Raw genomic sequence first — 262,262 nt, forward strand, 5'->3', positions numbered from 1 at the left:
CAGGAAATGGGGAAAATAAATGGCATCAGGTGACGGATAGCAGGGGGAAAAGGAAACAAGGATTAAGGCTGATAAATGCTGTGGAAGAGTAAAAGGGAAAGAGAAATGATGATAATGGAAAGTGTTTCTACTCCAAGAACACCTATTAACCTGTCCCCTCCTATCCAACCCTGAGCTTTCAGCATTGTACAGGCAAGAAAAGGAAACGATGGACTGAAAAAAGGGGAGAAAAGAAAAAGAAAACCCTTCATTTAGTCTCCTGTCCTGATCTCATGAGGAGGAGAAATTGGAAACAGAGACATGGCTCATGAGACCTTGAGGAAATTAAATACTGAATTCAATGGGCGGGCTGACTCAATCACACCACGCTTTTGGAAAATGACTTAGGAATTGAAACCATTACCACTTTGCTGGGGATCCGATGCTCTTGTAGCTATTTCTGGTTAAATAGGCTCGGGCATAAGCCAGGTCAAACACACATATGTGCATATCTGTTCAGATAAAGAAGCATAAATTAGCAAGACATACAACAGGACTGCAATACCAACACAGTACAGTTTCTTTGACACTTACAGTATTATTATTGTAGCCAAGACCTCACACACACATACACATGCACACACATAGAGCCTCATTTATAAGCCAGTCAAGATTTCTCTTTTATATACAAATATTAAATGAGTATCTGTTTAATCCAGTAAAAGATCAGTAGAGACAGAAAAAAAAAAAGTTTTTTTAAGATCTTATGGGAGAGTAAGCTCAGGAGCTGAATTTAAGAATTATGAGGAAATGTTCAAAAGCTGTAAAGTTAAATTTAATTTGGATAGCTCTAGAAAAAATAAGTTGTAGTTCTCATTAGAAATGGTCCTTTCCTTACTTTACTTTAGCCTTAAACTAAAACATAATAATAAAGTCTGTACTCTGACATTTAATGATTTGCAATAGTGCTGTGCTACAAACAAGTAATTTTAACACAAACACACACACACACACACATGCTGACATATATTTTTTGTTTTCGTTTTGCCTGGACTGAACCCTGAAACAGAATAAATGTGCTTAGATGTTCACATCAGAAGAAACAAAGCAGAATCCTCAAATAGCTCTGAGCCTAAGTCCTTGTAAGAACTACAAAGAAAAATGAAAAAACATAATGTAAAACATACAGATCATTTTTATTATTTGCTTTTAATGATATCTTCTGTATTGAGGGGTTATTATAGTTTCTCTGCTGAGCCTCTCAAGACTGACCCGTGAGTCTGACAGCCTGAGGGTAAAATATACTACAAATCCAATTTTGTGGATGAAATACTGTTTTTTTACTGCTTCTATCTACTCCTATGTAGACAGCAATAGCACAAAATGCATCACTCTACTTCTTAAGCATCATTTGCATCAAACTATTATCCTGATTTACTTTATGATACTTATCTGTAAAGATTTCTAATGGGATATGTAACACAAGACATCAAACTCATCGAGCTGAAACTAATTCTCAGATAACTCTTGCAAATTCTAAATAACTATTAAAAAACGTACATTTATATATTGCTTACCTTTGTCTTTGTCCAGAGACGTTCTGCAACAGGATGAGCACATTTTTAACTGAAAATATTAAGTCAATGAATTCTGATTTGAATTTTGTTGAGGTAATTGCAGCATCTTGATATATGCACAAAAACACGCGACAGGTAAGCTGGAATTAACAAAATATAAAGGAAGAATAAGCGGACGAGTGCACACACATTGCTTTGGAGTAAATCAAGTCTATGAGAAGTTATGGAGATTAAAATGCAGTGATGAATTGAACACAAATAAAACATCCAGTTTTATTTATTGCATTTCTTATTATCATTTAAATATTTTTTCAGCTTACAAATGCAGCAATATTGATATAAACAGTTTAACATTCACAATCGGTCTTGTAAATAATTGACCGTGCATTGAATTTATCATGTTCTTATTATTGTTGTCACATTTACTTATTTATCTAATTACGATTATGCTAATGCTGACGCTATAAGTTCTTGCAGTTGTCCAAAATGATGGCTGTTCAGGCTTTGTTGGAGGATCTTGCCAATATATTTATGCTGTGACCATTTTATATTTTTTGCTTTCCTCAGTGCAGACCTTGCAGAGTTGATCATGTCGATTGTGTTCCATTTTTTCCATTCAGTAGTTTCTATTTGTTTCGCGATTCCATGAATTTGACATTCAGTGAAATTATCCTACTTCTTTGCTGTTTTTTGCATTGCCAGTTCTAATAACATGCGGTTTTTAAAAAAAATGACTGTCTACATCAGTTTATAGAGACGGGAGTGGAAGCCAGGCTTGGACATAATGACTGATATTTATGAAAGAGAGCCCTACGTGTTTATTTAATAAGTCTGACAAGAATGCATAAGCACTTCTCTGCCTTTGTGTGTAAATACAGTTCTAGTTTTTATGCTTCTGGTTCTAGGTAGTGTGTGTGCTCAGTTATTATTATGACTTAATGGAGCTGGCCCATCATTGCTGAAATTTGTTTCAGTTGTGTGTTTCCTGCATTGATGAGTCATTATGTTTTTTTGTGAAAATAGGTTTACAGTCAGACAATTCAAACTAAGGCAAGAGAGTGAAAAAGATGTGGACAGATCAAGCAGCTACCACAAAAAAGTGAAAGGTTAAAACACATATTAGTTAAGACTTTGAAACTTTGGAGTTCTTAAATGAGATGACAATCATAAATGTACATTTAAAGTAACTGAGACTACAGATTTGGTTGAGGTGAAAAAAAAAGAAAACAGGCTCATTTTTGGTCCCAAGAATTTAGTCTATGTCATACATAATACATAGTGCAAAGTAAAATTACACTAATACCAGACTTGTATATATTTAGATACATTATAGCTGATGTTTTTCTGGGTGGTTCACTTCCATCTTAAAACACTATTAGGGCATAAGCTAGTTTGACAGTCCAGTTTCTTTAGCTAGTGTGATAACTGAGTACTGAACTTGGACACATTTAAGCATGCCCTTCCTCAGCGTGCTTGAACAGGTTGGATATGAAGTACAAGAACACTCAAGAAGCAAAAGTGTATTGCTTTCTGTACAGCTTCCTCCACAAAAATCACTGCATTAGGTCATTAACAGGAGAGGAAGTTGAGGTGCTGATACCGAAACTGAAACATACTCAGCCTAGGTCACAGTAACACCCAATACAAGGTATTAAACAAAAGAAATCAAATGCTTTCCAATTATAAAAAGTCATTTATTCAGTTATGTGATGCCAATGATAAGACATTGTGCTACACACAGGGAAATACAGCTTTTTGAACAGTGACATGTTCATAGCTTTAACTGTGTATACAACCACAACAGATTTAAAATAAAACAATCAGTATGCAGTTGAATTCTTGAAATGCGTGTCAACAGCATGTCTTTTATCCGGTCTTCTTTCTCTCACCCCAGCCGGTCACGGCAGATGGCCCCGCCCCTCCCTGAGCCTGGTTCTGGTTCTGTTAAAAGGGAGTTTTTCCTTCCCACTGTTGCCAAAGTGCTTGCTCATAGGGGGTCATATGATTGTTGGTTTTTCCTCTGTATGTATTATTGTAGGGACTACCTTACAATATAAAGCATCTTGAGGTGACTGTTGTGATTTGGCGCTGTATAAATAAAATTGAATTGAATTGAAAACAAAGTGCCTGCTTTAATTTTACATATTTAACAAAAATACTACATTCGCTGTCAAGGAATTATAGTCACTTTTAAACACAGTCCTCTAGTTTCAGACTCTCATACACAACTGACTAAAAAGCTATTTCATGGACAGGTGTGTGCAGTTCCTCATAAATTAGACTAGTGAAAGGTCTGGAGTTGATTCTAAGTGTAGGATTTGCATTTGGAAGCTGTTGCTGTGAACCAAAAACATTTAAATGCAAATGAAGGTAATCCTTAAACTGCAAAAACAAAACACATGTATCAGGGAGATAATGGGAATATTAGGACTGGCTAAGTCAACAGTTTTGTACATATGAAGGAACAACATAAAAAGACACATATTCTCATGAGGTAAAATAGTGCTGGATGTTTTCAGTGTCTTTTTCCTGGTAAAGTAAAAGGGAAAAAAGACTCTTTGCAATATCCAGCCAAGTGAAGAACATTTTTAGAGATGTGAAAATCATTATACAAAGGTTCAACAAAACATGCAAATCTGTTATCCATCTGAGTCAAATAGAAAATTCAGATCACTTTGGAAAAAGATTTTTTTGACAGATGAAGATTAGAGAAACAGCTCATAATCCAAAGTATGTTAGATCACCTGCAGTCACAGTGAAAGACGTGGGATGGCATGGAAAATAAAATCTATGAAAGTTGTGCCACTAACCAGATATTTCCACTTGTATGTATGAAAAAAAGACAATTACCAAAAGAAGGTAGAGGTGTATTGTATGATAACAGAAAGGCCTATAAAAACATCAGCATTACATCACACCAAAAATTAGAGACAGCTTTAGACATTTACAAATAGTTTTTGTGCTCCTGATACTCTGGCTTCCTCCCACAGTCCAAAGACATGCAGTTAGTGGGGTTAGGTTTATTGGTGATTCTAAATTGGTCATAGGTATGAATGTTTGTCTGTCTCTCTGTGTTGGCCTTGTGACAAGCTGGCGACCTTTTCAGGGTATGCCTGCCTCTTCCCCCCTTTTTTTAATATATATTATTTTTCTTTCTGTCAACACCAGATAAATGTCTTCACAGGAAATACAAACACAGTTTTCACTGAGGAAAAGAAACTTCAACTCTTGTTTAGTCCTTTTCTTTTTCCAAACTGTTGATAACAGCAACAGCATATCTGTAGACAAACTCAAACCCAACGTGGCAGCAAGGGGAATTTGTGTTACAGATCGAGTTTCCTGTTGGCTTTAGGATCGTGTGTGTGTTTGTGTGTGTGTGTGTGTGTGTGTGTGTGTGTGTGTGTGTGTGTGTGTGTGTGTGTGTGTGTGTGTGTGTGTGTGTGTGTGCGTGAACATGTGTACTTGCTCTCACCTGAACCAGTACATCCTCTTTCCAGAATAAGCTGCCCCGCCTGTCAGGGGAATGTGATCAACGTGGCCACCATATGGCGAGGCTAATGATTAATGTTTACCTGGGCCAGAGCGCACACACAGGTTTCCAGACACACGTCCACAAATAACCCTAGTAGATACTGAAACTTGTGCATTGGAATATACACATTCCCTTAGATTCAATAATGCACAAATTTCCTAGATCTAGTAAACACTTTTGGGTTAATCAGAAATGAGATTTCCTTCCGTTTGTGTTGGTGCATGACATCCATGAGCTAAGTCTTCCTGTGCTTTACTGTAGGCTGGAGGATGTTGTAGAAAGAAAATTCTCAGGTTAGTCAACACATTTTAAAGTATCTTTGTGCATACCAGCAGCTACTTATGGAATTTGTTTATCCTTCAGATTCTGTATCAGTAACACATTATAACCTGTAAAGCCAGCATACTCAGTTTGATTTGTGTTAAAAGTTTCATTTCTGTTTCTGCATTCACCTTTGTTTCTTCCTACCAGCTGATTCAAAGTGAGGTAAACAAGACACTCTAATTAGTCTATACTTGTGAATGCAATTGCCATAATTATGTGATGACTGGCAAACAGTCAGTACTCCCCTCCAGTGAGTATATCTTGGAAAGGCTCCACAACTCTTTGGCAGCTTGAAAAGAAATGGATGAATATTGATAATTAATAAATGAATGGCCCAGAAAAGAAAATCAGTGACTTAGTATTTGATTCTCAACAAAATACCTTATTCTAGTGATTCAAGCCTAAACTTAAGAAGTTTTCCAGCATAGCATAAATATAATCATTAGTCTTGATGCATGCTCAATCATCCAGGTAGGTAAATGTTTGTGTCGGGGGACCCGATCCATGGGGTGGACCGGGGGGTTTTTTGCGCAGCGTGTTTTGGGGTTTAAAAGCCATGGAGACGCTGTGTTTAGAAAAAATGCATCTCAACTGTCCCAACACTTCTGACAAATAAGGGATCACTAAAGAGAGGAGCACAACTGCTGCCTAAACCAAAACCCTTATTAGTCATTTATTTGCACTTTTCAATTGAATTCTGTTAAAAAATTAATAAATAAATATCTGCTGATTGTTTTTCTTTTTCAAGAGGTGTCATTTTATTACAGGCAAAAACAAAAGGGAGGGCTCAAATGTGGCCATGATTGAGACAGTTTTATAAAATTCAGAGTCTTTATTTTTTAAGAATTTGCAGATGCCGGGAAGCAGGAACTGAGAGCTGGATCCACAGTTAGGAAGAGGAACACTGAGGAAGAGGAGAGGGGAGTTAATCCAGTTTCAGGAGAGAGAGATCTGCAGAGATGATTGTTGACAGGGAAAACATTGAGAAACTGTTGCTTACTTGAGAGTTCCGGGAGGGCCAGCAGAGAGGAGCAGGAATCCGAATGTAGGTGAGTGTTTTAAGGTAAAGAAGACCAGTCTTGTGGAGTCAGGTAAGCTGTACAGGTAAGTGATATGTTCCCGATTCAGGCAAGGTTAAGCACTGAATAGCAGCAGACTATCTGGCAAAGACTGGAGGCTCAAACTGATCCTTAAGTACTGGTGGTTGATTGCAGCTTGATGAGAAATGGGTGTGCCTTCCTGGTGAATGAGAACTCAGACTCTGCCCTGCTGGGAGCTGGAGGGCCTGCCCAACCCACAACCTGGACTCAGAGGAGGAACAGACTCCAGTACACAATAACTAGCACAGACTATGTTATATTTTCATATTCACATCGTAGTCTGTGTCTGACTAGATGATCCCAGTTTTGTATTTTTCAGTGATAATGTGTTTTGTAATAGGTTTTGTACACATTATTATTGGGTTATGTGTCGACTCAGTGACTTTATGACATAGATGGCACTAAGTCATGGTTACTTAAGAAATTTGTGGATTTAATTGCTACCCCCACTCCAACAAAACCCATATGTTTTTTCTCTATATGCCATGCTCGGATGACCTTCTTAGCCTCATGCACATCTTCACCTACGTTCATCATTTTTGCCTGCCAGACATTACCTGCACCGTTACAAAACACCCTTATCCATGCGCTCGCATATTGTCACAGTGAGGCCATAGAGGGGTTGCCTTGCATTTGCATGTGTTTTATAGTAAGCTGAAAATTACATTTGTTGATGTTCTGGGATTAGCTTATTTAGGATTTACTGGAAAGCAGTGGGTTGTCTAAACAAGCCAGAGAGGATTTGGGCTGTGGAGGGACTGTGCATGTGTGACAGTGTGTGTATGTGAGTGTGTGTGTGGGTGCATATTAAACTGCATGTGCAATGATGTGCCTATGTTTACCTTGCTAAGTCTGCACTCTTTGAGTTTGCCTTTATGTATGAGTGTGTGTATCTCTGTTGATGCGAGATTGCATTTGCGTACATATCTCTATGTGCATGTGTATATGTGGGAGAGAGATAATTAAAATGTGTATTCTGTGTAAGAGTGTGTGTGTGTGTGTGTGTGTGTGTGTGTGTGTGTGTGTGTGTGTGTGTGTGTGTGTGTGTGTGTGTGTGTGTGTGTCAGTGTATCATTCTGGCACAAACAGAAGCAGTGGAAAATTTGGATAGGTCATGTGCATTTTTCCCAAACACGCCTCAAACTTTTGTAATCCTCTTCCAACATTTCCTCACACGGTCTGTGCTGTGAAGGCGTTGGTGAAAGCTGACATAGTCACAGCCATAGACTGTATAGAAAAGAAGGACAAAGCTAGAACTGCATTACCCCATTGATTTGTGAGCCCCTGATTTGACACATTTCTTAGAAACATGCTCATAACCATAATTCATGACGTAACCTTAGTGAGAAAACTGCACCCATGCACTATATCTTCATGTTGCACAGACAGATTTCTGCTAAATAGTGCTAAAATATAAAATATGAAATGAGATATTTTTTTTCTTTTAATGTATCCTTTATAAATGTACTTTTGGCTGATTTTTTGTTCGTTTGTTTGCAGTTATTGCATTTGAGTTCACAGATCCCAATGTTTAACTCTATCTATATGTCCAACTGGCTACCAAGAGATAGAAAGTTACACAACACTTCATCCATGATCATGTACTATCATAGTAACCAAATATATGCTAAACTGTTTATTTAGAGGTCTGTGGAAGCTGGTGTGTTAAAACATCTCCTGGCTAAACATTTAAAAAGCAGATTTATTGAGTTTTCCTACTTTGTACTTTGTTTTCACACAAAACAGTTAAAACTAAAAAGAAATTTCTAACATTACTTCTATGTTATTTTGTATCACTTTTGCATTACATGACCTGGGGTGCATTGTCTCATAATTACAAGTTAACAATATAAACCTTTGACAACTGACAAACACCATATATTTTTTGAGTAGGTACAGGTAGCGGTGGAGGCCACAGTACTATAAACCTGGCAGCTCATTGCTGCTTTTGATACCTGTTGAAAATCCAGCTTTTGCTGATTGGTCGGGGTCAGCATACACTCAGCTTGAGCACCACTCTGGGTTCGGGGGTTTTATGCTTGAAAAGAGAGGGTGCCAGGTTAGCAGCAGTAAATAGTTATATCTGTTTGAGGTGCAGTGTGCTATGTATCATCATATTGCCTTTTTGTGGATAATAGACACGTTCATATCTATATTATGAAGCTGAAGTTTTTTATTTATTTTTTTGCTATCCTCTCATTGTGCAGAGAACTTATGTAATGCAAGTACTGTTATAATTGTTTGATAAGTTACTGTAATGTGATCATTTTATTTAAATGATGCATTAAATTAGGATTAAATGAGGAAAATGCAAGATGATTATGGTAATGTAAAGTTAGCAATATATTAACAATATTAAGTGTAGTGTCATTCAGCAGCTAGCTAATTTAACACAACTACCCACATGTACACACATACATGCATATGCATCATTTGTGAAAACAGGCAAGTTTTATAAACTACCAAAGTTTTAAAGAAGCAGCAGCAAAGGGATGACAGCAGCTTGGCTGCACTAAGATTAATTGTTGCAATTTAATCCCTCTTATGCTAAAAGGAAAAACAGATTGATTCATTTCAACAAAGGAAAGTCACAATTCCTCTTACGTCCATATGTTTTTGGAAAGTGACACTTTTTTGTAATTTTGCCTCTGTACACCAGCACTATGGATTTTAAATCAAATGAATCGCAATGTGATTGAAGTGCAGATTTTATTGCATTAACTGGGAATTATATCCACATTTGTACATAAAGAGCTGTGAAAAAGTATTTGCCCATTCCTCATTTATCACACTTACAGAGTCTTAGAAAGCTTTTTTCCAGTGGGGACAAAGGACCTCCTGAACTGATCAGATCTGCAGCACAGTGACAGGAGCCATCTACCTCTGCTCCTCTGCCCTGCCAGGAGGCTGCGGAGAGGGTGTTTTCTGTTGTTCATTATAACTTTCAGTTTATTCATTGTGCTCTTCGCCACCACAGTCTTAAGTGAGTCCAGTTTCCTGCCAAGCACCAAGCTGTGTTTTTTCATCAGCTTGTCTAGCCACTTGCTATTTTTGTCCATCAGGCTGCACCCTGAACAGCATAAAAGAGACTACTGGCCACCACAGTCTAATAAAGTATGTGCAGCATCTTATCACATACACCAAAGGATGTCAGCCTCTGCAGGAAGTACAGGCAGCTCTGCCCCTTCATGTAGAGAGCAGGGACTGGTCCAGCTTGTTATTCAATAGGACCCCCAGACATTTATAACAGTGCACCATCTCAGTGTCCTGCCCACGGAAACTGGTGGATGGAATGGCCTAGCTCTTCTGAGATCCACCACCATCTCCTTAGTTATAGTGGTTTCGAGGGGGAAACTCTAAAACAGTACCAATCCCTAAAGGCCTCCACAAGGTCCCTGTCTGAACCCATATCTGGTACTATGGACGAGATATGTAGTCAGTGCAAGGTCAGAAGATCATCTCATGTATTGACTGCTTTCCCCAAAGTTGTGCACATCCCAATTCTTGAAAAACACACTCAAAAGCTGCATGCTAGCTATTTGGTTTTGCTGCCAGGCAGTACGGTGCATTATTCAAATCTATTTTGTGATAATATTTCACTGTTTGGAATAATTTTAAATGAGTCTTTCACATTGCTGTGGAGGAATTGTGGCCCACTCTTTGTCATTCGACTCAGAACTTTGACTGTGCTACTCCAAAACCTTATTTTTTTGTGAGCCATTCAGAGGTGGACTTGCCTGTCAGGATCCTGGGTCTCTCGACCGAGTGTTTTGAGTTTTCTTGTGTCTTTGTGATTTTGCATTATGGTTTATTTTCAAAGTTCACTTTGTTAGTCCTAATTTATCCTATAGTGTCTAGTGTTCTAGTTTAGGTTTCCTGTATTCTCTGTTTAGTTCCCTGAGTATTTAATAGGTTTCCCTCGTGTAGTTGCCCTCTGTGTCTCCCTCTGTGTGTCTGTGTTTATATTGTGATGTTAGTTCTGGTGCCGTGTACCCACTCCTGGTGTTCCTCATCTCGTCATGTGCTCCTCCATGTCCTCTTTCTCCCTCCAGGCTGTCTCTGTGTACTTCCTGTTTTACTTTGAAGGTCTGTGTCTCACGTTAGTGCATTCTGCTTTGCTTCCTTGTCTCGTCAGCTCTGAGTTCTCCCAGCTGTGTTCCCCTGCTGTTTCCCATTCCCTGATTGCTCCTGTGAGTATATAAGCCCCGTGCTTTCTCCTGCTTGTTGCTGGTTTGTCTGTGTTGTCTCCCTGTGTTTCCTCCCTGATGTTTCTCTCTCCGTGTCTCCCTCCGGATTCAAGTTTCCTTAGTTTCTGCATATGCCATCTCCGCTCCTGTTGTATTGTATTGTTCCCACGTGCTTCAAGGCCACCACCATCGTCCCTGTGCCCAAGAAGTCTTCTGTGTCCTGTGTCAACGACTACCGTCCTGTTGCACTTACACCCACCATCATGAAGTGCTTCGAGCGGCTCGTCATGAGACACATCAAGACCCTGCTGCCCCCCTCACTGGACCCACTGCAATTTGCGTACCGCCATAACCGCTCAACGGACGACGCCATCTCCACTGCACTCCATCTTGCCCTCACGCACTTGGACAAGAAGGACACACACGTTCGAATGCTGTACATAGATTTCAGCTCAGCATTCAACACGATCATCCCTCAACAGCTGATCGGAAAGCTGAGCCTGTTGGGCCTGAACACCTCCCTCTGCAATTGGATCCTGGACTTTCTGACCGGAAGGCCTCAGACAGTACGGATCGGGAACTGCTCCTCCAGCACCACCACACTGAGCACTGGGGCCCCACAAGGCTGTGTGCTCAGTCCTCTGCTGTTCACACTGCTGACTCATGACTGTGTAGCAACACACAGTTCAAATCACATCATTAAGTTCGCTGATGACACGACCGTGGTGGGTCTCATTAGCAAGAACGACGAGTCAGCGTACAGAGAGGAAGTGCAGAGGCTAACGGACTGGTGTAAAAACAACAACCTGTCTCTGAATGTTGACAAGACAAAAGAGATGGTTGTCGACTTTAGGAGGACACGAGGCGACCATTCACCGCTGAGCATCAACGGCTCCTCTGTGGAGATCGTTGACAGCACCAAATTCCTGGGAGTCCACCTGGAGAAGGACCTCGGCTGGTCCCTCAACACCAGCTTCCTGCACAAGAAAGCCCAACAGCGTCTGTTCTTTCTGAGAAGACTGAGAAAGGCCCAGCTTCCACCACCGATCCTGACCACCTTCTATAGAGGAACTATCGAGAGCATCCTGAGCAGCTGTATCACTGTCTGGTTTGGGAACTGTGCCATATCGGACCGCAAGACCCTACAGCGGATAGTGGGAACAGCAGAGAAGATCATCGGGGTCTCTCTCCCCTCTATTAAGGACATCTACAACACACGCTGCATTCGCAAAGCCACCAGCATTGTGGCTGATTGGACACACCCCTCTCACACACTCTTCACACTCCTGCCATCTGGAAAAGGGTACCGAAGCATTCGGGCACACACATCCAGACTGTGCAACAGCTTTTTTCCACAAGCCATCCGTCTCCTCAACAAAAAGGGACTGGACTGATAAACACACACACACACACACACACACACACACACACACACACACACACACTCTATCACTCAGCTCAACTCAACTGGACTTCACTTCCGGCGCCCCCCGTGTGTGGCAGCCTGTTACAGCAGCTCTGCTCATTCTGAGTTTCTTTCTTTCTTATCTTTTTTCTTCTCGTAATTTTTATAACTAACGTATTAGTAATTAGACTCTGCAACCATGTTCTACCGTTTTGTGCTAGTTCTGGTTGTTTTTCTTAGTTTTTTTCTACTTTTTTCACCCGTGTCTGGGGACCCAGAGCAGGGATCCTTTGTTTACAGTAGGGATCAGCTGTTAGCGCTGCGTCCAGCAGCGGTACTGCCGGCGGACAGACTCGACATTCCCAGTGAACTGGGGAAGAAAAGACGGGGGTGTCGTGCTGGGAAGGAGCGCCGTCGCCCGAGAAGGAGACGTTATCGACCATCTCTTCCTTCTGTAATTATTGGAAACGTACAATCTCTGCTCAATAAGATGGATGAGCTAACGTCGCTAACCTGGTCACAGAGGGAGTACCGGCAATGTAGCATCATGATGCTAACGGAGTCGTGGCTAACACCGCTAACTCCGGACACGAGCGTGACACTACCGCATAGGTGTCAAACTCTGGCCCGCGGGCCAAATTTGGCCCGCAGCCTAATTACATTTGGCCCGCGAAGCCATGCCAAATTACTATTAGAGCTGGCCTACTGGTATTATACAGCTAATATATATATCGTTTAGTATTAAGCTTTGCTTGTTCCATATTCAGTTTTTCAGCAAAACTTGTTTGAGTCCATAAGAAAAGATTCATTCTTATATCTGGAGGAAGATTTTTTTTTCAATAAATATTAATGTTAGCCCACGACTTTGTTCCAGTTTTGAATTTTGGCCCACTGTGTATTTGAGTTTGACACCCCTGCACTACCGGGATTCCAGATGCTGCGAGCGGACAGGACGAGAGAGAGCGGTAAGAGGAAAGGAGGGGGACTGACAGTGTTTGTGAATGACAGATGGTGTAACCCCGGGCACATCACTGTGAAAGAACAACTCTGCAGCAGAGACATTGAGCTGTTAGCCGTTAGCATGCGTCCATACTACCTGCCCCGGGAATTCTCGCATGTTATCGCGATAACAGCATATGTCCCCCCCTCAGCCAACGCGGATGCAGCCTGTGACACTCTCCACTCTGTGGTCAGCAGACTGCAAACACAATCTCCGAGAGCCCTCTTCATAATATCAGGGGACTTCAATCATGCCTCACTGGACTCCACACTGCCCACCTTCACCCAGTATGTGACCTGCCCAACCAGAGACAATAAAACACTGGACTTACTGTATGCCAATGCTGAAGAGGCATACAGTTCATCACCTCTCCCTCCCTGGGCAGATCTGATCACAACCTGGTGCACCTTGTCCCTGTGTATGAGCCCTTAGTGCGCAGGGAGCCACCAGCCACCCGCACAGTGCAGAGATGGTCGGAGGAGAGCGAGGAGGCTCTTAAGGATTGTTTTGAGTCCACTGTGTGGGAGGTGATCTGTGACGACCACGGAGAGGACATCGACAGCCTTACTACATGCATTACTGACTATATTAATTTCTGTGTGGATAACACCGCACCTACCAGGAGTGTGCGGTGTTTCTCCAACAACAAACCTTGGATTACCCCAGAAATTAAAGCCGTCCTCAAGCAGAAGAGGAGGGCCTTCAAATCCAGAGACAAAGAGGAGTTGAAAAGGGTGCAGAGAGAGCTGAGGGACTGATAAGAAATGGGAAGGACAGCTACAGGCAGAAGATGGAGAACCAGCTTCAGCAAAATAACGTTGGTGAAGTCTGGAGAGGCCTCAGAACCATCTCAGGCCACAAACATCAGAACTCTCTGCCTGGGAGGGATGTGAGGTGGGCAAATGAACTGAATCATTTCTTCAACAGATTTGATTCAGCCATGAGGCAGTCTCCAACATCGGCTGCAGACTCACCCACCCCCACTGCTGCTGTTCCACCTCTGACACCTCAGACACTTCACACCTCCTCTATTCACCCTGCTCACTCCTCCCACCCCCAACAACAGCATCCAATACACACTCAACACAAGGCTCCAGCCTGTCTCTCTCAACCACCCAGGTTCGGAGGGAACTGAGGAGGATTAAAGCCAAGAAGGCAGCGGGTCCAGATGGCATCAGCTTGAGGGTCGTCAGGTCCTGCGCGGACCAACTGTGTGGTGTGATGGAGCACCTCTTCAACCTGAGCCTGAGGCTGGGAAGAGTCCCACAGCTCTGGAAAACTTCCTGTGTTGTTCCAGTGCCAAAGACTTCACGCCCAAGAACCTCAACAGCTACAGGCCGGTGGCTCTGACATCCCACCTGATGAAGACCCTGGGCGGCTGGTCCTGGCTCAGCTTGGCGCCTTGTGAGCTCATCACTGGACCCACTTCAGTTTGCCTACCAGCCTGGCATTGGGCGGATGATGCCGTCATTCATCTCCTACATCGTTCCCTCGCTCACCTGGAAACCGCTGGGAGCACTGTGAGAATCATGTTCTTTGATTTCTCCAGTGCCTTCAACACTATTCTTCCCTCGGTTCTGAAGGACAAGCTGGAGAACTCTGGAGTGGACCATCACCTCACTACCTGGATTTTGGACTACCTCACCGACCGACCACAGTATGTGAGAACTCAGGGCTGTGTGTCAGACAGGGTCGTCTGCAGCACAGGGGGCCCCACAGGGAACGGTTCTGGCTCCGTTCCTCTTCACCATCTACACTGCAGACTTCTCCCACAACTCCACCCAGTGCTTCCTGCAGAAGTTCTCTGATGACTCTGCAATAGTCGGCCTCATCACTGATGGGGACGACAAGGAGCACAGAGGACTGACTCAGGACTTTGTGGACTGGTGCCAGCTGAACTACCTCCAGATCAATGCCAGTAAAACCAAGGAGCTGGTGGTAGACTTCCGCAGGCACAAGCATCCTCCACTGCAACCACTGAACATCCAAGGTATGGACATCAAGGCTGTGGACAGCTACAGGTACCTTGGTGTTCATCTGAACAACAAACTGGACTGGACTCATAACTCAGACGCCCTCTACAGGAAAGGGCAGAGCAGGCTGTACCTGCTGCGGAGACTCAGGTCGTTTGGAGTGGAGGCCCACTCCTGAAGACCTTCTATGACTCTGTGGTGGCCTCAGCCATCTTTTATGGTGTGGTCTGCTGGGAGGCAGCATCTCTGCCGGGGACAGGAAGAGACTGAACAGGCTGATCCGAAGGGCCAGCTCTGTTCTAGGATGCCCTCTGGACCCAGTGGAGGTGGTGAGTGACAGGAGAATGGTGGCTAAGCTGTCATCCCTGATGGACAACATCTCCCACCCCATGCATGAGACTGTGAAGGCACTGAGCAGCTCCTTCAGTGGGAGACTGCGGCACCCACGGTGTGGGGACGGAGAGATTTCGCAGGTCTTTCCTCCCACTGCTGTCAGACTCTACAATAAAGACTTTTGCAGCTGATCAAACACACAAACCCACACATGTGCAATAAGACTGCTATATGTGGAATTCTTCTTCTGACGAAGTTGTGTTTTTGTATTTTCCTACTCAGTTGTATATAGTATTTGTATTTCTATTTTATTCTATTGTATATATTATTCTATTCTATTTTATTCTATTGTACATAGTATTTTATTTTATTTTATTTTATTTTATTTTATTTTATTGCATTCCAGTGTTTTCTAATTTCTGCTACATAACTTTGCACTTTTGCTGTAACAAAACAAATTTCCCACCTGTGGGACTAATAAAGGCCATCTTATCTTAACTACCTCAAAGCATCAACCTGTAAATGCTCTTTTTGCACAATATTATTATGTTTACTGTCCAACACTACCTACATACCAAGTATGTTTACTGTTACCTTTGCACTACCTACCTAGTTAGATAGTTAGTTATAGTTAGTTTTTGTTTTTGTTTTTTGTTAATTTATGTTGTAATTTATGTTAGGTCAGTCTGTCCTGTCTCTAGTTAGCTAGTTTAGTGTTTTTTCTGTTAATTTATGTTGTAAATTTATGTTGCATGTAGCACCTTGGTCCTGGAGGAACGCTGTTTCGCTTCACTGTGTACAAACTGTATATGGTTGAAGTGACAATAAAGCCAACTTGACTTGACTTGACTTGACTTGACTTGTATTCTGCATTCCCTGTGAATAAAGCTCGCTCTCATCACAACCTCTGCCTGCATTTGGGTCCTTACCTCACCTCCACACGGCTTGCCTCGCCAGCTGTGACATTGCTAGCATGTTTTGGATGATTGTCCTCCTGCATAACCCAAGAGTGCTCGAGGTTCATGCTACGAACTGATGGCTGGACATTCTCCTTCAGGATTTTCTGGTAGAATTGATGGTTCCATCATGGAAAGATGTTCAAGTCCTGAAGCAGCAAACCAGCCTCAGATTATCACACAATCCCACCAATTTTGACTGTTGGTGGTCTTGATGATCACTAAATCTTCCTATAAATTCAACTTAAGCAGTGGTTTTTAGCTTGGAGGTCTCACATGGATGCCATTGCTATCCAGTCCTCTTTTATAATTTTGAATAATAAACACTGACCTTAAGTGACCTCAGTGTTCTGGGTACTTTTGTGGCCTCCTGGAACAGTCGTTGATGCAATACTAGAATAATTTTGATACATCAGCCACTCCTGGGAAAGTTCACCACTGTTCCAAGTTTATTCCATTTGTGACTAGTAACTTTCACCATGATTCATTGCAAACCAATACTTTTTAAAAACATTATGTATGCTGCATGTAAGTGCAATATCCATAATGCTGGAGGAGGAATTTATTGGATGTTAAATATGTAACTCTTCCTGCAACAGGAGGCAATTTGTCAAAGCTGCTGTCACAGAGAGAGATGTACTGGATCCCAGCACTGAACACAATGTCACCTGCTAGACTGAATGATGATTTCAGTTGGAAATGTTTCCTCTGAACAAGTCTACATAAAATATAGAAATACATGTTTACTACAAAACCAGATGACCTTGTTCAAACATACTACTTTGTTTTTGTTATTGTTATTACTGAATACATTCAAAATTGGGAAGTGAATTATTATGTGACCGTTCAAACTAATCATCTGTCAAACTGCTGTATATAAATGACATGATGTCCTTTTTGTTTCATGTTTTCATAAGGCCAGGATAACCTGGTGAAATTGAGGTTTGTGCTCCCTTTTTACCCTTTGGTACTTGACATTGGAGTTGTATGAGTTTGGTTTAGAACCACAGATTAATATACTTCTAAAGCACACCAGAGAGAAAAGCAGGAACATATTACAACTTCGAGTAAAGGTCAGGTTTCTCAGTGCTGGTGTATACACACACACACACACACACACACACACACACACACACACACACACACACACACTGACAAATACAGATAAATATCTACAAATATGGTCAATAAACAACAAACGATGTTGATAGTATTATAAACTTGCAATTCTAAACTTGCTTTCCCTCTGTGTATTTTCCTGTTAATGTTGCTGCTTTTGTCCTCACATCTTAACTGTCTGCATTTAGCATTTAGTCTAGTGCAAACTTAGATTAAGATGGTGTTCCATTTCAAATGCAAGCTTAAAAATAAGGCTAAGATGAAAACATACAAAACAAAAGTAGCTGGAGGAATACAAATCCCCAATTCAAATTCTCTGTCTCTTTTTTGTCTTGGAAGCATTATAGAGTGGATTATTGTAGATTATAATCACGTATCAAGTACCACAGGCAGTAAAAATTGCGGAAACATGACTTTTTGTTAAACAGTTACTTATTATTGTCACTTAGTGAGTGGGAAAAAGAGAGATAATGGAAAGAGAGAATGCGTAACATCACTAATAGCTGTCCAGTAAGTGCTAATCTTATTTGGACCTCTCTGCTAATAAGATGTTTAAGTGGATTTAGTTTATTTAAATGTGGGTGGGAATGTTTTGGGTTTAGGTCTCTCCAGACCTGGAACAATTTCCATTTAGGTGAACTGACGAGTTTCTTTCATGTTCTCTAGAGGAAAGTAATTGAAAGGCACTTTGTCTGTCCTCCCTGCTTCTGCATTTTTTTGCCTGAAAACTCTTTGTCCCCATCTTCCTCGACCGTTCCGTTTCACTTGTGTTATCCTGCGACTAAATCCCCTTTTTCTTCTTGGGTGAAGAAACGAAGTGTGTCTCTCACCTCACATAACTTATCACACAAAATCACATCAAAAGAAAGAGAGAGCTTTGTGAATAAATCACACATACGAGTGAGCGAAACTACCAACATGGATCTCATCACATTTTACATTATTTAACACTCACCGACTCCCTGTGTGTGTGTGTGTGTGTGTGTGTGTGTGTGTGTGTGTGTGTGTGTGTGTGTGTGTGTGTGTGTGTGTGTGTGTGTGTGTGTGTGCGCGCGCGCGCGCGTGTGTGAGAGAGAGAGAGAGAGTGTGTGTGTGTAAGCTGTTTGTTCTTTTCATGGCCCATAGAGTCATGACACACCAGGAGTTATTAGATATAATTAAATAAAGCTCAATTTTGAGGTATGTGTTGACAATAGACTGAATTTCAACAATAACCATATTTTTTTTGAAACATTTTTCTGTCTTCTGTTAAAAGATAAGTGTGAATTTTAAAGTTATACTTCTACCTCCACACTCGAGACTGTTTTCTTGTTCTGGAGGATGAGAAGATTATTCCAGCTGGGTTACAAGAAGATAGCTGTATCCTCGTCCTCGAGAAAATATAAAAGGTAAAAATGCTAGCCTGTGTTCTGTCCATAAAACAAGCTCTTTGGTCTACACAGTGTTTCTTACTGTTAACTTCTGTCATTGTGCAAGGCCACTGAGGTAATTTCATGCTTGGTTGTGGGAAATTAGACTTTGGATCTTGCCAGATACCCAAAAGATCCAGATTATGATTGGTTTAGGACTTAATCAGGCATCAACACTCCCTGTAAATTGCAGAGGAAAACAACTACCAGAAAGTTTGCCAGACTGTAAAATCAGTTGCAAATTGATTTGATTACAAAATTGGGACTGAAATTGGGCCAAAGTGAGTGACCATGTGAAAACAGCAGAAACAGTAAAAACATATATACGATCAAGTGAATGCACGTATTGCAATTTTCCCTATGTAATGAGTATTTTTGGTATCATATTTCTTTGTAAATTTGTTTTGTCTGTGGCCTGTGGACAGTGTACTTTTCGCTAAACCTCAATAATTTAACAAGAGGGTGTAGTATCATTGTGTACTTATAATTATAATTACAGAATAACATACATAATTTCTTTTATTATTTCAAATTTGTAAATTCTTTTTTATTTAATTTCCATTAAAAGCATTGGAACAACTCTAACTCTGTGTAAGGCACAGTGCTACAGGCATGCCTTAAAGCCATAAAGGCCTGGATAACTTGTAATTTTATAATTCTAAATCTGGACAGTACAGATTATTCTACTTTGCCCTTACACCTCAGAAACATGGCATCCAACCAGAAACCTACTCTGTGTGGCATTACTGTCTTACGATAACACTGTGAGAAGTCACTGGAGTTATTCTTGACTAGGATGTGTCCTTCAACATGCATGTTAAATAAATACGCAGAATTGCTTTCTTCATTCACACTAGTGTAATTCCTTATTAGGCTATTCAGTCCAACTGGCATCTCAAGCCATTCTATAATTTGATTTAAAATGTCACACTTTTGGAGTACTAACAGGGACTGAGAAGAAAGATCAGATTCCTCCCTACATTCAATTTGCAACTTAATTTAAAGCCCTTCTTATCACGTACAAAACCTCATCATGGCTCGTCGCATTTTAAAGATTTTTTAAGATCTGTAAGATGTGAGGGGGCCTGATTATGTTACTATAAGGCTAATAATAACGTACTATCCCAGTAGAACACTTCTGGTCTCAGACTGCAGGCTTATTTGTGGTTCTTAGAGTTTCTAAAAGTAGAATGGGAGGCAGAGCCTTCACCTATCAGGCCACTCCTCTGTGGAAACAGCTCCCATTTCAGATTCAGGAGACAGAGACGTGCTCTCTACTGTTAATATTAGACTTATAACTGTCATTTGTGATTCAGCCGATAGTTAGGATTGGATCAGTCCTCAATTATGCTGATATGGGCTCAGGTTCCTGGGTGTTTCTTCTTCACTCACTGCCACTGTTACATGTCATAAAAACTTTGTCTTCTCTCTTCCATAGTTTGTGTTTTGTCCTTGTCTCTGTGTGCCCATTCTTTTTTCTTGTCTTTCCCTTCATCCCGAAGTGGGACACAACTGTCCCTCCCAAAGACTGGTTCTGCTGGAGGTCTCTCCTTGTTTAAAGAGAGTTTTTACTTCCCGTTGTTACAAAGTATTGCTTGTAGATGATTTGGGGGCTTTTCTCTCTAATACTGTTGGGTCTTTAACTTACAATAGAAACTGCCTCTAGGGTATAATTATTGTGAGCCAGTGCTATATAAAAAAAATTGAATTGAATGTCAACTACAAAAAGTGCTGGACAGTTTGTCAACTATGACTATGTTGTTTATGAGAGACAAAATGCACACAAATGCTTTCATGAAACCAGCCATGTCACTTTTAATTATAGTTTTCATTTGTGTGGCACCATGCAGGGATGTATTGTGTACAATTTATCCCCCCAAAAGGAAAAAAATGGATAAACTTATCTGTCAAATTAAAAGGACTTGGAGGAGGAGGTTTTAGTGGTGCCTTTGTAGAAATGAATCCTCCTGAAAAACTCCCCACTGTAATGTAATGGATTTGAGTTTAATTACAAACTTCGTCACACACATACATACAGTGGTGTGCAAAAACACACACTCTAGATAAGAAAACAAACACAGTCCTTGTTTGTACTGAAGTAAACACACAGAGTAAATTCTGCCTCTGTTTCCAAACAGAGACATGAGGACAGCTATACACCAGAACACACAAAAGCATCTTGGCAAATAAATATAGAAACATGCAAGTACATAAACTGAGCAAGTGTGTATTAGTTGTGTCTAGTAGAGAGAAATTCCTGCAAAATTTTTGTTATTATTATTATCATTATTATTATTATTATTATTATCATTATTAGTGTATTAAAGGAGATGACACAGAACAATCCACGGACTTCATTTTTATTCTGAAAGCAAAATACTTTGTCGCCGTAATATGATTAGGGCTATTTTATATTTTGCCCTTGGTTTATTTGAAAGAAGTTTGCGTAACACAGTGAGCAGAAATTAGTACGTGCTATGGTAGAGGACATTAATCTCCTTCTCTTGAATTTCTTCACAATAATTACAAGGCCTGATGCTGAAACCTCCATTGTCGTGTGTCCTTTGGTAAACCTTGAAAGGGAAAGTTGGGGCTTGCGTTTGTGATGACAGAACCTGACTGACTCTAGTCGATTCCAAAGTTAAATGAATGCTTACATAACTTTAGAAATGAATGCGGGGGTATGTGATACAGAAGCATACCTTAGATTCTCAGCATCCCAGCATCCCATTTACTGAGAATGACACTAAGTCCCACACAGTTTGCCGCTGAAGAATCATTACAAGCAGAGCAGTTCTCTACTGCAGTCTTTCCTATCTGATATTAAACAACACAACAGGTATGATTTAATGCCGCACTAATTTAAAATGCTACCTTTTACAACTCTTTAGAGAAACCTTTTGTAATGCAGCTTACAGATGTGAAAGAATAAAGTTAAAAAAGCTCAGTGTTTACAAGTAATATCATTCAGTATTTTTCTGGCACCGACTAACATCCGTTCTAACAAAATCTCATTTTTAGCAAACTACAACTCTTCAGATAATCATTACCATTTGAATATGACCGCATTTAAGCTGAAGTGGATTTAAAAAATAACATTTATTTGCTGCCACGGAGTACAGGTGGAATATAAACCAGAAGGTCAGATAGGCAAAGGTTATGACAAAGAAGGCATGATGATTGGTTTGAAAATCAGTTTAGTTGGGTTTCCATTCATGGTTTAAGACACTGCATCATTTTGCATGAGATTAGGTTTGGATTTCTGAGTGTACAGGATCATTCTACAGAAATATAGATTTTCATGTTCTCTAGCAGACCTGCAAACCTTTTCTTCAGCAATCCAAAGGGATATTACAGGGACTACAATCATATATCTATTACCCAGGGATAGCCAAAAGGAGACAGTTCATGCAGTTTACACTGAAGAGATTATTTTATTTATATTGTGTATTACTAAGTAAAACATTTGCAAATGGGCAACTTGCCATCGATAATCTTAGTGAACAGCATAGACAGTATACATTGCATATCTGCAAATCCCTGTTTTGATAGCATGCATTAATTTGAGTTCTCCTATTTTTTTATTTTTTGTCCTTGCTAATATCATGTTCTTTGACCAAGGGGAATATTAATGCTTCATCCAAGCCTGGATTTTGCAGTATTTCGGGTTAGCTCTTATGTTATGGAACGCCAGGACTGCCATAATGAATTACTTAAATACACCATTAAATAATTAATTAAATGTGGCAATAATTAATTAAAATGGGAATTAATTAATTAAATAAATAGTTATGACACATGTAATTAATTAATTATTGACACATTTAATTAATTATTTATGTATTTCATATTTTAATTAATTATTGACACATTTAATTAATTAATTATTGACACATTTAATTAATTATTTATGTATTTCACATTTTAATTAATTATTGACACATTTAATTAATTATTTATGTATTTCATATTTTAATTAATTATTGACACATTTAATTAATTAATTATTGACACATTTAATTAATTATTTATGTATTTCACATTTTAATTAATTATTGACACATTTAATTAATTATTTAATGATATATTTATTTATTTCATTTTGGCAGTCCTGGCGCCTGGCTCTCATCATGAATTAATTTTATCTGTCAGCCTCACCCATCAAACTCACGGGGCGGGGTTAACGCTGCCCATGCAGCTTCTCTAACATTTGATTGGTTGCCGTGCAATGTAAGTCAAAACAGGTCGATCCTAGATAATCGATTGCTTCTGTAGACTTGAGGCAGCCAGGTATCCCAGAATGCGTTTCAAATCACAGGCAGCAATGGTGGTGGTGTAGTTTTAAAATACCCCGTTTTTCTGTCACCAACTACACTTTTAACAGTGTTTTAGCCGCGAATGTCGCGCCGTAATCGTCACATGTCTGGTCAGGTTGTCAACATAGAACATGTTTGCAAAAGTGCTCAGATGTTTTCAGAGATTTCAGTAGCTCTGCTAACAGTCAGCATGCAGAGTGCACCGAGGGGGTTACGTCAACCGGTTTGTTTACATATTCCACTCTCCGTGTTCCACATGTTGCATTCGCAGATTCGCATTTTCACCGAACGATCGTCTCTTTCCGCCTGGTCTTGTGTCTCTGTGCTTCTGTAACATAAAGAACGAGCTGACATGTTTCTCACGACACCAGCGATCAGCTCGAAAGGCCCTCAGTTTACCTGCATGCGTCCTCCTCACCTGTCAGCTGTTTAACACCTGCTGCTAATTCAAGAAACACGCCCACGTTACCTGGTAATAGTCACAGTTTAACTGGGCAGCCGGTGCTCGATATAACGCAATGTCAGCGCATTTTTCTGCACAAGATAATATAGTATTTTTCCCGAGCGCAGAGCTGCTGGAGCTTGTTTCCTTACAGAGCACTTTATAGGCGAACCAGCTTCATCGGTGGCTGATGTCCAATCACCGGCACAGCTCTGAAACCTCACCTGAGTTTTAGCTCTCAGTGGTTAAACACTGGACTTAATTCACTCAGGTTCTGTCTGTCGGGTCACGTTTACTTCGCTGTTTTATTTACAACTGAGCAAATCGGTTTGGCTCAAATTAAAGTTATGTTTCATAACTGCAGAGTTTTACAGACGTTTAATGGTTCACTGGCACATGTGTTAGACTGAACTATTCGCTTTTCTTTATCTGGTGTGTTTCGGATTTAACAGTGAATTTTGAGATTAAACTGACTTTTAAAATGTTTTTATACAAAGAGGAAAGAGAAGGCGCATTTCCACCGAGAGGAGCAGAGTTTGCAACAGCATGTTTAAGATGAAGACTGCAACCTGGACAGAAATATTATATCACCTGTTTTTAATAGTTATTTAACTGTATTCTAAGCACCAGCTGTCTGTTAGAATTTTTAGAGTTTACTTAACTAAAAATAAATGAGCTTAACATATAATTTGTGTGATTTTTTCTCTCTTTTTTTTTTTTTTTTTTTTGCTTTTTCGGTCATGTTATGTTTAACTGTAAAAGGTTTGTTACAAGCTATGAAACACATCGTGCAGACTTCTGGATGTTAGAAGAAAACTAATACTGCTCATGAATGAGACTAAAGGCAGGAAGGTGTCCTTTAAAACTAAACATGTTAATAGGACCTCCCTATTTATATCGTAGTTTATGATATAGCACGTGTATTTCAGTAATAGCCTACTGATTTCAGCAGCTCACATGGGCGTTATCTGTGATACTCCTTAACTATAATTTATCCAAGTTAACTTCAGTTAACCATTCAGACAGTTCTTTTGCAATGAAAAACATAAACACCCATGCTGCGTAATGTTTACATTACAGCTGCTTATGCAGTAACCATGGTAACCACGGACTCTGAGCGGCTGGATCGACGGAGGTCAGACAACAATTTTACATGTATGATCTTAAAACAGGACACAGCCACTATACGTGCTGGCCTCATATCAAATGTGAACGCAGACTGAGTCTATGTTTGACGTTTGCTTTATATCTAATCTTCCTCTCAAACATTTAAACAGCAGCGAGTCTGCAGCTGAGGGAACACACACTCAAATTGTCGGAAGAGGTTCGATCGTGGATTCATTTGGTAATTCATTAAATGTATAACTGTTATTCTAATCTGCTGCTGAGTGTCTGACGCTGATGAAAATGCAGATAACACAGATCACGAACACCTGTTCAACCAATCACTTTCATTCCACTTTGATCTGCGACAAACTGACGGTTCATCTCTGTTACAGTGTTGCGTTAGACTGCTATATTTTTGTGTTCTTTATGCTGTTTCACGTCTCTGGAATAGTTGGCAGTAATAAGGATGCTTTTCTGTAAAATCATATTGATATGACCCGTGACATATTCGTAGATGACAGTTTGATAGTCAGCTGTGAAACTCTGGGTTAACTCAGAGAGCTGAAGATATCGTGGATATGCTGATCTTGCTCCGTGGTGTACAGGTCACCCTCATGATTAATATCCACAATAAAAATATTAGCCGAACATCATGAAGTCTGTATGTGTTTCATAGTGTAGAACAACCTTTGTACAGTTAAAGCCAGCAGTTACTACATGACGGAAACACCAACGTTTTCTCTTTTATGCGTTTATACGCAGGTCACGCTGATTACTGAACAGAAACCCAAAGATCAGCTGTTAATCGAATTTATTTGCTCTCTCTCCTCCTTAAACATGTTTTTAATGTTAGTTATAATTCAGAATTGGCGACTGAAACACATAGGACACATAAGAACATCAGGAAATAAAACCCCGATAAATATAACCTCAGTAAAAGAAGTCAGTGTCAGCGGGGGTTATTACAGCTGTGTACCGGGGCCTGCGCTTTGTCGGCGGTAACAACAGCTCGATTGCTTGCGAGGCGAGCGGGTCTATCCCACGCTTTGCCGTGAGACTGGGCAGACATCTCCGAAATCATCGAAGCACTTTTGCAAAGAGGCTGTATCTTGACAAACCGATCAGACATATGAAGATTAAACCACTACATTCTCGGCTAAAAAAATATTAAAACGGTATTTGGTGACACACAAACAGGGTTTTTCAAAGTTCAGTTCTGCCGGTTGTTGTGGGCTAAAAACAATGGCCACCAGGCCAAAGCAATGGTTTTGACTCGATCAGCGTTAACCCCACCCTCTGAGTTTGATGGGTGAAGCTGACAGATAAAATTAATTCATGATGAGAGCCAGGCGCCAGGACTGCCAAAATGAAATAAATAAATATATCATGAAATAATTAATTAAATGTGTCAATAATTAATTAAAATGTGAAATACACAAATAATTAATTAAATGTGTCAATAATTAATTAATTAAATGTGTCAATAATTAATTAAAATGTGAAATACATAAATAATTAATTAAATGTGTCAATAATTAATTAATTACATGTGTCATAACTATGTATTTAATTAATTAATTCCCATTTTAATTAATTATTGCCACATTTAATTAATTATTTAATGGTGTATTTAAGTAATTCATTATGGCAGTCCTGGCGTTCCATAGCTGCAAGGTAATAAACTGCAATATATTAACCAGTAACTTACCGTTATCACGCATCATCAGTACCAAAAATATTCATCTCTGCTAGAGGATACCGTGTCCCAACAGGCGGTCATTTACTGTTTAACAGGTCGTAATTTACCGTAATTTCAGTTAACAGTAACATACTGTAAGAGACTGGAGGGTTCCAAAAAAACTGGATGGATGGATGGATGGATAGATAGACACACACACACAAAATATAATTCATGTGCTTTACACCACTTTTTATTTCAGTTCCGATTTTCCTCTGCAGAAATACACATTTCCAAAATCAAAAACTGAAAAGAACTGAAAACATATTTTGATTGAGGAAGCACTTGTTTTTACTAAACCATGTAATCCATTATTTTCTCAGATGGTTGTACAAACAATAACGATATTATGTCATATCCATATCATGGCAGACAACATATGCTCAAGTGTTGGGTTTTCTTAGTTATATTTTGTAGGGTCTTAAACCTACAATGTGAAGTGCCTTGGCATTCATTTTGTTGGCACCATACAAATAAACTGAATTGTAATGAATATAATATCAAGCCCCACACTTCTGCCTTTATATACACTTTGTCCAAAATACTGGCTCACACCACCAAATCAATGCACAAAGCAGGGTCCACAAGGACATGGATGAGCGTGTGTGGTGTGAAGGAACTTGACTGACCTGCACTGAACCCTGATCTTGCTTTGTGGACTGAGTTCATTGATTTGTAGGGTGAGCCAATACATGTGACAATTAAAGTGTAAGTAGCTGCAATAATTTTTAACAAACGGGTAAAAGAAGGAAAAAAAAAAATCAACACTGTTGCACTCAAAAACCTGTTGGACAGAGACAGCGTCTTGCAAGATGGCAAGAGAGCTTGTCTTCATTGTTGCTCATCTTGTGTAAATGTCCAGAAAGCATGGGCCATGGATCATCTGTGGAGACACAGGTAACAACACATTGGTCACTTAAATTATACAAGAAATTCACTAAAAATGGCAAAAACAGTTACCTAATTTGAAGTTCTCCACTCAAATTCAGTAAGCCACTGGAGGAAAGTTGTGACATGAGGGTTAATGTGAACAACCTTTAAACTTCACAGTGGTCCCAGTCTTTCTGCTTGTCCCAACCTTGGAGGTACATTTTGTTCCCTCTTCAGGGTTTATCCTTACAAAAACCTTGCACACGCTGACTCCTGGTATTCCAGGTTCAATACATAGAATGAACCAAAGAAGACTGACAGCATCAGCAAAGATGTTCTCTTTGTCCAGCTCAACAATTACACGCCCTCTGCACTCACCATCCAGCAGGTGGCGGTCATTGAACTTTGTCCTTAAATGTATAGGGGCAACATGTTGTCATTATGCAACATAAAATAATTTCAATACTTCACTTCTTCACACTGTCTAGATAGTCATAAAGCAAATAGCTATGTACAGTTAATTATTAATGGCCTTATGTACATAAGTCCGTTTTAACATATTATAATTGTACATAATTGGGAATTATTCTGCCCATTAAACACACCTAACAAAGAGTCAGCCCAGTTAAATTACCGGAGATGAATCAACTGTATGGTTATTTTGGAGTTTATAGTTTGTTCTGCTGTTAAACTTTACAGTATTGACTTCAGTATTTTTGCTGTTGGTGTAGCTAGATTACTATGTTGATCAGTAATATGTAATGTGAAATTTGATATTGTTACTTTGCTGGATTCACTGAGACACATGTCCAACAACCTTGGTTTATAAAGGAAATTACAGAAATTTGAGCTAACAAAACAGAGACTGGATACCTGTGTCCACGAAAAGCTCCTGTGCCAAACAGAAATTTTAATATGGTCTAATCAGCTCTATTTCATAAATGACTTCTTACCAAGCATAATCAGCCTTGGGGTGCTTGGCAGGCTTTTAACATGCAAACTGAACAATATAAATTTGCGTGCACTGAAGCCACAAAATTTAGAAATACACAGTTGCAAAAGTTCAGTGACCAATTACCTTTCCTGAATGACATATGCAATGCAAAAAATAAGAGTATTGTCAATAGGGACCAATTCCCAGTTTTTACATGATCAAAATTATTCACAAAAGGCTTCAATAAACAGAAAATGTGTGCCGACAAGAGAGCAGTGCACAAAACGAAAAGATATTTGAGCTCGGCGCTTTAATGGGTTTAACATGACTTAGTCAGCACTCCGCACCGTACAGGTAGTACAAGCACACCTGAAAACACTGACCAGCTAACAGCTTTAAGCATTTGGGCGCAACCTCGGTAGTTCACCGATTCACCTGTTGCAAACGTCCAAGTTTCTATCAAGTCTCATAAATCCATCGGCAACTATTACCTAACTAGTCTTTTGAGTCTCCACATTCATAGCTATTGACATTTTGTCTTAGCATTTGAATGAAAATATCCTGGTAGGGTAGCTTAAAAGTCAAAACAAACAGTAATAAGAACGCATTTCGGACTTCTCTCGAATAAGTGAAAAACACTTACCTTCAGACTGATTAGCTGGTTCCGATCCAACTTTAATGTGTCCCATGTCAGTCCGTTTTAGGAAAAAGTGTTAAGTGGTTTCATTTAATTTTGGGATACTCCCGCATGGACGAGCAATTTGGAGTCTAGCAGAGTTATCACGAATAGCATACGATCTTCAGATATAATCCAATCAACCTTGCATTTTACCCGATTGAACATCCAGTTACCTCTGACTACTTCTAAGTTGCACATGTTAACGGTCTCATCATCACTCTGTGCTGCAGCGAACTGGATCTGTGGCACAGAATAGTTGATGGTCATGTTGTTCTCCTGCTTTGCAGCTTTGTTTGAGTGTGAATTGCGGCTTAAAACGTGCAAAACTAAGAGAAGCAGATCAATATTTTCTTCTTGTTGTTATTTAATGGTGGTTGGCAACCAGCGAAAGGAGCATTAACCACTCGAGCAATATTTTCTATCCCCATTGTTGTTTTGAAAGTGAATACCCGACGTGTGCGTCATACGTCACGTTATACGTCAGGTGAAGGTGTGGTGTCGGCTATCGCACCTGTCGCATTAAAAAGCTTTGAAAACGTAACAATTGATTTAAAACACAACCCAACGCGCTAAACTGTGATAATGTGCAGAGCATATTATTAGGTTAGTTCACTGTAGTTAGGCAGAGGTGTCTTAAAAAGTACCACCTTATACAAAACAAATGAAGGTCCAGAAAGAATAAGAAGAGAAAAAGGAACACCCTGCTAAATTAAGTCATTTTTAAACATTACTCTAAATGTAGCCATTAGTATTTGTTGCTGGCCATACAAAAAATAAGTATACTTCAATTATATTTCCCAAGTATACCTTACCTAGTACGTATACTAATAATGCTTCTTGGGACTATATTGGCCCCGTTTTAGTACATAACAGTATTCTTGAAATTAACTTTTAGATGTACTTTTTGTTCACCATAATTGTACTAGCATAATGTCATAATGTCTACAAGAGTATAATTAAAATATACGCGACTCTATCACAATACTAACCTTACAAGTATACTATTAATTAATAGTATTACTAATGTTTCACATTGTTTGACTTAACAAATACATTTATTAATATATGAGGTTCCATTCAGTTCAAGGAATTAAATTTTAGTGTGGCTGCAACTTACTCCTTAAGTTAAAAATTATGCTGTAGTTTATATGTTATACTACTTTCACAGTGAATCACATTTTATGGTAATACACTCTGAATGAGGATTTAAGTAATTACTTTTAGATCTACAGTAGAAAACAACAGAAATCCGGATGGTGTAATAGTATAATCTCAGTAACATCACCAGTTGTTACATTTGCTGTATTTTACAGCTGTTTCCATGAGTACGGTGAGTTACCGTAAAAATAATGTAATCTCATGGAATTTTCCCACAATTACATGCAAATTACAGTACTAAACTGCTAACATCCTTTAGAGTTTTTTACTGTTGATTTTGCAGTACTAAGCTATGGAAATTACTGCAAAGGCTAACAGTGTATTTATGTAGGGAGGGTTACTAAACATTACAGAAAATACACAGAAAATAAAGTATTCCCTATGCTAGGACTGCTTTCATCAGCAAACTAATAAACAATTCAAGTTTGATTAGTTTGTTTTGATTATTATTTGTAGAAAGATACAGCATAATACCATCTTTATCCTATAAAATAAACATTTAAAAGCCTTTATTTTAAACATACAGAAAAGTCAACTTGAAACCTTCTGATTTTGGTGGATGAATGGCTGTGTGCTTAATTCATCTTTCCAAAAGATGGCATTTACCCTTGGGGTTTTCCACTCAACTCCAATGTAGATGATAAAGTAAATGAAGCACCCCCTTTTCCTACTTTTTTCTGCTTTCTTTTGCTAAAGGAAAAAGACACAAAAGCTTTCTCATGTGGATATTCCCTCTACATTCAGCATTGATCTTTGTTTGAGGAAGCTCCTTCAGAAATGCCTGCAGGTGAGAATAAAGAGACAGAGGCTGAAAAGAAGGAATGCCACAAGAGCCTTATATAACATGCTCAGATGGTATTCACAAAAAAAGGCGGGCTGGGGGGAGGGGGGGGAGTTGACAGTTGTGTTTCCCAAAGTGGAAGATGGTGTTATAACCTGATGGTAAGGGAAGAGTCACAGGAGATACTCAAATTCTCTTGCAACTTATCTATAGTGAAAACACCAACCTATAGAGATTCTCTTTCTTTCAAACCTGCAGAGACACTTAAAAATACTGTCAATGAGAAAGATGAGACAGTGAGTTGATACTGTCATCCTCAGTGTGTGTATCTATGTATACGTGTGTGTATGTTGTATGTGTGTAAGTCAAGAAATGGGATTTTTATGTCAGTGGCCCCGTACAATGTGTCACAACACATTGTGATCCAAATCCATCACTGAGGATTCTTTCCCATCATCTATCACAGTCTTTGATAGCTCAGAGTGTGAGTGGCTGAAAGGGTCGTTCACTGCTGGCTGCCCTCCATCAAAGACCATACATGAAACAGGGAAAAGTAGAAGAGGGGAATGCATTCAGTTCAGGATGAAAGGGATAGAAACCACATCTTTTACTTTGCCTTTTGTATCTTTATTTAATTTTTGTCTTTACTATTTTATCTTTGCTTTATTTTTACTCCAGTTTTTGGAAAAATAATAGTCAAACAAGACATGTCACATGCCAAGATTAAAATAATAAATAATCACTTGCACTTCAGCCTCTCCATCTGTCACGGTGCTGGGTCTGCGACCCTGTATTTATGTTTCAGATCTTGATTTAATATTATTTGACTATTGTTGGTCCTGGTTTAGGTTATTTTTCTGTTGTGCTTAGTGATCTTAGTTCTTCCTTCCTTTGTATTTTTCTATTTTTCTTGGTCTGTGTCCGTTCCCATGTCTTCTCTGTGCTTGTCCTGGTCCCGCGTCTCATGTCTAGTCACTGTTGTCTCTATGTTCTCTCTGTTCCTGAGTCAGCCATGTCTCAGTGTGAAGCCTGTCTCTCTGAGTCTGCGTCTTTGCGTATGTCTTGTGATTCCTGTTTTACTTTGACAGTCCTTGTCCTATGTCAGCATTTACTGCTTTGCTTCCTCTCTGTCTCGTGATGTCTGATTAGCCCCAGCTGTGTGTCCCTCCTGTTTCCCATTCCCTTGTTTTCCCCCCAAGTATTTAAGCCCTGTGTCTTCCTCTGTTTGTGGCTGGTTTGTCTATATGTCACCTGTTGTAATTCTCAATGTTCTAGGTTCCCTGTCTCAGGTTTTATGTTTTGTGCCTAACTTCCAGGCTTTGGTTCCTTTGTGTTATTTTTGTAGCTGCTCCCAGTTTAGGTTTTGTGTTAGTTTAGTCTCTGCCATGCTCAGCTTTTGTTTCTATTTCACTTTCCCACTGTAAATAAAGCTCACTTGCAGTAAAGTCAGTCGTCAGCGCCTGCACTTGGGTCCTTCTCTCATCACGCCATATGTCTGCTTCTGCAGCCGTGACAGCATCAGTTATGTTGTGCTTTGAAAAGTAAAGGTCTGTGTGGTCAATTATTGTTTTCTTTTGTTTGTTAACACAGGCAGTTAGTTCTCTAACTTCCCTAGAAATAGTAAAATAAAAGTTTAAAAGGTCAAGAAAAATAAAATAAAAAGAAATCAGAAATACTGTACAGCAAAATAGGTAGTAACATTAAATGTATTGAGGTCATGCAAATTAGGATTTTCAATGGAATAATTGTTTTGTTAAAGTTTATCTGTGCATGCATTAAACAAACAAACAGACAAAATCAATATTTCCCAAAGTATTTTTCCTTTTATTTGTTGTTGTTGTTGGAATTCTGACTTCACTGAGACTTTAAAAGCCTCTGTATGTTTCTTTGATAACATCATCAGTCTGATCTGCCAAAACAAGAAGACCAGAATTTGAATAAAACACTTTCCTATGCTTCATGGAGCTCTGCTTTTAGAGAAATTCTCTATGAAACATACCAAACCATATATCAAAGATTCATTCTCACAAGGCAGAGCCAAAGCTATGATTTCCTCATAAGCTGCAATGCAAAGCCTCATAGGGACACGAAAAGAAACAAATAAAAGACAAGACATAATGAATCTGATGAAGAAAGATTCACTTCCATCAATAGTCTTCAGTGGGTTTCAAACAAATCTGGAGACATGACTGAGAGCACCACAGTTTCACCATCTGATCTGAGTCTTTGGGGAAAGTGGCATAGATAGGATGACTTTTGAACATTTAAAAACTTAGTTAATATTACTTTAATGTCAAATTTATTCGAAAACTTCCCATCTCTATCATGTATCAATGTTTTAGGGGAAAAAAGCAAGTAAGAGTTATATTTCCCAAACCGCATGAGGAAGAAATCCCATTCACAGTAAGCCTATCTGTTACAGCAGACCCCAAGGGCCACAGCGGGTAGCTCTGCATGTTCGATTTGGCAGATTTTTTTTTTTTCACCAAATTCCCTTCCTGACGTAACCCCCAAGGGATTTGTGTCTGCTCCTGGGACTGAATGAGGAACCTTTCACTTGTTAGGTGAATGTGTAAGCAACTATACTCTGAAGCTTCCTTTAGATAGAGGATAATTGGAAATAATTGCCAGTTTTAATCTTCTTTATTTCCACAAGTGCGAAATTTTCTTGTTTTATACTAACTGATTAAAATGTAACATACCCATGAGAAAACTGTGTACATGTAGATCAAATCAGTCTTCTAGCTTCAAAACACTTGTCAAATCACATAGAAACACATGAAAGAAGTGAATGATTTTTGCATCTTGTGATACAATTTGGAATGTGTGAAGCCAAATTAGGGCATCCTTGTATGACTTTAGCAATGCTAAGTGTGATCTTATTTCTCCCAGACTGGGACAGATCAGAATAAATAGTGAGAGAAGGCATATTTTTATGGCAGTATAATGATGATTGTCTGCTCACCTAAAGCGGTCTCACATAAAAAAAAAAAAACAAAAACAAAAACAAAAAAAAAAACACAGTCTGTTAGTCACTAAACCCTTAGTTCAGCAGTTTGAAACTAGGCCATTAGTGTATGAGAGAGCCTGAAAGGGAGGGAAAACAAGAACATGAAGGCCTGTGTGTGTGTGTGTGTGTGTGTGTGTGTGTGTGTGTGTGTGTGTGTGTGTGTGTGTGTGTGGCCTGCAGCTGAAACAGAGATGGCTGTGTGGCCAGGACAAGTTGTATTCTCTTCTAGTAGTTATATCACCTCCTGTCCCTGACTGTATATGTGCACATGTATTCATATCTGCAATGACAGCAAGATTAAGTAGTTTTTTCAAATGTTAAAAGTCAGCATGCTGCTGTGCAGCATCTTCATTGTGTATGTGTACACCATCTTCACCCCTCCTCTCTTCTTGCATGCAGTAGTTAATCCCCTGGATTGCTATTTAATTTAGCGCATTGATTGCTGACAAATAGAAGAAGTGTGTGCCTCATACTGGGCTGTCAATCAGCACTTGTATGAAGGTGTATCCTTTTGTGTGTTTGTCTGTGCAGAAAGGATGATATCAATTTACATATTAATAGCATTGAAAAAATAAAAATATATGTGAATAACTGGTGAAGCAAGGACAACGAGGAAATTGTTTTCTCTGTTCAGTTTGTCTGCATTAATTTCTCTACAGGATTTTGCTGCTGAGTGAGTTTTTGGAGCATGTAACAAAATAGCAGAACAAAAAAATAAAATCTGCAAAACCAGTATTTAAAATTACCACAATGAAATTATAAGCTAATGTCTTAGTCACACATGCACAGAAACCTGTCTATACCGGTGTGCCCTATCCAGGGAATGATGCATATTGCTTAACAGGATGGCGAATGGTTGCTGGAAGTTGGTGGTTGCTGCCAGGCAAAATCAATCAAAAATCTGATAGTGATTAAAAGCAAAGTTGTGCCTTACCACCGCAACCAGCAAGTTTTTCCCTAGAGTCCAGGGGTTGCCAGAGGTTTACTAACTAGTTTATGGGCTTGTGTGACTTGGGCTTTAGCAACTGATTTCAGGGTGAGTCATCTCCAGCAACCACTCACCAACTGGTCAGGAAATAGATTTTTTTTTTTCCCTAACAACTGGTTGCAGACCAATTTCTAGGCCTGAGTGACTGGGACAAGACATTTAGACTTTTTTGTATATTAGGGAAATGCTAAACATGCTACCACTGAGATATTTGTAATAATTTCTTTAATAAAAAAAAAAATCAGTGACATGTACTTTTCCAGCATTAAAACTGTATGGTTACATGAGGTTTTAACTAGTGTTGTCAGCGTTAATCTTGTTAAAATGACGTTAACGTGCACGGCGCTAACGTGTTAACGAGCTAACCGCACTAATGCGTTGATGCCGTGCAGCCCCATGCACGGAGCGATCCGTGCTAACTCGCTAACGGACATTTGCCGTGTTAATGCGGTTATGGCGATAACGTCATTTTAATGAGATTAACGCTGACAGCACTAGTTTTAACACATAGAACTAACTCAGCATACTTTTCTAAGAATTGCAGGCATATTAACTTAGCATTAAATCACTTCTTTTTATGCATCAGCATTTCTGTTCAGTCATATTTCTGGCCATATCCAGTTTGGAGTTGGAGAAATGGCCGAAAAAGACAATGTTTTTGGCTGATCATTCCAATATGCTCAGAAGCCACTGATATTTATTCTGTTTGATGAGTTTTTGTACAATACCACGGAACCAAAACTTCAAAGGGAAAAGTTGCCAGCAAAATTCAAGATAACTGCTGTTAGGAACCATTACTCACTGTGCATACACTGGATAGTGTTATAGGTTTTATATAATGATATTTTGATGAAGAAAGGGTAAAGTAGAAGAATAAAGGGACAGAAAATGCACACTGGGAATGTCAAAACAGATGTTGCTTAGCAACTATTTCTGGCTCATTAAGGCTCATTTCAAATAAAATTCAACATCAGTGCTCTCTCTGTTTTCCAACGATGGTGTTTTATTGCCTTTTAAGTGTGATAAATCATTCAAGGCCAAGCAGTTTTATTCTGTTGGTTCTGCAAATGCATCTCTTAGATTTTTCTGAAATTATTATACATCATTATTTTGAACAGCTTCTTGTTTAAATATATGCTTACATCTTTGCACAGCCTTAGGCACAGGCTTGTGCTCAGGTCTAGGGCCTTCTTTCCATTCTTTCAACATATATGTGGATTAGCATTTAATTTCTAACCTCATAATATATAAATATTTAGTCAGGTGGTTGCCTTACTGGGAAAAAAAAGTCTAAATTATTACATTTCTCAAGGAGGTAATGAGCTCATCACTGTTTGGTGTATCTGCCTGCCTTTCAATAGTATCCCATAAAACATTTATTTTACAGCGCAGATAGAGGGCTTAAACCAAAGATCAGATGGCAATGTATTATTTTTATAACTTTGGAAATATGTTGGAACTTTTTTAAGCTTGTCATTTCTTGAAAATGTGGGCGTATTGGGGGGCTTATTTTGTTTATGAGTTGATTTCTATGATTTATAGCACATTCCTAATTAGCATAGGTGTCAAATAGGCAAATAGTGTATTTTATTTTACTAAAGCAATGAATGCTTAAAATTACAATTACCAGACTGAGAAAGTTAGATTCTGGATTATGATATTAAAATGTTTATAAGCATATGCAATGTTTAGAATAAAAATGTCCAAACAAAACAAACACACATGAACAACTCACCTTACCCATTGTGTTATTGTTGATCGCTTCCAAAATTTGTTGCAGCATGCAAGAGTTTCCATGAGGTGAGTGGGAACATTTCTTCAAGTGGTGAAGACGGCTGCACAACGGGCATCTACTGTCTGAAACTGTTGTCCATTTTTGTAGGTTCTCAGTTGGTTGGTCCAAAAGAGTGATGTCATTATCCTGGAAGAAGCCCCTTGTCCTGCCGGCATTCTGTACTGTAGGGTTGTCCTGTTGAAAAACCTAGTCGTTACCGCACAGACGAAGGCCCTCAGTCATGAGGGATGCTCCCTGCAACATCCAGACATAGCCAGTGGCCGTTTGCCCCATTGTTCCACTGAAGGAAAAAGCACCCCACACCATTATGGCACCCCCTCCTCTGTGGCGCTTAAAAGACATCTTAGGTGTGATTAAGCATCAATTTTTCAATAAATTGCATGCTCAAAAAATCTTTTGTCTCACTCCCATTTCTTCTTGTTGCATGTTGAAGCTCTACTTGTAATCTTGTTAAGATCCAACCATGCAAAATATGATTTTTTTGCAAATTTTCAAGTTGTCTTAAACTTTTGATCGGGACTGTACCATGGCAGTTCAGCATAAACCAGCTACCAGTTAGCTATGTAATGATCAAGAAATGATTACATCCTAGTTGAAAAAAAAAGGTTTTGTACATTGAAAATATAGAAACAAACAGTGCTCTCATTTATTGTCATATGAGATATACTTTGGTAATATAGTGTGTGGCCCATCATTACGCGCAATTTAGTCATTGTACAACAATTGCAATAATTTGGTCTGCATTGCTGGCAAGAAGGGCGTTGGGTGTTGAGTCCACAGGGGTATCCTTTGTCACTGGTTCTGTTCATAAGTTTTATGGACAGAATTTCTAGGGGTCTCTGCTAGAAATTGTGGTCCTGTTGGCATTACAGGACCATAACTAGTGGTTCGTAGCCCAATGTGCAGTGGAAAGAATGAGAATTAGCACCTTTAAGTCTGGCCTGGGAAGATCTTGTTCTCCTGGATAAGCTGGAGGAGGTGGCTGGAGGGAGGTCTGGGATTCTCTGCTTAGGCTGCTTCCCCCGGCCATAGATAGGTGGAAGAAAATAGATTAATTGTATTTGTTTAATTTTTTTAATTATCTGCCGTGTAAATCTCACCACCAGATGTAAGCTACAACATTATCAGAATACTTTCAGATTCAGAATCCATAAGGAAATTGTGTAAATGGACCACCATGCCAAAAACCAGGCTTGAACCAGGGACCTTCAGATCTTCAGGCTGACGCTCTCCCAACTGAGCTATTTCGCTAGCTGCTGTAATTCAAAGAGCAACTTATCTGATTGATACTGTCATTCCACTTATCTCAATAAGAGACAAACGCAGATGATATTCTTGCGTTGACCAACGAATATTTTCAATTCACACTCCATCAGTTGTTGATCTGCTCGCACTCAGGCTGATTTAAGTTGCTAACTAAAAACAACCTTCAGAATTTAATCACTTGTATCTTTCTCGACCCTGTGGAAGAAGGAGAATTTTAGCTGTTTCTTTATAAGTGCTCTTCTGGTATTTTTACTGCATTTAAAGTACTTCGTTTTGTGATTAGATTGTGATTGTGTGATTATTTTAATTTATAGAAAGATGGGAATTTCATCAAAGCATCAGAGCATTTTCTGAATTCCTCTCCACTGCCTTATCTAAATGACACATTTCATATTCTTGGTGATTACATTTAACCTCCTATAGTCAGTTAATGCACCCACTCATTCCAAATATCACATCCCTCACCTGGTTCTTTCCTCTGGGGAGAACTTGAGGTAGTAGCTGTACACTGCTCAAAAAGAAAAGAAAAATAAAGAAAAATACTTATAGCATCAAGTCAGTAAAACCTCTGCAATGTTGATCTGGTCGGTGAAGTAGCAGAGGGGGTTGTTCATCAGGTTCAGCTGCTTTGGTGCTCTTGAAATTAACAACAGGTGCAGTACAGGGGAAATAATGAGACCCCCAAAACAGAAACTGGTTTTACAGGTGGAGACCACTGCCACCTTTTCTGACTTTGTCACTAGTTTTGCATTTGACTTGGAATACCTGAACCCTACAGAGGTTTCGCAGTCTAACACCTCCACCTCCAGAATGACACATCAATACATCGATACAAAGTTTCCTGTGTTTCCCAGCACAGTCTCATGACGGAGATTCCAGGAGACACGCAGTTACTCTAGGAGAGTTGGAAAGTCTCTGACCAGACAATCAGAAACAAATTTCACAAGGGTTGCCTGAAGGCCCTATATCTTGTGGTGGACCTGTGCTCACTGCTTGGGACCAAGGAGCCCAACCAGTATTTGCCATAGAATACCAAATTTGGCAGGTCCACTGCCACCCTTTGCTTTTCAGAGATGAGAGCAGGTTAACCCTGAGCACATGTTACAGACATGAAAGGGTCTGGAGAAGCTGTGGCGAACACTATGTTGCTTGTAACATTCTTCTACATGATCAAATTCCAGCAGTTCTCTCCTTTCCGTGTCTGTCCTAATGAGATCCTCTATCCACAGCTTCTCTTCGGACACTTCACGCATGAAGGTGAGTAAAGCGCACAATAATAATTAAACAACAGACGAGCAATAGTTTTGAGCTAAGCTTGCAATACCGCATGAGGTGCAACAGTCTGGCTATGACTCAGAAGATGCTCCAGCTTTTTTTTTCACCAAACAGGAATCAGTCCAACAGCCTGTGGGTGTGTGATTTGGCATGAGGCTCAGGTGTGTGATCAGCAGGGTGGAGACCTCAGGCACACTCTGCCACTGGAACACAAAATCCCACACATCCACAGAAAGGCTCTCACACCAGTAGAAGAGGGACAAAGTATAAGGCACAATTTTTATTTGAAGGACTAGGGTCTCAGGTTTCAAATGCACTTTCTATGGCTTTATTTACATTTGTCGAATGGTTTGCAAATGTGGCAGACACTTTGATGCAGACTACACTACCATAGAAACCTGATAGCAACCAAAGCAATCACAAGGAGGTTTTCAGTACAGAATCATATATAGCAGCGGTCCCCAACCCCCGGGCCTCGGACCGGTACCGGTCCGTGAGTCGTTCGGTACCGGGCCGCGAGAGTTGAGGTTCAGGTGTGAAATGTATGGTTTTCAGGGTTTTTATCGGTTTTCAGCGTTATTTTGTTATTGTTTTTATCGTTAACTCGGTTTTCCTGGGTCTTTTCACGTGTGTTATGAATAAATCTTCTTTTTTTCGGTACCGGCACTAGTTTTATTTTGTTGTATTCATCCGCGACACCTCATTGCCGGTCCGTGAAAATATTGTCGGGCATAAACCGGTCCGTGGCGCAAAAAAGGTTGGGGACCGCTGATATATAGTACCTCTTTGTGGCTAATTATACACCAGCAACCAGTTGCCAGCCATTGCCGAATACACACCAGAACTGTGTGATAAATACTTTATAATCATGATTTGCTGATTTGTAATGTAAAAGGAAAAAAAGTGCCATCTGCAACAGAAATTTTGTGCCTGGTTGTTCTGTTGATGTGGCCCAGAAACAATGCAGTGTGAGAGAAGGGCCTGGTTTCTCTGAACAAAATTTATCAAAGTTTAGAAAGTCAGGAAAATATGCTGAGGATACAGATGAAGAAAACAAAAGAGGCTGACACAGAGACAAAAGTACAGAGACTCACAAATGCTATTAAAAGTTTAGAAAGGCAGACGGAATGAAACACCCCAGAAATGAGAATTTAATGAAGACATTTGGCACTTGTCATTTTTATCCATCTGCATCTCACTGTACCATTTCTATTTATCTCTTTTATTCCCTTAACCAAGTTTACACAAAAATATTACAACACAAAAGGATGCATTCACTTAAAATACACTCAGCACTGTTAAATTATTCACAAACACAATGCAAAGTGGAAATAATTACCCCAGCAATCACTGACAGACTGACGCTGTACAAACAGCAATAAACCTGTTAGTGCTTCTACCTTGTAAACAGACACAGTACACATGCATACAAACCACACATATACATGTGCATTTTTGGATGTGCATTAGTCTACACACAGAGCAAACCATTTTACACAAGCTTGCACAAATTTGCAAGACAGACAAATAAACATGTGAGATGTAGGAGAGAGCAGGGGGACATTTTCAGTTTAATAGCTATCAAGGTAAATTAGTTCAAAGTTTATTTTTTTAAATTATTGTCAAAAGTGAGATAATGAAACTACATCACCTACACCCACACACAGAAGTATACACTATGTACGCAAGGACAATTTTCATTCATCAGCCTCAGTGTTTGGTAAGGGAATAAGAGCCTGTTTAAATGAAAACCACCCCACAGAGAAGCAGTGGCAGAGCAATATTTCACATACAGGTGTACATAAGCACGGGCACCGCACACACTGTATACCTATGTACACGCTCAATGAAAACATGCACTGCAAATAAATGATCAAAAAGGTGATCAATTCCTAACAAGGTGACACGAATGTGCATAAAATGTCTCCTGAGAAGGAAGGAAGAAAGAAAGAAAGAAAGAAAGAAAGAAAGAAAGAAAGAAAGAAAGAAAGAAAGAAAGAAAGAAAGAAAGAAAAGAACTTCAAATTAAAATAAGAAAGTTCATTTTTTCGTTCTACATTTCAACATGTTCATAAATTCTGTAACCCTCATGAAATAATTCTCACCAGAAACTTGGGGTCCAATAAATATATATAAATATATCTATCTAGCTATATATATATATATACATATATCATATATATGATATATGTGATATGTGATATAACATTGCTCTACAAAACTTTGATCATTAAATTAGATCCTGCAGGCAAATTTATTTTGTTTTCCTTTATAGAAAAAAGTTCCTGTTACCCGGAGGACTTGTTGACATGTTGTAATAGAAAAAAACACATATGTTGATAATGATTAATGGCTAAATCTTCAGGTATTCTGCATTCGGGAACATTTTTACTTTGTCATGGCTTACTGGGTCTCAGAACAAGCCCATTGTGAATGTTATTAAAATAACTGCTGTGAGATAATGCTTTTGATTTCTTTTTCTCAACCTTTACTTTAATGAATGCCAAGTTCTTTTTTGTATCTCAAAAAGATAAATTAAAATCAAGTGGAGCAGCATGTGATAATAGGCACTCTGTGTATTGAGTGTATTATTGATGGTGTGAAAACAAAGCCCAAGGCTCATTATTTCCCTTTCAGTGACTAGTAATGTTACATTAATAAATCTGTTTGCTTTACTTACGGCTGCTCTGCCAAAGAATGTTTCATTGTCCACTGTGCAAATTGTACTGGTACATGGAACTGATCATATTTACTGTATGTGCTTCCAAATGGCTGTGAGTGCGGTCACAGTGCTGTTCAATTATATTCTGCATGTATTGGGGTGTATGTGTGTTTGTGAGAAAGGGAGCATTGTCTGTCCTGCCATGTCATGGCCAGAGGAGGTGTTAACCAACTGGTAGTTACATCTTCATCAGTTTCAGTCTTTTCTTTGTGCAAAAGCAGTTATAATTATTTTGGAAATAGAGACTTACTAGTTAAGTAGACTAGATGTTTACAGTTCAGAGAATTCAGTGTTGTACAATAGAACCGACAAACGATTTACTGAACAAGAGTTCAGTAAATAAAGAGTTCACTAAATCGGCATATTCAAAGTGAGGTTTTGCTAGTGTAACTGCTAGCTTTAGTGAGAGTTTCTGTTGCAAACTAAACATTTTAAACTATCAATTTAGAGCAAATTTTAGATGTGTTCTTGATCCAACACTGCTGATTTAGGCGTTCCTGTTCCTCCCTTTCCACCTTGTCTCCTAGTTTGTGTGTTTCCTGTTTTACTTTGGAGAGTCTCGCGTCTCGCTTTCAGTTCCCAGTTTGCCTCTTACTTTGTAATGTTTTGTCCAGCCAATAATAAAGGCTCCTCTTTTGTTAAACAGTCACCTCCACTACATTTTGTCTGCACTTGGGTCCTCTCTCTGTCATTTCTATACGGTCTGCTTTGGAAAATGGTGACAATTTCAGTTTTGATGACTATAATAAAATGCAGAACCTGCATGCTACGCTAAACTGTCCAATGCAATGGCTGGAAATGCTTCTCTTTGGCAAGCATCTGTTTGCAGTTTGTATAACAAGAAACCGGTTTTCCAGGTTTGGGTCAGTCATTGCCAAAACCACTTGCTTGAATAAATCTTCCCCTTTAATAGTGCCATGTGTGGCTTGCAGTTGCAGAGACATAAGTTGTTGTTTTTTATATATATAAAAAGTCAACACAGGCATAGTTTGTATGTAGTAATTTGTATGTCTAATAGTTTAGTGCAGGTGAAAGAAGAAAAAGTTTAAATATCTTGCTATGTTGCTGAGGGGTTTTCTGTTCTTGTTTGTTTGTTTGCTTGTTTGTTTTTTCCGTATGCTATATCATATCTGAAGCTCTGCAACAGTTCTAGTTTTTCTGCAGTAGCCTGAAATTTTCTTTAAATAACATTGTCCTTATCAGAGGCCATTCAGGCTGTGCGCTTGATTCCCAAACTCTATCAACAAGCATTAACATATTCAAAGGCAGCTCGAAATTGACCTCATCCCCACAAGAGGACAGTGCCTTGGCCTTTAATTCTTCAACTACAACAACAAATAATAAGAAGAAGAAGAATTTGACAATTTCTTTTAGAAATTTAAATATTACTACTTTACTTTTCATTTCTTGACACCCATAATGTAGGTCAGCGATGCCATGTTGCACATTTGTGTCTATTTGCATAACTCTTTGGGCACACTGAGAGAAGGATTATGGGAATTCAGCCAATGCAGCAGCTATGGAGGCATATTTGTGTCTTCTAAAAAGCCAACAGCAATTCACCAGATGTGACTATGCATACATCGATGCTGATTGGCTGAATAATTGGACATTTTTGTGTTTTTATTTTGCCCACAGGGAACCATACATAGCAACAACATGTATATGTGGTCTGCAAAGCTCTGCGTAACACCTGCGGACTACAAATGCAGGACAACGAAACAAAGTAAGTATCGCCTGGAGTTTTCACACACACACACAGGCATGCACACACACACACACGCACCATGCTCGATAATATCCATTTTTTGGCGTGCTTTTTTTAAATTCCATTTAAAGAGCACTTAGATTGCACATGCTATGTAGTTCTCTACAGGGACATTTAAATGCCAGATCAATTGTTAATGTAATTAATTACAACAACAAGCATTAAAGCTTTAATTAGTGTGTTTGTTTAAACAAACATGCTGTTTTGTTGTTTGGGTGCTTTCATAAAGCCTTTCCATTTAATATTAATCTCTTGTATAAATAATGTGACCTCCAAAACATTAAAACACATTTGGAATTTGAACATCCCAAAGGTGCTCTACTGGATTGCGATCTAGTGACTGTGGGGCCATTTAAGTGCAGTAAACTCAGTTTCATCGTCAAGAAGCCAGTCTGAGATGATTTCAGCTTTGTGACATGACACATTATCCTGCTAAAAGCAGGCAACTTGTGTACGGTGTGCTCACAAAGGGTTGGACATGGTCAGCATGCTTTCATGCTGTTTACACCAAACCCTACATCCCATCCCAACATCTGAACATTCTAGCAGATATCTGGACTCCAGACATCAGGCAACAGTAATCGAGTCTTCTCTTATCCAACTTTGGCTGATTGGATATTTGTGTTAATGAGCAGCTGAAAAAGTATACCTAATGAAGTGACTGCTGAGCGTATGTTTTCACTTGAGGTTTGACAGGGTGTACACTGGTTGTCAATGGTTTGGGGCAGTTTTTACACCTTGGCTCATTTGATGAGGGACATGATTAATAGTGGGGCAATGACCCTCTTGAGGGAAAACGCCCACTAGGGTTTAAACCTGGGAATCTCCACCATTGGTTTCAGAGCTGAAAAGGCCTCTCAGATGAGAGGTGAAACATTGTCATGAAACTTAAAGGTCCATTAGATTTCTTTCCAAGCTCCTTAGACAGACGTCTAATAAACCAAATGGAGAGCTGACACTGCAGTTAAAAAGTTTGAGTTCCTCTGATTTTCCTGCTGCTGAAAAAATTTGGTAAAATATCTTAGTGACTGGCTCCCAAAGATGGGATGACTACGCCAAAAGTTTTGGTCATACGACATAGATCTTGTAAGCCTTTTTCTGCAAAGGCCAGAAGCAGAATTACATTTCATTTGATCTAATTCACTACATGAACATTAATTTTTCTTTCTTCAGAGTTTTGAACCTTTCTCCTATCACTGAGTGATGCAAAAGTAAAGTAGATTTTTTTCCATGTAATGTAAAAAATTGTTAATTAAATATGCATGTTTAAATAACAAACATAAGTACTTGACTTTACTTTCATATCTATATCAGACTGCGTTTTGTGTATCATAATTTAAAATTAAAAAAAACAATAATCAGACGTAGTGGCCACATACACCTTAAGAAGATGGGAATTACAGGGAAGGTTGTATGGAATTGGCCTTGATAAGACTGTGACGCCTGATATCTGGGTTTGTGTTGCCACCTCATGGTCAGCAGTGGAAATCAACATGACAAAGCAAATGTGTCACTGGCATTTGGGTAACTAAAATGAGGGCATAAAATTGGCTTAGAACACACTGTAATGAACACTCTCATAAACCCAATTACTTTAGGAGCCAGCCTGAGAATGCAGGGAAGCACTGCTGTTTTTCTAGGTTGGTTTAAAAAAAAGTTCAAATACTGGATTAATTTTTTTATTTTGGGGGTTTTTGTACATGTACATGATCGAATTCCAGATAAATCCATTGAGCAGCCCCTGAAGAGTTTTACTGCCAAAAACAAGAATACAACTATTTTCTCTAGTTTAAATTCCAGTTAAACAGTTGTGATTCTGAGGTATTACAACAACATTAAGCTCTACACAAATACTTACTGAGCCAACTGTAAATTTTTAGTAGCAGTGTAAATCTTTTTTTTTTTCATAGCAATTCCAAAATGTAGAGACGAACACAGAATATCAAGTACAGTCTTTGGATTGTACTTGACTTAGGTTTAGTAGAGCTGAAGAGCAGCTTAGCAGAGCTTCACTGTTTGCTGTTCTCATCAAACACACTAAGGATGTAAGCACACATGAAAACTCTCTGATGAATATTGTGCCATTATTCAAAAAGAAATTACCTACCAAAAATACATTTTAAAGGCACAAGTGCTTGAAAATTTATGAATATACAAATATTTTTCAATTTCGGTTAAATTTTTTTCAGACATTTCATTGAGAGACGCAAGATGGCTTATCTCTTTACGAGTCCATTCTCAGTGTCGTTGCTTGGTTGCAGGTTTTTAAGATCAAGCTTTTTCATACTTGGCTATGATTAGCTTGGCTTTTGTGGGTATAATCATGCTCTTCCATGTCTTCTACGAAGGGAACCTTTTTCTCCTTTTACCACGTCAGTCTTTTACTCAGACTGATGTGACTAAAATGTTTTTAGTGTGACACTCAGAATACACACGTTTCCTCAAAGTGAAGTATAAATGTTTGAGTAGAGAAAAAAAGGATCAATAAACAGATTTTTGAGTAGAGGGAGACTTTCAAGTCCCTGCTAGCATCGACTTCCACAAAGGAAGAAAGAAGAATCGCATTTCCTGACTTTGACAACTAAACATTAGACACTATTTTTAGATACATCAAGTTTTAAGAGCAGCTGTAAAGCTTTATTAGCTAGCTATAACTGTTACGATGATTGGCTCACACAAGTGCTAATATTGTAACTTTACTTTCTAATTTAATCATTTTAGCTTCACTTTTTACTCTATGTTTAAGGTGGAGAAGTTTTTTTTCCCCAATTATACAAAATGAACTTGGATAAGGACACCTTTTGTGCAGACGTCAATCATACAGACCTACTATTGGAGAACATTTGAAGCCTAAAATTTGAATAACGTTAACAGAAGTTCCACTTTTAAAACTTTCCTCCTACTGCTTAGGCTTGCACATTTTCAACATATACCTTCACTAAATCCAGTCGAATTTTTGTCTGCTTGCCTTATTAATATCAACAGTGAAGACTGACTTCAATTGCTTCAAATCAAAAGACATCCACTGATACTTCCTGGGTTTTTCAAAGCTCTATGCTACTGAGGCACAAAAAAAAATCATTGGTTTAATTCCACCAATGTGCTCCTTCCTCCAACAAATGTTTTTTTGAGCTAAAACTCCAACATGCCTTTTTAAAGATTAGGCTTCTAGAGCTACATATAATAAATGGACAGTCTCTGCCTTTTACCTCAAAGGTGGGACAGATAAAGGCCCTGCAGTTCAGTTAGGTAAAAAAGCACACACAAACACACACACACACACACAGAGAAAAGTGGATGGATAGACCACCTAAGTGGGTTTAGACTCTCAGGTACTCCGTGTCCTTTGAGTCCTTAATTATTGCACAAACTTGCAATTTGTTACCCTAAAGGAACATCAGGCTCACCAAGCTATTATCCTTGTCCATGTGATGTGCTGCGGTGTGACTTTGACTCTTATACTGATGTTTTTGCCCTTCTATCTCCTGCTGGTTCAGTCTCTGTTGTGACAGTTTCACGGGTAAAGTGTTGACGTAGATAATAAAATCTTAAAAGAACCCTTTTAAATTTTAATTCTGTGCTTTCTGATGAGTTTCTCTTATCCCTACACAGACATGTCATTTAAAAGCCAAGCAAAAACTAAATGAGTAAAGATCTCACAGGAATATTCTGGAAAAATTTGCATTTCAAATGTACATTTTGTCAGGTGGTCTGTGATTTGGTCCGAGCTGTCAACACTAAGACGAACAGAGTGTTTGATTTCATACTTCTGACAAAAGGTTAGCAGCTCAGCTGTAAACAGAGGAATGCTGGACATTATTCAAAAGGGGGAAAAACGGTTTGTATTCCAATCAAGGAATACTGCTTTTTTCCAGGAGTAGTAGAGTTAGTAAAAGTACCAGCCTGCTGTTTTATGTTCTGTTTTAATCAAAGAGCGTGTCTGAAATGATTGACAGACTGGCTTTTGCCCCACACGCCGGTGCATAAACAAGCTGACAACTGACAAGGTCTTCATGTGGTTGCAGCATGAGTGTGATCAGTGTTTGCTGCGTGTGATGTAATATTTATTCTCTCAAGTCTCTCAGATCCTCTTCCTTTGTCATGTTGGAAAGCTTCTGTGATTGCAATCAGTTCTCTAAAAGTCCAGACCTTCCTTAAAACATCCTCATTCAAACTCTGTTTTTTTTTTTTCGCTTTTCATAACAAAACACTGATAGCAACTTTCACAGGCCCACACCAACAAACATGCATCACACAAGCAGACCTTCCTGTGTATCACATCCGCTGTCAGGCTACAGTCCTCGATGGTTTAGGCTCATGGCAGGTTGTTTAGCAAGAAGTGTCCCTCCATTTGTGTGTACGCATGTGTTCTCCATGTGAATATCTTCCTGCCTGCTATGAATAATTAGTTTTGCCTTCATACTGTTTGCCACACTGTGTTTGTGTGCGCCTCTATTTGCGTGGGAGTGTTGGCACAAACGCTCTTTTTCATTTCTTTATATAGAAGCACATCAAGCTGGCAGCTGGATATTTTGAAGGAAGTCTCTGAGGTTCTGATTTAGGAAAAGTCGGGATAGACTGGAATATGTGCGTGTGTGTGTGTGTGTGTGTGTGTGTGTGTGTGTGTGTGTGTGTGTGTGTGTGTGTGTGTGTGTGTGTGTGTGTGTGTGTGTGTGTGTGCGCTTGAGCCCTCATAACACTACACAGGTGCAAGCATTCACTTGCACACACCACTTTATAATTTGCTCTCTCCCTTGACAGTGTAAAACCACTCCACTTCAAGTTCCACTTAACCACCTTTTGCATCTCTATAGTAATTTAAAAGTTAATTGCCACTGTAATCAATTATTGGTTGTCATTCCACTACACGATGAGTGTACCAGAAATACATCCCCACTCTCCTGTCTCAGGGCAAGAACGTGTCTTTGGAGTGGTGTCTTTATTGAGATAAATGATCCTGTACTAACTATTTAGACACATTATCAAATCCAGGACACAGGAACAATTCTAACACTGGCCCTGAGCCACGCTCAACTCAACTCTGCAAATGTCACCTTGATCAACCCATCTTGGATGAATATGATACACAATCAGATTCTAACAGAGCAAGGGCTTTTGAGGAGATGTATATTATTTTGTAATGTCTTTAGGAAAGGACACTGTAACCTTACTAACTATTAATGGAAACTCAAAGATTTATATAAATCTGGACTTCTCTGAGAACCCAAACTGGCTGATTAACTATCAAAACGTAAAAGATGATTTTGGTAGACTTACATCAGATGCTGAACATTACACACACACACACACACACACACACACACACACACACACACACACACACACACACACACACACACCTGTTAGCACTTTCGCATTTAGCAAAAATGTGTCTGTTTACATATCAATCCGCCCAACGACAACATTAACAGTATTATGGTACTTCAATATTAATTTTGTTTTAGCTCGCTTGGCCTCTTTGCATTCCTGGGAACTATAAAAAGTGTTGGCGCAAACGGCAACAACATCATATTAATCAACTACTTCAGCTGTACTGACTGAGACTATAACTGCTTTACTGGTATTAGGCTTTCAATTCTTTGTTAAATTACTTTTTTGCAATTTTGTATGTGGTTAACTGGTTATACTAGGACCATAAAAAACATAAATTGTTTTCATAGTATTTTACTATTGCTTCTCAGATTCTGTCCTGCTGCATTTTCCCTTTTTCCACCATCCTGACTGTTGTGAGAGCATTGATCAGGCAGCAACCACCAGGCAGTCATAGAGAACCAGAAATACTCTGAACAAGTGGGTACTTTTCACTATAAATGTTTTGCATGTGACTTTTTATATTTTACAGTATTTTTTGTATCACATGTACAATGAGTTTTTTCATTAACTGAAACTATGTATCTATTAATTAGTTTATATTGCTTTAGTTATTAATATGTCTCTATACAACTATATATTTTTTGTGCTTATGAAAAATTTTAATGAAAACTGTGGATCCAAGTGAGAATTGTTGATAACCCCAATACAATGAGCTGAAAGTACTCTGCACAGTTTAGAAGGACAATAAGAATAAAAATAAGAAACTTTGTTTATCGCAGATTTCAAAAAATTTCAAAGTTCCAAAGTCCTTCACAAGACAAGATAAGAAACAAACAGCAACTAAGAGGAGAAGGTACAGAAATACTGTCAGCACAAGGTGATTAGTGAGAAATAAAGAGTATTTTAATTAAAAAGAAAGGTAAAAGCAAGTATAAAATAATTAAAATAAATTAAAAATGATCACTAGGAGAACCTAATAGAACAATAGAAATAACAACATTGAAATAGATCAAGATGGAAGCACTGAAAAAGCCATCTTGTTAAAATGTGTCTTTAAGAGGGATTCAAAAGATGAAAGTGAGCTTTTCATTACGATCTCCTCGGGCAAATTATTCCAGAGAATGGCTATCCTAACTGTAGTTTGCTGATTTAGCAAAATACAGGTTAAACAAAGCAGTCATTAAATAAATTGGATGGTTACAGTCAAGTTTGTGAAATATGACCATGTTAAAGGTCTAGAGTGTCGATTATTGTAAGGCTAACAGCCCTGTAGTTTAGCTCAATAATGGCCTTGAAATGGCATCCTGTTAAAAGTAGTAGAGGAGTACAAAGCAGGAAGAATTGAGAAAAGGATCCAATAAGCTGGAAAAGTTGGAGGTATGGGGATAACATAGATTAAGAGGAGAAGTAGAGGACAACAAATGAGGAGTTTAGGGATGGGCATGGGAGATGGTGAAGAAAGACAAGGTGTCTGAAGGGAAGAATAGAGGGAGCAATGGTGAGGCAAGGAACAAAGAGACAGACAGTTGAGAGATTGGGGTTTAAAGAGGAAAATGGATAAGGAAGAAGTGTCGGGCGGAGAAGAAAGGTGTCTGGGGATGCTGGAGTTCATTACAGAAGATTGTAGATGCCTGCACTCTATGGCAATTATCTAGATGTAGTGTAAAGGAGGGGAGGTGGAGTTTACTGTGCCTCTCAGGGGCTTGGCAGGTAACTGATGCTGTTGTTCTCCATGGTGCACCCCACCGTGTGTGTGTGTGTGTGTGTGTGTGTGTGTGTGTGTGTGTGTGTGTGTGTGTGTGTGTGTGTGTGTGTGTGTGTGTGTGTGTGCGCGCGTGTGTGCGCGTGTGTGTGTGTGTGTGTGTGTGTGTGTGCGCGTGTGTGTGTGCGTGTGTGTGTGTGTGTGTGTGTGTGTGCACATGTTTGTATGTGTGCACACTAACAGCACTGTAGTCAGGACTAATTGCCTAAAGTAGATGTAGTGCTGGGAAAAAGAAGGAGTAGAAGCAGCTGCAAGTGTGTAGTGTGTTTTCCATTGGTCTCTTATAAGCCCGAGATGGGATAACAATATCAGAAAAATAATCCCTTCATATATTCTAACAGAAACATTTTGGTCAATTTATACCCTTCTCGATGCAGCACATTTGTAAACACAAAGTTGCACAAAGCAAAAGAAAAAAAATTCCCGAAGTCTAAATGTACACCTAAATTAACTTAAATCACTCCATTGTTCCAAAAGTATGCAAGAACCAGTTGCAAGTACAGCACAGTGTGAAAAACTTGAGCCACTCATATTTTGATAGGAAAAATGAAAAATAGGTCCAGCAATTTATTTTAAAAATGTGCAAGTGTACATGGAAATACAGAATAAAAGGCAAGAAGAAAGTTCCTAAAGTTCTACAGCTCTGATTTTGAAAGTAAGTATTTGGTATGACCACCTTTATTCTTCAACTCAGCCTGAACTCTCTTGGGCAAGCTTTCTTGTAATCTCTGTAAGCAGTCTTCAGGAATAGATCTCCAGGCTTCTTGAAGGACATTCAAAGCTCTTCTTTGGATCTTGGCTGCCTTTTGTTCTGTTCTCTGTGGAGATGATCCCACATTGATTCAACAATGTTGAGATCTGTGGGAAGTAAGTCCAGGAGTAATGGCGTTCCAATGGGTGTTTTTCTCTCCAAGTATGCTATTACTGTATTGGCAATGTGTTTGGGATTATTAATAATTAAAATGAAGATGATGCCAATGAGACGCTCTAGGTGGAACCGCAAGGGGGATCAAAACCAGACTCTTCTGTGTTTATAATTCCCTCTATTTAAATAATCAGTTATCTCCTACAGATATTTATTAGCCCTGGAATTTCTTCCTTTGTCCTCCACTCATCCAGTTTCATCAAACAATTTAAAGACAAACTGCACACAGTGCAGAGATATGCCAAGTTTTTTAGTTAATAGCATTTTGGAATCACCTTGTTGGTGTAAAAATACAATTTTATGCTTGTCAAACTGGATATGAAAGAGAGGAGACCCCAAAGAAATGGGAACAAATCGTATTTTTGGAATAGGCTGCTATAAACAAAGAGCCTAAAGATACAATTTAAAATTGGCTCGCTGCTAAGTTGTCTGATGAACATTGGTTCATGCCTTGAGTTAGGTCCCTTGTTAACCTTAAATGATTAATGAATCAGAGAGAAAAAAAAACTTCTGAAAATGCTTAGCTACAAAGACTAGACTGAAAATAAATGAAAAAGCAGCCAATGACCTCCAGAAAGCACAGAGAACTACTGCTCAGGATCACCTATATCAAACTCATTTCTGTTTGTGGGACACATGCTGATGAATTTTATCAAAGTAGGCTAGATCAGTAAAACTCATGCATAATATTCTTTCAGTCCAAAGTGTACAAGTCCATTCTGATCATGTGACCATTTAATGAGCAACACTGAAAAATGTCTTCTTGAAAATTTGTTGAAAATTCAAACATGGCTCATCAATGCCACTCTTTTAATTTAACAATGTAACACAAACAAATGTCAGCTTAATTCTCTACCTTTGGTGTGGAATGGCAGGGTCTCGGTAAGGTCTTTTAGATAAGAAGGCTGTGAAACTGATGATAATTCAGACCTTTGGCCTGGACTGCTGAAAAGCACATAGATGATTTAGAGCAACTTATGCTTCCATGAAGATACTGTCGTTTTCAGGGAATCCCTTGTATATTTCAGCAAGACAATATTAAACTGCATACTGCAGAGTCCAGGTGCTGAACTGGCCTGCCTGCAGCCCACACCTTTTACCAACTGATAACATTTGGCACACTATGCAGCTATAAGACAAGAATGGGAAACCATTTCTCTCCTAAAAGTTTGGTCTCCTCAGTTCCCAGACATTTACAAACTGTGCTTAAAAGAAGAGGGGATTCTACATAGTGCTAAACATGGCCCTGTCCCATCTTGTTGACGTGTTCTTGGTTCTTGACTTTTTATTATTCTATTCAGTTGTGTTTTGCAGCTGAGGAAGAGCAAAAGAGGAATAGCCAACATATTAAATAATTGCAAAGTTTGTGTTTACTGTGCTTTACAGAGAAGAGAAAATTGATAACCAAGATTAAAGATGGTGGAACGGAGCTAACATCCTAATGATAATGATACTATCTTTTGTTTATTCTGCTATCATCTGCCCATCATCGTTATCTGCTCTATATGGCATCCACTCAAGTATTCTCTAGCCATATGGAAATATGCATATTAAAGAGAGAGCATTCTCATGGTGGGAATATGGAAATGATGATGCTAAATTTAGTCATTTATCTGCATTATGTTTTCCTAAGGTCCATTTGCATTTTGGGCTGCATTTTAAAATAATATAAAAAAGAAAATGTAAAATAGAAAATGCTAAATCTGCATAACACGTATTTATTCAAAGGAAGAGTTCTCACTAACTGCACTGACAGAATGGCGTGTTAGAATAATGAGAAGGAATTTATATCAGGGAAAAAAATGACAATTAACTCAAAAGATGATTTCATATTGGCTTCTGCTGGAGGATTTTTCCCTCATGGCAAGTCCCAGCTGCATAAGATGACTCATCCACATTTTAATTTCCATTACATTTTTACTTCTGACAAATGAGGGGAGAAAAATAATTTATTTTTGCCAACTAACTGTTCTTGGGGAGAAGGAAGAAAGCAATATTTACTTCCTCTTTTGTCAAAAATCAAAAGTAATTTGAATTTTTGCTTCATCTCAAACCCCATAGTGCAAGAATCGGAGCTTTCAGATTCTTAAGTTAACATTGCTTTGACATTCATTATGAATAGAATAGTAATGTTGGCTCAGGATTTGTGTTGCATCAAGGGGAAAGAGACAATGAGAGAAAAATAGAAATGGTAAGGCGAGTACTGCACTGGATTCAAAGTACAAAGTCGAGTCAAGGGTCAACAAGATTACTTTGAATCAAGGGAAGCCCTGAGGGGAGAAAAAGAGTGTTGGTGTAGAAAAAAAAAACCCTCAGCAAGGCACTTTATCCCAGAGATCAATGCCTAGGGCAGGATTCTTGGATTTCCAGAATCTGACAGTCACAATACTATCCAAAAAAATCAGTCCTTACAATGAAAAGATCCAAACAACAGACACTGAAAATATCATAGCTTCAAGTTGGCCAACTCAAAGCCTTTACACACATCCCATAAAACAGAGACTATTGTGTGGTAGCATCCATAAAGCTACCATATAAAAATTAGGCAGGCACTTTTGGAAAGTCTGGTTTAGAGACGAGGAGAAAAGATGCATTAAAATGTGAGCTTTTACATATTTAGTTTGTGTAAATAGTCAGCACCAATTTCTACGTGCAATCATGAAGGTAAAATGATCAAAACTGTTCCCTCCCTGCTGAAATCAAGTTATAATTAAACCGCATAAGCATTAAAGTTTGTTTTAGTGGCAGATGGAATTGCAGTTGGTAATTTATTCAAATTAGCTGTTGGAGATTAGCCAACACATTAGTTGAAAGGTAAAATGATCCAAACTTCATCCCCTACTCTATTTTCTTTTACATATTCACATAAAGCCATCAATCATCTTTGTGCTGTATTTATGTGACGTATGTGTCGTTTGACTGTATAGCTCTTTATGCTCTTTATGCACTTTTTTATGCCATTGTCCACCAGTCACTGACCACTGGGCAAGTCTTTTATGAAGAAGGTAGGAGTGCTGGGATAAGGTGAAAGACAGTATTAAGACTTCTCCCTAACGGTAGTTTTGACATCTCTTTCTCTCTCTCTGTCCCTCCAGTCTGCTAATTTAGTTCATATCCAGGCCCTGTGCAATGACTCAGGTTATATCTCTCCACAGCAACTCCAGGATATTTCCCAACCATCTAAATGTCAGCCCAGTGGAGCAATAATGCTACATAACCATCTGACTCACCAAGACACACTTTTTTGCCAAGTGGACATGAATATATGTAGGAATTCTGGTACACATAGACAATAACACACATAAGAAAAGCACACTGCCATTCTAAGACTCGAAGTACCCAAATGCAAATAATGAAGTGATATCCTGACAGACTGTCACTCAGTGGCACTTGGCTTGTCCCTGTGAAGAGACTTGCTTGTGCTTATATAAAGTGCATAACATCCTGGTTTATCAGCCTGTGGCAGAATGGGGCCTGGGGTGTTTGGCCTGCAATAATATAGCAAGCAAGCATGACTTGGCTGAGCTTTTCATAATCCATGCATCATGCAATGATGTGTGTATGTATGTAATTCTCTTTTTAAAAAGATTATTGTGCCTATAATGCATTTTGGGGTTAGCTTGAAAAGAACGTACCATCATAGGTCAAATGTGACATATTTCCAAGAATATTTAGTATCCACAGATATCAGTGTAATTCCATAAATGTTCTCAATACAAAACAGGCAGTACAATTTTAAGCATATTTTTAAAGATAAAATACATTTGAAAGTTGACCTTATTTGACATTGAAGTGGTCAGAGGTCCAAAGGAATGTGATACTTACAATTCCTATATATCATTCTTTATACGCTTATATGATGTCACTACAAACAATGGCAGTTAGAAATACTGTTTTAAATAGCATTATTATCACTTTGACCTTCAGATCAATTTATTTACCTTAAAGTAGAGATCAAAGGACAAACATGACATAATTTTTAAAAAATCTTTAAATGTTAAAAATACACACTACACTTCATAGTTTTTAGGTTCCAAGGCTTTTTCTCAGTTTTCAACCAATAAATCATTAAATTAACCTTGGTGGATGTAAGCTGAATTTTAATAGATTGTTAACATGTTACATTGTTCCACCCAAGCTGTCAGGTTTACATATCATTACATAACATAATTTATCTGAAAAGTATTCTTTTTACATTACTTGTTAAATACGTAACCTTACACGTTGTATTTAACAACTTAAACATTTTACATCAAATTATCTTTGCCTTTTATTACCATTTCAGAACGAGTCATCTCATGGGATTTCATAATGTAAGATAAAGGCTTTACATAATGATACATACAAGGGAACCCAGCAAATCCCTTTAAGCAAGCACTTGGGGACAGTGGGGATAAAACAATTCCCTTTAACAGGAAAAAAAAAAGTGATAGCAGGGCAGCCTTCTGCCTAGCCTGGATGAGGCGACAAAACAAAGAGAAAAGAAGAGCAGAGAAATATTTTGTTTATTTGTGGTGTGAACAAGGGCAGGGATAGTGGGAAGAAAAATATATGTGCAATATATATTCAAGATTTCAAGAAAAGCGTATTTCAGGTTTGTGAATATTTTATGAGGAATGAAATACATTCAGGAGTTTTTTAAGACCTCTTGCATTTTGGTGAATAACACTGAAAGTTTCCAAATATTCTTTTTTAAAAGAAAACTCCAAAGTCCACCTCTAAGTGCATATGAGTTAAACATTTATCTGTCCAATACAAATAGTACAGTTTTTTTACATGAGAAAAGAAAAGAAAAGAAAAGAAAAGAAAAGAAAAGAAAAGAAAAGAAAAGAAAAGAAAAGAAGAGGATGAGATGTACAGAAGGAAAAGTAACTTACAACAGACTCTGGCAATTAAGAGCACCTCGTTAAGAAAGCTCTCAGTGACTAATGGACAAAACACACAGGCACAGACACACACCACAGGGAATGAGTGATGGCCAAATGTAGACATTTAGCAACATCAGTAGTTAGATCTTTGCATCCTTCCTCTCCTTCATTTTTCCTTCCCTCCCCCCACCTCGTTCCGTCACATTCACAGATTGCAAATAATGAAATCTGAAAAAATAAAAATAATTATATTACCGAACCACTGAGGTTTCAGAGTTCCCTCCAAATGGCACTGACTGATAATTGGGTCTATGTTTTAGAGTTCATCACCACCAAGATATCCGAAAAAATGGTGCTGAATGCTGAATGCTTCACAGTGTGCCACTAATAACAGTGCACTGCTTTTGTTTCTGCTTATGAAACAGTTTAATTTCATCACTTCTCTTCCAAAGAAAATCCTCACTTAATGCCCATGCTCAATATCAAAATTTAATTTGGGTAAATAGGTTGCCGCTGTAGTATCTCAATTAACGGGAATGGGATGCCTTGCTTCTGCGTGCAGACTCACTTTGTGATTTGAGATGATTATAGTGAGCTTTTTTCCTCCCCCCAACAGTCTACTCTAGCATCACAGCAGTGTCATTGTTGCTCACTGAATTTCAATTCCTTCTCTCTGTTTGTAATGCTGCAACTCTAATCTGAGAGTGGCTTGTGTCCAGCTGAAAAAATAAAAGATTCTTTTATTTTCCCAATAAAATTAAAGTCGGGTTCAAGACATGTTTGAGGCATGCTGCTGTCCAGTTCTGTCTGCTTTCCCTTGTGAGGCCTGAGTCCACCACGAGCAGCCTCATGTTGTTACAATCAATTCACTCGCACACACCATGGCTTGAGGCATCTATATTTATACACAAGTCCTGCGGGTCACAGAGAGGGCCAGGCTGGGTTGTTTGTAGTCTGGAGATTGAAAAATCCAGCTTCTGATTGGAAGGTCACAAGTCTGAGTCACAGTAAGGGATGAGAACATGGTGTGGACCTTAAAGGTTCTGTCAGTGAAATATGTCTCTTCAGGAGCATCTAGTGGCAGACATTATAAACTACATGAACAACTGCACCGACAGTCATCTATGTTTTAGTTTTTACCATATTAGCTTTCATGTTTACGTATAACTAATGATAAACTCCAGAAAAGTATGAGAACACATAACAAAGTGACTTGAGTAACGTAATGTCAAATTTCGCTTTTACTTGATGCTTTTCATTTCTTCTTTATTCTCATTTTTGCAGGGACTTTTTAAGCCTCCTTTTCCTGTGATATTTTTATCATGACTGTTGAAAACTGAAAACATTTTCTAGGTAGATAACGTGGGGAAAATAACACCATTGGCATTTCCTGCAGCTGCAAATACATATTTTGTCCTCAAAGACTTTTCTGTCTGGTTGAAAATAAAATATAAAAATGGCTGCAGTGGTTTTAAATTAATTTCCTAATCCAAAAATAAAGATGGCAGTTCAACATGACAATGCTCTGTGCTCGATTGTGTCACAAATAATCAAAATGTTCACAATGATACTATCAGATCCTTTATTTTGTAGAGGTTTGATTGCTAATAAAATGCCTATGTTATTTCTGCATCCAAAATGTTCTTTAATTTTTATTTAGTTTGGGAAGCACAGTGGAACAGTGGATTAACACGCTCACCTCACAGCGAGACCAGGATTTGAATCCACCAGCCAGCTGGGGCTTTTCTGCGTGGAGTTGGCAGGTTCTCTTCGTGCCTGCTTGGATTTTCTCTGGGTACTTCTTCCCACAGTCCGAAGAAATACATGTTAGGTTAACTGGTTATTCTAATTAATTATTCCAAGTTTTCAGTAAGTGTGAATTGTTGTCTGTCTGACGAGCTGTCCAGGGTGTATCTGACTTGTTGCCCTAGTATAGCCCTACGCCCAGTGTGGCCTTGAATTGGATAAAAGACAAAAAAAAAGGGAAAAAAAGAATGTCATTACATTTTCATTTTTAGCTGATTTTTAAAAGGAAGACCAAAGGGTAGAAAGCATAAGGGCATAAGGGTAATAGAAAGAGAGAAAGGAACGACTGAGCCATAAGTTAATTATAATGATCTCGTCCAAAAGTGACGAAATCTTATGCAGTTATGACAATAAATAAATAAATACTTGTTGATTTTTTTTTTTTAAATATCTGTGAAATTGTGCGCAATAGCCAAACGAATCATTGTAGCGCAGACCTTTGTTGCTTTAGAAAAGATTTTTTTTCCAGTTGGGCAGGATGTGCCTGTTGAAAAATCTTAAAATCGCAGCAGTCGCAAACTGAGGAGTTACTGCCATTGATCAGCAGCACTTACAAAGTCTCTTTTTGAAATTACAGGCACTGTGTGCAGGGATATATTACAGATTGCACCTTTAGTTGGAACACCTTCTCCCTGAACAACTTCTGTAGTGTTGATTGCGGCGAGCTGCCACCAGCGGTAATTGCAGTTCCAAGGTGTGAGCTGAAACGAAGTCTGTAACTTTTAACAAGTTCAAGAAACAATTGATGTGCTTTAGAAACTCTCATTGCAAAGGTATAAGCACTTTCAGTTCAAGCAATTTTGCTCTCATACACCATATGATTTGACTTCTTTCTTTTTTTTTTAAATTGCTTACATGTGCCTGATGATTTCCAACCATAAAAATAATGGCACTTGTGACTGTCCAGAGAAAATGATAGGAAATTAGATTGGAGAGTGAGTTGGGGGCTCTTGGATTGGCATGAAAATAATGTCTGGCTATGGGTATAAAACACCCAGCACTCTAGTTAAGAAAAAGCAATAATTTCTTTCATATCATTTTAGTTTTGATTTTGAAGTTTTGATTGAATCACTTTCTCATCTGGTGACACAATTACATTTTTAATGGGAAACTAAATTGAGTTGAAATTGCTCCTTGCATTAAAAAGGAAGTGCCTGCCACTTTGATTGAAGAATAAAATCACATTTCCATCCTGCTTTTTTTATGTTCACTCTACCTGTCTTTAGGGATTCATTTTAACTTGACACTGTTGTTTATATTCACACGGTCTTTTGTCAACTATGGCAGCTTTAGAAGCGGCAGTCTGAAATAAATGCAAGCACTTACCAACCCAAGCAGATTAATCACTTTATTCCTGTGTAGGTGCTGTTGGTAAAGTTTTACTTCCTTTATAAACATCCGAGTTCTCGTCATCAATAACGGTTGGTATTGTTTTATCACTCCACTTTACAATATCTTTTTGAAACATGCACATACGCCGCACTCACTTTTCACATCCCACAAAACCTACAGTGACAGATGATGATGGTATATTCTGATAAGATAAATGATGATACGCCTGAACAGCTTAAAACAGGAGACGCAGACAGAAAGAGGGAAAAACAAAGGTAATATTAGATAAAGGGGAAAAAATGGTTCTGGAAAAGCAATAAGGGGCAGTCATGAAGAGACAAATGGGAACATTAACAAAAAGTGGGCGCAGATCCTAAGACGGAAAAGATCTAGGATAAATCATCAGGCTCTAAAATTATGAATTCTTTTCAGTTCACCTTTTTTTTTCCCCCACTCACAATTCTGATTAAAAGAAAACAGCTTTGAGGGCAATGAGAGCAGCATCTGCGACTAATCTTTCCACTCATAGTTCACATTGTCTTGTGTTTGTATTTTTTCATTCAGATTATCTTTCATTCTTATTCACTTAGTTTTATATTTAAAAAAATAAAAGACCTAAATTCTCGAATTAATCCCTTAAAGTCTGATGAGGCAATATAGGACACCAAGAAAAAGTTAAGGGATTAATTAGGGAGAGAGTGTGGTAGACCTAATGTAAGCATGTGTTTAAGGAAGAGAGTTACACAGGAAATAAAGAGAGCAATACCCTTGTGAGACCTCAGTATTTACTGCACTGTTAAGCAGCACTCATTTATCTTATGAAAAAGCTCACACACACATACACACACACACATATCTATACATATGGGTGTGTGTTTGTGTGTGTGTGTGTGTGCTGCTTAGCGGTATATATAAATGGCCCAGTGAGGGCCTTATCCCCAGACAGCTCCTCTAATTGGCTTCATCTAAATGAATGGGTTGAGCCAAGTTCTTTATTTCCTGGCACTACTAATGCTCGATATTTAATAGTGTAGTGCCACACACAGGTACGTCCACGGCAGAGTGTGCATATATCTATAAAGCACAAATTTCTTCATCGGCACTGCATTCAGGCTACTACATTTGGATTTGTGGGACAGAAAAGAAAAATTGTCAAGATAAGTAAAACTGAGCTTCGGCTGCTGCTGAGAAACACTCAGGATTCATTTTGCATTCATGAGCACGAAGCGTAACAATTTAAGCAATGGCTGTGGACAGCTGTGCAAATCAAGAATAACAAAGACATAAATACTGTAATCACCCTGGACCACAAGGCAGGCGGGTATAAGAGAACACAACATTGTGGGGAGAACAGCATGGAACAAAAAAAGCTGAAATAACAGAGGTAAAAATCTAAGGAGAAGAATGAGTGGCGCATAGTGGGATAAAGAGAAAAATAGAGGGTTTAGGTATTATATACCATGATTAAATAGCTGGACTAAAACAAGCAGAGTAAGATCAAAACAGGAAGTGGGTCCGACAAAGAAGAAGAAGAAGAAGAAAGAAGAAAATAGCTCCTGAGGTCCTGAGAGAAGCTGTGAGGTGAAGTTATCAAAGGCACACAGAACAGAGAAAAGTGCAGCAAGGCCCTTGTTCTGCACAGGTGTTTGAGATGACCAAGATCACGTTTGTCAGTAACTTCCCACATATAACTGGGAAAACGTTTTAAATGGAAGTGTAGTCTCAATAAATGAAAATGTGCTTGTTATTTGGTAATTTGCATGGCAACTCAAGAAAGAAAGATAAAAAAAAATATCTAGATGAATTTGTAGTTATGGGCACGTGGAAACATTGTATCCAAGTTTAATCAATACTTGCAAATGCATATAGACATTCATAAAAACAACATTTTCTCAGTATTTTTCAACTCACTCAGCTGGTATTGCAGTAAATGTCCTCCTCCTGCTGCCAGTCCTCAATATAAAAGTACATTCAGTTTTATAGTCAGCTTAAGTGTCTTCACAGCTGCCCTGACCCCGTACAGTGACAAGAAAATGCTGACAAGACAGAAATGTTATTCTTTAGCGGTAAACTGTACTGTACCCTTTATGTCTGTGTGTGTACACACGCACGTGTATTGCACATTAAGGGGACATATTCCCTTCTGAGGCCAGAAAGTCCCCACCATATTAATCATGCTAATGTCAAGATGGAACAAGGGATTTCATTAGGCATTTAGCAGTTATGGTTTGTGCCCACAAAATGAATGCGAGCCACTGTAATTTCCTGAAACTACAGTGACAGGAACCTACCTAAACCTAACTCATTGTGAGGGGCACATGAAAGTCCTAGATTGAACCGCAGTCTCCAGGCATTTATCTCAAAAGGACACTACTGTGCTAGCTCTGCTGGGCAACAACTTTAGCAAAATCTTATATTTTAACAGGTGTGTAAATATCAGATCATAGAAATACAAAGTTGGAAAGAACACCAGTAATAAATTTGTGTTTGCTCATGAAGTTTGTGAAAAAGATCTGAAATTCGGAGTGAAGTTTATCAGTTTATTGAGGTAACTCGAAGACCTAAGTTAATTCATAATGCATGCATAAACAAACTCAGTGTTAATGAGCACACAAAAGCAATCCTTCCCTTCATAATGAGCATAAATTCTTATTATTTCCTTCCATCATTCATCATCTAGCAGTCTCCTCGGTCACATCAATAAGTCATGCACATCCTTTTTGGCCGTAACACCACGTAATACATCAGCAGGGGAAGCAAGCTGGTGAGAAAATCTGTGTACCCCTTAAAATATTTATCAGCTCTGTGTTCAGCAGCTGTTAACCTGCATGTACTTTGTGGAGGCATGCTGTGTGCACGCATGTGTGTGTGTGTGTGTGCGTGTCCGTGTGTGTGTAGGCTATAACCTGATTATGGCTCTGATTACCTGTTTGAATGCTATAAATATTTGAAATGCTTCGAAATCAGTTCTGAAGGTCAGTGATGATGGAAATGATTATGATGATGGCGGTGATAATGATGATGATGATATTTACGTGATTTAATCTTGTAATTACTAATGGCATTTGATCTCATTTCATTTGAGTTTTTGCAAAGATTTTTCACTTAAATGTCCAGTATGTAAATGAATTTACTCTGAAAGGACTTGATGTTTCGCAATAGCACAGCAGCCAATACCAAGTGGCGTTATGTTACGTTACTTATGTTTTATTCTTTATTCTATTTATCTTTATTCTTTTTCCAGTGTTACTTCAGTAGATAGCTCTGCTTGTGGTATTGGTCTTAACTATCAATTTACTCCATTTTAATGCTGTATACACATTTTTTAAGTAATAATGCAGTCAAGTAAATGCAATAATAAAAAGAAAAAACTTCAAAAGTGATGTTCATGCTAGCGTATCTGATACTAAATCAAATCAATCAATTAAATATCTATTTTTCAAATTACTATAGTGGTACTGCAATTACTAGTGGTATAGTTTTTTGGGTTGTTTGGAGTTCCGAAACTCAATAGATTGTGCTAATTGTAAAGATAAAATGAAAAAAAAATGATCTTTTGTTTTCCTCAAATGTGTTTTGTTTTGGATATATGGAGGCATAAACTATGTAATGAAAAATGAAAATATAAGGGTAAGCCATTCTAATCATTAGGATAATAAAATGAACTCAAAATGACCACTGGATTTCTATAACATACACTGTTATTAGTTCATTGCTAATTATTTACTTTTTTCTATTGTTTTCCATTGTTTAGCTAAAGGACATTTTTATTGTTATTTAACTGCAGAATGACAAAGATAATTTATGTAACATGATAGAGCAGTTTAGCCTAAAAATGACTTTGCCCACTTTTTAATTTATTTATTTATTATTTGTTTGTTTTGTGCTTTTAATCAAATACATTTTTTTTTAAAAAGAAATATAAGACCAGAAATAGATTTGAAAAAAACAATAACCTTAATAGCCTTAAAAACATAAGAAAAGCTTGAATGATATTCATAAAGAGCATCCTCTGCAAGGCCAAATGCCCTTGCTTTTTTATAGAAGCCTTTTAGATCTGTGCAATAGGTTAGGCCTTCCTCTTTGCTCTATCTCTTCATTTTTCGTTTTTATGAAATGAACCAGGCAGCTTCATAATTCGCTTTACAGGCAAAAAAAAAAGGTAAAATAGAAAAGGTAAAATAATTCCTGGATCTGCTTCTGATCCATAGCCATGCAAAGATGGCAAGGTCCTATTTTCCTATTCTTCACCTCTCCACAAAGTTTCTTCAAAGTCAACCAAGTTTTTGCATAACAGATATTGTCTATCTGTCTTTCAGCAGCACTGAAATATATATTTCACCTTAGCTCTTGCCTTGGTGGATGAAGGCTGATAACCTTCAGGAATAAGAGGTTTGCAGTCAGATCTTAGTGTCTATTCGGGGCATCCAAGATAAAGCGGCAATGACTGGATAGCAAACATCATCAAAGAGGCAAGAGACAAGTTTATTTCCATCTTGAAAATGAAAAATACCACGTTTCTATTCTAAGTCACTTGAGTGCTCGATTTTCCCTAGCTGAAACTGCATGAAAACTTATTTGTTGCAAAGTGAAGTATTGCTTTGAAAGCAGGACAGGCAGGATGAGAATGGAGAAAAACTAGTAGAAAGAAACAGGAAGAACAAGGGAGACAAACTAATTAAGGAGAAAGTGGCAGAAGGAGAGACGAGGACGAGAAGGACTTCAGTCAGAAGGCTTTACTTCGCTGTATGGACGTGTGTGTGTGTGTGTGTATTTGGACATGCTTGTCTAACTTCTAAATCCTCTGTAAAGTCAGAGGAGTCTTTCATTCCCAAGATGAGTAAACATTGGCCCACGTTCTGTCATCACAACTTCAACAAAAAGCTGCCTGTTTGTTTTTCTCTCTCCCTCTGAGGCAAAATCCCATTTTATGGAGAACAGATACGAAGAGTAAAGGATTGAGCTGCACCAAAAAAATAACACTGTTTTTAAAAAAATGTGATTATTGTTCCTCTCTACACTTAATGAGAAAATAGAAGAGGAGGCGAGAAGATAACACGTGTAGTCCATAATGTTCCTGCTCCCTCACACAGTCTGGGATGCACACCTCATAAATAATTCATGTTCCAGATGTAGTTATTATTAAAGCCATGGTTATGATTTCTCATATTCTTACTATTCATATGCAAAGTTGGTGATTGGTTAGCTAGTAGGAGACTTTTTCATTTTCTGTTGCCTAGTGGAGTGAGATATTCAGCATTCATCCAATTACGGGTTTATCACATCTCCTTCCACTGCTATCTTCTCATTCACTCCCCACAGCACCCAGTGAAACCTGCTGGAATGCTGTTATCACATCAGGAAACACATGCACCTTATATGTCCCTGCTACCATTAATATATATATACAAAGATTTATATATTTTTTAAAAACTGAATACTATCTTCTTCTCAATATATTAAAACTTGGCAAACTTCTCATAGCACCCTTTAGGTTTATCTGCTCAGTGCTTGCTTGGTGTTGGTCTTCTGGAACTCAGGGCAGTTGTTTGTTCATGAATTGTGTCTGTTTGTTAGGGTTAGTGAGGGTTATATGAGACATTAAAAATCTTTCATTCATCAAATCTTAAAGCTATCACTTACGTTTAACTTTGATTAAAATTGCAAGTATCTCATTGACAGCATGAATGAGGATCTAGTCATTTGTATTACTCTGTTTCTAGTCTTTGCACAGTCAGTAGACCGAGGCTCTGATTTTCCTCTGAAATTTTGCGAGGAAATATCAATAAAACCTACTAAATATGTATTATTTTGGCACTTGCAGTGGTTACCCACAGAACTTAACTGATTAAAACTCTGTCACAGGTTTTATTTTCTTCAGAGTTTAACACATAAAATGATTAAAATTTAATTACTTGGACGGTAAATCCTATTTCTGTGTTCTTTTCCAAGATGAAGAATAATTATAGAGGTAAAACAACTTTGGTCTGTAACAGTTTTTGTTTACTTTTTTAGGAGGATTTTTTATTATTATTAGCAGCATGAGAAGTGTTTACAGATCCTTAAGCCCAAAACGGTACAATCTTTTACGATTGACTAAACAGCAACAGGGCTGGTTAAGCAAGACACTACAATAATTCTGAAAGTCTAACACAATCTTCAGCCCAAAATTCCTGTTTTGTAATGAAATTCAAAATCTTTAATAGCCTGTCAAGAAAATTACATTTTCATGACTCTTCTCGGTGTAATGAAACTATTGGTGTTGCGGTGGAATGGCCAGACCGGGAGAATGGACCCAAATGCAGACACAGATGGAGGGACTGGTTTAGACGTGATAACAAAGCTTTATTTAAAAATAGTGGTTTAAGGCTTAGAATGTCAAACATGAGCTGTGAGCTATGAAGGGAGTCAGACATAAAGTGGGAGCTAAGGGGAATTAGGGGAGTGGGTCATGGCTCGGGCGATGTGACTGCAGTTGGTCAGGTAAGTAAGAGTGATTAATTTCAAGTGTCTTACTGGTTTTGCAGGTGGAAGGTGACGTGGGGTGAGGCAGTCGAAGAGGTCCAGGTGGTTTTCCAGTAATTGGGAGTCCAGGTGGAATGTTCCAGAGATTCCAAGTTGCTGTGACAAAGAGGCAGGCAGGCGAAGCAGGGAATGAAACAGGGCTCGAGCTGTGACTGTGAATGCCAAGAAGACCATCGTCCAAAAATGGATGAGTATTGACGCGAGCTGTAATGATGAGCAGGAGGATTACTGTAACCACAGGGAAAAATACACCAGGTAAGCATAAACAGCGACTGTGATAAACATGGTGGGCTCACACTAATGCAGGATAGCAGAAGATCTAGCAAAGACTCATTGAGTGCGCTGGTCTTAAACACTGGCAGTCCAAATTACCAACAGGTGTCCAGCTCTATGGAAAAACACAGCCACTCACCTGGACCATGACAATTGGAATATCAAAGTCTCAAAGTTCAAAATAAATGAAAATTTTTTGCATTTTTTATATAAATTTAAACAAAAAATCTCTTCATCTTGTTCTCTTGTAGCTGATATTCTGTGTTAAGGAGTAACCTTTTCTCTGCAGACCTGTTCCTGTGCTAAAACTCAGCCATTCATGCATTCCTGAAAAAAGGATCATTTCTAATCTTTAAACATGCTATTCCTTGATACATTATTGCAATAGTCAATGCAGTCCATTCATTTAGACCACTTAAATGTTCAACATTTAAATTCATTTAAATGTTGTGATGACTGAAGCCTTGATCATAGTGATCTACTCTGTGTAGAAAAAATATGAAAAACCTCAAATTTGCTTATTTAACTCTGGAAAATGATCTTTGATTATAACACTGAAACACTGATTTTAGCTGAGCTATTCAGAATTGCCTTCTTTCAAAATAGTTTTAAAATATGGAAAACTGGGGCATTTTACATCACAGGATTGTGGTTTAAAAGTTATAGGAATATAAAATGCAGTTCAGCAAACTTTCTAAACACTATGCCTCTCTTAGTCTCCCCAGCCCCATTTTGAAAGCATTAGTATCTTTACTTTTACATTTTTTTTCACTCTAATGTGTTTTCTGCCTTCTGAAGTACCAAAAACCAACTGAGAATAGTTTTTGTGGATAATCAGACTTACTGAACTGAATCTAAAAACAAACAAGTTGTAGTAGATTCTACTGACCTTGATCATTCTTCCCTGGTTTAATGAAATTTTCTGTTGAACCAGGAGATGAAGGCATCTCCTAAGTGGTCGGGACACTGCATTAAAGCAAAATAGCTAGGAAGTCTGCAAAATGCCTTTTTTACTGGCTTTTCCTCAGGCATATCTGGGATAGAAAACCTGATACCTGAGCAAGTTTTGGTTTCTGAGTTTGTCATCCATGAATTAATAAACAAGCCATATAAATTTGATTTGAAATAGTAGCTGACAAGAAGAAATTCAGCGTGAGATCTGAAAGTCCTAGATATTATATAAATGATAAGTCAAATTTAAATCTTATGTTCTCCTGTCACTTGTAGATTCAAATTTTTTAAGCATGTTTCAAAAAACATGATTTATATATATATTGTATTTTAAGTTTTTAAATAAAGACAAAAATATAGGTTTGTACAATGTTGAACATGTCATGTACAGTGTGTTTTCAATGTATGACCAGTTTAAATGTATGCCATTTATAGGTTGTCCTGTGCACACAACTGATGTCTTTCCTGTGCTTTTTTTTTCTTTTGTTGTTTTGTTTTTGTTTTAAGCTTTGTCCATAACCTGCTGGAAACCTTTTTACAACTTACTAATATTCTTAGAGATCCTAAGAGTTCATATTGACATGATAGCATCGCACAGCTGCAGATTCATCATCTGCCCTGTTATCATGGTATCATTGGATGCACTGGAAGGTCTGTGACTGCAGAGGCCATTTGAGTACAGTGGGCTCACTGTCATGGTCAAGAAGCCAGTTTAAGATAATTTGATATTTCTGATTTGGTGTGTTATCCTGCTGGAAGCAGCCATCAGAAGATGGGTACACTGTAGCCATGAAGGGATAGATGTGGTCAGCAACACTTCTCGTGCAGGCTGAGGCATTCAAACAATGCTCTATGGGTAGTAAGAGGTCCAAAGTGTGCCAACAAAATATCCCCCACATTGTTACAGCACCAGCAGCAGACTGAACTATTGATGCAAAGCAGGATGGATTTGTTCCTTCATGTGGTTTATGCCAAATTATGACATTACCGTTCAAATGTTTCTTGACACCAATGGGAATGTTTTTCCTATATTTTAACGTCCGATTTCGGTGAGCCAGTGAAAAGGTTATCCTCAGCTTCCATTTCTTAGCTGACAGGAGTGTTCAAGGCCCAACTGTTTCAAGTGTGTTCGCAGTGTAATTTGGATTTTTTTTCCTTCCTATTAGCTTGACGCAATTTGGCCATTCCCCTCTCACCTCTGGCATTAGAAAGGCATTTTTAACCCCAGAACTGTTGCTCACTGGATATTTTCTTTTCTTCCAGGCCATTCTCAATAAACCCCAGAGATGGTTGTGTGGAAAAATCCCAGTAGGTTATCAGTTTCTGAAATACTCAGACCACCGGTGCCAGTCTGACACCAAAAACCATGCCGTGTTCAAAATCATTTAAACCATCTTTCTTTTTCCTATTCTGGGAACGTCAGCAGGTTGTCCCAACCATGTCTCCCAGCATAAATTTACTGACTTACTGCAATGTTATCAGCCAATTTGAAGGACAGGATAATAAGGCACCAGTAAATTATAGATTACTATTAAAACTTTCCACTCTATGGATACAGAGTACCTGCAAGGATTTTTTTGTTAAGAAATCACACATGGTGCCTTAGTACCTTGTTAATTTTCTAATACTGGATTCAACCTTCTGACCTTTTATCTCTGACTTTTAAAGTTTATCTTTTAACTTCAGCACCTTACCCCCTAATTATACTTATTTATGTGTGGGTGCCCTTATCTATAAAATATGAAATGCATGCATGGTACGAACAGACTTCTGGCTCCTGAAAATGAGATGTTCACCTTAATGTGTCCGTGGCACAGTTATTACAGATTTAATTGACAGCGTGAGGCTTCTTACCATAGATTAAATTCTGTGAAAATAAGTGCTGACCTTACTGATATTTATTATTTTGGAGTTCAAGTCGATTTATTCTTTCATGTTTTCTTGGAAGGAACTTTTTATGTAAAAATGTCAATATACAGTTTTCTCAGTTTTATATGCGGTCGCCTAACCTCATCCAAAAGCTTAGAGCAACAATTTAAATGTAGGACTATCTCACAATCTTTTCATTTTAGAACTTTGTTTGCAATCTAACATATAGTGTGGTGCAGAAAAAAGATGTCCCCAAATGATTGTGAAATTATTATAAGGATTTGTACCCATTGGCTCTAACACTGTACATACCTTACAAGAGTGCTTTATGTGCTTGTACAAAAAAGCTCACTCTAAATCCAATTACCATTGTTTATTAATTTTTTAAAAGATGTGCTGTGGTGTTGCATGGAGAAAAAAATAGCTAAACTTTATGTATCAAACTTTACTGAGTTATGATTAAAGACAAGATCACACAATTCCTGTGTGATACTGATACTTCTCCTTATTCAAACTGCTCTGCTTTGGCATTGAGCAAGACAGCACCCTGGATCCTCATGACCCACATGGAGATGACGCTGTCTGGCTTATTGCTGACATTATTTTTTATTTTTTATTTTTTGGTCACTTTTGATTTATTTTTTCCTTCCTATTAGCTTGAAGCAGTTCAGCCATTCCCCTCTTGGCATCAGCAAGGCATTTTCACCCCAGAACTGTCACTCACTGGATATTTTCTCTTTACTCTAATTCTCTTATGCAGCACTTTGAGGAGCCACTGATTCTACTCACGAATACCCTCTGCTGGAAGATGTGTGAATTGCTCAAGTTCCAAAAGTAGTCCTTTGTATCAAATCTGACTGTTTAGCTGAAGGCAAAGGCCCTGAAGTAGAATGCCATTCTTAATATTATAACTTGGAATTTGCAAAGCAGTCTACAAAGTGCATGGCCATTGATGTGGCACAGCTCACTTAGAGAAATGCCTGTACAGTGACTGTATTCATGCATTGAAGGAGGTCTTCCCATCAAGGCTGAATCCAATATGATCAGGCCAGTGTTGTCAGGTGACAGAGCCTCATGGTTACAGATGTTTCTCCTCTTACCTGAATATCTAAAAGAAACAAACATAAAATTGAAGCTATGCTGATGTGAACAATCCACAAGCAAGGAAATAATAACTTTGCTAGTATGCGTACTTCACATTACTTGGACACAACATGCGTCATAGGTTGCTGTGTCTTACATGTGTTGCTGCTGCTGTGTGTGTGTTACATTACAACACTGCATGAGAGATTTGAGAAGTACGTGAAAAGTTTGCAGATTTAATTTTCATTTAAGCCTGAACAGAAAATGATCAAATTAACAACAATGGTATTTTATGGAATCTTTGTCTTGGGTTTTTGAAGAAATTAAGTTATAAACAAGCAATAATTTAAAAATAATTCTCTAGGCCTTTCAAAGGTCTTTCAATGTTTTTCTTTAAGCATCAGCTGCTTTTACAGTCATTTTCAGTTCTATCCATTCTTCTGAAAATGATCAGCTACTGTCTGTTTTCAAAGGAATGATTTTACAATGCTCTCTGAATTGTTCAAGCATAAAATTGGCACCTAATTCAAAGGATGAAGTAATGTTGTGTCTACACATAACAGAAAACATAGCAAAGAACTCACTCATTTTAAAGTGTAGCTTTAGGCACTTTGTTACTAGTGTCTGATGCAAAAACATATAATTTGTTTCTTTAGTTGAAATCATGAAAAATGTCAAAGATAACAAATTTTGACATTGGCTTAAGAGGGCATTTTTGCATTAGCAAGGTGATTGCCAAAGAGCCGTCAGTCTGGCGTATCGTCTGTTCCTAAAACATTTAAAAAGAAGTGGCAATCCTAAAAAAATGATCCACAGCAGATGATACTGTATCAGAAAGTCATGTCTTTAAGAAACAGGGGAGAAAAATCCAACAAAGACCTGACACAGGACCTGAACACTCCATCCCTTCAGTTGATCCACCTACTCTGTGATCAACCATGGTTTCAGTGGAAAGAGCAAGAAAACAGCCAGCTGAACATTATCAGTCATTGATTGGCTTTGCTGGAATCTGACCTTAGCATTACTGAAGCAGTGTGGGATCAACTGGACAGAAAACAGTCCAGACACCAGCCAACAGACAAAAAAAGAGCTTTGGATTTGCTTAAAGAAGCTTGTATGGCTATTCTTGAAGACTACTTAAAGAAAGAGAGTTCAGGCTGTGTTGAAGAATAAAGGTGGTCATACCAAATATTGACCTTCAAGCTTGTTAAACTCCGTTTAATCCTAATATAATGTATACCCATTGTGTTTGCTACACATGATGGGTGATAGAAGACTTTTGTAAAGCACTGTATACTGGACAGAAAAGAAGCCACAAATAGGGCCCCATTAAGACAATAAATTAATAGTAACATCACATGTGATTCCTTCTAGTCTTAGGGTTATTGAAATTGTAGGAGCCTAGATGCAGTTTGTGGAGTTTATATGATTAACATAATTTGGGCTACGTGTCTCTGTTCCTGTCTCATGTTTCCTGTTTTACTTTGACAGTCTGGTGTGCTATGTTAGCATTTTCCATTTTCCTTCCCCCGGTCTCGTTGTGTGTGATTTCTCCCAGCTGTGCTCTCCTCCTGTGTCTCATTCCCTCGTTTTCCATCTGTGTATCTTCATCTGTTTGTTGCTGGATTGCCTGCGCATCATCCGCTGCTTGTTCCAGGGTTCCTTGTCTCAGGTTTTCATGTTCTGTGTTTCACATCTCCTATCAGGTTCTCAAGTTTTTAGTTCCTTTGTATTGCTTTTGTTGTTGCTTTTCCAGTTTCATCGTACTATTGTACTATGTATGACTGTGCAATGAAAATAAAGAGTTATCTCTAAATAAAGGTTCATTCACTGTTAAGTCTATCGCCAATGTCTGCACTTGGGTCCTATCTCTCTCTGCTCCACACGTCTGCCACTGCAGATGTGACATTAAAGAAGAGAAAATGCAATGTTGCTATTTTTGTGGAAGTCTCATTAAAGGTTGTAGAGCAAAGTTGCATCAAACCTGTTGGTACCACATTTTGCTATCTAAATTCTAAATTTGTGCTTTACATTGAAATAAAACATTTTGACATGTAAAAGTTTCAGTACTACTTCAAGCAGCACTGACTATTCAAAATGTAAAAATCAGTGCCTGGTTCTGCTTGGTTAACTCTTTCATTTTTGCAACTGGGGGAAAAAACACCTCAGAGTGAACACCCTTGGACGAGGAAAGGCAAGAAAACAGATTCTTTTCTTTTTCAGTAGATGATTTGAGTGATAGTGTTCCATTTTACCTGAAATACAACAGCTATCAATCTTATTTCAAATCTCTAATGTAACTTTATTCCTCTTGCTGTGTGAATTAATACTTCAAACCATCAAAGGCTTCATGAGTATATTGCAATTAAATTTCCTTGGATTGTAAGAACATGAATATATTTAATAAACTGAGGACTGCTTATATCACCTGGCTGTTTTAACTCTTAAAACACATTTTAGCAGGCTGACCAAATAGAAGCTGTATGACAAAGTTGTAAAATACACCACATTTGCTGACAATCTTCAGCTGAACTGAATCAAATTTAAAATCTGTTGTTATAGTAAAAGCAATGCTCTAACTCTGCTGTGAGAGTATGTAATACACTAAATCAATGGAGTAGGATGACAGTATTTCTCTGTAAATGTGACTAATTTCACACTATTGATGTCAACTCTGCATTCGCACTGATGCAAGAGATAATCTCACTAAATCATCAGGAGTTAAAGATCAGAGTTAAAGACACTCTGTGTGAGTTAAAGAGTTAAAGACAACAGTGTGATTTTACCATCAAATAAGCCTCATTACTTCATACGTCATCTTTGTACCTTTATGTATTATGAGAAAGTGGGAAAGGTCAAAACAAGTTTTTAAAAAAGGCAAATACAACAACCAAGTGAACTGAAAATGTATACAGATGTTTTGTTTCACAAAAGTGCTTTTCCAAATGTGGTGCAGCAGATGGCGCTGGAGACCAGCATTGCCATTGCCGCTGGTCTTGCTGTTGTAGCTGCAGTCCAAAGAGAATAAGATGACTCATTCCACAGATCCAGACCTTCATGGTCATTTTGAAATTATATTATGTAACAAATATGGACAACAACATATACGTAGACTCTACAAGAACACAGAAAAACAAATGCACACTAAACTGAAAGACTGTCCTTCATGAGAGGACATAATACACCTGGGACCAACCAGAGCAGACTACACAAAGATACTGTGGCCTTCATACAAAAACAGCACTGACGGGAAAATGCTGCCAGTGAAGCGTTACCAGGAATAAGACGCTGTTACCATAGTAGAGAGAAGAGGTGACGTACAAGACGGGGAAAGAAAATGTTTCTTTTTCTGTATGAGATTATTCAGATTAGCAAGATGTATGTTTGTACTGAAGTTTTACTTCTGTTAAAAATATTGTTGAAAAAGAAATGTCATGAAATGTGTTTAAACATGTCGAACAGCGGGTATATTTACTGATCAACCAATAGATTTTGTCTATTTATATAGCTAAATGTTATGATGTGAACTCAAAAAAACTGTAAAGAGAACCACAGTTCATCAGATTCTGAGGTGGCAAAACTCTAGTCTTCTTTGAGGGAGACTACTATGAGAGACACAAGGACTACTTGAACAGATGAGAGAAAATGCTATTAGTGAGGCTGCAAACATCATTCTTCAAGTTTAATAGTTTTTTTGTCCTATGTGCAAAGAAGACAAATTGGAGGCCATTCTTCTAGTTTCAGTTCTATTTTAGGAATATAAAAGCAAACTTCTTTGAGAACACATCGTCCTCACATCAGGCTAAAGGAAATGAAATACAAGACTGACAGCAGAGACGATCACACCCTATTGGTAAATGTAGCTGGAAGAAATGAGTGTTATATGTTCCTACTTTTCTTCAACGTGTATTATGTGTTAAGAGACACCAGCCAGTCCTTTCTGTAAGTAACACCTAGAGAATTTCATGGAGTTTCAGTATGAGATATCAGGCTTTTCCTCCAGGCAACAGCCTACTCCCACAAAATAACTGCTCGCATGACTGCTTAGGTAAGGCTTCATTATGATACTGCTGCTTGCTGCAAGTTTTTCCTGTAAAAGAAATAACTAGCCTCAGCCTGAGTCACGTTGTCAAAATTTTTTGGACTCGCTTGTTAAATATGTTTAATTATATACACATCAGTGTTTTTTGTTCAGTGCGCTGTGCATGGATTTGACACCAGGATAAGGGATTCTTCCAGGTTTCATGGAGACTAAGAGGCTGACTAAATCATGATGGAATCCTGTAGCTGGTTCCCGGGTTCCACTGGCCAAAGCCATCACATAACAGATTTATTTATATCCCCAAATCACTGGCTTCGCCAAAATCGCCAAACCAGCTTTCAGCAAACCAGCTCAGGTTCACAGCAAAAAACCCAGAGCACAAGCACGTGCGTTTGGATGTCTTTTGGGGTCATCATCTTGCTATGAAATATACCCATTCTTAACATTTTTTCTTTTCCTTTTTAGACTTCTCTTTCCATTTATCCTATTATCAATTCAACATTTCATTTACTACTTTTTTCTTATATTTGGCTTTAACTTGTGCTTTTTGTGTCTTATTGCACAATTGTAATATTTTCTAAATACCTCACTGTTAAACCAAGACATTTTAAACCTAAGTCTTTAATCAAATAACTTCTTAAGGAGGGTTTTTGGCTGAGAGATGGCGCAGGTTTGCCATGCAGTGGTTTTTAGCACTTTTCTCCTCATTTCTCTGCTTCTCCCCTCCTTCCCCCGTCTCTCACGTGGATGCAGCGAGAGCAGCATGAGGAGGAACGTTAAAAAAAGAAAAAAAGGCTCATCTTTTTTCACTGGGGCAGCTGTGCTGGTTTGCTGTCCCCTATTTGTGTCCTCTTCTCACAATCTATACACCTCTGCTCTTTTCCTTCCTCATTTTTCCATGCTTCCTTCGTTTTTTTCTCGTTCGAGTTCTTCAGCTTCGTCTTTTTGATCTCAAGTAGGTTTTCCCTTAAATTGCTTTCACTAACATTGTAGCAGATCTGAAACATGTGCAGGCAAGTGCAGGCTCCAATAAAAGTGAATTGTGTGTTTTTGACAGTCGCTGGACTGGAAAAATGAGAATCTATTCATGAAATTGAAGTGTATAAAAGACATTTCTGAGGCTTGAAAGACTAATCTTTAAAAATTTAATTGAAATGTTTTTCTTAGATGATGTTTTGATCTAAGAATCAGCTATCACCATCACAATGATGATCAGTCACATGTTTACACACATTTGGCATTCTAGCTGTCTGTTATTATGCATCATATGGTCAAGCGGGTCCCACAACAATTTATTGGTGTTGGTGTGCTACCTGATTCATTATAGAGAGAATGTCAGATGACTGCTTCACTTTCTAAATAGTTGTTGCAAGTTTTGGAGCAGTGCTTTGGGTCACTGCCCTGCCATGGGAGGAAAACAGCTCTCATTAATGTTTGTCCACAGGGTGTGGTGCTGTGTTAGAAAGGAGTATGATGCAGTAGCCTTTATCAAGCACAAACGTCCCACTTTACCTTCATTAAAATACCCCAAACTCACAATTTAAAATGTTCTTTTTTTAGTCACCTTAAGCTGTGTCTTTGTAAAACATTACAATTTTTCCCCCAATATTCCATCCAGTAGTATTATTATTATTTTATTTAGAATAGAATAGAATAGAATAGAATAGAATAGAATAGAATAGAATAGAATAGAATAATCCTTTAATTGTCCCACAAGGGGAAATTTGGTTGTAACAGCAGCCAAAAAGACACATATACAAACAAACAGTACACAGGACACAGAACAGAAACATACACAATTTTTCTTACATATTTACATTAAGGACAATAGTTACTATATACAGAGTACTGTACAGTTATTAAATTAAATAAAAATAACTACAGATAAGGGGCAAGCCAGGTTTTCCTCATGTTAGCAACTCTGCCTGGGTGTTGCAAAGAAAGCCAGAGTCTAATGCATGTTTTGCTCAGCTGCACACCAGGTCCTCCCAGATTAGAGCCAGTTTGCACTGTTCAGTGATAAGAGTATTAAGTACTTTCGCTGGAATTTTAGAGTTTTTTTATAATGTCCCTCGTGGAACAGCAGAGTTTCTTAAAGCAAATATATGATGATGATGTGCTTTGGAAGAATTTATACACATATATATATATATATATATATATATATATATATATATATATATATATATATATATATATATATATATATATATATATATATATATATATATATATATATATAGATAGATAGATAGATAGATAGATAGATATAGATATATATATATATATAGATATAGATAGATAGATATAGATATATACATATAGTTTAATCAATACCTTAAAGGCACCATACACCTATAAAGTTTTATTTTTTACTTCTTTAATCAGCAGAGGACCTTGTAGGTTCACTAGCATATTTTTTTTCTAGTTAATAAGTAGCCTTTTAAAAATGTTGACCTTTATGTATCACAATGTGCCACTGCAATGCAAGATTGGTTGCTGTCACTGGGCCTCTCATTAATATTATCTCTGTTTTTTTTAATTGATATTGCATTTAATAGCAAATGTGTTTTTCTTTTGAAAGCAGGCTGTTTCTCACACAGCCAAAATTTTCAGCTCTAGTATAAGGTGTTGTACTTTTCAGCTGTTGTACATTACATAAAATGAGCTTTACATGTTAATAATTAACCTCTGAAGGTACCACAGACAGATACTTTTATCATTGGCATTTACAGATAGGCTTGTTGGTTTTCAAGTTTCCAGTTATCTACTGAAAATTACTTGACAAAAATGAGGAGACTGTTTGTTTGTTTGTTTGTTTGTTTGTTTGTTTGTTTGTTTGTTTGTTTGTTTGTTTGTTTGCTGTATTTATAACTTTAAACTTCTGTTTTGTCATTTGTGTTAATGCAAATGATCTTACCAGCAATAATTTTGTCTCTCTCTCACTCTAGAGAGGATCACGGGGGTTATTCAATCCTTTTTCTATAAACCTCTCTCACTCAGTATTAAGTCCTCCACACTGCCAAAAATAGCCACGGGTTCTCCTTTGGGAACGACAGCAGAGCTTTGCTGTAATAATCTGTTTGTGTATGTCTGTGTACATGCATGTGTGCTTGCATCTGTGTGCGCCTAGTTTCAAAAGCGTCTACAGAGACATCATCCCCAACACAGCATCATTCAAGATTGAGAAAGAATAGCTGTCAGCTGTGTTTTATTACATGCAGGGGAACTTTCACAGCTGAAACCAAACCCTATTAGGAAATAAATTCCTTTAGCTTTTCGAAATAAGTTATCTCTGAGCATGGCATTGAACTTGGTTGATGAGACTCCCTGTGTGTTGCTGGTTCTGCGTGTGGTTGTGCATGTGCGTGTCTGTGAGCATGAATAACTTGCACAGGACATAAATGTTGCTTGATCAGCACAGGCAGACAGAGGCCCTGACAGGAGAAAACAACCGCGACAGCAGAATCAGAGAAAGAAAAATATAGGGCAAGAATTCCAAATGGCGGGGTGAAAGAGGCAGAACAGAAAGAGGGGGCCAAAATAACATAGCATTACTTCCCTGCAAACAGTGTGCAGAGATTCCTAAAATGGCTGAAAGTTTGTCAGCAGGGGGGAAATGTTTAAAGAGACAGGAGCAAAATAAAGGAAACAAAAAGGAGATCTGAACACATAAAAACAGGTTATCTCTGCAGAAACATTCTTAAATTATGTTCCTGTGCACCTTTTTAGACTGTGAGACCACCAGCGGTTAACATAGAATACATTAAAATTACTTAAACAACAACATATTTTATGCTTTTATAGCAAACTTTAGCTTTGCTTGCATGCATAGATATAATGTAATAATGACACCACCTACAGGTTCTGTTTTGAGTTAAAAATTATCAGGAAAACTGGTGAACCTACTTCTACATTATAAAAGCTGGCATCAGCCAGCAGGTCTCCTGGGTTCAGTCAAACAAATTACACCCATTGTCTTTCTACTTCATCTTCCTTCATCCTCTACTTGCACTGGGCTTTTTTGAAAAGAATTTTGAAACACGTTTTTCTTTGTTTTAACATTCAAGGCTCATATTTTGACCACTGCTTAGATACATTTTACACAATTTAAAATCTTCTCTAGCAAAAAAGACTAAACCCCCTTAATTTTGGTCTTGCCCACAGTTAAATCGGTGTGTTTGACATTGGTAGGTTTGTTACATTTTAATCTCGAACCCAACAACCTTGTCACCTTGTTACTTTCCACTCCCCTGTGTTTCAGGCTCACTCGTAGTGTTTTAAACATTTAGCACAACACTGAGGGAGGACAACAACACAACAGCAGCTTATTGTTTTCAGTGAGATCGCTCTGTAGTGAAACAAAGTTACAAATGTGATTTTGAGCGTTACCTTTGAAAAAGTAAAGAGCATTTAAACAGACGTTAAATGGTGCGGCTGGGATACCACATGCAGTGTAGGGACCTAAATACTGAGACTGAGAAAAGAAAAGCAGACAGACAAAGAGAGAGAATAGGCAGAGGTCAGTGTGGTCGCCAGCTGTTTGAGAAGAATAGACCGTTATATAGAACAGAGGGCGGCAGATGGCTAGTCAGCACTGACACACACACACACACACACACACACACACACACACACACACACACACACACACACACTATTTGCACATTCAAATGACAAAATATGAAAACTTGCTCACTGTCTGACTATTCACATATAATAGCTTCTGTTTCATTTTAGATGTTTGAGGTCTCTTTCCTGTATTCCTCACACATTCAGCACAATAGAGGTCAGATAGAATTATTATATTCTGTGAGAAAGTCCATTTTTCTGACTCAACCATTACTATAATTGTGACTGCTTTGTTTGTTTGCATAAAACATCTGCAATAAAATTCTAATTTAACACAAAAATAGGGTAAACTAGACTCCAGTTTGTCTTATTCTGCCATATCTAAAAAGCAGTGGCACAGATCCACAGCAGCTGATTTTTATTATTTCCAGTATGATTTATGTTTTGTGTCCTTCTTTCATTTTTTTAATATTTTTCTTTAATCTGCAGATGTTTCTTTGATAGTTTTATTGGGACTTATCTGTTCTTCCAGAGGCTTTTTGTGTGCCAAAAAGTTTTATTTAGGTCACTATTGTTTATTTCACCTTCCAGTTTACTTAGTGTGTCTGCATTTAAGTCCTTTTTGTGATCACGACATAAAACATGCAAGCAGCTTACAGTAAAAGTGCAATTCTAATGCATAAATTTGTCTCTGTGACCTGCTTTCTTGCCATATTCAAACAGAGCAGTCTCCTGCAGAGTTATCCAAACATGCAAGACTTGTTGCATTCCAAAAGGACATCTGATCATGTGGCCATAAATTATCCACCTTTATAAGGAAAGGAATTCCTGTACAGGGTCGGGAATAAACTGACAAAAAGTAAAATCGTGGTGTGGTTTACAGCCCATTGGCAGTGAGTGAGAAAATATTTTACAACTTTTTTGAAGGTCCTCAAAGCAATGAAAACTTGAATGAAAAACAAAGTGTCACAGTTTAGTTGACACTTTGCTGACACCTGCTTGCTGATTTTCAGTGAGTGCAGCTGGGGTTAAGATATCCATTGAGATAAAATCATATCACATATAAATATGTTCACATAAACATCCTTAAATTCTCACACATACGCTCTGGTCAGGTCAGAGAAAAGTTCACAATAGCAGCCCACTAACAGCTCACTGTAAACACATTATGCAACATACAGTATTCAACAAACAATTTTCCCTACCTTAAATCATGTATTATACAGCACTTTCCCCGATGATTCCTTTAAGTTAATTTTTTCGTACTATCATGAATACAACTTAAAAGGAAATGTGTTTCTTTCCTTTTCATGTTGCATAAAAGGTGCCGAGGACAGGAGAGGTGTAATGAATGTTTCGTTTACGAGCTTATATATCTGTAACATTAACTGTAGCCCGTTTATTTAAAAAAAAATACATTCAAAAAAGTTGTTTAATGTTTTCCCAGAACACAGTGAATTGCATCATTGCTTTTTTTTTCATGGGTATACACAATGTCATCAGCTGTAGGTACTGATCTTTAAAGTTTCCTGTGAAAAATACCTAAAAACAATAAAAACAAAAGGTTTTCAAGTCCTTGCCTGAAGATAACCAGTACTGTATCACTTTGGTGACACAAAATAATAAAACATGGCAGCAGGTCCAATTTTGTCCAGTTTAACTCCACATCATTACCATATAGTGTTAATAAAAGATCCCTGTGAAGTCACCCGCTGGCTTTTTGATGAAAGATTGAAGTGTCATCAGCACCACATACCTCCTAATTAGTGCTAAGTAAAAGATTAATAAGATAAAGAAATGTCAGGATGGCTTCCACCTTGCAACAGGCCGAGATAACCATCAGATAATCTCATTAAAAGGCTCCAAAAGACCACAAACACAGTTAAGATGTCCAGTTCAACGACTCACATTAGCAGAGGTGAGGCCTAGCAGAGAGATACTGTCTACAGTTGCCTGTGTTTACACACACCTACCACACCCTTAGCAAAATTTAAAAGTTAAAAAAAAATCAACAATCATAGATTTGTTTTAACCTTTTGTTGTTGCCTTTTTGGTATCAGACTATAAACATGTCCTTCTCTTGACTAAAGTTGGGTTTTTTAATACAGAAGAAAGCCTCAGTAGCCATTTCCCATGCTTTTATTTCAAAGACCAAGAGTTAGCTTTTCACACCCTTCAAAAGGGCCTTTAATATCACGTTACAGATGATTAAACAAAGTATAAACAAATTGTGAAGCCAACAACCTTATTATAAGCTTCATCGTAGCTGGATTTGTTGCAGAGATGTTATTGTGGGAACATTTTATAACTGAACATTTGATAATTTTGTATGGATCTATTTATGTAGTTGGTCCCAAAAGCTGAAACACTTGTTTACCAAAAGACTTGTTTAGAAATGCAAAATAAAGCAGGACATAGGGCACATAACAGCATACAAATTAGTTTGGGTCATGACTTGTGAGAATACATTCTTTTAGATGGTTCCCAGAAAAAGAAAGAAAAAAGAAAAAATCTGAAACCCAGTGGAACAACAACAACAGGCTCATTCAACAACTGCAAATATGTAGGTCGTCCCCAGTGGAGTGAAAGAGCTTCATTGCAGCTACATGGAAAATAATTATTCAGTGTGTGAATTACTGGTCAGTTTATGCAATAAATCAACAAAGAGATAAAATAAAGGACAACATGACAAAATGCAGTTTGCATTTTTGTCGCTAAGATCTTGAGATAATTAATAGCAACTGACAAAAGCCCACATGATCAAAAAACAACAGCACATGCATATACACCTTACATACACACAAGAAAGCAGCCCAGTGGCCACTCTGTACTCAACACAAAATTTGTACGGTCACCCAAAGGTTACTTATGTGCTTTCCTGTTATTTTGTTTCTTTAGATCTCTAAAGTACAATACAGAAAAGTAATATTAATATTGTATTTCTATTTATTCCTTTGACTGTGTCATAGGTCATGGATTCAAAGCTGTGATCCTTTCTCGACCCTTTCTTGTGATGTAAATGCCCCGGTCCTCTTAGAACTTCTTGCCACATCAGAGCCAATTAAATCTGATTTATTACTTATCCAGTGAAGCACGGATTGACCTTGCAGCATATATAGTTCATTCTGAGCTGAGCTTGTGTCAGTTTCTGCTGTTGATGTGACCTGGTTGGATCCACAACACACAACTTGTTTAAAAAGGAAACAAAAAGCAACGATTCTGAGATTTAATCTGAAATTATCTGCAGCTATGGGTCTTCTATAAGTGTTGAAGTGTGGCAATGAAAATAAAAACAAACATGTTAAGTGAACTATTAACAAGTTGACAGATGAAAAGCCTCTTTGTTTATGATCATGTAACAGGAAAAAGAAAAGGTAAACAAAACTGTTCTAAAACTATCCGGTATAACAGACTCCACGTTAAATGATACTGTAAGTTTAAGAAATGTAAACTTAGTATTTGTGTCCTGTTCAGATTTAAAACATGTTTTAAGCGATAGATTATTCAAGCGTCTTCGCTGCTGTATTTATGCCCAGTAACCATTTCCAGTAGTCTCGGCGTCTTTATTGTTCTCCTTCGTCGGCTAAGCAGTGACATCATTCCCCTTTCACCCAGTTCTCCGGCGGCTGCAGTGCGAGGTAACTTGCGGTCAAACCGCGATGCATTCAAATGCCATTCTTAACCTCCGAAAACCGAAAGAACAAGGATAGAAAAAGAAATAGAAAAAGAAATATGTCTGTCCCTTGTTGGGCCTTTAAAAAATATTTAAAAGAATAACATACACAATAAATATGATAAATATACATGTTGTAAGACAAAAGTCAAACACAACAAAATATACACAGGGCACAGACTGCAGAAGAATACCGTCCAATGTTTGTTTGTTTTTTAATGATTCCAGTCATGCTCCTGCTTTAGGCAATGACTAAAGGCAATGACTTCCACACTGATGTTTTATTCCATTAATGATGTTCACAGATAAATCGTTAGTACCTTCATTTAGTCTATGTTTGACGTGGGCTCATTTTACCAGATAGGCTAAATATGTATATCTGCTGACATCTGACAAATATGAATTTAAAGACTACGCTGATTGTGTTATGCATGTGTCTTTAGGCCATTCTGCATTTTTCACTTCCTGAGAAGAGAGGAAGGTAAACTACATTATGTGGAGCACTTAAGGAACAATGACATTTGCTGCCATAATCATAAATGATACTGCCATACACGAATGCCAGACAATAAAACACAGTAGTCCGTTATAGGAATTTAGAACAAGTCGGGAAAAGAACCGCATTATTATGTTATCTTACTATCAAATGTTGTTGTCATTTCTCAGTAATTTTTAAATCAAATTTCCCACAGCTCCTGAATGTTACATAAGATGTCTACGTTGCATGCAGGGAGTCGAGATAACAGAACTCCTGAATACGGGAGTCATTTTTGTAGCCTGCTGCTTTCTTGACAGTTAGGAGGAAGGTGTCCTATTGTTGTTAGACCCATTCCATGTTTTCTGTGACAATCATTAGATAAATATATGCACGTATAAGAAAAAAAAAACAAAAAAAAACTCCCGTGTCGTGTTTATCTCGCCGCATTGCTTAGTGCAAAAGACCACGGGTGGCATGTGGCACTGACACGGTTTTAAAAACCATGCCGTTTTAGGGCAGTAATTTCTTTAAAGCACAGCAAACAGATGTGACACATTTTTGCGATGCGGAGTTAAATTTAGGTGATATGTACACCACCCCCTCCTACTCTGCTTTTCTCCATCATTCTCTCTGCCGAGGTTACTATCGGACAAACCTCCCTTCCTCCACTGCCGGGGTTACTATCGGACAAAATCATCCTCCTTCTCCTCCTCCTCCTGTTCTTCTTCATTTTCATCCTGACCTGTTTTATTCCTGTTTTTCTGCACCCGCATATTTTTCAAGCATAGGTACTCCTTAAAAAATATGATATGTTTCTCCAAGGAGGACAATTTATGAGCTGCATGGCTTAAAGTGAAACATGTTGCATGTTAATTAAATCCTGCAAAAAGAGAGAGACCGGGGTTACTATCGGTCAACCCGAAAACGAGGAAGCTGAGACACTTTTGGTCCCTTATTCTAAAACGAAACAAAGAAACGATTCATTAACTGAGATAAAGCCACATTAAAATATTTACTCACAAAAATAGGAGATGAAAAGATCAGTAGATATGCTTTCAGTTGCATAAGCGAGAGAATCAACAAGCTGTATTTCAGTGGAAACCCACATTCAGAAACCCAGAATAAAAACTGCCTGCAAGAAATTCTTGAGAAGTCCTTACTGAAGAGATTATGGCTTCTTCACCTCATCACTCAGGCCAACCTTGACATGGGAGCCTTGTTCCCTTAAGCCCATGTGCTCCTCTTTGTGTTTTTCACATTTTAGACATAAGTAAGTGTCTCAGATAACAAGCTTTTTATGATGATTGTGTTGTGTTGTGTTGTGTTTTTTGAAACAGCAAACTACACCAGTGACACTGTTATGGTTTTTTTTTTTCAAAGAAGGCTTTAGTCCCGTGTAATAATAACTATGGTCTTTCTCGATGGTTTCAAGGACTTAACCAGTTAATTAAATTAATCATTTTCAATGCCTTTTCTAAAGAGACTGACTAGACGTGCACCATAACTGTGGACCCTTATTATTATTTCAGAGTTTACATCACAATATCTGTGCAAATTGCACCTTAGCACAAACAAGGCTGCTAACAGTGGCTTGATTTCTTAGTCACAATGAGTCACAATAAGAAAAAGTATTTTCTGGCATATTTCCCTTCCATCACTTTTTCACATTTTCAGTGGGAAGTACAAAAATGTTATGACAATGACATTTAGGAAAAATAAGAAGTCACAGTCTGGTTTCAGAGTATTTTAAGACCGCAAGAATCAGAGGAATAAAACTGACTCACAAATCACACAGCAAAATCTAAACGGTGCACATGAGTATAAAATTTTCGGCTCTGCCCAGTCCAGAGGGATAGTTGGAGATGCCTGTTTTCATTAGAGTGAGGTAGGAGGATTGAGAAACTGTGCGCTGTAAAGTTAGTTTCATGAAAACTGATCAGAATATCTGTCATTCCTGTGAAGTGTTCTTCATTTCATTTATTGCAATTATATGTAAAGGGTTGGGGTCTTTATTACCACTGACTGGAGAACAATAGTTTGCCATGGCTGGCACAGTGTGAGTTCGCTTACTTGATCACAACACTACAAGCTCTTAGGAAATTAATGTGCTTTTGGATTCTCTTCTAATTCAGACTTGTGACCACATGAAGATATGACCATTGGCTTGGATCATTCAAATGTTCTTTATTGGTAAATACAGCACCTGGAAGTTAGTTACCTTTGTACTGATGATATATATACATTATTGGGTTGCCAGCTCGCCACTGTATACTATTGTAATTTCAAGACACAATCCTCTACAAATGCTGTATCATTTACCTTTACTTTTCTTGACAGTGCATTTACTAAACTGTTTTTGAACATTAGAAATTCATTAGTCTTTATGTGTGAGAGTTCTAGTTTATTGATATGGAAAACAAACCTTGCATGAAAAATGGGGGGTGGGGGATTATTTCAGCCCCTCGGTGGGCTACAGAGTTCAACAAGGAGCAAGTTTGTCCTCAATAGTTTTTAATCTGCATGTTTATGAATTATCAAAGGCATTCAGAGCCTATAAAACTAAGTGCATAGTTGGTAATATTATGTATGCAGATGATCTTTTGGTATTTAGTAGTCTCTAAGTCTTCACACATGTTCTGCTTATGGTGTGGAACACAATAGAAATATAGAGAAACAGACACAATGCCAGAGCACTGCACAATGATTTGTAGAACCAAGAAGGACAAATATCAAAGATTTTCAGGTTTAAATCATCAGATAATAATCTTACTGTCTGTAATAAGGTCAAATATCTTAGACATCTTTCTGCAGATCAAATGACCAACAATGATGATATTTAAAAGCAATGTCGGATGACGTATACACGAGCAAACATCCTCTTACATAAATTTAATGCATGTACAGACAGAGTGAAGGTCTGTCTAGAGAATATTGCTCTGGCTCATCTGTGAATGAATTATAGGAGAGTGAGTTTACAGAAACGTCATGTAGCTTATGAAGTATGAAGAACTTTAAATGCTCAGGTAAATTAGAAAAGCACTATATAAGAACCAGTCTGCTTACCATTTAGTTCATAATGAGGCTCATATTGCTGAGGAAACCAGCTGACTCAGTGTATGTGAGACATTTGTAATTGCTGGAGTCAGTACATTTGAAGCATTATTAAGAATGAGATCAGTGTGGAGGTTAATGGATCTAAGGTTTGGCACCATATCAGTCTTCAAACACGGGTATAATTGTCTCTTTGTAGGAAGGTGATTTGGGCGTCTGAAATTTGTGGTGTATGATTTGTTTTGTTTCAATGGAATAAATATGGATAGAATGATTATTGTTTGTTTCACTCAAGATTACCTGGAATAGCCAAAGAAAATGGACAATTATTGGAAATCTCAGTTTTGAGAAAAACACTTGTTGTGGTCGGACTCTCTTTTTTAATGCAGACAGATGTTTTTAAAAACTATGGAAACTTGAGCAAGGTTTTGCTTAATTTTTCATATTTTTTACACAACAGAACTGTGTCACAATGTGTCTTTTTTATGGATAAAATAAGCTGTTTTGAATAAAGAGATTGTACAGATTACATTTTATTTCAGATCCCTTTGTTCCAAAGAGAAAAGAAACAATGATTTGCCCAGAGAACTTAAAGTGTGCAGCTCAGTCAAAAGCTAATAACCATTGTATGTATCTAACTGAAAGACTAATTACCTTAGTGTTTGTGTACGCTGCCTTCAGTTCAGCACTGACTGAGTTAACAAAACGTAAACACAGACTCTAATGAAACAATGAACTGTCCAGAGTTGTTACAGTAAACTGAGAAGGAGACATGCATCTTAGGATCCACTTGGCTTTGTCAGACAAGCGTTCGCTTTGTCTTTAAGTACTCTGAGAGCTTTCATTTAGATCTCTGTAATGCCCGCTGGGTGAGTTCTGTAGCCTGGAAGCAGTTTAAATTTTCCCTAGTTAGTCCAAAGTCTTCAGATAAAATAAACAGCTAAACAAGTTATTGTATAACTCCATCAATGAATTACTGTTACTGCATGACCTAGATAACTGTGATCCATCTTCACTGATTCACAAAATTCTAGAGATTCTGTAACTGATTACTGTGACAGACAGGAGATGGTGCTTTAATTTCACCCCATGTTGAGAGAACAGTTATAGTTATATAGTTAGTTATATAGAGGTTTATAATGTTTCTTTTAGTTTCTAAAGCTGAGTAATTTGAAGTTTCCAAGATCACAAAGGACGATAAGAATCTGGACAGATTCTGCAGTTCATTTAGTCAGAATTCATTGCAGTATATCAAAGGACATATCAGTGCCAGATGACTGTCATGTTCTTTGTACATCAGAGAATCTGTGTAATACATCATGCACCCATCTTGCAGCTTTTCTCAAACATCAACAAAGGCTTACCAGTAAACAAATAGAATCAGTGTTGGAGGGGATTGCTGGTCTTTATCCCTTTGATATAGACCAGAGAGAGAGAGAGAGAGAGAGAAAGAGAGTGAGCGAGATTGAGATAAAGAAAAGTCAAAACTGTAAAAAATGTACAGTAATTGTGTTTAATTTGTCAAAAGATGTTTTTTTTCTGATAACAGACGTTGTTGCCAGTTGTCACTGACTTTGTGGACATGCAAAGGTTTTAGATTTGTTCCTGAATGGAAATTTGTTGGACATCTATCCAGTTATCCATATTTATATTTAACCACACTTAGCAAGTTGACAAGGGTTTTGGGGCTAGTGAGCAGGCAAATTGATAGAATTAGCATTCTCTCATTAGAATAGATTATAACAATTCTTCTTGATTCTTGAAGGCTTTGGTTATTAACATTTCATTAAAGAGCCTGAGGTTACAGATTCTTACAGATTCAGTTAAGATTAAACAGAATCTACAAGAATTTCTGTTTTTGCTTCTCTTTACATTCAAAGAAAAAGAAAATTTAAAAAGTGATGACTTGAAAGTTGTTGTTTTTTGTAAACTTGGGCACAGTCACTGATCAGTGTGAAAGTGATGACCAAATAGACGCATATCAATGAACAGCAGCAGCTTGTGACAGCTATAATTAAACTTTTGAGATTATTCAAGTTACACAAGTTATTAAATATTAACATTGTTCAGTCAGTCAGTAAGTTATGAACAGGCCACATAAAACATATCTGACATGTGTCACATCAAGAGACCACAGTGCAATACAAAGCAAAGCATTACAAATAAAAGCTTCCTATTTTCAGAGTTCGGTGAAAGACATCAAAACTCAAACTCATCTCGAAGGGGATTCTGCTGGATTGCATCTCTTTGAAGTGGATCCATTTACTTACCCCAGCAATGTTATCCCAGCTGACTGTGATAGCACTGCTGTAGCTTTGAAAGAGGATAATCTCATTTCTTATCCAAATCACTACAACACATAGTTGCTGTACAGCATCTACTGTTTATTGTGCATTACCGTATCACTCCTCGTGACCTGGAGTGGTCTTAGCCTGCCGTGGTCTGAGTTTAGGTTTGAAGGATGAAAGCAGCAATTAGAAATGAAGCAATGACAAGCTAACATCCATGCGCTTTCTAAGCCGCTTATCCTTTTCAGGGTCACAGAGGGCTGGAGCCTATCTGTGCACACAATGGCCAGGAGGCAGAATACACATATACAGATAGAGCCACATTAATACTCACCTATAGTGTACAGTTTGTTGACTGAAAATCCAGTATTTTTGCAGCTCCCTTGTTTATCTACAGGACCTTTTGAAATAGAAACTGGGTTCTGTGTTTGTATAGGCCTTTTAAACATTCATTTTCTAAATTATCAATAGATCCATGCCCGATACCCACACAACATATGGATATGGAAATGTTATATTTACAGAATCTAATACATGCATATAATATAGATAGATAGATTTATAATTCAGTACATGCATAATGTGATACTCTCTTTTTAATCCCACCTAACACTTCAATACACTTTACACGTGTGCTGTGTTATACATTTTTACAATTATGTTGTATACCTAATCTCATTTTAAATTTCTTGAACTCAATCCACTGTGCATAACTTTACTTAAATTATCAAGAGAAAGAGATAATACCGTATTATTATTATTATTATTATTATTATTATTATTATTATTATTATCATTATTATTATTATTATTATTATTATTATTATTCTTGAATGGATATAGGACAATGGTCAGTAATCTGATTAAGTGTAAAAAAAGTGTTGTTGCTAATTGAATTTTTTCATGAATCATCCAGTTATTGAAAAGGCGCACAGAGGCGCGCGGGTGTCGCTGGCCCTTTAAGACATGTTTTGCCTCCGCACGTGCTCTCCTTATATGGGAGCAGCAACAAACGGTGACCGTTAGTTACCTCTGCTGCTGCTCTTCTCTGCTCCGCATTGAGCTGCGCTATAAAACCCTGGCGGACAAGAAAAAAACATTTTGTCAGCCAGTGAGAGAGAGAGCAACGGTGCACCGTAACAACTGAGGAGAACATTTTATTCACCCTTTACAACTTGTTTTGAACGAAGGATTTCAATTTATGAGAACGAGTGGATATAAACACCGTGCAGGATACAGGTCGGTGATTTGGAAGCGCAGTTTTGACTTTTATGAGAAAATGTGCGTTTCTTTGTTTAACAAAGAGTGTGAACATATCTCTGTTAAAGAAAAAAAAACATATTACTATTTATGCAGATGTTGTCAACTTAATATTCTCAGTGGACGTGAGTGAAAATGTAGTTTTCTTCTTAGATGAAAATTTCTATCCTTTAATTATTGGCTAATTATTAGTCGATGTTTTTGCATTAACGTCGCGGAGTTAACCAGTGACGTTAATGTGCCTGAATAGACACTTTAAGTTTAAGTCAGTACTGTTGGGGGTTTTGTAAAGGAGAAGTGAATGCATTTTTTTCTTTCCTTATTTTTTGCTCTTTTGTGGCGCAAGTGTCTTATATGGTGTTAAAAAGCGATGTCAAGGTAGCCATAGTCAAGTACAGGACTTCCGATGAGGTATACCAAAAATAAAAGGCAGTTTGTTGCAATGTCCTCATTTGCAAACCCTTAAAGAAAACCTAAAGATGTAAAAACCCAATATCTACATTCTTCCTTAATGCATATCCACGACAGAGCGCTTTGTATGGTAACAGTTGTCTGTATAGGTGGTCTTTGTTACATCGATATTTTGTCGTCCCATTTGTTGCCTCTTAATGCTGAAGGCTTGCTCACCTTACTTCTGCCTTCACTTTGGCTTACTTGATGCTGCTGCTGTGGGTCAGCGTCGCAAAGCTGATGACCGCCAGTAACCTCAGCTCAGTAACACAATGAAGCAGAAGCACAAAACTCAATCAGACGATGATTTGAAGTCTGTTATAGCGTTGACATTTGGTTGTAGTAGTGCAAAAGGTGGCCAATTTCAACTATGACTATTTACTATGTGCTGCTTTCAATTTCTTCCTTTATATTAGTTTTTTGTTGTCAGTGAAGAAAAGTCTTTTTCTTTTATATCTATGTGTATGTGCGCAGTGGTGACGAGACTGTAGGTTTTCTATGTGTACCTATGTACGCAGTGATGACGAGATGCATTACTGTAGGGTTTTTTTTTTTTCATTCGTGAGTTAGGGAAGCATAAACGCGTCTTTCCTGTAAAGCATCGACGATTTTATATTTCTTTTTTTCTTAATACCGAAAACGCTCTCTTTAAAAACTCGCTCTGAGTGATTTCTCAGGTGTTTTACACAAAGCAAGACAATGAAGTCAGGGGGGGGGAATCGTGTGTGAGAGTGATATAACACGTGAGCAAGGATTGATGGTAAACAAGTATTAAAAATAACATTTTTTGTGTGTCTACCACTAGAGGCGCATTGGCTCTGCACTGTACGGGCTTCTCATCACTAAGCAGAACCGCTCGTGTCTCTCTGTATGCGACGCATTTCCACCACGTCGTGTCTCAGAATCATACAAATCCCGGAGGGTGGACTGATCGATAATGATTTATCGGGATTACATGTTGAACTGGTTGTATTATTGGAGAAATATAGATAGACTTAAAGGTCAATGAATGCAAAGGTTTGTAATTGGCAATAAGGACGCAAACGCGGGGTTCAGTTGAGGGGGGGGGGGGCAGTTACAGAACAATAAATTCTGCCAATAAAAAGACAAAACATATGTTTTTCTTTTTAAATCCAATGTATTTAGTAGAAAAGAACAGTGACATCTATTCAGTATGTGTGTTAAATGACGAAATGCATAGAAAGAATGCAGTGTATGCATAGTTCACCATCTGCTACAGCACCATTGCTGTCTCTGATATGGTAATAAACATGGTGTTCTCCGCATTCACCATCAGTTGTGATAAAACACAAGATCGTGCTGATGATGTTTTTTGTCTTCGGGGTTTTCAGAATTCTCCCCCACGTCCTCAGTGAATGGTCATCAGAAATGGTCAACAGCGTTAAAAATAATAACGAAAAATCAGACAGCTGATGTTTTGCTTTTAGTTTTGTTTTTTCAGTGAAGAGGCTCTCAACAAGTCAGTTCCAGGTATCTTACATTGTTTCTCTGAAACTCGAGTTCTGTTATTAAATTGAGTGACTCATGGAGAAACAGATGTAGGAGTACAGCTGAATAAGGACAGGGGTTAGAGTATTGTTTGCTGTTCCCAAAGTTCATGTTAGTTTTTATTGCGACATTTAATGCATTTAAGTGGATTTACTGATTACAGCCACTTAGCAGTAGCTGCAGAAAATTTGTGTTTTAGAACCGACTGACTGGTATGAAAAGACAGTAAGTGATGGGCGGTCATAATTATTGAAACGCTCTTTTAGCCAGGTTTAACAATATTTTCATTTTGACCTTTTCTTTATTTTCTTAAATACAATGTTTTCTTGTATCTCTGTTAACAGAGTGGAAAATAGTTTAATACAACAATTTATTCATTTGGCAGTAATCTTATAAATTCGCTTCATTCTGCAAAACACCTCAGAATGTGGTTAGATTGACTAAAATGTTATTTGCTTGAAATAGAGAAAATGCGTCGTAAAACCATAAAGAAGTGTTGAATGGCTTAATAAGGACAAGGTTTTTCAGCCCACAGGCAGATCAGTTAAGAACCTCATGTTTCAACATCACCCTGTCCTTGACATTGTTATTTTGTCATCCTGCTCTTTGTGCAATCCAGCCAGCTTTTCTCTGTATAAAGGACTTCTGCGTAATAAACAGCACAGCATTAATTCTCCCACCAAAAATAATCCAACTTCATCACCAATAAAACCATCAAATCTGAAAGTACATAAAGTGCAGTACTGCTAATAGTGTTTGAGCTCAGTGAAATGTTGAGATGTCAGGAATGAGGCCTTATACTATTTTTGATATGTCATTTTATATATAGAAGAAAGTAGATATGGTTGAACATGCTCCGTCTTCCTCTCTAACTGCAGTTAACATTAAGTAAAATAGATTTCAGTGACCTTAATTACTAATTGTATCAGCCTTGAGTAGCAGTGACTCATAAGTTCTTTATTAAAGAGTTTTTATGTTAACTTTTGATCATCAGGAGAACAAAATTATCTGACTAATTCTTGATAATGCCATGTTTCAGATTTCCAAGGCTTTCTTGTTTTAATTATTCACATTGATTAATTTTCTATCATCAGTTTTTCCTGGTATTAAAAAAAAGATACTGAAATTAAAACTATAGGTGACTGTATAGGTAGTCTCATTAGATCGTGTTACATAAAACACATCTGAGCAAATATCCAAGGACTTTTCGAGCTGCAGATAGAGCAAACAAATAGGCAGGGAAAAGTTTCCACCCACGCAGATTTTCACAAGCATTTGAAAGAAACTCCGTTTAATCAGTGGCTTATTTTGTTTTAAACAACAGGAACAAACGGGTTTACGGTGATAACTTTAACTTTTAAACAAGACGCAGTATTGTGTGCGATACTGAGTGTTAATAGGATGCATTTTATTTTGTGATTAAAGAAAAGAAGGGATTGGGGGGGGGATCAGGGGGTGGTAGCTAACAGCTCGTACCACATGACGAATTTCCCCCCCAACCCACCCAGTCATTCTCCCAGAAGAAGCGTCACTTAACTTTGGTACAGACGGGGCTACATGAAGTGGACCTGAGTTTGCAGGATTTAGCACCCTTCCTCAGTCAGTAGAGTTGACTTAATTTGTCGGCTGTAGCGACACTTTCGGCTTGGCTCTGAGTTTCAGATTGAAACACTTTGTTCAATAGGTGAATGTTTTTGCCATCATTATTATTTTTTGGTTTCTTGTTTCCAATCAGCTGATGCTTGCTGCCTTCCAGGATGCTGTTTTTCTCCTGATTATAACTGTTTGAGTGTATTGTTTTCGTAAAGGTGATACATTTCTGTTCATGGCCCACTGTCAGATGATGAGGCCGAGTTTACAGCCATATTCGGTACAAATCCGTGATCTTGGTAATCATGGTTTTGCTAATATAACATGTAACAACTTTCTGTTCTGTTTTTTTTTTGTGTGTCAGTGTGGTACATTTTTTGTCATCCGTGTCTTTATCCACAGGGACTAGAGGGTTAGTTAGTTAGTTAGTTAGCTGACTTTGTTTAATTAGTGGACTTTTCACGCAGAGCAGATTGTTATTGATGAGTCCTGTATACAGCGTTTGATCCTCTTTCTTGTCTGTGTGAATTCACAGTAAGGAGCTGGAGCGTGCTCAGTGAGGTTGGGAAGACAGCAACATGGCAGTCTCCACTCAGCTGGGTTTACTGCTTTGGAAGAACTTCACCTACCGACGGAGACAGACTGTAAGTAGCAGTGTAGCTCAACTGACTGATTAATCCTGTGTTTGGGTATTTGTTTTATCTGTTTGTCGTGACTCCTAAAATGTTTTACTATTTAACAGTGTTTCACTAAACCAAACTTTCTTTGGGTTAAATACCTTTTATTCAATAGCCACAAGGAAATTGTGTACCTTTTATTTTTCTTATTTCAGTTGGGTTTTATCGTTGCTATAATTTCTTAGATGGTACTTAGATATCTATGCTGTTATGCTGTTCATCACAAAAAAGACAGATACATCCTTTATGATTTCCCAGCAATGTTTGTCTCGCTTTTTAGTTGGTTTACTTTGAATGTGATCTTCCAATGCCACATGCCTAGTCATAAAAGCATTGCAGAAGCTTGTTTATACAGGATATTGCATTGCATAGCCCAAATGCAATGGCAACAGTGTAATTGTCCTCTGAGCCACTTGGAAAGAAAAGTGCTACTGTTTACTGTGAATCGGTTGAAGACAGCTTGATGACACAATTATGTGTCAGATCCATTATCCAGTTACTCTTGTGTTGCTTGATGCCTACACACTCAAAGTTATGTAAATGAAATTCAGTTGAATAGTATTCCATTATATGTGGAGAGGCTTCTCTGTGTACAATTAAGCCATTTGTCCATCAAGTCGAAAATGCTGCCCAAAGTGACGGCTTAGCTGCGTGACTTTCGGTCCAATTATTTGCAACAATGGGATACAGTAAATTTTCTGAGACGTTGGCTTTGTTCTTTATCCCTACATTGTATGTCTAGCATGCTGTTAAAGCCTGTGTCAAAAGCAGCTGAAGCGAGGAAGCCATATGGAGCAGATGGACAAACCCACAGTCCTTAAATCCAGCATATCTCTCTGTCTCACTCTGTCTCCTCTTATTAACCCATATACTTTACTTTAGAGTCATGCTGGGATTAACAGCTAATAGCCCCTTTCCTCACGCACTTGATATTTTTCTGTCTTAAAGTAGTAGAAATACCCTTAGATGAACTGTAAATACACAAACACACAAAAGCAAAGTAAAAAAGAGATTTCCCATTGTTTTGGGATGATTAACTTATTTTTTCACATGCAGATTGTAAAGCCTGCTTTCTTTTCATTGATTAAGCTTTGTCATCATCCATTGTGTCTTAGATCCAGTTGCTGATTGAGATCATCTGGCCCCTGTTCATCTTTTTCATCCTGATATCAGTCCGAATACATTATCCGCCCTATGAGCAACATGAATGTAAGTGTTGTTAAAAGCATCATCTTAAAAATTTCTGCACATTTTTCCTACTTTTAAGTGACCTGGGTATCATCGGTCTGAACTTTCTAACAGTTGTTCTGATGCATTTTTTAAATGATTTTTTAGGAAAACTTTATGCCAAATGGGTTAGATCACTACTTTACTCATCCAGGGAATTTTTGTTTTATTCATAGAAGAATCTGTTGGACTTGCCAACATTTGCTTGCAGTGAGTGAACATGTGATAAGACTCGGGGAATTACATTACTGGCTGTCAACACAGCTGGTTTCACAACTTTGGCCCCATTTAAGTCAATAAGATTGCAACTCATTGATTGAAAGCACAAAATAATCCTGGTAGTATTTGTAAAGATTTTTTTTTTCATTTTTGAAAAGGAAAGTTGCCACCTCCAACAGAATTTCCTCAAATTTTCAATTCAGTTACATCCCAATTAACCCAATAATCTCATGACAAAAAGTTAATCATGACTGTGTCAACATTCTGACAATGGTTTGCTTTCTCTTCTTATCTTTTGTATTATAATAACTTGTCAATTGTGGTTATATCTGTAATGTTAGCTGATAAGAGTTCAAATTATGTTAAAGATAAAATCAGCACTTTTTAATACTGATGTTGCAATGATCTATATGTTCCCAGTTAGTAGTTTAATGCTATCAGGTTTTCTTCTGCAGTGTCTGTCATCTGTTTTATGACTTAATTTAACAAAAGCTGATAATATTACATCAAATTCTATCTGAATTTGTATGTATATTTTTCAGGTCACTTCCCAAACAAGGCCATGCCTTCAGCAGGTACTCTGCCCTGGGTACAAGGTATCATCTGTAATGCCAACAACCCCTGCTTCCGTAATCCCACGCCTGGAGAGAGTCCTGGGGTGGTGGGAAATTTTAATGATTCTATGTGAGTCCTATGGCCGTCAAATGTATTAATATTTAACAATTTATGCACTGATATATTCACAGAATTCAAAAAACACATTTTTTTTGTTTCATCCAATTCTCATCCTTCTCTAAACACCAGAATCTCCCGTCTGTTCACTGATGCCAAGAAGATCCTGTTGTACACTCAGAATGATAAGAGCTATGAAGGCTACAAGGGACTGCTGAGAGCTCTCAGGAAGCTACAGAAAAACACTGCTCGTAAGTTTGTGCCTTTGATTATTTGGTATTTTTTGTGTTAGTGTTTGAGGATCAGGTGACTGATCATTGATCACCCTTTAACCCACCCCTCCTCCCTTTTTACTGTGAAAAAGACCCAAGAATGTATTTCCAGGTACAAGTAAGAGCTGTAATGTCTTGTGATCTGTAGTGAGATAGACTTCAGTCGTTGCAGATCAATACACTGACAAAAATATGCTAAACGTAGATAAAGTGACTCAGAGGCTCCTTATCTCAGTCCACCAGATGTCATTGGCCCGTTTTCCGAGCAGCTAGTGGGTGTTGCACTTTTCCGCTTTTATGTGTTGCTGGTGGTAGCATGAGGCAGGAAAAGTCTAAACTGCCCTGACAATCACAGCATAATCATAATAAGGATTTTCTGTTTTGTCTGGGTTGGAGTATTGTTTCTTCCTGTCTGTTACTGATACAGTTTGCACACTCAGGGGGGAAACATATAATGATGTTGTGAAAAAAACATTATTAAAGGATAAAAAGGAGGATCACAAGGAAGGCATTCCAGGACAGTGTATAACAACATTAAACAGCACTGATGTAGCTACTAACTTCCCTTAATTGGTGATGTGAAACGAGGAAGTCTAATTAATCTGGCTGCTCTTTTGTTTGACTCATTAGTGTTTCCTTGCTTTTATACTCACGCAATAATAAGTACGTTTATTTTCTGGAATACTGAGAAGCTAAAGCAATTATAAATTATGCAATAAAACATGCCAATCAGTTTCTTGTTATTTTGGCTACCTTAGCTGACTGCTGTTTTGTTAGCCTGGAGGTACAGTTCATTAGGCAATGATTCCTACAAAGCATAGCATGGTTTGCGAACAAATCAGCTCACACAAAGAAAATATGGACTGGCAGTTTTCAATTGTAAAGATTTCTCAGTTTCCACTCCTTGTGTGGCGTTTGATATCGTATTCCTTTTTTCTGTCAGAATTTCTTTGGAATGCCTTAAAACCCAGTGACATATCTTATCTATCTGTGCGTTATTATATTTTATTTTAAATGGAGTGAACAGGGAGCTACGGGGTTTCTTTTTAACACAGTTTCGCTGTATCTGTGCACTTCATCATAATTGCTTTGTGAAACCGCAGCAGTCTGATAGTCATCAATCCCATATTCCACTCAGTATCTCTTTTAATCCACAAAAGGAAATGAGCTGATATAGCGCAGAGACAGCGCTGTGTGATGCCAAAGAACGCAAACAGAGCTGGTGCTGCTTCAGAGTGATGCTATAAGAATAACAGCCTGGATCAAAGAGCTGAGAGTGGAGCCTCTCACATGTTGGTTAATAATTCAGCACTTGTAGGGAGGTCATTTCAATAAGACTTTAACTGATAAAGGTGGATTGTGAAGTGTTGTGGACACAGATAAGCTTTTTGACTTTAGATAACAAGACAAGTGGATGACACTGGATGTTATCTTCATTGATCAGATCTAACATATATCTGTGGTGTGAGATTACATGGACAAATAGATCAAAGTAAATATTTCAGCAGAAATTTGAAATATCCAATATGTTGCATATTGCCATTGCTATTATGCAATATGTTTTTGAAATGTGTTTAATATCATAAGAGTAGATGAGAGGTAAATATATTTTGATTTTGGATTCTTAACCCTATTACTAATCTTCACAGAAGTAAAGCTTAATTGGAATTGCATAGGTAATCTTCCACCGTCTTCAATCTGCCTGACTGCTTTAAAAGACTTTAACAACAGTTTGCAAAGACACTCAAAAACTTGCAGAACAGTGATTATAGTTCTTATTATGTAACATCAACAATCAGTGAATGGAGAGTGATCTACAACACAAATAGGCTCACATGCCAACATACTCGTAGACAGTCCAGCAATTTTTTTTCCCCTTGAGGTTAATTTCACCTTAAGTCTGTTAGATGAGTTTCTGTGACAGATTTGGGGGTATGTGGTATCACGGAAATGACAGCTTGATTTTGAACTAGTTTGATCAGCGATGCCACGGTCGCTAAGGTGTGTGATGTCAGTACTGTTTAATTACAAACAACATACCGGTAGATAGGTAATGCCAGGAACATGTACAGACTTGCAAATGTTAATATGGGGCTCGCCCTCATATCAGGCTGGCACCAACGTAGGAAAAACACACACAAACAAAACAAAAACTGTTCCTGTTCCTGATAAGTGATAAGTTGCTGACTGCACAAAGTACTGCTAGATTTTCCATTTCAACAAGGTTGCACCATCCACACTGGTGTGTCCCGAAGGGTCTTTGGATGCGGTGCACCATGGGAGCTTTGACTTCCTACTGGGGCGCTGATTAGCCCTTATTAATACTCCCTAGCTGTTACCAGCTGAGACTTGAGGTCACACATAGACAAAGACACACAAAGGCACACAATTAGTTGTACATGCACAGGTCCATAAGAACTGGTAAGGGTATTTAGGACTTTTAAAGGATGTAGATGTTAAAACTCTTACCCTAACAAACGATTCACACACTATGGTGCGTAGATATGCAGGCAGTAAAAAAAGTGACACCACACAAGTGCCCTCAAACACACAGAGACACACTGTTCTCTTTCATTTCCTCTCAGGGGATGTTCAGTTCAGTCGAGACAAGTGTTTCCTGTCTGCATGAGTTTGTGTGTGTTTGCATCTGTGCTTGTTATAAAAACCAGAGAGCAGAAAAAGATTTACTTAAGCTGATGGGAAAGGAATGGAAGATGAGAGGGGTTGTAGGAAGATGTTTTCTAAACAAGCATTCCTGATTTATAGTTGAGAGCAGACTAGATGAGAGCAGAGAAGAACAGAATAGACGGCCAGTAATCAGGCAGGGTGGTAAAAGAATGTATAAACCTTTTTCTAAAGGAAAAAAGTTGATATAAAAGTATGTCGTTCCACCAATTATCTATTCTTGTAGTATGCAAGCTGAAGGAGTTGTTCCTGTTCTTGCTACATGATTATTCTAGTTAGTAGTTTGATTCACGCCTAGTAAATAGCTTGTAAATGGCTTTCAAATGGTCTAAAGTGTTAGTTAGAGTACAGAACACTGTGTGAAAGGAGAGAAGGGAAAATCTGGGGAGCAAAATCCTTACAGAGGAGGAGAAGACACAATATTTAGTCCAAAGTTGAATGCCCTGTAGTAACCCCGGCTGAGTTCCAAACCTGGAGCTGAGGAATAGAGAGAAGTCAGTGTGTGTGCGTGCATGTGTTTAACCACACAGCTTACTCAAGCCAGTTTCCGAAATGGTTTGACTTCACTGGAATGCAGCAAAGTACAACGAGTGCAGAGGAGACATTGTGTTTCTGGGTGAAGCCATCATTGTTCATTTCCTTTATCTTTTTTTGGAATTAGTCACTCCAAAAAAAAAAGGATTAACTGTGTGTCACACGCTGTGGAGGTCATTTATCATCGAAAATTTAACACTGAATCTTTAATCAAGACCTTTCAATTTTATAACTGTGAGACTGAATTTGACAATATAAAAACAGTCTCTTTGCAGATATATGCTTAGATATTTCTTATAACGTTTTGAAAGCAGTTTTTTTAATCCTCTTCTCCTGGGATATCTGCTATTTGTCTTTATGTCAGAATCAACCACTAGAAAATAGTATTATTATTTTTTTTAATCAAAGTGTATCTGGATTTTTTCCCTCTAGGTTTCAAGCTGAAAGACTTTTTGCGTGATGATGAAACCCTTTCTCACTTCCTGCATCACAATGCGTCACTTCCTCGTCACGCCCTGAAGCATATAGTGGAGGCTGATGTCAATCTTGAGAAGGTAAATGATGACAGTTGTCTAGAATCATTATAATTTATTTTAAATTCTTTCTTCAGTAACATTCACTAATGGGTTAAATGTTTTTGTGCAGCTTGTCTTACAACCCGAGAACCACTACCAATACTTGTATCACTTGTTTGTTTTTTTCTTTTTTATGAGATAATCATAACCCCTCCTGGCCACAGTGTTTGTGAATAAATCCAGTGACCTTGGCTTCATAGCGTCTATTGGGCCACTGGATTCTGCTGTGGCACAGCTAAGCCCTTAATACCCGAGAGAAAAATCAGAGTGGGTGAGGGGCAGATGGGTGAAGAGGTTGTCCCCTTATCATTAGTCTTTTTGTTCAGTTTGTTTTTTCTCTAAACACAATGTAATGGAAACACTTTGAATGACATCATGTATGCTTTTTTTTTTTCTTTTTTAAGTCAGTAATTTAATTATTTTCCATTATTTTTACATTCAAAACTCCCTTTTCTGTTGTTACCTCCCTCACTTTTAAACGATTCCTCTCATCTTGAGTTTAATTTTCCATAATTCTGAACATGCTCATGCACAGGTCAACACACAGAACGCTTCTTCTTCTATGCAAACAAACTCCATAGAACATACATTGACTGATCTGCCTACCCTCAACAACAGCTCCCACCTCAGCACATCACATCATCCTTGCTTAGCAGTTGGAGGGCTGAAGTCACATGGCCGCTCCTCTTCACTCCTCCCTTCCCCACATTTCTCCTCACGTGCAGAGACCAAGGCTCAGAGACAAATTCCCACTCTGGGATCATGTTTTACCATCTGTTCATCTCATTCCTCTCTCCCTGACAGCTATTGATCAGATAGGGCGATGTCCTTTTGGCCAGAAATTTCATAAAGAGCATTATTGAAGGAGAGGAGAGAAAATTCAACAAAGTGTGTGTTGCCATATATTGCTGTGTCTGTTGTTGTATAAAGTGAGAGTGATTCCCAGTCCCTCAAACTGTCTGCTGTAAGCACTGGTGTTTTCCCAGTGGAAAGACTGGAAGTTGTGTCTGTCTGTGTGGATTGTGAAGCCTGACCGACATGATGGTATAACAAAAAATGTTCAAGGACATTTACAAAACAAGACACTGACACAAATACACACATTTCCACAGTCTTGAGGAAAAGGGGCCTTAACTGTGGCTGCAGCTGCTTAAAGAATTTCTTTCTATCTTTGTGAGTTTTTAAAAGAGAAAAAGAGGGATCATTTTTTAAGACTCAATTAATTTCTTGGAATTGAGTTTTGCTTGGAGTACATGGCCCTTTTAACGTTTGTCCAGTTTGTTCTTGGCTTCCCAGCATCGCCATTCAGAACATTTCTTACCTCATAATTGCTCAATAATATTTTTTCTGGGAACATCATTGTTTTGCTTACATGGTCAGCTTTCAGGAATTTATCAGTTTGTGTTTGGATAGTATTCTTATAAGAGCCAGTAACAGTCACATAGGAAACATTGTTATTCACCAAAGTTTGATGCAGTTTTACTTGTAAATCCATTGTGGCTAAACTCAACATATATAACACACAGAGACATTAAAATTCTGCTGTTACATTATCTCACCTATGCATGCTTTTTCATTATTCTCTATATTATCTCAATCCTGTTTTGTCCTCCCCCCCCCCTCTTTTTAGGTCCTCACAAAAGGTTTCGGCTTCCATCTCAGAGATCTCTGCAACACCACACCACTGGAGGAGTTTGTCCACATTGCTGACCGCAACGTGTCCCGCATGACTCAAGACATCATCTGTAAGAGTTCCAGTGACTGGCTGAACAAGGCCCAGAGTCACTTCCTGTCTAACTTGGACTTCCTAAAACCTGTTCGGGTGAGTTGAAATCCATGAAATGATAAGTTTAAAATGTATCTTAATTTTGACATCAAACATAATATTGCTAATAATACCTATATAACGTCCTGGCATAAAATGAAACATAAGAAAACAGATGAGAAAAAGCAACAAACTTGTAACTCAATAGTCTGTCAGAGTACAGTACTATAAATCTCCCATCTGTGTTTACATATTTGACCAGGATGTGGTATCTTGTGTACCTGCCCACAACTAGGAAGACATGCCCTTCCTGTTTAAAATGGAAAATATGCATTATTATCACAGACCTGTGACGCTTCATGGTTATAGTAAAACTATTACGAGTGCTAATGTATTCATTCAGATATCCCCAAAGTGTTTGTCAGTCAAACAAAGTGCTTTTTTTTAGAAGTCCCTAGCCTTTATTTGTAAGGTGAATCACAAATGTTCTTTATAAAAACACTTTTTGACCAGTCAGTGGTCAAGAGGAATTGTAGTTATAACCACACTCCCTTATATTTTGTGCTCCCATGCTTCTTTTTTGTTTGCTTAGGGGTTTTTTTTCTTTCGTATTCTCTTTCTTCCATTTGTTGGTCAGCTTAACCTCCTCTGTCCCTGCATGTTTCCTAAAAGCCTGCCTTTTCCCTCCAAACCCATGACAGAAATGTGAGTCATGATTGGAAGGATGGGATGAGGTGAGCCAACATTATGCAGCACAGAATGTTCAAACAAGAAACAAACACAGGAGGAGAGAAATGGAGAATATCTCTGAATGTCACCATTGTCAGTAAAGTTCATAACCATTGCTGGTGTTGTCTCGCTCACTCGCGTGTAAATAAGGAACATTTCTGGCTCAGAGAAGCCTGATTTTATCAAGCCAAAAAATCAAGTGTATGTCTTTTTAATTGAGTCTTTAAAACAATGATGCAAGGCTGGGAAATGTTTCCAACGGGAAAAAATTTGAATTGCATAATATGAAGTCCAGAACTTGCATAAGTCAGTTTCTCCCCTTGCGTGTGTGTGTGTGTGTGTGTGTGTGTGTGTGTGTGTGTGTGTGTGTGTGTGTGTGTGTGTGTGTGTGTGTGTGTGCGTGCATACATGTGTGTAAAACAGAGGGACAGTGGAGAAATTTTTAAGGCAAGAGAAAGTCGGGCAGATGATTGAGCAAATTAGAGAGAAAGAACTTTCTAGAAAGTTAAATTGTCTTTCTCTCTTCTTAGAAAGCCATTCTGTCTTCAGAAGCACCTGTGCTTTATCGAATTTCAGACATTCCAGCAGCTGACAACTAAGTGTGATATATGAGAACACTCTCGCACACTCTCACGCACGTGTATACTCACAGCAGTCTGACAAATGGGAACCTAGGTCAAACTAACATTGATCTGGTGTTCCTTCTCGGGTCCCTCTTCATTCACCTTTGACCCAAATGTTGTTCCTCCTCTTTTCTCCCCTCCCCACAACTTTCTCACCTTTCTCTGTCTGTGTGATAAATCTTTTCCTGTGGTCATTAGTAATATATTATGCAAGAACAAAAGCAATGACAATCTATTTTTATTTGTGCAGGCTACCTTGAAAATCTCTACAGCACAGTAACTAACTATCCTCTTTGTATCTCACAGAAGGATGTGAGGTCTGATCCAAAAGACGTACAGGACGTCTCAGCTGCAACCGACAATCTTCTGGAAAGCCTGGGAGCACTGGCCGTTGAGGTAAACACACCGCAGACGTATACAGATAACGCAACCCCCCCATGTTAACATAACACGAACAAACAAGGTTACTGAGGTATTTGTTTCCAAAGTTCAGTCCCCTATAAAATCAATGCTTACCAAGAACCAAATCTCACTAAAGATATTTCACATATTGCACATACAGGGCATATCTAGTGCCAGTTTGAGCTAGGAAAGTTAGGGTCGAGGTAGTAATAAGTAATCGAAAGCACACTGTGCAGGTTGATTTGAATAGGTTGTTCTTATATGAGTCTTTTATAACACCTCATATAAAATCAGATCTCCTCTACTGACACAGTGTGCTCTGATTTACTAGGGTCCCTCTTTTTTAAGCTATTTTGCACCATAGCTCCTGTTTTTGTACAAATGGCAGAAAATAAATTATAGTCAAAAGCATAAAAAACTGCAGTAACGCATCTTGTTGAAGCTTAAATAAAAGTAAGCAGGCTGCATGAAACATTCCTGCTTTGCTTTGCTCAGCAAGCAACCAGGTGCACTGTCTTCACTGTCTCACATCAGTGCAGACGAGCAGTATAGAATCACGTGCATGCACGCTCGCATCCACGTCTGAGCTAATGTATCTTAGCGCCGCTGTAATGTAGTTAGATACGAGAGAAGCAACAACACAACCCCCTATCTCTCAGGCTCCTGCTCTGCTGAGTTGGCAAAACATAAAGATCCAGCGGTGAATGTTGGTGTATGTTCCTCCTAAGCAGCTGTAAGAACATCAATTTACTTCACTCTTCTCCCTTTTCTCAGCAGCTGATGTTGCAACCTGTTTATTCCACTCTCTGTCGTACCAAGTACATTTTTGCTTGGTGCTGTGTAAATGATTGATAAGCATAATCTCATGAAAAATGTTTTTAAAAAAAGAAAAAAAAGAATATCAACTGAAATCATTCTTGCACAACTTCCTCTGTGATTTCACCATGCTTATATTCATTTTGGCCACAGCTGCTTAGAAACTTTTACACTTCATTGGAGACTTGGTTATGTTTTAGGTTGCTGAAATTGGGAATGAATTGCTATCATGCAGTGGCATCATGACCAAAAACACAGTATGAAGACAAATAAATGATTCTTTTCAGTCCTTTCTTTGTTTGAAATGACGTTGCATAGCTGGCTGATAGATGAGGTATACAGCTGCCAGAATGGAGACGTGCAATCATGTACCCTCTTGTTCCCAACCAAAAATCATTCACAGCCTGTGTTTCAAGCCAGGGCTTATCACTATTGAATGGCATAAAGAGCTTAATGCATTTTCAAAATTTCTCTTCAGGACCAAAGAAAAAGCCCTTTTCCACATTACCAGCCCTGTGACAAACCTCAAGAAAAAAATAGAGATATTAATGGGGTTTTTTCAAAACTGTCTACTTTTCAAAGTACTTCAAAAAAAACAGCACGCAAAATGCATGCGATATGAATTGAATTGCATTGAAAACATAAATATTCACATAACTGGGCAAGGTGGGCAGGGTTTTAGCTACCTCGTGGCTTTTCATTAAACACTGGATAAGTAGTATGAGCAAGCCTGGCATTATGGAGCGATGAGATGTAACTGTTCTTATCGACCAGCATATCATAACTACATGGAAAATTATGCAAAAAGAAATGGTCCATGTCAGATTTACATAATGGTCGTTGTCTGAATCAGATAAGTCGCTGCCTTTCATTTCTCTGCTAGCCATGATGAGTTTAAATGTTTAATGTATTGTTAAACTTTAATTACTTAAGTACTTTATCTTAACCCTTTTCTCAGTTTGTAAGTAGATTATTTTGGTTTTGCTGAGGAGGCAGGCATTTGTGCACTAATAATCTGGAATCCCCCTTAGAATTTATACTAAAACCTTCATTATGATTGGTAGCAATTATTGAAAAGGGGGTCATGAATTGTCTTCTCAGGCAAGCCTGGCAAATGCAGACTATTTGTGAAAAATTGATTTAAAACTCTTTTTAGAGTTTGTAAAGTCAGCTGAATCTGTAACATGACCAGATGAACAAGGGAAAAGCTTTTAACTGTTAACTTTTACATTTTTTTTACTTGTATACTGTTCATTATAATTTTTCACAAAGAAGCCCAGTTTATAGTGCATACGGTAACATTCTTAGCATATTTACTCTTTCCTGTATTGTTATATGTTTTTCTAATAGGTTTACATTATTAGAAAGAACAACCGTGTGCACCTCCAACTCCTATTCTATTGTGTTGTCTGAGAATTTGGGTCACAAAGTTATGTAAATATAGTTTATACTTGTGACTTCATGTTCACAATTATTTTAGGATTGCCCTCTGAGGGTCTGTTCTCGTCTAAATAGCTGTGTGCTTGAGCGGAAACTTGAACTTTAGTAACCTCGTGTAGACTCAGCTGTGGGGTTACTCTAGGATGATCTTTCTCTGCTGCCTCCATGTCTGTGTGGATGTGCGTGTGTGTATTTTTGTGCAAGTTCCTGCATGGATGTGTGTATGTATTAGTCACCTAGTCACCCAAGATAACATGGGCAGTAACCCACTAGGGAAATGACACATTAATTTAGTCACACAAAAGCGTTTTCAGCACAAGTACGCACTCATGCAGACCTATGTATAAATTTTGATGGTGGCTACATACAGTGTTAAATACACACACACACATACACATATGCACAGCCTGATAACTTTTTAATGTACTTTGACTGCCACAAAACAAAACTTCCTAAAAGACTCTGATATGCACCCAGTCAGCACTACAGACAGACACATACTGACAGAAATCATCACCTACAGTTCTTTGTTCATGACAGAGCAGGAAAGCATGTGACCATTTGATGTGGCTGCAGGATCAGCTGCAAAGCGACCGCATACAAAACGAGCTCAGCGAGTGCAGCTGTAGGACGCAACAGGTCTTTAAATTCAGGCTCAGTTTCTCTTTGTTTGTAAACTGCGTTGAATATTTGTTTGCCTGGCAAATAGCGAATAAATAAATGAATAAAAATGAGATGAAACAGCTGATATTAAGTGACAAAGATGACAGAGAAAATTGTGGTCTTCAGTTTAAAACAGGAATGCGTGGCATTTCAGAAAGGCGTGTGCGTTTCTACTTTGTCTTGAATGCGTTTGTATGTGTTTGTGTGTGTGCATGTGTGTTTCTGTGTCAGTGAGCATGTACTCAGTAACAGTTGTCAGAATAATAGGGCTGTACTTGTGGAGCCTGCGGATGTTTGCCAGTTACGAGAACGCCCGATAGTAACCTTTCTTTGTTCTCGTACCTTCCTCTGCTTTCTGTGCTCATTTCTACCTCCTGCTGCAGCCTCTTACACACTGCCTTGTTTGTTTGTTTGTTTGTTTGTCTTCTGTTTCTTTCTTGCTTTGTTTCTTTCTCACATTTTTATCTCATTTTGTCAAGAAAGGGTCTGAGTTCCTCAGCCTCCATGCTTAAAGCACAAAGCTCAAACTTACCCTAGTACCCTTCTTCCTTTCACAAAAGTCCCCCTTTGAGTGGACTTGAAATGCTTGATTTTTCGTGTGTGTGTGATGCTGGAATTGCTGAAGTTGTCGTCTTTTTTCTTTCTTTTTTACTTGAACAAAAGACATCCTTCTCTGTCACGAGTCGGTGACATAATTGCCTGTGTAGGTAGCTGATGACCAGCTTGGAAACTTAACAGTAAACTAGTGTAGACTTGTCTGATGACCTGTAGTAACCTCAGTGTGAACCAAAATGAACTCCCTGCTTCCTGTTTGATGTAACAATGCAAATGTATGTTGAGATCACAATAGTTCCAGTTTTTCTGGAGAAACTGGAAGGATATGCACAAAAAAAATCTTAATCATTTTAGATTTGTTACATTTTGTGCCAATGCCAAAAAAATGTTTAACTGAATGATGAGTGAATGTCACGAAGTCTCTACCTTCTCTAACTGAGAAGTCCATTTCCCTTTATCTGTGTGCACATTAAAAACATATGCATAAGCAGCAGCATGTCTGCTGTTGAAATTGGTGTGGTAGCAGACGAGCTCTGCAAATTCTGTGTTATTTGTTGCAAAATTTGTTACAAAACATGTGAGATGTACACTATGATAAATATCGTCATCACAGCTGCTTTTTATGTAACACGCTCAGCAATAGCATGCAAGCCACGTGCAGAAATACGTGTTACATTTTATCTGACCTCTCCTCATGCACACACATACGCAGGCATAACGATAGACCAGGAACACCAGTTAAATTTATCTGAGGCAGACAGACAGCTAAGTGCTAAGTGTCTCCACCCCTCAGTGCAGCACTTGACTTCCACGTCCAGAATACCAACCATAGAGGAGATGATAACCTTCAATATCTTCACACCTCCAGCGTCACACACAGGCACTCAAACATTTCATGTTACTGTTGTCACAAACGATCCCTTTTCAAATAAGGATGTGGGCATATTATTTTCAGTTTGCTCGTTATCTGTTACTCATTCAGGACATTTGAGAATAGCTGAAGAAGAAATGTGTGCAGAGCAACTTTGAACACGTATGGGATGACACTTGAAGTGATCAGTGGTGCATTAAATGCACTCATGTTGTCATTCAGGATGAATTTCAACCATGTGGATCTATATAATTAAAAAAAATAATAGTCACCGTCTTAAATATATGTAGTTACTTTACTGTAAAAAAGGCAATATGGTAAAAAAAAGAAATGCCTCCCAGAATGAGAGCAAATAAGAATTTTTCTAATGTTTTAAGATGATATATTGTATCTAAAATAGGCCTTTCCAGGAGAAATCAAAAGCGTTATCTCTATTTGTGTAGACAAACCAAAGATTGTCAACCGATTTTTTGAGGACATGAGAAGTAGATCTCTAATGTGATCTACAGCCACCTAGCAATCATCAGTATGTTGACATTTCTATCTGCCTCTCTCTACTACAGCTTGCCAGCATGAAGAGTTGGAAGGATATGCGAAAGGAGATCCTGTATCTTACCGCAAATGCTACAGGGTCTCCAAATCAGATGTACCAGGCCGTGTCACGTATCGTCTGTGGACATCCTGAGGGAGGGGGCCTCAAAATCAAGTCTCTCAACTGGTATGAAGACAACAACTACAAGGCCCTTTTTGGAAACCACGGCAACGATAGTGACAGTGAACCCATGTCCACTTATGATAACTCCTCCAGTAAGTGTTCAGAGCTCACCTATTAATTTAGTTTGGCAATAGTACAATTTTTTAGTCAAATATTTTATTGTTACTAATACAAGGTTCACCATTCAAATGTCTCTATTTTTATTTTTCAGCTCCTTATTGTAACAATTTGATGAAGAACCTGGAGTCCAGTCCCATTTCCAGAATGATCTGGCGAGCTCTGAAGCCCCTTCTCATGGGGAAGATCCTTTATACACCAGACACTCCAGCAACACAGAGGATCATCCATGAGGTATTGTTATCTCCTCACATATGAAATTCCCATTAGAGGTGTGTATGAAGCATTAAATGAAATTATCTTTGGTGGATGTTTCAGGTTAATAAGACCTTCCAGGAGCTGGGTGTGCTGAGGGACCTTGGAGGGATGTGGGAGGAGGTGAAGCCCAAGATTTGGAACTTCATGGAGAATAGCGAGGAAATGGACTTGGTCAGGGTGAGTGCGTGCAGTGGCATTTTCCTTTGGCACACATCAGAGCTGTCTGCTCTGAGTGCTTCCTGTTTACATGAAAGGATCGCCTTTACTGAAATGTAATTATATGTAATTATATATCTGATGTGACGTCAATATCAAAGAGTGTTTATGTTCTGTGATTTTTTTGATGAATGTATTTGAAGCTATCGAAATGAGAATCTGGCAGCTGAGGGAAAAAAGCTCATAAACCAAAAATAAGAACTGGTCTCATTTAGGCCACACTTGTTCTCGTTCAAATAAGAATAGGGCCGGACCAACCACACGTGCTTGGTTGGCTACTTGTTCTGCCGAGATTAGTGAGCATCGTTCTGGAGGCATCCTATTGGAATCAGTTTACTTGTTATTATGTTCTCAAAAATACATCTCAATAAAAAGACATGTAGTTTATAACATGGCTGTGCCTGAGAAATCTGTTCAGCATTTTCATGTGGGAATTGCATAAAGCACCACCTGGTGGTGAAAGGTTGTAAAAAAGACGTTACATGCTGATAATGAGCTGCATTTTGAGTTTAGTGATAAGTTGCTGTCAGGGATAAACTGCCCAAACAATAAATTTTTTCACAGTTTGGCATTTTGCATCACAAAAAGAAGAAGGTTAAAAGACAATTTAAATGAAAAACAAAAGAACTTTCAGCTTTTCCAGCATCTTAAATATTCTTTATCAAAACCAGCATTATTACTTTGATTTTATTTGTTATTAAATGTAACTTTTTCTTGTTGCAGACCCTGCTCCAGAATAATGCCAGCGCTATGTTCCTTAACACCCAGCTTAGTGGGACTGAGTTGCGCGTGTCAGATATAGCAGCATTCCTCTCTAAGACCTCAGTTAACAAAAAACAAGGCTCGGTCTACACCTGGAGAGATGTCTTCAATGAAACCGACCACGCCATACAGACCATTTCTCGTTTCATGGAGGTTAGTTTTAATAAAAGATATATGATGTATTAGCAAAAAGTGCAAAACAAACTGTCATGTGCTGTCATGTTTTTTGAGATTTTGGGATTAAAGCCATAATCACGTGGGTTAGACGTTGTGTCTGTAGAATAGGTCTTCATGCATGCAGAAAGATGAGAGCTCATTTCACATTTTTGGCTTCACATTACAAATCTTCCATCATTTTCCACAGTTCAGTGCATTTGAACTGCTTTCAGATCCTCACAGTTATCGAAAGCTTTCAAATCTAATGTTCTTTCCCTTCCTTCATTAAATTGAGTTATTGCCATGCAGACTTTGTCATCGTTCCTTGGCTGTTTGATCAGTATCCCAGAGCTGAGCCGTAGTGATAAACAGCCACCTTTAAACTCTCTGTCCAGTGTTAATCACTGTTTTGCTCCTGTGAATGGCTGCTACATTTATTGTTAAGGATATTTGTATTGACATGCATTTAACATGAAACACATGGTTCGGCCTTGTAGTATTTATTAACCTATGATGAGGCGATCAGTGTTTACTTTCCATAGACAGATAATTTTATTACTGTAATTGATCATTTTAGTGTGAATCTCATGACCTGGTTTTCCTTTGTCTCTAGCCACTGTGGATAATGTTATTAAATACACAAATGCAATACAAATCATTTATAAAGCCTCACTTAGGGTCAATTACATGTTCAGCAAAATCACAAACAACTCACTGACCTACTGACTGTTTCACCCTTTAAGAAGATCATATGATGTGTGAAGCTTCTTGCACTGTGAACTGTGTCAAGGACAACCTTACACAGCCATAAATGGCATACATATGTAGCATATGGTGTATTTTAATTATTATCATCCACCCACATTTCATTATGCTTTCTAGCTTTCTGTTGGCATAGTAGAGACTTGCTGTGGGAGGATCTGGTACAAGTCCGCTTCTGTCAACCAAAAAAGTCTGAAGCTAATCTGTAGGCGCTCTCAACAAATCAGCTAAACAATCCTGGTGTGGTTACAAAAGGACCTGAGTTTGTGCAATAGGGTGTAAAGTTCATAGCTGTTTTCCAGTTTAAATAAATATATTTCTGAGAAACTGTGTGACTACTTGAGGTGAAACATTTATAGCATTTGTAAGAGCTGAGTAGTTTGTTTTGGAGCTGTTAAGGATTTGACACTCAAACTGCGTGTCTGCAGGCTGATGGCATCTTCAATATGAACAATATTCAGATAAAAGTTATTGCAAAAGGGCCTTTTTTTCTAGTTAAACTCTAATTAAAACCAGTCTTTATCAAAATCCTTCTTCTTCAGTGTGTGAACCTGGACAAACTGGAGCCAGTAGCTAATGAGGAGCGATTGGTCAACAAGTCCATGGGTCTTCTTGATAACCAGAGGTTTTGGGCTGGAATCGTGTTTCCTGACATTGCCCACAACAACAGCACTGACCTGCCACCCAATGTCAATTACAAAATCCGTATGGACATCGATAATGTGGAAAGAACAAACAAGATTAAAGACGGGTAAGTGGCTGTGTTGACCAGACGGTTTTTATTTATTTTCCCTTTTCCTTTTTTGTTTGTTTGACCCTCATGATTTTCATCTTGTTTTGCAGATATTGGGACCCTGGTCCCAGGGCAGACCCCTTTGAGGACCTGCGGTATGTCTGGGGTGGGTTTTCCTACCTGCAGGATGTAATTGAGCAAGGAATTATCAGAGCTGTCACCGGCACCAAGCAGAAGACAGGAATCTACATTCAGCAGATGCCCTACCCCTGCTACGTTGATGATATGTAAGTGAATGCTGTGGTTAAAAAAAGAATGTGTTTTGGCTCTACGGAGGATATGTGTGTAACATTCAATGCCCTTTTTCAGTTTCCTGCGTGTGATGAGTCGGTCAATGCCTCTCTTCATGACCTTGGCATGGATGTACTCAGTGGCTATCATCATCAAGGGAGTGGTATACGAGAAAGAGGCACGCCTCAAAGAGACCATGAGAATCATGGGACTGAACAACGGCACCCTTTGGCTCAGCTGGTTCATCAGCAGTTTAATCCCCCTGCTGATCAGCGCTGGCTTGTTGGTGATGTTATTGAAGGTTGGTGCAGCCACAGGCACACACACGTATACCCAATATGTCACCATGAAGGAACATTAGCAAATTATAGAAAACAAGTGAACATACTCACACTGATCATTGCAGATGTTCATACTCAGCAATTAATTAAGTGAGTCTTTTTCCATGATGTCTCCAAATTTAATTAAAAGGTGGAAAACAAGTGACATCATTCTTTTCTCTGCCTGTCTCTTTTGTCTGACGTCCTCCTCAGATGGGTAACCTGCTGCCTTACAGTGACTCCGGCGTTGTGTTTCTCTTCCTGGGATCGTTTGGCGTAGTTACCATCATGCAGTGCTTTCTCATCAGCACGCTGTTTTCTCGTGCCAACTTGGCAGCCGCCTGCGGTGGCATTATATACTTCACTCTCTACCTGCCCTATGTGCTTTGTGTTGCCTGGCAGGACTACGTGGGCTTTGGAGCAAAAATTGTTGTGGTGTGTTGAATAGATTTAATTACACGCTTATGAATACAAACATGATTCTTTTGCATTTTGTACTCTTTCCTCATGCCTTTGTCTTAAAATATTATTTCTATGTTTGAATATAGTGATTAAAAACAAGCTTGCTGTATGCAGGCATAATTTTCTGTCCTAAAATTTGAATGCTCTTTCATTTTCACAGAGTCTCCTTTCTCCTGTGGCTTTCGGTTTTGGATGTGAGTACTTTGCCCTCTTTGAAGAACAAGGAGTGGGAATACAGTGGTCAAACCTACTTGCCAGCCCTCTAGAGGAAGACAGCTACAACCTGACCACTTCCATCTGTCTCATGCTGTTTGACGCTGTGCTGTATGGAATAATGACCTGGTACATTGAAGCTGTGTTCCCTGGTGAGTTGTGCAAAAACTTTGCAGTTTGGGTATTTTTCCCTTTAACGGACAAATTGCACGTGAGCAATATGAATTACTTTACAAGCAATACATTCTATTACAGGTCAGTATGGGATCCCCAGGCCCTGGTATTTTCCCTTCACTAGGACATATTGGTGTGGAGAAAAAGAGAACAAGAACATTTCCACCCCTCTGTCAAAGAAGGGTAACGCTGATGGTACATATCATAATTATTATTACCATAATTTATTTGTCTTTTTAGATATACAACACATCTTCATTTTAAACTACTTAAAGAGGTTTGGATAGCATACCAGGATAAATTATGCTGTTTTTTGTGTCTGATTTGCAGCTGTCTGCATTGAGGAAGAGCCAAGCCACATAGAGCCAGGTGTTTACATTGAGAATCTTGTGAAGATCTACAGCCATGGAAACAAACTGGCCGTGGACGGCCTGTCCCTGAGATTCTATGAGGGCCAGATCACCTCCTTCCTCGGACACAATGGAGCTGGCAAAACCACAACTATGTAAGATAGTGCACATGTTGTCTACAGTACTCCCAAGTTTTGCTGAGCTGAGAGTTTGAACCTTGATAAAGGATTTTAAAGTTTGCCTAGCTGAAGTGCTGACTCTGTTTTTGTGTTTCCTTCTTGTTTCTGATCAAGGTCAATCCTGACAGGGTTGTTTCCACCCACATCTGGCACAGCTTACATTCTCGGCAAAGACATTCGCTCTGAACTCAGCACTATCCGGCAGAATCTGGGTGTATGCCCTCAACACAACGTACTTTTTAGCATGTACGTATGCGGTACTGGGGGCAGATTTTTGTGGAAACTTTTGGTCTCCTGTGCTTTGGCTGTTAAGTGAACTGTTGCTTGCTGTAATGCAGGTTGACAGTCGAGGAACACATCTGGTTCTACGCCCGCCTGAAGGGTCTTCCAGAGGAGAAGGTGAAGGCGGAAATGGAACAAATTGTGAATGATGTTGGACTGCCTCACAAACGAAAGTCTCGCACAAGCACCCTGTCCGGTCAGTTTCAGTCAATTTGATTTATTTCACTGGGCAGATTCTGCAAAGAGATTTCCTGTTTAACGCTTCTACTCAAAGTCTGTCTCTGACTTTTATTTCTTGTTGTCTTTTTAGGTGGAATGCAGAGGAAGCTGTCAGTGGCCTTGGCTTTTGTTGGTGGTTCAAAGGTTGTGATTCTGGATGAACCCACAGCTGGTGTTGATCCCTACGCACGCAGGGGCATCTGGGACCTCTTGCTCAAATACAGACAAGGTAACTGAAACTGATATCGTCTTAGCTTTTGTTTTTGTAGTTTTACATAGAATTTGAGTCAAGAAATCCACGCCCAAGAATGAAATGACAAATTCATTTTTTTCTATTCTTAGGCCGCACCATCATCCTGTCCACTCATCACATGGATGAGGCTGATATCCTGGGTGACCGCATTGCCATTATTTCGCACGGGAAGCTGTGTTGCGTAGGCTCCTCTCTTTTCCTGAAGACCCACTTGGGGACAGGCTACTACCTGACCCTGGTCAAGAGAGACTATGACTTGACGCTACAGTCATGCAGGAATTCTGCCAGCACAGTCTCCTATAGCAAGAAAACAGAAAAGGTACAAGAAATGTAAAAAGCAATATTATACATGTTTTTAAATGAACGAAAAAAATGTTCTATTTCTGTATTATTAATACAGAAATATACCCTACTATAGGAAAATAGAAAATATTTATGACGATTGCTAATGAAGGACGACTGAGTCTTTTTCTTCCCTCTTAACTGTAATGTCTTGTCTTTTAAACAGGAGGACAGTGTATCAGAAAGCAGTTCAGATGCTGGTCTTGGCAGTGAACCAGAAAGTGAAACCACTACTATTGGTAAGAATCAATAACAAGTAAAATTAAGCCCACATTATCAGTTTGAGCTCCAAAAAAGAAAGCTGTAATGTAAAATGACCTCTGTCAGTTTACTAACCTCTCACTCTCTCTGCTTATTCTTCCCCACAGATGTCTCCCTCATTTCCAATGTGATTTTCAAGCATGTCCCTGAGGCTCGCCTGGTGGAGGATCTCGGCCATGAACTCGCCTATGTCTTGCCCTACCAGGCTGCTAAAGATGGCGCCTTTGTGGAGCTCTTTCATGAGCTTGATGACCGACTGACTGACTTGGGAATCTCAAGCTATGGAATATCTGATACCACCCTAGAAGAAGTAAGATACTACATTTTCATTTGGTTGAAGTTGAATTTTTTAAATTGAACACAGTCACAAGTAGATAAAAATAAAATTGATATTTATGTGTCATTTGCATATTTTTTGCAGTCTGTTTTCTGTTTTCACTTAAGGCAATATTTTCATTCTCTAACACTTCAGATTTTCTTGAAAGTGGCTGAGGACAGTGGAGTGGATTCAGTTGAGCTTTCAGGTAAAATCTGGGATATTTTTTCCAACGTTTCCACACCTAACATCTCCTCTGCAATCTACATTATAACACCATTTGTTGGTAAACATTAGATGAAATAATTAGAAATTGAATGATGTGTACACTGATTCTTAAATAAGAAGCATCAGGGAACATAGAGAGGACAAAACAATGGAGTTTAAATAGTTTAGCTTAACTCGCTGATTCTCATGTGGCTGCAGATGGAGTCGTACCCACCAGAACTCGTCGTCGTCATGCATTCGGAGATCACCAGAGCTGCCTGAAGCCCTTCACTGAGGACGACTTTGACTTCAATGACTCTGAAGGTGACCCAGGTAGAAATGGATTACCCAGCATGAAGTGCAGTGCTAGCAGATATCTTTTTTGCTATCATTCATCAAATCTTTCAGCCTATGCTTGTACCTAAAGTTTCATTTTACCAGATATATACATATAAACAAAATTACAAATTTGCAGACATTAAGTTATTACTATCCATGTGTCACAAGTTATGTTTCCATGTTGTCACACTGCAGTTTTGCTGATGGGTATCATGTTGTGTCTGTCCAGAATCCCGTGAGACCGACTGGCTTAGTGGAACAGATGGCAAGGGGTCATACCAAGTGAAAGGCTGGAGTCTGAAGAGACAGCAGTTTGTAGCACTACTGTGGAAACGATTCCTCTATGCTCGACGCTCTAGGAAGGGCTTCTTTGCCCAGGTATACTGGCATTAAACCCACATATATGGGCTCTACACACAGTGTTAGCCATTATAGGAATGTTTATGCCTTGCATCAATCATGAGGCTCTTCCTAACTATAAAATAATAGCTGTGTTTTTCTCTTTTAACATCAGTGCTGTTATCTTTCAGATTGTGCTTCCGGCAGTGTTTGTGTGTATTGCCTTGGTGTTCAGCCTGATCGTTCCTCCATTTGGAAAGTACCCCAGCCTGGCTCTGGATCCTGGCATGTATGGAGAACAGTTTACCTTCATCAGGTAAGATAAAATCTGTCTGCAAAGAACTTTAATCCATTGTTTTGCAAAAAAGCCCATTTTCCTCAGCCCATTAAAGATGTAAAACATTACGTAACTGTGCTGATGTTTTAATGCTGCCTATCCTTAAGTGTTCTTACCAAAGCTGTAAATGCTAACTAGAATTTTGTGATGATGTTCTTTTAAAATCTATTTCTCCTACTTTTAGAGACAGTTTAAAATGTCAGGTGTTATTAAAAGGAATGGGTTTTGTTTGTGCCTTTGCAGTAATGACATGCCTGAAGACCCTCATACCAACAATCTGCTTGGAGCTCTGACAGCAGAACCCGGCTTTGGAACACGCTGCATGGAAGGAGAGCCGATACCGTGAGTTAACTTACATTTAGGAAAAATATCTAGATCTATATTATAGATCGTGTAAGAATCAGTCAGAATTTCAGGAAGAATGCTCAATGCATATGGAAAAATTGGAGATTTTAATATGAGCGCCCCCTTTATGCCCCAGGGACATTCCCTGCACTGCAGTTCAAGATGAGTGGTCGGTCCCTCAAGTCTCTCAAAGTGTGAAGGACATGTTTGACAAAGGAAATTGGACCATGCAGAATCCGTCTCCATTGTGTGAGTGCAGCTGCGAAGGGCGCAAGAGGATGTTGCCCGAGTGTCCATCTGGAGCTGGGGGGCTTCCACCACCACAGGTTAGAGATCTTTCCTTCTCATTGTCACCAAAGCTCTTGCTCATAGGGGGTCATATGATTATATTTTCACTGTTTTCTTTGTATTATTCTAGGGTCTTTAATTTATAACATAAATGACCTTGAGGCGACTGTTGTTGTGATTTGGCTCTGTATAAATAAATAATTGAAATTGAGATGGCAAATAAAATCTAAAACCAGTTAAAACAAAAGTCATATAATAAGTGTGAGCAACCAACTAGATGAATAATAAACACGAAATAACTGATTTGTCTGTTTCTGTTATCAGATGAAGATCAGTGAGACAGACACTCTGCAGAATTTGACCGGCAGAAACGTTTCAGACTATCTGGTTAAGACCTATGCTCAGATCATTGGCAAGAGGTAACACTCCTCTGACATGTTATTATTATTTACCTTGATTTTTTTTAATGTAAATTGTTCTCATTCAAGCAACTATCAAGCACTCGGTAATTTCTTTTCCTTTCTTACAGCCTGAAGAACAAGATCTGGGTCAACGAGTTCAGGTACAGTATCAGACATGATGCATCTTTAGTTCCTTCACAAATCAATAATACAGACTGAGTGCTTCTCAGCTGTGTCCTTTCAAACTATTAAAATGACTGTAATCTATTGCAGATATGGCGGATTCTCATTAGGTGCAAGGAGTTCACAGTTTCTGGCCCATACAGATGAAACTGATCGTGCAATTGCTCAGCTGAGGAGACGTTTCCATCTTGAAAGAGTAAGAGATTTTATTACATTATGTACTACATAATCCATAAACCGTTCCATAATGGCCTGCTTTGATTTTGTCGGGATAAGACTCTTACAGGGGTCTGTCTGTGCTGTTATAATTACAGCTGTACTGATGATAAACATGAGATCTTATTACAAGTCTAAACAGTGTCAGTTTACGCATGTGCTAAAAAAGACTTGGCTCACTTCTTCTGTTTGCTGCCTCGCCCATTCTCCAGGGAGCTGCAGCAGATCGTTTCTTTCACAGTCTTTCCAGTTTCATCCAAGGATTGGACACCAAGAATAACGTCAAGGTTAGCACGCAAACATGCACACACGAGACAGCAGTTATACAACAGCACGTGGCTCTGGACATTACAGTTAAGCCTCCTTGATCAATTCCTTCAACAGTGCCATTGTTAAACCTGCAGCTTGCACACAAAATGTGTAGTACTCAACCTACGTACTATTTATGTTGAGTATGTCATAGATAACGAACATTACATAGATTCCCCTTCAGATTGGTGATACATTTATTGCCCCATGTTTTCTTTCTTACAGAGTACCAAATACTGTGTGTTTTTCTTGTACTTGTACTTTCACATTTTAAATGCAAATGGTGTCTGGCACTATTTGGTGTCCAAAATAACCGCAAATGCACTATAACATTAGAACCTAAGTGTATTTTTAAGTGCTACTTTGACTGTGGAAAGATAATAAGTGCTCAAGAGGGGGTAAAATAAATGAGTGCTGTAGACCTTTATGGTATTAAAAAAAACCTGTATTCTTACAGACTTGTAACACTTAGCTGATCTCCAAGCTGCTGTTTTATGTCTAAGCTCCTTTTATTAGTCTCTAATGTTACGTCAAGTGAAACTCTCACATTTGCCTCTCTTAATGCAGATTTGGTTTAACAACAAAGGCTGGCACAGCATTGGTTCCTTCCTCAATGTGATGAACAACGCCATTCTACGGGTGAGTCTGCCAGCTGGAAAAGACCCCACAAAGTTTGGCATCACTGCCTACAATCATCCACTCAACCTCACCAAGGAGCAGCTCTCACAAGTCGCATTGTGAGTATTACAGTGACTACAGTGCTGAATTCAAAGGTTTGACTATCTCTTTGGCCTCTCCTTACTCCCGTTGTGTCTTTTGTTATTTCTTTCCCAGGATGACAACATCGGTGGACGTGCTCGTGTCCATTTGCGTCATCTTCGCCATGTCCTTTGTGCCCGCCAGTTTTGTGGTCTTTCTCATCCAAGAGAGAGTGAACAAGGCCAAACACATGCAGTTCATTAGTGGAGTACAACCCTTTCTCTACTGGCTGGCTAACTTTGTCTGGGATATGGTAAGTCATTTTAGTTTTTCTAAACTTAAGGTTCATTTGGCTCAAGTGTAAAAAAGACGTGAAAATTTCAGACCACAATCCTGATAGAAAATCTAGCTCATTGAAATTTAATATTTTTTTTATCCCATTTGCAGTGTAACTACATCGTTCCTGCCACACTGGTGATCATCATCTTTGTATGTTTCCAACAAGACGCCTACGTCTCCTCCACCAATCTGCCTGTGCTGGCTCTGCTGCTGCTACTCTATGGGTAAATTAGGCACAAACACAATTTCTTTGGCTCTTTCTGTTTTTGTTTATCTTTAAACTGTTTTCATATAAAATTCTGTTTGTGTCTGTTTTCAGATGGTCAATCACCCCTCTGATGTACCCAGCTTCATTTTTCTTTAAAATACCCAGCACAGCCTACGTGGTTCTTACTAGCGTCAACATACTGATAGGAATCAACGGCAGCGTGTCCACATTTGTTCTCGAGCTGTTTGGAAGCAATGTAAGCAGTTATTAGTAGCCTGTAAATTTATAAGGAATTACTCAAAAATATACAGAGTTGCAGGTTTTTGAATGACTGACATTGAATTTTCAACCTTTCTTGGCTAAATGCTGCCTTCCTTCCAACCTTCAGGAGATCGGTGGCATCAATGATATCCTGAAGAATGTGTTCCTCATCTTCCCTCACTTCTGCTTGGGAAGAGGACTTATTGACATGGTGAAGAATCAAGCAATGGCTGATGCTCTGGAGAGATTCGGTAAACACAGCAGGCAGTTGTTAACTACAGCGATAAATGTGTCCTTATTAGTTTTTGACAAGATAAGGAAAAAAAAGTGTTTGTTCCTAAAATGTATGTCCTGTTGCAGGTGAAAACCGGTTCCGCTCTCCTCTGGCCTGGGACATGGTTGGAAAGAACTTGTTTGCAATGGCCATTGAGGGTGTTGTCTTCTTCTGTATAACCGTCCTCATTCAGTATCGCTTCTGCTTCAAGGCCAGGTGGGGGAAACTTATTACATACATGTGATTATTCTGTTTTAAATGCATTAAGCTTTGTTCTCCATATCACAACACTCAGACTTAACTCCTTTCCTCCCAAACTTCCAGGTCATCCACTAGTCATCTGAAGCCCATCGGAGAGGAAGACGAGGATGTGGCGAGAGAGCGACAGCGGATCCTCAGCGGTGGAGGACAGACAGACATCCTGGAGCTCAGACAGCTCACCAAGATTTACAAGCGCAAACAGAAGCCAGCAGTGGACCGGCTGTGTGTTGGCATCCCTCCTGGAGAGGTATTGCTATCTTTTAGCTTTTATACGCATGAGGATGAGTAATTTCTTTTTCAGTTAAGGATTAGTAGATGGTATTTTGAATATGAAATATTTAGTAGAATATATTCTTCCTCTTTCCTTCAGTGTTTTGGTTTGCTGGGGGTGAATGGAGCAGGAAAAACCAGCACCTTCAAAATGCTTACAGGAGATTCTGTGGTAACAAGTGGCGAGGCCTACCTGGCTGGCAAGAGGTGAGAGACAAGAGAAGATGTCATATTATAAGTCACTATGTAGATTACAAGACTACTTAATTCATGAAAAGGTGTTACATTTCAGGTTTTCTTTATAAATGTCTTCATAGTACTTAAAAAACTCACTTTAATCTATTTTGTCTTACTCCAGTGTAACCACAGAGATAGATGAAGTCCATCAGAACATGGGCTACTGTCCTCAGTTTGATGCTATCAATGACCTACTGACTGGCAGAGAGCATCTCGAGTTTTATGCCATCCTGAGAGGAGTGCCCGAGAAGGAAGTCTGTGAGGTCAGCAACAAGCATACACACGTGATACATATTTGCCTTTTACACGTAAACTACACCTATAATTCTACTTGTGCAGTGTTGTTGTTTGTTTCGTTTTTTTTCCCATTTTGTATTTCAACTAGACACTTTACCATTAACGATAACACTTTCAGCCATGATGTGTGCATAAGAAGACAGTTTAACACACTTGAAACTCTAACCCTCCACTAGGTGGCAGACTGGGGCATCCGTAAACTGGGTTTGATGAAGTATGTGGACAAGGCAGCTGGCAGCTACAGTGGAGGAAACATGAGGAAACTGTCTACTGCTATTGCTCTAATAGGAGGACCACCTGTTGTGTTTCTGGTCAGTGAAAATAACAATAACAATAATAATAATAATAATAAAGCATTGTAAATTTTAAAGCTCCTCAAGCCAGTGAACTGTGTGGTAAATATGATTGTGTAGCAGCAGCTGAGTACCTGCTCTTACATGTTGACAGGATGAACCAACTACAGGCATGGACCCCAAGGCACGTCGTGCTCTCTGGAACGCCATCCTGAGCATCATCAAAGAGGGGCGATCTGTAGTCCTGACCTCTCACAGGTTAGACGGGCCCTTCCAGTCCATGTGTTTGTTTACCTGGACATTCTTTCTTTTTCTTTCTTTCTTTTTTTCTAATTACCCCCTTATGAATATTTTCTTTATGTGTCTTGTAACAGTATGGAGGAGTGTGAGGCTCTTTGTACCAGGATGGCCATCATGGTCAACGGCAGGTTCCGCTGTCTGGGCAGCGTGCAGCACCTCAAAAACAGGTGAGACCACAAAAATAATCACCTCTCGCAACACTGTAGCTCACAAAAAGTCCTTTTACACTTTTAGCAAGGTTAATGGTATTATTTTATGTTTATGACTATATATGGCAGCAATCCTGATTCTGTGTTTCTGTCAGCTGCAGTAATGATTCATATGAAGGAAAGACTGGTCTCTAGCCCCATAGCAGGGAAAAAAACTGAATGTATATATGTTTAATATACTTGTTAGATTTGGTGATGGCTACACAATCATCCTACGGGTGGCGGGACCAGACCCAGACCTTAGGCCAGTAATGGACTTCATAGAAAGGGAGCTACCAGGGAGCACGTTGAAGGAGAAACACCGCAACATGCTCCAGTACCAGCTTCCCTCATCCCTCACCTCTCTCGCCCGAATCTTCTCCCTGCTCTCAAAGAACAAAGAGGCTCTCAGCATAGAGGACTACTCTGTTTCTCAGACCACTTTAGACCAAGTAAGCAAACTTACAAACAATCATTATGAACATCCAACTTCAGTTTAAGCAGAGTCTCATTTGTTTTTCCTCTTCTTCGCCCTCCTTTTCCAGGTGTTTGTAAATTTTGCCAAGGACCAAAGTGACGAGGACCACTTGAAAGACGTCCATCTGAGCAAGCGGGACGCTGTTGTAGTGGACATTTCCCAGCTGAACTCTTTTCTCACAGACAAGACCAGGGAGAGCTGTGTCTGATTCCACAAGATACCATCTGTGGGAGTTGCAATGCTTCGCCCACCCTCCCCACAACCGAGAAAAGATGGACCACTAAACTCTGGGGAGACAGACTGCGTTCATTTTTTTTTATTTCTACTTTTTAGTCTTTTTCAATTGTCATCATTTCTCAGTGGACCTGCATTTCAATGCACAGCCTCTTGAAAAGGCAGAGACTGCAGGTATCGTGACAGACACTGAAACAATGAAAGCTCAATGCAAATCAATGCAAGAAATATATATATAATTATGTTTAAGATGACGAGATATTTCTGTGAGGGTAGGAGACAGGTGCTTCTCCTTCACTAGATTGACAGAAAGAAAGGAAAGACTCAGAACACTTGAAGTGACAGCAGGATTTTAATGCTGTATTAGACTGGAAAGCATGTGTAGCCTAGCTACCCACTCAATGGGCAAGACCCAGGGGACGGCAGAAGATCTCTCAGTTTTAAACCCCTTTCCTAAAGTAGTTAGCTGTGGTCAGTGAGGGTGTTTATATATTTGCCTGTATGGAGAGATCAGGACGATATAAGAAAACAAAAACAAATTTGGATCAGTCACTGCCAGCTGTTAAATCTGTTCAACCTTTTTAACCTGGTTAGAAACAGACTGACTGCTTTTTTATTCAGGGTCAAACCTTTCTAGATTTCTTTTCATTACCAAGCGCAGTTTTGGGGATTTTTTTCTATTGCAAATGATGGTAAAAAAAAGCTTTTACAATCCACTTTCAGTCACAAATGTGCAATCATCAGCATAGTAATTTTTACTAATTACATTTTTAAAGGTAATTTAATTCCTCCAGACAAACATAACCTTGACAGAGTTACTTTTCTTCGAATAACAATTAAGAACTGCTAACCAAGTTGTTTTGTTTTTGTTTGTCGTGCTTGGTGTCCTTGACATTGTCCAGCATAGTGCCTAAACTGGTGGAGACAGAAATTTGAGCACTCCATTAAAACAACAATGTATGTAGGCTGCCAAGGAATGTATAAGACAGATACCAACATGCATCAAAGCACAAAAAAAGCCCAATTTTTTTGTGTGTATAGAGAAACCTGACTGTTTTGTTTTAAAGTGTGTCCTTCATCGTGAAAAAACAGCAACAACAAAAAAAAATCTTGTGGTTTTGTGTTATAATGCACAAGATGTACAGTCTGCTATGCTGGCTTGTTGTTACTCACTCTGTCCTGTTCGGACAAAGGAGGGCTAAGGATTACTGAAGAATTTTTGAAAGTCAAATGGAAATATATAGTGCATGCTTTCCAATGGGCCACACACCTGGACTGTCAGGCCTTTTTTCTGTGTACCAAAGCATGCCGCCAGATCTGAGTGTGACCAGGATATGCTTTTATAAACATCAGTGCGAGGGTACCACGGAAGCTTTTCAGACCTGAGCCAGTGCCGATGTGGATATTATGTACAGTAGCAATTTTGTGACGTCGAGTCGAAAAAAAAGATGTTACCAGTGGAGTGAACAAACAGTATCTGTGCCAAATGAAGATGAATATGTATCCTTAACCAACCAGCATAATCTGGAGGAGGCAAATGTTTTTTAAAGTTTGTGTTGTGCTTTTATCCATCAGCTCAGTCAAAATCCTCCTATTCTCATTGTCAACAGCGTGAAACAAACTTGTGCTCTCATTCAATCTTATTTAGACCACAAGTTCTTTCTATTCTCTGGTCATGTTGCCAAATTCTACTCTGTCCACGTCCATAAACTGCCACACTGAAGGTATCTGTGCTGTCAGTAGCTCTAATATAGGACAAGCTGTTGAGATATTTTGTTTATAAGAGCTAGTCAGTAAGCCAGGCTAAAATCGAGGACCATGTCAATTAATATTTTTGCTTATAATGCTTTATAGTTCAGAAGTCCAATCCAGGGTTTAAAGTGATAACAGGTGCTCTGTTTCATCTTGGAAGGGGTTTCCAATATCTCGGGGATCTAATAACTGCTCTGGGGCTGACTCTGTTACCAACACCAAGGGTCTGATCCCCATCCCACCAAACCCCTGTTTTAAATTTGAGCACTTTATAGGTTTAGTATAGTCTTTTATTTCAACTATTTTAAAGTGGAAATCATGGCAAAGGAGACATGTAAAAACAAATCTCTGCACTGGAATACAGACAAAACAAAGTTAATCCACTGCATAAAAGGATTTGTTTGAAACTTGAAATAGAGAACAAAGGCTTACATGTGATCGAGAGAAATGAGTGAAATAGTGAAAAGCAGAGATAGTAGCAAGTTAACGACAGAGCAAGACAGTACTAAGGTAGGGATTTTTCTCTTCTCATGCTCAATATTATTATTTGTTTACATTTTTAAGTATTATGGCCGTTTGTGTTTGTTACCCATTGTGTATAGTTATTCTTTACATTAATAAATTCATACATTTTCAAAAAAAAAGACTCATGATGTGATTACTTTGACTTTGCTTTGACAGTACCTGTGTGCTAGATTAAAAAAAGAAAAAAAGGGTGGGCTTGTCACATGGAAGTTTGTAGCTGCTGGATGAACAAAAGATCAGTTTATGTTTGGGTGTGTGGGTTAATGTGTGCTGGTGACTAAGTTTCTAGAGATTTCATGCGTCTGTGTGTCCATTTTCATCTGCTGTGTTCCCACACACGTATACACACCCACCACACACACATTTTATTTGCCTTTAAAAAGAGAAGCATACTCACGGGTTCCTGTCACTCCGAGTTATTCATCCACCAACATCATGACCGGGAGAGTTGTTTTTCTGGGACTTCTGCTCATCTGTGTGACTGCAGGTAACAAAGAAAAGCCCTCTATTCTAAACAAACAATCATTCTTCTGTATGTGGGGTGCTTTTAAATGTAATTACATTTGTGTTAGATTAAGAATAAAGTTCGGGGAGCAGCTGCAGTTGTAGAAGCAACAGCATTTGTCACACTGACATAATCAAGTTTTTTGTTTTACAACACTGAGCTGAAGGGTTTATGCACATCAACACTGATCACCAAAAACAACAGTCAAATGTCACAGAAAAAATATCTCTGTAAAGTATAATTAAGTTGACTTCATTATAAATAGGAAATATAGAATACTTAGTTACATATGCGTACGCATTTTGCAATATGGGGCTGTTATGTCAGGTGTGTCAGTTTTACTTTAGTTATTAAATTCTATGCACTCATACACTTAGTGAACATTTTACATATTGACAATACAGTAGTCATAGTTTCTCATTCTAGTGCACAGTTTAAATCATTGTAGTTACTTCTTTGAAGGCCAAATTATTTTTTGGCCTTTCTCTATTTCTTGACTATTATATGAACTATTTTTAATATATTTTTTAAAGTTTTCTTTGGGTTTTTTTTAAGGTGCAGAAGAGAGGTCTGGAATCATGAGAAAGGTGACATATTTTTAAATTCTCCCTTTACTGTGCTTGTACCAGAAGGTATATTTGAGTACTTTCAGGGATTGGATTTGTTTTAATTGAAGCTACAGCTTTGTTGCTGAAATGTTGTTAGTGTTATTGGATCTTTTATAGAATATAAATGACAAATGTTTACCTTTCTGCCAGCCTACTTGTCCTGACACGGCAGAGATTGTGGCGTGTCCTTTAAACCTCTCTCCTGTATGTGGCAGCGATGGAAACACTTACGCAAATGAGTGTCAGCTGTGTGCCCAGAGACAGTGAGTACACACAGCTGCTCTACACTCCCAGTATTCACACATTAGTTCATCATCACCCAAGCCTGCATTAAGGAGGATAAAATACTTGCACAGCTCTCTGGTTGTAAAAAATAAATAAAAAATTAGACAAATAATTGCTTCATGATTCAAATAATGAAGCTTTCCAGTTCAGTCTTGATTCATTTTTACGAGTAATAAGCATGTAGATGTTAGTGATTTGTAGGAAAGGATAGTTATATCATGGGAAATTATAAAGTTCTACATTTGAACAGGTAATTTTGCAGCAATGCTCTTATTCAATATTGCCAAAAATACTGACAAAACTATAAAAGATAGGATTAAGATAAGATAAAATCCTTACATTGGAAATATTGTGAGTCTGATTAAAATAAATAAAGTGCATGCTACGGTAATGTGAGGGGTTTTTTTTTATCAGATAAAGTTTAAAATAAAACATTATCTTGGCTTATACAGGCTTGAATCTTCCTCAAATGACAGACAGAGGTTTAGCAACAGGAAAGTAATGCTATTTTAGGATGATGTCATTCTTTTAAAAAGGATCTCTGTGTCTGTTTCTCCCTCTTTCTGTTTGTTCATGACCCTGTAACTCCTGACAAATTTTATCTCTGTTCACAGATGAAATATGACCTGTGGTTAACATGACCTCATTTTCACTCTTTATCATATGTTAAACTAAAAGTCATCTGACAGAAATCATCCCAGTCATGTCGTTATTATTTTCTTATCAGATCAACGAAGATGGACATTATGATTGTCAAAGAGCAGAGCTGCTGACCTCCACACCTGGTGATGTCACTGTCAAGGGCCCAATCAGAATCAAGTGAAATGATGACTAGATTCCAACTGTTCTAAATACTTACCACAATCAATAAATATCATTCAACAGTGTGCTTGGGTTATTTTCTTTTGTTATCCACCAAATTCACATTTCACCAAAGCAGACAATAATAAGGAGGGCAAAACAGATGAAAGATTGAAGAACTAAAGGCACTAAACAAATGTTTCCCTGAAGACAATGCTGAATAGAACATAGGGGAGAAAAGATTTGTTATTTAGAGACAGGAATCAGTGTAACATTCCTTTGTAAAGTGAAGTCACAAGGTGAATGAACACTTGGTTATCTAACTGGCTGAGCAAACTGTTTGCACTCCTTTCACTGAGTAACACAGTGGTCGATAGTATATGTGTGGGGCAGAAAGAGTGACAGAAAGAGGAAGGACTGGACAGACAAAGAGCGAGAGCAAACGAAAAAAGAAAAAAAAACAGACAACAGTAAAACAGCAGAGATATAAAAGTGTTGATTCCTGAGGTCAAAGGTCAACTTCATATTAGTCACATGACTAAAACCAGGAAAAGGAGAAGTGGGATCACTCCACAGCCTGCTTTATCTTTACAGTGCAGCAGAAACAAAGCTTGCTGGACAGTAATGAACCAACTTCTCGAAAGATGATAAGAAACTTGCTGGAACATGAGTGAGTACAAACTTTAAACACTAAATGTTAAATGTGTTACATTACAGATCTTTACTTTGCTATAATCAGCTGTATATTGTTGTCGCCGTTGGAGTTTACAAACTGATTCTAGGAGTCTGAAACAAAGACACAGGGACAGAACTTGAACTGACTTTATCAGTGCACTATGAACCCTTTTTATTAAATGCTCTTTTATCTCTATCTGATTTAGTAAGTAAAGTTTTGGTAAGGTTTTGCAAGGCTTATTCCACTCAGATCAGCACTTTAGTTTAAATAGGCTCAGTCCTATTGGTGTCTTTTTAGTCTATCAAATTAATTTGTACTCAGCAGAACAAAAGGGAACAAACTAGGTGTTCCTTAATTTGTCATGTGTTACAGTGCATTATGTTACATTGTGTTCATAGTATCGTTGTTTCTCCAGGGTCTCCCCAGATGAGGATTGTCACCAAAGAGTGTCTGTGGACCTAATCTTGCATCTCTCACTCATACCAGCAGTAAGCTATTCTTTCATTAAAACTGCATCTTAGACATGGTGACTAAGACACTCTACACTGTTACCCCAGCACCAATAGGGATCAACTACAACACTGCCTATATTAAGACCATATTAATAATGCAGAGTTTTAGAAACTCCTTTAATAGTTGAAATTTGTTTGTATTTAAACAACTCAAGTATGTAGTGTCCCAACTTAATTTCAGCCAGGCCTATTTTATTCAAAAGATGTCTATTATCCATAGTGGGGTTTTTTTTTATTACTAACTTTTTTTGTAGAGGATTGAAAAACATTTATAACACAAGTAATGTGTTAAATTACTACGTTATCCAAAAAAAAAAATATTATATTTACTATTCCACCCAACAATGGCCAGAAAAACAAGCCAAAAAATGTCACCTAATTGAAGAAATGAACAAGTGTTGTGTGTGCACATAAGAAAAAACTTAGCACTCTAACTTTAAATGGTAACTTTAGTCACTTTTACTGAAGACAACATTAAAAAAATAAAAGAAAGTCTGGGGTGACTTTTGCATAGTATTGTGTAACCAAGGATTACGAGTAGCACTAGCACAGTGCTACTGGGAATGCAGGGTGACAGCATAGCAACATACAAAAAAAACTGCTGCCACAATAAGTGAGGAGCACTGACTGGTGCAGTAATATATAAGGATCAAATAAAGCCTTTATAAGAGATCCATATGCTCACCCTATTTCCTTGTTCACACAGTTATGATGCAAACATGACATTATTATTTATTATAGTATTTATGATGTGATATCTTTTCATCCAGGTGTTGATTGCAGGGGTGCTGTCATTCCTTCAGAAAAGAGCCCAGAGGCTAGCCATTGATGACAGACTGCCATTCCTAGATCAACGGTTTGCTATAGTTGTGTAAGTCAACAGGAGTAGCAACATAAGATGGGTCCTCAAGTCAGTGTCTTATCTTTTATTATACAATAAAACGAGACGTAAATATCAGTCATAAGTTTGTGGTTTTAAACTAATGTATTAGTGTAAAAATTAATTAATTATGCAATCATCCAGGTAATGAATTCTCAGAAAGCTGATTTTGTTCTTCTGGGCGTAACGTTTTCAGTGGGAGAAAGTTTTCGTCACTCTCACTCCCATGACTGAAACCAGCACCACTGATGAACAATGGGAACAATTATTCGTCAGCCCGTTGTTCGTCAGTGGTGCTAGTTTCAGTCATTATGCAGAACCACTGTTTATAACGTTGGGGAAACCTGCAGTCAGCTGAGACCGAAGAAGTCACTTGGATGGGTGACGAAACCGTTGTCCTACTGAAAACGCTACGTCCAGATGACCAGAATCAACTTTTTGGGATATCTCCTACTAAGTTTCACTGACACCCCTTAAGAATCATTTACTTGTCTCTGTAATGTATGACTACAGCATCACTATGGCTTTTTCTGTACTTATGGTTGTTTTTCTATTAATCATTGTGCCTCAGGCCTTTGGATACTGTAGGCAGCCTCAGTAATCGTTGGTCTTATGGCTTTGCCTTTGGGGCCGTATCAAGCAGCGTCTTGCTCCTGTTCTCTGAAAGCTACGTCCCAATCACTGTTCCAACCTGGGCCAGAGGTACATTGTTATCCTCTTACTTTTTTACTGTAGAGTTTCCAAGAATTATCTTGACAGATACACTGTTCTGACTGTTATCCTCAGCTTTTGTGTACCTGATTGGAGCTTTAGAAGTGGGCTTGGTGTATTTCCCTTTCTTTGCCTGTCTGTCCACGCCATTCAGAATGACAGGGGCAGTGCTGGGAATACTCTACTCTCTATTTTGGTAAATATTCAAAATATTTGCACTTTGCTGTAACAAAACAAATTTCCCACCTGTGGGACTAATAAAGGTCATCTTATCTTATCTTATTCAGACACAGTCTATGTATGCATTTTTTACAACATTATTTAAAGCTTCTCAAAAACGAAAACAAAAATAAACTAATGGTTAAATTAAAAAAGGAACTAAAAACACAAAATATAATAAAGAAGTTGGAGATTAAATTGATGGATTAACTGGTTGATGTGTGGATGATTTCATTTTATTAACAACCGTATTACACATTTGTGTTTTTGTGTTGTAGGATAGGAATTACAGCCTGGGAAACAGTCACTTGTCCCAGTGGTAAGGTAAGAAACCCAGCAATGTACCGTCCATCAAGCTTTCACAATATTTGACCCATGTTAATTAAAAACATTCAACTCTGCTGAACATTTAGCTATGAAGTTGCCTAGTGTATTAAGCTTTGAGGAACACATTTATAATTGTCTGTATTTATGGTTTTAAAGATACTGGGTAAATACCAGAAGGTGATTTCCCAGTGGCCCCGTATGCTCTCCCTCATCTTCCTCTTCGGGCGATTTATTTACATCCTGGTCAAAGCTATTCGAATACGCCTGCACATGGAACAAGAGGTCAGAAATACCAATACATGGATTGTGATGATTCCTACTAAATACTTGTACAACATAACGTTATTACTGCCATCAAGAATAGTATGTTGTTGGTAGCAAATTTGTGTGTGCATGCGCCTCATTCTGTCTGTAAACACAATAGCTCAAAATGTTTTGAATGGATTCTGATAAAACTTTGTAAGGACGTAGAGAGGGGATGTGTTAACATTACATTAAAATTTGACTTACATTCACCAAGGTCTTCAAAGTGAACTTAATGATTTAATGGCTAAAAATGGACAAAAAGTCTCATTACCTCATCACACAAACTATTATTCTTACCAATGTAGTTTGTATTTTCAACACACATATACATTTTACTAAACAATGACATGAATGCTGTATATGTACCATATACACATATATAAAAAATTACATAAAAAATTATATCAGGTATTCTCTATTGAAATGGGCTTCAGCAGGGCAAACAACAATAGCCTGCACTACAAACATCCTTACATTTTTAAAAAAAGAACAAAGAAAACAAAATTATTACATAATAAATGCAAAGATATTAAAATGAATACTCCCCAGATAGTAGCTGCCTTGGTTGAAGTCGATTTTTCATAATAGATTAGAAAGTTACTATTTTTTATGAATATAGTGAATTTTGTCTGAGTATGAATGTCCTGAATCTGTTGCCAGGACTCTGCAGAGCTAACTGAGCAACACCAGGTTCAGCATGTTAAGAGACTGCTGCGAAAGACACCCGGACATAGGTAAATACACCCACTCATGTACACACATACCAACGGCTGCTTTCAAATTTAATGCCCCTTATATGGCTTTGCAGTTCTTTATTGATCCCGAATGAAATTGGTTTAAGGCTGCCGGCAACCAGCGCCATCTTACCCTTCCGACTGTACATACATTACACAGACATCACATGGGGAAGACAGGTCAGAGAGGTAGAACAATGGAGGAGAAAAGAGAACACCCATACTGAGCTCCTAAAGTGAGATCAGTTTGAGAACAGAAAAAAACACCTCAGCACATAGCACATGAATCATCACATCTCACAGCATAGACGGCATGCATCGGAGGTGGGGAAGGGGGGGGTATGTCTGTGTCAGTGTACATGCGTATGTGTGCGTGTGTGTCCCGTGTTTAACTAAGAGAAAGTGTCCCTACACCCGGTTAAGCGAAAGTCAACAGTCCTTCAGTCGATGCAGGTGGCCTTGAAGGATGTTTTGACGAGAGTCAAAACACGCTCCCGTTATCAGGGAGAAGAATTTGTTGTTCTGGAGCCGCATGAGTGAAGAAGATGGTTGTTTGGGTTAGTGCGAACAACTGCCTTCCAATTTCGCAGTTGGTCTAATGACGTTACTGGTCACCAAGTCTATCAATTCCAGTTTAAGAGCCGTGAGCTTCTCCAAGCTCTTATCCATATTGTGTTCAATAAACACAGTCTGAGTACTCATGGCTTGCCCATCATCAGTCATGTCGGCCAGCCTTGTGGGGTTTTGAACAGCTGTAAGCTCTTCCTTTGTTCTTCGATAAGCCAAGTCCGATCAGCCAGAACTCTGTTATCATGGTTCCGAATAGGTACCGTTCAGTCTCCCCCATCGAGAGTGTCACCAGGCACACAACACAACCGACCATCGAGTATCCATCAGCAAACTTCTGCAGGACAATCGGGTTCTCCCGAGCCCAGGCTTCTCAATGGGGTGTCAATTTCGTTAAGGGACCAGTTGATCAAATTCATAATTCTTTAGGTTTTAGCGAATAAGACTGAGAGACTCTCAGAGGGTTAGAGTTAGAGTTAGACTAGACAAAGACATGAGAAGTCAAGCAGGGAAACATATTGGAGAGGAGACAATGCAACTGCCTCTGTCAAGAGCCAAAGAGAAAGCGTTTGTTTGTTTTTCATTACAGGGGTATGCACTTTCAAAAACATACTATTCAATAGATTTCCTGAACTTTTATCTATTTTTACAAATCTTCAAGGTATCCTAGTTTCATTCTAATATAAAATCTGACTGAACATGTTAAGTTTTAATGATTGCATTTTATAGAAACCGAGCTTCAGACTGATTTAAAGTCCAGTCTGGTGTGTTCAAGCCATTTCAAAAGGTTGAAGGTTTTAGTATCAAAAATGTGAGAGTTAACAATCCAGCTAATTGAAAATCACACGTGTCACAGTTCTGTAGAGAATTTTCAGTGCTGTTAAAAACATGCTGCAGCTGCTATTGAACCTAAGAGCAGGACAAACTGAAACGTTTAATCCATCTTTGTGTTGCAGTATGCCACTTACCTGGTTCCAGAGGAGAGTTTATGAGTGGGACCCCTACTTCAAGTTTCCCAGCAGAATCATTGGCACTGTCGTAATATCCCTAATAGGCCTATATACAGTACGGAAAAGCATATTTTATGATTTTCCTGAATCGTCTAGTTGATTCCTTTTGTTTGGTGTTATTTAAATGATTTATGCTTCTTCTGTGGGGACTCCTATATTCATTTGTCTTTTCCATTCCTTTAGATGACACTAGCAGACTACAGTGTCAGTAGTTCTACTTTTGACAAAATTGAAACTTGGAAAAATACACTGAAAGATGTGGTTACCGCATGTAATGAGACAGAATCCCTGGGATACATGGTACCACAGCTGGAAGAATTTATCGTCGTGGCCAGGAGTAAGTTGTTCCTTCAGACTTTTAAAGGGGGAGCATTTATGAACCCTGTGATTAATATCACATATTATGTGTAAAGTGGATATCAGACACATTTTATTTCCTGCTGTTTCGAGAGTTAATATTGCCAGTAGGAATTACCAAATAAACCTGTATTAGAAAATTGAGTAATATTTTTGTTAAATATTAGGAACACAATGCTCATCGCCATTTATAAGAATACAAAGTAATATACAGTAATATAAAGTTATGCATGTCTGCATTTATGTTTCTTTGTTTATTTAAGAGTCCTGGCTAGCCACCACCATCTTTGCCAGTCTTAACTCTGTTGCCTACACATTCCATGTTTTGGCGTGTTACAGGTAAGAATTTTAAGAAACGGGTGTAATGACTGTTAGCTATATTTAGTTTACAGCAAGATCACCATTTCTACTACCAGCAAGCACACAAACAGTTCTGAATTTGCCTGTAATTTAATGAGCTTACTGTTGCTTTAGAAAACACTTAAGGAGGCTCTGGAAAGGACAGAAATTCTTTCTTCCTGAGAAGTTTCATAAGCCTAGATCTGCTACGAGTGTGGTAAGCAAAACACTTGGATGCAAACACACTTACTGTAGAGCTGAAGTGATTTTTAATTATTGCATTCTTAACAAAGTACACAAAAAAGTTTGTGCCATGAATTTTACCAGGCTTCCATTGCAAGATACTCAGGCTGGCAAATCGCTTTCACACTGTGGGGTAAGCTTTTCTTACCGTAAACTTTCAAAACAAGGACAACTGGCCTGATCTAAATAGGACATCCTGTATTAGACTTTAGAACCAAATCTAAAGAATCATTTTCATACAGGAGGTTCCATCAAAATGCAAATCTATGTAGATGTAATCTATGCCAATAGATGAAATTAATCACAGAAAAGTGGTCTGACTTATTATACAGGCAGCTATTATAATGAAAATATTTTTACAGTTGTTAATTATTTCTGCTCTTTTTTAGGCTACCTGATTGTCCATTTTGTCCACTTCCTATTTGCTTTGCTGATTGCTTACGTGGTGGTTCTTCCTATAATGAATGGGAAAGTGCTTAGCATGCTCTCCACACTGGGAACTATATTGTAAGGCTGTTTTTTTTTTCTATAACTGTGTTGCTATGATTGCATATATAAATTAATGTGCACTCTGACTAACCGTTACTTTTTTGTCCGTGTCTCTCTTAGTCTGACCATATGCATTGTGATTAGCCTGGTGATTCTGCAAATAATTTTGGTTCAGATCTTCTTCCTTCAGAATAAAATAGATGCCACAGACAAAGAGAAACCTCTGGCCCTCAACAACAGGTAGGTGTATCTCATAAAAAGTGTGTGTTTGAGTCACACCAACACTCAGATCTTTCATTTGGCAGCAATTAGCCATGGTAGAAAAATGCCAAAATGCTGATGTCATTTCACTAACTCACATTTTAAAAATCCAAAAATCTCTCCTAAACCTCACATACTCAGTAAGTGGCTCATTAGATAGCAGATACAAAATATTTAAAGTAGTATGAAAGCACTATTGGCACTTTTTCAAGGAGATTTGCATATTCACAAGCAACCAGATGACCACCAGAGTCATAAAGAATTATAGTTAATAGTTAATAGATACATATTGATTTCCAATACTAATGTTACTTAACAATTATTTTTCAAATAGTAATAAGACAAAAGGATTGAACTCAAAGCACATTAACTTGAAATCACAATTTCCCCCTTTTTAGGAAGGCATTTCACTGCTTCAACTACTTCTTCTTTTTCTACAACGTGGTTATGGGGATGACCACCTGCATACTGAGGCTTCTTTTAAGCATTGTGGTGGGAACATGGTTGGTGTCTCGCATAGACCGAACTATTATGCAGAGGGGGTATGAGAACATGGATGCTGGTAAGCTTAGATTCAACTAAAAACATATAGTTAAGAAAAGATCACAGCCAAACCTAAACTCTTTGGTATTTTTAATATACTGCAGTAATAATAAGAAATAATTTTATCATTCATATTATTTGATGTCCAGAAGACCGTTTGCCTTCCACATTCAGATGCATCCACGAGATGGCAGCATTTCAATGAGAATTACAAGTTACTTTGTCTCAAGGCAAATATTGGTAGCAGTCAAATATTGATTACTGCTAGTAAAAAAATAACAAAAAAAGATGTTATTTCACAAAAAAAACATGTAAAAAACATGTAAAAGGACAGCTTTGTGCTCATTTGTTCTTATGTTACTGCAACACCCTGTCTGATGGTGTGTGAATTTGTATCTCTGAATATTGATAATTGTATTTCCCCTTTTATCCAGGCTACACTACATGGATTGGGATGATCTTTGCTGACCATTATCACAACAACCCAGTCATGGTATCTTTCTGTCAGATGCTGGTGTCAAGTACGCTGCAGAGACACAATTCATCTGCTTACTCCACATTCGACAATAATGTGTCAGGTCAGTGGTGTGTCTGTGTGTCTCTTCCATTTATAGACACCTTCGTACTGCTTTGAGCTTTCTGTCATCTAATCTTTCTCAAACTTCTGTTTCATTATCACTTTCTGTTTGTTCAGAACCCCCTGTGAACAGTCGGGCCAGGAGGCGTTGGGCTTTGCTTTACACATTACTAAGGAACCCTCCCCTGATCATGCTAAGAAAGCACCACCGCTCCTCATCATCTCCCTCAGCAGACACAGTGCTGCAGGCTTGGATTTTGGCATCTCAAACACAGAGGCAACAGGCATTGTCAGAGCTGCCACCAGAGATCAAACTGCCACCAGAAGAAGATTGTTAATAACAGATTTGATTCTGGTTCTTTAAAAAAATATAAACTGGAATCCAATGAATGATGAAGACCTTTAATGGAGACTTGTTATAAAGCAGAAGGAAAACGATGTTGCTTTCACTTCGTTTTTCAGCACTGCCATCTGACTAACCTAGATAATCTCACTACCTGTTATGTCACCAGCTGAGAGTGCCATAAATAAGTTAAACTGTATTCTGTGGGTTTGATGTGTGTATTGTTTTCACAAATACATAGTTTTTACTCAGACTTGGCACAAGAATTCAAACATGAGTTCATGCCATCTCTTTCCCTGACTCAGAATGAAAGCATCTGCTGTGAAGGCAAATTAAAAAAAAATATAAATGTGTAAATGCAGGGATAAACAAACCTTTGTATATTGTCACAACCTCTATAACATCTCGAGTTGGAGGTGGCCATACAGTTACTTGACCTACACTACACAGCTATTGTGCTGTTGTGCTGTAGCATAAAATCTAACTGCTAATAAACACTACTTTTCCTTAAATGTCTGGTTGTGTTTAATAGTGAGCATTCATACAATTTTTATAGTAGTACATATATAGAAAGGCCAGTGTAGGCTGTCAGCTGAAAATAAAATCAAAACACGAATTAATAAAATGATACCAGAAATCCTAGAGTTGATGTTATTTGGATTAATACTTTGAACAATTAATCAAGGATAATGTATACCAGATGCAAAATTACCGGTAAATTGTATGAATGATGCAAAACAGCATACTAATACTAAATTTACAAGAAACATTTGCATTGAGAATAGTGAAATTGTCTTTTTCTGCGATAAAAGTTTAAATTTTCCACAGCACTTAAAAGCAGCTTTTCAAAAAAAATTGATTAAACCTTTTTTGTGTGATGTAAGAAAATATGTGTTAGCTAGTTAAATGTTTACGAGACAAATAAAAAAAAAGGATGTAATGTTTAAACGTATATGAGGCGGTTCAAAATCGCGCTATTCAGGATAATTAACTACTGGGAGTTGTGGGCGTGCACGAGATTTTGAGTTCGCGAGAGAAAAGTTTCCAGGCGTTTGGTTATCGACTCAAAACAGGTGCAGGTACTATTAACGTTTAACCGTCTCCCTGTCGATAAAATTACCAAATTTAAGTTGATGTTAATTGCGCAATACAGATGTTTTTTCGCTGGTTTATGGTTTATGTCAACTGTGGGCCGAAATGAAGGACTATTTCCGACCTCCGAATGAGCTACCTTGTGCTAACAGTTAGCCGTTAGCCAACTCCCGCGTTTTGCTCCATTTTTCTCCATGAGGATTAAAAAGGAGTCCAGTAATGACGCACTGAGATTTTGCTCTTTGCATCAATGATACAACGTGGTATACCAAAATCTCACACACCAAACTTATTGGTGAGGTTTTCGACACCTGAAACTAATCTTTGGTCACTCCTGTGACTTCTTTACAGGCTAAATTCATGAAACTGAGTGGAGTAAAAAAAAAATAAATTTCGGACATAATAAGTGTGCCCCAAACGTGTTGGTATGTTAACTTAGGGACCAAAGATTTGTAGATTTTTAAAGTATCCAAACTGTAAAATATATCAGAGCTCTTTGAAAATAAATGTGCTGTCTAAGCGCACTTTTTTGGAGTTACAATGTTCTATGTTTTTTTTTTTAAAGAACATGTTTTGCTTTCTGTTTTTCTCAGTTCTGTGCAAGTCTCAGTTTGCCAAGATGGCAGATGCTGAGTTCGTCAAGAAGATATTGCGGGCTGTCCTCCAGTCCAGCAAAGGCGGCGTGTCAATTGACAACCTTCAGTCAGAGTACCGGTCACTGTGTGGAGAGAACATCCCACTGGAGAAGCTGGGCTTCTCAAAGCTCGAGGACTACCTTAGAAGCATTCCCTCCGTTGTGAAACTTGAGTACCACATGGGTCAGGTGAGTGTATTGTTAAAAAATGTTTTCCCCCTACACTACTGCCTCATCAAACATCAAAGAACTGGGAGACTTATAACTGCTAGAAATTTTTATTAAACACATTTTTATTAATCTTTTCCTTAGTTACAATGCTTAGCTGCAATGTATGAGGAGACTGCCAGAATTGCTGAATTGGTTGCCAGGCAGAAAACCTCAAAGAAATCTGGTCGCTCCCAGATTGTGAACTGCAAGATGAGATTCAAGCCTCCCAACTCGTACATGCTCAATGGTAGGTGTTTCTTAGTTGGAACAACTAATTAATAACGGTCTTGTCTTAGACAGAGAAAAAAAAAAAAAGATTAATGTCATAATGATTGGGCAGGTTTTCATACACCGTATCTGTGGGGAAACATTGGTCATTATTTATATGGTTTGTTTTTCTTTCCTTGGTTTTAGTGAGGCCAAGGACTTCACTTCGCCAACCTTCAGCTCATAGTAAATGTTATTCACCAAAAAACCGTTCTTGGCCCTATGGTGGCTATAGAGGTTTCAGTGCCTCAGGGGACTACAGGTAAATAATATCTGCTTTATTTATTTATTTAAGGAATTATAAGCAATAGTTAGACAATAGCTTTATGTAACTGCAATTTCAGCTTTGTAGAAATTCTTTGTCACACTCTGTCATACCCTTCCCAAATCCTCCCAAATGCTAGGAAGTTGGACCAAGGTTTAAGCTCCATCACACCAGTTGAACACCGACAACCAGCTCTTCAACCAACTTTAAAACCAGCATGTGTTACACCTAACAGGTGAAGATACACTTGTGGGCAAATTCAGCTTAAGGTCTCCTCAAAAAAATGTACTGTGTAATTTTAGTAATGTATAGCCTTTAATAGGGCTGTGCGATATGACCAAAATCTCATATCCCGATATTAAGACATCTATTGTCCGATAACGATATAAATCACAAAATGTAACATTTTCTGTAAATTCTGTGAATGTCGGGCAGCTCGACTTATGCGTGAAGTGTTTCCAGCTGGGCGTCATGTACCTGGAGTCGAGTGTTTTAACTGATGCATGAAACGATACATTTTTAGACATAGGTTGTAACGGCCGCCGCTTTTCTTTGTGAGTATTTATTACACAGCGTGCTGCGGGGAAAAGCCTGTTCTAACGTTTGAGTCTAAGGTTTATTTTTAGCACCTGACGGCTCTTTTTGCTTCTCATCCGTAAATACTCTGCATCTTTCACGTGATTCAGTTTATTTTGAAAAGTCTCAACAGGATCTTGAGCTTTATTGTGAAAGGTTTATGTGGAAAATAAACAAGCGGACACGAGGTGGTTTTACCGTCGTTGTAAACAAGCGCTTGTCCATCTGTAATGTGGTTATATTAAATATAAGAGAAAGAGAGAACTTTAGGAAATTAATATAGCCACTACAGTGACCATCAAAATAATGAAAAAAATATTGCCGTAAACAGTTTATTTTGCGACACCACGAAACAAACGATAGTGTAAAATGAAACGATAGACATTTTTATATCGTCATCCGATATATATCGTTATATCGAACAGCCCTAGCCTTTAAGAATCATAGCTACATGAATGCAAAATTCTGCGTCCTTACTCCAGTTATAATATTAGTTTAAACTAAAACATGGGCCAAGTAATCTTATAGCAGCATTAAAGTCAGATTTGATGGCTTTGAAAATGTGACAAAACCAAGAAAAGAATTATTAGTCCTTTATTTATTCAGGTAAAAATCTCATTGAGATTTAAAATCTCATTTCCAAGAGAGACCTGGCAATAATTGAGAAAGATTTGAGTGAGACACCACGCTAAGTTATTTAGCTTACTATTGAATGAAAAACAATATCACTGTTGAATGACAGCTTATTGTTATGAAATCACATTGTGCTTTAAGATATCTATGTTGCTAACAGGAAAGAGGAGAACTTGATGAATTCCAAAAACTCCAAAGGTATTTGAGATTTTTCTTTTTTTTTCTTCTGATAGCACAACTTTCTAAGTTGAATCCAAGTATAACAAGAGTTACACAAAAATAGCGCTTTTACATATATCTGCTTTTAAACTGCTCTTTGGGCATATTTTTAGATCTTTTCAAGTCAGGCTTGGTAATGTATTACTAAAGAAAAGTACAAACAGTACCAAGCTTGTTAGTAAAGTGAATTTGGCTGTGCAGCATCACAATATATCACTCTTGTATTCAGCTGCACAGTTTAACCAGCACCATATTGAAGTGTTTGACTTTTTATCAGCTATAGTGCTCAGAACAATGCATGGTCACAATTAGAGCTGGGCGATAGAACGATAACGATATGTATTGCGAAATAACTTTTTCTCGATAGAAAAATTAAACTATTGCGATAGGCCTCATCTCCCTTGTCCTCTAAAAAAAAAAAAAAAAAAAAACCCCAAAAAAACTAGAGATGGACCGATCCGATATTACGTATCGGTATCGGTCCGATACTGACCTAAATTACTGGATCGGATATCGCGAAAAATAAAAATGTAATCTGATCCATTAAGTATCAAAAAGCATCTCACAAAACTTGCAACACGGCGTAACTCGGCTCATAACCGTAGCACGTTGCAGCAGTATGCGTCATGTGATAGAGCGGCTGTGTTTGTAGTAGCCTCGCTACTAAACCAGCATTTCATCTCCGAGGAAGTTATCCCAGAGAGAAGTAAAGCAAGTGTGTAAGTTCATCTCTGAATGTTTGTAAAGCATTCCCACGTTAAGCTTAACAACCGATATATGGAGCGACTGCCTCTCTCTCCTCACCTTCCTGCCGCTACTTCAATCGTGAAACTGCTTAATGATCAGCTGATCGGCTTTTCTGTCGGGAGTCCGTCTCTCTTCTTTGTTTTTGGCCCACTTTGCACCAGAAAGAGGAAACCAGCGGCTGAACAACAGCAGCACCTTTAAGCTTGATAAGCTGTTGTTAGAATTTATTTAATATTACTTTCTACACCAGGATCCTTTTCTACGTAGCTGACGGCTGGTAACTGTGCAGGGGCGGATCTAGCAAAGTGCAGCCAGGGGGCGATAGGGAATGAACAGGGAAAAGGGGCACAAAGACATACTTTTCTTTCTTATTCTCATTTAAAATATGTAGCTTTTAATAAATAATTATCTGAATCTTACACCCAAAGTTTTAATCTGATGTAAAATGTATAGAAGTCCATTACTATATATAGTAACTCTTAAGTCTATATACCCTAGTAAGCTATAGTACTTTTTCCTTTGGGAAGGTACCATCTGTGAATTCTGCAATTCTGTTGAAGAAAGATGTTGAATCTATTTAATTATTCTTGAAAAATAATTTGTTTCTGTGCATTTTTTTTCCACCCTGCATCAAATTAAAGTTGATTACATCGATTAAGCATCATGAGGTGGAGGGTGGGTGGTTCCCTTTTTTTTTTTTTTTTTTTTTTTTGCTGGGAGTTTGCAACCCTATTAGTTAGGTTGCTTAATATTTCTTGCTAAGTACTCTTTAAAATACCAGAATAGGGAGGATGGAGCAGGTTTAAGTTAGGTTTTAAGTTAGGTAAGGTTTATTAGATTGATCAGTGTTGCTGAACCATGAAATATTTTGGGTGCAGTGTATTTTTACACACAGGTATAACAGAATAGCTTTAGTGTTGTTGTTTATTTAAACTTGAGTATGAACTTATACAAAATGCAGCAAGATATTAAAAAACAGTTTTATTGATTAAAAACACAATATCGGATTCATATCGGTATCGGCAGATATCCAAATTTATGATATCGGTATCGGTATCGGACATAAAAAAGTGGTATCGTGCCATCTCTAAAAAAAACCCAGCCAATCCAAATTAAGTAGCGCAGAGCCGAACCAATCACAGCCGCAGCGTCACGTCACGTGACTTGTTACGACAGCACAAGTGCCAAGGCGCATGTGTATTTGTTTTTGCAGCCGGGCTGCCTGGGTAATGAAGGAAATGAGATGCCGACTAGAGAAAAATCAACCGACAGCATGACGGAAGGTTACCGAAAAGAAACCGATGATTGTTCCAATGCCGGAGAGCTTGTCGAACGGAAAGGCCACAGAAGTTCCGTGAGTGTGAAGGTATTTCGCTATTTCAAGTCTGACAAAAACAGAGTAAATTAAACTGTAAATTGTGCCGAAAGCAAGTCTGAAATACACTAAAGCGGTGTATGCTCAATCTCTGACTGAAAGCGCTAATTATTATCATTCGGCTTTTGTCAGACTAAAGTAACTGTTAAAACTGTTTGAAAAGCTAAGCTATACAACAAGGAGAGATTGAGAATTTCCTTTTAGTTCTCAGTTTATTTGATATTGACAAAAGTTAGTCAATTTTGTCTGTTCTTCTGTAAAATGAACTAAGATTTACTTTTAGAATTAAAATTTTGTTTCTAAGTGAAATTGACAATTTAGTAGTCTGTTTTGTTTGTTCTATTTTGAAACTTAAACACTTTAGCGGCTACCTTTTGTGTAGTTTGCAATATTTGCCTTTATTTATCTGAAACTGAAGTCTCATGTTCCTTAAGTACATCTACCCTATTGAACTTATTATGGGAAATAAATATTTAAATCAAAACAAGCTGCAGATTATTTCACATTTTACTTGTGAGCAACGGCACATTTAAATCTTACAAATATAGTTACTTGGCTTATATCGTGATATATATCGTTATCGCCTGAAATGAAAAAAACATATCGTGATGTGAAAAAATCTTATATCGCCCAGCTCTAGTCACAATAATCATAGGATCTGAAATGAAACAAAGTTTTGCTCTAGTACTAATGATTGATTTAATAAGTTAATACACCATATGTATAAAGATTAACAACAAACAGCAGTGCTCTGCTTTTGAGACTGGCTTGTATCAAAGTGTATTTACTTAATTTCTATCTTTTCAAACATTTTTTTTTAGAAGTGAACCTACAGCGAGTATCTATGCCCAGCCAATCCCAGGTACGGTCTGTTGCTGTTAATTTTGTCAATATTAGAATATTAAGTGCTCTTTAGATGGTCAGGACAATCTTAATACTTCTGAGTAAATAAATGCACTTAGAATCCATATTTATACTATTTCAGTTAAACTATTTCATCACTGAAGTCACATCAGATGCTTTCTGTTTAAGAAATGGTTTTGATAATATGGTATAGTAGAAAGTTTTAACCCATAGGTGGCAATACAACACATGATCGTTCAAATCCCTCCATGCAGGATAGGGAGTATGACGTGGAGCTGGTGCAGAGTCGAATAAGTCAGCTCCTGGAGAGGTACTACAGTGGACTGTGGATGTCAAAACTCTCAGAACTCTATTGTGATATGTTCAGTCAGAACCTCCATCCTCAGGTGCTCAGAGACATGGTAAAGTGGACACACGTGTGTATGGTAAGTTGAGTTTTTTGTTCTTTTTAATGTCTTGTTTTATGTTAGGTTGTAAACCTAGTGATAGTTTTCAATTTCACACTCAGTTCTGCAGTCTCAGAATCAATTATTTTGAAAACTTGCCAAAAAAAGGATTAGTAAGGGTGGTTGTGGAGGTATCGTGATGCCTATTTTTTAAAAAAAAGTACTTTTAGTCAAGTTTTTTTTTTTTTTTTTACACAACCTCTTAGAAAGTAATAGTATTTTCAGTTGAAATCGTTACCAGTACTAGTTTTCAGACCTATAGGAAAGGAAAAAGTTATGCTATGCCTCAGAGTTGTTGAAGCTAGCTTAAGAGAGGTGGCAGTCAATGAGCAGCAGTATGGCTTCATGCCAGAAGAGTGCACTAGAAGGAGCTTCACTGTGTCTCTGGATCTAGAGAAAGCATATGATAAGAGAAAGCAATAACTAACTATTGTACTGCATGAAGAAGTCAGGAGTGGCAAGGAGAAGCATGTGAGGTGGTGTAGGATATGTATGCGGGCACTGAAATGGTGGTGAGGTGTGTAATGGGAGTGACAGATGGGTTCAAGATGGGGATGGGATTACATCAGGGATCAGCTCTGAGCTCCTCCTTGCTTGCAGTGGTGATGGGCAGGTTGACAGATGAGGTCAGGTAGGAGTTTCCCTGGACTTTGGTGCTCACAGATGACATTGCAATCTGTAGTAAAAGTAGTGAGCAGGTGAAGGAGAGTCTGGAAAGATGGAGGTATAAGTTGGAAGCAAGACAGAATACACACGTATAAAATGAGAGAGAGGTAGCAGAGTTTAAGATGCTCAGAATTCACTGGGAATGACCAGGATAGACAAGATTAAAAATGAGACAAAGTTTGAGGCAAGGTTGAGATGGTTTGGAAGTGTGCAAATGAGGTATAGTGGATTTATTAGACAAAGAATTTTAATATAGCTGCCAGGCGGGAGTACATGTAAGATTCCTGGATTTAGTGAAGGTCATGGAGAGGGTTAGAATGACAGAGAAGGGTGTTAGTGATGGGGTCAGTTGGAGGTGTGTTGCTGTCTTTGATTGTATGCTTAATGGCTTAATTTAAGATTTTCTTTTTTTTGTGTGCATCTCATTTATCTTCTTCCAAAGGTGGAGCAACTTTCCACCAAACGAGCTGACCGGCTGGTGTACCCTCCTCTGCCTACCAAGAAATCTCCTGTTTCTTTAAAGAGCACCACCAGCACTCCACAAGCATCGCTCAACAATTTAAGCACTACCAGCACAGATTTTTCTTCATATCCCTCAACACCTGAAAGTCCTTGTACACAAGTCACATTCAGTCCCACTTCTGATTCTATACCGTGTCCTCCATCAAAACCGTGTGCTGTTGTCTCAGCTGATGTTCGTCAGAAAATAAAGGAGCTCCTTTCCAAATACAGCCAGGGTCTGTGGGCCCGTGCTTTGCCCAAACTTTTTATGGACACATACAAGGTGCCATTCCCTGAGCATGTGCTGGACAACTTGTCTCTTTTGCTCGATATATGCAATGTGGAGTACCCCTCGCCGCATGACAAGAAGAAGGTAAGAGGTTGATGCAGTGTAGGTGACGTATAAACTAATTAAACAGCAGTAGGTGTTCTGATGGGTAACACAGAAACTGTAGGAGTGAAAATGGTGATTGTTTGCAGCTTTCTAACAATGGTTATGTTTTCGTTCTTTCCTGTGATCAGGCCATCCTCTACAAATCAAGCAGAGCAGACCTAAAACCCACAGACGGTCGAGAAAACCAGCACGGTACAAGGCATCCTCTTCCTTCTGGTCTGAAGGTCCTGAGTCCTGTGGTTCCTCCCTCTTTAGTTCTTCCCTCAGTGCAATACCCATCAGTGCTGGTTACTGAAGTCAAGACCACCAATGCCGTTACTGTAAGGTGAGACAGACTTTATTAATGCAGACATTTTTGTTCTTCTTAATGCATTATTAAATCTAAAAAATAATTTAAACTCAGTCAACAAAATGGAAGACAAAAATGTAAAACCTTTGAAAAATAATTTTGTTCAAATCTTTCAATGTGAAATATTCCTGGTAGTCATAAGTCAGACTTTTAATCAGGCAGTTCAGTAGTGAAATGAGTTTATGAATTTTAATCAAGGATTCCATGCTGCAGAAGAAACTTCTCATCCAGTAAATACAAGTTTGAGTCAATGTACCAGACAGCATGTATGGCCAGTATAGGACATACAAACATATGATATAGTAAAGTATAAACATACCGTGGTTCAGGGGGTTGGGAAGCTCATCTTGTAACCGGAAGGTTGCCGGTTCGATCCCCAGCTCTGTCTGTCTTGGTCGTTGTGTCCTTGGGCAAGACACTTCACCTACTACCTACTGGTGATGGCCAGAGGGGCTGATGGCAGCCTTGCTTCTGTCAGTCTTCCCCAGGGCAGCTGTGGCTACAACTGTAGCTGTAGCTTGCCTCCACCAGTGTGTGAGAGTGAATGAATAGTGGAATTGTAAAGTGCTTTGAGGGTCTCGAAAAGCGCTATATAAATGCAATCCATTATTATTAGAGCAGGGCGATATGGCCAAAAATATTTATCACAATATATATTTGAAAATTTGTGATAACTGACGATATAATTTATTCGATACAAAATACAACTCCACAACTTTACTAGCGCAAAAACCCATCCATTTATTTTCACTTAAACAAGCAGCTGTTTTTTTTTTTTGTTTTGTTTTGTTTTTTTTTTTTATATGCATTAAAGCTATATAAAAATTTAACAGTGCAAATCCAAATTCCTTGCTGAAAGTTAAACCAAAAGGCATTTTCAGTAGAAATGGGCTGACATATCCTGAGCATAACCATGTATAATATCCACTGAAGTTAAAAAGAGGTGCTTTGCAACATTAAACTGCAGTGTGCCAAATGAAAAAGCCAAATATGTATTTTTCGGACCATAAGGTGCACGGGATTATAAGGCACATTAAGCGAAACAAAGCAGTCAGATAAATCAAACTTTATTCAACTCATTCTTCTTGCTTCCTCCACTTTTGTACCATTGATTCATTAATGCTGTATTCTATCACAGCTGCTCTATTCCCATGTTGTTGCAGTATATTAATGACTAACCTCGTATTGTGGATGGATTATCTCAGTTTTTCTCCTGACTGAAGTTTGGTCCGTTTACAGCATCCTGCCATGCGATTGCATTTGTCCCTAACCACCAGGAACCCTCACATTAACTTTTATCGAGTGGAAAAGTGTTAGCGTTCATCCTCCAGCTTCACTGTTTATGTTATGCTAGCATAGCTGTGTCGCTAGCGATCACGTAGCACATCATTATATACCACCTAGCCCAACTTCAGTAACCCTACAAACGTCACTGCTGTTTAGTTTTCTGTCTTCATTTATGTTGGAAGTGAAAAAATTCAAAGGTACAGCAGAGCTGTACCTTTGAATTTTTTCAGAAATCTCTCAGTCAGAGCATGCTATACCATGCTTAGGTAACTAGCGAAACTAGTGAGCTAACTTCCGCTAGCTTCCTGCTAACTTCTAACTCTGTTAAATGTAATAAATTCTGTTTTTATGGATGCCTGGATGTTAAACACCTGGTTACACCTGGTAAAGCAGCAATGCTGATCGTTTTATTAAAGATGAAAGAATTTAGACAGTTTTTAACTCTCAGTGATGCTGTGTGTTCGGTTGACTTTGGGACCTGAAGACGACGGAGTTTAGGACCCAGATTACTGCCAGATTTACGAGCACCTTAGTCCGACAAATACGGCAATAATGACAGCCCGCTTGTATGTTCTACAAAAAAATGTGCTTTGTGTATCTGACGGACAAACACCAAACCAGTTCCACATCACTGAAGTTGCACCATTTCTACAAACCGATTCTGGTTCATCCGTTTCACTCAACAATCGGCCATGTGCGTATGAAAACAAAGGCACTGCGCGTTTTACCCATATTCTATCGCGATATTTCATTTTCTTATCGTTGCCTAACATTGTACCGGTATTACCGTGAACGGTATAATATGGCCCAGCCCTAATTATTATAATTATTACATAATATCAATTCAGTTTGTCTTCCATGTCTTTTTTTTGTCTGTGTGTTTGCTTGTTTGTTTGGGATTTATTATGACTAAAATCATGTCTTGCAACCTTCATTATTTGGATTTAATTTGAAAATACAAAAATGCTTTCCCCCACAGTAAGTTACGACAAATTGAATGTATGTGAAGTGATAAAAATCTCTCTTTCTTCAGGTATGTAGGTGAGAACTACTCCAACGCCCAGGAAGCCATGGAGGATGCCATGCAATCCTTTTACAGCCAAAGCTCCATTCAGCATCCTGTGTCTAATCCCATAGTTGGTCAGCTTGTAGCCGTCAGAGGTGAGGATGGAGCTGAGATGGCCAGAGGACAGGTCTTAGAGGTCACAGGCCCCAACAAGGTCAAGGTAAATTTCTTGAATTAATTAATTTATTTTTAACCATAGTTCTGTGCTAGTGTGTTTACGAGTCCTTAAAGTCCTAAATGTTTATCTTTAAAATATTTAGTTGCACCCTCTACAATTTTAGTCACCCTGAGAGTTTCTGACACACAATGTCACTGTTTTTGTTGTTGTTGTTTTTTTTTAATCCCCTTTATGCGTCTCAGTAAATTATATTGATAGAGCCAAGCTTTTTAATTTGGCTAAACCATCAGGCAGTTTTTATAAGTGTAAGAGCATTTAACTGTCCAAAAGTCTTGATCCATGTCTCATTTCTCTATATTTTACTGGGAAAATCAGAGATGGTGGCCGTGATTTATGAAACATGAATAGAAGTAAAGCATATAAAGTTGGAACAGACTTGAAAGTCAATATTGGTATGCCCACATGTTACTCTTTAACACAGACTGAACTCTATTTCTTGGAATTTCTTTAAGTGGTGCTCAGGAAGAGTTCTCCAGGCATACTGAAGGTCATTCAAAGCTCTTCTTTTTGTTTCATTCTCAGTCTAGATGATCCCACATATTGGTGGATTAAAATATAATGGTACTACTGTTTCCCTTTCTTAAGAATTAGTTGATGAGTTTGATAGTGTGGCTGGTGGTCTATGTAAATAAAAAAAAAATTAAAAAAAATGCAAGTTTAAGGACAAGTGGCTTACGAAAGTGGCATGCTTACGCAAATTAAGATATTCAACATAGTTTGCTTTGAAAGTGTTTTAACCTTGACACACTGGAATATTTGCATTTGCATGGGTTTCTCCAGTTTCTCACAATACAAAGAAATTTGAATTTATGGTTCTGTCTCTGTATTATCCCTGCAATGGACTGTACCACATCCCTCACACTTAAGACAGCTGTGATATGCTGTAGCACACTTATGACCCTAAGCATTCATAGATTCATGCATTCTTCTGTTGTGTTCTTAACACTAACTTCCAGGATTTCAAACTTGTTGGAACTGCCAGGAAGTGTCATTTTGACCTCTCCTGCAACAAAAAAATGTATTTCTCTCGGATTAGTTCTCCATACTGTGCACTCTCAGTTGGGTTCAGCTATGGTTTCCTTGCTGCTCTGTACAGTCAGTAAAATGGCCAGTGCTCCACATCTTTGGTCGCACACTCCCACCTCTTATCCACTCTGCTTTAGTTCAGAATCCCATGCTCACCTTGGCAGTAATTATTTTTCTTTTTTTTTTTTTATCTAAATACTATAACATATACATTTATTTATCTATAACATCTGTCTAGCTCTGACTCATGTTATAGCAGCCTTCATGTCAAAATATTTGTTTAAAATTCAGCACACCTAGAAATTCAGTATTTGATGAATAAGCCCTGTGTAGGAATATGAGATGATGGGGTTTGATTTTAACAGAGGTAAAAGGATTTTTTTAAATACCAAGGGGTTAAAATGACCCCCTCTGTGGTTCTAATGTTAAACTAAACCAACTTTATGTGCGCTCTTACTTGGAAAGAGTGCATTCTTACTTTTGAAAATTATGGAAATTAATACTTTGTAGAGCTGGGCGATATAAGATTTTTTCATATCACGATATGTTTTTTTTTTCATTTCAGGCGATAACGATATATATCACGATATAAGCCAAATAACTAAATTTGTAAGATTTAAATGTGCCGTTGCTCACAAGTAAAATGTGAAATAATCAGCAGCTTGTCTTGATTTTAATATTTATTTCCCATAATAAGTTCAACAGGGTAGATGTACTTAAGGAACATGAGAATTTTTCAGATAAATAAAGGCAAATATTGCAAACTACACAAAAGGTAGCCGCTAAAGCGTTTAAGTTTCAAAATAGAACAAACAAAACAGACTACTAAATTGTCAATTCCACTTAGAAACAAAATGTTAATTCTAAAAATAAATCTTAGTTTGTTTTACAGAAGAACAGACAAAATTGACTAACTTTTGTCAATATCAAATAAAGTGAGAACTAAAAGGAAATTTTCAATCTCTCCTTGTTGTATAGCTTTCTTAACTTTCTGAATCCTTTATCATCTGCAACTGAAAATAGTTGTGGATGATCACTATACCTTTCTAATGTCACGTTGTTGTCCCTGGCTCTCTTTCTCTCTCCCTCCCGCTCTGTTCCTGTGCTACTGCGACTGTAACTACCACCCCCCCCCCTCTGCTCAGCGCAAAGCACAAGGCTCGCGTGCGGAGTGAAGCGGGAAAAAAAGTGCGAGAGAGAGAGGGTGAAAGAAGGGAAAAAAAAACAAAAAACCCCACGGCTCGCGATAAGGAGCCGGCTCGCGTCGTTCACGTCAAGCCATTTCGTTCGCGACCGACACATCACTACGAAACACACTTTCCTCCGTTACCAGCGGCTGGCTGCTTCCCAAACCACACATGCGTGGCTTGGCACTTGTGCTGTACGTAACAAGTCACGTGACGTGACGCTGCGGCTGTGATTGGTTCAGCTCTGCGCTACTTAATTTGGATTGGCTGTTCTTCTTTTCTTTTCCTTTTTTAAGAGAGCAAGCGAGAGATGAGGTCTATCGCAATAGTTTAATTTTTCTATCGAGAAAAATTTATTTCGCAATACATATCGTTATCGTTTTATTGCCCAGCTCTAATACTTTGTATGTTTTTTTTTTTTTGTTGTTGTTTCTTTTTTTTTATTGTAAGTTCAGTCTCAACATGTGTGAGACTGATGTTTAAGTTCCATCACAATACACTGTGTATTAAAAGGTCTCCAAAAGTCTTATAATATTTAACTTGTGTGTGTATACGTAGACATGTGAAACCAAAGAACCTCTCTGTTCGTCTGTCAGGTTTACTACATGGACTATGGCTTCTCTGTAGAGACTAACATGAAAAATCTGCTGGAACTACACAGGGACTTTATTTCCCTGCCCTTTCAAGCCACTAATGTTCAGCTTGCAGGTATGAACATTAGGAAATTCTGTTTAACTGTTGTATACAGAACAAACTCAATCTCTAGATAAAGAAGGAAATGTTTTTAGGAGTCACTGTTACCCTGATGCTCTTGCCATTGTCTTCATCTTTTTCTATTTCTTTACTATCCTCCTGTCAGGCCTAGAAGGATTCAGCTCCCATCCATTGGTGCTCTCAGTTATGGATAATGTGGCAGTTGGAAAGATCCTGCTGATGGAAACATTAGAGCCATGCCAAGAGAGTGAAGTACCTACAGCAGTACTTTATGATACTTCACAGGATGACGACCTCAACATCAACTCCGCCTGCCTGAAGGCCCTACAGGACAAGACCATGAACAACCCTCTGTCTGTAGGTTTACATATGATTGAGGATAGACCTCATTTTTTTTATGTGGTCAGACAGTTAGTTCTAGTGGGGAAGAGTTAGATTTGTAATTATTTTCCCTCCCCTTTTCATATTTTTCTTAGAAACTCAACATAACCACTAAGTGGTGCTGTGTTACCCATACTTTGTGTCTTATGTTACAGTAGGGGGTGTGTGTTTGCGTGTGTGGGTGGTTTGGAAACTGCAGTTTTAGATTCAGCTGGGAGCAAAGTGATTTGTTAGCCCTCAGGCAGAGCTTGCTGCTTGTCATTTTTCCTGAGAAACACGTGTTACTTAATTTAAAAATGCAAGAGTACACAAATAACTTGAGTGCAGCAAAACTTTCATTATCTTTATTGGGTTTTTTTGTCTTGCAGTGATAAAACTGCTTTTTAAAATGAGTTCATTATGCTTCAATAAATAAATAAATGAATCTGGGTTTAATTTATTGAAGCATAATGCACTCATTTTAGCTCATCAAATGGCCAGAAATAATGTGAAACTCTAACCATTATCATCATTGCTGCATCACAGAAGTTTTTGATGAATTCTTCCAGCATTGTCTAATATGAATCTAATATGATACTGTTGCCTGTAGGTAAATGTTACCTATCAGGATGTGTCTGTCACAAATGTGTGTCAAGATGGCACCTTGTACTGCCAGCTCCCTTCCCGTGGAACTGCAAGACTGAGCAAGTTACTAGAAGAAACAGAGGCCTACTTCATTTCCCAGGTATATAACACTTTATAGTACATACATTCATGGAAGAGTGGAAGACAGTGGAATAAGGCTATTTCCACATACTATGTGTGCAGGATTGTATTTTTCGGCATGTTTTTGTGAGAAGGTATAAACAGCTGGGAGAGTGTAGTGATAAGGAGGGAAAAATACATTCCCCATACTGGGCCTCAGGGACAATGAGGTTTTTGTACAGTTGTACCTCACATTGGCTGTTTAAATTGCTTTTCAGAAGCATGCATTTATTTTAAATACAAAGAACAATGAATGCAAAAAAAATCTAGTCTTTAAAAAATGTTCTTGTTGGAGGTTTTTCCTTAAGGATGACCTTTGAGCACGAATGGCTTCCTTTCTACTTCTTCTGTTTTTTTGTGCCTGTCTTTTATCTCCGTGACGGTGCATTTGATCCCTGCCAAAGACTTCAGACACTTGTCTGTCATTTACTGGGTTTTATTCATTATTTGTACTTCTCTCAGATATGAGTTCTTTGCAATTGCTGTTTCACCTGTGGAATGGGCAAAGCTTTCTAACACTGTTGCTGTGATTTTTTTTTTTTTTTTTTTTTTTTTTCCCCTACTAGATGACATCTGAGTTCCTGGTGTGTAGGCCCTTCATTGGCAAGTTCTGTCTAGCTCGCTACAAAGGAAAATGGGCCAGAGTGGAGGTAGGAAACAAATATTGGCAATGTATTTGTTTGAAGAATTAAAAATAATTTAAAGAAATATTTTGAGGATGTCAAAAATCATGACATAAGTTTTTTTTTTTTTCTTCTCCTTCCTGTTTTTTGTTTTGTTTTTTTAATTTGGCACCCAATTAAATTTTGTTGCTTTTATTTTTAGATCACCAGCATGTACGGTAACAGAGTGCTGGAGATTTCCTTCATTGACTTTGGTGTGCCAGCAACACTAGAACTCACTGATCTTCGGGAGATCCCCCCTCTTCTTTTGAAAGACTTCATCATCATCCCACCACAGGTTAGTTACTTGTGTTTGTTCTAGGTGATGGAGATATCAGTGGTCAGACAGGCTTCACGAGTCTTGTAACACATGTAAAGGTTTGTAATTGTGTCTTCCCCAGGCTATTAAATGTCGCCTAGCTGACCTTCCTGTTCCTGAGGGAGACTGGAGCCAAGAGGCCATTCTGTGGGTGAAGGAGGCTGTTATGGGCTCTGAAGCCTGTAAAATGAAGGTAATATCTACATCAAAAAATAGACTTGGTAAATGCTGCTGATAATAAAATCTTCACTTTGAAGCACAGTAACTTGTAATTGCATTCTGGAATAATGGCCAGTGTGAAAGACCGGAGTGATTTTTGACAAATTTTCAGGTAAATGGAATGAAGTATCTCTAAACGGGAAAGATTTGACTGTTGAGACATACCATAACCAGTATTGCTAGTGGAAGAACTATAAACAGCATCTACTGGCATTGGTCTAAGGATACACTAACGATGAACTTGTGATGGATAATGAGAATATGATTTGTGTTGGCTCTTTCACTCAAAATGCACAAAATATAGGATCTGCTGGCACTGTATTAGTGCTGTACATCACAGGGCAAATCACAGGTCTTGTAGGTTCTAACAGTGTGTTAGACTTGTGGTTGTTGTATTTTGATTCATCAGTAGACTTGCAGTTAAGTATCAGTTAACTCCAAAGTGCAACTGTGTAAAGCAGTCATGATAAATTTAAGCTCTCAATTTGTACATTTTGTCCATGTATTCTTTTAACCATTCTTTTCATTTTCAGATCTTGAAATTAAAGCAGGACACAAAGGACAGACTTGTCTATATGTATCTTTTCATTGGCGTTGACGGTCAGCAGTTGGGCGAGAGCATCAACCATCACTTGGCCCAGTCAGAGTTGTGGAAGAAGCTCACAATACAGAACAACAACACAATCACCAGTTGCACCATGAATACAGGTAATGGTGCACTTCATAAACATTCTGGGTCTGAAATACTTCCCACCAGCAGTCAACATTTGATCTGAAAGTTTTATTTTTTATTTTTTTTATTTAAGCACATAATCTCTAATATAAGAGTAGCATTTAATTGTTAAAAACTGAGTGCTTTTTTTTGAATGGGGTGCTGTTTAAACTTGTAGGTCTCACTCCCGTGATGGAGAAGTCGTCTCTCAGCAGCTCAGTCTCGAATCCTACAGATCCCACTGTGAAGGCTTCACCCCAGCTACATCACATGGCAGGGGGCGGGGATACTACCACCAAAACTCAGACGCAACTACTACAGCTGCCACCTCCGCTGGATCTCCCCTTGGTGCGTGAAGATGAGATAACCTTCTATTGGGAGTAAAAGATGGCTGCAAGAATAGTAGTCTCAAGCACACAGCCCTGGCTTTAAGCACAAAACTCCTCCCCACCTCTCCTTTAAATGCTTTTGTTCCCAGGGGAAGCCAATCTGAAAAAAGTTGGTTTAAAAGGGAGCACGGTGAAGCCAAAGTGGTTTGTTTCAGAAAGAATAAACTGAAGCTCATCAAGGCTTAGTTTAAAATAAAACGATTGTTTTGCATGGTGAAACATGCAGTTACTCTACTACGGTCCAACAATAAAACTGTAACATTGAAGCATTGAAAATGAATAGAATTGGTCCAGTTTAAAGTTCAACATAAATTTGCTGTTCAAAGTATGTAATGTGTGTGTGTGTATAAGCAATTTCTCACATTGGTTTACAGATTATGGTCAAATTAAATTTGTAAAGAATATGGGTTTGGGGTTGTTCCAGACCCAAAAAAGCTGGAGTACCAAGAAGTCATTTTCCGTGTCCTCTTCTTTCAGCCTGGTCAGAATATAGATGTGTTCGTACCAGTGGCATGCCACCCTGGTTACTTTATGCTGCAGGCTTGGCATGACCTGCATAAGCTGGTGGTGTTGATGGGGGAGATGATGCTTTATTACAACCAGACAGGGAAGACCAACCCAACCACCACCATCCAGAAAGGACACATCTATGCTGCCAAAATAGACAAAAAGTAAGTTGACACATGGCTGCTAAAAGACTGTCAGTTTTTCAAAAACAAATCAACTACTTCACTTATTCTCTCTCCTTCCCTAACACATTGTTATCTTTGTAGCATGTTTTTGAGACTACAAAATTATAAAAGATATTCTTAAAGAAGTCTTCCTTTAAAAGGTTTATAGGTTTAGGAGGAAAACTTTCAAAAGCACTGCTGTGTGGTGCCAAGGTTCACAGTTTAAAATCAATAAGTTGCTATTGTGTCAGGGTTAATGGCTTAACTGATGCTTACCTGTATCTAGTTGGCACCGTGTGAAGGTGAAGGGGAGTCTTTCCAATGGCTTGGTGTCTGTCTACCAGCTGGACTACGGTAAGCATGAGCTGGTCCACAGTACGCTCATCAGGCCCTTAATAGAGGAGTTCAGACAGCTGCCCTTCCAGGCTATGACTGCACAACTGGCAGGTGAGTTATTCTCTTCATGTAGCTTCAGTGGTTGACATGCATTTAAATATATATAATTTAAGACTCATCAATTAATGCTCCACTGTATTTGTGATGTTCATAGTTTTTGCAGCAATCTAATGTAATTACCTAACAAATATGACTGTCTAAGTACAGACCAAACAAGAGATTTGTGCTCCATTTTGTGGAGGTGGGTGCGTGTGTGGTGTTGAATTTTATTTCTTCCATTGGTAGTTGCAGTTAGGGCTGTTTGTCATCTGATATATATCGTTACATCAATATGAAAACGTCTATCGTTTGTTTCGTGGTGTCGCAAAATAAACTGTTTACGGCAATAAATTTTTTTTTTTTATTTATTTTTTTTTTCATCGTTTTGATCGTCACTGTAGAATTTCTTAAAGTTCTCTCTTTCTCTTGTATTTAATATAACCACACTACGGACGGACAAGCGACGGGTTTTTTTTTTGTGTTGTCGTTAGCAACAACGACGAGAAAGGGGGGAGGGAAAAAAAAAAAAAAAAAGCAACAACGACGATAAAACCATCATGTGAAATAGTATGCAGTGTGTTTACGGACGAGAAGCTAAAAAGAGCCATCAGGTGCTAAAAAATAAACCGTAGAATAGGCTTTTCCCCGCAGCACGCAGTGTAATAAATACAAAGAAAATTGTGGCAGTTTCAACACTCGACTCCAGGTACACGACGCCCAGCTGAAAAAGACTTCACACAAGTAGTTGCCTGTGATTCACAGAATTTACAGAAAATGTAAAATTTTTGTGAGATATATCGTTGTCGGGTTGATAAATGTCTTATATTGGGATATGAGATTTTGGTCATATCGCACAGCCCTAGGTACAATTATAATGTCTACCATTGGAATAGCACAATTCTGTTGTTTGAGGGTTAGCTACCATCTGAAACCTGGAATGTCCTTCATGGGACTGCTTGCCACTTGCAAAGAAGTGTTCAACAAGCAAATCTTGTTGCATGTGACTTAACTTGACAGCCCAACTCGGTATCCAATCAATCAATTTATTTATAAGCACATTTTAAAAACAACAGTTTGACCAAAGTGCTGAACATTTTAAAAAGGTAAAAAGTAGAACAAACACCAAGAACAAAACAAAAACTCAGTCAAAATTAAAAGCTAGTGAGAAAAGATGTGTTTTCAGACAGGTTTTAAAGATGTCGAGTGTTGGAGAGATCTTAGTATGAAGAGGCAGACTGTTCCAAAGTTTGGGCGCCGCAATTGCAAAGGCCTGTTTTAGCCTGCTTCTAGGAAAATCAGAAGCAACTTACCAGCTGACTGAGTTCTATTTGGAGGTTTTGTTAGTTGAAAGATCAGAGGTATGACGGAGATAACCCATCCATCCATAGTCACTACTACCAATCAATATAGTGGAAGCCAAATTGCAAAAGGCCGTGGGGGGTGTTGTAGTAGACATGTCCATGTTTTATATGAAATCTGTGGTATACACATACTACTTGTTTCCTTTTCCTGATCACACAGGTGTAACACAGCACCAATGGTCAGAGGATTCCTCGATGTTATTCAGAAATCATGTAGAGAATCGTGCACTGGTCGCAGTGGTGGACAGTGTGCAAGATGTGTCGGAGGTCAAAGGTGAGCCTTGGGAGCGCAGGTTGACAGTTTACCTAGTGGACACCACAGTGGATGATCAGGACCTTTGGATCCACACAGTTATGACTGCGATTGATGCTGAGCTGTCTTGAACTTCTAGAATGGAAACACAAGCATGGGGATAAATGTCATTTGTTCTGTTTCAGTGTTCTTCAATCTGTATGAAGACTTTTGAGATTTGGTAGGGTCACAGTCTTGAGGTTAATAAAAAATTCCTGCTTTTTTTCTTTTGGTTGTAGTTAAGACATATGTTCTTTATTGCATGTTTTGCTTTTTCTTTAAGCTGAGCTGACTTTGCAGAGTTTGATATTGCAGTGAATCCAGCTGTTTATTTATGTAATATATATATATATTTGAAATGTAAACTTCTGAAAAAATTGTTTGTTTTTTTTTTGTTTGTTTGGTTTTTTTTTTTAGGTTTGCATGTGCTTCATACTGTCTGGCTCAAAGTTTAATTCTTATTAAAATTTTCTAGGTGGGGTCATGCTAATAAATCAAATTTTTCCGTATATCCATCAAGGTCAGTTTAACGGTTTGTTGGGCAAATATTGGGGGGGATCAGCAATTTCTTGTAAGCAGATTCTTGCAAGTGTGATGTGCATTTTCAAAATATAGAAAGTAAGTACCATATAAAGATTTCAAGATTAACCTCTTCCAGTATCATTTTGTATAATGGGCAATATAGTTTTAATGTTGTAACGTTAGTGTTTGCACATTTAACCCATGATTTCACTTTTACATTTCACATTTCTACCTTTCTTCTAACCTTTAAAAGCACTACTGTCAAGCGAAAGAGCTGTCTAGTAAGTTGGAAATATTGTTTTATAATATTAAAAGAGCTCAAATTATTCATGTCCAGTTATTTAAAATTGATACCTGTTATCCATTAACTATCTTAATCCTACATAATGTCTGTGTAATCAAAGTAAACATCTGTCATGCTACCCTGACCTGACTTTAACTGCATTACAAACGTCTTCAAGTAGGTTTAAAAACAAAAAACAAAATTAATATACATGAAATACAGTAATATTCCCTTTAAAGTAAATAATGCTCAGAGTGAGCTGCCTTGGGAGAGTGCTGCTTGTTTATCAGGTGCTTTATTAAACAGCTTTGAGTTTCGCTACATAATATTTAACATTAGTATTATTATTATGAACGTATTTAATCACCAAAGTTGAAAACAAAAAAAACTTGGTCCTATTAAAACAGTTGATTTGTAGTCAAAATGTATAACTGCAGATTTATTTTTTTTCCCCCACTTATGAACTGTAGCTTCACCCACGTTAAAATGAGTATTTTAAACAGTTTTATTTGGCTGTCTGTACAAACTGAATCTGACTGAATTAGAATTTCACAATTTTAATGGATTTGAGTGGACTTAAGTTTTCAGTATTAGAAACATTTCACTGTAACGTCCGCACAAACATCTGCTGTTACTCCACTTATTATTCTACACTGTGTTTTAAAAACAAGTACTTTTTAACAGTCAGTCACCTGTCTGCGCTTTAGCCAACCTAAATTTAAATTGGTGCTTATTGCAGGACCAATATAAACTGATTAGTACGGGTTTGCTCACTATACTTGTAAGAATACAATAACTTATTGCACAGTAAAATAATAGGGATCCAGAGTCCAGCACTTGAGCGATATCCTGCCCAGACTCCTGCAGCTCGAATGTAAACCATAAACGTTATCGTGAGCTACGCTACATAGTGAACCATTGTCCGATAATGGAGGCAGCGCATCTTCGTGACATCACAGGAGTGACACAGCAGCCGTGAGCGAGGAAAGGAGGAGGAGGAGGATCTCTTCCCCATAAGTTTGGTTTGCCCTTTGCTGGAGATGAGATTCAGTCCCACCAGCTCCACAGAGAATCAACCAGAGCCGGGGGAGGAAACTTTGTGAGCGCTGAAATCTTCTGGATTCAAGATTATCCGCGGGTCATGGACGGTTTGATTTAGGGGAAATTTGGCGGATTCCCGGAGTTGCGCGCTTGCAGCGGACCGTACTTCGCACTGCTGCGACTCCAGGCGGCTGTGAAGGAAACCATATCTGGTCAAAGTATTCGTTGCTGTCACCCAGCGGGACCAGCCGGCTATAAATAGCGCTGGAGGAGGTAGGGAAATTAATGCATATATTATACTGCGGGCAGCAAAGCAGTCAAATAAGTTAAGGTCACTTCTCAGTGTTAAAACCGTGAACCGGTTTACAGTTTAACATTTACTTAAAGTAGCAAAGTGGTTTTCTGGGACAAATGAACTCCAAACATAATTTCCCCGTTTCTGTTTTTCATCATTTGGCTGCTGCAGGTTAAATATTAAACTAAAAGATGCAGCTTGGGTGGTTTTTTTTTTTATTGTGACTGTATTTGGACCAATCATAATTACCTTTTTTAATTTAATTATTAAAGTTATTGCAACTTTGCAGAAACACGAGTTCAGAAGTATACAAAAGTTGCTGGTTTTCTGTGACCTCCACACATCCACTCTAGAAATAACTAAGCTGTGGAACTTCTGTTTGTCAGTCATTTTTATTTTATGAGCACAGCTCTTAATGGTTCTTCAGAAGTCTGCTGTTTACCTCCTGGTTTAGCCGTTTATTATATTATCAGCTGTATTATCACAGCACTCATTGGTGATATTACACTTGACAAAAACATTATGACACTTTGACCTCTGCAGAATGAACAAATGGCCTGACCCCAGGTCCAAGGCAGCAAGTGAGCTACTTGTTCTGGTATACAGATCATGATATATGACTCTGTGCTGGCCCCAAAGCAAAAAATAAAAATAAAAAATGGCCACAGATGTGTTCAATGTCCTCAGCAAAATGAAGGATTATTTACCATGTGGCATTTAATGGTTTTGGTTGTATGCACAACTTCAGTGCCAGGTCTAAATCTACGAACCAAACTGGCTTTTCTTTGGAGTGGCAGTAATAAAACACGCCATCCTTTCCCCAGAGCTTATTTTCTGCCACATGCATTGTGACATGTGGCTGAGTGAAGGAGAACAGTTGTCTCTCAGCTGTTGTCTGCTGGGACATTTCAGATATCTGTGCAATTTTTACAACTGCTCTCTTTCCTTTAGATTGTGTGATGCAAAACTAGACTTTAATTCCTCAACTTTCCCAAAAATGAGCAGAGTTAAGTGTGATTATTGTAGTTTTATTCCATTTTAGCATCAGACCTAGAACAAACTGGGCAGCTAAGATGTTTTAGGGTTAATTTAATCAATTAAAAGCACTTTTAATTTACCTTTTTACCCTGGAGATATGTGGAGTTATTCTTATATTTGAATGTGAATCTGTGAAGTAGTTATGCACAAAGATGTTGTGGAGGTCATTTCAGCAGCCTGTAGAAGATGGCAACAAAGGCTTCACGTGTCATTTGTATGCTGTTTGAAAGCAGTTAACGAGGAGTTACCAAAAGACAAATCAAGTTGCTTTAATTTTGCTGCATGAGCTTATTTCTGTGATGAATATTTCAGTTTTCTTCACTCTGAGAGGATTTGTGAATATTGCAGAAATGTCTGCGTACTTCATGACTGAAAAAAATCTTGCCTTCACCCAGGAGTAGCTAACTTGTATACACACAGTTTTAAAAAGACTTGAGTTCTGAAATCTTCTTTTTATCTTCTGCTGTCAGTTAGTGAGAGGCTGTGCTCATGCAAGACCAGTTGCCCTCCCAAGGTTTTACACATATCTGACTTGATTAATTATCCCATATCAGTGTAGCTATTCTTAGAGGCTTAAGGATTGGATAGGCCTGCTTTCAAGGGCAAGAGGCAAGTTAGATGTTTATGACTGCAGAGGGTACATTCTGGTTCAAGTCATTTTTAGTTGTTTTGCTCTTTCCGCCCAGTGAATGTCCTCTAATGAAGCAGAGGCTTATAGAAATGTTATAAATACAGGCAAGTGTCTGTTCGATATCATCAGAACAGGTTGCAGTCTTCCAGTAGGCTTGCAGTGCTATTTGGAGTGCAGCCCAGTTCTTCATCTCTGGTTTTGGAAACTTGTCTTGACATGGAGTGAAAAGAGAAAGCAGAACAAAAGAACAACACGCTTGACCCCGCTTTTTAGGATTAAAGCCAAAGCACACTTGGTGACATCCCTGAGATCAAAAAGAGAGGCTTTCTTTCACATTTGCGCTCCTCAAAAACACAATTTTCTGCACTTTGAGCTCCAGCTCAATATTTTCTGCCTAGTTTGAGATCATTCCCATCACCTGATACAAGCTCTGTGAAGTTATAGTTAATGTTGTCATGTGGGCATCCATCGGTAGCAGCTCAACACTTGTCAGAGTCTGAACTAGAGCTTTAAGGAACTTGGGGCTTAGAGACGGTGTGCATGCCCAGTGTTTGGTGCTCTGGTCCACAAATGTTCCACTGCAGCTCATCCATTATCAGTCATCTGGTCACAGAGCCAAGACAGAGTTCGAGAGGAAGATTTGGAATGAGTCTTGATAGCTGTTCGAGAAAGAAACAAGAGCAGGACACGTTTACGGACAGCATATTTGACCTATCCAACATTTATAAAGTTTTCAGGGGAACACTTGGAGAAAATAAGCAGAAGATCAGCAACAGGATATGTGCGAAATTACCAAGTGTCAAGCAAATAGGTGAAAACTTGTAAGCAAATCCAATTCAATCAGACGACTGTTTTTTGTCTAATTGAATCAAATCGAAATGGTGACAAATAAATGGAAAAACTCTTGCAGAGAAGAATTATAAAGCACTTCGGAAGGCTTCAAAATATTTCACCATAAATAATAATTAACGGTGCAGTTTGTCCACCTGTCTGCATTTGTAAACTCATTCATATTTAGCATTAAGTAATTCAAAAACCTGCATAAAAGCATAAAGATGCAGTTATATGCCAGACTTGTCTTGGCTGGGAGTAGTTGAAAACCACCCAGCAATCCTGTTAACAGCTTTATTGTATATTTGCTGGTAGATGGGAATTGTTAGCGTTGAGAAGGGCTAGGTTAGCGCTTTTTATCTTTCCACTCTGTGCTAAGTTGTGCTAACCTGCTGGCTGTAGCGTCATATTTGCTCTAAAGATGTGAGTGTGGCACATGGAAACCTTTTGAGGGCATGAAAATGAACACTCCAACAGCTCTCAAAAACTATGTGACGATATAAGAGAAATGAAAAGAAGAACATTTAAAGTATTACCAGTGAAAACATTTGACAGATTCTCATACATTTCTTTTGTACTGAAAGAATTTCATATTTTCCAGCCTTCTGTATTTCTGGACAGTTGCTTTCTGAAAAATCGGAGTAGTAGAGAAGAGATGACAAGCAGAGAAATATGATGTTTCACTTCTTTCCACGTTCGTGACGTAGTATTGTTTTCTAATTCTGCGAGCTATTAATCTCTCTTCACGCTATTTACTTGTGCCTCTTTCAGGTGTAATTGCTTTCCCAAGAGGGCTACGGGCACTTGGCTGCCTTTGCTGTTATTTTACCCGAGGTGGGGGTCATTAAGGTCCGTCTGTCTTCTGAATTCCACTGTTAAAGCATTACCTTGCTTTTCTCTGATCCTTCAAACCCACTGTTATTCCAACATTCATTTTAATTACTTGCTTCTTGGTTGTTTCCACCCACAGATATAATCTAGGCTCCTGATCTCCTACAGTTTGCCTTTTTCATTTGGAGGGGTTGCTGAGGTGAGAGAACAGTTTGAATATGTCTCACATGTTCAACACATCCCAAGAATAACTGCAAAGAGAATACAAGAAAACAATGAATACTGTTATGCTAAATTGCCAAGTACATGACCTCAAACAGTATAACTGCAAAATTGATTGCAGTCATTGCTCATAATTGAGGTGTTAATATTTTATTCCTGTTGTTTTCCAAGATATTGTACTCTTTTGCCCCCCAGGTGTGCTGTCCACAATGGCGCTTCTGAGGAAGGAGATGGAGAAGTACAGAGACATAGACGAGGATGAGCTGCTGAAGAAACTCTCAGAAGAAGAGTTGCAGCGGTTAGAGGATGAATTAGAGGAGCTGGATCCTGATGTAAGTTTATAATATTGAAGTCCATAAGGAGAAGCTATGTCAGTATGTTGGTGTCAGTGGGGATTAATGGGGGCATACATGCTCAGCAGACAGCACGATGTAATGTATCACATTGTACATCCCTGGAGCTGTGCTTTCGTTTGAGTTGCTGCTAGCTGGTAATTTCTGTTTTTAACATAACATAAATCTTAGTTTTTATAGTGGTAGTACAATAGCAATTGTTAGAATATGTTTGAAGGAAAGGACTGAAAACAAAAGTCTACAAAGCCATGGCATTTAAGCTCAGGAGTTTACATAAACTCATCATGGGCATGAATGTCATGATAAATTGGGGCTTTTAATGATTTCTTTGAACCATTTTTTCCCAGGGTGCAGTGATTATACCAGCATGTATCTCTAATGACTTGTAAAAACAAGAATTGGGTGCACAAGCAGCAATTTATTTTGGATTTCCTCTGATCCACACCGGTCAAAAGTATACATGCAGGCTCAAAATTATACATACACTCACTTACATTTTTTCATAAGCATGGCTGAAGGTTCTATAGTCTGTTTTAAATTGACAAAGCCAAGGCCTACAACTGGTACTTTTGTCTTTGACGGCATAAAAAGGATTTGTTTCATAGCAGTTGTCTATTGCTCTGAGTACTGGTCACTACTCAGAGCAATAGAAAAGTGTAGATTTGCGCAGGTTGGGAAGATCTCTTGGAGCCACTTCTAAACAAGTGCACATTCCAAGATGATTCAAAACAATTATACGTAAGCACATCTTGTTTGGATGTGTCACCACTTTTCCAAAGTCTGGAAGAAAACCCAAACTGTCACCCTCAGATGAGGGATGGTTGTTCAGGAAAAAAACCCTGGTTCAAGTTAACCAGAAACTACTGGAACACCAACTGCCACAAGGAAGCCAGTTTTACATCGCCATGCACTGAGAGGGTCCCACATGGACAAGTTAAATCCCCTCTTGGTGAAAGTTTTTAGGTTAGATTTGACAAAGATTGAGCTCTTTGGCCACAATGGCAAGAGGCATGTTTGGAGAAGTAGAGATGAGGCTTTCAAACCTATGAACACTGTACCAACTCTCAAGCACGGTGGTGGTTGCATCATGCTCTGGGGCTGTTTTGCTGCCAGTGGTACTGATACATTGCTCTAAGTAGATGGAATTCTTCAACTTCACTTCACACTAGACTAAACATGGACAGAATTGGGTGTTCCAAATAAAACAGGCCAACATTAAGCTTCTTTAATGGGCTTCCCAAACCTCCAGCCTTAACCCTGTTGAAAATGTTTGGGTTAACCTGTAAAGCTGGCTCTGTGCCACAAATGAGCGAAAGTAAATGAGCTCCACCAATTTTGCCTAGAAAAATTTGGTTAACATCTATTCCAAGTGCAACTTTCCAATTATTAGTTGGGGTGTAATCCACATTTTTGACCCTGTGTGAGTTAGAGAAAATCCAAAATAAAATAAAATCTTTATTCTTTGTTTTTATTTTTTGAAGTCATTAAAGATAGATGCTGTATATTCATTCCACCCTGGAAAAAATATAAGTTCAAATAAATCATTTACAGCATTTACCATGATGAGCGTATGTAAACTTCGGACCGCAACTGTATTAGAAGTTGCTGAGCGCAGATTAGATTCTCTGTGTAAAAGTATTACAACTAAACATGAAGGTCTTTTGTGTCTGTGGCAGCGTTTGATTCAGACTCTGTGTGTTGCACAGTATGTAAGTAATACATGTAAAAATGGTGAAACAATAGGAAAATGAAGAGTTAAAGTGTGAAAATGTAAAATACTCTACTAACCTTTAATCCGACTACTTTTAAATTAATAACCTCTTGCTACTGTTTAGTCTTCCCTGTTATTCACGGTATTTCTCCTTTTGTATTAAGTACAGCTAAAGCACTTATAATACTACATCAGCACTCGCGTTTATTCGCTGCTGCTTTTTATGATATGTTTATTTCTGCATTTGATTCTCGTCCACCGACAGACCACCGAGTAATACATCAGGGGTCGAGGTGTGGACAGCTGCTGCAATAGCTGCCAGATGAATGTCTAACTCCTCATAAAGAGCCCGGAGTCCCCCTCAGTGCCAAGGGGATGACTCGAAGGGTATAATGTGGAGTAGATATGTGTGTGTGTGTGTGTTTGTTAGCGAGGCTCATGCCAGCAGTGAGCGACTGCAGGGACTCTCTGACGTAAACAGAGGAAACAGAGAGAAGCAGTGCGTATGTCCTTACCTTGTTTGTGCCTGTTTATGAGGGTCACCTGTTACACAACAGTAAAGTGCCCATTTGCTCTGACTGTAACATTCCCAGCATGGTTTCCCACATCAGTTCCAGTAAACAGACTGAAAGTTTGCACGCATGTCTGCCATTATTGATTATTCAGCAAGAACATTTTGAGTTTTACAACACACAGTACTGCCTCACAAGTATACGGACCCAAGCTTGCTTCATACTGTTTACACCACCAGCTGACTTAAGGGTAGATAAAGGATTAAAACTCTACAGTTGTTTGATTGTGTGGATTAATACAAATCACACGTAGAAAAAGTTCCAATCAAAGTGAAAATTTTGGCATATTTTAAACCATCAAAATGGCTGTGAGACTGCAACTTCCCATTTTAAGAAAGATGTAGAGAGCCTGTAGCTACAGAATAGACGAATATTTTCCTGAGGAGGTGGAGGTGGTGTTTTGCTGGCAGGTATTATTGGATGTATTTATTAGAGTGTGAGAAAGTTGAAATCTGTGCTGATGTTTGTTTGCATTTGTTGCAGGTGGTCATTTTTATTTGCGTTATAAATATACCGGTATCTGAAATGGATCTTGATGTGTCGTATATCTTGAAATGATATCGTCTCAGCTTCAGGCTGAGACACACGTATTGTACATGTGAAACAGAGAAACAGAGGCAGACTCATGCTGTTAAAAGTAAAATACTGGGACTGAGCGCTGTAATCTACAGCTTTGTGTTGGTGGTGTCTTAGATTGTGCTGACTGTGCAAAGTGTTGGGTATGTTCGGTTGGGGTTTTTTTTAAATTGCTGTACAACCAGATAAGAATTTGGAAGCTCCTAATGTAAGGAGATAGACTAAGTGAAGATGAACAACAGTGAGAAGCAAAAAGAGAAACAGACTTATAAAGAAAGGGAGGCCTCTAAGTGCTGAGAAGCAGATAAGATATGCAGCTATAAGTAGCACTTCTAAGAGCATGGTTTTGAATGTTGCTTTAGGTTCAAAATAACTTGGTTTGCACTAATGGTCTGGGAAATTTCTTGGTCCTGTGTTGAGCTAGAGAAGAGAGAGAGGGAGAATTATTTGGTGTCATGCTACAGTAAGTATCATAGTCTAGGCCTGACATCATACACTGCACTCAGCAGCTCATAAAACTTGTTACAGAAGAAAAAAAAATCAAAGTCATTTGTTCTTAGCTTTACGTTTTGCTGCAAAATATTACAAGACTTAACTAAAAGAGACGTTTGAACAAGATAAAGAAAACAAAGCCATGCAAGCACCTGTTCGAGGCCACTTTAGCATGAGATAACTGCTGACAGAGACAGGGAAGCATAAACTAAGTGATCCGGTGCCAACAAAGCTACTTACTGACTTTAATCCTAATATAAGGAAAGATATGCTTTGCTGTGCTTGAAGGATGTGATTGAAAAGTCTGAGTAGTGTATTTTTATCATAGACTTTGCACTGCCCTGCTTTTGCAGTCAAAGAAGCTGCCCTCTGTTGACCATTAGAAATAATGCAGGTTTAAGTCACTTCACTTTTCAGAAGCTACGCACATCTTGACACCTTATGAGGTGAGATATGAGATACTTGGTTGGACTTAGTTAAAGCACTCAGAAATGCTTTAATTATTTGTAGCTCAGATTCAACAAGGTGCAGGAAACTCCTCTGGGATTTTGGTCCATGTTTACACGATAGCGTCACACAGTTGCTTTAGATTTGTTGTCGGCACATCACCGCAACCTGAAGATGCTCGACTGAGCTCTTGTGACTGTGGAGGCCATTTGCGTACAGTGAACTTACTGTCACTGAGATGATTGGAGCTTTGTGACATGGAGTGTTATCGTGCTGAAAGCAACCATTAGAAGAGCAGTACACATCCATGGATGGATCCGTACTGTTATGTGATTTACGCCAAATTCTCATCAACATTTTAATGTTGCAGCAGCAAAAAGTCTCATCATCTTACTTCATCTCATCTGCTCTTAGCTGACAGCAGGTGTGGTCTTGTTCTATAAATCAGAGATGACTGTGTGGGAAAATCCCAGTCGATGAGCACTCACTGAAATATTCAGACCAGCCTGTCTGGCAAAAACAACAATGTTGCATTCAAAGTCACTCAAATCATCTTTGACTCCAGTCCTGGTGCTCGATTTAGACCTCACCAGGTAGTCTTGACCATGTCTACATGATTGAGACCAAGTTGCTGCTAGGTGATTGGCTTCTTGGAGCGTATACAGTCTCTGCTACCAAGTTCTGTGGAAAAAAAATGAAAACCTTTTTAACATGATAGAATCAATAGAAAGGCACTTTGGGAAACTCGAGGATTCATTCTCTGGGGGATGAATGTTGAGTTACATTAGGTTGGATCGGAATTGTAAAGCTGGGAGCAAGTCTGGCTAAAAACATCTAAAAATTCCTTCACACTTCACACAGTGTACAGCATAGACTGGTCAAAGTAGCAAAAGTATGGGTTATTTTTCCAACATGCAGTACCAACATATTGTAAATGTAAATCCATGTCTAGAATGCATTGTTGCCTGCTGGGATGCGCCAGAAGGACCAGACAAAGAAAGCACCAACAGGGACGTTTCAAAGAGACAACCTCCTGGCCCATCTGGAGAAACAGGCCAAAGAGCATCCTGACAGAGAAGACCTGGTGCCCTACACTGGGGAGAAGAGAGGTAGGAACTGGTGTGTTTAAAAAAATCAAGTTAATCAGGCATATTTTGTCATGATTAATCTTTTTATTAAGATATTATTGTTATTATGATTAATAAATGAAAGCTGTTTAAAGCTTCCTTAAATATGATTTGATTGATGGTGTTACTTTGTCATTTATGATCATTAAACAAATATCTCTGGATTCGTGGATGATTTACAAAAGGCAGATTGATCAGTGAAAACAGCCAGCCTGTAGCTCAGGTGTTAACCCTAAAACTCTGTTTATCAGAAATCCACAGTGTAGACACAGACTTGACTGGTGGTGAAAAACTTCAGCCATGTCAAACTCTTTAAACTCTATAAGTTTCTTTCTGTTTTTCTGACTTTTGTTACGTTCTGATTTGCTGGTGTTGTTGCTTTGGGACTCACTCCACTTGCCACAGCTTTTGCCGTGCCCTCGGCGGTGCCATGACATTTAACCAAGACAGGTCACACGTGACTTTCCAAAAACTGCTCTCACAACTCCTCTCGCAGAGCCATGTTGTTCATATGAGCATCAGAAAAAATGTGTGGCTGAAACTCGAGGAGCAGGCCACACAAATACAGACATAGCAAACCTATCGGTAAAGACATCTCTGGGCTTCTAGAGTCAGTGACAGCCGCTTGTCAGGTGTGACATGAAAGCATACTCACCTCAGACAGCTTGTGTAACAGAACTGATTTTGGCAACTGGACTGACCTTGTCTCACGTGTCCTCACCTTAGGCTGACAGTTACATTCAAATTCCATACTACTGTACGTGCTGTATTCAGTAGGAGTTATAGGTTCTAACAGGTTGATGGTCTTCATTGTTTTTGTAATTCACATTTATTTAGCTTTTGTTCTGTCTTTTTTATACATGACTTTCTATGACAAAAGAGTGAGCCGTTGTTAATGATAGTAGCAATGAAAATGATTGCTGTGTTTCAGGAATAACAGAGAGTGACAGACAATCATTCATGTTCACATACACGCCTACACCCGATTTAGAATGACCAATGAACCTACTATGGGAGGAACGCAGGAGGAAGCCAGAGTATCCAAAGAGAACGCACTCAGGCACAGAGAGAACATGTAAAGTTCACACAGAAACACCCCGACTGTCTAGTGGATTTAACCCCCCCCCCGCCTGCCGTGAGAGGACAATCCACTTCCGGAAGAAATAAAAACAATACATGGCAGAGTTATCATAGTTTTTTTATTTTCTTACTAGTTTTTAATTTTAATTCATTTGGACTTTTTGTTAATTTAGTTTAGTTTCAGTTTGTTTCCAGAGTGGCTTTGCTTGTATCAGTTTAGCTTTTATTGTTTGAAAATGTTTAGCTTTTATTAGTTTCAATCTTTATTTCTTATTATATCATATAACAAGAAATAATTATTATATTTTTATTATTTATTTGCGGCAAACACCAGAGGCAAGAACTTTGAAAAATCAGTGTGGATATTACAATATAAATACAAACTTTTTGTCTTTTTGGCCTCATTAGAAGCATTCATCAAATCCTCATCAGGCAGTTTATAATAAATGACAAATTTTAACATATTAACAAATACAGAAAGTAAAGACATTTCATTTGTAATTGTACTTTAGTTTAGTTTCCCAGATTCACACAATCTTTTCCATTAGTTTTATTTTTCTGTCAAAGGTCTAGTTTTAATTTCATTTTAGTTCACAAAAATATGTGTTCATGCCTAGTTTCAGTTTTTATTAATTTAGTTTTTAGTTTTAACTTTAATAACCTTAATACACAGCAGTTCAACAAATTCAACCTTAGGGAGAAATTCAGTGTATGTACTATGAAGCTGCGTTTCCACTGCAGGCCACACCACACAGAATGTTTAGAAATTTTGGGTAATTTTGAGAAAAAATGCTACTTAAGAAGCAAATCTGTAGCCATAGAGGTCCCTAAATTGACAAAAATCCAGGGAAAAACTGGAGACTGTCAAATGTAACTTGTAAACTAAATGCTAAATTAAAGTTATTGATAATTGTCATTGTAATAGTAGTGCTTGCAGTCACTTACTTTGTATAAAATATATCCCCTCATTTTACAGGGAAAGCCTGGGTGCCTAAAACAAGAGTGGATCCAATCATAGAGTCTGTGACTCTGGAGCCAGAGTTAGAAGAAGCCCTGTCCAGTGCTACCGATGCTGAACTCTGTGATATTGCAGGTAACATACACTATCTACACAACATCTCTCTGTAGGCTAATTTTTCCAAGAAAATGAACAAATAAGAGTGCTGAAATGTAACTTTTCTCCAGTCCATTTCAAGGATTGTTTCTATATATTTAAAAAAAGTGGAAAAAAAAAAAAGCCAAGTGTGCTCATTCTAACATCCATAAGTACTCAAGTAGATCCATAAGTCATGGCATGAAATTCAGTCTTGATTTGTAAAGTTGAATATTTTAGGCCTGCTCTCACTGAGTATAAGTAGACTACCATAGCTTTAACTAACCCTTGTTAATTTAACTTTCACTCATTTCCTCTAGCACTCCTTTCATCTTCATTCCACTCTTACCGTTCAACTCTTCATCATCATCTGTACCGTCATTTTCTGGATCTTTCTATCTATTAGTTCATCACCGCCCAGGGTATCTGTACGCTGCACATAGTCCTGCATGGAACAACTCTGGTCTTCTGTGACATTCGTGCTTTTTGTTTTGCTTTGTAGTCGGCGTATTGTTGCATGTGTGGACCGTGCATTGTATTTAACAAAAAACTTAGTTCATGCAGGGTGACTGGACCTGCTGGTACATTTTTTTGCATCGCGAAGGAGGACGATGTAAACTACATCACAAAAAATTGTAAAAATGATATTAATGACGATGTAGAAAAAAAACCAGTGTTTTATCAGCTTGCAGCTTGCAGGTGGCAGCATTTGGGAATGTAAGTGCATGACACCGCTATAGCAGGTATGATATGATATGAAGCAGCTCTACTTTACACACTGCATTTATTGTCATTTGCTGGATTTTGTCTGAATAGTGTTTGAAGTTATTTTTCTTTCCCTTAAAATATAAAATAATAACTTTTTCAATGTCCATACCATCAGGAGAAACTCGAGCTGCCATTAAAACAGTGTTGCTGATGTTTCAGGGTTTTTTCTGTCTGTTTTGTTTGTTTGTTTTTAGCCTGCCTGAGTTATTGCAGTCAATGTGCTGAAGTTATTATATTAGGATTACAGTGAGTTGACTTTGTGGGAAGTATACTTACTCATACCATGTAAACACCTTTAGTTTTAACCACTGTCAGAGTAATTACAAGACAATGCATACTTCATGTCATGACAAAAATATTATCCAACCCTGCTGCTGTTAGAAGACAGAGATTTAAAATGAGAAATGCTCGTGGTGAACCAGCCTCTTAGCTTGTTGCAATACACGCACATCACTGTATTCAGTAATCAAATAAACAGTCAGATACTCTCAATCTCTCTGACAAAGAAACAAGGCAATGATTCTCTGTTAATTGTGTCCTCAGAGTAACTGCTTGGCTGAAAACATATTTCAGATTTCCTGCTGCCAGAGCACATCATAGATGTTTTGGCTTCCTGGCTGATATCTCATTATTTTTTATAACAAATAAAGTATATTGCACATTGATTTGGCTTCAGCCTGCTAAGAGCAGAAGGTCAGCTGTGGCTGCAAAAGTCAAAGCCAGTACACAGGAGCTGAGTCCATACAGTATACTGGTTGTAAATGCCTGATTATTTTCTTTTACTTTTTTTTCTCATGCTTGACTTGATTGCGATGCTGAAAGCGACTGGTGCATGGTGGTCTGGTGTAAGGTTGCAAGGCAATCAATAAGTCCACTCAGTGTCAGCACTGCTCTCTTGCTTTCTCTTTCTCGATCCCCTTTTTTCTCAAGAAATATTCATTCTTCAGTCTCCTTCTCTTCTTCCAGCCATCCTGGGCATGCACACGCTGATGAGTAACCAGCAGTACTATGAAGCCCTGGCCAGCAGCACTATAGTCAACAAGCAAGGCCTTAACAGTATGTGAAACGCACACACGCTTGCACTCAGCTACCAAAATGTATACTACTGGACACAAGTACACATGAATTACAGTGTGAATTACACATGACTTTCAAGGAACAAGTAAAAGTACTCCAAAATAAAGCAGATCGCTTAACTAGTACCAAAAAAATCGCATCATTTAAGAAAAATGCTGCAGTTGGATTGGAGTAAAGTGTGATCTCATGTTTGCAGAATGTTTATTTTACCAAAAACAGTGTATGCTCTCTTTTTTTCTGTTTTGCACTTGATACATGCACAAATAATGTGAAACCTATCTAGTTAAAGCAAACTAGATAGGTAGATAAAAGAGTATAGGCACACATACATTTTGCTATTATCCTGCCAGGAATACACTATCGCTGGTTCATCTGTTTGCACTTCATGTTATACTACATTGTGTAAACGACTGAATTCTGGGATTACTTTTAGCTCTCCTTCACAGGTTAATGAGCTATTGTTTATCTTGTGTGGTGGCTCATCCTATAGTTACCCTTCCAGCTCTAAACAGAGACTGAGCATCTCACATCCAAATATGACTACCTTATAAAGTAACCCAGAGTCTCCTGCTGAAGTTGTCACTCTGTTTTGAGTAGTGATACAGAGGAGGGCACAAAAACCCTTTTTACAAAAGCACTGGTCCATATTAACCTTAATGACTGAATCTCAGAGATTTGCAATCCATTACTAAATTAGGTGCACATTTCTCGTGCTGGTAAACCAAAGATATTCTAGTTTTTGCATATTTTAGATCTTCTGCTGCAGAGCACTTCAAACCAGGTACTCTGAACAGCTTTTGCAAAGTATAAAAAATATCATTTGGAAAATCTCCTGAGGTTATTGTGGCCAAATACTAGTACTCTGCCTGTACTGTGCTCTGCAAAAAACCTGTCATTGGAAGTACGCTTACTCACCTTCTTGAGATTGATACCAATCCCCTGTCAGTAAAATAAATGTGAAGCTACACAGATATTTAGCCTGGATTACCATAAAAAAGGGGGTGAAGAAGAACAGCATTTCTGAACCAGCAGAGTCCTCCACGACCAAAAGCAACACTGAATGTGGAAAACTATACTTTCACTAACAAAATGTGTTTGCTTTGCTTGAAACAAAGCTAGAGTCTCAAGCAATCGTCTATCCAGAAAATGCTGTTTACAGTGTTTAGAGTAGCAGATTCAGAAATTGGGTCAACTAGTTCATGGAGAGGCTTATTTTTTGTGCTGCTTTTGAAATGAGATTTAGTCCAATCAGACCCTGAGCAAAGCAAATTTATCCATCAGCAGTCTGATTTTGTAAATATATTTTTATATTATACCTGTGTTGCACCCCAGGTGTGATCCAGTGTACCCAGTACAAGCCAGTCCCTGATGAGGAGCCCAACTCCACTGACGTAGAGGAAACTCTGTTGAGAGTAAAGAGGAATGATCCCGACCTGGTAGAAGTCAACCTCAATAACATCAAGGTAAGAATGCTGGGTTGTGTTAAAAAAAAGAGACAGTGCAGGTTTAATCATTTATATTTATTATAAAAATTATATTTAAATTTGGATGCATATTGGATTTGGTTTCAAGTTTTATACATAAACTTCAAGCATTTGTTTCATTATGAATCACAGCAATTAATATGTTTTAGTGTTTATGACAAAGAAAAATGCAAAAATACATAGAAATAATAAATTTTTTTGTTTTTCTGTACCCAGAATATTCCTATCCCAACTCTGAAGGCATATGCTGAAGCTCTGATGAAGAACACAGTGGTGGAGAGGTTCAGTATTGTAGGAACAAGGAGCAATGACCCTGTAGCATTTGTAAGTCTAATGCTTTTCAACCTAAGTAGCTTTTTCTTTCAGTTCTTTCCTTTTTATCTTAACAGCTTCACAGTTTTTCACTTTTTATCATTAATGGGGATGAGTCCTATTTTGACAACCAGTAGGAAGATTAAAATAAACATGTTGTGGTTTGACAAAGTTCTTCCTAAACAGATCAAAATACACCAAGAGGATAAAAAGGCAGGGCTTAAACAAAAAGAAGAAAAAGCTCTGCACAACAAGAGCAAGATATCCAAACTCAAGGCAACAAGGAAAATTACTCCAACAACACAGAAAAGAAATGTGACGCAAATAGGAGTACACGTGGAGTCAAGCAGATGATCAGACAAAGGGAAAAAGAAAAGACTTGCATATACACAGTAGCCAGATTTTAGAATGAGACATAGGTGGACACAAGTGGCAGATAGCACAGTGGAAGGAAATCGGACAGGCGAAGACACAGATGGAAACAAGCAGGAAATCAGAAGAAAAACAACGACAGGAAGTGAGGGCACAGATGACGCGCAAGGAATAGCAGTTACCAAAATGAAGCAGGAGATGGAAACAAACAAGACGAGGGAACTAACACAGACAAAACAGAGACTAAGAGTGGTAAACAGTGGAGACACTTGTACAATATGAACACAAGAAAAACCAAATCAAAATCAAAACGGGGACCAAACCACAACGAAAGCCTGACGAGAACAGCCTGGCTTCAAAGCTGTGACTGAATACAAAGTGCTGTGTGTTTTCTCAGGCCCTGGCAGAGATGTTGAAAGTTAACACGATGCTCAAGAGTCTGAACGTTGAGTCCAACTTCATAACAGGGACTGGAATCCTGGCCCTCATAGAGTCGCTGCAGAATAACGCCACACTATTGGAGCTCAAGATAGACAACCAGGTAAAAGCTCACGCCCTCCATAGAGTACAGACAGATTTAAGCACACTGGAACAGTATGTATGTGTCATGCAGTGTACACAGTTCATCATTGCCACTTTGGTCTAATGCTCGCTGATTGCATTGCAGTGTCTCATATGCCATAGTTGGACATCTGTGACTCATTGCCCACTAATCCCTATTTTTATTTCTCTCCTTGTTCTTGGCCCTTTCGTTTTTGCTTTTCAAGTTCAGTTATTGATTGAAATCAGCTTTTTTTTAAAACCCTCAATCCCAGCACTGATTTTTTTTTTTTTGCCTTTAATCATCTGTTCCTCTTTCGTCTTCCTCTCTCCACCATCCTTTCCTGCACTCTCTGTGAACTCCAGAGTCAGCCCTTAGGCAACAAAGTGGAGATGGAAATAGCCAACATGCTGGAGAAAAACACCACATTGCTGAAGTTTGGGTATCATTTCACCCAGCAGGGTCCACGCCTCCGGGGCTCCAATGCCATGATGAACAACAATGACCTGGGTGGGTACACACACCTGCATGATCATTGTATGGATGTGGCATTAGGTCTCAAACTGACAAAACTTCAACTAAATAGTGTAATTAAAGACAGTTTATTTTCATTCTTTTAGTTATGTCTTTTAGTAATGTTTCATTTGGCAGAGTTAGACGTTAGTATGGGCATGAGTGCACTTTATCATCACTATATCTCCTTGAGTTCTACTTCAATCAGAGGCTAATAGAAGAATGAGAGTGATATCATCCGTTGGTTACTCAGTAGAGCTGCCAAAAAGCCTCAGCCAATCATAACAGTACCTTCCTGAGTTATGACCTCAGCACTAAGAAAAGCCTGTGAGCGTGAGAGAGAACATAATGAAGCGAGTGAGTGGAGTGTTTCCTGTCATGCACACATTTTACCAGTAATTGTTGTGTTTGCTGACCTGATTTTCAACTTTTTTTCCCCCAAAATATTTACTTTGTACAACAAACTAGAGCAGAATAAATCCTCGCTGACTCGATTGCTGTAACATTCACACTACAGAATGTAGCTTCAAAACTAAATTAGATGTAGATATGATTTTGTTTGTTTTATTTTAAATGGTCTTACTATCTTCTTGTATTTTGTGTATATATATTGTTCAAAACCACTTTACATCATTTATAATGCTTTCTCTTCCCCACGTCATCTTTAAGCCCGGGTCGTCAGGTCGGAGACAGACGGCTCTTTCACCCTCACTCTATCTGTCCCTGAGCTGGAGAGGGCCTTTGGGAAAAAGTTCAAGTCTAAGACTAAGTAAAAAAAAAAAAAGTACAGTACAGTCACACACTGTATGACCGCTCAGCCTTGCCTTTCTGCTGCCAACATCTCCCAGTTCTTTTCCGGACTACCGGAAGCTCTGCTGCCTCCTGTCATACTCTTCTGAGAGTTTCTGTTGCTTGTCCACATCTTCACTCTTTTAATCATCTCTAGCTTATGGAGACTGCTCTTTAGTCCCACAGCATTCCTGAAATAGTGCAGAAATCTTGGAATTCTGGAAACATGTAGATGAGATAACCACCTCTATGAAAAAAGAAAGAATCTCATAGCACCCTACTACCCAGTGAATTTGACTTTGACATTGTGCTGTTTTTTTCTTTACTGACTTTGAGTGATTAGTCTTTGGTCTTTCTGCTCTTTTCACCTGCATTTTTGGAGGAATTTGGTTCCTCCTTTTTTTCACTCCTTTCCAAAGCCCCAAAAGTGGATCCCACAGGACTCTCATGGAGTCGCTGATCACTTTTTAGTAATTAGTTTCTGGTTGTTAAACATTATTACATGATCTTGAGACAGAATTTTCTTCAGAGCTGAACATATATTCTGTTTTGTTGTGCGTAATAACCACAAAGTAATTACTGACAATTTCCTAAGGTCACATTTGCGAAGACGCTGTCCTGTTCTTTCCACTTGCTTACGTTTGTCCTGTGTATTTATTCACAAAGAACTCTTCTTACACGTTGCAGCCACCAATTTATCGTGATGTTCTTTTTGCCTTGCTTTTTTCTGTCAGCTATCTTGCTTCCTGTCAGTTAAAAAGGTCAGCTTTGCTGTGCTGTTGCTTAAGATGAAGAGGTTGATGTTGTCTTTCATCTTTTTTTCTCCTGTAACCTTCCATTTTCCCTCTGCCCACAGTAAGAAAGAGAAGGCTTGAAGGAGGACCCATTTTCCCAAAGTGTCGGACAAATGTGTAGAAACCACGGCTACCTTCAACTCCTGCCATCTGTCACCCCCTCCCACTCTATCAGGTTCAATTGTTTTGGTTTCAGAGACAGTGTCTGAACTTTTTCACTTACAGACTTTTACTTAGTAAATGTTAAATGATCCATTTGGATTAATTAACAGATCCTTCTGAGTTTCCAGTGCATGCAACAACAAAAAAAAGTGACATTAATATTTTGACTTTGTGCTCTGAAGTTTGCATTTTGACATATTTTCTAGGCTTGGACAGCTATAACTGCAGCGTTTTGTACAAACCAACTCCTACTCTGTAATTTTGAGTCTTTCAATGTTTCATCAAGTGTTTAGACCTCAGTGAAGGGCTTAAGGTCTGGTTTTGAATGTGGTCCCGTATGAAAAGCGATGGGCAACTTTTAGCAATCTGCTGAGTTGATTTTTAATAGTTATTATTATTATTATTACTACTACTACTGTGCTGTAAATGAGTGGTGTTGTCACTACTGCTGTTGCTTCCAGGTCACCTTACAAGACGACGGATTTCTGCCATATCAGAATTATTCATTTAAATTGAATTGAGAAAAAATTGAATTGTCCCCATCTTCTGATGTTTTCCTCTTTTCATTTTGTAGCGTGAAAAAGTATTTAGTGACTCATTTCGATACTAAGCTACACAGATTCTTGAGCAATTTACAAATAGCTGTATAAACCTGGCAACTGTGAGATTTGTCACTACATACGTATTTATTGAAACAGACCTGGGAAAGAGTCAGAAGCCATTCATATGACTTGGTTTGACTATGCTGGATAATCAAATAACCAGTAGTAAAAATGTTGCTGTAAAAGAAAATGTACTGTCAAATTACACTGTGACATTATCCAGCGTTTATATTAGCACTCACTGCCTGTTAACGTGCAATATTCAAATGCCAGTGTAATGTGCTTTATATTTTCCTTTAAATATCCAACGAATACGGCACTGTTATATAGAAGTGTTTACAGCAGAGGCATTGTAAGAGCGCCAGAGAGAGAGAGACGAGAAGCTCAATGAATTCTGAGAGAAATTCCCAACACTAAAGATGGTGTTAGAAAAAAAACTCCCAGAGAGTGAAAAGCTTTAGAAAAACTTTGCTATGGGACAAAATCTGCAAAAAAATGTAACAATTTTAAACAGATAATTTGATGAAATTCTTTACATGCAGTTTTTAGAATAAATGTTACATGGCTGCCGAGTGGCAAGAGGGTTTTGCTTACAGTCACCAGTGCAAGGCAGATTATATTAACGCAAGCAACTTGTGAATATTTGAATGGATTTGTTTTACACTTTCAGCCAGGTCTGGTTTGTTGATTGTTTGTGTTGATTTGTATTTACTGGAGCTACAATGTGTGTTTTAGTATGAAATGACTTTTTTACTACAGGTTTCACATTACTCCCTAAATCCAGGTTTGTTGTATTTTTGTATGCAGGAAACCTTTCGTGTCTTTGCAGCTTTCAGACTATAACAATCCCCCTTATTCATATGAAAAACAGACTATTTACAAGCATGTCTAGCTATGACAGGTACTGAAAATCAGAAATATGGTATTGCACCTTGATTCTCGATTAATCCTTTGGAGATCAAAATGAAATGGTTCTCATCATAGGCCAAAGAACACCCAAATAAATGTTGATTTTATGCTGCTGTATACTTTGGAGCAGATAGCGGGATTTCTCATAACTTTAAAAATCAGCAGTGCAATGAGGAAAAAGTAGAGTTAGCTGTTATATAAGCAGGAATTAGAAGAGTTCCAGTAAAAATCACAGGATGGTTTGTTAGCTTTTATTAGCTGTGGATGAATTATTTGCTTTAGGAAACGTTTGTGTTCCTAATGTGAACAACTCTTGCTCAAAATTCTGATTGCATGTTTAAGGACTAATAACACATTCAGTGTTGTTATTTATCACCACTTTGGCCTTGACACTGTCAGTAACAATGTCCAGTGAATGGTCGTTATCTTCATTATAAAGATGAAGAATTGAAAGCTAAAAGTGAAAGAGGACTCTGCTCGTGCCTCTCACAGTCTCTGTGTGTCATGTTCTTTTCTCCTGTGGGCTTTTTTCATATTGTACTGCTTGACTCGGTTTTTTCATAGATAGTTCACATTTTTTGTTCTGTTTTATGAATTAAATAAAGCTTGAAAATTGTCTTTGTTTACACACCTTCAGCACATTTGATACAAAGACCGCAGTGCCCACAGTGCCACTCTGTGGCGACAGAAAAGAATTACACCAAGCTGGTGTAGCTTTCCATCCCTCTTGGCTCTCTTGGCTACGGTCCTCAGTGGTGGCACTTGGTCGCATTTGATTTTATACAGCAACAAGGAAAAAATCCGCATGTCATGTGTCATATTTATGAAAAATTACAGGTTCTCATTGTCATTCCAGGGAGGTTGTAATCAATGATCTGAAAAAAGTGATTTTAATTTCCTCTGGAGGGGAAAATGACGATTTATCATCATTCATTTCAGTACAAGGTTATTCCAGTTAACTGGACTAAACTAAAAAGATTTTAGTTAATTGTGATAAAAAATAAAAATTAGACTTTAGATTGAAATTAAACTGATTCAGTAAAAGGACTAGATGTTAAAATCCCTGATAATTGTGGAATGGAAATGGAATTTTGTTATTACAAAAGTAACTAAAATGAAATAAAATTCAAGAAGGAAGGTCTTTAGTTTTTGTTAATTTGGTGAAATTTGTTAACACGGCAAACACAAACACATTTATATTCTATTATTGTACTGTTCAGAACATCTTAATTGTTTCAATCTAACAAATACTGCATGTATACTGAGACTGTAAAGTGCAACTTACCATCATGATTTAAATATGGAATATCACAAATAAGACAGCGACACGCTTTTATGTGTGAACAAAGTTTTTATTGAATCTCAGGCAGAAACATACATGATAAACCTTTATTGCTCATGGCATCCTGCATTGCCCTCATTGGACCATCATCACATCTAAGCCAACAATAAGAAACTGAATCAAGCATCACTTTAAATCTTCTTTGAAAACACACCTGTTTTTTTCTGTGTAGCTAAATTAGAAGGCAAACTGCAGTATTCACTGTGTGTCTGTGCGTATCGAGGGAAGGCGTTCTTTTTCTCACAAATCATTGTATAATGCGAAACCTAGTCTTATAATTCACTCTCAACTCAACGCTGCTTATTCAAAAACACATTTTTTATTCACACCGTTTTGTTATTATTCTTTCCCTTTTAATTGATCCTGATGGTAATAGTATATATGCTGTAAATTCTGGTTTTATGGCTGAAAGCTTAAGGTTTTTGGCTATTATATGAACAGCCAAGCAGTCATTTTTCATCAAAACAATAAAATAAAAAAAGGAAAACCCTGCAAACATGTAAATTAAACTTCCTGAAAGCATACATATTTATATATATATAATTTTTTTTAATTACTAATAATATTAACGGTTATATAGACATGAAAACACAGTCAAACTCAGGTGTTATTGCCATATTATTTTTTGCATGATAACAAAGAGGGTAAAAGGAGACCGAGATGATGGGAGCACATATTCACACGACTAACTCTTACAGACAAATGGCATGCAGGACGTGAAGAGACACAGAATGTGGGAATAGAAACATTTTAAACACTATACTACATGAAGGGCATTGTGGGAGTGTGTGAGGAAGGTAGACAACAGGTTTTACAGAGATTTTAACATTGTGTGCAAAAGGTTTCACATTAATTTTAGACAAGGCTGAACATAAAACGAGTTTTAGGAGCACACAAGAGTAGTCTTTAAAGTTCCTTTTTAAAATATGGCTTATCAAGTTATTACTTTTTTTCTTTTAAAGACAGACATACAGAATAATATTTTTTTAATATATAATATTTTTGATTGTTTTTTTGCCCACATGGAGGGTTGTTATGCACTGACTTATTTATGTACAAACTGAATGAATTAGGTGTACAAGGGTATTATTTTCCAGTGGTGCAAGAAAGCTTTTGCATCCCTTGCAGGAGACAGAAATGGGAGTTTAAAACTTCTCAGACTAGAAGGATAAACCGTCTAACAGTTGTCTTTGCCCTCTGCTTGCTGTTAGCTTTGTAACATAGCTAACGTTCACATGGCCGATAAGCCAGCCTAGCTTAGTCCAATGGCTGCAGTTCACACTGTTGGTGCATTACTTCATCACAAAACCTTGACTTGCCAAACAACATAACACCTTGCCAAAATTTAACTTCATGTTATTTGTTTAGATGTGTTTGAAAAAGGAGAAAAACCAAATGAAAGTAACTGTAGCCTGTGAACTAAGCTAGATAATGTTAGCTAGCTACCTAGCTTACTTCTTGAGCATGTCTTGCAGTGGGCCTGGCAGGTATTTCATCACTGTGTCCATGATGCTTTCTTCCTCCTCCTCATCACCACAGCCAGCTGGCACAGCCTTCTTAGGTCTAGTCAAGCTGCCCGCTGCAGGCTCCTCTTGGGCGGCTGCTGCCTCAGCCTCGGCCTCTTCACGCTTTTTCAAGCCATACTAGAGTTGAAACAGAAACACAAGTTTGAAGTATGACTGATTTGTGGGTTATTGCTTTTTGTTTATATGCTGATAAGAGTTCAAACAAATACGTTGCAAATTTGTATTTGACAAAAGCACACAAAGGAAAAAAAGCATCCATTTAAAAAAAAATGTTGCAATCAAAACATCATGGAAAAATAAGTATTATTGCGCTGTCAGCCAGCTTTTTAAAGAGTGAGTGCTTCTTGTGAATCACATTTTTATAGACGCCTACACACTGCATTTGTAAGATGCCATTTCTGGTTGACAAATGTCAGTCAAGTAATTTGGTAATCATAAAATAAAGCAGCTATGCACGTGACACTGCTAGCTCTGCCATGCTCCAGCGAGGACATGCACATAGTGTGGGCATTTTTCACACAATCTGGCACAAAGGAATGAAGCTGTGGAGGAAACTGACAGTATCCTTTTGGTGCCAAGCACTTTGGGAGCTGTTCCTCACTCTTTGTTTTCCTCCGGGAGAACTTAAGAAGTATAGACGAGGTGACGAGCCAAGGGAGGAGTGCTGCTTTTCAACCCGCTGAATCACAGTGGGCTGTTCCCTTCAGACCTGTCCCACCCACAGACTGCCTGCCTTTCACACTGCAGTGAAGTGGTTACACTGCAGCCACTGCAGTTTCAGCATCTCTACAGCCCTGACTAGTTTGTATAAAAGAAATACAGTGTGTAATCATGGAAAAAAGACAAACGTCCAAATAATGGCCTAATAATATATATGTATACGTTGCTTCAATTTTATCCTGGCTACCATTACTGTTTCTAAATCAATCCAGTCTCGTCTCATTTTACAACAGCTTTTTACTTCTCCACAGCTCCTTCCTGATCTTCTACTGATCTATTTCATGGGTACAAGAGCTTTAAAAATAGCACAAAGCAAGCACAACAATGTCACAGTAGTCTATTTTAAACAAGTTTTTTATATATATATAAATAAACAGTTGTGCTGTCAAGTCACCAAGATGAGAAGCCTTTAGAAGGTACGTGAAAAACAAAAAACAAAACAAAAAATCCAAGTTTCTCACATGAATGTCACAAAATTTTCCCATATGCAGCTCTCGCGCACTAAGCAGTGCTCATTGTATGAGATTATTTAATTCTGCATTAATTGTTTCTTTATTGTCTTTGTTTTGGTGGTTGTTTTCCTCACAAGACTGACTGACTTACTATAGTTCTGTTTGTTGGGCTGATAACTGTAAATTTTACTTTATGACACCTTAGTTAGGCACAGTGCAAAATCCATTTTTTTCATTATACCTTATCTCTGATGCCTTGCCTCATCGATTCCCTCTCAGCCTCCATCTTGGCATATTTGGCCTTCCTCTCCTCCTCCTGCTGCCTCAGTGCCTCCTGTCTCTCCTCCTCTTTTTTCGCTGCATCAGGGTCCTCTTCCTTTTCCTCCCCACCAAGCATTTTGCCAACATCAGGAGGGCCTCCTGAGAGACACGAAACAAAAAAGAAACACATTAGACACAACGACTGCTCCAGCAGGCTTTCAAGATTGAGCTGTCAAATTAGTTTGCGAGACACGAGATGACAAGCAGGTAAACTGACTGAATGAAATAGAGACAGATGTATTTCACAAACAGAGGTGCAACCTTCAGCATTTCACCTTAGAGCTATTATTATCTGCCAGTATCCAATGTTATTTGACGTCAAATGCGATAACATTTCAATTTTTGGTCTTTTGTTGGCCTTTTTCACTCATTATTTAATTTTCTTAAACACATACTGTCTGAGGAGTTGTTAATGGCACCTCTAATATGTTTACAAGCTGATTTCAACGATTCTTTTAGCGCGGCTCCTTTGCTGCCTGAGTTAGTTACAAGCATGGTTTAAAATGTGGTACTTCCAGCTACACCACAAAACCAAGGGCTTACCTTTACTCATGATTAGCTATGGACACCACAGTTCTTCTTATTAATCTAGCATGGCATCCACAAGGGCGCCCAATAAAAACAAGTACTCTACTGTAGTGTCTTCACAATTGGATGGTGCCCTTACATGTCGTGTCACAATGAAATGGAGGGAAATGGATGTCTGCATTGACCACAATGTTCACCCTCTGCTGGTGACACTTGGTTATTAATTCAGAACTCACAGTATGGCCCATTTTGCTTGATTTTGGGAAATTAAGCCAAAACATACCAGGCAAAGTCTAATTGAAAGACCAGTGCAGATGATGTGGCCCCAACAATCATCTGACTCATACAAAACTGAGACACATTTTGATGAAATGGACAGCAAAGTATACCCAAAAAGGCAGCAAAAAGGAACCTTATGCCTTGATCCTATTTAATACGGCTAGATAAGCATTTGCAGGTGAAAGTCCCTTGCAGATGAGATGAAAGATCATTAAAAGCCTTTGAATTTGCCTTTTCCTTCTAAATTCCAGTCTTCCACAGGGCTCTGTGCTGAAAGCAATGGATTTTATATTATACATGCTTCCCTGAAGTCATGTTATCATAAAACACTGGATACATGTTCACTATTATGCAGATGATACCCAGCTGTACTGATCTAAAAAGGCAGAAAAATGAGTTACTTCACGTGAATGGATGTCTTAAAGACACAAAGGTCTGGATGACCTATAACCTTCCCCTTCTAAATTAAAGCAAAACTGGGATTATTGAATTTGCCCCTAAAAATCTTGAATTGAATTTAATAAACTTCTCCTAATATACAAAGTTTTACAAAATCCAACAACATAGAAACCTCATAGAATCACATTATTTAAACAGAGCCAGACAGCACGTTTGCTTGTGGTTCCTAGAAGTTTAAAAATAAAACAGGAGGCAGAGTCTTCGGTTATCTGAGCGCTCTCCTATGGAACCATCTCCCAGCTTGTATTTGGGAAACAGACACGCTCTCTACTTGCAAAAGCAGGATTACAATTTTTCTATTTTTTCTTTTAGAGAAGCACATAGTGAGGGCTAGAGCAGGTGACCCTGACCTATCCCTTAGTTACTCTGCCTTATGCTGCTGGAAGATGACCCATGATGCACCGAAAATGATTTCCTTCAGCTAGTGAATGGCATGCCATGAAATGTAGTCTTTTCTCCCACAGTTTGTGTTTTGTCCTCGTGTCTCTATGCTCTCCTTGTTTCTCTTCTCTTCCCCCTCATCCCATAATCTGTCCCTAATGAGTTTGGTTGTGCTGGGAATCTTCATGTTGAAAAGGAGTTCTTTTGTCCCACTGTTGCCAAGTGTTGCTGCTTGGTAAATGCCTGATGGTTGAGTCCTTACCTTGCAATATAAAGCAACCTGAGTTGGTGCTATGTAAATACAACTGAACTGAATGGAATTCTGCATTAACTAAGTAGTTGAAATGTTAGTGACCCCAGTAATGGCTGCAGTCCTAACAAGTATCAAAGTGGAATTTGAAGAAAATAGATGATGTCAGATAGGCTATGGATCAAACGGTTTTTGCATAGCACACTCTCGATGTATACATTTATTTGCCAGATGACAGCATATGCTGTTTCTGCAACAATCAGAAACAAACAGGGGAAAAAAAACGTACTCAAGAGACTAACAGTATAATCAGTATGACACAGGATGAAAGAATGGTGACAGATTTCAGAGAGTACACAGTTCTGTATATTAAGGCATGAGCCTCTGAATATGCTTTACACAAATCTGCTTCCTGTGCCTGTCAGAGTTATACATCTAATAAAATAATACCTCCTTATTTCAGTACAGAAAATGTTGACTTCTGCAAACACGAATAATAGAAAACAGTAGAAACTGTCACCAAGCATCATGATATAAAAGATTAGGGGAAAAACCAGTGGTCTGAGGAATCTTGGCAAAGACGGGAGGAGATAAGTAGCGAGGAGGCGGAAAGAAGAACTGGAGAATAAGGAATCTGGGATATCAAGGCAGTCTACATCCATACATTTTGACAAAACAAGAAGGGAAGCAGGAAGAGTGTGATGAGAAGGAGAGAATCTGTCAAAAATAATCAAGCCCAATTTGCTGAAGTGTTCCAGTTAGTGGGATTATCCAACAGTTCATGTGAAGTTACAGTGTGACACAGAGAGAGGGAAAGTTGGAGAGGAAGCAATATGGAGAAAGTGCTGGATGAAGGAATAAGTTGTGTGAGAAAACAGTGAAGTAAACGAGAGAGTGAGGTTAGAGCGAAGAGTGGGATTGAAAAGATAAGAGGCAGGCAAGGACGTCTGACGAGAAAAATCAAGCAACCAAGACACGAGACTGACTACTCCTTCAGCCTTCCCCCGGTGCTGTTAGTTTTTCTGATTCATCAGCATAATAAATACAAACTGTAGCAAAATGTAGAGAGAGATAAAAGACATTTAAGGCAGAGGACGAGAAAAGATTAGTTGGCAATGGGCGAGCGCAAGGACGCTGAAGGACAGAAAATGAAAAACACATTTTTGTGTTGAGTAATTACCAAAACATAAATGACACAGTTCTTCTGCTCACATCTCAAACTAAACTGCATCAAATATTCAAACAGAATTTAGCATAAAACAAAGCAACCTGAGTAGTCACAAAGCACAAGTTTTAAAGGATGCCTGTATGTACATAAGCAAAAAAGGTTATCTATAACCTCAATAAAAATACATTTAAAAAGTCACATTTTTAATTTTAAGTCACATTTAATGCAACAGATTATACACATCATAAAACATATAATTTACAACTTATAGTCCTAAAATAGAAATAGGGTACGATTTAGCACAGAACTACTTTAACTGACAAGATGCTAACTTGAGTGTATTGAGTGTCCTCATTTTCTTGGTCAGATCCACTCCTCACTCGTGATTTAAATACCCAGGATGGCGATGGTAAAAATGCTCACAATAAGGCTTCAAAACAGGACCTCAGCTAAAGAACCGTGGCTACACACACGGTTTACATTCTGTCTGTGGTCGAAGCTTCACCCAGACTCAGTCAAATCACCACTTGAATTCAGAGGGACGTTAAGTATGCTGAAAGATCCCCTAGAAGAACACAATATCAAAATCTAAAAAGCTCTCCAGACACAATGAGGACGAGAGCGATTGAAAGACATCAGTCTTAGGAATGTTACAAGGCTATTTCTAAGGCTCTGGGGCTCCACAGACTCACAGAAACTTTATTACAAAGGAAGAAGACTTAAAACAGCTCAGGTTGCACACACACTGTGCCAGTGCTTATGTAAAAAAGTACACTCAACGGAATAAGATCCAACTTGTGTATGAAGTGGAACACATTAATGTTCTAAATGTTAAAAAACATAAAAATAAAATCTATAACAGGGGAGGAAAAGTTTTCTAACCCTGGAGCTACACCTCCTACGGCTGGTTTCACACACTTATACTTTGCTAGGCTTGCAAAAGTAAGGGATTGACAACTGGAGAACTAGTAATAGCTCTAGCCAGGGGCTAGGAAAGAAGACTGTAATCTCAAGACAGTTTGAACAGGTGTTGTATGGGAAGTGTAGAGCAGCAAAGCTACAATTATTAACAAGCTCAGTGGTTCTCAGACTTTTTCCCACTGCAGAGGCTGAAAAAGTTCATACTCCAAATTCCTTCAGTTCTATCATTCAATTAGAATAACAAGAATCCAAACTGAATTTCAGTGACGTTTACGTCACCTATTAGTTTACTGCATCAGGAAACTCGTTTTTCTTTTTCCATCTATACAAATTATGTTCATGCAAGTTCGTTTCACTCCATATCTGTGTTCCCTGCTTATCCACACCCAACCAGCAGTGAGTTTATTCTCAACCAAGATATTAATCAATGTATCAACAGCATTAATGAGCCACTTATATTAAACTGAAAAGGACAGAGAAATCCTATACAGAATAAATTTTATTAAAGAGAATAAATTCAGAGGGAAGGAAAGAAATACAAGGTAAAGTGAGGTATTAGCTGCATCAGCACTGGATGAGTAGCACATAGAAGCCAACACAGCAACATCTGGCAGAGCATGCTATGCTTGCTCCTTTCAAGTCTGCATCTGTATCACACAGTGAAAGAGAGGGAGGCTACAGCTAAAGTCCTTAGGTGTCAACATATATGGTCAAACGAGGTTTTGCATGGTTATGCAATTTCTTTTTATATGTCTTTGAATGCAAGTGCACATTTCATATACTAAAATGTGCACACGATGATAAACATTGTATTGCTTTCATATGTGCTGAGAAAAGGTACCATTTAAATGGTAAATGGACCAGCAGGTATAGAATATATAGTACTTTTATCTAACATTCACACACACACACACACACTCAAATGGATGCACTGGTGGTAACTCGGGGTTCCGTATCTTTCCCAAGGATGCTTCACCGCATAGATTGGAGGAACTAGGGATCAATCAGCCGACCTTCCAATTAGTAAAGAACCTGCTGTATTAAGTTAAGAAATTTTGAATGTTACCAGCCCAGACAACGATTACTGTTAAATGAAACACTACTATTCTTTGACCACTGGTTTAGTCAGGAAAAAGGCACTGCACTATGCGAAACTATGGAGACGGAAATAAATGTTTACATGAATCGATACTGTCAGTGTCAGAAAATCCCAGATAAACATGGACTTCAAGATCAGCTTATGGCCCAGATCTGGAATATTTCCAACAGAAGCTGTGTAAACAACACTGCTGAATCCTGTCAGTAATGCAATTACTCACAACTAGTTGAGCCTCACTGTCAAATAATTCCCTAGGAAAACACGGTGAAAAGGGTCCTCAGCTCTTATTTTAACAACACTAAATCAAACCAAAATAAACTTGGTCTGGTTTCACAAAATCCTATTTGTGCATTCAGATCATATTTGTTTAAATAGAATAAAGGATGATAGCTTTAAAACTGAGCAATGAGTCTGGCTGTTGTTTTGTAAGCCATTTGCCACAGATACATTTACGCCCTTTTAAACCAAAGTAAATTTATTTAGCTTGCTCTTATCACAAAGCTGTGGTGAGCTATGTTTTTCAATTAAAATCAGTAATATAAGCCACTTTATCCATAACAGACATAAACATGCCCTGCTGTGCTGTGCCATTGGATATTGTAGATAATCTTGCTATTGACCACACCGAAAATACAATTCCAAGATAATCCAAGTACAACATTTTAAATCATTTTCCTGCATCACTTCTCTTTTTTAATTAATGTGCTATGATTTCTTTCCTCCATGTTTGGGCATTTCCTGCTTAATAAGAAGTGTCATTTCTTTAATCCCTTCCTTCTAAAAGTTCTTCAGTAAATCTTTGTTAAATCCAAAGTCTTGAGGGAAAGTGGCAAAGAAGACTAACCTTAGCTAACTCTCACAGAGCTTCAACTTTTGACAGAATCAGATAAACAGTACTTATCTCTCTTTTCCCACTCAAAGTTCTCAGGCAAATCCCCTCTAAGCCCAATGTGTGGTGAGAAAGTTCGCAAGTGTGCTGTAAAGATTTCCAGCAAGTTTGGCCTTTGGGCTACAAGTCATTGTCTCAACAGCTTTGTGAGACGGTGGAGGAGATGGTGGTGAGCATGTTGACTGTGATTTTGATATTTTTTTAGCCTACTAATTGGTAGCAGCTTTAATGTCAGCTTTTATTCCTCTCTCAAAAGTGTCCCAAGAAAACATCTCCACGCCATTATACCAACAGCAGCCTGACCGCTGCAGCTAAAGTCAAGACTCATCAGACCAGACCAACTTTCAGTAGTCTAATTTTGGTTAGCCCATGCAAACTCTACTCTCAGTTTCCTGTTTTTAGCTGTCAGGACTGGCAGCCGGTGTCGTCTTGTTCGCTGTTCAACATGTGTGTTCTTCTGCATTCCTTCGTTTTAAGGTGGTTATTTGAGTTACTGTTGCCCACCCATCAGTTCAAAGCAGTCTAACATCTCCTCTACCACTCACTGGATATTTTTTGCCTTTTCAGATCATTGTCTGTAAATCATAGAGATGGTTGTGCTGGAAAATCCCAGCAGATCAGCAGTTTCTGAAATACACAGACCTCCATTACCTTTCTGTCACCCTTCTTTTCATTCTGGTTCTCGATTTCAACTTTTGCAGGTCGTCTTGAAAATTTCCACATGCCTAAACATACTGAATTCCTGCCATGTGATTGGCTGATTAGATAGCTGCGTTAACAAGCAGTTGAGCTTGTGAGCTGTCTTCTAAGCAAGTTTGTGCAAGAACTGAGATTCATTCTGAAGGTGGCATGGCCATTTCAGCACAGGAAAAAGGGTATTAGTAAAAAAAAATGCTGCAGCAGCATGTAACATTGCACTCTTCAGGATATTAATTAGAAAAGTGATAATTTCTCTGAATTTGCCTTTCTCTGAACCCCTCCCCCGTCTCTCTCTTTCACTTACCATGCCTTACATGGTTGAATAATTTAGTTGTTGAATCTGGGTCTACCAAACAGACATGCAGTCACGCACACCTTGCACTCCAGCAAAAGCTCAAGGTCACTTTTGGAAATGATTTGATTTCTTGGAGTTAACACAAGAAGAAAATGGGAAAATTATGTGTGGGTGTCAGCTGTAGACCTCCACACCAATCAAGTAATGAAGGCCTCGCTCCCTTTGCCAATCATATTAGAAGCCTGCTAAATGTGATTATCTCTACTTTGAGGCGATGGGGTGAGCAAGCAAAATCTCAAGGTGTCGTTTCTGTTCACTCCACCTCAAATACCACAGTTTTGTCAGACTTAACTAATAAAAATGTCTTATGATCACATTTATGTGTTAGAGTAAATAACTAAATATTATTAAAGCAGAGAAACGATGGGGTGTTCAGATTTTTACCAGGAAAAACAGTAGCATGTTCCCATTTTGTTTACAATATATAGAACACTAATTTGCTGAAGCAGTAAATTCTTTGCAGTTTTTAGCCAACAGTTAGCAGTCTGTGTGTAAGCGTGTTTGATCATGGTAAAATGTGGTCTTGGAGTCTTTTACTGCAGCAGGAACTATCAGATATGTGATGAAGAAATTATTACTGGGTGCTCATGGGTCAGAAGATGGTATCTAGCCTTAATGGTTTCCAGACAACAGCAGAAATGAGCGATTCAGCTATGCTGGCATACTTATCTTTTAATTTAATGATGAAGGAACTGTGTGTATTTAATTATGAGACATTATTCATGTCATGGTCTCGGGTCTTTGACCAAGCATTTCAAGTTTGGGACTGAGTCTGATTTCTTAGCTCCAGCTTTTGGTTATAGTTTGATTTTCATTGTTTTCATTAGTCTATAGCCTTCTGGTTTTTCCATATTATTGTCATGCCTCAGTGTTTAGTTTCTTTGTTCTTGATATCTTTTTTATTTTACCTTGTTTATTCCCGCCCGCCTGAGTTCCCCATGGGTTATTGTAAAATTTTTCATCACTATTGGCGATTTCCTGTTTGGTTGCTTCCCGTGTTATTTGAAAAATCATATGTTCCTTGCGCTTTTTTTTTTATATATATATATAGGAGTATATAGGCCCAGTCTGTTCTTTTCTCCTTTGTGGGAGCATCTGTTTAACCTCCCTTGTGTTTCTAGTCAGTCTTACATTATGTTTTACCACCTGTTCATGGATTTTTGCCATTCATGGACTTTGATCTTCACCCAAACAAAGGTCAGCTTTTCTGTTCATCGGTTTCACATGCAAGTCTCCGTATCATTCACAACATCTGACAAATAAAACATAATACTCAATATTAAGCATGTGCTCTATTTAATTTCCAATTCCTGCCTTTTAGTCTTTGGGTGTCATATTGATAAATTCCACTGTGCCCATTCAATTAGTTGTCTACTGTCCTACTGCAAAGTCCCCCAAAACAGATCTTCAAAGCTGGCCTTCAGGTGTTTTTGAACGTCACACCTGTAAAGTTTCATGACTGTGTTTTGCACACTTGGTGCCACCAACAGACAAACATATAAACTCTAGTGTACACGAATTGCAAAATTCTGTGTAAAGACAATCTTCTTGGCACATCTAACCTTCCCATAGCTGAACAAATGGAAAAAATATAAAACTTGCGTTAACGTGCATTAAATGAGTAATTAAATGTGACTATTGACTAGACGATTGGACTTCTGACTTTTCTGCAGATGCAGCAGTCGTGGTGTCACTGCTGTTGCCTGAGGCCTTCAGAGTTTGATTGAGCTCCAGACCTTGGGACTAAATGACTAGGGCATTTAACAGCTTCCCATTCTGTCAAACTAACTTGAACTTTTAGTTAGGAGTCAGGAGGTGCCAAGTCAGCATCCAAGCACTCAGAGGTCGAAGCAATCACTTAACAAGGAGACAAAAGTGGATCCGGTATTTTAAGATTGAAAGCAAAAGTTGCATTACTCTGTACCATAGCTCAGAACTAGCAACAGATCTTCACTGATGAATAATAATAAAATCTAATCTAAATGCATAATTTTTTGTTTCCATAATGGAGATTTTTAGGATGCTGTGGGCTTTTAAACTGTAGTCCAAGAAGCTCGAGGTACTGTATAATTCTCTATAAGTGTAGTTTATATTTTCATGAAAATAGCTGAATCAGCAAAAAGCATTCTCGGCCTCTCTTTACGTGCCCATGGATAGGATTTATAATGACTTATTAAAGACAAGATATGTGCAGATTACTGCGCTTGTTCTTCAACTTGTTGTTGAAATGTTCTTGAAGACTCTCCTGCACCAGTTTCTTTCTATGAAGAACAAAATAAAACAAATTAATCACTGAGAGATAATCTGGAATTTTTAAATGATATAAACAAGCCTAAACATACCTGTTCAAGTGGTTCTAAGCACCACTCATCTGTACGTGCCCATCCGTGCATGCCATTTTACTCTGAGAAGTTCCTAAGTTGGATTAAAATATGGAGTCTTGTTTCATCTCATTACATCTTGTTCTTTTCTTTGTATTTCTTTTGCTTCTTAGTAAGACGGAAATTTATAAAAAAACAAAGGAGAATTATTGTATTTTAAAATGTCTGCATCACCAAGCAGGTGCCTACAATTTTTTCAATTACAGTGTTTGTATCCCATCTAGTAGCTTTCTGCAGCTTGCACACAGCAACAGTATAAAAATACATTGGTAGGATTTCTTTTTTTTTTGTAGTTGTTGTGTGAGGAAAAATAATATGTCTGGGCTTCGCGTGACCAGCGGTGTCGATTGTGGCAAATGCAGCAAACTACCCAGCACTCTTCAAGCTTTGGATCTTAGTCCTGCTGAATCATCACAGTTAAACATCGCTCTGTTTTCTTTCAAGTATCTGTAACTAAAGAAGCCTTGGAGGATTACTTAATGCACTGGCAGCATCCTCTGTCACACAGACTCTCATCCGCACATCGCCAAACATACTCAGCAAAACACTCAGTGACAGGATAGCAAATCCAAAAACAGGTAAAAAAAAAAAAAAAAAAATCATCACTGGATGGAAACGAATGCTGTAGAAACTAGCTGCACCTCTTATATTTTCAAATGAAGAAATACTGCTTGATTTATTCTGTTTTCTATTTCTCAGCAAGCTACCTTTCTGCAGATTGTTTAAATTGTTTTGTTGAGGTTGTCTGAATATTGACTTAAGGAGAAAAAAAACAGTCATAAATAAATGGAGGTCATATAAATGTTTCTATCAGGTGTTTTTCAGTGTGAGTATACATGCTAGTGTGGATAGTAGGGGTCAACACTAACAAGAACACGGTAAAATTTGTGCTCCACATAAATTTAAGAGATAATTGATCTTAAGGCCCCAGTAGCACGTTTGGGTCCCTGCTATTTTTACACTATAAACACCCCTGTGTATATAAACAGAATGAAAATCTTCATCCATTTTCTACCACTAATCCATTTTCCAAGGTCTCAGCAGAAGTGCTCAGAACGTTTTCTCCCTAGCCACCTTTTCCAGCTCTTCTGAGGGGACACCAAAGCTTTCCCAAGCCAGAGTTCCCTGGGTCTCCTTAAGGTTGCCCATGACTACACAACCTCTCCGAGTCAGCATTGTTGAGGCGTTCTAATCAGATGCCCAAGATACCTCAGCTAGATCCATTCTGAGACCCTTCCAAAGCCCATAACCCTATCTCTAATGGTGCCCCTAAACAGCTGATGAATGGTAAATGGACTGGCTCTTATATAACACTGTTCTACTCAAAGCACTTTTAACTTCCAACATGGTGAATGAGTTACTTGTAAGCGTATTTCCTCAACAGCACCACAAGATGTTCCCTCTAGTCTGGTGCTATGAAGACCAGGCTTTTGTCGAAGTCTCCATTTTGACATCCAGGATATTTCTAGCCTAACAAGCTATGCCACATCCCATGCTAGGCAGGCTAGCCTAAACATGTGTTGGTAGTTTTACATTGACACCATTTCACATTACAGGTTGTGCATCCTGACCATTTAATAGGATATGTTTAAGCCTGAAAGTCATTGTTTGACAGCTCCACACATAGCAGGGGGGGCTGGGAGCAGTGTGCTGCTGCACCAGTTGACAATGTTGAAAAGGATGACAAAATTGAAATCAGGAACAGTGATATTTATGGCACGGTCAGCATTTTGATTGATATTTTCCCTAATATCTCATTAAGCACAGTGCTGCACAGATTAATTTTAGAACTAATGTCGGTGCTTGATGAAACATCACGAGATGCTGAAAAAAAAGTAACCTAACGCACACTCTGGAGATCATGTCATAGAAATCCACCCAGTAGTAATGGTCATATTTCAGTCTCAATTAGACACCCAGCTGACCAACATTGTAAGAAATTGCTAATTAATAAAACATGTTATTCTGTTTCTTTTCTTTTTTTTATTTCATAGCTGCCACTGAAGCCTCAGGGAAATGTGAGAAGGGAGAGAGGGGTTTGACACATAACAAAGGTCACTGGTTGGAATGAAACCACAAACACTGAATAGCTCAGACTCAATGATCCAACTTAATTAATTAAATAATATTTCACAAATATTGATTGACTGATTTTCAGGCTCTGAGCATCAGATTGATAGCTGAGCTCATTGATTAACTGGCTAACTGGCTTGCCTCCTTCATTAACCTTTCACCCCCCCTTAGGGAGCTTTAATGATGTTTTGCACTGTCAATACTTTGTGGACATTTTCGTGGAAAGAGGTCACTGTGTCCAGACTGGAACTGCAGTTTGTGTAACATGCAAAGGCATTAACAGCAATGTATCCCAGACGGAATAATTATTAAATATTAAACATGACACCCGTCCTGATAATCGTCAAACTTTGTTCATCCTGCATCCTCACTCTCTCACCTTTCTCTCACATATACAACAAGGATCTGTTCACGCAAACAGGCCTTTGCATTCACTGTAATTTATCTTTTTTAAGGTGCACACATCTATATAACACACTACCCTGCCCCTGCACTGGCAGAGTACACAGATAAACACCCACACTGTCAAATCTATTCCCAATGTCTGCAGGGGGAGTGCAGCCCAACCTATGCAGAGCAAAACTACATCCAGTGCAGTGCAGTTGATTTAAGAATTCACAGCACAGCTGCACGGCACAGGAGCTATGCAGAACAAGGCAGCGCTTGCATCCTTTGCATCCCAATGAGGAGTTGGGGCTATGCTTTAACTCCAGCTGTAACTGCCTAACATCTCTGTAACCTGGACAACAGCTCAACATCATGCACGACTGACCAGGTATGAGTGAAACCGCTGCATTGTAGCTACTGGTACAACTTTCCTGCCCTTCACCTTGAAGCTATAGCTGACGAGAAGGATGAATTACAGCGCTATAATGAGGATTAATTAGGGGGCAAATAATAGCTGAGATAATATTCTAAGGGATAATACCTGAAGGCTTTAAAGGACAAAAGTCAGCTATAATTCTTGGCAAAACCGCCCTTCTCTATCTCTCTCGCCTCGCCTCAAAAGGTGCCACTGGTTGGACTTGAAAAGCCGAGTCTGCTTGGGTATTAAAATCATGTGAAAACCTAATGCATTAAAATCAACCTACAGTAAGGCTGCCTCCGTCCTCAGAAGGTGACATTTTGAAGATACGCGGCTTTTTCACTTGACAGACGTATTATTAGTATATGACTAGATCTATCACTGCTGCTGCTGCCGTCCTATTTCATCTGCAGCGGTCCTTATCCTGGTTCCAGACTGATACGCTGGCCATAAAAACAAGGTTAAAACACTCAGCAGTTCTTGACAATAATGAAGCACTGGCCAACAGGATGCAGTTATTGAAACAAGTTATGTTGCAGCATTGGAGGTTTAAAAAATAGCTGGCATAAAACAAAGAGGAAATATGATGCTATAGAGAGTAGTTTGATGTTGGATGCAGTCCAGTGTCTCCATAACTATGAGGCCAGTACCAGTATACTGCTGCTACTGCCGCCAAGCATCCCGTTAAATCCTTTACGCTGCAGTGCTGTTAAATCAACCTCACGCCAGGCAGTCTACTCACCTCCCAGCGCAGCTTTCATTACAAAATTCATGACGAAGCAGTTCTGTGTTCTCCTCCTTCAGTGGTCGCGTTACAGGGACAGACCTGCAGCCAGGGAGACAGAATACACAAGCTGTGACTGTAGGAACACCACTGTTTCACTCCAGTGATTCTTACACAAGTTTGATGGGATGGGTTTGGGGTGGGGGTAGAAATGACGAGGCACAATGCGGACACAACACGATGTTCAGACGGAGATCCTTGTTTGGTAAAGGAGTCACTCTAAAGAGAATATCTTCATATTTAGTAGCTCTCTGGAATTTTATTTCCATTAGCTGCGCTATACATGTACATAAACCATCTCAAAATGTGAATAAAATAGGGAATAGTTAAACTTCGAGCGGTTAAAACATCTTTACCCTTCAGGATAACACTGTGTCCTGAGTTTGGTTGAGGCACCTGTGCCCTCAATTTACAACTGCGCTCTGTCTTGTGCAAATTTATGCTGACACTGCTGGGCTGCCTGCGATTTGTCTTCATGGAAATAACTCCCAGAAGCAGAGGGAAACAAACACAGGGTCAAAGATGAGCAAACCTAGGCACAATTTGTGTCAGTGCATGGGTCTTAGAAAGCTTGACCATGCTGCTTTTAATATGCATTCTGCAGATTTCTTATAGTACGTCTGATTCTTATTTGTGAGTATATTGGTAACTGTGGCGTTTTACTGCATGTCTTATTCCTATAATAATCATTTACATTGGATTTGTAGGTATTCAGAACAAATCAACAGTTCATTTATAACTTTATAAAGACAAAGGCGATGATTCTCTACGCTGCTGCCGAGGGGCTCATAACTGGATCGTGCAAACGTCAAGATAATTTGTAGTCATTTCAAAAGATTATAATGTCCCAAAGACATTTCTACAGGATTCAAAGCCTGTGTTAAATCCCCTTTTAGGACATAACCATGTAAAGTTCTGCAGCATTCGCACCATCCCACTGACACTGCAATACACACTATAGCAGAATAAAAAAAAAAATCCACTTGAGAACTTGCTGCACGGTTGCGGCATCGCTCTTTCGTCATTTTATGCTCAGATGCTCATATCATTTCCTGGATTCCTTCCTCTTCATCAGTCTCCTTAGCTGCAGCTTTTTCTTTCTCCTCGTATGAACCCTTGCAGTTAACACTGTATTATTATCTGCAGCATTTCGCCACAGTTCATGCACAGAATGTACTATCTACTCTACAAGCTTAGAGCGATGCATCCCCTACTCTTTTCAGGGGGCACAACTTACACACATGCCAGTTTTTTTTTGTTTCTTTGTTATTTTTTGTTGTTGTCCTTCAGTGGACGGAAGCATCGGCATCTTGTACCAAGTGCCCGGACCTATCACGCACCCTGTCCCGTACAGCGAAGCCACACGTCAACATCCCAGTGGTTGCTCGGGACATCCTTTACCTTGTTTTTGATCCTCGTCCAAGTCCCTTCTAAAAGCTTCGTCGCGGTGTTAAAATCTTCTCTCCTTCAAAGGGAAGGCGCAAAATACAAGCCGTGTGTCTTAAAGGCTGGCTTGTGTCTTTCTCCGTGTCTCACCGCTCACGCTCTCAGTTTGCGGACATGCCGGGCTGCAGCGGTGGAGGAAGAGAGACTATTCCTGCAGGACGAGGGAAGAACATGCAGAGGGAAGGGGAGGGGGCAGGAGGGATGCTCATGAATCTAATCCGGGCTAACTGGAGCTTCTATCTAGTTTCCAAACTCCATTTATTTTTCATTATAACAACGTTAAAAACTATCAGTAACAGTAAGTAACAAGAGCGCCTTAATTACCCAGTACAACATGCAAGAAGTAGGCTATAACAGCTTTGGTTCTTTACCTCAGATATTCTCACACCTCTGAACTGATTAGCTCTTGATTCGTTATTATTCACAATTCAAAATTCGTATTTTTATTGTCTCTTTATAGAGAACGTAATCATAATGTAAATAATACGGCACAGGAAATGGTTAACATAAATAAGTCATACATAGATAAATACAAACTGACCTCAATTGAAATGACCAGTTTTTAACACAAAAGAAACATGCTCCAGATTTGTTTGTTAGTATTTATGAATTCACATTATACAAAGTTCATAATAATAATAATAATAATAATAATAATAATAATAATAATAATGATGATAAATGAATAACAAAAGCTATAACGAGATACTTAACGGGTGTTATTGTGAAGACTGCCGTTATTATGACGTCTTCCGTCATTGTCTGCAAATCAGACTGTTTGTTGAAAGTTTTGTTTTTAGTGAGTTAAGCCAGATCTTTCGTATCAGTTGTTTACTGTCATGATGATGCTGAAGGAGTCCTCATATTATTTCCCTTATACACTGTGTTACAGTACTACAGACTAGCATTTATATAACACTTTTGTGATCTTACTAACTATTAAAAAGGTTTTAAGCCACATTTCACACGTGATCATACGGTGCCTTATTCTGATTTGTGACCCTATACACTTTAAACATTTTATCTGCTTCTCATCCATAATCAGTTTAGGGTTAACAGTTAACCCAGCTGCATGTCTTTGGACTGTGGGAGGAAGCTGGAGCTCCTGGAGGTAGCAACAACATAACATACAATTTAAAACTGGAACTTTTCACTGTGCACTGTCCACGCCAGTTTATGTAGTACTATGGATTTAAAGATACAGGACAACAGGTAAAGTAACAAGTAAAACATGTTGTAAAATATGTCAACCTTAGACAGGTTAGAAATACCTGTTTTTGGTATTTCTAAGATAGAAATACCAAAAACTGCACTTCCTAGAATAGTCATTTTAAGCTTGCTCAAAAAGCACAAACACAAATATGGCCAGATCCTCCACATATTTCTGACACTGCCTCCTGGTCTCACTCCATAGCTGCAACATGCAGACAACGCTCTGTGTAGGCTCTATGTAGGAACTCCAACTCACAACCATGCAGGGCCTTCAAGAAGTCTATGTTCCAGTTTTGATGAGATAAATTTTAGTATCTGTTTCTTTGCAATGCACTCCAAAAAACAAAAACAAAACAAGATGTCAAGGGTTATAAAGCTAAATATGTATTTGTTAGTGTCAGTGGCTAGCTGGCAGGTGTAACTCCGGTGTTCAGTCTAGTTAGCTCTGTTAACTCCATCTGTCGTCTTGCTACTTCTGAGGTAGATGTGTAACTGTTTCGCTCCTGAATGCTTCATCGTAATCCCAGCTGGTTAACAGCATCTTTCTGTCTGTGGTTTGTTGGGGTTATTAGAGCTTATTTGCTGAAAACCGCTTCAGGCAGCTGGGCACAAGGTTGGTCAGAGTGGTGAGGCTGGACCAAAATGGTAATCTAAAACAGGTTAAAACGTTCCGTAGGACCCAAGTGCAGAGGCGAATTGCTCCTTTTACATGATATTTCATTTGCTCTAAAAACTTTTGAGAATAAATGTTTTGAGAAGCAAGAATTTAGCTTTCTGGCAGGTAAAACTAAGCCCTTAAGATATTTTGAAATATTTATATTTGATTTTCGGCTGTCAGACCAGGGATGAACTGTAGTAATGTAAGCTGTCTCAATATCCTCTTAAAAATATTTTCTTGGCAGGAGAAAAGAGATGCAGCATATAATGTTATGTTACAGCTCTCTACTCACGTCACTATTAGATTTTCATCTTTCTTTGCTGTAAACCACATTGTTGAATTTACATAGTTTTACTGAACCTATCAGTCATGAACAAAATGAACTGCTGTGGTCAGTACAGAAAGTGTATACCAATGCTAGGAATTGAGTAGGGAGGCCGGTACCATGACTTTAGTTCACAGTCTGAACTTGTATGTTTTAGGTTTATTGACCATTCATAAGTCACACTCACTTGTACTTGTGCAGTGCTTTGTTAGATACAGTGTGCATGGTGCTTTTATCATGCACACCCACGCAGTAATGGCTGTGTCAACTGAGGATTCGATATCTTCCCCCTCTTTAACCTGTGGACCAGATGAGTTCAGATCAATCCGCCAATGTATGCTGGACAACCCGCTCTATCTCTCCCGAGCCACAGCCTGTGCGAACAATATGTCTGGAGCCAAAAAGTATCCACATTTTCATCCAGAAAGCATATAGAGGTCTCACAGCAGCTGGATCAGGTCAGTTCTCAGTCCTTTTAGGATTATAGTTTGTTTTGTCTCCACCTGAAATCCACATCTTCACCTGTTCCCTGTTGCCTATCAGCCCACGACCATATTTGCCCTTTCTCCTCGTTGGTTTGTAATGCTCTGTGCCACACTTTAACTGCCTCCTGGGGCTGTTTGTCTGTCTATGCCTTGGTGTCAAGCTGTTTTACTATGTGGACTCCTGTGTCTGTAGGCATTTGTATATTTCTAGGGTTAGAAACTCTTAATTGTTCCAGTCTGTCCTTATGCAAGTCTTTCTCCTGTACACACCCTAGGAGATGACCCACATAAAGGACAAAGATTATATTTATCACCTGAACTTAACCTTGTTTCAGATGCTACGGGCCTAGTGAACCTCCAGTTCTAAAATAAGATTTTTTTAATGCCCTTGTAAGTACCTATAATGTCCAGGCTTTTTTTCCATATTGACACACTTTGCAGACATGGCGAGACAGACAGGCAGAGAGAACACTATGCACCAAAGGGAGCTTGTACTGCTGAATCTGCCATCAATTAATCAAGACATAGGAAGCTGTGTCCAGTCAGCACACTCTGACACACGCATCCATCACGCAGTTTATAACCTAAAAATATTTAGTAACAACAGCATCACGCATACTCAAGGAGATACGCCATTGTCCCGTGATTGTCCTCCATCACTACAATGTGTTTCTTCTAATTTGGGTGGAGGCTTCTACTTAGACACCTCATTATTCAGTAGCTTGTAGAGTCACCTTTAATTGTAGTATTCATTTTCTGGAAGACGTTAACAGTCTCTTTTCTTCTGGAAATTTGGCCCACTATTCTTTCAGGCATTTTTTAATGCACAGCTCCATTAAGGTCCCACCATAGCATTTATTTGGGTTGAGGTCAGGATTTTGACTGTCCTATTCCAACACCTTGATTCTTTTCTTTTTCAGCCATTGTGTTGTAGATTTTGCTGGTTTAGGATGATTGTACTGTTGCATAACTGAATTTTGGTAAATTTTTAGCTGTCAGGCTGATGGCCTCACATTTGGCTCTAGAATAATGGGAGCTCAGGGTCAACAGATTAAATACAAGGTGCACAGGACCTGTAGCTGAAAAACAAGCCCAGATCGGCACCCCTGCATCACTGTGTGGGACAACTGGATGAGGTAATTGTGCCTGTCAACCCTACCGAACAAGCGATACATGTTCCATGTTCAATATTTTTCTAGTTGTACTGGCATGAACTTTAATGTTTAACATGATAACTGAGGCCTGTAAAGTCTGAAATTTGACAGTTGGGGTTTTTTTCAATTTCTCAGAGCATTTTGTGGTTTGACCTTTGGGTTAATTTGCTGGGGTGTCCACTCCGGTGAAGATTTCTAATGTTTTTTTTGTTTTCCACTTGTGTATAATCTACAGTAGAATGATGTATTTCAGATTGTTTGGTCTTATAATCCTTCTCAGATAAGCAGCAACAATCGGTTCACTGCTGATATCTTTTCATTGGCGTCGTATCAACACACACCTGAATGGTCCATTCTAATTCTCACAGTGTCCATAATTTTTCTCATTGCAGCATAGAGTCATGTGAAAACTTTATATGTTTATTTATTTACATGACTGTACAACATCATAATGTTACCTCAAATGTTAATGTTTAACAGATATCATATCCAGCATCTTAGTTTACAGTGTCAACATCCGCCATTTAGCAATTTTGTCAGGTTTGAAGGTATGTGGCTAGAAAATCCTTATCAGAGAATAAGTATAAGTATGGAATACATGAAAATGCCAGCAATGTTATAATAAATGAAGGATAATCAGCAATGGCCTTCAATTTCAACTCCCATGTATATGTCCATTGTAGAAATAGTTACTTGGACCTGGTCTACTTAAGCTGGTGCCCCAGGAAATAGAGAAGCTGACAGTAAAATACAACACAGTGAGTGCTAAATTTCTGGCTTATGGCACCACTGCTGTTGAATTTAAGGAGGATTATGTCACATGAAGAACCTTAGTGCTGCTGTGCCATTTCTTAAAGAAAGGTTTAAAAAAAGCCAGCTGTTAATTTCATTGCAGACAACTCTTCTTCATAACTGTATGTTTAAATGCTGCATGCACACATCAGTTTTATGACCTTTGACTGGTGGTCCATTCATCACTTAAAAAACCTCCTCCACTGAAATAAGTGTGAACTTTTCACATGATGAAGTATAAGAATAAGAGTTATTATGAAATTAAGAAAATAAACACCTTGAGGTGTTGTGATTTAACACTAAATAAAGTGAATTGAATTGAAATAAAATAAAATGAACCGAACTGAACTGAATTGAATAAGATTTAAAATATGTATTCCGTTGAAAAGTTATTTCTGTTTTACTGTTATTTAAATTCCTCTATATATCTGTAATAGATGGCACCTCCTTGATAAGCCTTTATGATATCCCTGCTTTCATTCCTATCCCCTTGCAGACCCAAGCAAGTTTCTACATGGTTACTGTCCTAAAATAGCATCGAGGATTCATGCATCACCTCCTGTGTGTTGTCAAAGGTGCCTCTAATGATCTTCACAATGTTAAAAACGTAAGATCCATTCTACTTCCATAATTGTAGTCTTAAAATGTTAAATAGCGTGATTGACTGGGGACAGTGTGTGCATTAGTCGTATTTAGTGCATCTAGTGCGTTCACAAGGTGATAATTGTATGACAATGAAATGTCTATGTCTCTAGAGCAGATGTTCAGTATTCATATTTTAAAGAACAGATTACAATATTGATGACTTCTCAGCACACCCTTTTTTCTTAGTGCTGTATCATTGCCAGCATTTCCTCTCTTCAGTGGTAGGTCACGTTATTTATTTATTTCTTTTTTCTGAAGGGCATACTGGCCTCTCTCCGGCTATTCTGTGAAGTCAGAGGGGAGGGGTGGTTTTCTTTGGATATTAGTCTGCTGTCCATCATTCCTGCCGCACTCTGAGGTCCTCAGAGATGCTGAAAGAATGAAAGGGAGGAGGTGAAGTGAGGGATAAAAAGGAGGGGAGGGCAGTTGAGGGATTGCATGTAATTTATGTGTGTGTCTCTATATGTGTGTGAGTATGTGTGTGTGTGTGTGTGTGTGTGTGTGTCCATCAACCTCTGAAGTCCCAGACATAGGGAGGTGTGTACTGCTGCAATGCGTAAAGGCATTACAGCTTCAAGCAGTGAGCAGACACTGAGTGTGACTGACTGAAATGCTGAATGACTGACTGGTTGACTGATGGGATCAGAGTTTCATACAGTACAGTTCTCTTTATGAAAAAAAAAAGAAAAACAACCTGTCAAAATAGTTAACTACCGAGCTGTCTTTATAGGCTTTTACAGACCTTGCACATCTCATAATCACAGGCCCACTGGTCTGGAGATTGTTTCATCTTGTGATAAATTTTTCACACCGAAATCTACTTTTTTTTCTGATCTTTCCTCATCAAAGCAATCTAAGTCAGCCCTGGAGTTAATGTGATGATCTTCACTATGTTAAAAACATTGTAATTAAACATAATTACAGTTTTGTTTAGTCAGTCAGAAGCATTCTTCTAATCCACCCTTTGTTTTTTTCTCCCATATTCACAAATTCATATGAACTACATGGTGTCTCCCTTCAAAACTACAAGTAAAAGTCAAAAAAGTAAAAAGAAGAGAAAAAACTGAAAGTGCCGGGCAATGATGAAAATTTTATATAGAAATCATTACTTACTAATTAGGAGAAGAGAAGAGAAGAGAAGAGAAGAGAAGAGAAGAGAAGAGAAGAGAAGAGAAGAGAAGAGAAGAGAAGAGAAGAGAAGAGAAGGTGCAGCAGGTGATTGAGAATGGCTGTTTTTCCACTTTGTTCAGGAGTGCAAAAGCTGGGCGTGAAGGATTGCAGGAAAGCCATTCAGCAGTGTTTAGTCTGCACTGCTGCTTACCTTTTTTTTCCCCAGAAGGAGGGTGTTTGATTTGATTTCATCCTTCCTGTCAATGAAGGGTGGTTCAGCTTTCTGTTGTGCAAATGTATATCTTCTGATGTACATATATTTATTTTGAACAAAGGTAAAAAATTTCCTCGGTTATTTGTTATTTTAGCTTTCACACAGCAATGTAAACGCCCCATAGCTGAGAGGTTCATACTCGAGGATGATGTCACCATAGCTTGCCATATTGTGGTGTCAGAAGATCATTCACTTCCTGAGGTCTGACAGCAGGGCAAAGGAGTGGTGAGGGAAGCATCTCAGTGTGACAGCTGGAAACACTCCAGTTTGAAGAAACACACGGACAGATTTTAGAAAAAATATAAGGAAAGGAAAGGAAAAGAAAGGAAAGGAAAGGATTAAGTCATAGCCGAGTTACAGTGCAGTAATATTTTTCCTCCATCTGTCTGTGAAAAAACATAATTTGGACTTGACATTTCCAACTGAAAGCACAGCCAAGACGCAGAGCTGATTTGTTCCTTCACTGTGCTCTGGTGGCAAGGTCACTAGACACTATTGTTTACCAGTGGAAATTTCTTGAAACCTTCAGTATCCTTTTGAATCTACCTGTCTGAAGGCATAAAATACTGCAGGAGGCTGGGCCCCCCACTCTCCTGTACAAAAACGCTTGGAAAGCATCCAGAGTGAACGCATCATGCCCCAGAAAGCTAGTGCAGTAGAACTGTCAACAGGACGGCTGGAGCTGAATTCACACCCACCACAGTACCAAATATGAGCCTGCAGCTAGTGCAGTGGACAGGAGCCCCAGAGATTTGGGGCTTTTCTGAAGATATTTGAGCTACAGCTCAAAAAGCACTACTAAGAAACAGGCTAACAGTGAAAGGGGTCAATTTCCATGATACAAAATGGATACATGTGATTAAAAATGAATGATGAAATGCTTTATGGCAACAACTTGCTGTACGTCACAAATTATAAAAGACATTGTGGTTCAAGTGCAGTTTAAGTTTAAACTAGATCAAAAGCTACTGTGAATGCTTAAATTAGCCTGTTCTTATAAAGTGACACCCCCGTCTCAGCCCCTCGAAAGGAATGAAAAACAAAGCGCAGAGAATCAGGTCCAAAGTGTCATGTTTCCTGTGGGGAAGCATTTTCCAGTGCACTGCATCTGACAGTCTGACTGTCTAACCAGCTTCTCATTTAAGATACCAGAGAGAGCTGCTTGCTGTCAGACATTCTGCAGTGCAGTCATTCAGACAAATATCGAAGAGATAAATGGATGAAAAGCAAGGGAATAGGATTTTAGTTTTTCATGTGCAATCTAATCTTTTTCATGGCTTCATTTGTTTAGAGACCAATCAGACTGGATATTTTTTAACATGCTTTAAAATTACACTTAAAGTATCCAACCTGGTGTTGATGTGGGGGTAGGAAGTATGGACAAAATGCAGAGCAGAACAGACTTTTGATTCAGGTGAGAGAAAAAAAATGTGAGTGTAATACATGGGATAGGAGACTCACCACCCCCACCTTTTAGAGACTGAGAATAGTGTGTTTATATGTGTGTGTGTTTTTTTGGCTGGTCTGTGAAGTCAGCCTAATTAATAGCCAGGAGTGTTTGGCTTAAAGCAGTATTCTTAAATTAGAAAAAGCTTTCTGGTGTCCAGCTTGCCAGAATAAAGCAGCCACATTACTGCAATGTTCCTGAAAGATATGTAAAATATATTATTTTGCTGAATGCTTTACTTTCTTAAACAAAATAATACAAAGCTGTATTCATGACATACCTGTCTTTCAGTCTGCCTGTCTATCTGTTAAGTAGATGCTTCATTGAACCCCCAGTTACACAGGTCTACAGGCTGGTTGGTGACCATCTGCCAACCATCAGTTGCAAGGGAATAATTTGTAACCCCTGACTGATGTTGAGTGATTATTGGCAATCTCTGTGAAACTGATTGCTTAAGCCCCATTCATGCAGGCTTAGAGACCAGTCGGAGACTCCTTGGTAACCGCCGGTGAAAGTGTGTATTCCATGACCATCAGGTGATTGGCTGCTGGAGGTTACCTGCAGTTGCTGGTGTGAAATTGGTTGTAAAGAGATATAAGGTGATCTGCCCAAAACCTTGTGATTGCTAGCAAGTTGCCGCAGTCTGCAATATTTCGCATGGAAGATGCCAACTTGTCTTCAATCAAAAACTAATCATCAAGGGATAGTGAAACTGAAAAGTACCACTTAACCCAGAAATGGAAAATATTTGCCTTTAAAGGAAAAGATGGGCCTTCATAAATGTGATGGCAAAACTTTTGCTTTGTAGATGAATGTTTTCAGTGCAAACCATATGCAGCATTAATTATGTTAACCAATAAGTTCCGTAACAGTTTTTGTCAACAACTTTTCTTTTTCTCTGACAAAAAGGAAATGATAACTAAATAAAAACTAAGGCATGGGGACAAAAACTATTACGAAATGTATTGACATAACTGAAAATATACTGGAGAGACAACATCCAATCTAAACGAATTAAGCTGGGTAGAAAGGCAGGATACGTTTGGAATTGATCCGATCAGAAGCAATCTCCTTGTGTTGTAAGGTTAGTTGCTTGGGAGGAAGAGAAGAGGACACACATGGGCACATTTTGCATTTCATGTCAAGGAAAATAAAATGTTTCGTGTCAGCCACATTTCTTGCTCTAAGCCCAGCAGCTCCACCCAATCACTGTTCGGATATTCTATTTTCAAGAGGGAGCCAATCAGAAGATTTCAGAGTGAGGAGCTAAAACAGCTTCTTTCAGACAGTGGTCAAACTGAACAGCTGTGTTGAGACACACTCTCAGATAACTAATTATCATTTGAAACAGTGTGTCATGCGAAGATACTCTATTAGATTTAAAGAATAAAAACATGGAACGGGACATTAGCATGAAAGGTCGCATTGAAGAGGCAGTTTCTGCAAGATCAGCAATATGGTGGATTGGTGAATATAAAGATGTGCGGGTCTTTTGGTATGTGCATGTTGATTAAAGTAGTCTGACTGTAGTGATCAATACTCTATGGGTCACAGTAATTATGTAAGCTATGGTCCTTTTACTGCTTTTAGTTCACGTGTCAGTCACCAATGTGCTTTCTTTCTTTCTCTCTGTCTCACACACTGATCCACAGCACCTATCCTTTGAGGATAAAGATTCTGCTGACAGAGCAATCTTGCAGTAACCACCCCATGGCTCATGTCCAGTGATAATGTGTGTGCGTGTAAGTGTGTGTGGTGTGTGTGTGCATTTCTTCCATGTATCATTACCGAGTATAAGCCCTCTTGGGTGTACTGACAGAAGTGTCAATCAAACATTTCTGAAGTATCATTTTAAAGGTTTGAAAAGGTTTACTTCCTGCTGCCAACATTGCCACTTAGTGAACCATACAAATGCTGCACAAAATGTCAGACACCCAAAAGTACAGGAAAGTCAGGGAATATGATGCACTTCTCAATAGGCTTTAATAAGAAAACATATAAAGTCACAGAGTTAAAAATCAGGACTTGAGAGTTTTTTTTAAGTTGACTGATTATTGCAGTTTGCTAGCAACCCATATATGAGAAAGCATCGTTTTTTATTCTTTTTGGTCATTGCACAAACATTTAGATATACAGAAATGTTTGCATGAGCACTAGAGCCCCACAGAGCTGTGTGCTCTGTGTGCTGGGTACGTATGATTACTCCGATTTCAGCAAAACATTCATCAAATTTGCAGATGACGCTGCAGTGGTGGGGCTTATTTCTTGGGGGAGGAGTCTGCTTACCAAGATGAGGTGGAGCAGCTGTTTCAGTCGTGCAGAGACAGAAACCTGATCTCTAACATGTCTAATACAAAAGAAGTGCTCATCAGCTTCAGGAAGAAATAAAAAAAATATTAAGCTTTTAATTATAAGAAAGGAGCATGTGGAGAGAGTCACAGAGTTCCATTTTCTGGCGGTTTCGGGACGTAAACACCACAGAGCTGGTTGGGAAGACATAGCTGAGCCTTTACTTCCTGAGGGTCATCAGAAAGAGCAACAGAGACTGTTGGTGTCCTTCTACTACTGCTCCATATTTTAACATATTACTTCTGTGTGTTTTTCTAGTGTTCACAGCGGCACAGACAAAGGAGCTCCAGAAGGTTATCAATATAGCCCAGGTAAATAATTTCTCGCCCCTCTCCCTACTCTGGATGACCTATACAGGTCTGGATGCCTCAACAAAGGCCAGTGACATCATAAGTGATGGATTGTTAATGTCAGTTAGACAGTACTGAACAATTTTTAAAAAAGGATAAAAAGACTGAAAAATCATTTTGGTCCCAGAGCGGTACAAGCATTAAATGCTGCAATAACAATGTCCACATGAATTGTGCTCTGTGCAATAAGAGATTTGAGCAGTTTGGGAGAATATAGAAGGGTTGTGTTTGTCTTTGTGTGGTTTTAGCTCTTGTTTTGTTTTATATAGTTTATATTTTTATATAGTTTTTCTTATGATTGTTGTGATCTTCACACAGTTGAGGAAAACATTTAATTTCGTTCCACATGTTCCATATTACAATGAAAAAGATATTCCATTCTATTAGAAGGAAAATACATTACACTCTTGTTGACATATTCAGAGCAAGCAGTCCAAAGCCGCTCACGCTACGCCTTTCTTCCAGAATGAATCATTTTATTGATTGGGTTTTCTGTCTTATTCTGAAGACGCACACACAAACTGCTGATGCAGGGTTTCCAGTGTGCTGGAGATCTGTGAATACATTATATATACACACTCAGAGGGGCCATACATATTTGATGACTATAAAAAGGTAAGACTGGGGGAGAGCTATGATGGCTCTCCTGCCCTTTCAGGTTGAACAATACAGCTTCTACCTTACAATGGATCACTATGTGTAATAGCACATAGATTTTCATTAGAAGCAGCGCAGCGAGGATACTGTCATTACCTTGACTGAAAATCTAATTTCTTGCAAAACAAGATGCATTTGTTATATATGCATCTGTCCTTTTTTTTCTTTTTCATGTCAGCATGCTACTAAACATCCTTTATCTGCTAAGCTTACATGCTTGCAATTTATGTTTACTGGAATTCAAGGTTTCGCCCTTGAATAACTGCAACTACAACAAGGTGTCAGTGAGTGATTTGGGATTAGATATTTAGTGACTGTCTAGACAAAGCTTCAGCATTCTCTGCCCTACTGCATAGTCTGTGTGATAAGCCGAAAACGCCCATACAGCCTCTCCCTGCTTTACATGTGACTTTGCAGATATGATGTGTGCCCTTGAAAGAAACCTTGGCTTGCATTGCAGTCACGATGATGGCAATGAGAGCAGCACTGTGGCTGCGCTGCTGCTCCCCTGTGGACAAAATGAAGAAGTGCAACTGCAGAGGTTTTTATTTTTTATATGTGCTGCAAATAGTTTCAGCGTAAGTACAGAGGGGAAAACCCGTTGAATGACCAGCTACAATGAGCTGAGCTCCTCTAGCACTGTTAGCGTACAAACTCTACCCGCATCTACTGGTAACTATTGTCCATGAATTAAATATGTAAAAAATTGTGTATGTTTCTGTTCTGTGACCTGTGTACTGTTTGTTTGTATGTGTATATGTATTGTGTTTTTCTTGCTGCTGTTACAACCAAATTTCCGCTTGTGGGACAATTAAAGGATTATTCTATTCTATTCTCTATGATAATGATGATTAAAATGAGAGATGTGTTATAAGGATTATTTTTGTTAAATTTTATGTGTGACAATATAATACATGAAAACCCCCAAAATGTGCTTTGGTGAACAAAACCAGAACAAGTAAAGATAGGAATCTTTATCTCTTCCTTTTTCCACCTCTTTTTCTGCCTCTCCTTCTCTTTCTCTCAGGTGAAGTTGTGGGCTTGTTTTCCTCCCTGGAGGAGCCTTTTCTTCCTGGGATCTCATTTCCACAGCTGTTCTGCATTCACTGGTACTTAAGGACCAGCTTGTGCTGTCACTCCTGGCCAGATTGTTGTAACCTCTATAGTGGTAGTTAGGCCTTTCATATCTTCACCTACTCTTTGTTTTTCCAAGCTTCTCTTGTCTGTTCTCCAGTAGACTGCCTGAAGGCAGAGCAATAGCTCAGCTTCCTTGGAATCCTGTTGCTTTGGAATTGACACTTCCCACTCCATTAACCTGAGCGCTCCAGCCAGTCACTGCACCTGTAAGGTTAAAAACTTACCTGCCATCTCTCCACCAAACCTGTCTCCACTTTCCTAGAATCCCAACTGCCCATATACCCCCCCAGATCACATGCTCAAGAAACGAACAAGTAGTCTCCAAATCAAATCGGAAAAACTGCAAGAGCTTGTCAGACTCACCTTGGTCACCACTTGACTCTTTGGCATACAAACACAGATTAACTACCTGTCAGTGCCACTGACCTGCTGATTAAACCCTGCTCTCACTATTCAAATAGAGCTGCTGTCGGCTTCTGGGTTCTGATGCTTGAGTCCAAGCTCTGGTTTAGTATGACAATAGTTATAAGTTTTAAATTTTGGACTAAACATCTTAGGGAAAACTTTGGGTTCAATGTGAGGTTTTTTTTCTTTAATGTTTTTATTTGATGTGGGCTTAATGTGAATTTGTGGGGAAAAACACCCCAATTAAAAACAAGCCACTACTGACAGAGCATATTGTGTAATACTGTGCTGGCTGCTCACACCCAGATATCAAACTGCTCCAAATCTGTCAGCAGCTCTCAAAAGGAAATTACCCTGTTCTTCTGTGAGCGCTCTCAAATAAAAAAAACAGGCATCATTCATTTTTTCAGACAAAAGAAATCTGAGTCTTAATTCTGGATTCTTTTCCTTTTCCTAATGCACCTGGAGGGGTGTATTGACCAGTGAAAGCAGATAGTGAGAATGGGCAGTAACAACTGATAATATGTGTATCTGGGTTTTGTTTGTCTGCTGTTTGTTTTGCTGATCTTGTGTAGGTGTTTGTCTTCAGGAAATCCTACACTCTCTGTTATCTCACAAAGCTGCTGTGATAAGCTTCTTTCTGCACCCCAACTGGGTTAGTTACAAAAAGAAATACAACATTGGGATGCTGAAGCCTGCAGTGGCAGTTAAATGTGTGTATGGATATAAAAGGAAGAGGTGGAAGAAAGAAATGCTTTGTGGGTATCCTGAATCACATGCTCATAGCTGAATAAAGAAGGTGGTGTAATGTGTAAATGGGCTCTCGGCCCTTATTTCTTTGCTGGTCCTTTTGTTACCATAATTTTAAAATCTTTTAAATACCAGCAAATTGTTTATCAGACCAATTTCACTATATAAAGATTTTATATTTACAGGTAAATAGAAAGGCACTAACTGTCTTTGCGAGTTGGTCTATAGAAATGGTACTACGCCTAGAACTGTAGCTTTAATCATGCCTCTGCACAAAGGCACATCCACATGATGCAGTCACAAGTTCCCCACATGACTGTGTCACTCAAGCCTATTTTTCCTCATTCTCTCTCTCCCATCATTTACAGCAGATGTTCAGTGGGTTTTTAAAATCATTGTCAAAATCAAAAGCTGTCATTTGTGCAGCATTAAATTACCCAAATGTACACATTTTACCAGTGTTCAATTTATTAATATGGTAAAAAAAAAACACTGGTATAAACTTGTTTAAATGGGTAACACTTTTTCATCACAGATTAATTTAACATATATCTGTACAATTTTTATTTATAATGAATATAGTTTTTTCTCTTGATACATTTTTCTATATGTTTTTCAAGCGCCTCAGCAACTCTTCGACTGCCAAATGGTCCAAGTAAATCTGACACTGAATGCAGTGGACTGTAGCTCTTTTACACAGGCAAGCACTCTCATGCAGCTTCTGTTTTCTGTTTCGGCTCATTTCCTGGTGAAACTAATTACACCAGTTACAGCAGAGGTGGGCCATGATTCATTTATGTTGATTACACTGTACAGATTCATAGAAAAACGTTCAGAAGAAATTATTTTATAATTTATGTTATCACAAGGTAGAATAAACAACTCAGCTGATAAGCTAATGAAGGACAGGATAACAGTGCAATGAAGAACACAAAAAAAGGAATAAAGGTATGAAAATGAAATGCCCATTTCACCTCATGACTGTGAAAGTAAGAGCACATTGAGTACAGCTGGGAAAACAGGTATTTTTTTACCCCTCAGCCATAAAAGTCTAATGGGGTATTGTTTTCACCATGCCGGACGGTGGGTTGGCAGGCAGTATGGACACCAGAGTTTATGAATGTGATAACTTGAGAATGAGGTCATAAATTCTTACTATTAAGTTAGAATCACTGTGATCTTGACTTGGTCAAAGTCAGATGTCAAGTTTTCATAAAAGTATCCAAGATTTTCAAATTTATACAACAGGTGCATCTACTAGGGGGCTAAGGGATAGTACTGGTGGCCGCCAGTATTTTCTAATATATTAAAAATGGTGGCACCATGTCTATTGCGACAGCACATGTGACAGCTTTTACCCAACCACCATCAGGCTGTTTAATTCAGAATACACATCATAATTGGATATGCAATTGCAATATCATCTTTTATTTTATTGTTCATTATGTAATAGACAGTTGCACTACAGTCCTTGAACCAGATCGACATAATGTCACACATACACAGTACAACACTGCCGGGTGTTTTGTGAAATGTTAAGGCTAGTTGGGAGGAGGAAAGAGTGGGCGGGGGGTTCTGTCTGATTGCATCTCTAATGCATCTCACACACTCAGTCCTTTACTGTGACTCATCTCACAGGTCACCCCTCATTTACTCCATCACTACTCAACCTCTACACACACAGCTATTGATCTTTCAGTGCCCTTTGGTTCTCTCTTGCTTCCTTGACTTCACAGGCCAGTTCAGTGCTCAGTCCTACACTTTTCATTCTTTCCAAACTTCTTCCCACCCTCTGCTGAGTTTCCTCTAAGGGTCCATCCAAACCTCCATGATGCAGTCAGTTCATGCTACTTCAGTCCTGCTTGTCAGGGAATGAACTCTGCAATGCAGCAGTTATAAAATAGCATCAGCCACTGTGGGGGCTGCATCCAAGACAAAAACACTGCTGTGTAAAGGTGCTGCTTAGAAGGACATTCATTTATGTGTTTCTCTAGCTGACTAGGTTCGTGCCCAAAGAAATAATGTTGTCGCAATGTTTTCCTCAAGGTTAAATCATTGTAACCTAGTGCTACAGTTTCTAGATTCAACATGCCCGTGCATGTTGCACTATTTAACATAGTTTTAAGTCAGTTTTAACAATTCCAAACCTTGCGTTCAGTTTTCATTTACACAATATACTCAGTGTACAAATCTTTCCAGAAGAGATGTGCAGCGTTCCGATTTTCCCCCACCATATTTGACTACGTGTAAAGTCTAACTACGTCATCCCTATGCGCAATTTCGTTTAATTCTACGTTGTTGCCGGGTTTCTTGACGTATCTTGGCATTCCCCTGGAGTAATGATAAAGCTTAGGGGAAAAACTCAACCAATTGCATTTCCGGGTAGGGTTGAATAAAATAAAAGCTTAAAAGTATGCACAATTGTCTTTTTAGCTGCTATAGGACAGTAATTTCACAAGGGCAAAAATAATACACACACAAACACACACACACACAACCCCGTTCAGCTATCTTAGTGAGGACCTTCATTGACATAATGCTTTCCCTAGCCCCTTACCCTAACCCTAACCATTGAAAATGAATGCCTAACCCTAACCCTGACTCTAAACCTAATTGTAACCCTGACATTAAAACCACATTTTGGGCCTCAAAAATGCCTTTAAATGCCTTCAAATTTGTGAGGGCCGGGTTGTGTGTCCTCACAAGTGACTGTTGGTTCTCACAAGTGTAGTAGAATGTAGATTTCGGTCCTCACAAAGATAGCTAGACAGGAACACACACACACACACACACACACACACCCGGTATTGTTACAGATTGTGTTGTTGAGTCCCGCGTTGATCGCTCTCGCTTTTATTTTGAAGGTCCAAACTATGTGCATCCGGTGTCGTCGCGATTTGCTTAATGTTTGTGTTAGCTTGAAACCCCCTCGTGTGGGAGTACCAATGTACAGTACTGGGGACGGTAACCACAGAAACCCAAAAGCGGAATAGAAAAAAGTGTGGCCATCGATGGTTTTAGCGTGAGATGAGGACGGCGTTTCTGGAGGATTCATGGTGAGTGTCTGTAAGTCGATGTCCACAACTATATGATTAAAATGATGGCTACACAAATGGAAACTTCACGGAACTTTAGTATATTTTCGCCAGCTAACCTTAGCTAGCTTGGAGTGTTAGGCCACTCCGAAACGTGTGTTCACGTTTTGGGAATTGTCCGGATAAGGTGTCACTCACTCAAACTGGGAAACACCACGCTGTTATGAGTGTGCTGGTGTTAGCAGCACTCTTAGCTCATTTACTGTATTGATTTTTAACGTGCTAGCTAACCCTAGCATAAGTTTCTGGCTAAACCAGTCGACAGCCGCCCCCATTTAAAACAGTTAAACTTCCTTGAGACAGCAATTCGTTTGAACATGAGGCGAAAATAACAAATTAGTCCGATTGTACCCGCCCGAGCGTGTCTTAAATTCTTTAAACATTATTTTACGTTTAAAAAAGTCCGAAGGCAATCATTTTAATCTTGATCTAGTCTAAAAGATTTTTGGTTGCAGTAGGATGACTTTCTGCAACTGAGTTCAGCGATACGTAGACGTGATTAATTTTTATATAGAAATCAGGGCATGCACTTGCAAACTTGCATTATGTAAGAGGCTGTTAAGTTAACGGTCACTCACTGGGTGTCCCTGTCCCCTCTAAGCTTTACTGGCGCGTGTATATTTTTACTGACCTTCTGAAAACAACTGAAATTTTTTTTATAATGTTTAATGTTGGGATTAAGTGTGTTATGTTGCACTGATTGCGCCGGCCACCTATAAAACATCAGCCACAAGAGCACTGATGTAATTTGAGCACGTGGGTGTGGATGAGAGCTCCAGTTAGTGTAACCACATCTACAAGACACCAGTGGTAGGACTGCCCTAAAAAGCTTGCTTTCTTAAAAACGACATTAGATGGCAGTGTGGTATTAATGTAATTGTCTGAACTGGATGACTTGAAGATGATGGTTGAAGATGGTTGGTTGGATAGAATACCCTGTCCATATTTTAGATGTCTGAATGTCGTGTATAAGCCTTTAGAAGACTAGTGAATGAATATCATAATTGTAAAGTAAAGACTCTATAATAATACAAAGAAAACAGTAGAAAACAACCCCAACAGTCATCTGACCCCCTATGAGCAAGTACTTTGGATTTACAGGAAGAAACAGACTCAGGAAGGCATGGATATCTGCCGTGAGCAGTCGGGGTTATGAATGAGTGATGTAAAGGTAAAATAAAAATACCACTAGAGTAATGGATTGAAAATTGTAATACATTTATAAGGTATTCCTGCATATATTCAAATAGGTGTGATTACATAGCAAACCAGTAAAGAAGGGTGGAAGCAGGATGTGTGCACATTTCCTGATTTATTGCTTTGTTTGCTCAGAAAAAGTATGGGACTGGTTGCTGCATATTTAAGAGTCATTTATAATTGTGTTTTATGATGTAAGCTCCACCACCACTGTCCCACCCTTGTAGATAATTGTAGACAAGCTGCATTTACTCTCGGAACGCTTTAATATGTTATGAGGAGGTTAAAAAAAAAGTGTTGTGACAGTCTCCAGTATGAGGACGATCGGGTGTGTGTTCTTTTGTATGTCTGTTTGTTCATGTGTGTAGGTGTGTCTGTAAGTCTTTAAAGAGCGTGAAGAAAAGCGAGTAGAACAAGATAATCAGTGCTGACAGTTGGCCTGTCCTTTGATGCCACGTTTACTGCTGCAGAAAACAGATGTACTGATGGTTTAGATGTTTAAAAATAATGTTAATAAAAATTCAGTATCCAACATAACAGCTCTGGGTCCGTGGCTCTGAGCTTTACTGGTCCATGTATATTTTTACTGGCCTGCTGAAAACAGCTGAAAAAATGATAATGTTTAAATATTAAAGCAGTTTAATTAATGTATTCTTTAATTTTGTAACTGTGCATCTACATTGAAACTAATCTTGAAACAGTGGATGTGGTATAATCTGTCAGGGATTGGAGGATTTCTGGGCTGAAAGCTTCATGGACAGAGAAATAGGGAGCTATCGAGTGGGCTATTGGCTGTGTGCTGGAAATCTCTGTACAACATGTTCAAGTCATGTACAGCACGCTGTAAAACAATGTCCACACAGGAAGACCCTTACATTCAGTTCTTGGTTTATAGGTTAAGTGTAATGGGGAAAAAAAAACCCAGATTATTCATGAGCCCTTTTACTCTCTTGGTCTTACCTGGGAGCTGCTTTTGACTCTGTATTGCTATTTTTGTGTTATTTGCCAATCAGCACACCTGATCTGTATAATTTGTATACCAGGATGTTCCAGCTGTATGCGGATGGTAATGTATTTACATAGTCCTTCGACAGCTTGTTAAGGCAGTGCAAACCCTGATGTCAAATATTTAGCTATCATGTGCCATAACCATGCGACAGTACCGTAAGTTTGGTAATAATATTCTCAATGGAAGTGTCACTAAGGTTACACCGTAGCTGTCTTTAAGGTACTTGAACTGTCGTTTTGTCAGGCTTTATTTGCAGTTTTTATGAGCAGTGTGCAGGAGAGAAGCAATCATGTGATTACGTCTGGGCTTAGTTGTGACTGCTCCCTATTCTTTGGAAGAGGGTGTGCTATACTGGTTGGCATTTTACCACTCTGTTACATAGATTGGTAATAAAAGAAAAGCCTAGACTGTAAATAAGGTCCTGTTGGCATTTTGGCAGCCATATTTAATAAATGTTTGGTGTGGACTTTGGCCTATTTGTGTATTTGCAAACATTTTAACTGCACAACAGAACTACAGAAACTGGGTACCTTTGAAAAGGAAAGCAGTTAGATCAACTTTTAAATTCAAAGATTACTGTCATGAATGAAGAGTGTTCTTCATGTGGATTTCTTTGTGTTGCAACATGTTTACTTAGGGCAAAGCAGGAAGTACTTCCTTCTGTGCTTTTTAATGAAGACTTTATATATCTGAATGAACAATTTAGCTGCTACTGTTCCTATTTTTCAGTGTTCTGTGACTTTTTTTTCCCTGTAAATAGATAATTTCCCTAAGTTACCTTGAACTCCTATGCAAATTGAGTGAAGCAGGATCCTGCAGGTCCCTGAACTACTTAAATAAACAAAGTCCTACAGAGCCAGTGAGCACTATGACTCTGAATCAGGTATGGCAGAATGGAGTAGGGTGCATCATATTTGTGTCGGTTTTAATTTGAACTCCTAAAGTAAATCAATCTTATGGGAGTAGGCGGCCACTTGGGACGGTTTTGACACATGAGGTAACAGCCTGCAGACACATTCCAAGTTCAGCTGTAACTTTTCAAGGGTTTGTCTGTGCCAGTTAGTGGGTTAGGGCATGCAACCAGTCTTTATCAGATGATAAAAAATGCTTTAAAAGTCTAAGAGTTGAAATAAGACAACACTTGCAAGGTTCCTGTCATTGTATTACAAGCCATATGACTAGATAAGAAAACTAAAATGTTGGTCTAGGTCCATCTCTCTTGTCACACACTGACAAGAGAGATGGACTCTTCCCTTCTCTTTCCTCATGAACACAGACTGTAACTCAGACAAGGGAGGCCTACAGTTCTGTAGTTGTTCGGGATTCTTTTGTGAGCTCTTGGATGAGTAGACAATAGAGTCTTATTTTGATTGGCTGGCCACTCCTGGGAATGTTCACCACTGTTCCAGGTTTTCTCTATTTGTAGATAATGGCTCTCACCATGGCTTGTTGCAGTCCCAAAGCCTTAGAAATGGCTTTGTAACCCTTTTCAGACTGATAAATCTCAATAACTTTGTTCTCATTTGTTTTTGAGTCTCTTTAGATCATAGCAGTAGCAGAATAAGTTGTTTGGCATTAGCACAGAAGATTTTCATCGGTGCAACACAACTCTGTTATTTAACCAAAAAATATATTTTCCTTACAAATGTAAAACATACTGTGAATAAGCATTTTTACAACAAACAAATAATCAACCAAACACAAATTTACTTACTTCTTGTGCTAAGTTATATAAGTGATTTCTTGAGCCAGCAGGTTAACAGTCAACAGCTCTTGAATGAGTTGACAATAGACTCTTATTTTGGTTGGCTGGCCACTCCTGGGAATGATCACTACTGTTTTATTTTTAGTTTTATTTCAGAATATATGCTTTCTTTGATCAATATAATAGCAGTGAGAGATATTTAGATATTTCAAAACCTCTTTAAGCAACTTAACAATGTGTTACACTTCCTTTTCTTTTAACGTGTTGTGAACTTGGGAAGCTTGTTGTACAGGTTGCAGGTATCGCCCGCTTAGCTGTTTTGCACTGCCTTTGCATATTATTGATTTTGCATAGAAAAATGCATTACATTCAGAATTATTTTTATTTATTAAATAGCATAAAGACCAATATATTTCAGAAATAAGCAGTTATCTCTTTGTAGATCTTCTAAGATTTGGAGATGAGTGCACTGTCACATTCAGTGATTGATATGGCTGGCTTTTGAACTGTACACAGATTTCAAGCTAGATTCTCCAACTCCTCTTTAGCGTGTTTTTAAAAATACATTCAAATTTTGGTATTAGACCATGTAGCTTTTAGCTTTACCTATTCATCTTCAGTGAGCTTGGGCCCAGGCAAAGCAGGATCCCTTTACAAATGGTATAATATTTGCGTGTTTGCATGGTAAAGTGTTAGCTGTTTTTGCAAGGACGAGCAGTTTCCTGATATTGTGGTGATTTTTCACTATTGTACCGTATCTGTTTTCATGGCTTCCTTAAAGATGTTTTAAGATATGTAATGCATAGTGACCTTTCTGTCAGTTGTGAAATGTCCCTCATTCATGACTTTAATTGAAATATATTGTACGGTTGCTTTCTCTCATGATTCTTTCTCAAGTCTCATCCCCTATAAGGAGAATGGTCAAAACCTGTCTGAACATAAGAATTGCCTGAGTTGCACACGTCTGCTTAGAAAAGGTTAATAATTAGACCCTCCACTGAATGTAACCTTTCCCTACTGGTCAGTTACGAGTCGAGGTTGGTTGTTTGTTTCCAGCTATTTGACTTTTAATAAATACTTTCAGCTTCACAGGATCGATAGTGTGCTGCTTTAAATGAGAATGTTGCATGTTTTTAGGCACATGGCCCAGCACTGATGACCTCGTTAATTATTCAGAGATAGATAAAGCATCGTTAGGGCCTAACGGTAAATTTCAATCTGTTTTTTCTTCTTCTACTGAAATAGGTGATCTGTGACACAGACTAAAAGATTAGTTGTCAAATAATTTGTTAAACATATTGTTGTAGTCTGTTTTGTTTTTTATTCCTTATAATTTTTTGTCTTTTTTTTTTGCAAAAGTAAAAATATATTTGTAAAGTTAATATGTTTATATCTATAAATTCAAAGTCAGTATTTGCAGTAGCGGTTATTGTATCAATATTTTGTGCATAGACGTTTCCTGTAACTATCCCTACTATGACCCCTTTGATCATTCATTTAAATTGAAATAATTTATGTAGTTCAATTCAGTTTGTGCAGTTCAATTCAATTTCATGAACAACGCTGACAGCAGATTTGGTTTGATAATTACTGAATTAATTGGAGTAAAATTCTTGCCGCTCTTAAATATACAGTGGCAGCTCAACACTATTTAAAGCTGCTTTAATATTTTTGAAATTATTAGTAAATCATTACTATGTGTTTTCATTTTAGTTTAACATTGCATAGACTTCTTTTTTCATTTTTTTTAATAAAAACGGGGTCATGAAAAAAAGCACTTAATAATTTCATGTCTAATACTACAATAGCGAATTATGTTATTTCATCATAATAGCTAGAGGTAGATGATACAGAGTATGAACTGCCGAGCCATTCTCCTTCATTGTTTGCTGTCACATACTTGGTGAATCATTGGCATTATTTCAATTGAACCCTACCCTCGTCTCCTACAGCTCCTCCCCCAGCTCTATGTCTGTGTCGGGCTACCTCTCTCACTTCCTTTCTCTCCTGCTGTGTGCTGGGTTGCGCATGCCCTCCCTTCGTTCCTTAATACGTCCGTGATAACGGCAAAAACAAATCCTTGGATAATAAAAAAATAATAATAACAATCAAAGATTGCTTTTTATCCAAGAATCTGTAGAGGTGTGGCATGGATAAGCATCTGGGTTCTGTGCAGATAAGTCCTCACGTAAGTCAGATGGGCCTTTTTCTCATTTAGCATGATTCCATTTATGTATTTTTTTTGTTTGTTTGTTTTAAATCATCATCTGATTATTGCTGCTCATTTTGTTTTCTCCCATCTGTATGTTGAGCATCTCTGTCTGCCTCCTATTGCTGTGTCATTCCTGCCTTTGCGTTCTGCATGCATCCCTCCCCCCTCCCATACCATAATGCTGGCTGCTGATGCTGTCTTGTGATGCTTGAGTGGAACCAACCACATGCTGAATAAAATTTATGGTTAATCACAGGATTTACCAGTGTATGTAACACCAGAATTAATGTTGATTTGACTAAATCACAGATATAAGACTTGGCATGAATACTTGGTTGAAATTGGGTTGAAGAATATGGTACACCACACTGCTGTGATGGCTGACTGAATTCTTAATAATTAAAGTGAGGGTGCCTTTTCCTGCAGCAAAGCCCTCATTCTAAACGAAAAGTAGGCAGCTTTTCTATTAATTAACAGTTAACAGTGCACATCATCCGCATTTCTTTCAAGGTACTTGAGTTTTGGAGGCAATGATGGAAAGCTACAAAGTGCTACTGAAAACATACACTATATTTGAAAGATGTAGAGGTCCAGGCCTAAAAGTGAAGCCAATGTGGATACATCTTATACCTGCTATCTTAGCAGAAGGAAGTGGATTGTGTAGAACCCTATACATGGAAAATGGCGCTAATACCCAATTTGATTTGGGACCCCAGTAAACACTTTCAGTTTAGCTCAGTGGCTAGTTTCATGTCTCTGTACTTCAGAGTAGGACCACCTTATGATACTTCAGCTTCTCAGTCTCAAACCTTGATTGTCAGATGTGGTTTCATACACTGAAGCTGCAGTTACTTCTTCAAGGCAATCCTTTGCTTACTAGTTTCTCTTGTGTTATTTTCATTAAACTCACAAGTTTGCAACAGAGGCAGCATAATGGTAACAACACACTGACCATCTGCGAGTTGCTAGCTGTATGTTCTGTGGAAGAAATATTGGCTAAAGTTTTAGATTTTTTGGTTTAAAATTGTGTTAGCACCTGACAAACACAAGACTGTTGATTTAGGGCTAGATGCTAACAAGTGAAATGTTTAAATCTTTACCTTTGTACTCGAATGCCAAGGAAAAGAAAGTGTTGAGCATCACAGCATCACTGCAATAGTTACATTTTTGCATAACAATTGACTAACTTGGTTGTAATTTCATATTCAAATCTTTCTGAATTTCAAGATGTATTTGCATGTTTATATTTAAAAATACAACAACAACTAAAAACACATCTTTTTAGAAATGCATTTTGTTAACTTTTGTCTGTTTCTGTTTTATACTTTGTCATCCCTTTGTGAAGCACTTTGTGATCTTTTTATCTAGAAAGGTGCTATATGAATAACATTTCACTTACTTTACTAAAAATGGGTTTAAATAATTTGAATAACATCTATTTATGATTTTATTCAGATTTAACACTATACTGTACACTATACATTGCCCTTGGTGCTAAACTAATTTCCCCTTGTGGGACAATAAAGTATTGAATTGAATTGAATACCAACTTGTTTTTTCCTCCAATCTGTAGCCATTATTCTATAAACCAGAGATTATAGAAATTGATAAAATTAAGAACAAATTTGACAGCCTGGAACTTTTACCCCTTATGTAAATTGGTCTTATTTATCTTTAGTGACATGGGAAGATGAATGCCAAGATTTGAACAGGCTCATCTTTTACTATTATGTTTTTAGGTGTGTCATTTATGTGCATATTGCTTCCCTTAAATGACGTCATTAAGACTAGCAGGACCTGGAACAACCTGTTTAAGCAACAGAAAGACACAGATGATGTTTCTTAGACAGTACTACAAGGCAAGATCAACACACCCCCAGGGCATTTTACATTAGCAGTCAGGATAAACAGCCAAACAAAGGTTTTTAACCCAGGTTAACTTAACCCAAGTGTCTTGGCAACCAAGCTAAAAGGAGCATTTCACAGGTCATATGACCTCCACAGAAAATGATCCCTATGAGTGCCAGCTGTTCTACAGAGGTTATCAAATGGTGATTAAAGAACAAATAATAAACCAGTAAAATACAACACTGGCAAAAGGAATTGCTGCATAAATGCATACATCTAGTCATTTATCCATTTAAAATCCATTTAAAAAATTGAAGCTTACTGTCCCACAGTTTAATAAATGAGACATGGAAATTAGTTTGTTGGTAGATAAAAGTGAAATCAATTTCAGGGATTGAACAGACATTCTTGGTGTGTATTAGTAGCTATAATTCACTGCATTAACTGCATTCAGTTAATGCAGTTTAAAATAGTTGCATTAAGAATGAATTGGTCAATAGGTGGCGATTTGTTGCTGCTGATCTCTAATCTTATAGCACAGAAAACCCCAGGTTAACCATAAGGTTATCGGGATAAGCCAAAATCCTGATTCATAATAAAGGCCTCTGGACAATCCCCCTGTTAATACTTATATTGTCTATGGCTGCCTTTTTGTTGCAGTTGAACTACCTGGACACAGGACACATTTTAGAGTTGGTCCTTCTGAGTTGCAGAATTATGATTTGGATATGTTTTTACTATGTTAAAACTTGAAGCAAATTATATACACCGTCCAAATTGTTAGTCTTGTAGCTTTGTTAAGCTCTTTCACAGAACATCTCAAGCACATTATGGATAAACGGGATTTTGAAACCTTCATCCATGCCACGGCTCCTCCCCCACCTTATCCTAGACTTGAGAAAAAAAGGATTTCATTTTATTTTTTGAGACATTGTAATTTGAACAACTAAATGTAATGTTTTGGCTTATCCAGATAATTTTGTAGTAAAAAAAACAACAACAACAAGAACACAAGGGGTTAAAACTAAAGGTATTTCACTTACTAGGGTATATCACCCCTGAAAATATGCTGGAGAGCTGAACTGCCCCATAGATTGTTATGTTCAAGATTAGAGGGCATGCCTCTAAACCAGCTAAACTAGGCCTATGTTTGAATTTTTTTTTTTTTTTTGTAATTTTTCAATACTTGCTCTGTAAAGTCTCTGTCTTCTAGATGGGGTGTAATACTGTGTTAACTTGAATTTTACAAGCTTCTTTCTTTGCTTTAATAGGCTGGATTTAATCAACTAAATTATAGAGCTCGCATTCATACAGCACTTTTCCTTTATCAGTTAGACGGCTGCTTTGGCTACAGCAGCAAATTGATTTCACAATGTGTTATGTATTCCATCCCAAACTTATTATGAATATTATATGTTACCAGCACTAGTCATATACCTCATTTGCCTAAATATATAGACACTTAGACTGGTAAAACACAACTGATATGATTTCTTCCTTGCCGCAAATAGAAGCAGTATTGTTTAGTGAATAAACAAAGCTATCATCAGTGAGGAATTCAGCACATTATATTTCAGCTTTGTTGGAGGAGCTATAAATCCTTTAAAATTACATATTGCATGATCTGGTATTTATTCAGAATGATGGTTGAAGGGAAGAGAAGCAATAGATCTTTTTCATAGAAGACAGTATGACATTTTACATTTAAAAAGTAATATCAATTATGTCTTTGCCAATCCAAAGTTCTTGCATACGTCTTTCTGTGTTTCTGTTAAGCTGAAAGTGTTACCAGCTACATAGCTGGTGTTACAGGTTTTCTTAAGTCACATTACTAGGTGCGTCACATTGGCCTTGTAAAGTAAAGCACTGCTGTAGAGCATGTTTTCCGTCTGTGAAAGAATGTGTTAGCGTATATTCTTAATGTTAAATATGAATCATTTTTAGTGTGGTTTTATTTATTTTCATGCTTCAGCCTCTGAATATTTGGAAGGCCCAAGTGAGTATGATCTGTTGGTGTTGTGTGTAACGAAAATAATGTATAAGATAATAGTTTACACATTCTTATCTTGATCTTACCTACACCGTTTGCATTTTTCCCCCAGGAGCAGTATTTTCTGAGAATGCAAAGGAACAAAGAGAAGAAATCAATGGAAAAGATGGAAGAGTCAAATCAGGTGTGATTTTGTGTCTTGGCTCAATGAAAAAATTTAATTTTAAATATGTCTATAGTTGTCGTGAAGCATATACATATGTAGCATGTAGCTGAAATGCAAGGATGTGTGGAGATGATAATATTCCTTCAGACCTCAGTGAAATAACTGAGAGGAATGCATGTCTTTGTTTTGCATACTAAATTAAAATGAAAAAAATGTCTGCGTGTGTCTCTGTGTGCATGTTATGGTTACACTGTTTTCTGGTTTAGTGTAAGAGGAAACTGAGGGTGTGTGTGGCAACATGCAACAGAGCAGATTATTCCAAGCTGGCCCCCATCATGTCTGGGATCAAATCCCACCCAGAAGACTTTGAACTGGAAGTTGTGGTGCTTGGTTCACATCTCATTGATGACTACGGGTAAGACGACCCAACTTTTTTCCTTTGCAAATTCCACTTTTTCCTTTTCACTTGTGGACCTTCATAAAATGCTCACAAAATAGCCAGCAATATTTTGTTTGCTCTGTGACCTGTAAAGTAAATTAACCCTCTAGAGTTCACGGACACACCAGTGCATCCAAACCAAATAACTGATTAACTAGGAGTAGCAAGACGCACCCTCACTGAGTCTCCATTCCAGCTTGTGTAAAAAGTGCAAACTTCAAACTTTATAACTGTTTTAAATTGTGTGCCAAGGAAAATCAGACTTAGGATAAATCAATGACAACATACTTTTTCTTGAATACTGTCATAATATAGTGTAAAAAGTGATATTCTAAGGCAAGCACTTTCAACCAATCAAAAAATTACATGGCAACTCATGGGATTTGGTTGCTGAGGAAAAGATTACAGTTGTGGAGTGAAGGCAAAAAAACATTGATATCAATAGTGAGTTTTGAGATTTGTGATGTTTAGCCAGTTTTGGTGTGTAACAGATGGGATTCGAACTTTTGTAAAGGAGTCAAACAACTGCACAGACAGTACAACAATAGTCTGTGTTAGGGATGGGTATCGTTTAGGTTTTATCCGATACCAGTACCAAACCGGTACTTTTGAAACGGTGCTGGTGCTTAAACGGTGCTCGAACCGGTGCTTAAAGAATGGAGAACACAAACTTTGTCTAAAAACCTCTCATGTTCAGCTGTTTTTTTGTAAAAAGATAACAATGTTAGCCTTTTCTGCAGCTATAGGGGATTTATGGCATCACTCCTGGCTGGAAGCAGTGCTTAATCAATGGAAAAAACACAAACTTTGTCCAAAAACGTCTCATGTTTAGCTGTTTTTTTGTAAAAAGATAACAATGTTAGCCTTTTCTGCAGCTATAGGGCATATATGGTATCACTCTTGGCTGGAAGCAGTGCTTAATCAATGGAAAAAACACAAACTTTGTCCAAAAACCTCTCATGTTTAACTGTTTTCCACTTTTTCTTTGATCATTTTAGCCTTTTTGGCCAGGGTGAAGGGAGTATCTGCCATCAAACAAGAAGACAGCCGCATGTAACTACGACGGTGTTTGCTAGTTCACCTTACATGCATTAATGTAATAATGTGGTTAGCGTACTCAACGTAAATTACACATGAACAACATGAAGCTACTCACGCAGAGGAGAACGGCTGCTGCTGCCATCATCATCCGATAACAGGCACCACACCCGCAGTAGATGTGCTCGGTGTGAGGTCTCGCAGCAAGCTATCAAATACGGCGCATTTCTCGGCTTTTAACAAAATGCTATACGTCGCCAGGTGTTTCATCAGATTCGAGGAGTTACCTCCTTTGCACAGAATCACCTTAAAGCACTTTGCATCTTTTGCTGTGAAGTACAGCCAGACTTTGACCGCTTCGCCTTGGGCATTTTTAATCTGTAGCTCTGCTCTAAAAGAACGTACGTACCTGGGCCCGCCTACTACGCTTGCAAAGGTAAAATGATTGGCTAGAATCCAAAGTGTATGACATCTCAAGAAAAAAAAGCACCGAAATAAAGCACTGAAATGTGCGCTGCTTTTCGGTCTGGTTACTACAGTTTATGTCAGAACCGGTGCCATAATGGCACCAGATACCGGTACCCATCCCTAGTCTGTGTGTTTTTAAGTAAGACATAGTATGTAAGCCTAGAATATTCATAGAGACATGTCATATTTGCCATATTCACTCAATATTTGTGTGCAAAAGATAACTCAGATAACTTGGTCAGCATTTAAAATTTGAATCTCACATTGCCAAGTTCCAAAATAAGCGTCCAGTCTTTTTTTCTTGCAACTCAAAAACATTGCAAAAATTAAACCTTTGTTGCCATCCCATAATTTGGAACTTTCAGTACACATTGTGCTGTTTGCAGCTTACTGAAATGTTTTGTTTTTGCAGGAACACTTTTCGGATGATTGAGCAGGACGACTTTGACATTGGCTCAAAGCTCCACACTATTGTGAGAGGAGAGGACGAGGCTGCCATGGTGGAAAGTGTTGGGCTGGCACTTGTAAAACTCCCTGATGTTATACAGAGACTGAAACCTGACATCCTGGTCGTACACGGTGACCGTTTCGACGCTCTCGCTTTGGCAACTGCTGCAGCATTAATGAATATTAGAATACTTCACCTGGAGGGAGGAGAGGTGAGGAAACCCAGTTGAACAGTTTCTCCTTCATTAGAGGCAATTCAAATTTTTGAAAGCAGCACACATTGAAAAGAAAATTAAAATATGGGGGTAATATTGCATCATAAGTACTTACATTTTTTATGCATTCTACCAGTGCAGAATCTTTTCTTCTTCTTTTTGTTTTTCCCCTCAACTGTGAATGGCTGATGGGCTGGGCAGGTGGACAGCTTGGACACCCAACTATGTCATAACAATATTTCGAAAGCTGTCACCTAGGGTTTTCTAATTCATACAACAGGTGCATCTTCAAAAAAAAGTCAGAGGAGTTTGAATATCAGTGATATTGACCCTGAGATCAAGTTCAGAGGTCAAGTTTTCTGGAAATCTTGTTAATGTGATAATGCAAGAAGGGAGTTGCCTACAATTTATAACAAAGGAGCACTGGCTACTGGAGGATGGGGGTGGTTGTATCATTATTATTATTTTCACTTGTTTTTTTTAACTCTTATCCTGTGGTGCTTGTTCCAGGTTAGTGGTACGATTGATGACTCAATCCGCCATGCCATCAGTAAACTGGCCCATTACCACGCCTGCTGCACACGGATGGCAGAGCAGCATCTCATAGCTATGTGTGAGGACCACTCTCGTATCCTCCTTGCTGGCTGCCCTTCTTATGACAAGCTGCTATTGCCTCATCACAGAGAGGACTACATGGATATCATCAAAAGCTGGTTGGGTATGCAGAAATGTATTCACAGGACAAAAATATTTAATGAGAAATGAGTCTATGTTTGTATTTTATGTGATATTTGCATCTTGCAGGTGACAAGGTCCAGGAAGGTGACTATATTGTGGCATTACAGCACCCAGTCACGACGGACATCCAGCATTCTATTAAAATCTATGGGCTGATGCTGGATGCGCTGATTTCCTTCAACAAGAAGACCCTTATCCTCTTTCCTAACATTGATGCCGGTTAGCTCCACCTGTGGTCACTGTTTTTAAAGTCCTCTTTTGAATTAGGTTTGAACACTCCAACAAAAATTGAGGAAAATAACATAAGCATTTCTCCTATAAACAGGAAGTAAGGAGATGGTACGTGTTATGCGGAGAAAAGGGATTGAGCAACACCCTAACTTCCGAGCAGTGAAGCACATTCCTTTTGAGCAGTTCATCCAGCTTGTGTCGCATGCTGGCTGCATGATTGGAAACAGCAGCTGCGGGGTACGAGAGGCTGGGGCCTTTGGCACACCTGTCATTAACCTGGGAACAAGACAAACAGGCAGAGAAACAGGTAAGTGTAACAAGAATGCCAGTTGTCCTGAGCTTATCTCACACAAAGCTTCATAGGAGCTAAACAAAGGCGCATCTTTTTCTTCTTCTTCTTTTTTTTTTTTTAAAGTCATGCAATATCAAAAAGAAAAGGTGAAAACAAGTTACAGCAGGAATGATTATCCCATCATGAACTTTCTCATACTATTCCCACATATAAGATCTTAATCCCATCTCAAGGAGCCAGACACCCAGTACTATTAGTAGACAGTCAGGTCATCATAGTCCAAAAGACTCCACTGAGACTAATCTAAAATTTATTTTTTTTAGAATATCTTAATGATTGAGTAATATAATATCAGTATGTGTGGTATAGCCGGAAAGAATCATTTGCTGCGATCAAGCAGCAAAAGATTTGGCAAGAAGACAAAAATGTCATTGGTCTTTCATAAAGGCAGTTTGTTACCTGACACGAGTTATAGTCCTTGAATATTTAAAGGGTTGAGGCTGCTGGAAGACAAAATAGTACAAAAGCATCAAGGTTATTTTCCTCAACCTACCAAGCTGTATTGTTCTGCTAAATCTGCCTCAGGTTGTTTTTCTTTTTAACTTGATGAAATGTTTTTTTCTGGCAGGTGAAAATGTTTTACATGTCAGAGATGCCGACACTCACAATAAAATCTACCATGCTCTGGAGCTGCAGTTTGGAAAGAGATACCCCTGGTATGGCCAGTGTACTATCTTCATTTGTCCCCTGGGTGTTTGACCAAATTTTTAACTGCTTATTTTCATTCTTTCAATGAAAGAACTGCCGTATATTTTAAATAACTTTACTTACAGTGCCAGTTAAAGTCCCGTTGAACAGGATTTCAAAAGTATGTTGGAAGTTTACAGTCTGTCATTATCAGTTTGTCACATTGAAGTTGTGTGACCTGTTTTTCCTCTGCCAGCCAGTACTTTATTTGGATATCTATCAACTGATTCCAATATAGTGCCTGTCAAACATTTTGAATGGAACTGTCCTGACTTCCCTACTGAGCACTGATGAATTGTATTTGTTAAAACCCTTAAAGATATTACAAGTACCAGGAAATGACAGGACGTATATTCTATGGTATGTTTAACATGACGTGTTTTTTCCAGAATCAGGTTGGGCTCATTAACCTACAGAAAAAATGTGGATGAATGTTATATGCACCTGTGATTATTGTGCGCAGTCTTAGAAAGAAGAAAACTGTGTTACTTTACCAAACTGTCCATCTGTAAGGCAGATTTTATCCAAATTATTCTTTAAAAATATGTTTATGGCAGAGTCACTGTCTGTGACATAATTGGGGAAAAAAAAAAGGTTTGAGAATTAGAAGTTAATAATGTAACAGTGGGTTACACTGAACTGTATTTGGAGTCAAAACAAAATTTTAAAAAATGTTTATATTAGCATAATGCAAACACACAAATATTTATCTATTTATTTATTTGTTTGTTTGTTTAAATCAGTTCTAAAATTTATGGTGATGGCAACGCAGTGCCTCGTATTCTCAAGTTTCTCCGTTCTATTGACCTGGACGAGCCTCTCCAAAAGACCTTCTGTTTCCCTCCTGTGAAAGACCCGATTTCCCAGGACATTGATCACATCCTAGAGACCCAAAGTGCTTTGGCCGTCGACCTGGGAGGGACCAACCTCAGAGTGGCCATTGTCTGCATGAGGGTAGGCTGGATGAACACTAAACTTTAAATGTCTTTTAAATGGTTTTCATTTTCATTTTCAAAAGCTTTTGTCTGTTCTGCTGTTTTGCTTTGTCTTTTAAACTTTTCCAGGGCACCATAGTGAAGAAATACAGCCAGCCCAATCCAAAGACTTTCGAGGCCAGAATGGAACTCATATTAAAGATGTGCAATGATGCCATGCGGGATGCTGTGGGCCTTAACTGTAGAATACTTGGTGTTGGTATGAAACACATTAATACTACAACACATTTACAACAAAAAAACAGCACAACACTTTCAGATTTACTTCTGCTCTTTAGGAGTGTCCACTGGTGGGCGTGTAAACCCCCAAGATGGTGTGGTCCTACACTCCACAAAGCTGATTCAGGAGTGGTCTTCTGTGGACCTAAGAACGCCCATATCAGATGCTTTACACCTACCCGTCTGGGTCGACAATGACGGCAACTGCGCTGCACTGGCAGAGAGGAAGTTTGGTCACGGCAAAGGAGTGGAGAACTTTGTCACAGTCATCACAGGAACAGGTGAGAAGTTTTTGTTTGTTTTTTTTTTAAGTTTTGCAGATGAGGATCTTCATCTATTTTTATGATAACTGTGAGCCCTGTATGAATTGAAAGAAACTGCGATGATGATTTTTACAGCCTTAAATAATATTTACTGCCTTACTCTTTTTGTAAATTACATCGTCTAGTTATTTAAGTCTCAGGAAGTAAATATCTTGACTCTGTGTGCAGGTATTGGAGGAGGAATTATCCATCACAATGAGTTGGTCCATGGTAGTACCTTCTGTGCTGCTGAGCTGGGTCACATCATGGTTTCCCTGGAAGGCCCAGAGTGTATGTGTGGCAGCCGCGGCTGCATAGAGGCCTATGCATCCGGGATGGCCCTTCAGAGAGAGGCCAAAAAGCTGCATGATGGTGAGCGATGTTTTTTTGTTTTGTTTTGTTTTGTTTAGTGCATATTGGCTATGCACTTACCAACACTTGGCTCTAGAAACCCTTGAAAATGTAAAAATTGAAATCTCTCCACAAAACGTAAGCAAAATAATTCTTTATCCAGCAGCTTTTAGCATCTTTTACAAATGTTCTTACCGATAGCGGAGCAACAGAAAGTGCAACTAAATATTACACCATCAACTTGTTTTTTTAATAGAGCATTGGCAGGATCGCCTCTAGCAAAATGACAGTTCTTTGTCAGTGTCATCAGGAGCAGGATTCATATCCATTTTGCTCATTACGCTGCTGTCATGATGACAGACTACCCAAGAGTGTGAATGTATTGACACTAGGTGGTAGCAGCAACAACCAGCATTATAGTGCAATAGTAGTGAAAAAGAATAAGTTAAATGTAAGTAGTGTTTACACAGGAAATTTTAAGGAGATGTTAACACATGGCTGCTTCTTTGAGTGATAGAGGTTTAACCTGCATTGGTAGATGGAGTGCTCAACTTTTTATCCCCAATCATGTTTCTGACCTGTTGCCAGTTAATATTAGTATAATCAGTTCCCAACTTATGAGATGCGTTGCTGGCATCAAATTCAAAATGAGCAAATATTTTTCATTAAATAGTAAAACTGCTCTGTTAAAATGTTTGATATGATTTTATATTTTCTGTTGTGAGCAAAATGTGGATTTATGGGTTTGGGAAAGTGTTGTATTGTGTTTTTATTTATTTTTACACAGCAGGCCAGGTTTTTTTTTTTTTGTTTTGTTTTGTTTTTTTGGAATTAAAATAAGATAAGATAAGACTTTATTGATCCCACGATGGGGAAATTTTTGCGTCACCTCAGCTGAGGTACAGATATCAGAAGGAAATACAAAAAAAATACAAATAAGTACAATCAATGAAAAAAGTAAGATAATACACTATATACAATGGTAGCATACACAGTATGTGATTATGGATATGGTTGGAAATATGGAAGACATAAACTATATCGCTTGATATAGCTATTGTACCACTACTATTCCTATTTATAGACATGTACACACACACATGTAAACACTAAATATACATATGTATACATATACATACATATATACCTGCACATGTCCATACACATGGAAGGTCCATTATGCATGAAGTGGTGACTGTGGATGTTCACAGTGTCCAGTGACTTATGACATTGTGATTGAGGAGTTATAGAGTCTAACTGCTGTTGGGATGAATGATCTGCGAAAGCGCTCCTTCCTGCACCGAGGGTGCTTCAGTCTCTGACTAAAGGAGCTGCTCAGCCCACTCACATACTCATGCAGTGGGTGATGTGGGTTGTTCATGATGGATGTCAGCTTTACTAACATCCTCCTCTCGCCAACCACCCCCGCAGACTCCAGGGGACATCCCAGCACGGAGCTAGACCTCCGCACCAGTTTGTCAATCCTGCTCCTGTCCCTGTCCGTGCATCCACTCCCCCAGCAGGCCACTGCATAGAAAAGGGCAGATGCTACCACAGTGTCATAGAATGTCCTTAACAGAGTCCTGCAGACTCCGAAGGACCTCAGTCTCCTCAGTAGGTGGAGTCGACTCTGGCCCTTCTTATACAGGATGTCTGTATTTGTAGTCCAGTCCAGTTTATTGTTGAGGTGAACACCCAGGTACTTATAAGAGTCCACTATCTCAATGTCTTTCCCTTGGATGCTCACCGGTGTTGTAGGGGGTGACTTCCTCCTGAAGTCTATGATCATCATCCCACAATTATGATTGTGTATTTTCTTGATGGGATAGAAAAAATGAACCTTGCGTCTTGTGGTTTTATGTTGTATTTTATACATTTTAAACAAATATATATTTATTGAGTTTTTGTTTAGCAACTCAGTCATACATCACATGTTAATCAGGGAGATTGGTATTATTTAGATAAAACTGTATCCTGCAATGCTGGTTCCTGTTTTTTGTGCTGTAAAGTGAGTTTAAGGCTATGTCCACACGTACACGGGTATTCCCACCCAGGCTTCTAGACTTCTGATTGGCCAACAGTTCTACACGGTTAGGAATATATTGCCACCTGCTGCTTTGGCATCTTCCTAGCAGCATTTTCCTTCGTTTTGGCTTTTACGTGTGGACAGGATGTTTTTTTTAAAAACGAAAACGGAAAATCCACACGTACCCGTGTACGTGTGGACGTGGCCTAAATCCAGCAAAGGAATGAACGATGCCACGAAGTAATTAAGCATAACCCTTCATGTCGTATGTTGCAAATGGCTTCATTCCATTCATCATTATCCATGTTCATACAATTGACCTGTGTGGTGATGTGTGTGGGTTTGTTTATTTGTTTGTTTGTTTTTTTACAGAGGATCTGTTGAAGGTGGAGGGGATGGATATGAAACTCTCAGAGCCAATCACTGCTGCACATCTTATCAATGCAGCGAAAATGGGAAACTCCAAAGCCGACGCTGTTCTGACCAAGGGTTAGTTCACAAAGCACACACAGAGAGAATAGTAGAGAATAGTAGGTTCACCTAGCTTGAAAATGGGGTTGACAATATTTCCACCTCAGCAGTGATCGAGATCAAATTTATTTTCACATGTACACAACAGCCTTCATTCAATTTAAGATAATAAATAATTTACTCGTGGACATATTACTGGGCACCTTACATTACAGTAGGCATTATTTGAGTAAGAGTTCTTCTGTGGGGTTAATACAGCCATGTGTTATCATTTCAAAAATCTCCCCTTTTGTTTTATGAAAGAAATCTCAAAACCTTGCATACACATGTAAACAGATGGAAGTAGGTGGCCTGTTATTTAGATTATGTGGTAATGATTTAGAACATAAATTTTAAAAAAGATATATTTGCCAAAATGTAACTTCCTTATGTGTTCTTACCCTTTGTAGCTGCCACTGCACTAGGTGTGGGCATCATCAACATCCTCCACATAGTCAACCCTTCACAGGTGATTCTGTCTGGAGTCTTGGCCTCTTGCTACCAGGCGCCAGTGCAGCATGTCATCTCGCAGAGAGCGCTCTTCTCTGTCCAAAACATCAAGGTTGTAACATCAGACTTGGAAGAACCTGCTTTACTTGGAGCAGCCAGCATGGTGTTAGACTATGCAACCAGAAGAATATATTAAAGAACAAACTCATTAAAACCTTTAAGGCAGTTTTGTTCCTGTGATCTAACAAACGTACAAATACAGTTGTTGTTCAAAGTTGAAGTCTGTTAGTCAGATTAAAACCTGGAAACGTGTGAAGTGGGAGTGGGTCTAGTGCACAAGCCAGAAATCCCAATTGTACAGTGCCTACAGTAATTAATCTCCAAAAATTATCTGTACAAGCCAGCACCTTCCTTCTGTGCTTGTGATGTGGATGGATGGAATAGTCTGTTATAGAAACCTTGTGACCAAATTATTGCTGAATCTTGCTTCTGTTGCTTTCTTTCTATTCTAACTCTATTCTAACTTTAGTGTTCTATTGGTGTTGTGTGGATGTTCCATTTTGAGTTGTATCTGTTTTCGACATTTACATTTTTAGTTTTTGTGTGTGTGTTGTTGGGTTTTTTTTTTATTAAATAATTTAAAATGGTATTAAATAACTTGAAATATACACCAATCTGTCACAACATTAAAACTACTGTCAGGTAAAGTCAGTAGCAGCAATTATCAAATTTTTCCTTTGTTGGGTGTTCTTCACTTACATGAAGAACACCCAACAATGTGGTTGTAGTCCCCAACAGCAGCACCAGCCTTGCCTTATTACAAAGACTCAAAGGAACCCACAAGACCTAAAGGATTCACCATCAACATCATGGTGTCAGATACCACAGGATACTCCTAGAGTTCACAAATCTCTGCCCCACTTACAGGACAAGTGGGACACGCAGAGTACTAGTTTTAATGTTGTCAGTGTTTGGTGTATTATAAACATAATTAAAACTGCTTTAGATCCATGGATGCTATAGTATAAGAGGTTAAAGGAGAGGGGGGTGTTAAGTTTTACACAGACTTATTATATAGCTGTTATTCTTCTGAAGATGTACATCATGGTTTTTATGTACACCTATATACTGCATTGCACATTACATGCTATTTGTAAGTTTTAATACATTTCTGTGGATGCTTCTTGTTTTATAATGGTCCAGAAAATAGGTTTAAGATAACTGTAAGAAATAGACTTAAGTTAAATTAAGAATTTATTATTCAACTTTTTAGTTTGTCTCCAAAGAAAAACTGAAACTGCATAGCAGTTCAAACATTTTTTCTTTGCGACCTTGAAATGTTACAGTGATTATACCGTACAGCTAAGGTGTCATTTGACCAGATTAAAATATGTACTGTTTAGAAGGAGAAACCTATTTATTCAATGCGTTTTGTTTATTTTTATTAATTTTCAAATTAATAGTTTTGTTTTAAAACTGAAGACATCTAGGTCTTTACGAGTTCTTCACCTGAAATGCTTTTCCGGTGAACCTGAAGGAATTCCCACAAATGTTGAGCACTTCATAGTGGCTCCTCTCCTATCTGTTGACCAGATCAATTTTTGAGATTGACGAACAAACACTGAACACTTTATTGGGTATGCCGATTCATCTGCTTATTGAGGCAAATATCTAATCACGTCACAAAGCTCAGAACTTCTTAAACTTGTTTCATGAACATGCCAGTGTAGTCAAGAAAAGACTCCAAAGTTGCCAGATCTCAATCCAACGCAGCACCTTTGGGATGTGGTGGAAGGGGAAGACTGGCTTCATGGATGTCTAGCCGACAAATCTGCAGCAACTGCGTGAGGCTATCAACATGGACCAAGATGTTTATTTTATCTTGCTGAATCTGTGCCACCAACTGTTAAGCCAGTTTTGAATCTAAAAGGCTGTTAATATTTGTGTAATAAAGAACTTTTAATTACCACCGTCTGCAAGTTTCACTGCCAACAATATGAGATCATGAGGCTGTTTGACACCTGCTTTGTTCCTTTTGCTCATTGATGAAATCAAAAGTAACTTTCAATGACTTTACGATGAAAAAGCAAGAATTTATAAATAGAAGACAAGCCAAAGTTGATAACTTCTGTTAACAAGTTAGGTCTACGTCCAATGTCAAATATAAAGATGAATTGCACTAAAACTTTATGCAAAATTATGCCAGGCAGTATCTTGAAAGAAAGGGCATCTTGTATTAAAGTGTAAGTCTATAAAAAAAATCAAGCTATGAATTTTCATCTCATTTATGACCCCTTTCAAAGCCACCAGACCTTAAAAATAAGTCTGGAATCATGTGTGCCTATTGCCCCATCTTCCTACCCGCAGTAGCCATTTACTGCGACCAGATTTTTAACTGTTAGATGGAGATTTAGACTGTTAAAAGGGAGGTTTTTCTTTCTTTCTACTATTGTCAATACTTGTTTAAAGACGACCATGTGATTGTTGGGGTTTTCTTTGTTTTTTCCTATTATTTGAGAGTCTTTACCTTACAATGTAAACAACAGCAGCCATTTAGATGGAGTCCCCAAGAAAGATGTGCTGTAGGGACTTCAAAGGACAGAAAAAATGTGGTGTCTTATCAGCCATTGGTGATCCAAGGACACTGACATAAAGGCTCTTACAGCCCCAGCATGCTTTGTGTTGTGTGGGTGTTTTTGGTGTACTCTGGCTCTCTGTTGAACTCAGCTGCCTCACATTTTTCTGAAGAGCCAGTGTGCGCCTGTCCCCAATCAGCTAGGAGCTACTTGGTTAGTTAGTGTGTGAACTGGCTTTGAAAGTGGAGACCTGTTCAGGTGTCCTTTGTACATCTGTCCTTGAGACTAGTGTTAGTTTGGTGTCAGTTTGGGTTTGCTGGCAGCTGAGGTATTTTTCTTTGCTGCTATAGTGTAGCCATCTCTTTGTGTTGGGTCTTTTTATATTCACAAAACCCTGGTAATTTATACAAATTACTCTGTTTGGCTTGTTTCTCTTCTCGGTTCTTAATTATTGCTCCCCTTATTTCCTGGCTCTTCATGGGGATAGACCAAAAGCCATTTTGGTTTCTTCTGGTTTGACTCACATTCTGAGAAGAGGGGCAATGATCAGTGAGAAGCAGTAAAGCATCGTGCCAAGAAAGAACACTACAAATGTGCAGGTGAAAGAGAGCCTGGAAAGAGGTGGCATGAAAAACAAATATTAAAGGTGTATGAGTTCAAATACCTTAAGCCAATCCAAAGGAATGGACAATGTACAAGAGAGGTGAAGAAGAGAGTACAGACAGGGTGGAATGGATGGAGACAAGTGTCAGGGGAGCAGTAGTGAAAGAGAAAGTTTACATGGTAGTCAGACCTGCTTTGATGTACTGTTTGGTGAAGGTGGCATTAGCAAAAAGGCAGGGGTGGAGCCTATAGAATTCCAGCGGCTAAGATTTTCATCACAAGTGACTAGGATTGACAAGATTTACAAGGAGTACATCAAAAGGGTAGCTCAGGTTGAGCAGTTGGAAGACAAGGCTGAGGCTGGATTGGAGGAGGGATAGTGGATATACTGAGAAAAAGATGTTAAATATAGAGCTGCCAGTCATGAGAAAAAAGGAAGACCTCAGAGGGGGTTCATGGATGTAGTGAACGAAGACATGCAAGGGCTTTGTGTGACAGAAGAAAATGAAAGAGATGAGCTGCTGTGGCAACCCGTAAATGGAGAAGCTAGATGATCTGCTGCACTACAGGTCATGTGGTTCACGACTCTGTTGCCTTCTTTCTGGAACAAAACGCATGGTTTCTCCCATTAAACACAAACTGGATTAGATTGCCTTGTACTAAATAAATAACCCATTGTTTTACTATTAAATTCCATCATCACATTCATGCTTTGTAGTTGTAACATATAAGACAGGTTGTTAATTTTTGTGAGTGTACTTGAAGAGGCTTCCTGTCTAATAATGATAGACTTTTTTTTTGTCTTTGCTTAGTTTTGCAACTACTTCCAAAATGTAGATTGCAACTGTAGTTAAACAGGGGTGTTTGGGACATACCAGCATGTAGCCAAAAACATAACTGACTGTCTTAAATGCATTGTTTAAGAGATTGCAACTATTGTGCAAAGCTATCACCTGTGAAACTGTGAATACTGTGAGTTTAGCGGACACAGTAAATTGCAGCATAATATTGTAACGATGGTTAAATGTTATGTTCAGTCAGGTTGGTTATCTCTGCACGCTGTTGTTTCTTTAAGTTACATGTTTGGTTGTGCAGGAAGGGGCGGGGGGGGGTCCTTGTTGTTGTGTGTGACTGTACGGGGCTGGAAGTGAGGGGTTGTACGAGAGCTCTCTCCCCGGAGTTAACGGCCCGTTTGCCTGTGCTAATAAACGGACAAACTGAGATCACAAACGTCTGGTTTTTGAGAACGTTACACTGGTGTCAGAAGTGACGAACGTCCACCTAAAACGCCCAACACCCTGTTGCTGGCGACGCTGACCGTCACGAGACACGAGGATGTTGCCGGACAAGATTAAGAGGGAGACGGAGGAGAGGGAGGTTCGTCCGCGCTCGCCTGCCCATAGAGTGAGGGAAACGGCGCTGCGGCTGTCTGCTGAGGCTGGATTTTCTCCAGGTTTTGACTAGGCTCGGGACATTTTCGCACCGTGGCCGCGATTCCGGTGGGGGGGAGTCGTCCTCGCTTGGCGCGCCGTCACGTGATGTAAACAAACATGGCGGCGCCCAGCAAGCTGCCGCGAACATAAAAACGCCTAAGTTCAGCGGCAAGACGCCATGGGAAGTGTTTATTGCACAGTTTGAGCTGTTAGCTGTTGCAGCTGGCTGGTCTGAGGAACATAAAGCTCTCCAATTGGCTTTGTGCCTGTGTGAGGATGCAGCTGCATGCCTGCTGCTACTGACCGAGCAAAGGGGAGATTATAATGCTCTGGTTGGGGCACTTCAGAGACGTTTCGGGCAGTATAACCAACCGGTGCTGCTGAGGTCGGAGTTCCACAACAGACGCAGATTGCCAGGAGAGCCCCTTCGCATTTTGGCCCATGAAGTCGAGTGTCTTTGCCGGAGGGCGTATGACAGCATGCCACCATCAGTACAGGCGGAGTTAGCTCGGGACCAGTTCCTGCAGGCCCTGAGCCCTAAAGAGCTCCGTATGCAGACTCAGCTTGCTCGACCGCCACGCTCAGTGCGGCCCTGGAGCTAGCGTTGGAGAGGAGATGCTTGCAGGATCCTCTGGGGCGCTGATGACACGCATGTGGTGAGGGCTATGTCAGCACCTGCGGGCAGATGGAGATGCCGGGCGGGCCCGTGCAGTTTGGTTCAGACGGCTTCTCTGCAGTCGCCTTCCCCTCGGGCTGGCCCACGCCGCCGACCACAGAGCTGCTGGGGATGTGGACAAGTCGGACACCTCATCAGGCAGTGCCCCAAGCTTGCAGCGGTTCAGGGAAGCGCCCACGGGCCCGTGTGGGTGGGAGTACACGGCCAGGAGAATGACATCCCACACCACCACCATTTCCACCCGGGGCGGTCATCGCTGTGGGCTGGACCCAGGTTGGTGACTTTTGCCATGTTCCAGTGATGATTGCGGGGGTGTCCTGTATGGCCCTTCTGGACACGGGGTCCAATGCAACGCTGGTCCGACCCGATGTCGTCCCAACCGGAGCTGCTGTGCAACCGACTAATGTGCGACTTAAGACTGTGACCGGGGATCTGGCCCCAATTAGAGGGAGGGGCGTGTTCCAGTTTAAGGTGGGGGACCTCGGCGTGCCTTATGCTGCCTGGGTGGCTGACGTGCAGGATGCCTGCATCCTTGGGCTGGATTTTTGCGAGCCATTGGTGGTGTACTGGACTTGGGCAAAGGCTTCCTCATACTCCCTGATGGGAAGAAGGTGCAGCTTATTCCTCCCGGTCTGCCCAGCATCTGCCGCATGCATCCGCCTCCACCTCGGAGACCCCATGAACCCGCCAGCAGAACAGCAGGCGGGGAGGAGGAGAGGCTCTCAGCAGTGAGGAGGATCTGGTCAAAGAACTGTGAGGGGCTGACTCCACAGCAGCAAGAGAGTCTATGGCAGGTACTAAGAGAGTTTAGGACATTTTTGCCTGAAAGAAAGTGATGTTGGCTTGACACACTTGGTAGAGCACGTCATTGAGACCGGGGATGCCCAGCCTATTAAAGTGCGCCCCCGCCGCCTGCCCGTGGCTCATCAGGAGGCTGCTGACAGAGAGTTGGGTGAAATGATGAAGGCGGGCATTATAGAGCCATCTGATAGCCCATGGGCCTCCGCTGTGGTGATGGTGCCTAAGAAAAACAGCCCAAGGATGCGTTTCTGTGTGGACTACAGACCACTCAACAAAGTGACAAAAAAGGACTCTTACCCCCTTCCCAGGATTGACGAGTCTCTCGACTTGGTAGCCGGATCCTCCTGGTTCTCCACTCTTGACCTGCGGAGTGGCTACTGGCAGGTGCCACTGTCCCCTGAGTCCAGACCGAAGACAGCCTTCTGCACCAACAGGGGACTATGGCAGTTCAAAGTCCTGAGCTTTGGTCTTTGTAACGCTCCTGCTACCTTTGAGAGGCTGATGGACAGTGTGCTGGCTGGTGTCCCGCGGCAACGGTGTCTGGTCTACCTGGATGACCTTCTAGTACACGGGAGCTCCTTTGATGCTGCCCTGGATTCCCTGAGACAAGTGTTGGGGAGGGTGGCGGCTGCAGGCCTGAAACTGCACCCCGACAAGTGCCACTTCATGAGGAGGGAGGTGGAGTTTCTGGGCCACAAGCTGGGTCAGGAGGGCATCGGCACTTTGGAGGAAAAAATTCACACCATTACTGAGTGGCCCACACCAGCGGACCAGAAACAGCTCAAAAGCTTCCTAGGACTGGCGTCTTATTACAGGAGGTTTGTGAAGGGCTTTTCCTCTATATCTGCGCCACTCTTCCGCCTGCTGCAGAAGGACCGTGACTTCATCTGGACCCAGGACTGTCGGCAGGCATTCAACACTCTCCGCAGATCGCTGACAGAGTCCCCGGTCCTCGCCCCCCCTGACCCCACCCTGCCTTTTGTCCTGGACACTGACGCAAGTAATGTGGGGCTGGGAGCTGTGTTGTCGCAGGTTGGGCCAGACGGTGAGAAGGTGGTGGCGTACTTCAGCCGGGTCCTGAACAAGAGTGAGCGGGCGCTACTGTGTCACACACGACGAGAGCTGCTGGCCGTGGTGGCAGGGGTGAGACACTTTAAGTACTACCTGTGTGGCACTTCATTCGTTATCAGAACTGATCATGCCGCCCTCCAGTGGCTGATGTCTTTCAGGGAGCCAGAGGGACAGGTGGCCCGCTGGCTGGAGGAGCTCCAAGCCTTCAATTTCACTGTGGAGCACAGAGCAGGGGCGCACCATTCTAACGCAGACGCCTCTCTCGCCGCCCGTGTGCTGCAGCTGGCTGCCGTTACTGTGAGAAGCGAGAGGAGACGGAGCGGGAACTCACAACAATGGATGGCGCAACGCAGCTCACCTGCAGGGCTCTTCTGGTGGTGGATGCAGCGGAGTGGAGGGCACGGCAGGAACAAGACACTGACCTGCTGCCAGTCCTGCAGTGGCTGGAGAGGGAGGAGCGACCCCTTTGGGATGAGGTCACTGGGTTTTCCATCTGTACCAGGGGGCTGTGGGCCAAGTTTACAGCTCTCAGGCTGAAGGAGGGGTGTTGGGCGTGCCTGGAAGGATCCTGCCACAGGGGAGGAGAGGTGGCAGGTTGTGGTGCCAAGGTCGTTGAGGTCAGCTGTGCTGGAAGCCTGCCATGGGAGCACTGGCTCCGGCCACTTTGGGGTCTCCAAGACCCTCCGCCAGGGCTACTACTGGGGTCAGCAGCGGAGGGATGTGGAAGACTTTTGCCGCAGCTGTGATGCATGTTCCTCGCACAAAGGGCCACAGGACCAGTCCTGGGCTCAGCTTCAGCAGCAACCAGCAGGAGCTCCAATGGAGCGAGTAGCTGTGGACGTCATGGGCCCATTTCCTCGTACAGACAGAGGAAACCGTTATGTCCTTGTGGCCATGGACTATTTCACCAAGTGGCCGGAAGCATATGCCATCCCAGATCAGGAGGCTGAGACTGTTGCTGATGTATTAGTGGAGGGGATGTTCAGCCGCTTTGGAACAGCAGAGACCCTCCACAGTGACCAGGGGCGTAACTTTGAGTCCAAGGTATTTGCTGCCATGTGTGAACGCCTTGGGATTAAGAAGACCCGCACCACCCCACTTCACCCCCAAAGCGATGGACTGGTGGAAAGGTTTAACAGGACGCTAGCCCAGCAGCTAGCCATCCTTACCTCAGAACACCAACAGGACTGGGACTACCATCTTCCCCTTATCCTCATGGCCTACAGGTCGGCAGTGCAAGACTCCACCCAATGTACGCCTGCCCTGCTCATGTTAGGGAGAGAGCTGAGAACTCCTGCCGAGTTGGCTTTTGGGAAGCCCCCGGACGCGCCAGAGGCACCACCAGGCCGGGACTACGCAAGGAAGCTGCAGGACCGGCTGGATTCTGCACATTCCTACGCCCGGGAGCAGCTGGCGAAGGCAGGCCTGCGCCAAAAGAGGAATTATGACATCACCACTAAGGGGAGGCACTTCCGTGCTGGGGAGCTGGTGTGGGTCTACAGCCCAAAGAGAAAGAAAGGACGGTGTCCTAAACTGGATAGCAGCTGGGTGGGGCCCTGCAGCGTCCTGGAGCGAGTGGGGGAAGTTGTTTACAGGGTGCAGTTGCCTCCTAGAGGGAGGAAAGTGGCGCTGCACAGAGACCGGATGGCCCCCTATAGAGGACAGTCCCTCCCCTCCTTCCCTGAGGGACGTGTACAGAGCCCCCATGACCCTGCACAGAGGGACCCCCGGCCGGAGCTGCGTTCCCCTCCCTCGAGCTCTCCACCTCAAAGCCCGAAAGCACTGTGTACCCCCCGGGGGCTCAGGAGGTCAAGGAGGGAACGCAGACTACCCCCCCGCCTCAGAGACAGTGTTGTTCCCTCGGGGACGAGGAACTTATTGCTGGGGGGGCAGTGTAACGATGGTTAAATGTTATGTTCAGTCAGGTTGGTTATCTCTGCACGCTGTTGTTTCTTTAAGTTACATGTTTGGTTGTGCAGGAAGGGGCGGGGGGGGTCCTTGTTGTTGTGTGTGACTGTACGGGGCTGGAAGTGAGGGGTTGTACGAGAGCTCTCTCCCCAGAGTTAACGGCCCGTTTGCCTGTGCTAATAAACGGACAAACTGAGATCACAAACGTCTGGTTTTTGAGAACGTTACAATATTAATTTTGGTAAAAGCATTGTAAAGGGGGATTTTTCATGGAGAAGTCATGGCCATGAAAATATACTGTCTTGTCAGAAAAATAATTCATATTTCAGTACTGTACCGTTCACCCAGCATGTGTATGAGTAATTCAAATCAGTTGTGCTGGAGTTTTTGAACCTCTTTGAATGTTATCTTTAAATTAACTTTAAGAATAAACAAACTAATATTTTAAGTGTTCATTGTGTAACTCCGCCAGTATTCCTGTTTTAAAACAGCAGTTGCACCCAGCTATATAACCCGAGTCAAGTGAACGCTTGCCACCTGAGCCCTTTGATACTGTCAGAACTGTGAATAATTAACCAGCGCGGAATTATACCGGGGCTGGACACAACTGCTGCCAGGGTTATGAAGAGGAAGCTGGAAAACTTGCTAAGTTTTTGACAGAAGACGTCTATAAGACTAGAAGAATTGGAATAACAGTCTGTGATCGAATATGACAGTTCAAGACAATTTTCCAATATAATGGTTAAGCAATATCAGGGAGTTAAATCAATAACAGGCCTTGTAAAGGTAGAGGGTAAACGGACAAACTGAGGAAATAAAACAGAAAAAAATAGCTGAAATTTGTTTAAAAACAAAAACAAAATCCGATCTTTATTACAGAAACAAAATGTTTGCATTTTTGGATTTGCACAAAAATAAATTGATATTTTTTTTTCTTATCTGACGAATTCACACTTATAACTATGCAAACAGTTGCGTGTTAAACGTGCAGCAGATTTAAAAAAATTACTGCAGATTTTTCTCTATTTCTGACAGCAGCACCCAGCAGGTCATGGGATCCGCATGAAACGCTTTCAAATATTTGATTGGTCCCGTTATGAGAAAGTTGTTGTATGACTGGTCATCACTACTGCCAGTAATCCATTCTTGCTTGTGATTGGTTACTCTTCTGTTTCCGCTTCGCCAGCTTTTACCGTTTTTTTCTCCTTTCGTCCTTCTTCCTGCTGGTCTAATCGGTTTCAGTGGTGCTACACCTGCTCGTTGTTTCACACGTTTATCCCCCTATCACTACAGACAACATGGACGATTTTGACATGCTGAACGCGCCCAGTGCTGGAAACGGTGTCGGCTCGGAGGAGGACCCCGCTGCCGCTTTCCTGGCCCAGCAGGAGAGCGAAATTGCGGGCATTGAAAACGACGAAGGCTTCAGCATCTTGGACAGTGGAGATGTCCCCTCTTCGCTAGGAGACACTAACGGTGCGTGGCTGTTATGCTCAAGCGAAGAAAATGTCGCTTTATGTTGTCTGTTTGGCGTCATTAGTGACAGAGGGTTTTGTGTATGTGTAACTAAACGCTACACACTCGGTTAATCTAGACGCTATTTTGGCCTTAAGTGGACACTGAAGCTAAGGCTAACTGAGCTAGCAGATTAGCCAAGTGGACATGGTTAGCGTTGATATTAACCTGTGTAAGATTACTTTGAACTCCACACTAAACATGTAGAGGTGAAACTTGAAGTCATTTATTAATACGTCCTAGTTTATGCTGAAATAAGCTACTGCTGCTGGCAGTGCCACTCATTCTTTCCAATCAACTTGATTGCTTGCGGCTACATTTACAGCAGTTTGTGTCAGCCACTTAGGAAATGGGCACAGCTTAACAACCTTTGCTCATGACTTACTCATTTCCTCCAATCTAGTATGGCCACAGTTGTAGGAATTGTTGGTCAGAAATGCTGACATCCATTATTACGAAACAGGAGTGCATTTAGCAACAATATTTGGTTCTCTGTTAGACAAGTTCAAAGCATGGTAAAAATCTCTTTTTTAGGACATTTAATATTTCAATACGTTTTGTCATGTGTATGCCTTTATTTGTCTGCTTGATTTCTAACTGCAGTCCCCCCTCTACCTTTTCTAGATGGTGCCATCAATGGAGAGCTTCATGGGGTACTGTTATCATGTTGGAACTCACCTTGTGTTTGTTCCTCTGTGTTTTGTGTGTATAAGTGCAGAAAGGATTAAAATCTTTTAATACATAAATTATGGTTTGGGTATGCACTAATGCACAGTGCTAAAGAAAGAATAAAAAGAGGGATGAAAAGGATGGCCTGTACTAAATGCCTGCACCATAAAGAAGGATTTGAATCCACAAAACAAAAAAATACCCTCAGTGTGTTGAAGTTGCGTCCAAGGATGCATTGATATACAACAATGAGAGGGGCCTTTTCTGCCAAAGATCTATTTGAAATAGGTCAGACTGCACCATGTCTGCTCTTAGATGACCTGCAACCAGTTCCGTTCAGTGACTCAAAGTAGTGCCTGATGGCAGGCAATTGGCTACAATGGCCACACCTCTAATTTAAGCCATCAGTAAAGGTCAAAGGGGGTTGATTTATTAAAAAAAACATTTCACTCTGTACAACTTAACAGCATCAGTTTAAAAAAATGACATTGAAGATTCTCATTTGGATTAAAACTTCTTTGTTTCTTGACAACCTCATTTTAGGTGTGTTCCTTAATTCCCTTGATAATTGCCGTTTATAAATGTAAAAACAGCAATTATCCTTGAAGTGCATTTACTTGAATATTGCAATTTCCTCAAGAGATGTTTATACATCAATTCTGCAGAATTTTCACTGTGTATGTCATTGTGGAAAATACTAATTTCCTTTTAACACCGTAACAGTGATTTTTAGTATCTGAGCTTTTGAATATTTGTCTGTTAGTCACTTCAGCTTCCTTTTCCTGTGCTGTCATTGCAACATTTCTTCCTTTCCTGTCAGTCAGAGAACCTTGCTTCTAAGAATACATGTACGGTATGCGTATTGGGGTGTGGGGGTGGGGAACCCAATTCCACTTTAATTATAACTTTCAGATAATGGTTAGAAAAATGAAACACTAAACATGAATGGATAAATAGCCAAATCATTGGAAATTTTGATAAAACTGTAAACTGTGCTTACCATTTTGCTCCTTTCTCAGGAAAGCAATGGTCCATCAGATGCCTATGCAGCAATTTCTAATGCAGACCGACTGCAGGCTGAACCAGAAAGTCTACGTAAGTGGAGGGAGGAGCAAAGCGAGAGGCTGGAGGAGCTAGGTAAGCACCCAGCAGAACGCTTTACTATAGGGTAGGGCAGAACACTGATCTGTGAGATGTGATAAGTAAAGGTAGAGATTAGGGCTGTGCCATAACAATATTATTGTTGACAATATGATAACAGTTTTTACGTGATATAAATTATCATGTTGCAATACCGTTGCTATAGCAATGCAGGGGGGTTACTTTCTCTGTGTGTGACAGTGTGAGAACCCCAGGCATCTCTGATCACCAAGCATTAGATCCTCATAACAATTTAGTACCTTTTTAATCGGTTTTCAACTAGCCAATTTAGTAATGTCAATTTGACTTGTGTCTTTTTCCTGAAATATTGTTGTATAATTTTTCTGTCTAAATGACCTTCCTTTAGCGGAGATTCCGCACGCAGTGTTATCCAAATCTTTGTGTTCCTATTATCCCTGTTTCCTTTCACATAATTCTGTTTATCATCTTTTTGGGGATGTTTATTCTTTTATCAGTCTCTGCTCTTGTGTGTGATTTCTGTATTTTTGCATTTACTTCTGCAGATGCTAACTCTCGCAAGCAGGAGACGGAATGGAAGGAGAAGGCCAAGGTGGAGCTGGAGGAGTGGCATGCCAGGCAGAATGAGCAGCTGGAGAAAACCAAAACCAATAACAGGTACTGTAGTCTTGGACGCATAGAAACAGGATGGAAGATCAATAAAAATGAAAGAAGACTGTGGGGATATATGTGAGTTATCCCGGCTTAAAAAGAATGTAGATCTGTAAGTTGTGGCAGGTGAAGAAATGATGGCTACCCGGTCACTCAACTTCTGTACCCTTGAGTAAGTTCACAAATAATTACTGAAATTTCTATCCATATGTTGTTCTTTCAGGAGGAATAGAACTAAACCTATCCCTGAATTTCAAGAAACACATTATGCTGGTGTCCCCATTTGTGTTTGGCACCGGTTTTTATTTCAGTTGTCTACAAGTTCATACTGTAAAGAAAATCCATTCTCTCTAAGGGGAAATCTCATGTGGCTTTTCACCACCTTTTTAGTTAAAATGCTATTTGATCCCCACTTATTAAGTTTCTCAGACGCTGGAGTTATTGTTCACTGCATGTCTTCAGTCATTAAAATTACCTATACCTAGAGCTGGGCGATAAAACGATAACGATATGTATTGCGAAATAACTTTTTCTCGATAGAAAAATTAAACTATTGCGATAGGCCTCGTCTCTCTTGTCCTCTTAAAAAAAAAAAAGAAAAAGAAAAAAGAACAGCCAATCCAAATTAAGTAGCGCAGAGCCGAACCAATCACAGCCGCAGAGTCACGTCACGTGACTTGTTACGTACAGCACAAGCGCCAAGGCGCACATGTGTATTTGTTTTTGCAGCCGTGCAGCCCGGGGGTCCGTTCTTCGTACCTCGCTTACTACATCCAAGATCAAATCACACATCCAAGATCAAATCATCGCGCTAACCTTGAGCTCGCTAATCCGGTTCTCCAAACACACCTGTTGTTGACGATTAGTATAGCTGGATGGAGTAATGCGAGATCACTGGGTGGCTTAAAAGGGGCTACGCATCGATAGTAGAAACATTGATCGGCAACCCTTTGATTGGTCGGCGAAGATGTCGAAGGCGCGCGCTCAGTATTTTACGGGAGCAGAGCAAGAACTCTTGATTGAGGGATATCAGGAGTTTCAGAGTTTAATTAAAACGCAAGGGAACACTGCAAAGGCTGCAAAAGCAAGGAGAGGGGCTGGCAGAAAGTTGCTGACAAATTGAACTCAGTAAATAATTTATTATATCATATTCCATTATATCCTCTTTCACATTAGAGCCACAACAGGACCCACTAGAACATGGGGACAAGTAAAAGTGAAATATAAGAATATTCTACAGAATGGTAATAGTTATCACTTATATTGCTTTTAGTCTCTTGAAAAGAGACCCTGAAATAATCTGTCTGTTTGTTTGTTTATAACAGCAACCAAGAAAAGGGCAGAGCAAATAAAGACAGGTGGTGGTCCTGCACCCCCTGTGTGTGTATATATATATATATATATATATATATATATATATATATATATATATATATATATATATATATATATATATATATATATATATATATATATATATATATATATATATATATATATATATATATATATATATATATATATATATATATATATATATATATATATATATATATATATATATATATATATATATACACACACACACACACACATATATACACATATATATATATATATATATATATATATATATATATATATATATATATATATATATATATATGTATATATATATATATATATATATGTATATATATATATATATATATATATATATATATATATATGTATATATATATATATATATATGTGTATATATATATATATATATATATATATATATATATATATATATATATATATATATATATATATATATATATATATATATATATATATATATATATATATATATATATATATATATGTATATATATATATATATATATATATATATATATATATATATATATATATATGTATATATATATATACGTATATATATATATATATATATATATATACGTGTGTATATATGTGTATATATATGTATAGTATATATGTGCATATACGCAGTGTGTGTGTATACGTGTATATATGTGTGTATACGTGTGTATACGTGTATATGTGTGTATACGTGTATATGTGTGTATACGTGTATATGTGTGTATACGTGTGTATACGTGTATATATATATGTGTGTATACGTGTATATACGTGTATATGTATGTATACGTGTATATACGTATATATATATGTATATATAGATATATATATAGATATATAGATATGTATGTGTGTGTGTGTGTGTGTGTGTGTGTGTGTGTGTGTGTGTGTGTGTATATGTATATGTATATGTATATATGTATATATAAGGAGGAGGAAGGACAGGAAGGATCCTGTCTATCCCATCTGTCCCGCAATATACGCTGAATTCTGGAAACTCTCCTTATCAATCTTGCACCTTCCGCAATGGGTTGCTCGCGTATACGAACAGACAGGACATGGCTGCGACAGACTTCCCAAATCCACCTTCGCTTTTATAGCCGTGGTCTCTCATCTTGATTACACGGTAATTTACTATTACTACTCTAAAATATGAATTACATCTGAAATAATCAAATACATGTAATAGAATGATTACTAGTACATTTCCCTTTTTTTAGGAAATGACCTGTATGTATCTGTATGCAATCAATAAAAGAATCAAATACTGCATTATCATTAGTTACATTGATAATATTTATTTATGGAGAAACAGTGGAGAAATATCGCTGTTGCTTTCAGATAAATGAAGCGGACATACCTGAGTGGCGCGACCTAATCCTGTTTACATAAAGTAAGCCTGCTCCCGAGCAGGTTTACGCTACGGATCTGTTGCTATGACAGCAAGTCCCAGATGGGCTTCGGAGAACCGAACGATCCAAGATCACGCGAAATCGTCAACAATCAAATCCGGCTAACTTACTTAGCGAGGTACGAAGAACGGACCCCGGGTAATGAAGGAAAGGAGTTTGCCGACTAGAGAAAAATCAACCGAGAGCGTGAGCGAAGGTTACCGAAGAAAAAACAGATGATGGTTCCAATGCCGGAGAGCTTGTCGAACGGAAGGGCCACAGAAGTTCCGTAGTGTGAAGGTATTTCGCTATTTCAAGTCTGACAAAAACAGAGTAGCGCGACTGTAAATTGTGCCGAAAAGCAAGTCTGGAAATACAATAAAGCGGTGCATGCTCAATCTCTGACTGAAAGCGCTAATTCGTCATTCGGCTTTTGTCAGACTAAAGTAACCGTTAAAACTGTTTGAAAAGCTAAGCTATACAACAAGGAGAGATTGAGAATTTCCTTTTAGTTCTCAGTTTATTTGATATTGACAAAAGTTAGTCAATTTTGTCTGTTCTTCTGTAAAACAACCTAAGATTTATTTTTAGAATTAATATTTTGTTTCTAATTGGAATTGACAATTTAGTAGTCTGTTTTGTTTGTTCTATTTTGAAACTTAAACACTTTAGCGGCTACCTTTTGTGTAGTTTGCAATATTTGCCTTTATTTATCTGAAACTGAAGTCTTATGTTTTTTTAAGTACATCTGCCCTGTTGAACTTATTATGGGAAATAAATATTTAAATCAAAACAAGCTGCTAATTATTTCACATTTTACTTGTGAGCAACGGCACATTTAAATCTTACAAATATAGTTATTTGGCTTATATCATGATATATATCGTTATCGCCTGAAATGAAAAAAACATATCGTGATATGAAAAAATTTTATATCGCCCAGCTCTACCTATACCTAAGACAAGTCTATGCAATTTCCTGTTATTTCTGGAAATCTGTTAACTAATGTGTTATATTTTAAGGAAAACAAATGGAGTCAAATGTTTCCTGTGAAGTAAAAACTGTTTTACTGCCTTTTATTATCACAGGAAGGTTCTATGTAGAGATGCACCGAATGCAATTTTCTTGGTCAGTATAGATGTTTTTCTGATCTGCCAATACTGATTTTTGCAGGCTTTTAACTGACAACTGTTACTGACAACAAAACTCCAGCTTTCTTCAGTGTCAATAAACTTGACAATTACAGGATCTTTTTTAATTTAAACAACTTCAGTGCAGTATAAATAATTACCTGAAAATGAGCTGTTGTACACCCACATTTACCTGATATGACGTCACCAGATAACAAGACATTGTCTTCTTTTTCTCTATAATTTTCCTCATAACCACCTTGATCCTTTGCTCGTACTGAGGCTGCCTCTGAGCTCTGGATAGCGGTAGCTACTTTTCCTCTGTTAGTTTCTTTAAAATGTCCATTTTCAAAAGTTTCTTTAGATTTGTTGTTCTGAACAACAAATTTCGTTTCCCTGTGGTTTGCTTAAGCCACCTTTGTTTCTTATCTCACTTCTGCGCTAACAGTGTAGCGTGTGAGTGGGTGTACAACTAATAGCCTGCGCTGCTGTTTGTGAGTCATATGTGCATTAAAAGGACTGGCTTGTAATCATATGGTCATATGGGAGTCTGTCTGATCACCAGACAAGGTGGAAAACACAGAAAATAAGCTGATTCCAATTAATGAATGCTCGATCGGTGCATCTCTACTTCTGCATTCGTGACTTGATGTAGGTAATTTACTAAAACCTTGCAAGGTCACTATCAGTGACTGTCAGCTTTCGATAATCGGTAATATGCAGAGCTCCTTTTACTGTATTCTTGCTTCAGAAAGTTATACAGTGTAGTACAGGGTAGTGGGTTTAAAAGAGGAAAAAAAACTGACTCCTTATAAATAAGCAAATGAATACATTGAGATTGCATGTGTTATAGCCCATTATACCTCAGAGGTATACCTGTAAAATAAGGACGGGCAGATGGCACCATGTAGCACATTACTCCTATTGTGTCAATGGTGTGTTGGGGTGTTCATTGATAGCGACATCTACTGGATATAACAGTGAAGTGCAGGCAGTATGGAGAGAGACTAAACTAGGTTCTGACCACCAAATGAGTGAAGGGTCCTGTTTATGTAACCAGCTGATGGTATACTGAAATTAATTTGATTATAAAAAATAATATAATAGATTAATATAGTATGTCAAATGCAGAATTCACAAAAATAATTTTTTTCTTTCTTGTGTATGTGGGGGGAGAAGGTAGGATTAAATGATCCCAGATTGGAGAAATATTTTTTTGTATTCCCTCCATGGTTCCTTTGTGTAGTTGTTAACGGCAAGTCAAAAATGTAAAAACACAAAGGGCACCTAAAGCAGTCTCGTCTACTCCTTAGCACAAATGTGAATGATTCGAAAGTTGTGCTTACGTGTCAAACAGCACAGCAGCTGTTTCACCGGTCACATGATTTTTCTTACAGCGATGCATGCACCGATGTGGGGTTAAGCTTTTTTGTGCTCATACACGCACCAACGCTTATAGGTATAGCTATAACATACTGGGTTACGACATTCCACTAATTGGCTTATTAGTTAAAAATGTGTCAAGTATTCAAAATTAGGCAATTTGGTGGAAATAGAAGAGGTGTGAAGAGCTAAAGGTTTGTTGTGCATGACTGGGGCCATGGCATCTTTAAACAGTCTTTAAATCCCTCTGACATTGATCAAACACCTGAGCCTTTGATTATATGCCTGAGCATATTGTTGTATGATAACTTGCAGTGCTTGTGTTTCCATTCCTCTTCTCCCTTTTACCGCTTTCTCTCTTTTCTCCTGCCTTCTTGCTGCTCTGTCGTTTGGGTGGATATTTGTCCAGGGTGTTGGATGAAGACTTCTACAAGCAACCCTTCTCTGAGCTCATTGGTTATGTGTATGTTGCTCCAACTAACATCCTCCTCTTATTGTTTACTTTAGCTTTTTTTTTTCCCATTGTCAACAGCCATTGACATCACATTAATCTCTCTGGTTAGATCATCAGTTTATCTTCTTTCTGTTGCCATGTGTTACTTTCTCCTTCAGTCATACATTTGAAATGCCTGCATTCATAATCGTTACTTTGCCTATCCAGCTTGAACATTTTTAAAATATAAACTGCATTCATAATTTTAACTGCATATCATCTGCATGGCATTTGTGAGTTGATGCCTGTTGGTATATTTCAGTAACGCATGCCGTCACATCCATGGAAATCAAATTAATACTTTCACAACTGTGCCATTGTTAATTTGCCATTCATTTCTCTTTATTCTCTTCAGCAACTCATTATCCAAATGCATTTCATAAATTTCCAACAATTAACACCTGCTTACATCAACTGCGTAAAAATTAATGAAACTGTTTTGGGTTTTTTTCCACTTAACAACTTTATTAATGTTGATTTTCTTGTTTTACTTACAAGTAAGATATGTAGAGATAGTTTGAAGCAATTGTGTGTGTGTGTGTGTGGGTTGTTTTTTTGTTTTTTTTTTCCCTCAATCTTCTATATTATAGTCATGGCCAAAAGTTTTGAATGACATGTACTTGTTTTCAAAGTTTGCTGCTTCATTGTTTTTAGATCGTTTTGTCAGTTGTCTCTGTGATGTAATGAAGTATAATTACGAGTGCTTCATAAGTTTCACAGGCTTTTATTGACAATTACATCAAGTTTATGCAAAGAGTCAATATTTGCAGTGTTGGCCCTGTGTGGTTTTTTTTTTTTTTTCCCCCCCCAAGACCTCTGGAGTTCACCCGACCATGCTGTCAATCGACTTTTGGGCCAAATCCTGACTGATGGCAACACATTCTTAATCACTGCTTGAAGTCTGTCACAATTAGTGTGTTTTTGCTTGTTCAACCACCTCTTGAGGATTGACCACACATTCTCAATTGGATTAAGGTTTGGGGAGTTTCCTGGCCTGACCTAAAATTTCAATGTTTTGTTCCCTGAGCCACTTAGTTATCACTTTGGCCTTATGGTATGGTGTTCCATCATTCTAGAAAAGTCATTGTCATTCACTAAACTGTTCTTGGATGGTGGAAGAAGTCGCTGTCGCAGGATGTTTTGGTAGCATTCTTTATTTGGTGAATGCCTACGGCATTCACTCTATTGAGTTCCTGTTTCTTTATTCTTTGCTGCCTAACTACTCCCACATTTTTTGTGCTTTTTTTCACCATTCAAATTTTAAACTCTTCTGCTATTTCTGCTAATGCCAGCTGTATCTTTTGGTCCTCATAACTTTTATACTTTTTAAAATATTAAGCTTTTTAACATTTCGACTCGCCAAATTCTCTTAAACCGTGGACTCCAGAGACATGAGCCTTGTGCCAATATATCTTCAGACACTCCTGACGCTCACAGTGAAAGAATGTTTTGATACCGTTTACCGTTTCCCCATGAATTACGTTTGTTTCAGGATAGGAAATCTGTCCTCCTCCTCAGATTTCAAACTCTGGAATTGAAGCAGTTTTTTTTTCTTTTGTTTTCGTTCATTTTCACGGCAAAGAAGGAAATTGCTAAACTGAAGCAGCAAACTTTGTGTAGATGGTAAATAATTTCACTTCACACTGGTACTTTTGAGGTTCCTTAGTATATAAACATGATATAGCATATAAATAATTAAGAAAACAGTAATTATTTAGAAACACATGCCAGGTTTTGTTTCTTTAATGCTGAATGAGTCTGGAGTTCGTTTCCAGGCAGTTGTAATTATTGGATTTTTTTTTTTTTTCTTTCTATAAGAAATGTGAAGATATCAAATCGTGGATACACAACTGCTTCAAACTGAGCTGTGTTCATGCTTTATTAGAATGTTAAGATGACCTGCTGATACGCCCAGCTAACTATCGAATAGCTTGAGCTGTGCAGCCTTTGGTTCTGCTATCAAATTACTTGGGTGTATCCATTAGCCTTGATTGTGGTGTGCACGTTTTGTTTCTGTCAGCTTAGGTTGCCATTTTAAAATGCAAGAGTTTAGTGCAAAACCTGGTTTCATGTAAAGAATTTCTAGGCCTCTTGTTATTCCTACATTACCTCCAGTAGTTTAAAGTGTTTAGTTCCTTCCTCATTGAACTGGTAAATGAGCTGCTCATCTGAAACTTAGCATCACATTTCTACTGTCTTTGTGTTTATTTAAATAGTCCTTTTCTCAAAATGTGCACACCCCTGAAGCTTTCCAGCTTATTAGCTTGTACTCACCCAAACAGACAGAATGAAATTTTAGCCTTAGTATTGGCGAATGACACCGAATCATAATCGCTCCACTTCCTCTTCCTCCATCTGATTGGTGTCACTCTGCTATGATACCTACTACTTGGAGGAAGTAAGAATTGGAGTGTTATTTACAAATGTAGAAACATTGTGTGTTTATATCTCATGAAAAATAAAATCAAAGAAATGAGCTGTTGGACTCTTTGCAGAGCAGAAAATTACTGAGATGATGTAGATGGTTAAATTTATTAACTTTATTACAGATTGAGAAGCTGATTTTTAGGGAATGAGTACCTGAGTTAAAAGCATAGAAGATCAGTTCAGTTTAGCAAACCAAAGGCTGCACACTAATCATTTTCATTTTTAAGAAAATAAAGTCAAAAGAAAAATGTTGCTTTTGCATGCTGGCTTTAAACATCTGCATTTGAGCTCATTTTTGTTGTCTTTTATTTCACCCCCCCCCCTCTCTCTCTTCCTCTCTCTCCCTCTCTCTCTCCTAAATTCTGACTTGTGAAACTGTTTCTCCCTGTTTTCTTTTCCTATGCACCTTAAAGCACACATATTAACCATCCTTGCTACCGCCTAGACCAGTTAAGTAAAAATATAAAACCCCAGAATTTCAAAATACTTTATCATTTTCACAGGGGTTAGATGCAGTTCTGTCTGTGTGTATGTGTTTATAGTGCATTGCACAGGTACCCAGTTGAATAGCACAAGAGTTAGATCCAGAGCCTAGGGTTTGGTATAATGTTCCTCCTTTGATGTTGTGGTCCTTCTAGTCCCTTGTGTATTGTAGATGGTTGTGAAAGTGAATGCTCATTAGCTTCTCACCTACCCTGTTTTGCTTTGTATACTGTGTTTAAGTTTTTAGCTCAGGTGGGGTGGAGAGTAAAAGATCCTTATAAGTAGAACTAAAGAATAGCATTGGAGTTTCATATTTGTGGGTGGGGAGTCACAAGAGTTTAGCAATATATGTGGCTTGCGTTTTAAATTGTAGTAGTGGAACTGATCCATTTATAACATTTTATTTATTTATTTATTTATTTATTTATTTTTCTTTTTTGCATTTTTTAACTACATAAGTAATCTTTGTAAAGGCCTTTTTTGTTCTTTGATGGATTTAATGAAGCCACACCTGTGCCTAAATATTTTAAGGTTAATTATCTGTTTGGCATTTGAGACGCATAATTTCAGTGTCAACGCATTCTTTGCCACAGCCAAAACACCCCGCTTTTCTGCTTGCCAATGCATGCCTAATGCATTTTTTTTTTTTGTTTTTTGTTTTGTTCGGCTAGGCTTGATTAAAAATCTGAACATGTATTACTGTTTCTATTAATCAAGAACAAGTATACAGATAACTACATATCACTATACTTGGTTCTTGCTGAGTTCCTTAATGAACAACACTTTTATCCAGCCAGAAATACATTTTTCTTAAATTATTGTTATCATTATTATTATTATTATTATTATTATTATTATTATATTTTTTTATTTATTTTGGTTGGGGGGGTTGGTTGTTTTTGGCTTGAGCGTGATTTCTCATTGTTGTGTATAAATCTCCCCCTAATGTTGTTGAGAGTAGAATATACAGGTGACTTGCTGTATTGTGTAAAGTGGGGGGCATGCCACCGATAATGAAGCTGGGAAAGCTTGTTCCTTGTTGCTTTCTCAGTTTTAGGAGTAAAGATAGATGGATGTTTGTGTGCAGTGATTGGACTGTCCAGCCCTGAGGTAGACTCTGCTGAACTAAAAAAGTCCAACCCCTAACCCAAAATCAGATGGAAAAATTTAAGTTTAATTTAAGTGGAACCAAAACTGAGAACTTGGTTTAAAAATTTCACTGTTGGCACCAATGACTTTGTCTCAAGAACTTGTATGTGGTGTTAGTCAGCAGAGGTCTTTTTCAGGGCTGCACATCTGTGTATCTTGTGACTTCGCCCACTGATGGCTCGCTCTTCCATGTCTTTTCCTCCTCTTTGATGCTTACAGGGCAGCTGAGGAAGCCATGATTTCAGATCTGGATGAGAACAACCCAGGCACAGAGTGGGAGCGGGTGGCACGGCTCTGTGACTTTAATCCCAAGTCCAGCAAGCAGGCTAAGGATGTGTCCCGCATGCGTTCGGTCCTCATCTCCCTGAAGCAGTCCCCACTAGTCCGCTAGGCACCCAAGGCTGCTCAGGAAATCATTCCATATCATCTTTTTCCATGACACGTCAACAAAACCAACTATTCATGCCCCACACTTTGTATTCTGATATCAAGGGGCACTTACACCACTTGTGTCCATATCTGTCAGTCATGCACAGCCTTGTTTCCCCACCTCACAGGGTATAGCCACTTGCTTTACCCTGATGCATTTCCTCCTGGCAGGGCTGTAGAGATTAGCCCTGATGTACCTGCTCACCATTTTTGCCCCTAAAGATTTTACCTTTACACCTCTTTTATAGACCAGTCAGGACTTTGTTTCCCTTGTTGTTTAGTAAAAATGAAATCAAGGACAGTTAGATCTACACAAGGTCTCATGTTGTGTGTGACAGTCGTGCAAGGGTGGTGAGTTAGGACACTAAAAGGGAAAAGCTGACGTTTGTTTGGGCCAACAGCTACACTACAGTGCTTTACGATGCCCCCCCCCTCCCAAAAAACCCCCAATATCATTCCTATAATGCTGTGTCACTGTTAAGCCTCAGTCAGCCTCATTAATATTTTCACCTTTGAAGGTTGATATTAAATGGTTTCATTCACATTTCTTTCCGCAGCATGTCCAGTACAAAGTGTTTCTTTTTCTTTTTGATTTTGAAGGACCAAACTCTTAAGACAAAACTCCAAATTCAGTGTGTGTACTTTGAACTGTGTCTAGAGCCTGCTTGTGGCATATTGTGTTAAACTATGCATTTCTTTTGAAAGCCTGTCCCCTCCTAGTCAGGAACTGAAGTTAAGTCATTACAATAAATGTGACCTATTTGTATGTGTGTTTAAACCTCCACAGTGTGTGTATGTACTTGATGCGTGTACCTATGTACATATACAGAAGGCAATATATATATACATTATATAAAACATCTATGTCACTGAAATTAGACATTTGTGGTTTTAAAGAGAACTAGATCCTAGCCAGATGTTGGTTGACCATGTTTGTTCATTGTCCATTTGATTTCAATATCAATAAAAAGTAAAGATGTTGTTCTGTTATCATTTAACTTGTCTTTTAACTTCTTTATTTTTTTAAATTTATTTTTAGATTAAGATTTATATCAAGGTCAGAGTGCAACTCAATATTACTTCAAACTATGGGGTGTTGCCGTTCTTGCATTAAATGCCTTTATATTAACATTATCACACTGTAACGTTAATATAAAAGACTTCTTTGTACTCTAATCTAATATAAATGTGTTTATCAACATTTTATATTTTGCAACATTTGTGACATCTCCAAGATCATGCAAATCTGGAAAAGGTATGCTAAAAGGAAAATACAGGTTTTAGAACAACATATACTCTGATCCAAGAGGGTTTCTTTTTAGGGAAGGCCTTGCATATTTCAGAAAATACAAAACAGGAGAATTAGCTGCTAAACTGGCCTGCCTGACCAGTTGAAAGCATTTGATGGGTCATCAACTAAAAATATAACAAAGACCTATGACTGTTGAGAAGCCAGAATTCAATATCAGACAAGGGTCTCCTCGTTTAGAATTCGGGTTGTATCCAATTAGGTCCGTAATTTGGCAGACAAAGTACCCAGACTTATTGTTGCAGTTACTGTCATCAAATTCAAAATTACCCTTTTTAAAAAAAAAAAAAAAAATTGCACAATTTCGAAGTTTAAACACTGATATGTTTTCTGTGTGGTATTTATCTGGATTCTAATCTAAGTTGCTGTTAAAAACTTTCTGAAGCTGGTGACTCAGATGAATTTATCCTCGGCAGCAGAGATGACTCTTGGTCTTTCCTGGGGTGGTCCCCAATGTGAGCCAGTTTTGTCCTAATGCTTGGTTTTTGCAACTACACTTGGGGACACATTCAAAGTTTTAGCAATTTTCCAGACTGACTGACCTTCAACACTCCCCCAATTGCAGTGCTGCAATTTTGCTTCTTCAAGAAAGAGGACTTTGGATTAACATTTAGATGTGCAAGGTTACGAAGCCGCAAAAATTAGAATGCTGGTGAATAAAAGCAGTTGAAGCCAGGCTACGGTTCAGTCTTAATCCTTAATGAAAGGATATTTGGGAGACTTTAAGGAAGTGTGGGTACAGTGTGGCCCTCTGGGGGCGCTGCTGTCCGGCGGGTTTTCAGCTAACTCGCCCGGTCTGCGGGCTTGTTTCAAAGCAACATGAGTGGAGCTGTGAGCTTTGCTGGTGGGTGATCTTGCTCAATTTTGCATAGGTGGCGAGTGGCCAGAGCTACTTCATAAGTGGATTTTACGGAAAGAAGATGACTGGACGGATCGATGTAGCAGACCAGATTGTCGGATGGCGAAAAAACTGCTTGAAAGTTCCCCACGACCGCCGATGGCATCCGGTCTCTTGGAAGCGCTGCCATGACGTTCTCTGACTGGATTGTTACATTTGTGATTGACATGACATTGACCAATCATTGACCAAAGATAGACAAATCGAGTTAAAATTTGTAATTCCATGTTGAAACTCACACACAAGCGGGGGAACTTGGGTAGAAAGTTTTACATGTAGTTTTTTTGCTTTGTATCTGTAACCAGACCTTAACAAAAAAAAAAAAGAGTAACTTGTGTAAATATATTTTACAAACACAAATCTTTTTTGCACACGCACAAATTCTCATCTATGAATGCGCAAACATAACATTTTCAGATTTTAGTTTTGGTCTACAACATTACAAAACTCAGTTTATGACTACGCAGTCTGATTTAAAAGTACAAAATATTTATGACCACAATCTGAGCCCATGGGATTGCGATGAAGCAGAGCTGAGTTTGTCTGATGTGTTGACGGACAAGAGGGGGATCGCAAGCAAATGGAAGGGTTAGTAAAATTATGTTTGTTACAGCCCTAGCAGGGCCTCCTCCTGTAGTTGCCCTTGTGTGGGTGTGTCCTGCTGTGATAGCGGCTTGACCGTCTCTTTTAGTTCACTTACTAATAGAAGCATTAATAAAACTCTTTAAATTAACCCTTTGCCTCCCTGTCTCCTTTTTTTGACCTGGACACTTTTTGTTACTTTCCCTCATCATCTGGACCTTTTTATGGGAAAGTAACAAGTGGGGGCTCATCCGGGATCTTTGAAAAAAGGGAGTTCAGAATTGGTAGCATTTGGTTTTTGATTATTTCGCTTTTAGATAACTGATATTGTGTCACCTTTGGAAAACCGCTTTTTCCCAGTTAAGTTAGGTGAGTGTCCAGGTGAGCTTTTTAAGTTCTTCCTTCGGGCACTCCTTTATTATTTTGCCTTTCTTGTTTTTGGAGTAATCCTGGGCGGGGATAAGTTCCCTGTTGGGGGTAGGCAATTCAGGGCTCCGGTCACTTAAGTTTTTGCTTTTCAAGTCGCCTTGAGCCCAGCATGCTCCAGAAGATAGGTAGGTGAAGTTTAGGGAACTGGGTAAGTTGGTATTTGTTGTTTAGTGTGTGTGCCACAAGAGGTAAATTAGTCAGTTCTGTTTAATTGTTGGCTGGCCTGTGACAGAGTTGGCATAGGTGTGTGGTGGTGGCATGGTTTGCAGCATTAAAGTGGTGGGACACCTTTGCTGTCTTTGCTGGCACCCATGTTAACAGTATCTGTTAATAATAATTCTCATGTGAATGTTGTTTACTCAGTTGAAGTATGAATAGAAAATGTTCTTCCGTAAAAAAAAGAAAAAACAAATCTCAGTCTTGCATTCTGGCTTTAAAGATCTGCATTTTTGTAAACATCTACACAGACAGCATGTTAACATAAAGCTAGCCAGAAACCCAAAGTAATGATAGAGCTGAGTGCATGTCAAACCCAGCCAAAAGGTTGACCTTCAACAGCTAACAAACTGATGAGTCAGCCATGCGATCAGGCTTGTAGCCTTCATTTCTGCCTGTTCATGTTTCTATATTGAGTCATTGTGGTGACTGCTTTGAAGTCTCTTTGGGCCGGTTTTCATCTATGATTTGTGTTTATACGTAAGCTCTAAAAGACAGTTCCTAAGTGTGTAGAACTGTAGCCTCAGGTCTATATTGTTAAATGGTAAGGATAAACATAAAGTAATGCATCAAGTAGTGTAACAAATGGCTTCCTCTGGTGAGTAATTATGTAATGTACTGCATTACTTTTAAACAAATAAAGAGTAATGTGTAAAACATTAATGCTTTTGAGTAACAAACCCAACACTGGTTGTTAGCCAGAACATAATGTTATAAAACTAGAAGATCTTAAATAGACTGTGCCACCACCACTAATAAGCAGTCTGGTCCAGTGTTCAGAGGTCACAAATTGCCAAACAACCAAAAACTTTAAAACATAAAATCATTATTTGAAGATAAGTTCATTAAAAGTAAATGTTCTTAATAATGTTCCAACTTAGCATATAGTAAGCCATGTGTAATTTGAAGACCTTTCCAACATATATACCCACTGCACAGCCACAAAGTCTCAACCGTAGAAATGATGGCAAACAATGACAACTTAAAATTATAAATGACCAACACCATTTAATAAGGAAACATGGACCCTCACAGAAATTGCTAAATGACCTATTTCGATATGTGAAAACTTACTAGAAATGGAACAAAAGACAGATGAGTTAGACATAGAGTAATAAAAATAACTTAACAGCCCCGGTCTATTGGCAAGCATATTTCCAAACCAAGGAACGAGATTGCTCACTTGGGGTTAGCAATCTTTTTTGAAAGTTCACAGGGAAACCCAGTGCCTGAATGTGTGACAGAACCAGTGACAACTGAAAAATTTTGGCTGTACCAACACTGTCTCTGTAGTGGGGACTACTCGTATTGCTGTTTTCTGCAATAGTGCACTCATTTCCTCTATGCAGCAACTGCACAGTGGAGGCTAACGGTGCATTTGCATAATGACTGAAACTAGTGGTATAGTTCCAAGCACGTTATTGTGAGAAACTTGTACACTTAGGCCCCCCCTTCAGAGATGCATGCTCATGCTACAGAACTCTGTAGCCGTATGATTGAAC

The 262,262-nt window shown here is 38.7% G+C and overlaps 8 protein-coding genes across 18 annotated transcripts; 7 read left to right on the forward strand and 1 right to left on the reverse strand.

The window, feature by feature from the left end:
• The first annotated feature begins 89,623 nt into the window (after positions 1-89,623).
• On the forward strand, positions 89,624-125,189 carry LOC116313301 (phospholipid-transporting ATPase ABCA1-like). Of its 3 annotated transcripts, none has more exons than XM_031730933.2 (49): positions 89,624-89,814; positions 93,920-94,028; positions 95,177-95,270; positions 96,050-96,191; positions 96,312-96,430; positions 100,103-100,224; positions 101,876-102,067; positions 103,669-103,758; positions 108,673-108,916; positions 109,036-109,175; positions 109,260-109,376; positions 110,139-110,330; positions 111,638-111,846; positions 111,939-112,115; positions 112,198-112,420; positions 112,653-112,874; positions 113,062-113,266; positions 113,370-113,483; positions 113,619-113,793; positions 113,932-114,063; positions 114,156-114,295; positions 114,410-114,547; positions 114,661-114,890; positions 115,080-115,152; positions 115,282-115,484; positions 115,647-115,698; positions 115,917-116,021; positions 116,266-116,414; positions 116,567-116,691; positions 116,956-117,054; positions 117,194-117,383; positions 117,670-117,764; positions 117,875-117,907; positions 118,020-118,125; positions 118,358-118,432; positions 119,022-119,191; positions 119,289-119,466; positions 119,601-119,716; positions 119,812-119,956; positions 120,089-120,212; positions 120,322-120,451; positions 120,560-120,743; positions 120,867-120,973; positions 121,125-121,266; positions 121,477-121,611; positions 121,748-121,851; positions 121,968-122,060; positions 122,290-122,533; positions 122,627-125,189. In XM_031730933.2, the coding sequence occupies exons 2-49, from the start codon at positions 93,963-93,965 to the stop codon at positions 122,765-122,767; spliced, it is 6,801 nt and encodes a 2,266-aa protein (XP_031586793.1). In that variant the 5' UTR covers positions 89,624-89,814; positions 93,920-93,962; the 3' UTR covers positions 122,768-125,189. The 3 variants fall into 3 exon arrangements, with proteins under 3 accessions (XP_031586793.1, XP_031586791.1, XP_039469632.1); XM_031730931.2 differs by having other exon boundaries at positions 89,625-89,814; positions 115,917-116,030; XM_039613698.1 differs by lacking the exon at positions 89,624-89,814 and adding an exon at positions 93,459-93,478 and having other exon boundaries at positions 115,917-116,030; positions 122,627-122,767.
• A 238-nt stretch (positions 125,190-125,427) lies between these two features.
• Positions 125,428-127,355, forward strand: spink4 (serine peptidase inhibitor, Kazal type 4). Its single transcript, XM_031730951.2, has 4 exons — positions 125,428-125,557; positions 126,131-126,162; positions 126,334-126,446; positions 127,196-127,355. Exons 1-4 carry the CDS (start codon positions 125,506-125,508, stop codon positions 127,239-127,241), a joined length of 243 nt encoding a protein of 80 aa, XP_031586811.1. The 5' UTR covers positions 125,428-125,505; the 3' UTR covers positions 127,242-127,355.
• Positions 127,356-127,490: 135 nt separating this feature from the next.
• Positions 127,491-136,875, forward strand: stra6l (STRA6-like). Its single transcript, XM_031730934.2, has 18 exons — positions 127,491-127,939; positions 128,361-128,433; positions 129,228-129,328; positions 129,909-130,039; positions 130,124-130,244; positions 130,546-130,591; positions 130,751-130,876; positions 131,561-131,634; positions 133,158-133,266; positions 133,395-133,548; positions 133,832-133,907; positions 134,043-134,124; positions 134,235-134,283; positions 134,540-134,657; positions 134,760-134,879; positions 135,299-135,462; positions 135,878-136,021; positions 136,138-136,875. The coding sequence occupies exons 1-18, from the start codon at positions 127,914-127,916 to the stop codon at positions 136,356-136,358; spliced, it is 1,935 nt and encodes a 644-aa protein (XP_031586794.1). The 5' UTR covers positions 127,491-127,913; the 3' UTR covers positions 136,359-136,875.
• A 469-nt stretch (positions 136,876-137,344) lies between these two features.
• tdrd7a (tudor domain containing 7 a) lies at positions 137,345-157,796 on the forward strand. The gene is made up of 22 exons (XM_039614090.1): positions 137,345-137,442; positions 138,049-138,278; positions 138,402-138,546; positions 138,714-138,828; positions 138,971-139,066; positions 140,201-140,238; positions 143,203-143,243; positions 143,500-143,670; positions 144,800-145,231; positions 145,381-145,577; positions 147,922-148,114; positions 150,942-151,053; positions 151,205-151,416; positions 152,030-152,164; positions 152,751-152,834; positions 153,010-153,144; positions 153,248-153,358; positions 153,918-154,092; positions 154,275-154,444; positions 154,963-155,156; positions 155,443-155,603; positions 157,113-157,796. The coding sequence occupies exons 2-22, from the start codon at positions 138,075-138,077 to the stop codon at positions 157,334-157,336; spliced, it is 3,345 nt and encodes a 1,114-aa protein (XP_039470024.1). The 5' UTR covers positions 137,345-137,442; positions 138,049-138,074; the 3' UTR covers positions 157,337-157,796.
• A 1,256-nt stretch (positions 157,797-159,052) lies between these two features.
• On the forward strand, positions 159,053-179,343 carry tmod1 (tropomodulin 1). 5 transcript variants are annotated; one of them, XM_031730936.2, is made up of 13 exons: positions 159,053-159,363; positions 162,657-162,734; positions 162,856-162,915; positions 163,110-163,270; positions 168,042-168,198; positions 170,273-170,389; positions 172,124-172,213; positions 173,567-173,697; positions 173,935-174,042; positions 174,800-174,943; positions 175,309-175,453; positions 176,126-176,225; positions 177,102-179,343. In XM_031730936.2, exons 4-13 carry the CDS (start codon positions 163,148-163,150, stop codon positions 177,118-177,120), a joined length of 1,134 nt encoding a protein of 377 aa, XP_031586796.1. In that variant the 5' UTR covers positions 159,053-159,363; positions 162,657-162,734; positions 162,856-162,915; positions 163,110-163,147; the 3' UTR covers positions 177,121-179,343. The 5 variants fall into 5 exon arrangements, with proteins under 5 accessions (XP_031586796.1, XP_031586795.1, XP_039469903.1 ...); XM_031730935.2 differs by having other exon boundaries at positions 163,134-163,270; XM_039613969.1 differs by having other exon boundaries at positions 162,657-162,719.
• Positions 179,344-180,043: 700 nt separating this feature from the next.
• On the reverse strand, positions 180,044-197,750 carry cplx2l (complexin 2, like). The gene is made up of 4 exons (XM_031730952.2): positions 197,546-197,750; positions 196,103-196,186; positions 182,994-183,172; positions 180,044-181,697 (listed from the first exon to the last, which is right to left on the reverse strand). The coding sequence occupies exons 2-4, from the start codon at positions 196,131-196,133 to the stop codon at positions 181,506-181,508; spliced, it is 402 nt and encodes a 133-aa protein (XP_031586812.1). The 5' UTR covers positions 196,134-196,186; positions 197,546-197,750; the 3' UTR covers positions 180,044-181,505.
• A 16,489-nt stretch (positions 197,751-214,239) lies between these two features.
• Positions 214,240-235,999, forward strand: gne (glucosamine (UDP-N-acetyl)-2-epimerase/N-acetylmannosamine kinase). 5 transcript variants are annotated; one of them, XM_031730943.2, is made up of 14 exons: positions 214,240-214,396; positions 224,509-224,580; positions 224,829-224,977; positions 226,920-227,166; positions 227,680-227,887; positions 227,974-228,126; positions 228,233-228,445; positions 229,059-229,146; positions 229,921-230,131; positions 230,242-230,371; positions 230,451-230,672; positions 230,883-231,065; positions 233,443-233,559; positions 233,991-234,226. In XM_031730943.2, exons 1-14 carry the CDS (start codon positions 214,394-214,396, stop codon positions 234,224-234,226), a joined length of 2,232 nt encoding a protein of 743 aa, XP_031586803.1. In that variant the 5' UTR covers positions 214,240-214,393. The 5 variants fall into 5 exon arrangements, with proteins under 5 accessions (XP_031586803.1, XP_031586804.1, XP_031586805.1 ...); XM_031730944.2 differs by having other exon boundaries at positions 214,262-214,406; XM_031730945.2 differs by lacking the exon at positions 214,240-214,396 and adding an exon at positions 217,542-217,638.
• Positions 236,000-244,288: 8,289 nt separating this feature from the next.
• clta (clathrin, light chain A) lies at positions 244,289-258,324 on the forward strand. Its single transcript, XM_031730947.2, has 5 exons — positions 244,289-244,574; positions 245,238-245,266; positions 246,302-246,419; positions 246,947-247,058; positions 257,117-258,324. Exons 1-5 carry the CDS (start codon positions 244,397-244,399, stop codon positions 257,286-257,288), a joined length of 609 nt encoding a protein of 202 aa, XP_031586807.1. The 5' UTR covers positions 244,289-244,396; the 3' UTR covers positions 257,289-258,324.
• The last annotated feature ends 3,938 nt before the right edge of the window (positions 258,325-262,262 follow it).

This window comes from Oreochromis aureus, linkage group 6 (genome assembly GCF_013358895.1).
Source record: "Oreochromis aureus strain Israel breed Guangdong linkage group 6, ZZ_aureus, whole genome shotgun sequence".
NCBI classification, from domain to species: domain Eukaryota; kingdom Metazoa; phylum Chordata; class Actinopteri; order Cichliformes; family Cichlidae; genus Oreochromis; species Oreochromis aureus.

What these genes read in the sequence shown, in the direction of transcription:
- LOC116313301 (XM_031730931.2), top strand. Translation starts at nt 93,963, where the DNA reads ATGGCAGTCTCCACTCAGCTGGGTTTACTGCTTTGGAAGAACTTCACC. An exon ending in TTGGAGCAAAAATTGTTGTG is followed by an intron (nt 112,875 to 113,061) that starts GTGTGTTGAATA and finishes TCATTTTCACAG; the next exon opens with AGTCTCCTTTCTCCTGTGGC. An exon ending in GCTGGCAAAACCACAACTAT is followed by an intron (nt 113,794 to 113,931) that starts GTAAGATAGTGC and finishes TTTCTGATCAAG; the next exon opens with GTCAATCCTGACAGGGTTGT.
- spink4 (XM_031730951.2), top strand. Translation starts at nt 125,506, where the DNA reads ATGACCGGGAGAGTTGTTTTTCTGGGACTTCTGCTCATCTGTGTGACT. An exon ending in GCTCATCTGTGTGACTGCAG is followed by an intron (nt 125,558 to 126,130) that starts GTAACAAAGAAA and finishes GTTTTTTTTAAG; the next exon opens with GTGCAGAAGAGAGGTCTGGA. An exon ending in GGTCTGGAATCATGAGAAAG is followed by an intron (nt 126,163 to 126,333) that starts GTGACATATTTT and finishes CCTTTCTGCCAG; the next exon opens with CCTACTTGTCCTGACACGGC.
- stra6l (XM_031730934.2), top strand. Translation starts at nt 127,914, where the DNA reads ATGATAAGAAACTTGCTGGAACATGA. An exon ending in AGAAACTTGCTGGAACATGA is followed by an intron (nt 127,940 to 128,360) that starts GTGAGTACAAAC and finishes TTGTTTCTCCAG; the next exon opens with GGTCTCCCCAGATGAGGATT. An exon ending in GCCTGCACATGGAACAAGAG is followed by an intron (nt 130,877 to 131,560) that starts GTCAGAAATACC and finishes ATCTGTTGCCAG; the next exon opens with GACTCTGCAGAGCTAACTGA.
- tdrd7a (XM_039614090.1), top strand. Translation starts at nt 138,075, where the DNA reads ATGGCAGATGCTGAGTTCGTCAAGAAGATATTGCGGGCTGTCCTCCAG. An exon ending in CAACTCGTACATGCTCAATG is followed by an intron (nt 138,547 to 138,713) that starts GTAGGTGTTTCT and finishes CCTTGGTTTTAG; the next exon opens with TGAGGCCAAGGACTTCACTT. An exon ending in AGTGGACACACGTGTGTATG is followed by an intron (nt 143,671 to 144,799) that starts GTAAGTTGAGTT and finishes CTTCTTCCAAAG; the next exon opens with GTGGAGCAACTTTCCACCAA.
- tmod1 (XM_031730936.2), top strand. Translation starts at nt 163,148, where the DNA reads ATGGCGCTTCTGAGGAAGGAGATGGAGAAGTACAGAGACATAGACGAG. An exon ending in CAACAAGCAAGGCCTTAACA is followed by an intron (nt 172,214 to 173,566) that starts GTATGTGAAACG and finishes GTTGCACCCCAG; the next exon opens with GTGTGATCCAGTGTACCCAG. An exon ending in GATGAACAACAATGACCTGG is followed by an intron (nt 175,454 to 176,125) that starts GTGGGTACACAC and finishes GTCATCTTTAAG; the next exon opens with CCCGGGTCGTCAGGTCGGAG.
- cplx2l (XM_031730952.2), bottom strand. Translation starts at nt 196,133, where the DNA reads ATGAATTTTGTAATGAAAGCTGCGCTGGGAG. An exon ending in AATGAAAGCTGCGCTGGGAG is followed by an intron (nt 183,173 to 196,102) that starts GTGAGTAGACTG and finishes CGTGTCTCTCAG; the next exon opens with GAGGCCCTCCTGATGTTGGC. An exon ending in GGCAAGGCATCAGAGATAAG is followed by an intron (nt 181,698 to 182,993) that starts GTATAATGAAAA and finishes TTTCAACTCTAG; the next exon opens with TATGGCTTGAAAAAGCGTGA.
- gne (XM_031730942.2), top strand. Translation starts at nt 220,496, where the DNA reads ATGGATAAGCATCTGGGTTCTGTGCAGATAAGTCCTCAC. An exon ending in ACAAACAGGCAGAGAAACAG is followed by an intron (nt 228,446 to 229,058) that starts GTAAGTGTAACA and finishes TTTTTCTGGCAG; the next exon opens with GTGAAAATGTTTTACATGTC. An exon ending in CTGTAGAATACTTGGTGTTG is followed by an intron (nt 230,372 to 230,450) that starts GTATGAAACACA and finishes TCTGCTCTTTAG; the next exon opens with GAGTGTCCACTGGTGGGCGT.
- clta (XM_031730947.2), top strand. Translation starts at nt 244,397, where the DNA reads ATGGACGATTTTGACATGCTGAACGCGCCCAGTGCTGGAAACGGTGTC. An exon ending in CGAGAGGCTGGAGGAGCTAG is followed by an intron (nt 246,420 to 246,946) that starts GTAAGCACCCAG and finishes TTACTTCTGCAG; the next exon opens with ATGCTAACTCTCGCAAGCAG. An exon ending in AAAACCAAAACCAATAACAG is followed by an intron (nt 247,059 to 257,116) that starts GTACTGTAGTCT and finishes TGATGCTTACAG; the next exon opens with GGCAGCTGAGGAAGCCATGA.